Source organism: Schistocerca nitens, chromosome 5 (genome assembly GCF_023898315.1).
Source record: "Schistocerca nitens isolate TAMUIC-IGC-003100 chromosome 5, iqSchNite1.1, whole genome shotgun sequence".
NCBI classification, from domain to species: Eukaryota; Metazoa; Arthropoda; class Insecta; order Orthoptera; family Acrididae; genus Schistocerca; species Schistocerca nitens.
In genome coordinates this window covers 220,949,462-221,216,029 of record NC_064618.1, presented here as the reverse complement: position 1 = coordinate 221,216,029, position 266,568 = coordinate 220,949,462, and the positions used below count along the sequence as shown (strand labels likewise).

The 266,568-nt window shown below is 39.4% G+C and overlaps 1 protein-coding gene across 1 annotated transcript; it reads right to left on the bottom strand.

Annotated features, from left to right (window-relative positions):
- Window positions 1–23,024: 23,024 nt before the first annotated feature.
- Window positions 23,025–212,811, bottom strand: LOC126259858 (tyrosine-protein kinase hopscotch). Its single transcript, XM_049956914.1, has 17 exons — window positions 211,916–212,811; window positions 199,741–199,991; window positions 199,429–199,548; window positions 190,571–190,731; window positions 190,314–190,445; window positions 178,524–178,651; window positions 164,944–165,156; window positions 147,575–147,696; window positions 134,754–134,907; window positions 112,187–112,334; window positions 111,938–112,048; window positions 95,359–95,492; window positions 87,843–88,007; window positions 62,176–62,316; window positions 40,356–40,523; window positions 40,103–40,272; window positions 23,025–23,883 (listed from the first exon to the last, which is right to left on the bottom strand). The coding sequence occupies exons 1-17, from the start codon at window positions 212,642–212,644 to the stop codon at window positions 23,559–23,561; spliced, it is 3,372 nt and encodes a 1,123-aa protein (XP_049812871.1). The 5' UTR covers window positions 212,645–212,811; the 3' UTR covers window positions 23,025–23,558.
- Between the last annotated feature and the right edge of the window lie 53,757 nt (window positions 212,812–266,568).

Genomic DNA, 266,568 nt, shown 5'->3' with positions numbered 1-266,568 from the left:
TCATCAGTGTGTTATTCCCTTGGATTTTTGTCATCAGTGTGTAACAGACAGTGTCTTTTAGTTACATGCTATTCATATTTACACTCATTTCTTAGCTATGCCATTTCTTTCTCTGAAACAAATGCACAAAATATGAACTCAATTTTCAAACTGCAGAAAAGTGCCACAAGAATAATAATAAAAAATAGTAGTCAATCTCGTTGTAAAGATCTGCTCGAAACACTGTAGATTTTAACTGCATAGTGTGATTACATTTATCAATCAGTTGTGCACATAAAAAATAACAGTGATAATTACTGCACAAATAGCTCTGTCCATGAGCATGAAACAAGATCTAGACTGAAGTTACATTTACCTACCAGGAATAAACAGAGAACTCAAAGAGCATTTTCTAGCAAGGCATTAAACTGTACAATATGAGTACATTTCCAAAGAAAATTAAAGAAATTACTAAAATAAAAATTATTTAAAAAGGCTGTTAAAAGTAGATGTTAAGCAATACATTCTATACATTGAAGGGCTACTTAGATAATACAGAGTAGGAGTTTGGCAAAAGACTGTAACACAAATAAATAATAATAATTGTGATAGTAAAATATCTATCATTCCACTCAAGACTTCCACATTATATTTTTCGTCCTTTTTTCTTTTCTGGAAAAACTTACTCCCAAAGGTATATAATGTATAACACTACCATCTTATCCTCTTTCTGAGCTCAACATTTCTCTTTTAATGTTGAAAATTCCTGGTAAATTTTCAGAAAGCATACACATTCACAGATGTATAAGCTAGGAAGAGTCATTATTTTAAATTCTTTAAATATTTCCCTGCATGACACTCTGCAGGGAACCCCTTTCATTATTCTAATAGCCCTTTTTTTGAAGTTTGAAAGCTTGTTTTGCCATACCTCTATTTCCCCAGAAGATCACGCCATATCTAAGCAAACTGTTCATGTAAGCATAATAGACACACAGCAATGGTTCAGTGTTGCAGCATTCCTGAAGCATTCTTAGCACATAGCAGCATTTACTTAATTCTTTACTGAAAACGTCTAGATGCTTTTCCCATCTCAAGTGCTCATCCACCCATATACCAAGGAATTTTTGTGTGGAGCTTGTGCAATAACATAGTTTCCTAACCCAGCTTTTACTCTTCTTCTAGATTTACTTTTAATATTACTGAAATTCATCAATACCGTTTTATCCTTATTTATGATCAAAGCATTATCACTAAACCATTTTCCTGTCTATTTATTGTCCTAGAGACACTCTGCTGTAGATCATCCTCAGTGTATCATTTTATAAAAATGCTAGTGTCATCAGCGAACATCACTGTTTCTGCAACTGTCAGATGGTTTAGCAAATCCTTTATGTACACGAAGAACAACAGAGGGCCTAACACAGAACCTTGGGGTATTCCATAGCTAGTTTTTTTTTTTTTTAATCTGAAAGATACTCTTTGCCTTCATGACATATTTGTACTTTCTGTTGTCTATCAGAGAGATAAGACTTGAACCATTTGAAGGCAAGTCCACAGACTCTCCTGTGGCCCCAGTCAGAAGACATTTCAAACAGTCCTTTTCACACATCACACTGCAACTGTGTCAACTGGCAAATTCCGCACAAAAACACAGAACTCTCTGGATGGTCTGATATTTTAGAAGCCTCTTCTGTAAACAAATTAGCGCTGAACAATAAAGAAACCTGCAATGAACAACCACAACAAAGAAACTGACAAGAAATTACAACAAAGTGTAAGAAATATCTGAAACAATGAAAGTGAAAAGAAATAACTGCAACAAAGAAAGTGATAAGAAATAATTGCAACAAAGACAATAGAAATGAACATTGTAACAAAGAAAATAGTAAGAAACAACTTCAGTGAAGACATACAGTACCCTTGAAAGTTACAAGCAATGATTTTCTAAAATAAAACATGTCCAATTTAAAAGTGGAAGCTTTCCTTTACAGAGTATATAATACTACATGATACTAATCGACACACAAAAAAATCTAAATTTTCTGGATTGGCATTTTTGAAAAAAAAAATTCTGTAAATTATAGAAAAAATTCAAAGGACTTTGACAGATATGTCCAAATGGAGCATACCATTGTAATCATAAAGCAATTATCTTTCAAATAAAGAAAACTCTAACAAAATATCTAGAACTGTTACAGAGATACAGCATTTTTTTAAAAAAATTCTGAAATTCACATCTTTAAAATGGTGTTTACAGTGTAATCTTTGGAAGCCTGCATCTCAGAACAGCGATTTTTTTGGAGAAGACAAAAATATGTGTGTTTTGTACTTACTCCTGAAGTTTAACATATGCTAAATTCAATAACAACCGAGGTTATGAAGGTAACCCCCTGCCTGAAATGATACGGATTATGCCTATATGGTATGAGACTAATAAACTACAATTCACAGTTGTGTAAAGCCGAATGGCTTATGAGATAGTGTATTCTATGCATCATGCACCTAAGATATGGTCACAGTTGAATGTGCTGATATTGCACCATATTGTATTTGACTATCACACTAATTGCCGTTACAATGTCTGACGAACCCTCTGAATTGTGCTTTGTTTGTCTCATAATGTACATAATGTAAATCATTTGATTCAGGTGCAGCAGACACATAAAAACTGCAGTAAAATTTCACCACAAACAAAGAACAGCTGATGTTAACAAACAGCATCACAATACTAATACAATATTGTTATTTATACATATAATAAAATCTAACACTTAATTATACCTTGCTCAAATTATCATTTCATCCTCTATGAATCCTTCTATTGAATAGTAGCATTTCTCCTATAGAATCTTCTGTAGCCTCATTTTTAAAATTTCTGGCCTCATATTAAATATGGTTTCCTCCATTAACTTGTTATATGTTGTCATCCCCTTATACTGTGGAGCCCCTTGCATATAATTTCAACTGGTGTATGGGTAGCATAAAATTATTTTTATTTCTTCTCTTATACGTGTCTTTAAAATGATTCTCCTCCAATAATTTTTGTCTGCTGTGTAGGAAGATTATAATTTCATAAATGTGTATGGAGAGAACAGTTAGGATTTGTAGTTTCTGAAATAATGGGCTACGAGACTGTTTACTGTGCAGTAAACATGTATCAAACACTTTTCTTTTCAGTTTCAGTATTCGAGATACACTACTTGAACTTCCCCAGAAGATTGCCCAAAAGATATCTAATGACTGATTCAAAATAACTATGATAAGCAATTTTTCATGTACTCATCAGTGGAATTTGCTAGTACTTCCATTACAAATGCAAAAGTGCTTTTGACAGGAAGTCAATATGTGTATTCTAGCTTAAGTTCTTGTACACATGTGGTTCCAGTAATTTGACGGTGTCAGCTTCTTTCGTAAGTTGATTGTTATGTTGTATTTTAAATTCCACACATTTGGAATGTCTGGTTTTGAAATGTACCGTATGGGTTTTTGCAATGTTCAGTTTCAACCTGGAACCAATTTTCTAAGGTATCCAGTGTGCTTATGATGGGCTTGGAATTTTTTCTGCATAATCATCTTCAATTAAAACAGAAGTATCAACTCCCAACAGAATTGATGGGGAATTAACATTTATGGAGAAGTCATTTATGTAGAATAGGAATAGGATTGGCACCAAAATGTAACCTTAAAACACACCTTGTGATACTGTACTCCATTTAGAAAAATAATTCACTGCATCTATCACATGAAGTAGGAACTATCTCATTTTCTGTTCAATACACCAAGTATCGCAATTCGGTTGACCAGGAAAGCACATAAACAATTAAACTTTCACACTAGTATGATCAAATTACTGCTAAAACAGCATGTTTGAAGCTAAAAAAACAGTATCAGAGCTTCAAATTGAAGAGTAAAGTTTATCATATATGGATTTACACGCTATTTTGTTCTAAGGGTGCAGTTTATAAAAACTGCTGGAAGACATCTGCAGGTAACTGGATGACTGATGGTGCGTCCTGTTGGCAACATGTCAACCAAAAAATAAAGTTAAGGAAAACGTTTTGTCTTCTCTATGTTTTGGAAGTGGACTGTACGTCCTAAGCATAAGTCCTTCACTGTAATAACTTACAATGTACATACATACATACATACAAGATCACTACATTCTCGCATGCATATCAGAAGAATGTAGGATACAGTGAATTGATTATAATCAGTTTAGGCTACTACAAACTTCAGGTATTCCCTAAAATAATTTATAAGACATCAGAAATAGCAGACAACAAAGATATATTCTTTCTAGTACACCCAAGTTATTGATAAGGTCAGGCCCATTTGTAGCTATGAAGTCTATAATATTTCCGTTGTGTGTCAGTTGTTGGAACTAGTTGCTCAAAGACTGTTTCCTGCGAAAGGGTACAGAACTACTTTGGAAGACTCTGTCAGTATCATCTGCAATGAATCCCAGCCTATACTCTCTAGATTAAAGTCACCTACAACTGATTATTGCATGATAAATGCATTTTCATGCTACTGAGTGAAGACTTTCCTTGAATGTTTCTAAACTGTTACGGCAGAATCATGGTACAGTAAAAACATCCTATGATTGAGTTCACCTATGTGGGTTACTCATGTCCTGCAACTTTCCAGAAATTTCGACCTTGATAGACATAATATTTTGTCCACTGAAATGAATACTCCCACTGCTATCATGTTTAACCACATTTCCACACCTCATTAAATATTTTGGAGCTTTGCACTTCAGGTTTCCTCCAGCTCTTGGTTTCAAGCATAATTTGAATGCAACAGCTTCTTGGAGTGCAATAAATTCATGGATTTTTGTTACAAATGTTTTGGCAATTTACGGTTAAATCTCGGCATTCAAAGTGTCTTTACTTTGAACGTAGCCACCTGTAGTACTGAGGATGTCCTCAGAACCCAACCAAACACATCATTCATGCTGACATGAGTCGCAACTTGCAGATGACTGTACCCTGTGGCCTTTCCCCCTGCGGGTTCGGGGATAAGAATAGGCCCGCGGAATTCCTTCCTGTTGTAAGAGGCGACTAAAAGGAGTCTCAAACGTTTTGGCCTTAATGTGATGGTCCCCTCTTGGGTTTGACCTCCATTTTTTTTCCAAATTTCCGTTGTTAGTGCGTGCCATTTGGGGAAGGACGCCTTACGTGGTGTTTTTCTATTGGTCCATCATGCACCACCATCTTGCATGCTACCTATTGTCCTGTGGCGGGATTTACACCCAACGTCTTCTGGGTTGCTTCCTTCTTGTCTTGTGTGCCATCCCCTTCTTAGCGCCCCCGACACCTGTGGACCCTTTCAACACCTAAAATCCAGCACGGTAGCCAGTCCGTTGTGGTGGGGTCGTCATGTACCCTCTTGGTGGTAGCCCCCTGACCACACAGGGATCGCACTACAGATGCCAGAGCTGTTTCCTCCCCAAGCATGCCAAGGAGCATGTGCCCATCTTGTCTGGGGCACGGGGACTCCGGGCAACGGGATATCGGCCAGGTACCCGTTGCTTTGGCTGGGTGGCACCCTTGGGGAGAGCCCTCGTTCGGAGTAGGTGGCATCTGAGTGGATGTGGCGCAATGAAGCGCAATAAATCACACCAAGCTGGTGGTCGCACGGCCACCAGCATCTCTAAGCGAGGCAGAGTTGACTTTGATGCTGCGGAATATGACCCTCAGTCGTTCCCCTCATTGGCTGCGCCGTGGGAGGGACGCAGATCTAGTGCCAAGCAGGAGCCTTATGTACCACAATACCTAGTCTGCAGCAGGACTGATGGTGACTCCTTTCTTACGACAAAGCCTCTGTTTTTTGTGGAACACCTGGAGGATAAGTTTGGGGAAGTGGCGGGGTTGTCTAAAATGAGGAATGGGTCCATCCTCCTCAAGACGTCCTCCCCAGCCCAGTCCCGAGCGTTGCTCTTGTTTGATAAGCTGGGTGGCGTGCCTGTTACTGTCACTCCCCACAGTAGCTTAAATATGGTCCAGGGGATTATTTACCATCATGACCTATTGTTACAATCCGACGACGAGCTGAGAGCCGACTTGGAACGACGTGGTGTACATTTTCTCCATCGTGTACATAGAGGACCCAAGACTAACAGGGTGGCTACCGGTGCCTTTATCTTGGCCTTCGAGGGTGCTGTATTGCCCGAGAAGGTCAAGGTAATGGTTTACTGTTGTGACGTCAAGCCTTACATCCCTCCCCCGATGCGGTGCTTCCAGTGCTGGAAGTTTGGGCATATGTCCTCCCGTTGCCCATCCAGCGCCACATGTCGAGATTGCGGACGCCCCTCTCATCCCGATTCTCCTTGTGCGCCTCCGCCTGTATGTGTCAACTGTGGGGAGCACCACTCTCCATGCTCACCGGATTGCCCCGTTCTTCATAAGGAGTGGAAGATAATGGAATTTAAGACCCTGGACCGGCTTACTAATCGAGAGGCAAAACTGAAATTTGAAAGGTTGTATCCTGCTTCCCTTCGAACATCTTATGCTGCAGCCACGTTATCGTCGCCCTCGCGAGCGGCGGTTGTCGCCTCATCTGTGCCGCCTTCAATGGGCCCTTGTGGCCGTGCATCTCTGTCTGCCCCCCTCATCTCTGGGGGCAAGCCTTCCTCTGTTGCCCCCTTAGCAGTTGGGGGCAAACCCTCTTCTGTCGCTCCCCCCACACTTACTTCGGGAGTGACATCTGCTCCAACACTGGGGGGCTCGATCCCTCCCCCTCCTTCTCTGCCGGTGTTGCCTCTGCCGGTTCCTCTCTCGTGGAAGGGGTCCCTCGGGGCTCTCCCTTCCTCCGTTTCTTCTCCTACCCAGCCGGATGTCAGCCAGTGGCTGAAGGTTCCGCCACCTGCTGGTTGTAGGGCTTCTGCGTCGTCGTCAGCCTCCGACACTCCTTCAGAGAAGCTCTCCCAGCCCTCTAACCCTAAGGACAGACGCGAGAAGAAGGAATGGAATGTGTCCAAGAAGAAGGACGTTCCAGCGGTTTCAGTACCGCCTGCTGTAAATAGTTCTGGCTCCAGGGATGAGGTGGAGATCCTCGCCTCTGCCGCAGATCTCGCCCTCACGGAACCCTCGGGGGCCTTTCCTATGGACACAGCTGACTCTCCCCTGGTGGCGGCAGTTGGTTCTGAGGCGCCGTCTGCCTCTTAGTCGCCTTCATGCCCTCCCAGTCCCTTCCTGCTATCATTCTCCAGTGGAACTGCGGCAGTTATTTCCGCCACCTGCCTGAGCTCCAGATGCTTCTGAGTGTTTCCCCTGTTCTCTGCATTGCTCTGCGGGAAACTTGGTTTCCAGCAATGTGGACCCCCGCCCTTCGCGGTTATTGGGGATACTATAAGAACCGCGTTGCCTGTCAACAAGCGTCAGGTGGGGTTTGCCTCTTTGTTCACCACTCTGTCTGTAGCTCGCCAGTACCCCTTCTGACGCCTTTAGAGGCAGTCATTGCCCGGGTTGAGCACTCGCCGGCTATTACTGTTTGCTCTGTTTACATTCCTCCAGATGGGGAGCTCCCCCGACATGTCTTGGCTGCGCTGCTGGCTCAACTCCCGCCACCATTGCTGCTTCTGGGCGATTTCAATGCCTGCAACCCTCTATGGGGTGGGACTGTCTCCGATGACCGCGGTCGTGCTGTGGAGCATGTTGGCGCAGCTTGACCTTAGCCTCTTGAACACCGGTGCTCTCACGCATTTCAGTGTTGCCCATGGCTCGTTCTCGGCCATTGATCTCTCTCTTTGCAGCCCCGGACTTGTCCCATCCCTCCACTGGAGAGTGCATCCTGACCTGTGTGGTAGTGACCATTTTCCCATCTATTTGTCACTGCCCCAGTGTCATTCTTCTGGGCGCCTGCCCCGCTGGGCTCTCAACGGGGCTGACTGGTCGCCGGAGATTGCTGAGGCTATTCGCGACCGTAGGCAGGCTCTCCAGCGTCATACGCGGCACCCGTCTCTGGAGACCCTCATTGCCTTTAAGAGGCTTCGTGCCTTGACCCGTCGTCTCATTGCACGGCGTAAGCAGAAGTGCTGGGAGAGGTATGTCTCATCCTTGGGCTCCCGTGTCTCTCCCTCGCTCGTGTGGTCCCAGATCCGGTGGATTTATGGCCACTGGAACCCTATGGGTGTCCCTGGGATCTCCCTAGACAGCGCTGTTTGCACGGACGCTGCCGCCATTGCTGAACACCTTGCCGCGCACTTTGCTACGAGCTCTGTGACTGCAACTTACCCCCCGCCCCCCGCCTTTTGCTCTCTAAAGGAGCGAGCCGAGCAGCCGCCGTTATCATTCCACACGCGTCGTTCTGAAAAATACAATGCTCCTTTCAGCGAGAGGGAATTCCTCGCTGCCCTCGCCGATTGCCCTGATACAGCACCAGTACCTGACTGCATCCACACGCAGATGCTGAAGCATCTATCCAGGGACTGCCAGAGACACATCCTCACCATCTTAACCGCATTTGGAGCGAGGGCGTGTTCCCGTCGCAATGGCGAGAGGGTGTTGTTGTCCCCATCTTGAAGCCTGGTGCGGACCCACTGACGGTGGACAGCTATCGTCCCATTACCCTCACCAACGTTTTGTGCAAATTGCTCGAACGTATGGTGGGACGGCGTTTGTGTTGGGGTCCTTGAGTCGCGCGGTCTCCTCGCTCCATCCCAGGGTGGCTTCCGTCGGGGCCGGTCTGCTGTGGACAATTTGGTGCGGCTGGAATCTGCTATCCGTACGGCCTTTGCCCGACGTCAGCATCTCATTGCTGTATTTTTTGATCTGCGGAAGGCGTATGACACCACATGGAGGCATCACATCCATGCTACATTGCATGGGTGGGGTCTTCGTGGTCAGCTCCCGGCATTTCTTCAAACCTTTTTATTGTGCCGCTCTTTCTGGGTGCAAGTCGGTGCCGCCTCTAGTTCATCTTATATACAGGAAAATGGGGTCCCGCAGGGCTCGGTGTTGAGTGTCTCCTTATTTCTAGTGGCCATTAATGGTCTGGCTGCAGCCATGGGGTCGTCGGTGTCTCCTTTGTATGCCGACGACTTCTGCATCTCATTTAGCTCATCGATTACGGGAGTCGCCGAACGCAGGCTGCAAGTAGCCGTTCGCAAGGCAGCATCATGGGCTCTGACTCACGGTTTTCAGTTCTCTGCAGCCAAGACTCGAGTTATGCATTTCTGCAGGCATCGGACGGTCCACCCTCATCCTGAACTTTACCTTGACGGCCACCTACTTGAAGTGGTGGACACTAGCCGCTTCTTAGGACTCGTCTTTGATGCCTGGCTCACATGGGTTCCTCATATTACTCAGCTGAAGCAAAAGTGCTGGCGGCACCTCAACGCCCTCCGCTGCCTGAGTCACACGTCTTGGGGTGCAGATCGCTGCACGCTGTTGAGATTGTACAGAGCCCTTGTGCAGTCCAGGATTGATTATGGGAGCCTGGCCTATGGGTCTGCATCCCCCTCAGTGTTGACGTTGTTGGACCCCATACACCACTGTGGGGTTCGGCTTGCAACTGGCGCTTTTCGTACGAGCCCCGTGGATAGTCTACTGGTGGAGGCCGGGGTTCCCCCACTGCAGATTCGCCGCCATCGACTGCTCGCCGACTATGCTGTCCACGTGCATTGCTCGCCGGGCCATCCCAATCATCGCCTGCTTTTCCCTGCCATGGTCCTCCATCTGCCCGAACGGCGACCTAGGTCTGGGCTTTCCATTGCTGTCCGCGTCCAGTCCCTGCTGTCGGAACTGGGGTCCTTCCCTCTTCTGCCTCCCTTCCGGGTCCGTTCACCTACGCCTCCCTGGTGTCTGCCCCGGCCGTCCGTCTGGACTTGGCATGGGGACCCAAGGACTCTGTTCCGCCTGTGGCCCCGCCGCCGCCGGTTTCTTGCGCTCCTCGCCTCATTTTCGGGCTGTGAGACTGTCTACACTGATGGTTCCCTGGTTGATGGTCGTACTGCCTACGCTTTTGCTCACACTGCCCATGTTGAACAGCGCTCCTTGCCGGCTGGCTGCAGTATTTTTACTGCAGAGCTGGTGGCCATCTTGCGCGCTCTTGAGCATATGCGTTCCTGCTCAGGTACGTCCATCGCCATCTGCAGTGACTCCCTGAGCAGCCTCCAGGCTATCGACCGCTGCTATACCTCTTCTCCTCTGGTATCATCTATTCAGGAGTCTGTTTCTGCCATCACCCGCTCTGGTCGTTAAGTGGTCTTTGTTTGGACGCCAGGTCACGTTGGCATCCCGGGGAACGAATGTGTCGACAGGCTGGCCAAAGGGGCGATCGACGCCCCAGCTTTGGAGATCGGCCTCCCGGCTCGTGATCTGCAGTTGGTGTTGCGCCGTAAGGTGCTTGGGATGTGGAATGATGAGTGGCGTGGCCTGACATCCCTGAATAAACTGCAAGCTGTTAAGGAGTTGACCGATGTATGGCGGTCCTCCCTGCGGGCTTCTCGCAGGGACTCTGTCGTCCTGTGTCGGCTCCACATCGGCCATACCTACCTGACGCACGACCATCTTTTGCGTCAGGATGATCCCCCCCCTGTGTCGGTGTGGGTCCCGGCTGACGGTCACCCACATTTTGTTGGAGTGTCCCCGACTGCGCACCCTCCGGCAGTCTTTTAATCTCCCGGGCACTTTGCCTTTGGTTTTATGCGACGATGCCTCCATGGCTGACGACGTTTTAAATTTTATCCGTGGTAGTCCTTTTTATGGTTCCATTTAGGGAGGTCCTGCACCTTTCCCTTTCTGTGTCTCTTGTCCTCGAGTCTCTCATAATTGGTTGCTGTTTTGGTGTGTAGTCGGATGGTTGACTCTTTCCTTCTTTTTTTGTTCTCGTGGTCAGTCAACCAATCTCCGGCCATCTTATTTTCTTCTGTTTCTTTCTGTCTGGTGTTCATCTGTACTCTTCTTGTCTGTAGTGTTTGTTGCCGCATTCGTGTTCTTTCAGTGCCTGGGGGGGAGTCTCCTTCCCCCTGGGGTTTTACCTGCTCCGCAAATCTTCGGCTCGCCTGTTTTTGGAATGGGGGACTGATGACCTTCGCTGTTTAGTCCCCCTTAAACATCCCATCAACCACCACCACCACCACCGCCACCACCACCACCACCACCACCCTGTGGCCTTGCTGACAGCCACAGGCAGGGCCTACTTTACATATCCCCCCCCCCTCACCCTTCTCCTGTCCACACCCCAACCTCCAGCAGCAGACATATATGGGGTTATGGGGTATGACATTAACAATTAACTGTTGGTCTGTTGGTAATGTAGAAGCTGATGAATTCCTTGTGACTTAATGAATTTTTCTTCAACAGAAGCTCTCTGTATGAACAATCTTTTTTATATTCATTTCATTCTCTAGATAGAGTAGCTCCTCAAGTAGACTCAGGAACTTTTCACCATTATGTTAAGTGAGCGAATAGTGGGTCAGAGGGAGTTCAAATTGGAGATATTTGGGATGTGGTTCCAGTTGTTGCATTTGCCTCACAACCAATGGAAGCCTGCAAAACCTTGGCTCGATCCTAGGGATGGGAACTTTTTTAACCCTTTCACTGCGCATTTATTCTTAGCAGCTCGAGCCCTGTGCGCGTTATTTTCACTCGGTGCATATATATACGACTGTAGCAGTCTACCGTTATTATTGAGATAAAAATGAGACGCAAAATCCAGTATTGTCTGTGTAAATCGTTTCCTTTTTTTAAATCTTTGTTCAGAAAGTCTTATTTTGTTCAAAAAAGGTACAGTATTAGGAGAAAAAAAATACAAAGCATATTACATTAGTAATACTTCAGAGTGTGATATCTCAAAACAAGAATTCAAACATAAAGGCGCATTACATTTTACACAAATGTATCTTGTGTCACTTCATTTATCATGTTTTGCACATACAATACACCTTCTCTGGGCGACCTTCTTCTTTGAAGTTATTGGCATTAGCAAGATAAAGTGGCGCTCAGTTAGGAGTAAGGGATTGTCACCATTGGCCGATCTCCTTCCACGACGTCCCTCTGTTTTTGGTTGGTGGTGAATCTCTGGGATCTCCTTGATAAGTTTCTGTTGAAAATCAGATACTGAAGTATTTCGTCCCGTTTGAGTTTTATATAATGCATGCACACTGAGCAGAGACAGATCCACCAAATGAAAAAATACTTTTTATACCATTTTACAGTTTTTCGTACACATTCTACTGAACTTAGCATCATGTCGCACCTGTCGGCGGCCCCCATATTTTCAGTGTAGCTTACGATGCAAGCTGGTTTTGTTTTTGGTTCATTCATGGTTCTGTCAATTTTGTCAGTCACTGAAATTTCGCTTGTATGAAGAGTTGAAAGCATCCTCACATCCAGCTTGTCCTGCCACTTCAGAGCAATAAGTTTATCTGTTGACATAAACTCGATCTCGCCTTTTCTAAGTTTTTTTGATAAAGCAGGCATGCCTTTGCAGTTTGTTCTCACAGTTCCGCAGGCATTAGTCACTCTGTCATGCAAATAAGAAAATAACGTTGCGCTAGTGTACCAATTATCAACATATAATATGTGACCTTTACCAAGGTAATGTTCAAGTAAAGTGAGAACAATGCTTCCAGGTATTCCAACATTTACACCAAAGTCAGTTTCTTTTTTTACGTCTTTTGCTGCACCCACATAAATAATAGTCAAGAATATAACCAGTCTCACAATCACATAACACAAAAAAATTTTACACCAAATCTGTGGCGTTTGGAAGGAATGTACTGCTTGAAGAAGACACGACCTTTGAAGAGACCTAAACTTTCGTCAATGCACAAATTTTTAAAAGGATAGAAAGCACCTGGAACTACTTTTCTTAAGTGATCCACAATTCGACGTAATTTCCAGATTTTGTCATCTCCAGGGTCCTTACTGTTATCAGCAAAATGTAACATTCTAAGTAACAGAAGATATCTATCTCTCGGCATGATTTGCGCAAACATTGGAGTAGACAGTAACTGATCATTGGTCCAATAACTGTTTATTTCATTTTTTTCTCACTTGAGCCATCAGAAAATTTACAACAAGGAAACAGTAAACTTCGTCACTGTTTGTGTTTTTCCAACCTTACAGTCTTGATTTTTCACTGGCATCATTGCAAAGGTGTTCATAATATAAATTACATTGCTCAGCTACCGGTATGTAGCTCACAATTTCATGGCTAAAAAAAACTTGGAAGCAGTTGTATACAGTACATAAATCATCTAAATTGACGATTTTGCAACCGGAACCACTGTTATCGAAATTATACACTTTGGGGTCCAAATCAGAGTCTTTCCATCTAAAATCAACTGTTTTGTGTCTCTTAGAGGATTTTTCAGGCATACGCTCAGGCTCTTCTTTGGAATCTGAGAAAGAATCGACAATAACATCAAAATCTGGATCTGCATTTACTGGTTCAATGTTTGTTGGTTCACAAATATTTTTTATATTTGTGGTGACAGATTTATCTGCCAGCTCGTCGTCGTCATTATCTGTCCACCCATAATCAGCTGGATTGGGCATGATGATGTCCTCATCGTCACTTTGGTTTAGAATACTCAGCAGCTCATCGTCTGTAAACGGACGGTAACGTCGCGTCATTTTATTCAGTAACGCGGAAACGGCCGCACACAAACTAGGTAATATAGCGATACGAATGAACTCAGCAGAAAGAGAATTCAGCATTCAGTTGTTGTTCAGGTATTTCCTAGTATTCCAACAATTAAACTGCATACTTGCGCAACAATTACCTACGACTCGCTGGCCCGATTGTCGACGTTAAATGTCACTATACGACTGTAGCAGGAAACCGCAGTAAGTATTTTGTATAGCAAGTAGTATATATACGCCTGGAGCACTGAAACGATTAGCGTATATTTACGTCTGGAGCAGTGAAAGGGTTAAATTTTTCTCTGGAAAAGCATGTCCACAAACAAAAAAGTGAAACGATTGTGTATTTGGTTATGAATATACAGAATAAAGAGGATGCCTTTGCTTGGCTTGTGCAGTGTACCTGTGTCACTACCAACCATAGGAGTTGACCTGTTAGGATGTTGTCATTTTCATTAACAAAACTCTTGGGCACTGCCTGTGAGAAGCAATTGTAAAAAATACACAGTGATTTTTTTCATGTTTTACAATCTTTTGTAAAAATAGCTTTGTTTATAACATGGGTATAAAACACCATACACTCCTAATAATATTTAATAAAACGTTTCATACCATTTTGTAATTATGTCATAGCTTTAGCAAGTATATAATGTGTTTCAGTAAAATATGTTGTTGCATTAAGAAAGTATTTGATCACAGGCATAAATTTCAGTTCAGACTATGTTAAAGACAATGAAACTGCTGCATTTAAATAATTAACACAGTATAGAAATCTAGGTAGCAGTGCATAAAAGTTGACACTGGAACTTGTGATCTCTTTTTTTGTGTTAAAAAGACATTTACACAAGAATTTTACATTGGAAAAAAACACTGAGAACAAGGAATACATAAGCAGCTCTCACAAGGCACAGAAGAGCGATCATAATTAGGGGACAATATAGATTATGGTGCTAAATTGTGACTTATGCTACATTCAGCAGGTGGGTATTGTGTTGCCAGCATGCACTGTCTTTCAGACTAATACAGAATCCAGCTGTTCTTCAGCGAAATATGAACTATTGCACTATTGTAATGTAAATAACAAGAGGAGGGGAAGATAAAAGAAAAGATAAAGATATATAGCACCAGAAATGAGAAAATGTAAGAGATACAATATGAGAAAATAAATGTGATGGAGGGACTAATCATGGTAGTAAGGGAGTAAGGGGGATTTAGACAGTTCTGAGACACTACAAATGCTAATGCTGGGAGGACAAACAACTTTCTCATGTGTTGCATAGTGGTGCTCCATGGTAACATTGGTTGTGGTCTGTGAAACAGAATTTTGTGTCAGCTGCACAGTTGTCAACATCCATTCAGCATTACTGGTAACCTAGATCATAATGCCGAGACAGAACAAACAACATTGGTAATAAGAATATGAATTCATAGCATGAGTTGTGGTTGATGTATTCCAAGCCAGGCTAGTATTATGTGAGAAGGATAAACGATAAAGTGCTTTCTTTTCTTTTAAGCTGTGTCATAGTACTAGGGGTGACTAACTTGATACAGGAAGCATCAAGTGAATTGGTCTGATAAGGAAACAGTTATAAGTGCAGGCAATGATGATTTGTGTAATTACCAAACAGATAAATTAACAATGGATGCCAAGCCAGTAACAGAGGCAATGTTTCTTATGGAAAGGACAACAACTAGCAAAGTGCAGGTACTGTTGTTTACTTGTAGATTTAAACTTATATTGAAGTATGGAGTTGAGTTCTAGTGAGATAAGGGTCAGCACGAAAGATGGGAGAAATGACCAGATGTATAGTGACTAAGAAACTGAGTTCCATTGTTACATGAAGTACAATATTTCATCTTCACCATGTGTTTAAATAGTGAGAATATTATCTTTGAATCAAAACCGTACCAGGGGCTCATGCTACTTGGACAGTAAGAGATGAATGGAAAGGTTGATACAGTGTGTCACCTTAGATCCAAAGGCAATAATAATATATCACTGTTAAGGATATGAAGTGCCTGTTACTTTTACAATTGCTTCAGTTTTATTTTATCTTTAAAATAAACAATGGAATGTTCAGGATGGAGGAACAACAATGTTACAGAAAGGATAAATTGCTACTAACAATACCAAGGAGGCAGGCACAATGAACAAATTGCTACCCTTTTTAGCTTTTGGTCAAAAAGCCTTTTTCTAAAGTAGGAAACACACACACACACACACACACACACACACACATTCACAAGTCGCACACCATGACTGCTGTCTATGGCCACTGTGGCCAGACTGAGTAGTAACTGCACCTGATGGTAGTAGCAATCCGGTTGTGGGGATATGGAGCTGGTGTGGGACGGGGAGGGGAGGATAGCAGGAGCAGGGTGGGATGGAGACGACCTAGTGCTGTCTGTTGGAGCATGCAGCGCATTCTCTCACACACACACACACACACTCGTTCTTTTTTAAAAAGTTGCTAGTTATTTTGACAAAAATAGCAGTTTCGTAAACTTGAACACAGCTTAAGGTTGCACTTTTTCCATATTTTAATTTCTTTACAAGGACTGATACCCTTAAAATGAATCTCAGTTCTCCTCACTCAGACACATGCAGCAATACAGGGCAGTTCCACATTTATTTACACAGCAAATACATGGTCCAGTCATATTAATGTACCCAGTGCCTATATCCCATGTCAACTTGCAATAACCACTCACAGAGAGCAGGTGGCACCACTAGCAGTGAAGGGAATACCCAGCATATCAGGGGGATGCAGAAAACATTGCAGTTGTTGTCATAATATAGAAGCAGAGTGATTTCTATGACGTCCAAAAGGGTATGATCAGTGGTCTTCAGGCCAAGGGTGGAAGCATTTCCAAAGTGGATAAGTTTGTAAACTGTTCATGTGCCACCGTGGTTAAATTATACAGTGCATTGAAAAATGTTGCTACCCAAAACCTGCACTGAGGCAACTGTGGTGTACCATGGGCTGTAGATGAGAGAGCAGTGCTTGGCAGAGGGTTCATCGAACCACAATCATACCATTCCACTCCCGAACAGTGCGTGGGAAAAACGAACACCTAAACCTTTCTGTTCAAGCTCTGATTTCTCTTATTTTATTTTGATGATCATTCCTACCTAAGTAGGTTGGGCTCAACAAAATATTTTCGCATTTGGAACAGAAAGTTGGTGACTGAAATTTCGTAAATAGATCTCGCTGCGACAAAAAACGTCTTTGCTTTAATGACTTCCATCCCAACTCGTGTATCATATCTGCCACACTCTCTCCCCTATTACGTGATAATACAAAACGAGCTGCCCTTTTTCGCACCCTTTTGATGTCCTCCGTCAATCCCACCTGGTAAGGATCCCATACCACGCAGAAATATTCTAACAGAGGACAAACGAGTGTAGTGTAAGCTGTCTCTTTAGTGGACTTGTTGCATCTTCTAAGTGTCCTGCCAATGAAACGCAACCTTTGGCTCGCCTTCCCCACAATATTATCTATGTGGTCTTTCCAACTGAAGTTGTTCGTAATTTTTACACCCAGGTACTTAGTTGAATTGACAGCCTTGAGAATTGTACTATTTATCAAGTAATCGAATTCCAACGGATTTCTTTTGGAAATCATGTGGATCACCTCACACTTTTCGTTATTTAGCGTCAACTGCCACCTGCCACACCATACAGCAATCTTTTCTAAATCACTTTGCAACTGATACGGGTCTTCGGATGACCTTACTACACGGTTAATTACAGCATCATCTGCGAACAACCTAAGAGAACTGCTCAGATTGTCACTCAGGTCATTTATATAGATCAGGAACAGCAGAGGTCCCAGGACGCTTCCATGGGTAACACCTGATATCACTTCAGTTTTACTCGATGATTTGCAGTCTATTACTACGAACTGCGACCTTCCTGAAAGGAAATCACGAATCCAGTCGCACAACTGAGAAGATACCCCATAGGCCCGCAGCTTGATTAGAAGTCGCTTGTGAGGAACGGTGTCAAAAGCTTTCCGGAAATCTATAAATACGGAATCAACTTGAGATCCCCTGTCGATAGTGGCCATTACTTCGTGCGAATAAAGAGCTAGCTGCATTGCACAAGAACGATGTTTTCTGAAACCATGCTGATTACGCATCAATAGATTGTTCCCTTCGAGGCGATTCATAATGTTTGAATACAGTATATGCTCCAAAACCCTACTGCAAACCGATGGCAATGATATAGGTCTGTAGTTCGATGGATTACTCCTACTACCCTTCTTAAACACTGGTGCAACCTGCACAATTTTCCAATCTGCAGGTACAGATCTATCGGTGAGTGAGCGGTTGTATGTGATAACAACGGCTGCTGAAATGTGTAGGGGTGAATGGAGTGCAACTGTTGAACAACTGACTGGCTAGATCTACATCTACATCTACATCTATACTCCGCGAGCCACCTTACGGTGTGTGGCGGAGGGTACTTATTGTACCACTATCTGATCCCCCCCTTCCCTGTTCCATTCACGAATTGTGCGTGGGAAGAACGACTGCTTGTAAGTCTCCGTATTTGCTCTAATTTCTCGGATCTTTTCGTTGTGATCATTACGCGAGATATATGTGGGCGGTAGTAATATGTTGCCCATCTCTTCCCGGAATGTGCTCTCTCGTAATTTCGATAATAAACCTCTCCGTATTGCGTAACGCCTTTCTTGAAGTGTACGCCACTGGAGCTTGTTCAGCATCTCCGTAACGCTCTCGCGCTGACTAAATGTCCCCATGACGAATCGCGCTGCTTTTCGCTGGATCATGTCTATCTCTTCTATTAATCCAACCTGGTAAGGGTCCCATACTGATGAGCAATACTCAAGAATCGGACGAACAAGCGTTTTGTAAGCTACTTCTTTCGTCGATGAGTCGATGAATCAAGAGGCTACCAACAGTATATCCTCAATGACTATTCAGCAAACGTTGCTGCATATGGGCCTCTGCAGCAGGCACCCAGTTCATGCACCCATGCGAACCGCTGTTCATTGGCAACGAAGGCTGGAATTTGCATCCCAGTACTGTAACTGGACATACACTGAGTGGCAACAGGTGACCTCTTCAGGTAAATTACGTTTTATTTTCCATTGGATAGGTGGTTGTTGGTATGTGTGACATGAAGCTAACACCCTGCAAAAATAGTTGCAAGGGTCCGAGCTGGAGGAAGGAGAATTGTGGTCTGGGGAATGCTTTTGTGCTGTTCTATGAGTGATCTCAACATTCTGGAAGGCACAGTGGAGCAACAAAAGTATGTATCTATTCTTGGGAACCAAGTCCAGTCCTACATGCAGTTTGTTTTTTCTTGGCACAAAGGTATCCACCAGCAGACAATGCAATGTGTCACACAGCTAGCACTGTACCTGACTGGTTTGAAGTGCACCAAGATCAGTTTCCCATACTTTCCTGGCCACCAAACTCCCCGACATTAAAGGCAATTGAGACTGTGTGTGCCATGGATCCTCACAAATGAAACATAGTGCAGCTCCTCACAGCACTGGAGTCAGCACGGCTCTACATCCCTGCTGGTACCTCCCAGAACCTCAATGACACTCTTCTTGCATATCTAACAGTGGCCAATGCTGCAAAAGGTGGTTATTCAGACTTTTGAAATGTGGTCACATTAATGTGACTGGACAGCAAAATTTTTAACAATACTGATTAACAATTTCTGGGAACAATAGAAACCAGCCATGATGTTTGCCACTAATAAATATCTGTTGTGCATCTTGTAACAGTAGTCTAAGCCCAGTTGTCTAAGTAGCTTGGCACTGGAACAGCATAACATTACACAAGAGTTTTCATTCAACAGCACCAATGAAAGACATTTAAAAGCACCTTTTACATAACATAATATCCAACTTAAACATCTTATTTTAACAAATCATTAAAACATGTGGCTGTGAAGGTACATCTTACAATGGAAGTTCTTATACACTTATTTAATTCCATTTTAAATCCACACTACATTTAATGAAATGTGATAGGTTAATGTCCCATTGACAATGAGGTCATTAGAGATTTTATATGAATCTTTGTGTTTTAAAACGGAAAAGAAGCACAGCACACTAACAATAGGCAACATGTTTCTTTTGTGAATAAATTAAAAAAAAAAAGGTATTTTAAACCTATATGTTTTTTACAAGCCTGTGAATATGATTCATGAAAGTGTTTGTATACTTTCGGAGCAAAGGAGTCACAACTTTTTTCAACTGAGACACAAATTGCAAAGGGAGCAATTGAAACATTTATAACATTAATGGTTCAAATGGCTCTGAGCACTATGTGACTTAACATCTTAGGTCATCAGTCCCCTAGAACTTAGAACTACTTAAACCTAACTAACCTAAGGGCAGCACACACATCCATGCCCGAGGCAGGATTTGAACCTGCGACCGTAGCAGTCCCACGGTTCCAGACTGAAGCACCTAGAACCGCACGGCCACCGCGGCCGGCTTATAACATTAATACATAGATCAAATTGCTGTGGCTATTTTAGAGGGTGATTTTGCTCACAAGATGGGATTGTAGCCTCAGTCTAATAACAAATAAAACAGACTAAAAAATGAAAACTGGAGTAATCTTTTGTATAAATATTATTCATATGCCAGCATATTTACATATATATTTTAGATAGTCTGAGTAGTTACATGCACAGTTTGGTTCAGAATACATTTCAGACTATGTGTGGCATATTACTTTATGAAACATGAGAGAGTGGCTCACTGGACATGTCCACCAGACACAGCAGAATACTTACAAAAATAGGCAATTGTCAGACAGATCTCCTGGCATACCATTAATGTTGGGCAGATAATGTAGGACACACAGATAACTGCACTGTGAGCTGTTGTAAATTACTTTAAAATTATAAGACTGAGTTCTGAGTACATAATATAATGATATCTATCTCAGAGTACAAATACTTATGTGAGAACCATTATGTCAAAATCTCATATTTCAAAAGTGATTAATCAAAAGAAATGTGCATTTTGTTTCGTGACCCAGTTTGAAAATGGTTCAAATGGTTCTAAGCACTATGGGACTTAACATCTGAGGTCATTAGTCCCCTAGACTTAGAACTACTTAAACCTAACTAACCTAAGGACATCACACATCCCCATGCCCTAGGCAGGATTCGAACCTGCGACCATAGCAGCAGCACGGTTCTGGACTGAAGCACCTAGAACTGCTCGGCCACAGCGGCCAGAGACTCAGTTTCAGAAATACATATATTATACATTGGTACTGGTAACCAGAATAAATGGTAGGTTGCGGTACGTTTCAAGAAGAAAGCACTTCACAAATGCCTCTCTCTCTCTCTCTCTCTCTCTCTCTCTCTCTCTCTCTCACACACTCACTCACTCACTCCCCCCCCCCCCCTTTTCTCTCTCAAACAGTTTTGATGGTTTTCAATTCTCTTTCTGAAAGCATTTAATTGCCTACTGTTCTCAAAACAATGAATGCTTGTACAAAATTAAATGGAAACATCTCCTAACATTTTACGCATAGTCTTTTCTTACAGAATAACTAAACATTTGTCACATATGAATTTTTCTTCCCTTTTTGTCAACTTGAACTTTGATATAGGAATTCTGCACATCACTGGAGTTGTTGGAATAAACAGAATATTCTGTTATGATGATCAGTTGTGATGCTCCCCCAAAAAATGTAACATGATCACACCCCTGCGTAACACCACTTACTAAAGACATATTTCTCACTAACTAAACATTAAAAAGTTTAGTTTTCTTTCTGTCCATCAGATCTCACTGAGAGATATAGGGCAAAACAATTTTTCTACTGTTATCAAATTTACTGAGGTTGTGAAATCCAAGATGAAGAAACTGACTGTCATTTGGTTTTAACTTACAAGAAAAAAAAGTAGTTTGTGCAAAAAAAAAAAAAAACCCTCAACCGATTAAAAAAAGAGAAATTATTGTACCAGCTTTTCAAATGAAACACTTACCACAGTCTCAAAAAAATGAGGTAGCTGCAATGTTTACATGATGTGATGTGCTAACAAACAAGCTGCACAGATTGAAAATGGTTATCAATTTTTAGCAACAGTTTTTAAAAATAATTAAAAAAGAAAAGCTTATTTTACACTTTCAGTAAATAACAATACTGATATGAAATTAATACAAAATGATAAACTGTGTATATCGTTCACTTATCTGTAAGATTTTCTTACAAAAAAATAAAAATGCCCCTTTTTCCCCCTCACTGCTGAAATTGTCAAAAGAATTAATTGTTTAAGTCTGATAACATAACAGAGAAACCTCCCATCTTGAAATGAAAAAAGCCGATGTCAAGTTTCTATGTAGTTTTTAACTCATGGGAGAGCTCCTAAGTAGTGTTTTGTCTTGGATTTATTTATTTAATTTACCTTTTAATATCGGACACTAGGAGTTATTAGTGAGCTGCTTGTTTTAATTGCAACTATCTGAATTCAGCATGTTCCCATACAAGAATTCTTTACTAGTCCAGTCACTCTCCCTCTCTTTCAATTCATATCATCTTTAGTTTCTTCACTGCTTTAATTTTATTTATTTATTTAATTATTTAGCAGTAATCAGATGAGTGTATTGTTCTATCTCACACACAGTCACTTGCAACTAAATCTGCATCAAATATTGCAACACAGATGCTTCTAGTGGTTCTTTATATCAATTTGTTTGTAAAATTAGTTCATAGTTTTACAATATTTTACCACACATTCTCTTTCTATATCATATGTGATGCACAATATATTTTAAGTGCAAGGCACATGCCATACAGTAATATCTTGCAGTATCTGTCTATGTTTCTGACACACTAGATTTACTACTTTTTAGGGTGTGTCATAAAGAATATGCTGAAAAAATCTGCTGACAAATATCCACTCCTCCTTCACATATTTTAATAGGGCTTGCAGGAAATCCTGCATGTAGTATGCTGCAGGGAGAGAAATGTTGTGAAAGGGTAAACTTTGCTTTCCTTATGACAAATTATTATGAAACTTATTTAGAGGCAGGTTTAAATGGAAACTGAAACTGCTTTGTAAGGTAATAGATGTTAAAATGGTATATGTTGCAAAATTTGAAACAGCAGTTTTGACATAAATCTGAAAATGAAAATTGAAATATTGCATAATTTCACTATGGCTACTCATACAGCGAAGTGTTTGACTGCAGAAACAGGGTTTGTCTGAAATCTTCCAACTTCAATCAATAAAGAACTACACAGTTCTGTCTTAAAGCACAAGTGTGCACCATACAGTCTTCATCATACAGTGACACCATGAGAATAACTATGCGTACAAATTTATATCTCATTCTGATCTGCAAAATGCAGCTGACTGAACTCAGTCTTCTCAAATAAAAACACTGGGGAAAAAACACAAAATGCACAACATAAAAAAGATAAATGATATTTATTAAAGTTAGGTGATGTGATTACTTAACAAATGGACATCTACAAATATGAACAATATAAATCATTTAACGGCTAAAGATAGAAATGTCGATGACTTTTAAAGAACTCTGAAACAATATTTTTTAATCAGCAGCATAGAAAACAACGGTGCTATAAGGTTTTCATATAAAAGTAGACTAAGTTTGTCAAATTCATGTAACACACCTGCTGAAGGCCAGGTCTTAAAGCTCTTCGCATGTTTTAAGTGCCATCACAAAAGTAATATCTCACATCTTGGCTACTATACACATATATGTACACATATATGGAGAATACACTATATCAAAAAGCAATATGAGCAACACAATATATTTATAAGAGCAACAATATTGATGGTATAAAAAATGAAATTGTACAAAAAAATCATATGTTTGTGCCACTTCTCCTGCACAGCAGTACATAATTTTGTACACAAAGAACAAAATATTTAAATGCAGCACCACAGAAAAATATGCACCAATTTCAACAAATGTATCACAGTATAAAAGTTTTGAAAATTGACTAGAATGCTGGTTGCAACTCGTAATGAATCATCAAATCCTCAATGCATTTAACAAGTTCTGAAAATTTTGGACGATGGTATGGTTCAGCCTGCCAACACGAACACATGAGCTTAATATAAAGTTCTTGTGGACAGCTGTTTGGGCACGGCAGGCGTGCACCATTCTCAAGTGCTGTCAGCAGAGCCTGTTGATCTTGATGGTTGATACAAGCTGGCAGAATAGGATCTTCTCCACGGGAAAACATTTCATATAATGTCACTCCATATGACCAAACATCTGATTGAGGAGAAAACTTTCCATCTCTCAGACTTTCAGGTGCATACCTACAAAAATGGTGCAGAACATTAAAAAATAAATTAGTTTTCAACTACCAAAAAAAAAAATTATTGGTACAGCCTGTGGCACAAAGGAAATACGCAAGAATATGAAGAAAAGGGAGGGGCAATGTTAAAAATTGGGCATTATGTTGTATTAGATATGGACGAGAAAGATAGTAGATCGTGCCATTATTTAAGGCTCAATCCCAGCATTCCTTGCCTGAATGGACTTAAGAAAATGACAGAAAACCTACATTCAGAATCTGAACACTGCTGTTCACATATATGAGTCAGTGTCACAATGACTGCACAGCTGCAAGAATGAATGATGTAACGGAGGAAAGGCCCGACTCATCAAATGAAACCTTGCTAGGAAGAATAAACATGATGTGAACTGTGACAGTAGTACTGCTACAGAAGAAGAAATAGCAAGTTATTATTACCAGCCTAGAAGTTTAGCTTCTTTGATTACTGCTCTAAAGGTCCATGCTTTAATCATACACTGCTCATACTCTGAATAAAAGCCCTGAGCTATGTTGGCTGAAGACTCCAGTCGCTTTAATTATGTAAAGTGTCATGACAAAAGAAGGGTGGTGAAGTGGATAACAGTTCAGAGCACCTCTAGCCTTTGGGATACCAAACTACCCCTACAAGCAAATTAATACACTGCCATTCTTAAATACCTACCGTATTTACTCGAATCTAAGCCGCACCTGAAAAATGAGACTCGAAATAAAGGAAAAAAAAAAATTCCCGAATCTAAGCCGCACCTGAAATTTGAGACTCGAAATTCAAGGGGAGAGAAAAGTTTAAGGCCGCACCTCCAAATCGAAACAAAGTTGGTCCATTGTAATATGAGACACAATTTAGGTCGAATGAAAGACGATACAGCTACAGTCGTTTGGTTCGAGTCGTAAGCTTAGCAGTTAAGCTTTACCAGGTAGCCATTGCTATGCGTTAGGCGCTCCGTCCGTATTTATACAGGTACCCTTCTTTTTTCACGTGCTTCGTCTGGTTTGAATCGATTGCTTATTTTGCTTTGATCTGATAAGTGCCGTTTTCTTTGTTATAGGTGTTTACGTCACTCTAAGCTGAAAATGCATTACTGTACTGTGTAATGCATTGTTTGTCGCATGTTGATAGTGCGTGTTTAAGGCATGTCGCCGCTCGCGGCATGACTTGCTTTTGTGCGCGCTACCGCCGCTTAAAAAAAAAAAGAGGATTCGTCTCATTAGTGAAACAATGGCAAGAGACTGCTATTTGTTGTTACTTACACTGCTGCTTTCTTTGATAATGATCAACAAGAACCAAATGCGTATGATAGAACATGTTCTGAACGAGAGTTTTGCGAAAATTTTCCTCCGTTTGAAAATCTTTGCGGCCGCTTCTTTAGTACATCAAATTCTGCACAGAAATTAGTCATCTTACATTTAAAATCTAGTCAGTTGCCGTGCTTCATTTCTGACTGTATCACTATTAGGCACAAGAATAATACGAATATAAACATGACATGATACGTATATTCTTCCGCGTTTGCTGTTGTCTCACTCTATTACGCAGACAGGATTTAAATGAGATAGCAACAAACACGAAAGAATACATGGCAAAATGTTGATATTCTTATGGTGAAGAGAATACTGCATGTGATTCACATTTCATCAGATTCCTATTAGCAACCATCTCTTCTCACAGGTAGGAAAAAACTCGGAACGTAGAGTTGGCCATATTGACAAACATCCCTAACAGTCTTGCCAGTCGGATTTTCGTAGTACATTGAAATTCTGCTACATTCGAAGATGAACAATACGGAATTTGTATTTACTTCGTTGGATAATGTATGAAAATGCAGTGGTCGAAACTCGGGCCGGAGGGGGGGGGGGGGGGGGGGGGGGGGGGAAAAAAAGCTCGTCTTCTACCTTTTTTTTTTTAAATTTATTTACTGATGCAGAGGTTTTGGCGCCAGTATTTATCTTTGTGCCCACAAAGCATGCTTGTGTAGCGCTACATATATTCGACGGCAGTAGTTAGTTGTGGCGGCACCTATCAACATTTTTCAGAACTTCCGCTTGCTTTGCACTCGATTCTAAGCCGCAGGCGGTTTTTTGGATTACAAAAACCGGAAAAAAAGTGCGGCTTAGATTCGAGTAAATACGTATACCTTCACCCAAGTGAGCCATACAAGGAACTCTTCTGAAACACTGCCTGCATGGCAGCACCAAATGGTGGGGGATTCTAGACAGCAGAACCAGCCAATACAGAGAGTCTGGGCTCATACACATTGGCTCTAATTAAGTAACTGGTCACTGCCACCTGTTGACCAGTGCATTTTGAGCTCTCTCTTTACTACATAGCACAGTGCAGTGCTGCTGTATTCGTGTAACATAGGTGTAGGAAAAGTTTTAAATAATCAGGCATTTGTGATTATATGAAAGGGTAAATGAGAAGACAAAAATCTCGAAAGACAGATGAAGAAGAGGAAAATTTTATATATACCTAGTTCAGATGAGCAGGTTGTCAGAGACTGACACACAATTTCCATGTGCCACATGTTCTTTATTTAACATTGTCAATGGCAAAGCAAGTGACAATGTCTGCTGCACTACTCTCTTTACCACTCTTTTTCTTTTTTGAGGTTTCCTCCTGACAGCATATGGTCTAAATTGTTTTTCTTTGGTTGATCCTTTGATCCTTCGCTCAGATTACTTTTTTGGTAATCTAGTGAGAAACTATTGACTCCGAACGTCTGCATTTGTCGATTTATTATTGGTCACACTGACATATCCAGTTAATATAGTCATTTGCAGACTTACTAGCTGCAGCTTACAAGTTGTACAAGATATGCATTTATGTACCCCTCCTACTTCTATTCCACAGTCTTTGTTCACAACAGAATCCCCACCATCGCCATTGTCTTCGCACTTACCATTCCAAAGGTATCAAAAATATCTCAACTACTATTGTCTCCTATGGATTCACTCTCCTTTACAGGTAGATCAGAATCTCACCACTTGTCCAATAGACTGTGAGTGGCATGTCAGTGGAATATCTACGAGCCCTGTCAAGAAAGGGAGGAGGGAACGAAGCAAAGAAGATTGTGTTTAACATCGCATAGACATTGAGCTCATTAGAGATGGAACACAAGCTCATATGGTGTCAAGGATGGGGAAGGAAATTCTCTATGCCCTTTCAGAGGAAACATTCAGGCACTTGCCTGGAGCAGTTTTGGGAAATCATGGAAAATCTAAATCTGGATGGCCGGACATGGGTCGAACCATCGTCCTTGCGAATGCAAGTCCAGTGTGCTAACCACAGCACTACCTCACTCAGTGCCTTGTACAACAGAGACTGGGATCAGGGAGAACTTCCGGTATTACACCCACCCCCCTAGGCAAGAAGTCAAAGTGCTGTCTACCACCGAAACCGAAACTGAGCCAGTGAGACACATATCACTTTTTGAGAAACCTGTTGCATTCAATATCAACAGGAAAGGGTACAGGTCGATTAGTTGTCAGTAGTTCAGACGTACGGTGAATAAGGGCAGCTCTTGGGAGAAAGCCAGCTGTGAATGGAAAGGACCACCTTGTGTGGCCAGTGGGTGTGCTTTGAGATCTTATTCAACATGTTAAAGAAGCTGTTCATGGAGTCACTTAGGGAACAGGGTGCAACCAAACCCAAATGGTGCTACATATTGGAACAAATTATTACTGTCATCTGGGTTCTGAAGAGACACTAGGATCATTTCCATAAATGGCAGAGAAGATTGTAAAGAGCAGCCTTGCTCATGGAATTTCCATGAAGCTCACAATGTGCAGCAGTAACCCCAGAACAGATAATGGCTCCCTGATTGTGAGCTGAATAGAAGGCTTGAACCAGAGACTTTGGAGGGTCTATAACAAACTACGCTGACTTCCTAGGCTTGCACCACAGGATTGAGAACTACAGTGTCTCCATAAATGGGTTTAATGTACGCTACCCATCAAAGCCTGCTAACCCATGTAGCTGACTGTGTGGTGTGCACACATGGTCTTTTTAAGTTAGCTGACTCTCCATCCAGTACATTTAATGATGGCTACAGGAGACCCCAAAGTACAGTTAATGTTCCAAATACACATGAATTAAAATAATAGTGATCAATTCACAATGAAATGCCAGAGTTTGGAGTGCACCTAAAATCTGTGGAGCTCACAAAATATTAGGTACAGAAAGCTGATTAAAGCCCAAAATTGATAACAGTGAGATTTTGGGGGTAAAAATAAGTGCATATCAAAAGGTTAGGCTAATGGGAAATGGAGGTGGTATATTTGTCACAATAGACAAGAAACTAAAATCCACCAAGACAGAAATAGAAGCTGCAAAAAAGGGCAGCTCGTTTTGTATTATCACGTAATAGGGGAGAGAGTGTGGCAGATATGATACATGAGTTGGGATGGAAGTCATTAAAGCAAAGACGTTTTTCGTCGCGGGCGAGATCTATTTACGAAATTTCAGTCACCAACTTTCTCTTCCGAATGCGAAAATATTTTGTCGAGCCCAACCTACATAGGTAGGAATGATTGTCAAAATAAAATAAGAGAAATCAGAGCTCAAACAGAAAGGTTTAGGTGTTCATTTTTCCTGCGTGCTGTTCGGGAGTGGAATGGTAGAGAGATAGTACGATTGTGGTTCGATGAACCCTCTACCAAGCACTTAAATGTGAATTACAGAGTAATCATGTAGATGTAGATGTAGATGCCTGTGAGATTGTCTGGGTGAGACTGAATACTTAGGATGAATATAAACTTATAATTGGCTCTGTCTACTGACCACCAGACTCACCCTCAGATGTAACAGAAAACTTTTGAGAAAGTATCAGTTCACTAGTACATATGTTCTTCAATCATTCTGTCATCACTGGAAGAGACTTTGAGCATTGAACAATCAGATGGTACAGTTAAAGTTATGGAAGTGGTGGGCATGAAACGACACTAAATGCCTTCTATGAAAACTATCTAGAGCAGATAGTTCAAAAGTCCACTCATGATGGAATATATTGGATCAAATGGCAATAAATAGACCTGAGTTTTTTAGGATATCCAAACTGAAACTGGTATCAGTGAGCACGAGTCACTGGCAGCAATAATGGTTAGCAAATTATAAAGGCCAACTAAAACAAGAAAGTCCAACATGTTCAGTAAACCTGATAAAGGGACAGTAGTGTCATAGCTCAATGAGGAACTTGAAACGTTTGTAGGCAAGAGCAAGTACAGAAACTGTGACTGTAGTTTGGAGGCATAAGTGACCAAGGATTACACGCATATGTACCTAGAAGAACAGTTCAATATGTGAAGGACCATACACAGAATACAGACTTTGTAAAGAAACTTCTAAAAACCAAAGGCTACTGCAAAACAGATGTAAAACAAAACATAGGGTTACAGATAGGGAAATGCTAAATGAAACTCATTTGATTATCAAAAATGCAATTCTTGAAGCCATCAACAAATACCATAGCAACACTTTAGTGAATGAATACACACAAAACTGAATATAAATTCTGGTCACAATGAAAGAGTATAAGTCTCAAAGAAGTTAGTCCTAACATTCATGGATGACACAGTAACGCAAGACTCCTGAAAGCTATGGATCAAGGCAGTCACTCAGGTGCAGTACTTCCCGATTTCTGAAAAGCATTTGACTCAGTTTCACACCTATGCTTATTAATTTAAGTACAATAATATACAGCATCATAGGGAATTTTGTGACTGGGCTGAGGGTGGAAGCAGCACGTCATTTTGGATGGAGAGTCAGTGACAGGTGTAGACGTTAACTTTGTGCATGGGCCGTTGATGCTCTTTTTATAGATTAATGACCAAGCAGATGATATTAACAGTAACCTTGGACATTTTGCAGATGATGCAATGATATATAATGACGTACTGTCTCAAAAAAGTTGCACAAATATCCTGTCACGATCTTGATAATATTTCAAAATGCTGCAGAGACTGGAAACTCACTCCAAATACTGAGAAATGTAACAACTGTGCTCTTCACAAAACAATCCTATCATATGACTAAAATATCAGTGTGCTACAGATGGAATCAGTCTAATCATTCAAATACCTACAAGGAATGTGGACTGTGGGAAAACCGGAACAGAAGAGAATCGAAGCATTTGAGATGTGGTGCTAAGGACAAATGTTGACAATTAAGTGATCTGATAAGGCAAGGAATGAGGAGGATCTGCGCAGAATCGGAGAGGAAAGTGGAACAATGGGAAGTATCTTCTGCCATGCACAACACAGTCGTTTGTAGAGTGTAGAGGTAGATGTAGATGTGCAGTAAGAAACATTGTATGAAGTTGATAACCAAAGACACCAAATTTTTCTGTGTTTGTGACACTTGACTATTGCTTATTTTGACTATGTTTTGGCTAACTGCCTCCATCACATCAAATAACACTATTAAATATCACTACAATGTATACTGTAAAATAGTACACATTTGTATGAGATGTAGATGCACACCTCATACAAATGTGTACTATTTGACAATATGCATCATATTGTGTTTTAAAGTATTTGATTCGATGATGGCAGTTAGCTGAAACATGCAATCAAAATAAGAAATAACAAAGTGTGACGAAGACAGAAAAAAATTGGTGTGTGTGTGTGTGTGTGTGTGTGTGTGTGTGTGTGTGTGTGTGCAAGATCATGGCTGCTGACCCACACAGATGTCTTGTCTGTTATTTTGATAACCACACATCTTGCAGAAGCCTCCTAAGGGAGTTAGGGAATTTTACACTTATGTGCCCTTACATATACTGTTTAGCGGTATTTGTGGTTAACAATGACAGTGAATTTATGATGAAATGAGTAATTTATAACCACAATATGGGAAGAAAAAATAATTTCTATACAGACTACACATCCCTATCTAGGGTTTAGAATGGAATTCTAAACTATGGTGCAAAAGTCTTCAAGAGGTTGCAGGTAGATATCAGGCAGAAAACTGACACTTCTCAGATATTCAAAAATAGTGTAGAAAAGATACCTCATTAGGTACTATTTACATAATTTATCAGAATATTAGGATTCATGGACCTAACTTCTGCATAACTCTAATATTACTTGAATGGATACTGCCCTGTGTAAAATTACATAAATGATTTGTTTGAAGTATAGATAAAAACAGCAGCTGAGTAGTATTGGGGTATGAGAAATTCAGAAGAGTAACAAAGTGTTGTGACAGTGCCACGACATTCAAAAGTGCCGCTACGTTAGTACGCGAACACGGCGATAGAGGCGCTCCGCAGCTCGGCCGAGCGCGGGAGCGCCACCTGGCTATGAACGGCGCCGGCCGCATGTCACGGCACGGCAGTCGAATGACAGATGCGGAGTCAGTAGTATGTAACCCGCTAGTGTTTCTACTTGTGCATATCCACGCAAATTATTAGTGCTTAAAGGTTATAACACAAAGTGTGCAAAGGAAATAGATATCTCTTGTATTATTCCTAGACTACATAGCCCTCCAGGCAAAAAGGGAGATTTAGGAGAAAGGGACTGTACAACACACTTGGTGTAAGATATAGATGCAGGATAAACTAAGATAAGATGAAGGTGATGAAACAGCAAGAATGACAAAGCAGTACTAGTAGTAGACTGCATCTACCTACCAAAATTATACAAAGTGCCTGAAGAAACAAGGGCATCAGAAATAGAATGGTGCATTCTAAAGAAAACTTACCTCAACAAAACAGGTCTGGTATCAGATATTGATATGGAGATGAGAAAGAAGTTCCCAAAATTGTATGTCTTGAACACAATATTGTTTGGAATTCAAACACGGAAATGAGAAATTCGCAGAATAAGACACTGTGACACACAAAATGTTATACAAGAATGTTAAACCTTACCAGTAAATGGAGGTATAAGATGCAAAATAAATAACTACTAAAAACAATCTATGGGAAACATTTGCCATGTTGTTGTTGTCTTCAGTCCAGAGATTGGTTTGATGCAGTTCTCCATACTACTCTATCCTGCGTAAGCTTCTTCATCTCCATGGAACTACTGCAACCTACATCCTTCTGTTCTGTTTAGTGTATTCATGCCTTGGTCTTCCTCTATGATTTTTACCCCCTGCGCTTCCTTCCAGTACTAAATTGATGATCCCTTCATGCTTCAGAACATGTCTTACCAACTGATCCCTTTTTATAGTAAAGTTGTACTGCAAATTCATGTTCCCCCCCAATTCTATTCAGTACCTCCCCATTAGTTATGTGATCTACCCATCTAATCTTCAGCATTCTTCTATAGCACCACATTCCGAAAGCTTCTATTCTTGTCTTGTCTAAACTATTTATCATCCATGTTTCACTTCCATACATGACTACACTCCATACAAATTCTTTCAGAAAAGACTTCCTGACACTTAAATCTATACTCAGACACTTAAATCTATACTCAATGTTAACAAATTTCTCTTCTTCAGAAACACTTTCCTTGCCATTTCCAGTCAGCATTTTAAATCATCTCTACTTCAACCATCATCAGTTACTTTGCTCCCCAAATAGCACAACTCATCTACTACTTTAAGTGTCTCATTGCCTAATCTAATTCTCTCAGCATCACCTGATTTAATTCGACAACATTTTGCTTTTGTTGATGTTCATCTTCCTTTCAAGACACTGTCCATTCTGTTCAACTGTTCTTCCAGGACCTTTGCTGTCTCTGAGAGAATTACAATGTTTTTATTTCTTCCCCGAGGATTTTAATTCCTACTTCAAATATTTCTTTTGTTTCCTTTACTGCTTGCTCAATAAACTGCTTGAATAACATCGAAGATAGGCTCCAACACTGTCTCACTCCTTTCTCAACCACTGCTTCCCTTTTGTGCCCCTCGGCTCTTATAACTGCCAATTGGTTTCTGTACCTTTGCCATAAGAATGGGAATATTAGGTATCCAGGAATAGGTAATGTGGCACTGAAAGAAACAGCAGAGCTGATGAACTCTGGATGCAGACCAAAAAATGGACTGTATTACACAGCTTGTGATGCACTGAATGAGATGTGACGCACTTCTACAAAGAAGTAAAATTCAATTGTGAAAAGGAATTGAGAAGTTGCATGCAGTTCAGTTCAAGTGCATTGCAGCTCATTAAACAAATAATATCAAAATATCTCTTATGCCTAAAATCCCCATGAAACACAGCAACTGGAATAGGTATGCCTGCTATAATACTACACCCATTATACAGTACATATAATTCTTTTTTCTTCCGTAATACATACGGAGTGATTCATGCAAATATGCAAATGTTTTAATATGTTATTCTGCAAGTAAAAATAAAGAAAAAGGTTAATATAAACATAAGTTCGCAAATGTTTAGTTACGGGGTTACGGCTAATAAAAGATTTTGCCTGAAATTTAGCAACTTCGCTAATATGAAGCCATCGCAAAACTGTGCGAGGTTAAAGTAAAGCATGATTTACATTTATTTTGTTGTTATTGACCTGGTGAATCTAATATTTAATAAAACTGCAGCCAAATAGCCATATACAGTTACTTTGTTTAACATTTTACATATTCATTTATCGATTTCACTCTTTTACTGCACAGTTCTATGTGATATCATTCACAGGCTTCGTTACACAATCTAATAAAACATGTCCCAGGCATGTATCTGCAGTAGTTTTCCAGAACATCCAGAGATGCAAAGACGTAATTTCGTAAAATTTTTAATTTATTAACTACTTGGCCCAATTTGTTTTTTAAATTCCTGACAATTGCACAAAGCTTTCAACAGAAGTTGTAGAGAATTTAATTTTGGAAAAATGATTGTAGTAATGTTAACTGAAACTGTATGAATGTGTCAGATAAGCTGCTTTTATTAATACCATAGTACATGTGAATTCATCTTACACCAGAAAAAACAAAGCTCAGTGTTAAGGAAGTTGTATAGTGTACATACAATTTCACAATACATTCACAATAAATGTTCAAAAATGTTTCCACTGAGTTCAGTGCATTTGGCTGCATGTGTATGAACAGATTTTGTTGCTCGTTTCAGTTTCACAGGGTTGTTCTTAATTTCACCTATTGCATTCATAACGCGAGCAAGTAATGCCTCACATATATTTGCCATAAATAAACACCATATTGGTGTGTTCCTCTGTCGTAATGTTGAAGGGCATCCCTATTTCATAAATAATCTACAAACTACTATAGTTACTATGTGGTTTCATTATTGAGAATGAATATGAAGAGAAATCTTATTATATGTGGAGACTTCAACATTGACATGGGAAAAGACACAAAAATAAGACAGGATTTTGAAGAATTGTTAATACAGCATAACATGAAAGTGACAATAACTGCACCAACAAGAGTGACTTCACAAAGTGAGACAATTATTGACAACATAATTACTAATATGTGTAACTATGAGTCACATGTAGTTCAGACAGAAATATCTGATCATCATGGACAACTAATCAGCTTTTGCAGAAGTAATGACACAGTATCAGAACCAAAACAAACAACCAAAGAAATTAGGATCATCAGTGAACAAAATATCAACATCTTTAGAACAATGTTAAGTAAGGAAACCTGGAATGAAACCCTACAGACCCAGAGTGTAAATGAAAAATATGATGCATTTATTTCAACAATTAAGTACCATTTTAATGTAGCCTTTCCCAAAGTAAAGAGACAAGAAAGGCATCAAGATCAAGCACAGTGGATTACGAATGAAATACTAGAACAGCGAAGGAAGCTTCAGGACGTGAGACGGATGGGCGAAGCTGAAAACTATAAAATGTTAAAAAAGAAGTATGGAAAAACAATAAGAGAAGCGAAAGCAAGAGCAATTGACACCACTATAGTGAACTCAAAAAAACAAGGCAAAGGCAGCTTGGAATGCAATCAATGCTGAAAGAAAGGAAAAAGATGGGTCAAACAAAGAAGGTATTAGGTCAATTAAAGTAGACAACACAGTGGTCACAGATGGTATGGAAATAGCAAACATACTGAATAATAACTATATCAGTGTAGTAGAAAACCTAAAATTGGAAAGAAAGAGTCAAAAACAGAAGGGTATTAAGGTACCAAAAAGATCATGCAGTACTATGTCCTTAAGACCAGTCACGGGAGATGAATTGCGGAAAACTATACAGAAACTGAAGTCCAAGAAATCAGCTGGTGATGATGAAATATCAAATCATGTAATAAAGCTGGTATGTGAGGAGATAATAACACCACTGCTGAACATAGCAAACTGTTCTTTGAGATTCAATTTTTCCAGAAAAACTGAAGATAACGAAGGTAGTGCCAGTGTACAAGAAAGGGTGTAAGGATGATCCCAACAACTACAGACCAGTTTCACTGATATCAGGTTTCTCAAAAATCCTAGAAATGCTTATGTATACCAGATTAGTTAACTATTTGGACAAACATAACGTTCTCATGACCTCACAACATGGTTTCAGAAAGGGTAAATCTACAAAATCAGCAATTGTCAGTCTAACAGAATACATTTTACAGTCCTTAGATGAGAAAAAGGTTGTCTCTGCAATGTTTCTGGATCTTTCAAAGGCTTTTGACACCATTGACCATGAAATGCTGATACAAAAATTAAGCAACTATGGCATTTGGGGGCAACCAGGTGAATGGATAAAATCATACTTGTGCAACCGCAAGCAGTATGTATCATTAGGAAACTCGTACCAATCAGAAACCAAATCCATCAAATATGGAGTGCCGCAGGGTTCGGTAATGGGGCCATTGTTATTTAATGTATTTGTTAATGATATAGGTGTTGAGGAGGAAGAAAAGAAAATATTGTATGATGACGACATGACAATACTAAATAGTGACCAAAATATGGAACAGCTTGAGAGAAGAGCATACATATCTGCAAATGTCACAGCTCAATGGCTGTTGGAAAATGAACTGGTTATAAATCTAAAAAAGACTATGTATGCAGTGTTTAAAAACAAGGAAAAGGCTGTAGACATGGATTTAGAGGTTGATGGAACAAGGCTGGAAGAAGTAGAATCTGCTAGATTCTTAGGTATTCTTGTGGATAATGAACTGAAATGGAAAAAACATATTAATAATGTCTGTAAGAAACTGAGCTCTGTCATATTCTTAATGATGCAACTATCACAGTATTCAGACAAGAACCTTCTGTGTACAGTGTATCATGGACTTTTCGAACCATACTTACAGTATGGAGTGACTGTGTGGGGAAACTCAAACAAACAAGAGACAAAACGAGTGTTCACATTACAAAAAAAAGCAGTTAGGACCATTTTAAGAAGAAAGACCTCTGAAACATGCAGAAACTGTTTCAAGAATTTAGGTATCTTAACTTTTTCATCGTTGTATATATACAAAACAATAATGTACATCACAAAAGGTAGTGAGGACTGGATTACAAATGCTAGTGTACACACCCACAATACAAGAAAGAAGAATGAAGTACGGAGCATACCCCACCGACTGGCAATGCTAGAAAAAGGACCCCAGTACTCTGGTATAAGACTACTAAGAAGTCTGCCCAAAACCCTCCAAGATAGTGTACTTCACAATGACTTTGCAAAGAAACTTAAAGACTATCTCATTGAAAAAGAGTTTTACAGTGTTGCAGAATACTTATGCCATTAAATTTATATATATTGTTACTCATTATCAGTGATGTAAAAATGTAAGCTAAAGGTGTAGGAAAATAAGTGATAAAGAATTTTAATACTTTGACATGTCCTATATTACACGTACGTTTACTGTACACATTGTAATCTTACAGGATCAAATAAAATTCAATTCAATTCAAATACAATCGTTTCAAGGTCAGGAAATGACTGAAACAACTCACTAACAGTTGCCAACAATGACATAAATGTTTCTACATTCTTAATGGAAAGTAGACAAATTTACCTGTATAATAATCTTTGCTTCTCTGGATGTTCTGGAAAACTACTGCAGATACATGTCTGGGACATATTTTATTAGATTCACCATCCCAATAACAACAAAATAAATGAAAATCGTGCTTTACTTTAACCTTGTACAGTTTTGCGATGGCTTCATATTAGCGAAGTTGCTAAATTTCAGGCAAAATCAGGCAAAACTAAACATTTGCGGACTTATGTTTGTATGAACTTTTTTCTTGATTTTTACTTGTAAAATAACACATTAAAATATTTGCATATCTTTGTGAATCACCCTATATACTAAACTGGAAAAGCTGTTGTTTATGCAAGGTTGCTTCTAGCAATTTGACATGAATTCCAAACCACAGGATACCCTGGCATTCATCACATTAACTACAAATACAATACATTCAAATTATTATCCATGCTATATTTTGGATAATCTTGTAATTCAGTGTACAGTTTCCAGGATGCAGCTAACAGAAGCATAAATAATTGACACACAAACATTTTCTTAGCAAAATGTTTAAAATTCAGGGTTCACTAAAACAGTGTGTACTTCAAAATTCAACACCATTAATCAGTCTTTGCTACAGGATTGACATGCCTTATTTGAAAGCCCCTCATTATTGCCTTTCTAAAGCTCACTTTGTCTTTCCTGAAAACTATGTATTTCAAAAGTTATCTTCAATCAAAATTACTATTGTCATTAGAATTCTACAATGTTTGAATCTAAGAATGTAATCTTTCCAAAATTTCATTGTCTTAGTACTGTACAACTTGTTTTTGTTTTTGTAAATATATAATTTTACTATTTAAGGATGTTGGGCCAATTGTCAACCAAAATAATTTTATTGCATAGTGTGTATATTTATCCTCCACTTTTCTTGTCTTTTATATTATTATTAAAATATAATAACTTCATATTCAAGCAATCTGTAATGTCTTACTAATCTCTTTAAATATAGGATGTGCACCAAGGTACAATAGAGTATAGTTATATCCATATAGTCAACCTATGTTTAGCCTTTATCTAGCAACATTCCATGTTAGTCAGAATTACATTTAAAGTTAGTCCCAGTTATGGTTTCATAGACTAATCCTTACACAGTCAGATGCTGCTACAATACATTGAAGAGCCAATGAAACAGGCACACTGCCTTTAGGGCCCCCATGAGCACACAGAAGTGTTGCAACACAATGTGGCATGGACTCGACTAATATCTGAAGTACGGTAGTGCTGGAGGGAACTGACACCATGAATCCTGCAGGGCTGTCCAAAAATCCATAAGAGTACAAGGGGGTGGAGATTTCCTCTGAATAGCACGTTGCAAGGCATCCCAGATCTGCTCAATAATGTTCATGTCTGGCGAGTTTGATGGTCAGCAAAAGTGTTTAAACCCAGAAGAGTGTTCTTGGAGCCACTCTGTAGCAATTCTGGGTGTGTGGGGTGTCACATTGTCTTGCTTGAATTGTCCGGGTCCCTCGGAATGCACAATGGACATGAACAGATGCAGGTGATCAGTCAGGATGCTTACGTACAAGTCACCTGTCAGAGTCATATCTAGACATATCATGGGTCCCATATCACGCCAACCGCATGCCACCCACACCATTACAGAGCCTCCAACAGCTTGAACAGCCCCTGCTGACATGCAGGGTCCTTGGATTCATAAGGTTGTCTCCATACCTGTACATATCCATCCACTTGATACAATTTGAAACAAGACTCATCCAACCAGAAAACAAGTTTCCAGTCATCAACAGTCCAAAGTCAGTGTTGATGGGCCCAGGTGAAGTATAAAGCTTTGTGTCGTGCAGTCATCATGGGATGACCAGAAGCCCACATCGATGATGTTTCGTTGAATGGTTCACACACTGACACTTGTTGTTGGCCCAGCACTGAAATCTGCTGCAATTTGTGGAAGGGTTGCATTTTTGTCACGTTGAATGATTATCCTCAATTGTCGTTAGTTCCGTTCTTGCAGGATCTTTTTCCGGCCGCAGCGATGTCAAAGATTTTATATTTTACCGGATTCCTTATATTCATGGTACATTCGTGAAATGGTCATACAGGAAAATCTTCATTTTATCACTACCTCAGAGATGCTGTGTCCCATTGCTCCTGGGTCGAATATAACACCATGTTCTGACTCACTTAAATCTTGATAACATGCCATTGTAGCAGCAGTAACTGATCTAACAACTGCGCCAGACACTTGTTGTCTTATACAGGCATAGCCGACTGCAGCACCGTATTCTGCCTGTTTACTAATCTCTGTACTTGAATACACATGCCTATACCAGTTTCTTTGTCACTTCAGTATATAATCACAAGCAGTCTTTAGAATGGTCAGTTATACAATCACTTTTGTAAATTCCCATTTAAACGTTTATGGATTATGGACAAAATATCATAGCCACCTGTTATATTTTATTAGACATATTGAAGTCTAAAAACAAATTACAATAAAATGAAAATTTATCCCACTAGTGTTGAATAAAGCAATTTTATAATTCATTGAAAACTATAAACAACTGAAAACTGGACTTTAGAAGAAGATAAAGACTTTTGAGGAACACATTCAGAAAAAGTAAGTACAGTTACACCAATTGTCATCTTTTTGTAAATGTATTAGGCAGCCTACTGGCAATAAAAAATAAATTAAAAAATGAAATTAATTACAAATACATTGCAGTCACCCTCATGTTCATCTGTAAAATCAGTTCACCAAATTTCTGATAAACTCTCAGAACAATACGGAGTTGATTCAGCTCAGCAGTGCCCTACACAAAGATCCATTCTGCATATGTGAGCAAGACAGGTAATTAATATGCATTTTATCTGTGATGACAACATGTTATCTCATAGCTTACACACAGATAATGTCCTCAGCATTGTCTGAACAAGAATAAATTATGACAGAAAATTAAATGCATATGAAAAATGGTATACCTTGGGGTGAAAGATAATATGTTCCATAACAACATTGACAGAAATGCTTGTTTCCCTGTTACATTTATTTACAGTTGCTCTTCAGCATTAGTTTCTTGATGACTGGTTCCAAACAAACACACAGTAGATTTTCTCCTCTTAACAATTTCTGCTTCTCCTTCAATTATGGTATTTATCTCTTGTTTATACAATTCTCTAATGTCTGATTTCTGTGTGTGTTGCACCCCTGGTGCTATTGTGTGTTTGTTTATTTTTACATAATTCAGCACAGTCTGAACCTCCCGATTTATACTTGTGTTGACATGACATTATCACAAATTCACATTTTTAAATCCTATTTATAATGAACAATTCTTACCATTTGATGGGAAGGTCCCTGCTTGTTTTCATTTTGTAATATCCACTGTTGCCTATAAATTGAGCAAGACCAAAGTCAGATATTTTGACGTGGTGTTCATTAGCGACAAGGATGTTTCTTGCTGCTAAATCACGATGAACTATATTCTTTGTTCCAAGGTAATCCATACCCTATAGAAAAAGCAAACAAATCATAAATACAATTGTGTGTGTATTATTTCAAAAATGTATGGGGTAAGAAGTGGATTTCATACTTTTGCAACATCTAGTGCAAATTTTAAAAGATTTCCATCCTCTAAGGATTCTTTATGTATCTTGAGGTAGCTTTGGAGTGATCCATGTTGAACATATTCCATCACAAGACTAATTTCAGGTTCTTCAATAACTCCTTTTATTTCAACAATATTTGGGTGTTTCACAGTCTGGAAAACAGAGAGGAAAAAGTTATAACTTTATAAAAAGCAGTTTTAATACCAATGAAAAGATATAGCATATATTATATACGAGTAGAAGTGATCGCATGGGCATTTTATTTATTTACCAGTGCCATAAAGGATAATGATCATCATCATTATTACTCACTTAACTGGAAATGTGCCAGTACAACATGGGATGCAATCTATTGAAAGATAGGATAGTCTTATACTTGTTATATCATATGAGATAATATTGTAATGGTTTATCACTAATACATAAGCTATTTGTATGGTGCCGTAACGTGTGTAGACATAATGTTCTAAACTTCAATGACTTACAGGTTAATTGCTGTGAACATACAGTGCTTTACACAATTAAGTTTCTGCACTTCCACTGCAAAGTGTATAAAACTACATATTTAAACTTGATATCCAATACAGGGTCAGTTCAAAACTATTTCGTTCTATATGTGCTAAAATTGAATTATTTAAATAACTGTAACATAAAGGCCAGGACATTAAATACGGGGTAACAGTACATATTTTTCTCATGAGGAGCTATTTCAGTAAGATATTCAAATTTCGGTAAGAAACACTACAACTTTGTTGTGTTTTTTTTTCTGTAAATAATAAAAAAGTGACAGACAGACAACATTCTCATTAATAGGTTTCCAGTTTCAGTGAACAATTGGCAGCCCTCTTCTCGAAAATCCTAGGAACAACAATATAGAAGACATAGTAGTACTAAAAATGGCAGAAATCAAGATTTTTATACTGTCCAGAAAACTCATTAATATATGTATACCCTATAAAAACAGAAATTTATTGCCATGCAAGGGGAAAAAATGATGAATTCTTACTGAGCAACCACACACAATTCAAAGAAAAACACAATTTTTTCTGACTTCTAGCAATAATAATACAGAAGTCTGACATGTGGCTGGCAGTTCTCTCAACCACCTAACCCTGTTCTCTGACTCTATAATATGGTAGTTTTCATTTTTTAATATTATAGCTGAGGTGCCTAGAAGCTAATGGAGTTAAGTGCAGTTTCCAGATGGATGAAATTGAGTGTAGCATAAAATGGTTATGAATGTCCTCCACCCAGAGCGCAAGAAAGGTAAGTTGTAAGTCCAACAGGTGGTGAGATCTAGTGTCAGAAATAAGTAATATGTCTGATTTCAACTTAAATTCTTAATGGCCAAGGTAGGTAACTACACTGACCAATTATTATGCAATTGTTACTATCCAACTGCTTGCTGTGATTCAGAAGGGCCAAATATGGATGCTGATGCTGACTCTAAACTTAAGATGTTTCAGGACATTAGATTTTCAAGCATAGTTGATGGGAAAATCACAAACCAAAATGGATCAAAAAATAAATGAGACTAAGGGCACAACTGGGCTTCATTGGTAATAGGTTTTGAGGTTAATTGCTCTGCTAGCACTGTACTGTCTGATCTACATTTTTTACCATTAATTTTCTTAATCTTTTTTTTACATTTATACCTTTCCTGTGGAATAGCACTGTCATACACCACAGTGTCCTTATCTCCATTTATAAGAACTCTTGCTGCAATTGCCAATATAAATAATAACAACAGACCAAGGCAATCAATCAGATTAAGAGAAAGCAAGAACACAAAATGAATTGTATCTGCAAAAAGCTGGAGAGTTGCTGACTCATGAGAGAAGGCATAAAATTATGTCAGTTGTTTTTATTGTTTCCAGTCTCCAGAAAAGAAGTTATCAACACCGGAACTTGGCATTGCAAAGATGCCTTGTGTACAACTGTGGACCTACAATCTCTGCATGCACAATCCAACTGATGGGACAGCAAATATGTATCCTATATCTGTGGATTGAGGGCCAGCTGCATGCGGCTGCCAAGAAATAAGTACTTACTGACTGGACATTATTCTAATAAATGTCATATAGATTTTTGTGTCTTGAAGAAACTAGATGTCACTGTTAGCAATGTTTTAAAGACCCAGAAAAATGACAACATGAAGTGCTAAATCTTCCAAAATCTTTACTGCCTTAAGAATGGAAATGGAAATGAAATACAAGAATTCAACAATCAAATATTCATTTTACATCTACCTGCCTCACAACTTTTTTGGATGTGCAGATCACCTATTTGTAAAAAGAGCTTAGAGGCCCTTTAACAACACACACACACACACACACACACACACACACACACACACACACACTCACACTTGTGTATTTAGTTTTGGGCCTCTAATAAGCCTCCCCTCCCCCCCCCCCCCCAAAAAAAATAGTCTGCACAGCTAAAAAGATTGGTATCTGCTTGTCTAAATGATAACACATTCACTACTTGACAGACAAATGATGAAATAATTGTCATTTAAACACATTTCACAAAAATTAGTGCCAAAACTTTACATCTGTGAAATACCACGTCTTCTAAACCATGTACTCATTTCTGTCACAGTCTGCCAGCAGGAAATGCTGTTACCTCTTATGACCAGTTAGGTTCTTCTCTCCATGAGGTAGAGTAATGTACAATAGATGTTTGATTGTTGAAGTCTTGTGTTTCATTTCCATTTCCATTCTTAAAGCAGTAAAAATTTTGGAAAAATGGAAAATCCAGGACAGAATGTAACAATATTATGAAAATGGTAGTTGCTATTCACCATACAGCAGAGACGACGAGTCGCAGATAGGCACAACAAAAAGGCTGTCACAAAATGAGCTTTCGGCCAACAAGCCTTTTGTTGAAAAAAGACAACAGAGGCAGACACACACACACACATATACACACAATCATGCAAACACTACTTACATGCACATGACTACAGTCTATGGAAGCTTAAGTCAGACTACGAGCAGCAGACCATGACGGGAGAGGCAACCGTGTGGGGGTAATGAGGAGACTGGGTCGGAGAGAGCGAGGGATAACAGGGTAAGAGTGGGGTACAGTAAAAGTGCTGTAGTGGGAGCATGCAGGGACGAGGTGGAGAGAGCGAAGGGCAGCTAGGTACAGTCGGGAGATTAGACAGAGGGTGGGGAAGAGAGAAGGGATAGAGGAAAACGATAGAAGTAAAAAGACTGCGTACTATGGTGGATAGAGGGCTGTGTAGTGCTGCAAAGGGAACAGGGAAGGAGCTACATGGGTAAGGACAATAACTAATGAAGATTCAGGCCAGGAGGGTAATGGGAACGTAGGATATATTGCAGTGAGAGTTCCCACCTGTATAATTCAGAAAAGGTGGTCTTAGTGGGGAGGACTCAGAAGGCACAGACTGTGAAGCAGAATGTTGTGTTGAGCGACGTGCTCAGCAACAAGTTAGTCCTGTTTTTCTTAGCCACAGTTTGTCGGCAGCCATTCATGCGGACAGACAGCTTGTTAGTTGTCATGCCCACACAGAATACAGAACAGTGTTTGCAGCTTAGCTTGTAGATCGCATGACTGGTTTCACTGGTCATCTTTACACACTCCCACTAGCAGCATTTTACTGTCCCCACCCCTACACTGCTATCCTCCCTCTCCCCACCCCAGCCTCCTCCTTACCCCACGTATGGCGATATATCTTCCAGGCATTGCGCAATACCCCCCTCCTTTCACATAACCTGTAATATCTTGTCAGTAAAGCCAAACACACTTGAGAGTCTGCTAGGTTAATTTGTTCTTCCAGCTTGTCAGCTGTATTTCCATTCCTGAATCATTGCCAAAAACTTTATTTTTCACAGTCTTCGGCCACCCAATGTCCTGAGCATGTTACTCCATATGTCCCATGTTTGTAAGGATTCTTGCAGTTTTTCCTCTTCAAATGTCATCAACGCATTCATGAAAGTAACGAAACAATAGCCCACTGCCTTCTGCACCTTGTCCCTGCACGCTCCCAGCTCCCACTGGCAGCACCTTCTTGTCCCCCACACCTACCCTGCTATCCCTCCCCCTCCCCACCCCAGCCTCCTCCCCCCCCATACCCCCACCTGGTTGCTTCTGCCATCATGCACTGGTGCTCATAGTCTGACTTTAGCTGCCAGAGACTGTGGTCGTGTGTGTGTGTGTGTGTGTGTGTGTGTGTGTGTGTGTGTGTGTGTGTGTCAGTAGGCTTTAAAACATACTGTACAAGAAGGGGTGAAAAATATTTATATATTTTTTTTTATAAAGAAAAGATTTGTATTTATTCACTTAGCTGTCACAACCAGATGAAAACTCAGAATCGTGTGTCAATGTTAAAAAGAATATAATTGGATTTTTGTGTGTGTCATCCACAAGAGAATCAATATCTGTTTTAAAATTGGTTAATTTTAGCATCATATCACCTACAGTTTCTCAGAAAGCCCAACAATAGTAACTCAACTTGCATTTGAGAGACCTGAGTTCAGTTCTCAGGTCATCCATCCACATACTGGTTTTCTGTGGTAATCCAGGTCACTCCATACAAGTGACAGGATGGTTACTTAGAAGGGCCATGGTTGCTTCCCTCCATTCCAGTAGTAAGAAATCCAAGCAAAGCTCTCTCTCTCATAATCTTAGCTGTGGTAAAACACTAACCATCCTCCTTTCTTCTTGTGTCAAGATATTTAAATGAGCAAAATTAAAGCGAACAATAGAAACTCCAGGTATAAATATCAACAATTTAGGAAAAGGCAGATTGCTACTTACAGTAAAGAAGATACGTCCCATTGCAGACAGGCACAATTAAAAGACACTTACATAAAGCTTTCACCTACAGCCTTCATCAGTAAAAGGGAGACAATCACCATTCACATCACACATGACCACAACTCCAGCATCTCAGACCATCTTGGTGCTCATGTGTGCATGAGGTGTGCTTGCTTGTGCATGGGAATGGTGTGGTTGAAAGGTTTATGTACGTGTCTCTTAATTATGCCTGTCTGCAACTTGACACATCTTCTTTACTGTAAGTAGCAATCTGTTTATTCCTGCACTATCAAAATTAAAGCGAGTCATTCTTGTGAACACTTGTGTCCAAGAAAATACCAATTCAACACATTACAATTAGATTGTGGCATGTTATGGGCTTACGTCATGGGCAGCCAGCCAAGGCCTTGCGTCATCCCTGTAGTGCAATATGTATGTGTGTAGTCTTCCAGCTGACTGGTGACACACAATATTGGTAATTTTCAACATAAAAGAATACTGGCAGTCCATCTTAGCAGCTTCTTCTGATCCATTCTTACTGTCTATTAAAAAATACTGGGTTTACGTAGATACAACAGAATGGATCATTCTCCTGTGAATGGTATAGTATAGCAATAGAGGGTTTCAACTCTATTTCATTCTGTAATCTATGACCTTGATGACTGAACAGTGAAACCCCTGAAGCTCTCAATAACTTTTATCTTATCTTTAACTCCTGACCAGCACTCATGGCCCACTGCCACACTGACCACGGCCCAAAAGTGGGCTGCTGCCTATGGGTTGGGAACACTGATTTAGACAATTCTACATGACTGATTCTTAATAATAAGAAAATCATTTTACAAGAATTCATAACAATTTGGTTCTTACTTACTGTGTATTACCCTAATAATGATGTAAAACACACAAGCCAAAAGATATAAGTGGAATGAATGCTCTATTAGAGGTTCTCTGACCATGGACCAAGTAATACATATTCAGTGGATTTCAGCCTTTGGTATAAATAGTGTAAATAAAGTGGAAATCATATTACATATGAGATCAAACGAAGTCAATCAGAATGCTCAATTTTGTGCTTCATTTTCTCAAAATGCAGTAAACCTGCACTGTTCTTCCACGGCTTTTAGGCACCTCAGTTACATCCTACACTCACAACTTTTAATCCTGCTAAGATAAATGTTTTTATAAACGACTTTACACTGTCTCTTATGCTGTTGACTAAACATTAATGCTTAGTTGTCAGATAATAAGAGAATATTATGCCATTTGTTGGTGCCCCATAGAAAACAGTAGACCATGCTGCCTTCTGCAGCATGTGTGTTGTCATACACTATAACAGCAATGAGTGATGTGAATAAATGTGTGTGCTGAAATTACTCTGTTATGAATTTCTTTAAATAGTGGTAAGTAGCAACATTTTGGTGCAGAAACCCAGGAATGTATGAAGAGATTAACTGCTATAATACGTTTAAGACAATTCCACATCAATGGAGAACATCTTGTGTGACTTAAGTCTTGAAATACAATCAAGCCACACCCCCATTAAACCTACACAGACATCAGCGGCATCTGTTAGCAGACAGCAAACATTCTTAATGAGGGTAGATGGATATGCTGGATGGAAGTACCATCTCTTAGCTACAACTGCCACCCATTAGGAGAGTGACCAGTACAAATGCACCATCACAATGATAGCAAGAACCCCTCATCACAACTGATTCAGTGATCACAATTCTTCCTGAATTGTAATGCAAGTGAACAGTTCTACACTCAAACACTGAATGTTTTGTGAGAAAGATGAATACATTTGACATTCCTACGTTGGCAGAGAAAACTGTATGCAGTCAGCACCATCCAAAACCCTAGAAGGGCTGACTACACTAAATGACTCAATTTCCTTGATGGCACTGAATACAAGGCCAGACAGCAGCCTGAGAGAATTACACTGAAAAATGCAAATGTTCTTTCCAAAAGATGAAAGTACTTTTATGAGGAGCACATATAAAGGATAAAAATAAAGCTAATTTGTGGATTTGCCAATATCAGTAACTTGTCAACATGCCTATCATCAGACTGTATCCTTCCAGCATGGTCTCGATTCTGGGAACAGTTCACAGCTTCCATAGATGGAAATATGATGTTATTGATTACGAACAAGCAAATATTCCTCCATGGATATCCAGATGTGATGGAGAACCAAAGGACTTGGTTGATGAGGCTATTGTTTCAGCTGACACAAATGAGCAGACAAAGCAGATTTTGAAATCCAATTATCAGGGTAACTACACAATTATCTTGGACAACCTTAACACTTTTGCTGCAGATTGCTCAGAGGTTCTTAATATCAACTAAATTGAATATCATAATCAGATCCAAGGACTACAAGCACTAGGAGAGGAAGTGTATTCTTATGGGAGTGTGTTTGCCCCAACTACTATGTGCATTCCCATAAGAAATTTGTAAACACTGGCTGAGCCATGCATGAAGGCAAAAGATCCAAGAAGAAAACTTACACACCTCATGAAGTTTATAAACAAGGAGGTAGAGGGAAACATCAATACACACAAGATATGTGGACATACTGTTCCACTAGAAAACAGTACCTGCCTTTCACATGAAGATTAAAATGGAGAGTGACAAAAAGAAGACATAACAAAACTCAGACAGAAAGAGAACACTGGGGCCAAGATTGCTGAAAGGTTGCAAGCTTACAGGTTCGAATAGATATCCTGAAGAAAATGAAGTGCTGCTTCTTATGTCTGAGATGTTAGTCCAGTCAAATTCTGCTCAGAAAGGCCAGCTAGTGGAAACTTTTATAGAAGTTTTTTTGACAAGCTTTCTACATGTTTTTAAGGGTGTTGTAATCAATCTTTAAACAAACCACCAAAATTTTTGTCCACAATGGATGAAAAATGGGGAAAAATATGAAAAATGGAACTTTTTGGGTTTTTCACTTATAACTTGGAAATGATGCTTTTTTCGGCAAAGCTGTGAATAAAAGAGGATAAAATTCCCACAAACTAGGCATGAGTGGCTTTTTTGCCAGATCAACTGTATGGCAAGTAGTGCATGTCTTGTCATGGTTGAGGGGTCAGATGCTTGCGAGATGGCACTGACATCCCCATCCTGATATGGTAAAGGCCTGTCCTGTGTGTTGGCCTCTTGCACCAGCAATTTGTTATGATTTCACCCTTGGATGATTGAATAGAACATACTTGTGATCAGTAAATTCAGTTTAAATGTATAAAATAGTGATACTTGATGGGTTAAAGTGAGAAATGTGTTCTATGTGAGGGTGATGATGGGAGAGAAAAGCCATCACTTAGGCCCGAAATGGCTTAAAGAATGTTCTTGAAGCAAATAAAAGTGTGAGGATGGGACAGTTGCCCTTTTGAAGGGCAAAACCGTGGGTAACGTTCACGAACCATGTCGAAAAAAGTACCAAAAAAAATGGTTCAAATGGCTCTGAGCACTATGGGACTTAACATCTATGGTCATCAGTCCCCTAGAACTTAGAACTACTTAAACCTAACTAACCTAAGGACATCACACACATCCATGCCCGAGGCAGGATTCGAACCTGCGACCGTAGCAGTTGCACAGCTCCAGACTGAGTGCCTAGAACTGCTAGACCACCACGGCCGGCGAAAAAAGTACACTAACAAAAGATTAAAGATAACGAATAGGCAAGAAAGTCATGCAAACACAGCTCTGTAGAAACAATCTTCAATGAAATGATGGTAATGTGTGTCACTCAGGAAAAATTTCTCTCAAATTCAAAGAATAAGGACTGCTTAATAGAACTGTTACTGGACAAACTGGTCACAGCAGGCATAGCTTCCAAGCAAGATGTGGAAGATGCTGATACTCTGCTTGTAAACACTGCACTATCTTTCACCCCCACACATTTAACTGTAGTTGCTGCAGAAGACTTGGATGTTCTTGTCACTCTAACAGGCCTAAATCAATTAAGTAATGCGTTATTGATAAAACCAGGGAGAGAAAAAATCCCACAGCAGTTTTATTCTCCTTATGGAATTGGCTATCCTGCTCAAGAGAATATCCTGTTTTTCTGCAAGCAGTCAGTGGCTGTGACACTACTTCTGCCAACAAATAGGCCTCTATTGCTCGAAGCTCTGCCTTAACTGCGACACAGTTAACGAGAATGTCAGCCACCTCAATTTGCAAGACTCAGAAGAAGCTGGCTTGGCAGTAGAGGAGGTGCAAGGAAACTGAAACGATGACAGTTTACAGCAGAAAGTAAGCCATATTTCATATTGTTGTTGTTATAATTTCCCATTGTGAAACTGACTGCACTATTGTAACAAACACTTATCACTGGTTTCAATTTTAATTTATTATAATTATAATAAATAAATAATTATTTAGCTATTATCTTGTAATCATTTATTATCTTATTTACCTGTAAGGTACCCATACATATTCTCAAGTGAAGATGAGGGCACTGGTGCATGAAGTGTGAAGAGAATTAAACTTCTTTCAAATTTCATCAAAATTTTTATATTAATAATAATAATAATAATAATAATTGTTATGTAATTTACATAAATTATTTGAACATCTTTTACCTGCAAGAGTGATGAAAGCTATCATTGTGCTGTTTCAATAAACATCATAGCATATTGAGAGATAAGATGTCGGGTTTTGGTGGTGACACTCGAAATTACACTAACTTCAACATGCACTACACCGTATATGGTTGGCCTGATGAACAATGTCACTCCGATCTATTTTGTGGGAAATTTTATCCTCTTTGTTTTCATAAATTGTCAACTTCACTGAAAATTGTATTTTTTCTAAGCTATAAGTGAAAAACCCAAAGAAGTCCCATTTATTCGTAGTTTTCTTGAATTTTTTACCCATTTCGGGGGGCGAAATTTTGATAGAGCTTTGAAAATTTTTTGAAAATTTGTCAAAAAACTTCTACAAAACTTTTCACTAAGAATCAGCATTTGACTGGACTATGTGGCCACAAGAAAAATCATTGCTTTAAATGGGGAAATGTAAAGCTGAGCACCTAATTTCTATCTATAATAGCCACCTCATGAAAATGAACAAGACTGAAACAACAACTTTCAACTTCATACATTTGCAAACTGTTTGTATGTGTATTTGAGGACCAACCGGTAGGAGTAAAGTGACAATTGCCATCTTTGACAAACGGCAGCAGTCAAGTTTTATCCATCATTCCCTGATCAAATCTCTCCAACTCAGTGTCACTGGAACCACAACTCTGGAGATAACGACATCTCGGCCACTCTACACTCACCCCTCTCAAAGAGCAAGGTTCATTTTGATATGTGGATGTTGAAGCAGAATCCCACCATACCAGTAGTGGGTTTCAAAAGAAGCAATAAATTCTCATTTCAACTGACAGTGGCACAAGATGTAGGAGACAGGACACTGAGGGAGGTTACGTGGCTGGCAGGTCCTAAAGGAGAGACTGAAGATCGTCCTATTGAAGTCCTGATCCGCAATGGAAAATTTTGAGCTTGGAAGAACCAATTAAGATGCCACCTTTATTGGTTCTTCTTCCCACAACCTTCAGACATGTTTTTTGTGCAAACAGAACTGCTACTGCATTTAACAAGACAACCATCAATTTCATTCAGAGCAGCTTCAATGAGATGTTTGATAAGTAAGTGTGTCACCTTTAGAATTTGCAAACAATTGACATAACAGAGCATCAAGAGTTCCGAGAGTTACACCACATGGATAAAGGTTGCAGAGTTGTATGCCTGGCTCAGAAGGAGGATATCAACCACACTACTGTTGAAGCATCTCTTCACTCCTTATAAAACTTGTTGCCTGAGGATGGAGAACTGAAACTTATTTATCATGAAAACACGTCAAACAACATAAAGAAGGATCACGTAGAACTTGCACCTGAGGACAATATAGCTGGAAATATATTTTGCCTGCCATACCATATAGTGAAAACACAAGGCAATGTAAGTCTCAAACAAGGAATGTGTATGATGTATCACAGGAATCAGACTCTCTATCTCCGAATGATGCCTCAAAGCAAGACCAAATTTACTTGTAGATATCCTCGCATCCTTGTCACTATCACATAAACTACAGTGGGATTAGCATGTGATGTGGACTTAAGTTGAATTTGAATGAATACAACAGAGATCTCACTAGGTTTTTATGGTATAATGTTCAACAAGCTTAGAATGGTGCCTATACCATCATGAAGGATGTGATAATGTATTGTTTTGAGCATCAGTCATTTGGACTTGCACCAAGACACTTCCTTTTGTCAGCAGCCACAAGTGAGCTAAAACACAAAATATTGATAAACATCCATGTGTGTCAGCACTCAGCTGATTCTACATACACAGATGATCTTATAGTAGTGAGAGAGATGATGAGACTGCAAGAGTTTATCATGAACTGACAGCACACTACCTGTAAATAACCCTCCTACTTTTCAAATGTGTGACTAATTTGATTACACTGACATACACACACTTTTGATGAGTTACCTAACCTGTAATGACAATACAAGAAAACAAGACCCAAGGAAGTAGTTTACTCTAAATATTGATTAAATATTAAAATAAATTTATACCAGTCTTTGAAAACTTACGGAAATGAATTATCCACTGCACAACTTGCCATTATCCTATAAACACAAGTTACCAAGACAAAAATAATACACAAACTGAAATGCTTGACTTGTTAGTATACAGGGTGTTACAAAAAGGTACGGCCAAACTTTCAGGAAACATTCCTCACACACAAAGAAAGAAAATATGTTATGTGGACATGTGTCCGGAAACGCTTACTTTCCATGTTAGAGCTCATTTTATTACTTCTCTTCAAATCATATTAATCATGGAATGCAAACACGCAGCAACAGAACGTACCAGCGTGACTTCAAACACTTTGTTACAGGAAATGTTCAAAATGCCTCCGTTAGCAAGGATACATGCATCCACCCTCTGTCGCATGGAATCCCTGATGCGGTGATGCAGCCCTGGAGAATGGCGTATTGTATCACAGCTGTCCACAATACGAGCACGAAGAGTCTCTACATTTGGTACCAGGGTTGCGTAGACAAGAGCTTTCAAATGCCCCCATAAATGAAAGTCAAGAGGGTTGAGGTCAGGAGAGCGTGGAGGCCATGGAATTGGTCCGCCTCTACCAATCTATCAGTCACCGAATCTGTTGTTGAGAAGCGTACAAACACTTCGACTGAAATGTGCAGGAGCTCCATCGTGCATGAACCACATGTTGTGTCGTACTTGTAAAGGCGGCACATGTTCTAGCAGCACAGGTAGAGTATCCCGTATGAAATCATGATAACGTGCTCCACTGAACGTAGGTGGAAGAACATGGGGCCCAATCAAGACATCACCAACAATACCTGCCCAAATGTTCACAGAAAATCTGTGTTGATGACGTAATTGCACAATTGCGTGCAGATTCTCGTCAGCCCACACATGTTGATTGTGAAAATTTACAATTTGATCACCTTGGAATGAAGCCTCATCCGTAAAGAGAACATTTGCACTGAAATGAGGATTGACACATTGTTGGATGAACCATTCGCAGAAGTGTACCCGTGGAGGCCAAACAGCTGCTGATAGTGCCTGCACACACTGTACATGGTACGGAAACAACTGGTTCTCCCGTAGCACTCTCCATACAGTGATGTGGTCAACGTTACCTTGTACAGCAGCAACTTGCCTGACGCTGACATTAGGGTTATCATCTACTGCACGAAGAATTGCCTCATCCATTGCAGGTGTCCTCGTCGTTCTAGGTCTTCCCCAGTCGCGAGTCATAGGCTGGAATGTTCCATGCTCCCTAAGACGCCGATCAATTGCTTTGAACGTCTTCCTGTTGGGACACCTTCGTTCTGGAAATCTGTCTGAATACAAACGTACCGCGCCACAGCTATTGCCCCGTGCTAATCCATACATCAAATGGGCATCTGCCAACTCCGCATTTGTAAACATTGCACTGACTGCAAAACCACATTCGTGATGAACACTAATCTGTTGATGCTACGTACTGATGTGCTTGATGCTAGTACTGTAGAGCAATGAGTCACATGTCAACACAAGCACCGAAGTCAATATACCTTCCTTCAATTGGGCCAACTGGTGGTGAATCGAGGAAGTACAGTACATACTGACGAAACTAAAATGAGCTCTAACATGGAAATTAAGCATTTCCGGACACGTGTCCACATAACATCTTTTCTTTATTTGTGTGTGAGGAATGTTTCCTGAAAGTTTGGCTGAACCTTTTTGTAACACCCTGTATATCAGTGGTCTTATTCCATTATGTTGTACACAGTCCTAAGAGACTTCTTTAAAATGCCTGATCCTAGCTGCAATTGTTAAAATCCGAACCAGCGCCAGTAAATGACACTTACAAGTACTGTAACAACTCTTTGTCATTTAATTAGTCACACACAAGAACATTTTAGCAATGGGCCAGGGACATTTCCAGAGGACTCTTGAAGACCTACAGTCCCACCTGTGCGTTAGTGGAAGCGCAACCTCGAGACTGTTATCCGCAGTTCTGGGAACTACTGACCCAGCCTCTCAGGAGGTACACACATAGGTAGAGTTCTGCGTTAGGCCTCATTCAGCCGAGTCCATAAGCTTTCACTGAGCTGGTGGCTGACATGCTACTCTGGAGAACAGGACGTTCATATTGGCTACCCTGCAATCTTTCTCACACAATTTTAAAGAAACTACTTAGTAATAAACTGTGTTTTACATCAGTAATACCTTTGTGTGTCAGCTTCATGATGAAATAAGTATCATTTCATAAATGGTCATAGTTATTGTGATATTTCGTATGTAAGTAACACACTACTTGAAATTCAAAAAGTTTACAATGAAAAATAGGGGTCAATATGAATTTGTGTTTGGTGCATGTTAGACCGTATATTGCTGCATACAAAATTTAGCTGGACTTGGGAGGAGATCTCTATCTGCCAACAGTCTTGAGAAAATTGATGTTATATGGTGCACTCATCTGTGATTCCATGTGCCAGTGATAAGGCTAGAATGAAAAACTTGTAACACCTCTCATATCTCAAAAATGGTTTGAGATGTCAAAATGAGATTTTGGCAAATGATAGCATTTTGCCATATGGTAAACAAGTGGAACTTTCTTATCTACCATGATATATGAGTAACTGCAGACTTTTACAATGATTTTTTTTAAGAGTCATCAATAGCTCGTGAAATGTGAATTAGTGTGCCTTTCTGGCAAGGTAAGTGAAGAAATTTATATTTATACTGAGAATGTGCTTTCTCATGAGTCTTTGAGCTGTTTTGTCCTCAATACTTTGTACAATAAATCACTATTTCAGTGTGATATCACAATTACAACTGCATTAGGATGTTAGTGAGGTGACATTCCGTAAACTCGACTTTGTTTTTTCATAATATGCAAATTTTGACATGGAAACCATACAAATATAGGAAATACTTGAAATTTGCCATTGATGAATGAGTGGTTTGCAGGTGACAGCAACTTCAAGTTACTTAAATATAGTGAAGAGGTTGGACCAATGACCACATTGAAAAACTTATACAACTGTACGGTGAAATACCTTGTTTGTGAAAAGTGACACACAATAATTACACAAATAAAAATTATAAAAAAACAGGGCACATAAAAATATGGTTGCAACATTTCTAGACATTATTACAACTGTTGATCAAGCATTACAAAAACTAACAGCGTCAAATAAGGGAATACCTCAAAAACATGCAAGCAGACAGCTTTTCCTGATGTGAGTGAAAATCCAACATAAAATACCTTAAGTAACATCAACATCTTTTGTAATGAACTGTTTTGAGATGCAGAATGCAAGGCAGACTGTAAATATGTTTCATTAAGGGCCACTGATGATGCTTTATTTTAATACAACAAAACGCATTTTGGACAAAAATATGCGTTTTGTGTAGTTGCAATGATGGATTTAAAATTCTTTCAATAACTTCAGAAACAATCATAGAAATATTTAGGTCTCTTGAAATAAGCATAAAAGGGAGCAGGGGCAGGGCACTGTATACAGCACCAACACTATAGCGAGTGCCAATAAACTGTTGGTTGAATTATATTCACTACTGTAGCCTATTATCCATAAGTATTGTGTTCATTATTTTATGGGTCTTACAAATTACCGTTCTTTACAAAGACTCAGCCAGCTGGTGACTGCCACAATTTTCTTCCTAGTGTTGTCTAAATTTTCTCTTGCAGAAATTAATTACTTTCAGAGTGCGAAAATGTACACAATAAATAAAATGGCTATAAAATGCTGCACAGTTCAATGTACGTGCAGTGTGACACAGTCACAACTTCTGAAATCCATTGCCTGTGGCCTCTGACCTGTCAAGTGCACATGGCAGTTCTCAGTCCACAGATAAATCAAGAAAACCTGCCGATTTGCCCCCACACATGAGCAGACCTAGCTTGCAGGCTAGATCCAATGGGCGGAGATTACATGTTAGTGGAAAACAATGGGCCTCAGATCAGTGGGCCAGATCCATCAGAGATATCCAAGGAACTGGCCCAGAATTCTGGCACTTAGCAGGAATCTGCTTGTGTGAGACCAGATTTGGTTATCGAAACATTAAGACATTCCTGAGAGATAATGGTCCCCCACCTAGGCATTCCTAGGACAATGTTTGGAAGGATCATTAAATTTAAATAATATTATATCATAACAGTACTTTAATTTGTGTACTGTATCAACATGAATTACCCTAAATCACAGATCATTGTAAGTGTGAACCAGTAAAATGTCATCCACAACATTACGGTCCAGACGACTTACAATCTTTGTACATGTGCCAGAGAAGGCACTGTCTTTTCACATTCTTTTCAGCATCCAAGAATATCAGTTTCCAGCTCCACATACTTTGCGGTAGCATGGATTGATACGTACAATAATACTTCATGTTGTTCATCTGCATGGTTCAGACTTCTCACTTATCTCCAGAATTACAATGGATGCAGCAGTTTCGATGAGCCTGATGTACTTGCATGTAACTAGATCCAAACCATAATATGTAGCAATATTCACCCACAATCATGTTTCAAGATCATAGAATAATAGGCATATGAGATGTAATCAAAAAATAAGGTAACTTTATATTTTTATGCAAAAATATTTATTTATTCATCAATATTCATGATGTCCCCTTCAAAGTCACCCACCTCAGATATGATACACTTGTTCCAATGCTTCTTCCAATCCTCGAAGTAGTCCTCATAAGCATTTCTTGGTACAGCCTTGAGTAGTCTTTATTTCCTCAGTCATTGAACATCTTTGTTCTTTCATAGGTCTCTTCAGTACTGGGAACAGAAAATGTCGCAATGGGCCAAATCTGGTTAATATGGTGGCTGAGGCACGTCATGTTGTTTTTGGTCAAAAAATCTCTCACAACCATTGATGAATGAGCAGGTCCACTGTCATGATGCAAAAGCCATGAATTGTTTTTCCCAAATTTCGGACATTTTTTGTGTATTGCTTCTCGCAAATGGCACATAATGTCAAGGTAATACTCCTTATTGACTGTACGACCTTGAGGCAAAATTCGTGACGCACTACGCACAGTAGTTGAAAAAAAAAAAAAAAAAAAAAAAAACAGTGAGCAAAACTTTGACATTTGATCAAACTTGGTGTTCTTTTTTTGGTCTTGGCTCTCCGGGATGCTTCCATTGGGATGACTGGGCTTTGGTTTCAATGTCATATCTGTAAACCCATGTTTCGTCACCAGTTATTACCCTTTTGGTCAATTCAGGATCAGCACTGACATCATTCAACAGCTCCTGAGCGATGCACAAGCAATGGTTTTTCTGATAAAAATTGAGAAGTTTTGGAACAAACTTCACTGACACATGTCTCATGCCCAAAACATTTGAAAACATTGCATGACCTGAGCCGACCAATATGCCAACATCCTCAGCAATTTCTCTTATGGTAATGCGAAGATTTTCCAAAATAATTTTCTTCAGAGCTTTGACGTTATCATCTGTTGTTGACATGCTGGGCGTCCAGAGCGAGGTTCATCATTGGCATCTCCTTGACCATCTTGGAAGAGCATGTACCACTTGTAAACATTTGTTTTATTTAGAGCAGCCTCACTGTATGCCACTGTCAACATTTCAAGTGTTTTAGAGCACTTGATTCCATTTTTCACATAAAATTTTATGCAAATTCTTTGCTCCATCTTTTAATAATAATCGAAAATCACTGAGCACACTAAAACATGTCTAACCTTTCTATCTGTCAAAAACAAATGAAGAATGGTATACAGTTGAAACTAGGAACATATGTTTGGGACATGTGTACCAACATAACAAAAAAATAAAAATTAAAAAAAAGATCGATAATCGAATGTACGTTGCCTGTGCAATTAGAAAAGTCACCTTACTTTTTGAACAGCCCTCATATGTAGTTGTTCCTCATTTGAAATGTTTACACACATGGTACCAACCTCTTTGAAAACATTGTCTCTGTCTTCAGTGCTCATATCAAAAGATCAGAAAATGGGGAGCAAAAGAATGTTGCAGTATAGTGGTACAAGTGTAGTTTAATCTATTATTTCTTCCATCCGTGTAACTTCTACATCTCAATTTAAGTATCGCCATGACATCACTATCTAATTCATCAGGACTCAAATGATCATCCAGAAGTTTACCTCAGCAAATCACGGATTGGATAGTTGTCTCATTGTAGATTATTAAGAGCTTCTCTGAATGACTTGAGGAACATGATAAGCCCATTTAAGTTCTTCTCATCTATAATCTGAAGTCTACTCAATTCTCTTTGTGTGGGCACCTACTTAATCTCGATCAGAGTACCACCTACTGAAACCAGCATTTCCAACGAGGTGTTCCATTGGACTCCGACCTCTAATGTCAGTGATTTTGTGAGTCTCTTTCAAAGACCAACTCTTACAATATGTCACTATTGCTTCACATCATCTCCTCTACATGAGTTAGTTCTGGCTCTGATGCTAAACACTCCAACTTCAAAGTATGTTTGAGCAAAGTGCTACAGCAATTGCAGGTGCAAGGAGGTCTAGTTAAGTCTTTCAGAGCTGCCACTATATTTGAACCCTGATATGTTATCAAAGATGTTAACTTGATGAATTCTCAGAAATTTGCAAAGATGCAAAATGGTGAACAAGCTACTATAAAACATTAACTGCTGCTTCTTCGCTAATAGGGGATACAGTCACTGTAGTATAGGCTATTTTTCATGCATCATCCATCCACATTACAGTTTTGGTAGAAGCTCTTATCTGTAAAAGCAGCAGTAACTCATAGAATATGCACATTTTTAAGAGCATCTGCAGTGGATTTTACCTGATTCTTAACTGTAGTTGGATGGGATAGTACAGCCTCCAATCGATTTTATGACCCACTTCGGCTCCTACAGGTATGAATGCTTCAGCTATTTTTTTGAAACCTGAGTCATGAATGGCCTAAGATCTTCGAAGCACATGAGTGCCACTGAATCGTAAGTAGCGCACTTTTACACACATCAAAAAAAGTTTTGCATCACCTCAGTTCTGAGAGTTCCGTAACCTGTACATAAAATTGGAATAGAGATCAACATAAACATCATTTCCGCCCTTTTTATTGCTCATGAAAACCACACATAGCATGTTGTACCACCATACAGCAAGACAATCAGAGGCGGTGGGCCAGATTGCTGTACACACCGGTACCTCTAATACCCAGTAGCACATCCTCTTGCAGTGATGGTTGCACTATCGGTCGGAGGATGGTATTTACGTATTGTACAGCCATTATGGCGCCTTCCATGACCAGCAGAGGTGTCTGTCAGCTCCATTTAATTCCACCCCCAAACAGCAGGAAACCTCCACCTTGTTGCACTCACAGGACACTGTGTCTTAAGGCGTTCAGTCTGACTGGGTTGCCTCCAAACACATCCCTAATAATTGTCTGGTTGAAGGCATATGTGACACTCATCGGTGAAGAGAACATGATGCCAATCCTGAAAGGTCCATTCAGCATGTTGTTGGGCTCATCTGTACCACACTGCACGGTGTCGTGGTTGCAACGATGGACCTCGCCATGGACGTCGGGAGTGATGTTGCACATCATGCAGCCTTTTGAGCACAGTTTGAGTTGTAACAAGACAGCCTGTGGCTGCACGAAAAGCATTTTTCAACATGGTGGCATTGCTGTCAGGGTTCCTCCGAGCCATAATCCGTAGGTAGCGGTCATCCAATGCAGTAGTAGCCCTTGGGCAACCTGAACGGGGCACGTCATCGACAGTTCCTGTCTCTCTGTATCTCCTCCATATCCAAACAACATCGCTTTGTTTCACTCCGAGACGCCTGGACACTTCCCTTGTTGAGAGTCCTTCCTGGCACAAAGTAACAACGTGGACACAGTCGAACCACGGTATTGACCATCTAGGCATGGTTGAACTACAGAAAACATGAGCCGTGTACCTTCTTCCTGGTGGAATGACTGGAACTGATCGGGTGTTAGGCACCCTCTACCTAATAAGTACTGCTCATGCATGGTTGTTACATCTTTGGGTGGGTTTAATGACATCTCTGAACAGTCAAAGGGACAATATCCACAGTCAACATATCTTCTTGAGTTCTGGGAACCAGGGCGATGCAAAACTTTTTTTGATGTGTGTGATTCCTCACTACCTACCTCAATATCCAATAAATATACATCTTTTTCTATTTAATAATGTATTCTTTTTAAAGACCATCAATGATGAAATGGAAATCAGTGTGGGTTTGCAACAACATAAGTTGAGATATTTTATGTTTATTTTTATACTGAGAATGAGCTTTTTCATAGGCTACTGACCTGTCATGTCCTCTGGTACTTGCCTAGCAAAACACTGTTTGAGAATTCCGTCACAGTTATGACTATATTAGCATGTTTGTGAGATTAATCTTTGTAAACTGTGTTGAGCTTTGGCAAAAGACCAAAATTTCAACATGTTAACAGGAGAAGTGTAGTGGTTACTCAAAACTTGCCACTGATGGCACACTCCTGTGCACTTTAGCATGGGAATGAGTCAAGAGTAAGAAGCGACTGCAGTGCCACAGTTCTCAGGCTCTTTATACTCACAGAACTATCAAGGGAAGGAAAAGGCAAGTACAGCACTGGCACAACAGCGACATCTTTATTTCTAAGGTACCAACCCTCAACACTGAACTTGTACTTGCTCCATTTCTGATCACTGTCATTATTGTCAGGCTGTTATTTCAGCTGGTCACAGTGCTATAAAGGCCTCTTCCAGCTTATTCCACCCAACAAAAGTTATTGATCCAGCATATTTTACACAATACATTTCTTTTCAATACCCTTGAAAACTTGATCCTATCAAACGCTTTGAGACTTTCCTCGAAGTTTCATTGCAAGTGTTTTTATAAGTAGTGTACAGCTGTGCTTCTTTTCTTTATTATGTGTTCCTAATATGACAGAGACAAATTGTAAATGGGCAAGCAGACTGATAGACCAAGAGCCCAAGGTCCTATCTGATGAGAGCATCACATGACAATTTATAACCACCACTTTAAAAGCCTGCCAAGCAAATGTATAATTCAATGTCAAAGGCTATGCATTCTGCACAAAAACCTGAATAACAAGTGAAATTATCCTTTTACATGTTGATGACAACTACAAACAAACATGAAGTTCTTGAATGAGAAGAAACAAACTGTAATAAAATGTTTCCAGTAGTGCTAAAATAGATAAAATGTCATTACCTTAGTGTATGTGGTGCATTGTAACAAACAGAAAATGTGTATTTGTTGGTTGACTTGCTATAATATACTGTATAATTATAAAAGCCATGAAACATTTCAAAAAACTGGTACAGGTAAATTGCCAAGAACATCATATGTTCCAGTATGTGGAAGACAAACGCTCAAAGTTTTTTTTATATATAATGTTTATAAATGTTCTATGTATCAACCTGTCATAACATGGCATATATCTAATTGGTAGTCCAGTTTTGCACATACTCAACCCAGCATATCGGGAGTGAGAATAAGAACAGCTGGTGTGAGGTGCTGTTGCAAGTCTTTGAGGATCTGTGGTAGAGGTGGAACATAAATGCTTTCCTTGATGTAAACTGACAAGAAAAAATTACAAGGCGTAAAGTCTTCTGAATATAGAGGCCACTCAAGTAGTGCCAAGTCTGCAGTCACAACACAGCCTATCTCCTAAGTAATGCTGTGCCAACATACCATTCAGGCAATCTCCTACACACTTGTGGAAATGCGGAAGGGGACATATTGTTGAAAGGTGAAATCTCTGGTATCAGTTTCAAAGAAAGTCTTTTTGGACACGGTACAGAACAGGTTAACTTTCTCAGAATCCCAGACATGCCTGACAGTTGCATGTACCTTCTCTGCCCCCACATGCAAAAGATGTGTTGGCTGACCTCCTCCGAAAGATGAAAAATGCTTTTGTCACTGAAGATTAATTTGCTTGCAAACTCGTCATTTTCAAGACGATTCTGTATATCGGTGCAGAACTGTACATAGTACAATTTCTCATCATGGCTTATGGATTGTGCATGAGCTACAATTTGTACAGCTTCACTCTTAATCGCTTATGAAGGATTTTCCAGACTGTTTGTTGAGCGATGTTCAGTTTTCCACTAGCTCAATAGGTAGCCTTTATGTGACTTTGCAACATCACATCACTCTGTACATTCACTACCGACTGGCACAAGGCAAAAAATTTCTCTGCCTGGTTTGCTCATTTTCCAAGCTAACTTTACAGCACCACATTAGAGAGAGAGAGAGACTGTCTTTCACATATTGTATCATACTTCCACTAAACCATGGGTAAAAGACTTTTATATTAGCAAAACACACTTTGTTGAAAAGGCGAAACAGAAGGAATATACATTTAACAATCAACCACACTGATATGGCGAGGCTGCATAAAAACAAAAATAAATGATAGAGCTCAAATAAACGAAACAGACTTTACCTTCATAATAGCTATCTCACGCTCGAAATCTTGCATGCTTGTGGCAAGGGCACTCGTTTTCAGTTTTTTTATTGCAACTAACTGTGGCTCAATATCACCACCCCGTTCCATTGAACCTTTGTACACTTCTCCATAAAAGCCCTGTAAAAATAATGCGTGATTAAAAAATACCAATATTCATGAGAGTTGATTTACTATCACCTGCAAAATAAAAAACAAGAACAAGGGTTGAGAGAACAAAACTTATGAAAGAAATAGAAAACACATATGCACCACACTTCTGTACAATAGTTCCCTTGGCAAGAGAAAATGGCAGACACTAAATAGAGAGGACAAACACGAGATGGGAAGATGTACAGGTACTGAAAAAAAGAAAGGGATGGATAGTTAAAGTTTAACACTCTACTATGATGAAGTCATTAGCTCAATACTGGATTAGGGATGGGGGAAGGTAGCAGTGCTTGTACTGTTAAATGAATCAACCTATCAATTGTCAACAGTGATTTAGAAATGTCATGATGGGACCCTTGCCAGTTGGGTCTCATTCAAGAGATTGAGAAGGTCCAAAGAAGAGCAGCAAGATTCGTGACTGGTACATTTAGCCATTGTGAGAGGAGTTACAAATCTCACTGAAAGTATGAAGTGGGATACACTTGCAGATAGATGATGCGCTAAACGGAAGGGGCTGCTCACTAAATTCCGAAATCAGATTTTTACCGAGGACATAAAGCATATATTATTATCACCAACTTTCACATCATGCCATGATCACCACTCAAAGATAAGGGAAATTAGAGCTCGTACTGAGACGTTCAGACAGCTGTTTTTCCCTCATGCAATCCGCGAGTGGAACAGAGGGGCGGTGGGGGGGAGGTGGAGGGAATGTGACTTTGGCACGAATTGTAGCCTCCACCACACACCACTTGGTGCTTAGCAGAGTATACTGTATATGTGGATGTAGATATCCACGCAGATATGACTAAAAGATGGATCTGAATCCCAGTCTTTTAAAGTATGAAAGCAGTGGCTTGAGAATTACATTAGGTATAGCAAAGAAGCAATTTCACCCATATTCTGATAACGAGGGAGACTACTCATCAAAGATAAGAGTAATTTTCCTTCCATACAACAGGCATTGTGATACTTATTTAACTCACAGATCTGATGTATTTGTAGTATGGAATATTAAGTTGTAAGACTGTTTCACCTTTGTCCCCACTAAGAGTAGCTTCTCTCTCAAGAAAGATTGATTCGACTGTTGCTAAGGAATATTTTCTTGCCTCATCACAAATCTTTGTTACAGATTTCAGAGATTTCTGTGAATCCTTCAATCACCAAAAATTTAATTTCATCAATCATTAGGTTTCTGAAGATTTTTATTGTTTTAACCTAATCAATGCACAGAGGTATTTTCACTGGTTTCATATTACAACAATAATTACATTTCTATCACTTTTCCCTTCTCAATTAACATAATATATGAGATATTCAATTATCACTTTCAAATTGAGTGATGTTGCATGGTGATAAGACACTGGATTTGTAATCAGGAAGATGGTGCTTCAAATTCCTGTCTGGCTATCCAGATTTATGTTTTCCACAAGTCCTCTCAATCTGGAGAGGACATGCCAAATTCCTTCCTCATCCTTCCTCAAACCAAGCTATTGCCCCATCTCTGAGTACTCCATTGTCAAACAGATGCTAAACCCTAAACATCCCCCCTTCCTTACTTTCTCATTTTCAAGCAAATTTCTTTGCATGTGTATGAGGTGCTGCCTTCAGCATAAATGCTGTTTGTTTTCTACTACATACAATAATTTGTGGTTAGTTAACACTCAAGCAACACCTTGTGCTATGGCTGTAACTGTGACAATATTGGTCATGTTACTAAATTTCCAAATTTTAAATTATCTGTTGTGCCATGTTCCCGCTTTGTTTTTAATCATCAGTCTTTCCACTTGTTTGATGTGGCCCACCACGAATTCCTCTTCTGTGCCAACCTCTCCAATTCAAAGTAGTACTTGCACCACATGTCCTCAGTTACCGACTGGCTGTATTTCGATCTCTGTCTTCCCCTACAGTCTTTACACTCTACAGTTCCCAAGTTCCAAATGGTACCCGTCACCGTTTTCCAAACATTCCTTTCTTTCACGATTCTGTGGAAAACCTCCCCCCTTTCTTATCTTGTCAGTCCTCCTGATTTTCAAAATACAGTGTATAATACATGAAGTCTGGGAACACTTTCAATTATTTATTGCACAAGAACTAAATACTGTACAGATGTCATACATATTGCATTTTGAAGAGAAACTCTGAAAGTGTTTTTTTTTTTTTTTTAAACCTTTTCTACTTCATGATCGCTAATTATAATATTTTCACTGTTCTCATTTCTGCTACTTGTCATTACTTTTGTCTATTCACAGTTTATTTTCAATCCATATTCTGTATCGATTTGACTTCATATCACTGAACAGATTCTATAATTCTTCACTTTCACTGAGTATACCAGTGTCAACAATGTATTTCATCACTGATATCCTCTCACCTTGAATTTTAATTCCACTCTTGAACCTTTCTGTCATGTCCATCATTGCTTCTTCGACATACAGACTGAAGAGTAGGAGTGAAAGATTGCATCCTGTCTTGCACACTTTTTAATTCCAGAACTTTGTTCTTGGTCTTCCAATCTTATTGTTCCTTCTTGGTTCTAATATATATTTTATATTAACCATCTTTCCCTACAGCTTACTCAAATTTTTCTCAGAATTTTGGAATATTTTGCACCAGTTTACATTGTTCAATGCTTTTTCTGGAACCACAAATCCTATTAGTACATTTTGATTTTTCTTCAGTTTTCATTATACTTTCAAGCCTAATGGCAGAACTGCCTTTCTGGTGCTTTTACCATTCCTAAAGCCAAACACATCATCATCGAACAGATAATTTTCTTTCCCATTCTCCTGTATACCATTCTTGCCAGTGACTTCGATGCACAAGTGTTAGGCTGATGAGTGATAATTTTGCACCTATCTGCCTTTACTATCTTAGGAATTGTGTTATTGATATTTTCACAAAAGTTTGATCATACATCATCAGGCTCTTAGATTCAACACACCAGCTTGAGTCTGGTTGCTATTTCCTTTAATGAATTTAGAAATTCCATAAAATTTGTAAAGTGTAAAATTTGTCTATATTTCATGAAACAAAAATTCTATCTATGTACCTATAATTGAAAAAAAAAAAAAGTCCAACTTTTATGTCCATTCATTAAGCTAGAGTCTCTTGAGTATTTTATTATTATTTCTTTACTTTCTCAGACTTAAGTCTGGTTAAGAATGGAAAGTGACGCGGACCTTGATAAGCGTCACTTCCTATTAACTGTACGGTATGTGTTATATTGCATTTAGGAACTTTCGGGTAATTGAACATGTATCAATAATTACGGATTTCTGTAGTTGTATATATATGTTTGGATGTAGCTGTATTGCATTGATGTACTGGTGGATATTGTGTGGTATGACTCCTGTAGTTGATAGTATAATTGGTATGATGTCAACTTTATCCTGATGCCACATGTCTTTGACTTCCTCAGCCAGTTGGATGTATTTTTCAATTTTTTCTCCTGTTTTCTTTTGTATATTTGTTGTATTGGGTATGGATATTTCGATTAGTTGTGTTAATTTCTTCTTTTTATTGGTGAGTATGATGTCAGGTTTGTTATGTGGCATTGTTTTATCTGTTATAATGGTTCTGTCCCAGTATAATTTGTATTCATCATTCTCCAGTACATTTTGTGGTGCATACTTGTATGTAGGAACTTGTTGTTTTAAAAGTTTATGTTGTAAGGCAAGCTGTTGATGTATTATTTTTGCGACATTGTCATGTCTTCTGGGGTATTCTGTATTTGCTAGTATTGTACATCCGCTTGTGATGTGATCTACTGTTTCTATTTGTTGTTTACAAAGTCTGCATTTATCTGTTGTGGTATTGGGATCTTTAATAATATGCTTGCTGTAATACCTGGTGTTTATTGTTTGATCCTGTATTGCAATCATGAATCCTTCCGTCTCACTGTATATATTGCCTTTTCTTAGCCATGTGTTGGATGCGTCTTGATCGATGTGTGGCTGTGTTAGATGATACGGGTGCTTGCCATGAAGTGTTTTCTTTTTCCAATTTACTTTCTTCGTATCTGTTGATGTTATGTGATCTAAAGGGTTGTAGAAGTGGTTATGAAATTGCAGTGGTGTAGCCGATGTATTTGTATGAGTGATTGCCTTGTGTATTTTGCTAGTTTCTGCTCGTTCTAGAAAGAATTTTCTTAAATTGCCTACCTGTCCATAATGTAGGTTTTTTATGTCGATAAATCCCCTTCCTCCTTCCTTTCTACTTAATGTGAATCTTTCTGTTGCCGAATGTATGTGATGTATTCTATATTTGTGGCATTGTGAGCGTGTAAGTGTATTGAGTGCTTCTAGGTCTGTGTTACTCCATTTCACTACTCCAAATGAGTAGGTCAATATTGGTATGGCATAAGTATTTATAGCTTTTGTCTTGTTTCTTGCTGTCAATTCTGTTTTCAGTATTTCTGTTAGTCTTTGTCTATATTTTTCTTTTAGTTCTTCTTTAATATTTGTATTATCTATTCCTATTTTTTGTCTGTATTCCAGATATTTATAGGCATCCGTTTTTTCCATCGCTTCTATGCAGTCGCTGTGGTTATCCAATATGTAATCTTCTTGTTTAGTGTGTTTTCCCTTGACTATGCTATTTTTCTTACATTTGTCTGTTCCAAAAGCCATACTTATATCATTGCTGAATACTTCTGTTATCTTTAGTAATTGGTTGAGTTGTTGATTTGTTGCTGCCAGTAGTTTTAGATCATCCATGTATAGCAAATGTGTGATTTTGTGTGGGTATGTTCCAGTAATATTGTATCCATAATTTGTATTATTTAGCATGTTGGATAGTGGGTTCAGAGCAAGGCAGAACCAGAAAGGACTTAATGAGTCTCCTTGGTATATTCCATGCTTAATCTGTATTGGCTGTGATGTGATATTATTTGAATTTGTTTGGATATTAAGTGTGGTTTTCCAATTTTTCATTACTATGTTTAGGAACTGTATCAATTTAGGATCTACTTTGTATATTTCCAATATTTGTAGTAACCATGAGTGGGGTACACTATCAAAAGCTTTTTGGTAATCAATGTATGCTTAGTGTAGCGACCTTTGTTTAGTTTTAGCTTGATATGTCACCTCTGCATCTATTATCAGTTGCTCTTTACATCCTCGTGCTCCTTTGCAACAGCCTTTTTGTTCTTCATTTATAATTTTGTTCTGTGTTGTATGTGTCATTAATTTCTGTGTAATGACTGAAGTTAATATTTTGTATATTGTTGGTAGGCATGTTATGGGGCGATATTTAGCTGGGTTCGCTATGTCTGCTTGATCTTTAGGTTTCAGATAAGTTATTCCATGTGTAAGTGTATCAGGGAATGTGTATGGGTCTGCAATGTAACTGTTAAATAAATTAGTTAGATGTGAATGTGTTGAGGTGAACTTCTTTAACCAGAAATTTGCTATTTTATCATTTCCAGGGGCTTTCCAATTGTGAGTAGAATTAATTGCTTGGATGACTTCATGTTGCAAAATTATCACTTCAGGCATTTGTGGTATCATCTTGTATGTGTCTGTTTCTGCTTCTATCCACCTGTTATGTTGTACCGGGTTTGACCATATGTTGCTCCAGAAGTGTTCTATGTCTGTTATGCTTGGTGGATTGTTTATTTTAATGTGTGTGTTATCTATTGTCTGGTAAAATTTCTTTTGGTTTGTGTTGAATGTTTGGTTTTGTTTCCTTCTATTTTCACTTTTTTTGTATCTTCTGAGTCGTTTGGCTAATGCTTGTAATTTCTGCTTCTTTTCATCTAATTGCTCTGTCGCTTCTTGTTGTGAGATTTTACCTAACCTTTTTCATTTTTTTTTCCGAGATTTCATTTCTTATAAATTGTGTTAGCTGTCCGATGTCTTTTCTCAGTTTTTCTATTTTGATCTGTAGCCTGTGTTGCCATGCTGGTTTTGTGGGTTTCTTCTGTGTGTTGGTTGGTTCTGATCTCTGCCTAGTGTGTATATTTAGTGTAGTGAGTGCTCCTATATAAACCAGTAGTTGTAACTCTTCCATAGTTGTGTTTTCATTTATTTTGTTGTGTATGATTGTGTTGATAGTTTTTATTGTTGTTTCGACTTGTGGATTATTTGGTGGTCTATGCAAGAATGGTCTAATGTCTGTATTTGTGTCTTTGTATTCTATATATGTTAGCTGAAATTTTTCTTCTATATCTAACATCTGTGTCACTTCGTGTTCTATTTGTGCTTGTTCTGGTGGCTGTCTTAAGATTTCGTTTTCCTCTGATTGTTTAATTGGTGCGTGTTGTTCTTTGTTTGTTTGCTCTGGGATGTTTGAGTCCATTACTGTATTTTCTTCTTCTTCTGATTGCACATTATTTTGTTCCAGTATTTGTTGTACTTGTTGTTTGATGTTTTCTAATTCTGACTGGGGTATCCTGTTATTTTTGATTATTACACGGATCTGATCAGCTAGTCGTTGTTCTGTTAAAAATTTTAATTCTGGGTATCTGGTAATAAATGTTGTGTATACTTGTGATCTGTATCCAGTTGTGTTGGTTCCTAGGTTTGTTGCTTGGTAATAACAGAACATGAGGTGTCGATTAACTTCATCTGACCATCTCATCCTCTGTCTTTGTTTTCCTTCTAGGGTGGTTGCAGGAAGCATATCCTGCCAAACACCTCTATTTGGATTTAAATCATTTTCCAGTTGGCTAGCAGTGTCGTTACCATTGTGGGCGGGCATAGGGTTCAAGCGTCGTCCCCGACCATGACGGCGCTTGTCCGAGGCTTCTTTAGTTCTGTCCTGAACCAACTAATCACACTAAAAGGGGGGTTAGCCCTATTAGTGGTTTGTTCTTTTCGTCGCCTTTTACGATTGGCAGAACATACCGGAGACCTATTCTTTTCCCGGGCCTCCACGGGGAATTATTATTATTATTATTATTATTATTATTATTATTATTAGTAGTAGTAGTAGTAGTAGTAGTAGTAGTAGCAGTAGCAGTAGTAGTAAAGTATGAGAGATGAAGACATGAAAAACTGGTTTGTTCCGTTCAAATCTTTCAGCTTGTATTTTACTTGTTATGTTTCCTTATAGGGCAAGTTCAAATATTTCACTTTATTGCAGTTATGCACAAACTTACCTATTATATTCAATAGCCTTTCTGAAATTGTACTCTCTGTTCTGTTTATATGTGGCTAAGATTGATTTTTTGCACAACATGAGAATCCGAATGTCACACACAGAACTCAGAAGCATCAACACACAAATTTATAAGAACTTGAGACCAAGGGCATCCATACGAAGTTTGTAAGTATGGGGGCAGGGGTTAGACCTGAGGGTACAAGTATTTTTAATATTTTGGAAGACAATGGCAACTTGTTAGTTGCCATAAAAAAATTCCAGTTTTGAACCGGTTAAAAACCTGCATAATACTGACTTTTAAATGATTTTCTTGAAAGAAAAACACCTGACTACATTATATTTTTTCTTTTCCCTGAGAACTATGTGGGGCTTGGTCACCCCTTGTCTAAAACAGAAAGACAATAACTGGTGTCACTGGTTAGTTATGAGGTAACATATTTATACTTAGTGTGACATAAATGAAATTAGTGAATTATTGGAAGGTAATTGCCCAATAGTATGGGTCTGTTCAAAAATACCGGGACATTCTTAATTTAGCACCAGTGCTGTGTTGGAGAGAAATACAGTTATGGCCCTGCACACATTTGTGTTTAATGTGTAACTGCCACAAGTTTCATTGTTGCATGTCTGTTAGTTATTGTTTAGTGCAGTTTTGAGTAGAAAGTTGTGGCACGCAATGTGCGAATTTCAAGATGCCAGAGTCAAAGGAAAAATGCATCTGCGTCAAATTTTGAATGAAACTCATAAAACTTTTACACAGACACACCAAATTATGCTGGAACCCTATGGTGATGGGTGCTTGAGCTGTACTTGATGTTATGAATGGCTCACACAGTATAAAAATGTCCAGACGGAAGTTAAAGAAGACCCTCATCCAGGACGCCCTTTAACACCTACCGATGATGCTCATGTCAGGAACGCCAATGAAACTGTGCATGCCAATTGGAGACTGACTGGCTGAGATATTGTAGAAGAATGTAATATTTCCATTGAATCATATCACAAAATCATAAGACAGCATCTTGGAATGTGGAGGTGCTTGATGTGTACTGAGGCATCCATCCAGACACTTCTGTGGTACCATCAAAATCAACTATGCCTCCAACTCTCCTGGTCATTAGCCACCTGCTTATTGGTCCCTGGCAGACACTCTGACCCCACGGAGAATTTGCACCTTCCATGAAGCTTTTTCCTGGCTCCACTCCACTGGACTGCTCCTACTATATCTTTTCCCCCAGCAGTCACTGCTTGAGCGGGAAAGGGATGTAGTGGTACCACCCATTATCAGTATAGAAACACAACAGCTGGTGCAACATTATTGTTGACTGCTGTTGCACCACTACTCAGTGGGTGCTTGATAAGAGTGCTCTCAGAAAAGACCACACCAGAATCCTATATATAAGCTGACCCTGGGCTAATCTGAGTCAATTGTGATGTGATCTGCAGAGTGAGTGGTCAATGTGTTATAGGTGTTGCTAGGGTATTCATATTGTGGGCTTTGTCATAGGTGGAACTTTGTGGTGTGAACTGGACTTTGCTTTGGAATACAGACATACAATAACTTGCACTGTTTCCAGGGTGCATCCTGTATACATCTGTTGTTGTGAACAAACAGGGGCAAGCCCCTGTTGGTGTTGTGTTTAGATTGCCTATTATAAAATTTTGTGTCCATCTGTTTTATTTTTACTTACTTCTTTTCCAACTTCCCCTCTGTATTTTATTTTGTAGACTGTCAATCAGAAAACATGTGCTAATGAAATAACTTTTCAAATAAAACCTCAACCACATAAAATTGCACTCCTATCTTCTATATGCTCCACAAAATCTACCATCCAAAAATTCTGGATGCCCTGTTATAGTTGATTACTGTGCTTATAGTGAAAGAGTTCCAGCCCTCATTGAACAACAGCTTCAACCAATTGTCGGGAGTCTAATCTTCCATGTCAAAGATACCAACCACTTCCTTCACTGACTCTCTGCTGTTTATACCCTTCATCTCCTGAATCTCTGCTTGTCACTGTTGATACCACTACCCTACTATACACCAGCATCCCTCATACCTGCAGTCTAGCTGTTACTCAACACTACCACACCCAAAGTCTTTCACACTCCAAAAACAGTACCTCATTCCTCATACAGCTTACTAGCTTTATCCTAGCATACAACTAATTCTCCTATGCATGAAAGGTATACAAACAAATCAGCAACACAGTCATGGGCACCCACATGGCACCCCCTATGCCAACCTGTTTATGGGCCATCTAGAGAAAACCTTATGAGCCTCCCAACTCCTGGTATGCTTCAGGTACATTGACAATATCTTCAAGATCTGGACTCAGGACCAAGACACCCTATCCTCATTCCCTCACAATCTCACCACCTTCTCTCCCATCTGCTTCACCTTGTCCCCTCAATGCAGTGTGCCACATTCCTGCACATTGGCCTCCTCTCTTATGGCTCCATCTACACCTCTGTCAACATAAAACCCATCAACCACCAACAGTACCTGCATTTTGACAACTGCTATGCATTTCACACCAAAAAATACCTCCCTTACAGCCTGGCCACCTGGGGATGGTATACCAGCAGTGAAAAGAACTCCCTTGCCCAGAATGCTGAAGGTCTCCCAAAGGCCTTCACAGACAGGCACTACCACACAGACCAAGTCCCTAAACAGATTCCCCATGTCATATCCTCACTCACTGCCAATCCTCCCACTACCTCCAAAAACTAGCTACAAAGGAGCATCCCCTTTGTCACCCAATACCACCCCAGGCTGGGTCAACTGAACCACATCCTTCATCAGGGCTATGATTATCTATCATCATGCTCTGAAATGAGGGATGTCCTACCCCAGTTTACTCCCATCCCTCCTAAAGTTGTGTTATGTCAACCAACAAACCTCCACAACACCCAAGCCCATCTCTATGCCACTCCCAGTGCCAACCCCTTGCCACATGGGTGATATCCCTCTGGAAGACTCAGATGCAAGATCTGCCCAATCCATCCACCCAGCAATTTATTCCAGTCATGTCACAGGCTTATTATACCCCATCAGAGGCTGGGCCACCTGTGAAAACAGCCATGTCATATACTAATCTGCTGCAATCATTGCACAGTTTTTTTATATTGCAATGACAAACAACTATAATCCATTTATCATAAGAATAAACCTAATGTAAACAAACACAAACGCGATGATTGGTCAGAAGCCGTAGCACACATACACTAGTGTTGTTATTCTCTTGAAAGTAGGTCCTACTCATGTATTAGATATCTTATTATTAAGTTACATTAAATGAAGCTTTAAGATATTCAAATGTACTAACAATCATCGACATTTTTATTAATCATGCTTTAGCTACATAGTTTTCATTTCAAAAATCGTGTACAGTCACAGCCTCTGCAATGTTGTGCTCTGATTGTCGCGCTGTTAATGCGCAGTATGAAAATGGCTGAGGCTGCTTTCTGTTCCATAGTGAAATACGTGCGTGGAACATGGTTAAAAAGTGGCAAGAAACAGGCTGTTCTTAACGTCTTTCATAAATTTATGGAGATAATTGGCTTTGAAGTTTTCCCATGGTTGTATACAACACAGCTGATAAACACAGACACATTCAATGTGTAGTGCAGTTGGTAGTGTGATGGAGTGTGAACCAAATGCGGTAATACGTGCAATGGTTCGAATGTCCCCAGTATCTTTTTTTTTTCTTGTTCAATTTGAAATACCTATATCTCGTAATTATGAAACTCATCATCATTTTTTATGAATAATGCACATCTTCTTGTTTCTAATTACATATTGGACGCTAAATTCCTGTTTCCATTCCAAATAGAGCTTCTTAATTATCAAAGTTTTATGAAAGACTGTTCATAAAAGTTGTTGAAATTAAGAAAACAAAACAATTTAATTTTTTAAGGCAAAAATGAAAAACCAAATCCTCTTTATCTGGACTATGTCCATCGTTTTATACCACAGAGGTAGATAATTATCATAGAAACATAAAAAACAACCATTTTCACAGCATGGAGCACATCATACAAATTCTGCATTTTTACATTTGCTACTTTACCATCACAATATGAACCCAAGAGAACTGATCTGGAGCAAAGCTACGGGATTTGGCTCGAGTTGTAACAAGACTGTTAAGCTGCCAGACGTACTGGAATGTTGATAGGCTCATTATCAATGTAGCAGGTGACTGTTATAACGTCAAGTTGAACACACATATTTCAAAACGACACGACACATATAAGTCACTGAGCAAGTTGACAAAGCAAGACATGTGAACACGGTAACATTCAAATGAGCACTGAGTCCAAGTCTATCGGTCGCTGGCTGGCTGGCCACTTAGGTGGCGCAGCTGCTGCATGGCTGGCAGACAGCGCCGCATGTAGAGGACGCGCGTAATTGTGCGGCGGCACTTTGAATGATCGGCGAGTCACAACACTTTTCCCCCCCATTTGAAATTTTTTCACTGGTCTTGATGAAGGTGGCCTGTATATTGCTAACGTCCATAGGCGTTGTTTGACTGGCCGTAAAGTCTCGAGGAGGAGGCTTCCCGTACGGACGAAAGTGTCCCCGATGATAACGGGTCGAGATGACACGAGACGTAGGGGTCGAATCTGCTAGGGCCCCGTGCACCAATCTGCCCGTTGCGGCAAGTCCAGTTGATATAACAGGAGACATGGGTGATGTGTTGGCGTCCGCAGGAGGAGGAGGAGGCAAGTAGACCGGCTCCAACAGATGATGGTCATCCGGTTCCTGCATGGGCACATCTCCTGGTGGCGTCCGTTCTTGTACTGGCAACGAGATGACGGTGAGAGGGCTGCGTTGTGAGTAATGAGAGATGCCAAGATCCCGAGCGTCAGGTAGAGCTGAAGGTAGTATAGCGGCATTCGGAACAGGCGTTGCCGGCACACGAGGCCGAAGCTGGTCCGAATGACGCACTGCAACACCCGTGTCCATCTGGATTTCATACAGCTGTTGGCCACGGTGTCGTAAGATGCAGCCAGGACTCCATTTTGGCCACCTGCCATATCCCCGTACCCAGACAAGGTCATCAGCGGTGAACCGGCCAAGCGAAGGCACCTGCGGCCGTGAGGTGGAAGGCTGTAGACGATGAAGTAGCGTGTGGGGCTGTCGGCCATGTAAGAGCTCAGCCGGGCTGTGGTCGCCCATGGGGGTGAAATGGTAAGAAGCCAGAAACTGGAGAAGTGCATCAGCAGCAGCAGAAGAAGTCAGGAGTTTCCGCATCTGAGCCTTAAATGTGCGGACCAGTCGTTCAGACTCACCATTTGATTGTGGATGGAATGGAGGTGCCGTGACATGCATAACGCTGTGATGAGCACAAAAATCCGCAAATTCGGAAGAGGCAAATTGCAGACCATTATCGGTAACAAGAGTAGAGGGAAGGCCTTCCAAAGAAGAAATGCAGCCGAGAGCACTTCTGGTTGCCGCGGTGGTAGGCGACGTGCAATGGACAATGAAAGGAAAGTTAGAGTAGGCGTCAATTACGAGGAGCCAATAAGTACCTAAAAAAGGTCCCGCAAAGTCAGCATGAATGCGCTCGCAGGGCGTCTCAGGCAAAGGCCACAGCGACAAAGATGACTTCGGGGCGGCAGCCTGTGACACACAAGGGCCGCAGGCGGCGACCATGTGTGCTATTTCAGAGTCGATGCCAGGCCAGTACACATGACGGCGCGCCAGAGATTTTGTGCAAGACACACCCCAGTGCCCTTGGTGAAGGAGGCGTAAGACCGAAGCACGCAAAGACGCAGGTACCACAACACGCGGCGAAGCATTGTCGGTGGAAAGGAGGATAACACCATCCCTAGCCGTGAGGCGGTAGCGCAAAGCGTAGTAGCTCCGCAACGGGTCAGAAGTCTTAGCGGACGGACGATCTGGCCAACCCTCCTGAATACAGTGTAAAACCCAGGAGAGGGTAGGATCAGAACCCGCAGCCGCCGCCAGCTGGTCCCCTGTGATGGGGAATCCGTCCACAACCTGCTGCTCGGCAACATCCAGATGGAAACACAAAAGTTCGTCCTTAACGAATGCCAGATCAGGACCCATGGGAAGGTGAGACAGTGCATCAGCATTCGCATGTTGAGCTGTAGGCCGGAAATGAATCTCATAATTGAAACGAGACAAGTAAAGAGCCCAACGCTGGAGACGGTGTGCAGCCTTGTCGAGAAGGGACGATGATGAATGAAACAAGAAAACAAGCAGTTTGTGATACATAACAAGATGAAATTTGGATCTATAGAGAAAAACACCAAACTTATGATGAGCATAAATAATGGCCAAAGCTTCTTTTTCAATTTGAGAATACTTTTGTTGGACATCCGTGAGCATCTTCGAGGCATAAGCAATGGGTTGTTCAGAGCCGTCTGAAAAACGGTGCGCAAGGACTGCACCGACCCCGTATTGAGAGGCGTCCGTGGCAAGAACAAGATGTTGGCCAGGTCGATAAGTAGCCAGGCATGGGGCCTGTTTCAGCATAGTCTTCAATTTCTGGAAAGCCGCATCACATGACGCGAAAAGGCACGGCTATATACAACAGGCGATGCAACGGCTGAGCCACCGAAGCAGCAGATGGTAATAACTTGTGATAGTATGCTATTTTCCCCAAGAAGGCCTGCAGTTCCTTAACAGATGTAGGGCGAGGAAGGGCATCGATCGCAGCGGCAGTTTACTGAAGCGGACGAATACCATCCTGAGAGAGTTGAAACCCCAAGTACGTGATAGATGCCTGAAAAAATTGTGATTTCTGAAGATCACACTTAAGACCGGCAGTCTCTAAGACATGAAAAAGTGTGCGGAGGTTCTGAAGATGTCCTTCAGTGGTGGAGCCAGTTGACAACAATGTCATCCATGTAATTTATACACCGAGGGACAGGGAGCAATAACTGTTCCAAGAATCACTGAAAGAGAGCAGGGGTGCTGGCAACCCCGAATGGCAATCATTGGTATTGATAGAGGCCGAAAGGCGTGTTAAGTACCAGAAACTGCCAGGAAGCAGCATCGAGAGGAAGATGATGATAAGCTTCTGACAGGTCAATTTTAGAAAAATACTGGCCTCCCGCAAGTTTAGTGAACAATTCTTCAGGTCGGGGCATAGGATAAGTGTCGATGAGGCATTGTGCATTTACAGTGGCTTTAAAATTGCCACAGAGACAAATATCACCATTGGGCTTAGCACAGTGACAGGAAGCAAGAATCATGAAGTAGTGAGACGATCCAGCTCCCGTTTCACCCGATCACGAAGGGCCACAGGAATGGGCCGAGCCCGAAAAAACTTAGGCTGAACAGTGGGTTCGAGCGTGATATGAGCTTCAAAGTCGTTTGCACGGCCTAACCCAGGAGAAAAAAGGGACGAAAATGTCATCAACAAGGAATCCAATTGAGCATAAGAAATAGCATCAGAGACGATATTGACAGAGTCATCTATGGAGAACCCAAAAACGCAAAAGGCATCGAAACCAAAAAGATTCTCTGCGTTACTCTGGTCGACCACAAATATGGGAACAGTGCGAACGACGGATTTGTAAGATACCTCAGCATTAAATTGTCCCAAGAGAGAAATCTTCTGTTTATTGTACGTCCATAATTGCCGAGTGACAGGTGATAGGAGTGGAGAACCAAACTGAAGATATGTCTGAGAATTAATTACAGTGGCAGCAGAACTGGTATCCACCTGCATGCGAATATCCTGACCAAGGATTTGGACAGTGAAGAATAACTTCCCTGAAAGGGAAGAAGTGAAATTGACAGACAACACAGAATCAGAATCAGCATCATCTTCATGACCATCATGTATGCGGTCGGATTTGCACACGGAAGGCACATGACCTTTCTTTTTGCAATTGTGACACACAGCAAACATTGGGGACAATCCTCACATGAATGTTTCGTAAAACACTGCGGACATGAAGGAAGTTGCCGGGGGTTTTGCTGCAGTTTCTTAGAGGGTTGTTTACGGTTAGACCGAGGCTGTGCATGGGAGTGCACTGCAGCCATGTCAAACGGCGGGGACGCACCGCACGCGTCGTCAACAGCGCACAGAGGTTGTATTTCCCCGACGTCACGCCACGCGTCTATTTGCACCCCAGCGGCGCGAGAAATTTCAAAAGGGGCGCCGACCAGATAATAGCATCCCGTACCATGGAATCGGCATTGGATTTTTTGTGAACGTCAGTAACAAATTGACACTTTCGACTGAGGCCGTGAAGTTCAGCAGCCCAAGCGCGATAGGATTGATGCGGTTGTTTTTGACAATGATAAAAGGCAACGCGAGAGGCTACCACATGTGTTTGCTTTTGAAAATAGACAGACAGAAGTGAGCACATTTCAGCAAAGGACAAAGACGCAGGATCTTTCAAAGGAGCCAATTGCGACAACAACCGGTACATTTGAGGTGAAATCCAGGAAAGGAACAGAGACTTACATGTTTGTTCGTCTGTGACATGAAATGCCAAGAAGTGCTATCGAAGACGTTTTTCATAATCAGACCAGTCTTCTGCTGTCTCGTCGTAAGGAGGAAAAGGAGGTATAGCCAACAACAAGAAACGCCCCGCATTTAACGCTGCGACAAAATTGCGAATCGCTGATGTTAGAAGCGTTTGCTGTTCAATGAGACCATGCAATAGTTGCTCGACAGTAGCCATGGAAACCTGTGGGTCAACGATGAAAAGGGAAAATCCACTACCTTGTCACCAATTGTTATAATGTCAAGTTGAACACATATATTTCAAAACGACACGACACATATAAGTCACTGACCAAGTTGACAAAGCAAGACATGTGAACATGGTAACATTCAAATGAGCACTGAGTCCAAGTCTAGCGGTCACTGGCTGGCTGGCCGCTTAGGTGGCGCGGCTGCTGCATGGCTGGCAGACAGCGCCGCATGTAGAGGATGCGCTTAATTGCGCGGCGGCACTTTGAATGATCAGCGAGTCACAACAGTGACACTTCCAGAACTGAAATGTATTTCTCGGATTCGGATAAGGAAGGAGCTAAGAGATTACCAGACGACTGACTGTTAAGTGACACCTTCAGTGGCTTCAATATTTAGCTATACAGTGAAATCCTTCAATACTCTCTTATGTTACACACAGCTTATGCAGAAAAATAGCCCTGTGGTTAAGCCAGGAAGTTTCATCATTCTTGTTTTTAATTACGGTAGTACATTAGCTAAAAATTATAATGTGTTGCGGTTCTCGTCCAGTCATCTTAGCAGCATATTGTGGGAGATTTCATATTATTTAAAAATTAAATGACATTCGAAGCTGTATTGCTCCTCTGCTCGTCTCTTTTTTACGTGTGAACTGCAAGCTAGCTGTACCAGCAGACCTGCCAGTGCTGTCCAAGTTAAATGTGCTGGTAAAGATGTTGTCCTGTATTATCGCTAAGTTGATGTACGCGTAACGCACAGCACCACGTACCCTTATTAGCAAAGTTGACAGTACTTGAGAAAGTTTGTCTGCAGTCCCACATGAAACGGAAATCCAATGAGGTTCCAGCAAATGTGGAAGAATACATAGTGCAATGTTTACATCAGGTTTATTCTTATGATGAACGGATTATAACTGTCCACCAGTATGAATGGCCACTGCCAAACTGTGGCCAAAAGCAAAGTGGACCAACATGTGGCACAACATGCAGCTGAACATAACATGCTTGATTTCAATGGCTGCTTCACACCCTGGTCATCTGGATCCTCTCCTCCACCACTGGCTTTTCTGGAATGTGCAGATGGGAGATGAGCTGACAACACAATCTCTGGCCACAAAATCATCCTAGCCTCAACATACCATAACATACTGTCAGCACTACAACCGCTTCCACCTCCTCTGTCCTATCACATCCTCCAAATTGTCACTGCTCTCTGCCAATGGACCCACTGGTCTTTTCCCCTTCTCTGCTCTTCCCCTTTTCCATCCCCCCTCCCTTCACCTCCCCCTCCCACTTCCACTTCCTCATTCACAAGCCTCACAGGCTTATCTTGCCATCATCTAGTCCTTGGACACACTGCTACGCATTTCTCACTGCTGCCCCCCCCCCCCCCCACTCACTCTGCTATCCCTACCCCTTCCCCACAGCACTCGGTATTGCTGTTTCAGATCGGTAAAGTGGTTGGAAATAGTGGGTATGTGTGCGTGAGGTGTGCTTGCTTGTCTGAATATATATAGTGTATGTATGGTTGGGGGGGGGGGGGGGGGCAGCGTGTGTGTATTTCCTTTCTGTAGAAGGCTTGGCGGAAAACTCAATATGTAACAGTCTTTTTGTTGTGCCTGTTTCTAACTCAACATATCATCTTTACGGTGGGAAGCAATCTATCCTTTTCACAATATTTGCGTTTGATTTTTTTCAGTCTTTTTAACAAGTCTGTCCCTAATTACATTTTATATTATCATTCTCACTTTATGTAAAGGATATGTTAAAAGTTATATGTAAATATTCTGTCAGTTGGAAAAGAAAATTGTACTTAGAGTGATGCACTTGTTTCAGATGGTATAAAATTACACAAATAAAATGGTGTACTACCATATATACCCTCAGCATATTTTTACCCATCACATCATTTAATTCTGTCAAAATACAATCAGATATGATAATCAATTTATAATTGAAGTTAATTTTATTATGTATGTAGGTAGTCATGGACTCTTTTTTTGATTGAATTCCTAACCCATTTCTTTGTCATCTTAGACTGAGTGATGGATAATGGAAATCACCTATATTTTTAGTATTATCTTTATGAATGTCATTGTTGTTTCCAAACTATGACTTCTTGTTGACAGCAAACTTTATAAGGGGGTAAATACACTGTGTGGCTGTTATAAGTATGTTGAACTGTTTAAAACATTTATCTACAAGAGGTTATATAATTGACATTATGAATTATCCTTATTATAAATCTCTGGACAAAAAATACTTATTTGTATTTTTCCTCAGTGATGAGCTGTGTCAGTTGCCCCGAATATAAGGTGATAAGACATTAGTGATCGGGGACAGGTACTTAGTTGTTGTTGTTGTGGTCTTCAGTCCTGAGACTGGTTTGATGCAGCTCTCCATGCTACTCTATCCTGTGCAAGCTTCTTCATCTCCCAGTACCTACTGCAACCTACATCCTTCTGAATCTGCTTAGTGTATTCATCTCTTGGTCTCCCCCTACGATTTTTACCCTCCACGCTGCCCTCCAATACTAAATTGGTGATCCCTTGATGCCTCAGAACATGTCCTACCAACCGATCCCTTCTTCTGGTCAAGTTGTGCCACAAACTCCTCTTCTCCCCAATCCTATTCAGTACCTCCTCATTAGTTATGTGATCTACCCATCTAATCTTCAGCATTCTTCTGTAGCACCACATTTCGAAAGCTTCTATTCTCTTCTTGTCCAAACTATTTACCGTCCATGTTTCACTTCCATACATGGCTACACTCCATACAAATACTTTCAGAAGTGACTTCCTGACACTTAAATCAATACTCGATGTTAACAAATTTCTCTTCTTCAGAAACGCTTTCCTTGCCATTGCTAGTCTACATTTTATATCCTCTCTACTTCGACCATCATCAGTTATTTTGATCCCCAAATAGCAAAACTCCTTTACTACTTTAAGTGTCTCATTTCCTAATCTAATACCCTCAACATCACCCAACTTAATTCGACTACATTCCATTATCCTCGTTTTGCTTTTGTTGATGTTCATCTTGTATCCTCCCTTCAAGACACCATCCATTCAGTTCAACTGCTCTTCCAAGTCCTTTGCTGTCTCTGACAGAATTACAAAGTCATCGGCGAACCTCAAAGTTTTTATTTCTTCTCCATGAATTTTAATACCTACTCCAAATTTTTCTTTTGTTTCCTTTAATGCTTGCTCAATATACAGATTGAATAACATCAGGGAGAGGTTACAACCCTGTCTCACTCCCTTCCCAACCACTGCTTCCCTTTCATGTCCCTCGACTCTTATAACTGCCATCTGGTTTCTGTACAAATTGTAAATAGCCTTTCGCTCCCTGTATTTTACCCCTGCCACCTTCATAATCTGAAAGAGAGTATTCCAGTTAACATTGTCAAAAGCTTTCTCTAAGTCTACAAATGCTAGAAACGTAGGTTTGCCTTTCCTTAATCTTTCTTCTAAGATAAGTCGTAAGGTCAGTATTGCCTCACGTGTTCCAGTATTTCTACGGAATCCAAACTGATCTTCCCCGAGGTCAGCTTCTACTAGTTTTTCCATTCGTCTGTAAAGAATTTGTGTTAGTATTTTGCAGCTGTGGCTTATTAAACTGATTGTTCGGTAATTCTCACATCTGTCAACACCTGCTTTCTTTGGGATTGGAATTATTATATTCTTCTTGAAGTCTGAGGGTATTTCGCCTGTTTCATACATCTTGCTCACCAGATGGTAGAGTTTTGTCAGGACTGGCTCTCCCTAGGCCGTCAGTAGTTCCAATGGAATGTTGTCTACTCCGGTGGCTTTGTTTCGACTCAGGTCTTTCAGTGCTCTGTCAAACTCTTCACGCAGTATCGTATCTCCCATTTCATCTTCATCCTCTTTCATTTCCAGAATATTGTCCTCAAGTACATCGCCCTTGTATAGACCCTCTATATACTCCTTCCACCTTTCTGCTTTCCCTTCTTTGCTTAGAACTGGGTTTCCATCTGAGCTCTTGATGTTCGTACAAGTGGTTCTCTTATCTCCAAAGGTCTCTTTAATTTTCCTGTAGGCAGTATCTATCTTATCCCTAGTGAGATAAGCCTCTACATCCTTACATTTGTCCTCTAGCCATCCCTGCTTAGCCATTTTGCACTTCCTGTCGATCTCATTTTTGAGATGTTTGTATTCCTTTTTGCCTGCTTCATTTACTGCATTTTTATATTTTCTCCTTTCATCAATTAAATTCAATATTTCTTCTGTTACCCAAGGATTTCTACTAGCCCTCGTCTTTTTACCTACTTGATCCTCTGCTGCCTTCACTACTTCATCCCTCAAAGCTACCCATTCTTCTTCTACTGCATTTCTTTCCCCCATTCCTGTCAATTGTTCCCTTATGCTCTCCCTGAAACTCTGTACAACCTCTGGTTCTTTCAGTTTATCCAGGTCCCATCTCCTTAAATTCCCACCTTTTTGCAGTTTATTCAGTTTTAATCTACAGGTCATAGCCAATAGATTGTGGTCAGAGTCCACATCTGCCCCTGGAAATGTCTTGCAATTTAAAACCTGGTTCCTAAAGCTCTGTCTTACCATTATATAACCTATCTGATACCTTTTAGTATCTCCAGGGTTCTTCCATGTATACAACCTTCTATCATGATTCTTAAACCAAGTGTTAGCTATGAGTAAGTTGTGCTCTGTGCAAAATTCTACCAGGCGGCTTCCTCTTTCATTTCTTAGCCCCAATCCATATTCACCTACTACGTTTCCTTCTCTCCCTTTTCCTACACTCGAATTCCAGTCACCCATGACTATTAAATTTTCGTCTCCCTTCACTATCTGAATAATTTCTTTTATTTCATCATACATTTCTTCAATTTCTTTGTCATCTGCAGAGCTAGTTGGCATATAAACTTGTACTACTGTAGTAGGTGTGGGCTTCGTATCTATCTTGGCCACAATAATGCGTTCACTAAGCTGTTTGTAGTAGCTTACCCGTGTTCCTATTTTCCTATTCATTATTAAACCTACTCCTGCATTACCCCTATTTGACTTTGTGTTTATAACCCTGTAGTCACCTGACCAGAAGTCTTGTTCCTCCTGCCACCGAACTTTACTAATTCCCACTATATCTAACTTTAACCTATCCGTTTCCCTTTTCAAATTTTCTAACCTACCTGCCCGATTAAGGGACCTGACATTCCACGCTCCGATCCGTAGAACGCCAGTTTTCTTTCTCCTGATAACGACATCCTCTTGAGTAGTCCCCGCCCGGAGATCCGAATGGGGGACTATTTTACCTACGGAATATTTTACCCAAGAGGACGCCATCATCATTTAATCATACAGTAAAGCTGCATGCCCTCGGGAAGAATTACGGCCGTACTTTCCCCTTGCTTTCAGCCATTCGCAGTACCAGCACAGCAAGGCCGTTTTGGTTATTGTTACAAGGCCAGATCAGTCAATCATCCAGACTGTTGCCCTTGCAAGTACTGAAAAGGCTGCTGCCCCTCTTCAGGAACCACATGTTTGTCTGGCCTCTCAACAGATACCGCTCCGTTGTGGTTGTACCTACGGTACGGCTATCTGTATCGCTGAGGCACGCAAGCCTCCCCACCAACGGCAAGGTCCATGGTTCATGGGGGGAAGTACAGGTACTTAATAGTAGTTAAAATAGAAGGAAAAGTAGTGGGAGAACATGGACTAGGAGGAAAGGAATGTAAGAGGATGCCAGCTGGTTGAATTTTCCAGAGTATAGTTTCATCACTAACATTTGTTTTAAGAATCAGATAATAAATTGTATATGACGAACAGACTTAAAGGCACCGGAAAGGCAGAGATTTTGATAACAGGTATTAAACTGTTAGATATTTTCATGGTAGATGAGGACTCAAACCATGATTTATTGGTCATGAAGTGCAGATTAAAACAGAAGAAATCACAAAAAGGTAGGAAATCAAGGAGGTCATTTGAAACAGGGGTGGTTGAGATTTTCTACGGGAGCATGAGGCAACTACTCACTGAAAAAAGAGGAAATGGATACAGAAGATAAATGGGTAGCTATGAAAAATGATATAGTCAAGCCAGCAGAGAATCAAATAGGCAAAAAGACAAAGCCTAGTAGAAACCCTAGGATAGCACAGGAGACATTGAAATTAACTCATGAAAGGAGAAAATATAAAAATGCAGAAAAGGAAGCTGGCAAAAGGGAATACAGATGTTTAAGAAATGAGATTAACCTTAAGTGTAAAATGGCTAAGCAGGAATTGGTAGAGGGCCTCTCACAGCAAAATTAAACAGAGTTTCGGAGGAAAGAAAAGGAGTGGTATTACTATCAAGAGCTCAGTACAGAAGGACTACATAAGGGAAACTAACTTGATGGTTATGTTACAGAAAAGGAAAAGGAAGTAAGTGAAGATGAAATGGAAGAAATGATAAAGTGAAAAAATTTGCCAGAGCACTGAAAGATGTAAGTTGGAACAAGGCCTCTGGAGTAGTGACACTCCCTCAGAATAACTGAAATCCTTTGGAAAGCCAGCCATGACAAAGGTGTTTTACCTGGAGTGCAACATATATGAGACAGGTGAAATACCATCAGACTTCAATAAGACTGTAGTAATTACAATTTCAAAGAAGGCAGGCACTGACAAATGTGAAGTTTATCAAACTACCAGATTAATAAGTTATGGTTGCCAAATACTGACAAGAAGTATTTACAAAAGTATGGAAAAATTGGTAGAATCTGACCTTGTGGAGGATCAGTTTGGATATTGGACACAATTAGGAACACACAAGGTACAATAACTCTATGGATTATTGTAGAAGACATGTTAAGGAAAAGCAAACCTACGTTTATAGCATTTGTAGACTAAGAGAAAGCTTTTAAAAATGTTAACTGGAGTATTCGCTTTGAAATTTGGAATGTAGCAGGAGTTAAATACAGGGACCAAAAGGTTATTTAAAATGAGACTGCAGTTACAATATCCGAAGGACATGAAAAGATTAGCTGTGGTTGAGAAGGGAGTGAGAATGATGATGTTTGGTTTGTGGGGCGTAGTCAGTGCCCGTACACATTCTCAATCTGTACACAAGCCAATCTAGCCACTTTCATGAATGATGATGGAATGATGAGGACAACACAAACACCCAGTCCCTCGGCAGAGAAAATCTCCAATCCACCCAGGAATCAAACCGGGACCCTGTGATCCATTAGCCACGAGCTGTGGACGGAGAAGGGAGTGAGACAGGGTTGTGGCCCTTCCATGAAGCTATTCAATCCATGTACTGAGTAAGCAGGAAAGGAAATGAATGGTAATTGATAATTCTGTAATGGGAATATAATTTCAGGAAAAGGAAATAAAAACTTTGAGGTTTGCCAAAAACATTGTATTTCTGGTAGAGGTAGCAAAGGACTTGGAAGTGCAGGTGAATGGACTGATTTGAATCTTGTAAAGAGGGTATAGAATTCACAACAACAAAAGGAAAACTAGGGTAATGGAATGTAGCTGAATCAAATTAGGAGATGCCTGTAGAACTGAATTAGGTAATGAGGCACTAAATGTAGTAGATGAGTTTTGTTATTTGTGCAGCAAAATAACTGCTGCCGGTTGAAGTAGAGAGGATAGAAAATATAGACTGGCTACAGAAAGAAGGGCACTCCCAAAAAAGAGTGGAATTTGTTAACATCTAATATAAATTTAAGCATTAGAAAGTATTTTTTGAAGATATTTGTCTCGGGTGTTGTCTTGTGCAGAACTAAAATGTCGAACATAAGCAGTTCAGACAAAAAGAGAATAGAACTTTCTGACATGTGTTAATACAAATGAATGGTGATGATGGATAGATGTGAAAACCAATGAAGAGGTACTGAACTGAATTGGGGAAAATGCAATTTATGGCACAATTTTGCTAAATGAAGGGATCGGTTGATAGGATACAACAAGGCATCAAGGCCTCATCAATTTGGAAATGGAAGAAACAGAAGTATTTTCTATTGCCAACTTTGTTAACAGTCATTTAACTTATGGAGAAGATGGAGAATGAGTGAAGAAGGCAAGATTGTATTGTGTGAAGCTGATCCAACCATTGAAAACCCAGCAAACAAATGTTTGTAACAGTGCACTGTTGTGTTTTCGGCACATAATGGTTACTGTGTTCCCACACTGAAGGCCCTGGATCACAGTCTCCTGCTGCACAGCTGTGGAGGGAAGATGAGACTTTATAACTGGCACATGAGCTTCCATATGCAAGTACATGCAGTTTGCAATACCAGTAGGCAAATCTAACTGGGGTGCTCACTGCACATGGCATCAAAATTTATTGTACCTAGATCACCACTAAATGGTAAACAGTTTGGAAGTGATAAATCATGAGCAAAGAGTTTAATTCTGTACCTGGTTTCGGAACAATGCACAAGTAACTCTAAATTATTGTTTGTAATGTTTTAGTAACTGATGATGCATATTTTATTTGCTTGGTATTTTCAATAGAAATAATACCCACAGATGGTTTCCATTTTCTAAGTCCTCCCAAAAAGACTCTCAAAGATGTGTTACGTCAGACACTTCAAAAAGTATTGCTAACACCTGATCAGAGCCCTCGTCACATTACAGAGTCATTTTACTGTCCTTAGATGACTGTTTTCCTTGAAAGTTGATAGTTTATCACAGCTTATCAGCTGGTCACCGAGATCTCCTAGCATCACTCAAGACTATCATTAATAAAAAGGAAGATTATGGTTTAATAAGTTTTATCAGTGTGGACACCTAAATGAACTGGTGTGCCACAGTGAAATTGCCAACTAAACTATTAAAGAAATGAAAGATTTGAGATACCTGTGAAGCTATAACAGCGGTGACATTTCGAGACTTCTTTTGGTGATGAATGCTTTCCCTGCCTGTGTTAGCCTTCTTGTTATATTCTCCTTGCTTCACCCAGCGTGTACTATTTTGCTTCAAACTTAGCAGAATTCCTTCACTTCACCTACTACAAGGTCACCAAATTTCATGTAAAGTTTGTCACTGATATAATTTCTGCTTCTCCTCTTTCTTTGATTTGTTCGTAATTGATATTCTGTGCTCAGTAGACTGTTCCTATAATTCTTCCTGAATGTCACAGAGGATAGCAATGTTATCAGTGAATGTGCTCATTATAACCTTTCACTGTGAATTTTATATCAGTTATAGTCCTTTCTTGTGTTACCTTTTTAGCACCTTTGATATACAGGTTGAACAAGAAAGGTGAAAGGCATTTCTGCACTAGACCCTTTTTAATCTGTGTGCTTCTATCTTGGTCTTCCATTCTTATAGCTTTCTCTTGCAGATATTGTATATGACCTATTTTTCTTGGGAATTTCAAACATTATGCAACATTTTACACAATCAAATGCTTTTTCTGTGTCAACAAATCTCATGAAAATGTCTCAATTTTTTATTAAGTCTTGCTCCTATTGTCAAGTGTAGAATCAAAACTGCCTTTTTGGTGCCTTTGCCTTGAACCGTTCATCATCTAACAGATCCTAAATTATCTTCTCCATTCTTCTTACTATTATTCTGTAATACAGAGGCATGTGGACCCCATTTTCAACAAATATTTAATATGAAACACAAATAGTCTTGTTTGCAAGCATGGTAACTGGCATAAAAACAATACTTATTTGCTCAAAATAATAACTTTAGAGAATTTTGAAATAAATCACATGTATTAACCACAAATCATCTTACCTGTCCAATTCTACCTTGTAAAACAACATTGTAGTCTTCATCCAGTTCAAATATAGCTTGCATTGTGGTAACACTATCAACAGAGGCATTATCTTGTTGGAAGTTGAAATTTGTTAATATAGATGATATGTCTGGTGTCAGTAGCTCCTCTTCCGAATACTGGTCCTGTACAAATCATGACAAACATTCAATCTATGACATTTGTGCAGAAATTTCAGTAACTGATTTAAAAACTACAGCTAGCAGTCAAAAGAAAACATAATTTTAATGGTACATACTCAGTACATCATTACCAGTAAGAGGGGAAGGGGTGAGAAATGTCTAAAAATGGCCCTCACTGCAGAACTAATGAAAAATTATCTAAATAGCAAGAAAACATAAATTATTAAGGTTATAAAAATGAGGCACTATTGTATTATGAATTTTTGTTTTGATAACTCATTTCTTTTTGTTTTAAACAACATACTTTAAATAATTTAGGTTCTGTGCGTTTTATTTACACTTACTCTTCAATCAATTACTAACCAACTCTCTTGTCAAACAGAACAGAAAGGAACATTTCATTTCATGCAATAATACTGCACATTTTGATGAAAACTTCAGGATGTCAGATGTGGTTATCATTATTTATTAGATGCAATATCTTCACAGGTAAACATCTTCCTGCATCACAGACATAACTGCATAAAAATGAGAATGTTGCTTTACAGAATGAATAACATTTTTTCCATTATGTACCATGGATCTTGCCACAGTCGACTCGCTTGCATGCTTGAGTGATACAGCCAGCTATATCTGTGGAGAGAACAGACTTTCATATGGTTCCTGATGAGTGGCTAAACCTTTTCAGTAGTTGCAAGGGCAACAGTCTGGACGACTGACTAACATGACTTTATAACACTAGCCAATAAGGCCTTGCCTTGTTGGTACTGCGAACAACTGAAAGCAAACCGAAACTTCAACTGTTCCATTTCCTGAGGAAATGCAGCTGTTCTGTATGGTTCAATGATGATGGCATCATATTGAGCAAAATACTAAACAGATAAAATAGTTCCATATTTTGATCAGAGGGGGGGACAACACAGGATAATGATGTTATCAGTCTAGAGGTTGGAGCAGGTAATGTTATTTGATTAATTTAGGGAGGATCAAAATTTAAAAAGAGAAATGGATACAGAACTAGATACAGAGGGAAACTGCAACAAGCAGCAGCATGAAGAACATGGCTTATGGTCAGGTGAGTATGATACTGTAAATAGTCTTCATGGGTTTGCTGCCGGATCATGTTGTGCAAATTCCACAATATTTCCTCGGAGCAACTGTCTGACATCTTTAGGTGGTTTAACCTTGATGGTGGAGTCGCACCTAACCACCAGCAAGGTTGAACCACCTGAAGATGTAGTCGGACAGTTGCTCTGAGGAACTATTGTGGAATTTGCACAACGTGATCCGGTGGCAAACCCTTGAAGACTATTTACAACACATCCGCCGGGAAAGCTTGAAGAGTACATTATTAATGACGTAAACTCAAATAGGGAAACATAGGAGTAGCAAAAATAATGAATAAGAAAATACAAATGCAGATGAGCTTCTACCAGCAGCATAATGAACACATTATCACAGCCAAGGCAGACACAGCATCTCATACAGTAGAAAAAGTTAATATGCCTACAACCTATGTCAGTGAACTGAAGAAACTGTAAATTAGACAAATTGTTCAGACATTTAAAGGAGATCAGGAATTGCAATTAAATATTAGGAGAAGGAAATTAAGAAAAAATAGTACACGGATGTAAGCTGGGGGAGAGGAACACAAGGGGATGCCACCCGGTAAAATTTTGCACAGAGTGCAATTAGAAAATTGGAAACTGTACAAATAGCAGTAATTAACGTTGTATACACAAAAAATACTTGAAGACACCAGTAGGTTTCAGATAGTTTATACAGGTGTTAGTGGTCTAGACCTGTAGTCATGAGATTATGACTTTAGCTAGTAATCAAATCCTTTTGAATTCTGCATTACATCCCAGCCACTGCTAAAATTTTGAATAAGAATCACCAGCAATGGTGGCCAAACGTTTCTGGTATAAGAAGTCATCCTTGTTTTGCTTAAGGTCCATCAACGAGAGAGACAAAGGACAAAGTTTCAGGGTAACCTCTTGCTCTTGGGCTGGGGAAACTTCCCCTGAAATGAGAACAAATCGGAAATGATCAACAGCTGGAGGTTGCAGATGGCAACAGAAACCGCTGTGTTAAAGACACACAAGGCAGTACATGTGGCCTGCAATTGAGAAAGTGTCATGATATCATTCCAGTAGTAAAAGATTATGGAACAGTCACTCATTTAGATCTGTAGAAGGCAACTGCCAAAAGGGAAGTTAACCATGAGAAAAGATTGAGTGGTCATCGAAAGTAACACTCTAGAAGTTGGAGCGTTGAAAGTCTGAATTCTGAATATGGCATGCAAGCTAGAAAATCTGAAAATGGAAATGCAGAGACTCAGTATAGATGTAGTGGAGGTCAGTGAAGTGAAATGAAACTAAGGAAAGAATTTCTGGTCAGATGAATATAAGGTAATATCAATAGCTGCAGAAAAAAAGTGGTGGTATACTACAATTTGGCAAAAGAATTTATAGAGGATGAAGTAATAATTTGAGTATGAATTAATTTTGTGTTCTTTTCTTATTCTATGTATATATAACAAAATGTGTTATTATTATGCTGTTATTAACATCAGCTGTTCCCGGTTGAAGGTGAAATTTTACCACAATGACGACATGATTCATGTAGCACAACCAATGGTTTACATTATGTATGCTATGAGAATCATAAACCACAACTGACAATTCACTGTAATTCCATCGGAAAGACACAAGAATGGAAGATCAGTTTAATGAAAAGGGTAGTGTCCTGAATGAAGGCTATAAGACGAACATCGACAAAAAGAAAACAAGGGTACTGAAGTGTATTCAAATTAAATCTATGATGCTAAAGGATTATATTAGTAAATGACACACAAAAATCTGTTGGTGAGTTGTGCCATTTCTGCATCAAAATAACTGATTTTGACCAAAATAAACAAGATATAAAATGAAGGAATGAAGGTTGCCAATAGCAGAGCAAGCATTCTGAAAGAGAGAAATTTGTTAACATCTAATTAAAACTTAAGCCTTGGGAACTTTTTTCTAAAAGCATTAGTCTAGAATGTAGTTTATTATAGGAATGAGACATGGACTATATACCTTGCAGACAGGAAGAGTATATAGAAGCTTTTGAAGTATGATGTTACAGAAGAATGCTGAAAATTAGATGGCTAGGTTGGATAACTAATTAAATGGTACAAAATTGAATCACAGAGATAATTCATGGCCAACATCACGAATAGAAGGGCTCAGCTGGTAGGACACATCTCACAGTGTCAAAATAATAATCAATTTGGATAGGGAGAGAATGGTAGGGAGTAAAAATTGTAGAGGGAGACCAAGGCACAAATATGGTATATAAATTCAAATGGGTGTGGACTGAAATAGTTTCACAGAGATGAAGAGACTTGCACTGGATAGACTAGTGTGATAAGTTGCACCAAACCAATCTTCTGGCAGAAAATAACAGCTGCTGAGAATGGTGGAGTCTATGATATCACTAGCCATTGGTGTCATGCTAGAGGGAAACAATTTACAGTATACTGTATGGATACGAAAATGTCTTTGCTAAGTCATTCTTGAATAAGACATGCAGAAATATGAATGAGACTAAATGTAAAGTCAGGTGTGAAACTGAGCTTTACCATACTGATAATGATAAAACTTTTTTGATTTGCCATTTCATATTCATTTTACAAACTTTTTGTCTAACATGTACTATGATTATATTATTAATATTCTGTAACTGGTCCTATACATGATTTTGTTCTTTGTCGTGCAGTGTGTGACACTTAGTGCTGTTCTACAGCATAAATAATAGCACAATTAAATCAACATTTGGTAAGGAACTGAATTCCAATCCTTTCCTTGTGGAAGAAAAAGTCACAATTTATGTGGTTTGATCTCCACATTTTCTTTTTCATTTAGCAGTTTTACGTGGCCATGGTGGTATAGCAGGTAGAGCACTAGACTCCATCCCTGGAGGTCTGAGGTTCAATTACAAGCAGGGTCAAGCATGTTTGCTTGTTCCTTTTCCTCCAGGAAGGCATCATGTCCACTTAGCCTGTTATCAAAATGAGTGCCAGAAACCTTTTCCAGAAGTAAAGGGTGGCTGGGTAGAAGAATCCATCACCCCAATCAATCCTCCTACCAGTGCCGCGGCAAATAAAGAGTCTGCAGTCAGGCTGATAGCACCTCCCGGACTTGCACAACAGACTTTACCTATACCTGTACCCTTACCTTTACCTTTGCAGTATGTTGATAAGTTCCAAAGTGCCTCCACAAACAGTTCTCCAGTTCTGGCTGACTTCTCTCCACAGAAGTAGAACATTACTAACAGTCTGAACAATTGTATATTATTTCCATCTTTGCTTTTTCAATGTATAAACTGAACAGTATGAGCTAAGGACTGCATCACTGTCTTACAGTCTTTTTAATCTGTGCACTTTGTTCTTAATCTTCCAAACTTATTGTTTCCCCTGTTTCTTGAAAATATTGTACTTACCCATCTTTTCTTAAAACTACCTCCTATTTTTTTCAGAATTTTGAATATCTTCCACCATTTTACAGTGTCAAACGCTTTTCCCAGGTTGACATATCCTATGAATGTCACTTGATATTTCTTCATTCCTGCTTCCATTATGAAGTGCAACGTCACAACTGTCTCTCTGGTGCCTTTGCATTTCCTAAAGCCAAACTGATAATCATCTAAGAGATCCTCTATTTTTTTCTGTATATTATTAGTTTCAGCAACTTGCTTGCACCAGTTTTTAAGCTGACTGTGTGATAGTTCTCACAATTATTTGTTCTTGCTCTCTTCAGAAATATGCAGTTGCTATTTTTTCAAAAGTCTGAAGATACATTGCAAATCTCACAGATTCTACACATCAACTTGAATAGTCGTTTGGTTGCCATTTCCACCAAAGATTTTAGAAATTTTGATGGAATGTTATCTATTCCATCTGCCTTATTTTATTTCGCGTCTCCCAAAATGGTTTTGAATTGTGACTCTAATACTGGATCCTCTCTCTCTTCCATATTTACTCCAATTCCTTGTTCTCTCATGTCATTAGACAATTCCTCCCCGTTATAGATGCCTTCAGTGTACTCTTTCCACCCATCTGCTCTCCTCTGTGTTTACAGTGAAATTCCCACGGTGCTCTTACTGTAGCTTCCCTTGCTTTTAATTTCACCAATGGTTATTTTGACTTATCTATATCTACTAAAAGCGGATAAAAATTCGCTTGATGCCTTCCCAAGCGACAGTCTCCATTCCTTCTGAAATATGTAAGTGAAGACAAGACATGGCTTAAATTCAAAGAAATAGTATCAACAGCAACTGAGAGATTTATACAAAATAAATTAATAACAGATGGAATTGACCACCCCATGGTACAAAAAACAGGCCAGAATACAGCTGCAGAAGCACCAAAAAAAGCATGCCAAATTTAACAGAATGCAAAATCCCTAAGGTTGGCATAGTTTTACAGAAGCTCAAAATTTAGTACAGACTTCAATGTGAGATGCAAAAGTTTCCACAATGAAACTGTATCTTGAAGTCTGGCAGGAAATCCAAAGAGATTCTGATTATATGTAAAGTACATCAGTGGCAAGACACAATCAATACCTTAGATGCGCGCCAGTGACTCTAATGTTATTGATGACAGTGCCACTAAAGGAGTTACAAAATGTGGTTTTTTGAAATTACTCCACCAAAGAAGACAAAGTAAATACTCTAGAAATCAAATCCATAACTGCTGCCAACATCAAGTAAGTGAGAATGAGATACCTTTCGTGTAGTAAAGCAGCCTAAATTGCTTAATGAAGGCAAGTCCTCTGACCCTCATAGTACACAATTAAATTCCTTTCAGAGTATACAGATATAATAGGTCTGTACTTAACAATCATATGCTACCACTTGCTCGATGAAAGATTTGTAACTAAAGACTGAAAAGTTGCACAAGTCACACCAATACTCAAGAAGGAAATATAAGTAATCCACTGAATTAAAAACTCTTATCACTGATGTCATTTTGCAGTAGGATTTGGAACAATTACTGTATTCAGTCATTATGAATTACCTTCGAGAAAATCATCTATTGACAAACAGTCAGCACAGATTCAGAAAATATCATTCTTGTGGAACAGAACTAGCTCTTTATTCTCACAAAGCAATGAGTGCTACCAACAGAGATTTCAAACTGATTCCATATTTCCACAAGGCTTTTGATACTAATCATCATAATCAGCTTCATATCAAACTGCATGCCTATGGCGTATCGCCTCAGTGGTGCGACTGGATTTGTGATTACCTTTCAGGAAGGTCACTGTTCATAGTAATCGATGGAAAGCCATCAAGTATAACAGAAGTGATGTTTGGCATTCCCCAAGAAATACTATAGGTCTTCTGCTGTTTCTAATCTATATAAATGACTCAGGAGACAGTCTGAACAGCCATCTTAAATTGTTTGCAAATGACACTTATTTAACATCTAGTAAAGTCATCTGAAGACCAACACCAACTGCAAAATGATTTAGACATGATATTGTATGGTACGAGTACTAAAAGGAATGTATTAAATTTCAGTTACACGATTAATCACAAAAATCTAAAGGCTGTCAATTCAACTAAATACCTAGGAAAAACAATTATGAATGACTTAAACAGGAACGATTACATAGCTAATGTTGTGGGGAAAGTGAACCAAAGACTGTTTTATTGTAGATGATTTAGAATATGCAACATGCCTACTAAAAGAGACGGCCTTACTATACTTGGCTGCCCCCTGCTACAGTACTGCTGTGTGATATGGGATCCTTACCAGCTGGGACTGACAGAGGACATTGAAAAAGTTCAAAGGAGAGTTTTTTTTTTTTTGTTTTATCACAAAATAGATGAGAAAGAGTTATGAATATGACACGTGAGTTGGAGTGGCAATCATTAAAAAGAGGAGTTTTCCATTGTGATGGCATCTTTTGGCGAAATTTTCGTCTCCAACTCTCTCCTCTGAAGGTAAAAATATTTTGTTGAATTCACCTGTATAGGGAGATATGATCATAGTAATAAAACAAGAGAAATCAGAGCTTGCACATAATGATTGAAGTGCTCATTTTTCCCCACACACTGTTCGAGACTGGAACGGTAGAGAAGTAGAGCGAAAGGCATTTAACTGTGAATTGCAGAGTAGACATGTGGATGTAGAACCTGATGCTCACATTAAAACCACTGTGAGTGTAGTATTAATTAATTACTGGAGATGGAAAATGTTACTATTCTGACACAAGATGTATTACTGAGCACCTCACTCACTGTGTAAGTAACTGACATAATCCAAAATTTCATACTTATTATGAAATGCAATCGATAAACTTACCTTTGATTCTCTGTCTAGTAACCACGCACCTTCCAAGCTACTGCCTCCACTATATCGTGTTGAAAGACCACCTATTGACACATTATCTCCATCCAGAGTCCCATTGACTCTTGGATAATCAAGATCTGTCATTTCTGAAAATTAAATTTTAATTACTTATTCTGCATGTCACTGTTACTGCGACTTTGGAAATAAAAAAAAAAAAAAATGTTCGGTTGATATTTTAAATGTTTTCTATGTTTCCTTACATATTCAAGATTGGTATTTTGATTTTCAGGTGTGAAACACAGTACTAGCAAATACAGAAAAATAAATTTAAAAATTATGTTCAGAAAGTACAAAACCTGGCAACAAACGATCTCCAATTTTAAAAGAAATGATATACAAATTCTTGTGGCGTACTGGAAATCAATATCAAGTATGTATGTACCAAAGGTCTCCTTATTTATTGTGAATTAAAGTACTAGTAAATTTAGGTGTTTTTCTAAAGTTGTCAGTTAATTCAGCACATGTGTCTGGTGGCCAATAGAAGTATTCAATTACTTCTTTCATCCTATTCTTGATAGTTATTCTGAACTGAATCATTTGCATGAAGCCTTAATTGCTACTTCAGTTGACTAAAAATTCTTATCTATTGCTGTGAATACAGCACCTCCCATATCATGGAGCCTTTCATTTGGTATATGTTAAATGAGTCCCATATATCTGTCATCATTTATTGCAATTATTTATTATTACTGTTATTATTATTATTATTATTATTATTATTAGCGAATGTCCCCATGGGAGAACGATAAGCAGGTGATTAACATTTCTTAATGTTCTTCTTATTTTCCCAGTATTTCTTCATTGCCTCCCCAAAGGCCTTCTTACTTTCTTCGGTCCACTTTGGTCGGAAAGGTTTAGATTCCGTCTCTGGAGTAAACTTCCACTTGTCGATTTTTCTTCTGAATGTATCCCGGTCTGATGTGTTTGTTATGTCAATTTTTGCCTTTTTCAAATCCTTCTTAACTTCAGTTACCCAGGGTATTGTTGCCTTAAGTGATGTCATATAGTCCAATAGACGTTTAGTTAACCTGTTTCCAGGTAATCTGTCTATATGTCCATAAAACTTCATCCGCCTCTTCCTGATATCTGCCTCGATGTTTGATATTTTTTCGGTTGTCTCGGTAGTCTGCAGCCTGTATCCATCTTGTGTGTATCGTGGTCCTAGGATTTTTCTAATAATTTTTCTCTCTACTTTCTTAATTTCGTGTAAATCTAATTTTCTATTCAGGGAGAGTGTTTCACTTGCATATGTGACTGTTGGTTTGATGACTGTGTTGTAGTGTCTGATTTTAGTGCCTTTTGATAGACATTTCTTGTTATATATATTTTGAATAAGTCCGAATGCTTTCTTGATTTTCTGTAATCGGTTTTTTTGTGCTATTTTCTCAAGTCCTGTTGGTTCAATAACTTCACCGAGATACTTAAAGTGCTTGACTCTAGTTATTTCACCATACTTTGTTTTTAGTTTCGAAATATCTAATTTTGAGCAGATGAATTCTGTCTTCTCAAAGGAGATTTGCAGGCCAACCTTCTCAGCACATTCTTTAAGTGTCTCAATTTGTTTTACTGCTGTTTCTTCACTGTCAGTTATAATTGCCAAGTCATCTGCAAACGCTAAATAAGGGATGTTCAATTTTCCTTTACCTCTTCCTAGTTCAATTGGCTTCCACAAGCTTTGTTTCCTTAGTGTTACTTCCCACTCTTTCATAACTTTGTCCAAAACTATATTGAATAATAGTGGTGAGATCCCATCTCCTTGTCTTACTCCTGTTTTAATTGAGAATGGTTCCGAAATTTCCCCTCTGAATTTAATTTTTGATTTGGTTTCTGTTAGTGTTTGTTCAATTAGTTTTCGGGTTTTAGTGTCTAGGCCTCGTTCTTCGAGAATGTGACATAGAGACTGTCTGTCTATGGAATCGTATGCCTTTTTGAAATCAACGAATGTGCAGATTATTGGTTTTGACCTGATTGCTTTAATCTTTAAAATAGTTTTAAGGTTGAATATCTGTTCCGGGCATGATCTATTAGGACGAAAGCCTGCTTGGTAATCTGAAATTGTATGTTCTAGTTGTTCTTGTGCCCTCTTTAGGAGACATGCAGATAGAATTTTGTAGGTAACTGGTAAAAGTGAAATGCCTCTGTAGTTGTTTACGTCTGATCTCTCTCCCTTTTTGTGCAATGGGTGAATTAGTGCACACTTCCACTCCTCTGGGATATTTTCTGTCTGCCAAATTTCTTGGATGATGCTAGTGATCTCTTTTAACGAATTTGGACCAAGGTTTTTCAGTAGTTCAGCTACAATTCCATCTTCTCCCGATGATTTATTATTTTTGAGTTTTCTAATGTGACTATAAATTTCTTCTTGAGATGGTGGTAGTGAAGTCTCATTCGTGTGTTCTGGTTGTAATCTGGGGAATCTTGTACTTGGTTGTGGGCAATTTAGGAGTTGTGAGAAATATTTAGCTAGTTCTTGGCAATTTTCTTTGTTAGTTAGTGCCAATTTTCCATTCTGTTTCCGGAAGCAGAGATTTTGTGGAGTGTATCCTTTGATTTGATTTGCGAATATTTTATAAAAATCTTGAGTGTTGTGGTTCTTAAAGTTTTCTTCAATTGTGTTTAGCTGTTCATTAAGGTATTTTCTTTTAGTTTGTCTAAGTATTTTAGCTGTTTGTTTTCTCACTTTGAAAAATGTTTGTTGTGTGGTTTCTGATTTGTCACAATTGTAATTTAAAAAGGCTTGTTGTCTCTCTTCTAATGCGTTATCACAATTCGAATTCCACCATGGATGCTTGGATATTTTCTTTAACGGAATCAAATCTCTTGCTTTCTGTATAATTTTCGTTCGGAAATCTTTCCAGTTGTTTGTTGGTTGTTTATCCCATGCTTCTGTAATTTCTGATTCCTTGATATTTTTCAAGTCAAATTTGGGAATTAGTGGTGATTTCCTTTGGCGTTTCCTTTTTGGAGTGAATTTAATTTTAACTCTGGTAAGGTAGTGGTCAGAATCTATATTTGCCCCTCTGCGGACTTGAACGTCGTGTATTTCTTTCTGGAAGTCATAGGAGATCGCAACATGGTCTATTTGAAATTCACCAAGCTGAAGGTTTGGTGATCTCCATGTTTTTTGTTTCTTGGGGTCTTTTCGAAGTGATGTTGTCACGATTTTTAGGTTGTTTTGCTGACATAACTCGATGAGTCTCATGCCGTTCTTGTTTGTGAATTTGTGTGCAGGGTAATTACCGACTGTTTTTTTTATATTTCCTCTCTTTGCCAATTTGCGCGTTGAAATCCCCTAGAAGAATTTTTACATCCTCCTCTGGAATTTTGGACATTTCAGTTTCGAGTTTTTCCCAAAATTTTTCTGTCTTCTCCGGTTCTTTTTTGTTGGCAATGTTGGTAGGTGCATGAACATTAATAAATGTATATATTTTGTTGGTGTGCTTGATTCGCATTATTATTATTATTATTATTATTATTATTATTATCTCTCAGTATTGTACAACAACATCAGGCACTATTTTTCTTCAATGCTTTCACAGTGCATCACTAATGTAATAAGATCCACCAATTCTGTATCTGTTGGGGGCATTTTTTGGGGGCTGGTATAAATGAAACATGACAAGGGACACAGAATACCCAACATATATAAATTACCATGCAGATAATTTGTCACTGCAGAAGATAAACTACAAAGTGAGCACCAAATTATATTCAATAATACAGGATGTATCAAAAAGAATCACCAAATTAAAAAAAAAATCATAACGATTCTGTTATTTGAGATATGTGCTTGAAGAATGTATTATAGGAAAGAGCAAACTATAGGGTTTTACATGGTTCCCACTAGGTAACAGCAGTGTATGCCCACTTCAGTTCTAGTAAAAATGGTGTAGGTACAACAGAAAGTGTTTTGTGTTCTATGTTTTGTGCAGTGCAGGTCAGTAATAAATGTTCAGAGTGACTTTTGTACTAGGTATGATGTGGATCCTCCTAGGGCACAGAGCATTAGACAATGGCATGAACAATTCCAAGAAACAGGATTTTTGTGTAAAGGCAAATTGCCGGGACATCCCTGAGTGTCTGACACAGACGTTGAACACATCCACCTTAGTATCATAAGGAGTCTGCAGAAATCCATTTGCCATGCAGCTCACCATGCCCTCGATGTCCGTCTGGCATGTATTGAGTCGACATTTATACATGAAACCATACAAAATTCAGTAACTCCAAGCTCTTTGTGAAGGTGACAAACAACAATGTTTGGAGTTCTGTAATTTCATTCTTGGCAAGATGGAGGATGATAGTTTTCTTCCACACTTAGTGTTTAGTGATGAAGCAACATTCCACTTAAATGGAAAGGCGAACTGTCATAGTGTGAGAATATGGGGTACGGAACAATCACATGAAGTTGTACAACATGAGAGGAACTATCCAAAATTTAATGTGTTTTGTGCAGTTTTCATGGGAAAAGGTATATGGTCCATTTTTCTTTGCAGAGAACACTGTTATAGGAAGCACATATCTCGATATGCTTGAGAACTTTCTTTTCCCACAGTTGAAGACTTCATTTACCAACAGGATGGGGCACTGCCACAATGGTATCTGGAAATGCAGGAATTTTTAAATCAAAAGATTACTGAACAATGGATTGGTCACTCTGAACCAAATGATTCAGCCGTACATTACTGGCCTCCAAGGTCACCGGACTTGACTGTATGGGATTATTTCTTGTGGGGGTTTATAAAAGACTGTTTTTGTGCCTCCATTACCAACAACAATGAACGAACTGAGACATTATGTAAAAGCAGCTGTGGAAGCTGTAACTAAAGACATACTCGCTGTAGTGTGGGAACAATTTGAATACCGCACTGACATATGCCATGCATATCAAGTGAGGCAGAGTGAACACCTATGAATGGATATGAAAAAAAAAAAAAAAACCTTCTGAGTTTCCTGTTCATCAAATAGCAAAATTCATTACATACGTTCATTAGTTTCATAAATATAGACGTGCCAAATTGGATACACCACGTATATCAATATTGAGATGGAAATTAATGCAGCAGGTAACACCCTCAATAAGGACTAAAGCTGAGTTTCTCATGGGATTACGCCAGAGACAGATCACAGTATGCGCTGTGGACAAAGACTAAAAAACATTGTCTTGAATCATACATGACTAGGCATGAAAGGCATTAAGATTTGTAAATGATTTAGTAGTGTAGGTTACATTCTGCCAGAATTTTCCATTACCATATCAGCATTAGGATTTGTAATACAGCTATAAGAGGACAGTACTGTCAACTGTTTGATAGTCAGCAACCTCTGGCGACTTGGCCAAATGTTTGTGGGGTTCGACTTTGTTGGATGGCCGAGATCACTTTGTTACAAAATTATTATTCAAATAAATATGGACCATAAAATAAGTGGAACAGGTAGTAATCTTAAATTCACATTTTCAGGTTTAGTATAAACCCCCACAAGAAATAATCCCATACAGTCAAGTCCGGTGACATTGGAGGTCAGTAACGTAAGGATGAATCATTTGGTTCAGTGTGACCAATCCATTGTTCAGTAATCTTTTGATTTAAAAATTCCTGCATTTCCAAACCTCTGAAGAGAATTTTGGCATTCGCTCACTAACCATTTGGGTCTGCACTCACTATTCACATTTTCTTGTATGTGTCTTCCGAATTTGCCTCCTCATCTGCAATATATTTATTCTATTCACTGTGATAACTTCATCCAAAACTTAATTTCATTTTCTGGTACATTACTAAAAGTTCATAATCACTCACTCTACTTCTTGCTGTTTCACTAACCCCTCATCCCATCTTCTGTCTTGTGTTAGCATCATACATCACTGTCACTGAGCTCTGGAGAGATACGCACCTACTATAAAAGTTTGTGTTGGGAAGCAACCCTTCTAAGGACACAGCGACTACAGAACAACGAGTGTAAAGAAAACATAGAGTGGAGAGAGAGAGAGAGAGAGAGAGAGAGAGAGAGAGAGAGAGAGATGCTAACTCAAATGCATTTGGCAGTTAAATGGGAAATGCTTGAAGCCCTCACTGAACAGCGTAGCAAACGCTTATCAAAACGCCACTCACGATACTCAAAGAAATACAGGTCATATAGAAAGGATATCAGTGGCACAGTAGTTAGAGTCCACACATTGATGATTGACACAAGAAACGAAATTATGGGTAGCAAAGCAGGAGTAGAAATGCTAAGCTCTTTTTCAAATCTTTCCTTACAAAGGAAAATTCAGGAATACTACCTTATTTTAATTCTCGTAACACTAGAGAGAATTAAAATAAGGTAGTATTAATTCTCGTAACACTAGAGACCCCCCCCATGAACCATGGACCTTGTCATTGGTGGGGAGCCTTGTGTGCCTCAGCGATACAGATGGCCGTACCGTAGGTGCAACCGCAATGGAGGGGTATCTGTTGAGAGGCCAGACAAACGTGTGCTTCCTGAAGAGGGGCAGCAGCCTTTTCAGTAGTTGCAGGGGCAACAGTCTGGATGATGGATTGATCTGGCCTTGTAACATTAACCAAAACGGCCTTGCTGTGCTGGTACTGCGAACAGCTGAAAGAAGGGGAAACTACAGCTGTAATTTTTCCCGAGGAAATGCAGCTTTACTGTATGATTAAATGATGATGGCGTCCTCTTGGGTAAAATATTCTGGAGGTAAAATAGTCCCCCATTCGGATCTCCGGGCAGAGACTACTCAAGAGGACGTCGTTGTCAGGAGAAAGGAAACTGGTGTTCTACGGATCGGAGCGTGAAATGTCAGATCCCTTAATTGGGCAGGTAGGTTAGAAAATTTAAAAAGGGAAATGGATAGGTTAAAGTTAGATATAGTGGGTATTAGTGAAGTTCTGTGGCAGGAGGAACAAGACTTTCGGTCACGTGAATACAGGGTTATAAATACAAAATCAAATAGGGCTAATGCTGGAGTAGCTTTAATAATGAATAGGAAAATAGGAACGCGGGTAAGCTACTACAAACAGCATAGTGGACGCATTATTGTGGCCAAGATAGACACGAAGCCCACACCTACTACAATAGTACAAGTTTATATGCCAACTAGCTCTGCAGATGATGAAGAAATTGAAGAAATGTATGATGAGATAAAAGAAATTATTCAGGTAGTGAAGGGAGACGAAAATTTAATAGTCATGGGTGACTGGAATTCGTCAGTAGGAAAAGGGAGAGAAGGAAACATAGTAGGTGAATATGGATTGGGCGTAAGAAATGAAAGAGGAAGCCGTCTGGTAGAATTTTGCACAGAGCACAACTTAATCATAGCTAACACTTGGTTCAAGAATCATAAAAGAAGGTTGTATACATGGAAGAATCCTGGAGATACTAGAAGGTATCTGATAGATTATGTAATGGTAAGACAGAGATTTAGGAACCAGGTTTTAAATTGTAAGACATTTCCAGGGGCAGATGTGGACTCTGATCACAATCTCTTGGTCACGAACTGTAGATTAAAACTGAAGAAACTGCAAAAAGGTGGGAAATTAAGGAGATGGGACCTGGATAAACTGAAAGAACCAGAGGTTGTACAGAGTTTCAGGGAGAGCATAAGGGAACAATTGACAGGAATGGGGGAAAGAAATACAATAGAAGAAGAATGGGTAGCTTTGAGGGATAAAGTATTGAAGGCAGCAGAGGATCAAGTAGGTAAAAAGACGAGGGCTAATAGAAATCCTTGGGTAACAGAAGAAATATTGAATTTAATTGATGAAAGGAGAAAATATAAAAATGCAGTAAGTGAAGCAGGCAAAAAGGAATACAAAAGTCTCAAAAATGAGATCGACAGGAAGTGCAAAATGGCTAAGTAGGGATGGCTAGAGGCCAGATGTAAGGATGTAGAGGCTTATCTCATGAGGGGTAAGATAGATACTGCCTACAGGAAAATTAAAGAGACCTTTGGAGAAAAGAGAACCTCTTGTATGAATATCAAGAGCTCAGATGGAAACCCAGTTCTAAGCAAAGAAGGGAAGGCAGAAAGGTGGAAGGAGTATATAGAGGGTCTATACAAGGGCACTGTACTTGAGGACAATATTATGGAAATGGAAGAGGATGTAGATGAAGATGAAATGGGAGATATGATACTACGTGAAGAGTTTGACTGAGCACTGAAAGACCTGAGTTGAAACAAGGCCTCGGGAGTAGACAACATTCCATTAGAACTACTGATGGCCTTGGGAGAGCCAGTCATGACTAAACTCTACCATCTGGAGAGCAAGATGTATGAGACAGGGGAAATACCCTCAGACTTCAAGAGAATATAATAATTCCAATCCCAAAGAAAGCAGGTGTTGACAGATGTGAAAATTACCAAACTATCAGTTTAATAAGTCACAGCTGCAAAATACTAATGCGAATTCTTTACAGACGAATGGAAAAACTGGTAGAAGCCGCCTCGGGGAAGATCAGTTTAGATTCCGAATAAATGTTGGAACACGTGAGGCAATACTGACCTTACGACTTATCTTAGAAGAAAGATTAAGGAAAGGCAAACCTACGTTTCTAGCATTTGTAGACTTAGAGAAAGCTTTTGACAATGTTGACTGGAATACTCTCTTTCAAATTCTAAAAGTGGCAGGGGTAAAATACAGGGAGCGAAAGGCTATTTACAATTTGTACAGAAATCAGATGGCAATTGTAAGAGTCCAGGGACATGAAAGGGAAGCAGTGGTTGGGAAGGGAGTGAGACAGGGTTGTAGCCTCTCCCCGATGTTATTCAATCTGTATATTGAGCAAGCAGTAAAGGAAACAAAAGAAAAATTTGGAGTAGGTATTAAAATCCATGGAGAAGAAATAAAAACTTTGAGGCTCGCCGATGACATTGTAATTCTGTCAGAGACAGTAAAGGACTTGGAAGAGCAGTTGAATGGAATGGACAGTGTCTTGAAAGGAGGATATAAGATGAACGTCAACAAAAGCAAAACTAGGATAATGGAATGTAGTCGAATTAAGTCGGGTGATGCTGCGGGAATTAGATTAGGAAATGAGACACTTAAAGTAGTAAAGGAATTTTGGTATTTGGGGACCAAAATAACTGATGATGGTCGAATTAGAGAGGATATAAAATGTAGACTGGCAATGGCAAGGAAAGTGTTTCTGAAGAAGAGAAATTTGTTAACATCGAGTATAGATTTAAGTGTCAGGAAGTCGTTTCTAAAAGTATTTGTATGGAGTGTAGCCATGAATGGAAGTGAAACATGGACGATAAATAGTTTGGACAAGAAGAGAATAGAAGCTTTCAAAATGTGGTGCTACAGAAGAATACTGAAGATTAGATGGGTAGATCACGTAACTAATGTGGAGGTACTGAACAGAACTGGGGAGAAGAGGAGTTTATGGCACAACTTGACAAGAAGAAGGGACTGGTTGGTAGGACATGTTCTGAGGCATCAGGGGATCACAAATTTAGCATTGGAGGGCAGCGTGGAGGGTAAAAATCGTAGAGGGAGACCAAGAGATGAATACACTAAGCAGATTCAGAAGGATGTAGGTTGCAGTAAGTACAGGGAGATGATGAAGCTTGCACAGGATAGGGTAGCATGGAGAGCTGCATCAAACCAGTCTCAGGACTGAAGACAACAACAACAACAACAACAACACTAGAGAAATGACTGACTTAGATTTAGTGTCAGTGGCATTGAGGAAACACCTGAATTTACTAAAACTGAACAAGGTCACAGAACCTGATGAAGTCCTTGTCAGAGTCTACACGGAATTTGCAGGTGAGGACCCCTTCTCTTACCTATGATATACCACAGAGCAATCGAACAATAATGTACCACAGAGCAATTGAACAAAAAACCTTCAAAGAAAGCACAGGTAACACCCACTTACAAATAAGGTAGTAGAAGTGACCTACAAAACAACTATTAAATACCACTGACATCTGTCGGTTATAGAATCTTACAATATATTCCAAATGCCTTATCAGAAAATTACCTTGAGCCTTTAATTTGAGAACTGACCCATGAGGGTACTGTCTTAGATCTCTTGGTTAAAAACTGGCCTGAACTTTACGATTCAGTAACACAGAGCAGGGTACCAATGATCATAAGGCCATTGCTGCATAGTCAGTGGGGCAAGAAATTGATTTCACATTACTTGACCAGTTAACATGAAAAATTCGTCTCTGAAACTGAAAATATTGGTTGTAAATGCACAAAGTTCAAGAGTATTGTATAATACACCTTAGACAGTTATGTGCCACATAAAAAGTGAGGGATGGGAAAGACCTGCTGTTTTTCAACAGCCTTGTTGGAAAGCCGTTCTGACAGCAAAGAAAGCTTCACTGCTAGTCAGTAAGTTATATATCTGATAGATCATCTGAATGATTCTTTTAATGAAATTATTTGAAGCAAGTCGTTCCTACTTATGCAACTAGAAGTTTAAAAATAGGCCAAAAACGCATTGCGGGGAGGAGGGGGGGGGGAGGGGGGGGGGGGGGAACGAAGCCCATGTTAGCATATGGTGGGCCCTGAGTGAAGCATTAAACAAATTTGAAAGCAAAAATTTGAACTACTGAGCTGACAGAAAATCCTACAAAGTTTAAATGTTCTGTTATTAAGACCAAAGTTGTCTGGTTGGATACTCAGTGATCACAGTTGCATTCCAAAGGAGGATGACAGAGAGAAGGGCGAAAAACTAAATTAGTTTTTTCCAAAATTTCAACTAACTGAGATCCTACTGTGAGTTTTGCAGTCCGCACATCATGGTTTAGTGATTAGCACTGCTGCCCCTAGATCAGGGGGTCCCAGGTTTAATTCCCATCTGGGTAAGAGATTTTATCTGCTTGGGGAATGGGTGTTTTGTTGTCCTCATAATTCATAATCATTTCATCATCATCAATATGCAAGTTGCCAAAGTAGCATCAAATAAAAAAAAATTGCACTAGGCAGCTAAACAACCCCCAGATGGATCTTCTGGCCATTAATGCCATATGATCATTTCATTTTTATGGATGTTTCTTTTCATCATCACTCAAATGTCAAAACGAGATACATCAAAATAAACAGCCATGGGATAGGAAGTCAACTAAAGTCACTCAAAAGATGAAAAGTGATAGAACCTGATGGGATATGTATATGAGTCTACATAAGAGTATGCGAAAGAAGTGGATCCTGTTCTGCAGAACTCTACCAATGTCACTGGAGGAGCGACTGGTTCCCACTGATTGAAAAATGTGCAGATCATTCCTGCTTTTAAAATGGGTCATTGAATAGATACACGCAACTATATGCCTAAATTGCTGACCTCACTGTGGTGCAGAGTTTCAGGACACATTTTATGTTAGCATAATATGACCTTCCTGGAGGCTGAAAAATCTCTTCTGTAGGAATCAACATGGATTTCACAAACAAGTACCATGTGAAACGGCTTATTCTGTTTGTTCACAAAACTCAAAAGGCAATAAATATCAGCATCCATGTTGATGCCACCTTCCTTGACTTCTAGAAGTCATTTCATAGAGTTCTGACCTGTCACTTAATGAACAAAATACGAGCGTACAGATTATCAGCTAGCTCTGCAATTGGACCGATGATTTCCTAGCAAAGAGAATGCATTGTTTTATTGAATGCAAGAATCCTCAGTAAGTGTAGTCCATTCATGTAGGTGGTAGCATATAAAAACCTTGTTTGATTGATGCTGAAATACTGCAATTCAGTCTGGCATTCATACCAGACAGGATTGATAGAGGAAATAGTGACGTACCGAGACAAGAAGTCCACTTAATCACAGGTCTGTTCAGTAAGTGCTCTTCAGACTCCAATAGGAGACACTACAAAGGGCATTGTGCATCATGGTTTGATTTACTGTTAAAATTCTTGGAGCGTATGTTCCTAAATGTGTCGGCCAAACTACTATTTTCTTCTACATATCCCTCATGGAAAGAAATTAGACTGATTGAAGCTCACATGAAGGCTTACCAAAAATCATTCTACCCATGCACCATTCACAACCAAAACAGTGAAGTGGGAAAGAGAGAGTGCCAAGTAAAAATGTGTGGGATGGGAAAGACCTGCTGTTTTTCAACAGACTTGTGGAAAGCTGTTCTGACAGCCACATACCATAACACAGCTTGTAGTGTATACATGTTGTTGTTGTTGTGGTCTTCAGTCCTGAGACTGGTTTGATGCAGCTCTCCATGCTACTCTATCCTGTGCAAGCTTCTTCAGCTCCCAGTACCTACTGCAACCTACATCCTTCTGAATCTGCTTAGTGTATTCATCTCTTGGTCTCCCTCTACGATTTTTACCTTCCACGCTGCCCTCCAATGCTAAATTTGTGATCCCTTGATGCCTCAAGACATGTCCTACCAACCGATCCCTTCTTCTAGTCAAGTTGAGCCACAAACTTCTCTTCTCCCCAATCCTATTCAACACCTCCTCATTAGTTATGTGATCTACCCACCTTATCTTCAGCATTCTTCTGTAGCACCACATTTCAAAAGCTTCTATTCTATTCTTGTCCAAACTAGTTATCGTCCACATTTCACTTCCATACATGGCTACACTCCATACAAATACTTTCAGAAACGACTTCCTGACACTTAAATCTATACTCGACGTTAACAAATTTCTCTTCTTCAGAAACACTTTCCTTGCCATTGCCAGTCTACATTTTATATCCTCTCTACTTCGACCATCATCAGTTATTTTACTTCCTAAATAGCAAAACTCCTTTACTACTTTAAGTGTCTCTTTTCCTAATCTAATTCCCTCAGCATCACCCGATTTAATTTGACTACAATCCAATATCCTCGTTTTGCATTTGTTGATGTTCATCTTATATCCTCCTTTCAAGACACTGTCCATTCTGTTAAACTGCTCTTCCAAGTCCTTTGCTGTCTCTGACAGAATTACAATGTCATCGGCGAACCTCAAGGTTTTATTTCTTCTCCATTAATTTTAATACCTACTCCGAATTGTTCTTTTGCTTCCTTTGCTTCCTTTACTGCTTGCTCAATATACAGATTGAATAACATCGGGGAGAGGCTACAACCCTGTCTCACTCCTTTCCCAACCACTGCTTCCCTTTCATGCCCCTCGACTCTTATAACTGCCATCTGGTTTCTGTACAAATTGTAAATAGCCTTTCGCTCCCTGTATTTTACCCCTACCACCTTCAGAATTTCAAAGAGAGTATTCCAGTTAACATTGTCAAAAGCTTTCTCTAAGTCTACAAATGCTAGAAACGTAGGTTTGCCTTTCCTTAATCTTTCTTCTAAGATAAGTCGTAAGGTTAGTATTGCCTCACGTGTTCCAACATTTCTGCAGAATCCAAACTGATCTTCCCCGAGGTCGGCTTCTACCAGTTTTTCCATTCGTCTGTAAAGAATTCGCATTAGTATTTTGCAGCTGTGACTTATTAAACTGATAGTTTGGTAATTTTCACATCTGTCAACACCTGCTTTCTTTGGGATTGGAATTATTATATTCTTCTTGAAGTCTGAGGGTATTTCCCCTGTCTCATACATCTTGCTGACCAGATGGTAGAGTTTTGTCAGGACTGGCTCTCCCAAAGCCATCAGTAGTTCTAATGGAATGTTGTCTACTCCCGGGGCCTTGTTTCGACTCAGGTCTTTCAGTGCTCTGTCAAACTCTTCACGCAGTATCTTATCTCCCATTTCGTCTTCATCTACATCCTCTTCCATTTCCATAATATTGTCCTCAAGCACATCGTCCTTGTATAAACCCTCTATGTACTCCTTCCACCTTTCTGCCTTCCCTTCTTTGCTTAGAACTGGGTTTCCATCTGAGTTCTTGATATTCATACAAGTGGTTCTCTTTTCTCCAAAGGTCTCTTTAATTTTCCTGTAGGCAGTATCTATCTTACCCCTAGTGAGACAAGCCTCTACATCCTTACATTTGTCCTCTAGCCATCCCTGCTTAGCCATTTTGCACTTCCTGTCGATCTCATTTTTGAGACGTTTGTTTTCCTTTTTGCCTGCTTCACTTACTGCATTTTTATATTTTCTCCTTTCATCAATTAAATTCAATATTTCTTCTGTTACCCAAGGATTTCTATTAGCCCTCGTCTTTTTACCTACTTGATCCTCTGCTGCCTTCACTACTTCATCCCTCAGAGCTATCCATTCTTCTTCTACTGTAATTCTTTCCCCCATTCCTGTCAATTGTTCCCTTATGCTCTCCCTGAAACTCTCTACAACCTCTGGTTCTTTCAGTTTATCCAGGTCCCATCTCCTTAAATTCCCACCTTTTTGCAGTTTATTCAGTTTCAATCTGCAGTTCATAACCAATAGATTGTGGTCAGAATCCACATCTGCCCCTGGAAATGTCTTACAATTTAAAACCTGGTTCCTAAATCTCTGTCTTACCATTACATAATCTATCGGATACCTTTTAGTATCTCCAGGATTCTTCCAGGTATACAACCTTCTTTTATGATTCTTGAACCAAGTGTTAGCTATGATTAAGTCATGCTCTGTGCAAAATTCTACCAGGTGGCTTCCTCTTTCATTTCTTCCCCCCAATCCATATTCTCCTACTATGTTTCCTTCTGTCCCTTTTCCTACTGACGAATTCCAGTCACCCATGACTATTAAATTTTTGTCTCCCTTCACTACCTGAATAATTTCTTTTATCTCGTCATACATTCATCTATTTCTTCATCATCTGCAGAGCTAGTTGGTATATAAAGTTGTACTACTGTAGTAGGCATGGGCTTTGTGTCTATCTTGGCCACAATAATGCGTTCACTATGCTGTTTGTAGTAGCTAACCCGCACTCCTATTTTTTTATTCATTATTAAACCTACTCCTGCATTACCCCTATTTGATTTTGTATTTATAACCCTGTATTCACCTGACCAAAAGTCTTGTTCCTCCTGCCACCGAACTTCACTAATTCCCACTATATCTAACTTTAACCTATCCATTTCCCTTTTTAAATTTTCTAACCTACCGATTAAGGGATCTGACATTCCACGCTCCGATCTGTAGAACGCCACTTTTCTTTCTCCTGATAACGACGTCCTCTTGAGTAGTCCCCGCCCGGAGATCCGAATGGAGGACTATTTTACCTCCAGAATATTTTACCCAAGAGGACGCCATCATCATTTAATCATACAGTAAAGCTGCATTTCCTCGGGAAAAATTACGGCTGTAGTTTCCCCTTGCTTTCAGCCGTTCGCAGTACCAGCACAGCAAGGCCGTTTTGGTTAATGTTACAAGGCCAGATCAGTCCATCATCCAGACTGTTACCCCTGCAACTACTGAAAAGGCTGCTGCCCCTCTTCAGGAACCACATGTTTGTCTGGCCTCTCAACAGATACCCCTCCATTGTGGTTGCACCTACGGTATGGCCATCTGTATCGCTGAGGCACGCAAGCCTCCCCAACAAGGGCAAGGTCCATGGTTCATGGGGGGGAAATATAGATGTAGTTCTCAGATCAAACCTAATGAGGTACCTCAAACACAATTATCCCCTCCATGTCAATCAGTACGGACTTCATAATTAAACACTGGGCATGAAAAACCAAACACACAATTTCTCACATGACATCCTGTAAGCTGTGGATCACAGCAGTTAGGTGAGTACAATATGTCTAACATCCAAAAAATCATATGACTCCATGCAACTCCATCAGTTATAAATGGAAATTGTTCAGCTCATGTTGTATATAAATGATTTGGCAAACAATATAAATAATAACCTCTGATTTTTTCAGATGATGCAGTTATGAATAATGAAGAACCACATGAAAGAAAGATGCATAAATTTTCAGTCAGATCGTAGTAATATTTCAAAGAGGTGCACTGACCGGAAGCTTATTCAGAAAAGTAATATTGTGAACTTCAAAAAGCTCAGTAGATGCTATTATATGACTAAAATATCGGTGATTCAAAACTGTAGTAAGTCACCTCATACAAATACCTGAATATAACAACCTGTGAGAAAATGGAATGGAATGATCACTTAAACTTAATCGTAGGTAAACCAGCTGGGAGACTTTCATTCATTAGTAAAGGAAAATAGAAAAATGCCAGTAGTCTACAAAGGAGTATGCCTACAAAACACTCATGTAATACATCCTAGAAAATTTTCTCAAATGTGTGGAACCCATACCAAATACGACTAACAGAATACTGAATGTACAAAAAGAAGGGCAACACAAATAGTCACAGGTTTGTTGGACTCATGGAAGAGCATTACAGAAATGCTGAAAGTCTTAACTGAAAGATGCTTGCAGATAAGACTCCAAATATCCTACATAAGCCAATTTACAAAGTTTTAATGAAAAAATCAGTACTCCCTGGCAATTAAATTACTGTATACACAATTTTATTGACCAAATGAGGGTAAAAGTGACAGAATACACTAGATTTCTTTCATTAACTAAAAAATGTATATATAAAAATTGTAAAGCTAAAAATGAAAGATTTTCAGCCATGTTCCTTTTACCTGAATGACAATAAATGAACGTTAAATATAGGATAGTAAAAAACGTTCATAAAATTACATACCCGTTCCCATGGATGAAATACTAAGCTTTGAAGTGCTATAATCCTTTGTAAATGGCTTAAAAAGTTTTGGAAATGGTGATGCATAGGAATGAGCTCTTCTTGAGTTGAAAACTGAAAATAATATAAAACAATGGAAGTGATTAGTTGTGAATTTGATAATCTTGTAGGCATAAAGTATTTATCCATTATTAGCTAAGCTATGAAGTGGGTAGTAATTTGCTTCCTTGGCTGACCGTGATAGAAACATACCTTCATACAATATCTGATTAATGTCTCTCATTATAGCCTGTGGTTTCTTTCTTCTGTATGGATCTAGATCCCAGCAGTCTGACATCAAGTTATAAATTGCATCTGGGCACAACTGTGGTTTAGGTAATATCTTACCAGAAGAGTAGAGCTGGAAAAATTATTAAAAATGTTTTCATTGACAAGACAAACTTATTACTGATATTGAAGCATTCCCTGGAACAACTTAAATGAAATATACAGAGTTCAAGATACACAACATCAAACATTTTAAATAGTTTTTTATTCATTTCAAACTCTCATACCTGGACTAAATTTCAGTGAAACATAAACAAAATGTTGTGGTTCCAGAATATATGATGCGATAGTGAATTTTTTAAGAATTACTGAGTGATTTGGATTAAAGTTACTTAGTTGTTCCAGAGAACATCTAAATTATTAGTCTAAAAAACAGAAGAGGTGTTTTTAATTATCAATGGTTAAAACTGGAATAAGTGAGTTAGAGCTAATATGTATTCAAATATGAACAGTTGCCGCATTTTGAGCACAGCGCTATAAACACTGAGAAGACACTGTAGAAAGCATGTCAACCTCATATGGCAGTGCATCCTTCACATCATTATAACATTTTCTCATTTGCTTATCAGCATAGCTGAAAAAAATAGGTAGGTTCACTATGCAACACTCCATGAAAATAATTATTGCATAGTACGAAGGAATGGCATAGAAAGAAATAAAAAATGTACAAGATATTCACAAGGAAAAGCTTACCTCCTAACCTAATGCAAATGGACACACAAAAAATCTACTCACCAAGTGGTGGCAAGAGAACAAAAAAAGGTTTAACTTTTACTAGCTTTTGAAGCCAGTGGCTCCTCCTTCTGTCACAAGAATTGAAGGGGAAGGAAGAGTGGTGAAAGAAAAGGAGTGGAGAGGTTTAGGGAAAGGGATACAGTTCAGAAAAGTCACCCAGAACCCCGGGTCAGGGGAGACTTACCAGGTGGGATGAGAGGGAAAGACTGATTGTTGTGACTGCACCGGACGAGATTTGAAAACCTGTGAGCTTAAAGGTGAAGGATGGGGCAATATGCAAGACAGAAGGCCAGGTGGGTGGCAAGAACTAAGGGCATGCTGCAGCACCAGTTCCCCCCTGCAGAGTTCTGAGAAATTGGTGTCTGGGAGAAGAATCTAGATGGCGCATTTGGTGAACAGGCACTGAGGTCATGACTGTCTTGTTGTAGGGCATACTCTACAATGGGATATTGTGTGTTGCTGTATACACCCTCTGTCTACGTCCATTCATCCTGACTGATAACTGGGTGGTAGTCATGTCGATGTAAAAGGCCGAACAGTTTTTACATAACAGCTGATACACTACATGTTGTTTCACAGGTGGCTCACCCTTTGATAGTATATGTTTTGCCAGTTACACAGCTGGAATAGTTGGTGGTAGGACGACACATAGGGCAAGTCTTGCACCAGGGACGGTCACAGGGTTAGGAGCCATAGGGTAGGGAGATGGGTGCAGAAGGAGCATTGGGCCTGACAAGGATATTGCAGAGATTGGGAGGGTGATGAAATGCTATTCTAGGTGTGGTGAGCAAAATCTCAGACAGAATGGATCATTACAGAGCATGATTTTAAGAAGTAATGGCCTTGTTGAAATAGCTGATTAATACAATCAAGACCAGTATAGTACTAGGTGACAAACAGTGCACTCCAAAGTTGTTTTTTGGAGGTATCAGCAGTACCAGGATTGGATGTGATGGCCCGGCAAATCTGCTTTTGAACTAGGCTGTTGGTATAATTAGATCCAGTGAAGGCTGAGGTAAGCGTGGTGGCATATCGCTGTAAAGAGTCTGCATCCGAACAAATATATTTGCCTCAAATGCCAAGGCTGTATGGGAGGGAATGTTTGATATGGAAAGAATGGCAACTGTCAAAATGTAAGTACTGTTGTTTGTTAGTACGTTTAATGTGGACAGAAGTGTGTAGCCGGCCTTTGGTAAGGATGATATCAACATGAAGGAAAGTGGCATGAGATTCTGAATAGGACCATGTGAAATTTAATTGGGAGAAGGTATTTAGAGATTTCTGGAATTTTAACAGATTAGCTTTATAGGGGAAAGATGTCATCAATGTATCTAAACCAAACCAGGGACTGAAGACTTATGGATCCCAGGACAGCTCCATCCAAGCAACCCATGAAGAGGCTGGCATTGGAAGGAGCCATCCCGGTTCCCATGGCCACATTCCTGATCTGTTTGTAAGTCTGTCCCTCAAATGCGAAGTAATTGCTGGTAAGTATAAAGTTGATTAAGGTGAGCAAGAAAGATGTCATATGTCTGGAATCAGGTGGGCATTGACTGAGGAAATGTTCAGCAGCAGACAGACCATGTATGTGGGTGAGTGGGTGGGAGGGGGGGGGGGGGGTTGGGGGGAGGGGGGTTGGTATAGAGGGAGATGGCATTGATGGTGAGAAGCAAGGTGTGTGCTACGAGTGGGACAGACATGGATTTCAGAATATTGTGGAAATCCAGAGTGAAATTTCACTCTGCATTGGAGTGTGCGCTGATATGAAACTTCCGAACAGATTAAAAGTGTGTGCTGGACTGAGACTCATACTTTGGACCTTCCCCTTTTGCAGGCAAGTGCTCTACCGACTGAGCTACCCAAGCACAACTCACAACCTGTCCTCACAGTGCGAAATGATGAAAAGCACATAAACTGGATGAAGTAAATGTGGATATGGTGAGAGCAGCTAGCACTGGTGGAGAACAGTGGCTCTACTGGGTCATGAGAACAGTATGGATAGAAAGGAGGACTCCTGAGGCTAGAAAAAGGAAATCATAGTAGCAGTTATTAAGACGGATTGCATGAAACTATGCCATGTTTATAGGGGAGTAACTCTGATGTGCCATGCTGTCAGGATATTGGAGAAGATATGGGAAAAAACAGTATAGAAGATAGTGGAAGGAAGTCTGAGGGATGCACAATATGAGTAATATCAGCATAGACCTGGAAGGTTGACAGTGAATATAATTTTTAGTATAAGGCAGCTCCAACACTGGCACTGCAAATATGATAAGGATTTAGTAACGGTATTTGTGGAAACTGAGAAGGCATATGACAGTTGAAAAGAAACTAGATCAGGGAAATACTTCAGAAAAGGGAAATGGAGGTCTGATTGTGAGAAGAATAAAGGGAAGTTATCAAGGAAGTTTGAGTTGTGTAAAAGTAGGAGGAGAGAAGACAGGCTGCTTGGAAACGAGAAACAAGCTGATGCAAGAGAGTGTGCTATCCCCTCTTCATTTCATCATTGTTATGGATGAAATAATGACAAAAGTGACAGTATGAAAAAGATATTAGAATGGGAAAGCAATGATGTTTGCAGATGATTTTATGGTGTGGGGAAATGGAGCTGGAGAGGAGCAAGAAAGCCTATATGTGTGAAAGGAAGTTGTGGGGCTTATGGATTGAAATTTAATGCAAAAAAAGTGTGAAGTGAGGGCGACAATGAGGAATAAGTGGAGAGTAATAATGGGTATACGTGTTGAGAAGGCAAGTGCTACAGAAAGTGGAAAGTGTCAAGTACCTGGGGGCCATACTAGAAGACAGTGAGGAGTGGGGGGAATGACACAGAGATCAGTTAAAAGGGATGCAAGCCCATGGATTTCTGCTGAGTGTGAGAAGCCTGGTCTGGAAAAAGGATGTACGAGGGTGGTTTGAAACGTTCTTTGAATTACCATGAGAGTTCAACGCTAGCACTACGAGTTGTTCACATGATATTCCGGACTGTTGCCTGTAAGCACGTGCCACATCAGTGCTCTTGGAAGAGAGTTGTGGCGGTGACGTGGTTCTGTTGTTGTTCCCACGTAGTAATTTGCGGAGATGGAAAAAAATCAAGATTCGAGCAGTGGTTAAGTACTTCGTAAAGAAAGGTATGGAAGCAAAGGACATTCATGCCAATGTCCAGAATACACTGGGGGACTCTGCTCCTTCATATTCAACTGCTGCCAAGTGGACAAACGAATTTAAATTTGGTTAGGAGAGCTTAGACGATGATTCACGCAGTGGTCGGCCAAGACGTGCCACTATTCTAGAAATCATTGCAAAAGTGCACGAAATGGTCACGGAGGATCACCGATTGAAAGAGCGTGAAATTGAACAATCTTGCCAGATGTCATCTGAAAGGGTATATCATATTTTAGAAATGAAAAAATTATCTGCAAGATGGACTCTTGAAGCGCGCCTGCACACATGTGCCGTTGCCATTGCAAAATTACACAAACTAAGGTATGAACTGTTGCCACACTCTCCTTATTCACCTGATATGGCTCCGTCAGACTTCCATCTCTTCCCAGAACTGAAAATTTTTCTTGGAAGATGAAGATTCACTTCAAACAAAGATTTGATAGCCATAGTTGACAACTATTTTGCAGGCCTGGAGGAAATTCACTTTCGAGATGGTATCAAGGCACCGGAACATCGTTGGACCAAGTGCATTAATCTACAAGGAGACTACATTGAAAAATAAAAAAAAGTTTCAGTGATGTAAGTACTTTTTTCTATTCCATTCTCTGAACTTTTCAAACCACACTCTTAACACCAAAACACAAACAAATGTTGTAACAAACATTATGCTTCATCATGCACATACGCATCAGAGATGTGAGTACTGAAGAAAAAGCCAATGGGCGGGATACAGGCTTGCAAAATGAAATATTAAAGAAGCATGATAGGCCTAACAAGAACGGACAGAGAAAGGAATAAGAAGGTGAGGGGAAACAGCGAATTAGAAGCCACTGCAAAAGACCACAGAAGTGGCAAGGTTTAGATGGTACGTAGTACATGTTACAAGCATAGGAGTTGGTAGGATACCAAGACAGGCTCATGAAATGTGGTAAGAGATCTAGACCTAGAGGAAGACCGAGAGACAAATGGTGTTGTTGGCATGTATGACTGTACAAAGAAGAGAGGAGAAGATTTGGACAAAGTGGAGAGGGAAGAATGGTGGGAGAGCTGATGAACAGGATTACATTCCAAGCAGACCCAACAAGGGACTGGATACTGTAGAAGATGACGATTGTGAAAATTTTAATATGTTTTTCTTAGTTAGATTTTTCATCTGTCTGTATGCTACAAAATCTGCAACTGATTTTAAACTAAGTTTCAAATGAGTTACACACTTTACATTTTAAACATAGCTCAGAATTTGATGAGAATGAACCACTTCTTCCTTTTGAATCTGTATGTGTGGTGTGTGTCTGTCTGTGGTACAAACATTGCAGTTGATTTCTAACAAACTCCCTGATGAGCTAGAGACTTGAAACTTTCCAACATAGCTCAGCATTGGATGACAATGCAATATTAACTGACTGTCTTGTCTGGTATGTGGCAAAGAGTACTTTGAATACCACTGTTAATTCTCCCTTTTCCTGTCATGACTGTTTCATGGCAAGAATGGATGCTGATAACCTTCCATGTGAATCCAATTCTCTCTCATTTTTATCTACACGGCCTTTTCACAAGATATACATAGGAGGAAGCAATGTATTGGTTGGCTCAGGTGAAGAGAAACTGAAATAAACCTGATACTTACCGCATGTCTCTGTAGTAATCTCATCAAAATGGTTGAAATTAACAGAAAAATTTCACACACACAAAACTAAAAAGCAGAAAATAATTATTTAAAAAAGAACACATTTTTTAAAATGTACTAAAAGTATAAGATAATTTCTTCTAGACCCATGCAGATTCCTATTCCTTGGAGATTGTCCTGAAAATATGTGCTTATGAATTTTTAATAGCTATGACAGTACTTGTACAATTAATACCAAGAAATGTGGGGTGCATGCACCAGATAATAGTAACAACTGTAGAGAGTAGCTGTCACTGAGAAAAATCACACAGAAGTTCATATCATTTGCAGTGGAATAAAACTGTTAGTGACTTAAGTGAACTATTCATCATCAATTGGTCAGCAAGTATAGAATTAAATGGTTTAGTTGAAGAAGCAAGAAAATGCATTAAAAATGTCATTTCACAAAATTTTAAAGCAACTAGATGTAGCGTCAACATTTATCTTGAAATTAACACAATTAAAAAAGTTCTAAAAAAATTGAACAAATTTTCTCCAATTTTGTTATTGACATTATTTTCCAAAATATTCAAAGAAAGTAAGGTATTCAAGATCAGTTCACACTTAAGTGGAAAAAATATACTTAGCATATTTCAGTTTTGGTTCCTGAAAGATTGCTCAACTGAGAATGCTATTTATGCATTCAATCATCAAATACTACCAGCCTTAAATGATGTAGATCACTATTTTGTGATCTCTCCAAGGCCTTTGACTGCATAGATCATGATAATCTCTAAGAAAAACTCAAGTTTTATGGAACTGATGGCTTTTCACATTGCATACTTGACAAACAGAATGCAAAATGTTGAGCTGAATAATTCAGACAATGTCAGAAAGGTAGAAAATTCTTGTGACTGGGGTAAAATCACAAATCAAGTCCTTCAGTGTTCATTTCTGGATCCACTCCTATTCTTTATATATGTTAATGATCTACCACTTAACATTCAACAAGCAAAATTGCTACTTTTTTCCAGACAATACTAGTGTTACAATAGATCCCATTTGAGGCAAAGCAACATAAGAGTTAGTAAATGATAATTTCCAAAGAATTATTAAGTGGTTCTCTGAAAATGGACTCTCCCTACATTTGGAAAAACACACCACATTCAGTTCTGTACAAGAAACACAGTCATACCAACTGATGTAGCATAGGAGCAGGAGTCAGTAAGCAGGATAAAATGCTCGAAATTTTTGGGCGTACATACTGATGAAAATTTGAAATGGAAGAAGCATATTACTGAGCTTCTCAATCAATCAAGTTCAGCAGCTTCTGCTCTTCATATTACTGCTAATCTTGGAAACAAGCATATCAACCTCCTGATATATTTTGCACATTTCCACTCAATAATGTTGTACAGAATAATTTTCTGGGGTAACTCATCACTTACAGAGAAAGTATTGAGAACACAAAACTGAGCAGTAAGAAAAATGTATGGTGTTCACCCACGGATGTCACATAGGTACCTCTTCAAGGGGCTAGGCATTGTAACTGCACCATCACAATATATATTTGCTCTCATGAAATTTGTCATAAATAATCAATCACAATTTAAGAAGAACACTGCTGTACATACCTACAAAACTAGAGTGAAAAATGACCTTTATTACCCATTGTTAAAGCTGTCAGTGGCTCAGAGAAAAGTTCAATATGTAGTTATAAAGATTTTTGATCATCTGCTCAGTAACAAAATGTCCGACAGGTAGCGAAGAAAGTTTTAAATCTAATTTAGAATTATTTCTCCTGGAAAACTCATTCCGTCAACTGGAATTTCTTCTTAAAAACTGGAAGCCAGGAAAAAAAACCCTAGTTTTTTTAAGTGTAGTTGCACGAGTAGGAATAAAATGACAATGTGTTCATTAATGTTAACACTAATCATGTACACATACCCTGTAAACTAACTCATTCCACATCATTTCGATAAAGAATCGTTCAAAGGATCTATAGAACATGTAACTAAGTAACGCTTGCAGAACCAATATGTTGCAACACACTACACACAAAAACGTGATTTTTTTTTTTTCCAGGGCTCATACCTTGGGTTCTATTGGTGGTAGTAAGGTAGGCTCCAGTGTTTGGATAGCCCTTGCAGTAAGAACCATTTTCATATCCAGCAGATGGATCATCTATACTGTAACTATCCTACAGGACAGGGCTAAAGTTTGAATGTTACACACTTCCTACAGATTAGGCAAATGGAGAAAATCGGTTAGTTCTTTTTGCATCCGAAGTGGTCTACAGTGTGATTTAAGGGGCTTATGAAGCCAAGGGTGGCCAAGGGTGGTGTGTGAGAAAATCTGAAAAAAGCGTTTTTCACCACTTTTTCGCCATCAGCAGTGGATATCTCATTGATCGAGGAGTCTCATCTTTCTGTTTTGAAAAATCTTTATCCATTATTGAGAAACATCCCAAAAGCATGGTTTCTCGATTCCAAAACCAAGCCGCAGATTTCAGGATGACTATGTACAGCAAATAGCCGAAATTTTTAAAATATATTCCCAAGCTCCTGACCTTGAACAAACTTGAAAACTTTCTTGATATCTTTATCCGTTTCTGAAATCCAGAGTTTCAAAGTTACACTGCCTGTACACAGAAAATCTCATGTGAGGCAGAAACATAAATGGTTCAAATGGCTCTGAGCACTATGGGACTTAATATCTGAGGTCATCAGTCCCCTAGAACTTAGAACTACTTAAAACTAACTATCCTAAGGACATTACACACATCCATGCCCGAGGCAGGATTCGAACCTGTGACTGTAGCGGTTGCGCAGTTCCAGACTGAAGCACCTAGAAACGCTCGGGCACACCAGATGGCGCAGAAACATAGTTTATAAAGTGGCACAGAATGGAGAAGTATGGCATCTAGTATTTGCATTATTATAAGAAGGATTCTGGAAACCGCATGTTGTAGTACTGAAGCTCTTGAAAATTTTTGTGCACACAAAACGCAGTCTGTAGTGTAAAATTAGTTTCACATATTTCAATTTCACAAAAGTACACTACCAAAATTTTACTGACCCTTTTTTTTCATATGATGACATGGCCTGCAGTAGAAGGGTTAAGAAAGGAACCAGTAAAAAATTCTCCTGTTGGAGCACAAAAAAGGTGAATATGCTTCTGTTCAAAAGACTGATTGAAAAGTGGGGTACAAGCTGCCTCACTGTAGCTTCCCCAGCATCTTTAAGAACTTTCCCAAGAATGTTGGCATACAAACATCTTTGTGCTTTTTTATGTTAAGAGAGGAGGACAAAGCAGCAGTGGGAAAGAGAGAGAAAAGTAGTAAATGCTGGAAGATAGTAGACAGTGGTTGTGGTGTAGAAAGAACGGAGGAGCCAACGGCAGTGTGAGAGAAAGATAGGGGCCCAGTGGCACTGGAACATATTCGACAGGGACAGAATAGTGCTAAGAAAGAATGGAGACAGTGTGTGACGAAGCAAGCTGGAATATTTTTACTTCCCCCTCTTGTTTTGCCATCTGCCCCCTTAAAGTTCATTTTTACATTTTTGAACTAATTACCATGAACATACGTTGGTCCTCAGTTTTAAAGAATATAACAGCAGATCTAATTTTGTGCTTAGTTTTATGTACGTAATTGATGTTCTAATTTATTTCAACTTTTCCTAGTTAGTATCTTTTGTTATAAAGTGAAATCAGTAATTATTTTGTAACTTAAATTCTATTGTTGACATATAAACAAATTTAATTCTGTACTAATTATAAACATTTGGAGCAACAACTAATAGTATTCCTAAAGGATCTATTTGACTCTATTCAAAAACATGTTAGCAAAGCCAGCCCTTAATTAATTCCAAAGAAATTAACAGTTTTTTCACAAGTGTTGTTTGCATAATGATATTTGTTAATTTCATGATTTAAACAAATAATTTGTCCTAACTCTTGTAGTAGAAGAAACTGTTAAAAACACACAAGATTTCAATGTATTCAGTTAATTTAATGGGTTAAGTTTTAATTGTAATTTCTGTAAATTAAACTTCAAACAATGTGCAGTTTCAGCACCTATTATTGTGAGGATATATAAGGGCCCGATTTTTGGTCCTGAGACAGTCAGCCCATGGCCGAGTTTCACACAAGGAACCTAGATTAGTCAGATCAACAACAATGCATCTGTGAAATAAGTGTAACACAATTAGGCCATGTGTTAAAACAATGACAGTGTCTGTTCCATGCATACCTTATTATTCTACAAGAACTGTGAACCCTGTGGTTGGGCTTTTAGTGCTTGTACATATTCAACAGTAAACTATTGCAGCAGTATCTGGATATTTGCCTGCAACCTATTAATGAGGCTTATCAAAAGTTAAACTGTAGTGCACTGGACATATAACTGTAGTATTGGGGGGTTGTGAACAGTGAAAGTAAAAAACTGTGAAACGCAAAAGGGCACCTGTTGGCTACAGAATTTAAAGTAGTCAGTGTTGTACTTCCACACTCAATTTTTCAGCCAGAGTAGCAATGCAGTACCTCGGCACGGAGGACAATTAATGAGGAAATAAAGCAGGTGAACATCACAAGTGCCAATCGGAAAGGAATAAATAGAAGGCGAAACTGTAAGTGGGTGAGAACCAGTGATAATGAAAGACAGAATCTATGACAGTAGCAATCAGAAAGAAAGAAAGAGATAGTGACAGTGGAAAGTGATAGCAGCAGTAGGGAGGAATGAATGACATAATACCAGTAAGAGAGAGCACAAAGCTACAAGAGAAGAGAGTAAGAGCAGGACAGACTAAGAGAGACTGTAGCTGAGAGACAGGAGACAGCGAAGTTCGTAAGCTCCAAAGAGATTCTGACAATGAGTTGGACTGAATGAGTGAGTCAGAAAGGGCATGTGAGAGTGGATGAGTATGAGTGACTTACAGTGATGGACTAGTGGATATGAGCTAGTTACAGTTGGGTGTGGGTGTGAGAGATGAGTTGCATGTTAAAAAGAAGCTACAAGTTTTGGAAAATTTTTTAAAAGCACTCAAGAACGTAGAATGAGGCAGCTGATACACTATTTTTCAGTCTTAGCCTTTTAATCAGAAGCATATTTGCCTTTTTGAGCTCCAGCAGGAGCATATTTCCGCTGGTTATCTATTGCCTGTGCCCCATGTTTTCCATTTTAAATTTTACAAGTCTTGCCACAGCTATTAAAACTTCACAATCCAAAATTTCCAGTGTTATCTGTATGGGGTTAGGAATCTGTATGGGGCTACGAGAAATGATTTTAAACTTTTTAGTTCATTTCAAAAATGTGTTATTTTTAAAACTTTTTTCATTAAATAATTTGTTTTGGTGTGAGAAAAGACAGTAATGTGACAGTTGTGTAAGCTGCTAACAAATAATTCAATATAAGGTCACACCCAGAGCATATTTTGCAGAACCATAGGCCCATGATGATAATGAGGCTGTCACTGGAAGTTTGGGACCTTATCTGAAAGTGACATAAAAAGTTAACAAGAACCACTTTATCCAAGAACTTCACCATGAAAGATTCCGAAGCAATGTAGAACTTTATTATCAGAGTACTGTGACTTAGAAGAAAATGTTGGTGTTCTTAGTTTGCATGATTTATGTTCTGTGTGTGGTGTCTAAATTAGGAAATTGTGAAACATGACAAGGGCTGCTCAATCTATAAATTAGCAGGGAAGATTTAGCAGAGAAGATCAGCAATGAGATTTAAGATGCTACATGCTTTCAAAGGGCCTGAGTGCAGGGTGCCAGCATAAGCAAGGAATGAGCAAACAAAGACCTACTCCAGTTCAAGTATGTGTCTTGCTGGTCTGACTGTTTCTTGAGTAGCAATGAACTCTTTCTAAAGCTAACTTTACAGTACACTTACTGTGTGAAAAGTGGTATATAACATTAGCATAAAATGAACCTCAGTATGCAACTTCCAAAACGTAAAATGAAATATTTTAAATACAAATACACATTTATTTCAAGACAATGAAGATTCATTGCAAACAATAAACGCAAACCACGTGTGGCAAGAAAAAGCTGTTTCATTTATTTGTGGCCACAAAGTCCTACAGTAGTAATTATCAGCATAATACTGCATGCAAACGAGGATGACAGGACAAGAATTAGTTAAAGACATTAATAAAAAAGATTTCTAGTGGAGACAAAGGAGAAAAAGAAACATGTTTATTTAGCTATCAGCTTTAAAAAAAGCATTCCAATTCAATAGTAATGATAATCACTTTCTTTTTTTGAACTAACAAATAACAACACATCACAGGAAACAGTTATGAAGTCCATTTTTTCCTAATATTATTCCATCTTCTAATTTCCATATCCTCATGAATATGTGCATTTATGTCAGTGTTAACTCTTATTATGCTAATGTCGTTTTTTTTAATGGCAAAAGGTGTGATAAAAAAAGTTTGCTAACAACAGCTGAAATACAATGAAGAGTAAATCTAAAATCACGTGTTATGTATTTTTAAGATCACTTTCGTAGAAGTTCAGGTCAACTGATACAAGCTGTATAAACATGTAACTATTAAATATATCATTCTATGAATAAGAATATTGGTAACTATTATTAAACCCTTCATTTTCTACATAATCAATCTCCCATTTATAAAAAAAGCTTCAAACTCCTGATTACTTTACAAACGAGTTAATATGAGGTTTGTTAAAAAGTCTCCAACACCTTACATTATTATTATTATTTCTTTCTTTTCTCAGATGTTATGTCTGGTCAAAAATGGAAAGTGACGCGGACCTTGATCAAGCGTGACTTCCTTTTAACTGTACGGTATATGTTATATTGCATTTAGGAACTTTTGGGTAATTGAACATGTATCAATAATTACGGATTTCTGTAGTTGTATATATATGAGTTTGGATGCAGCTGTATTGCATTGATGTACTGGTGGATATTGTGCGGTATGACTCCTGTAGTTGACAGTATAATTGGTATAATGTCAACTTTATCCTGATGCCACATGTCTTTGACTTCCTCAGCCAGTTGGATGTATTTTTCAATTTTTTCTCTTGTTTTCTTTTATATATTTGTTGTATTGGGTATGGATATTTCGATTAGTTGTGTTAATTTCTTCTTTTTATTGGTGAGTATGATGTCAGGTTTGTTATGTGGCATTGTTTTATCTGTTATAATGGTTCTGTTCCAGTATAATTTGTATTCATCATTCTCCAGTACATTTTGTGGTGCATACTTGTATGTGGGAACGTGTTGTTTTATAAGTTTATGTTGTAAGGAAAGCTGTTGATGTATTATTTTTGCTACATTGTCATGTCTTCTGGGGTATTCTGTATTTGCTAGTATTGTACATCTGCTTGTGATGTGATCTACTGTTTCTATTTGTTGTTTGCAAAGTCTGCATTTATCTGTTGTGGTATTGGGATCTTTAATAATATGCTTGCTGTAATATCTGGTGTTTATGGTTTGATCCTGTATTGCAATCATGAATCCTTCCGTCTCACTGTATATATCGCCTTTTCTTAGCCATGTGTTGGATGCGTCTTGATCGATGTGTGGCTGTGTTAGATGATACGGGTGCTTGCCATGTAGTGTTTTCTTTTTCCAATTTACTTTCTTCCTATCTGTTGATGTTATGTGATCTAAAGGGTTGTAGAAGTGGTTATGAAATTGCAGTGGTGTAGCCGATGTATTTATATGAGTGATTGCCTTGTGTATTTTGCTAGTTTCTGCTCGTTCTAGAAAGAATTTTCTTAAATTGTCTACCTGTCCATAATGTAGGTTTTTTATGTCGATAAATCCCCTTCCTCCTTCCTTTCTACTTAATGTGAATCTTTCTGTTGCCGAATGTATGTGATGTATTCTATATTTGTGGCATTGTGAGCGTGTAAGTGTATTGAGTGCTTCTAGGTCTGTGTTACTCCATTTCACTACTCCAAATGAGTAGGTCAATATTGGTATGGCATAAGTATTTATAGCTTTTGTCTTGTTTCTTGCTGTCAATTCTGTTTTCAGTATTTTTGTTAGTCTTTGTCTATATTTTTCTTTTAGTTCTTCTTTAATATTTGTATTATCTATTCCTATTTTTTGTCTGTATCCTAGATATTTATAGGCATCTGTTTTATCCATCGCTTCTATGCAGTCGTTGTGGTTATCCAATATGTAATCTTCCTGTTTAGTGTGTTTTCCCTTGACTATGCTATTTTTCTTACATTTGTCTGTTCCAAAAGCCATATTTATATCATTGCTGAATACTTCTGTTATCTTTAGTAATTGGTTGAGTTGTTGATTTGTTGCTGCCAGTGGTTTTAGATCATCCATGTATAGCAAATGTGTGATTTTGTGTTGGTATGTTCCAGTAATATTGTATCCATAATTTGTATTATTTAGCATGTTGGATAGTGGGTTCAGAGCAAGGCAGAACCAGAAAGGACTTAATGAGTCTCCTTGGTATTATTATTATTATTATTATTATTTGCTAACACTTGATGTATTTGAATCTAGTGAACCTGCAATAGCTGACCTCGAACCTTCCTGCACATTTGTGAATTTTTGCTGCTTGTCGATAGCGTTAGTTGCTGGCAAGCAGCAGTACAGTGAGGTAGTGTGTGCTGTGCTCGTGTTGGTTTTCCATTTCAAGGGAAATGATGGAATGACTGGAGCAAAGCTACTGCATCAAATTTTGCTCTGGGCATCACACTGATTAAGGAATGGTACAACCAGTACAAAGACAGCTCCCCATTGGTGGAGAGCAAGCCCCACTCTGGTCAGCCACCAATATGATGAAATGACTGGTCATTGCCAACATGAACACTGTGGTGATGCGGAACTGTTGTGTGACTATCACAGACATTGCAGAAGAGGTGGGCATCAGCACTTTTCTGGCACATTTTATTTTGACCAAAGATTTGGCCATGGAGAGAGTGTTGGTGAAATTTGTGCCTAAGCTGCTGATGGCAGAGCAAAAGCAACTTCATGCTGAAGTCTCCTAGGACATGCTGGACTCAAGAGTGACTCCGATTTCATGAACACCATAATGAATGGTGACAGTTTCTGGGTGTACAGGTATGACCTGGAAACCAAACCCAGTAATCACAGTGGAAGCATTCCTTGTCATCAAGACCAATGATCTTGTGCCAAGTATGCAGCAACATCAAATTGATGCTGACTGCTTTCTTTGACTCCTGCAGAGTGGAACACCATGAGTATGCACCATGGGATCAAACAGTCACCAAAGAGGACAACAGGAACGTCCTCCATCACCTATGTGATGCTGTGTGGTGCAAGGGACCGGACTTTTAGTTAACAGGAAATTTGCGACTCCATCATGACAATGCTCCAGAACATTTCTCGTGCTTGATTCAGACTTGATTTTTGGCAAAAATCCAGATTCCTGTGCTTCAACAAGCTCCTTACTCTCCTGATGCAGCCCTGTGACTTCTGGCTGCTCCCAAATTCAAGAGGCCCTTGAAAGGAGTGCGATTTCACACAAGAGAGGATATTATGGGAATAACAAGTGCCAAGCTAAACTCCATTCTGAAAGAGGCTTTTTAGGCATGCTTTCAACAATGGCAGCACCACTGGGAGATGTGTGTGAAGTGCCAAGGAACTACTCTGAGGGTGATTAGGTGTCCAATGGTCCAGGTAAGCCACTTTTTTTCCCAGCCAACGGTCGGATGCTTTTCTAACAGACCTCTTATGTTACATTTCTGATAAGCATGTACGTGAGAAAAAAATTTGGAACAGTTGTGGAATTATATTTTTGTTTCATCGGAAGTCACTAAATGTTCACATTATTAAACACTAGATGAGTACAGTGCGAGTAATTTGCACTCAGAAAAAGTTAGTTTTCCAAGGATCTCAAAATTTATACATCATACTTCCTGAACTGTGTGTTGTACAATGAAATAATTTTGCAAGGACATTAAATGGCATATTTGAACACTGTCTACAAAATTTGTTGTAAATAGAATTAGTAGTAAAGAAGTACTAAATTAAAATGTCATGCCTGATGCAGCAGTTTTACTGCATGAACAGCAAAATGTAGTTCAGTGATTAACTTTTTTTTCATTTCACCATTTTGTGTGTGGTGTAAGCAAGAAAAACGTTTGTAAGGCTTTGAAACTGTGTGTAAAAGGGTGTTGTAGGTCACTAGGTAGTCTCATTTTGAAATACTGGATGAATATAGCTGGATACTGGCATGTGGCAAGTTGCACTGCCTCAAAACATATACAAAACTGCTAACTGTAATACTTGTCTTACTGTATTAAACCTCTAACATAAGCTTATAGTTCTTTAAATTTGTTTAATAATTACATGAAATACTTAAAATCAAATTTTTGTTTCCCCAGGAAACTGTTAAATAGGAAACCTGCAACTGGGTATGGTGCCATGAACAAGGTTAGCTGTTTAGTAAAATAGATGTCATAATTTATGCAATAGGAAATGAGACAAAGTAGTAAAGGAGTTTTCCTATTTGTGGAGCAAAATAACTGATGATGGCCGAAGTAGAGAGGATATAAAATGTAGACTGGCAATGGCAAGGAAAGTGTTTCTGAAGAAGAGAAATTTGTTAACATCGAGTATTGATTTAAGTGTCAGGAAGTCGTTTCTGAAAGTATTTGTATGGAGTGTAGCCATGAATGGAAGTGAAACATGGACCATAAATAGTTTAGACAAGAAGAGAATAGAAGCTTTTGAAATGTGGTGCTACAGAAGAATGCTGAAGATTAGATGGGTAGATCACATAGCTAATGATGAGGTATTGAACAGAATTGGGGAGAAGAGGAGATTGTGGCACAACTTGACTAGAAGAAGGGATCGGTTGGTATGACATGTTCTGAGGCATCAAGGGATCACCAATTTAGTACTGGAGGGCAGCGTGGAGGGTAAAAATCGTAGAGGGAGACCAAGAGATGAATCACTAAACAGATTCAGAAGGATGTAGGTTGCAGTAGGTACAGGGAGATGAAGAAGCTTGCACAGGATAGAGTAGCATGGAGAGCTGCTTCAAACCAGTCTCAGGACTGAAGACCACAACAACAACAACAACAACAACAACAACAATAATTTATGCAAAATGCTCCACATGCCTTTAAAAAAATTAATCTATAAGTTTGTGAATTTCATGTAATTTATAGTAACTGGCATCAGAAATTACTATAGCGGGAGTGGAATGGGTGGCAGCTGTCGTAATGGAGGTACTGTTGCTTGTTGGTGGGTTTGATGTGGACGGTCCCTTCCCTACAGCCTAGGTCTTCGTGGCAAACGAATCTGCTCCAGTCCGGAATCCCTGAAGCATTACACCAACAACCTGACAACAGCTTTTGCATCCCGCAACTACCCTCCCGACCTGGTACAGAAGCAAATAACCAGAGCCACTTCCTCATCCTCTCAAACCCAGAACCTCCCACAGAAGAACCACAAAAGTGCCCCACTTGTGACAGGATACTTTCCGGGACTGGATCAGATTGTGAATGTGGCTCTCCAGCAGGGATACGACTTCCTCAAATCCTGCCCTGAAATGAGATCCATCCTTCATGAAATCCTCCCCACTCCACCAAGAGTGTCTTTCCGCCGTCCACCTAACCTTCGTAACCTCTTAGTTCATCCCTATGAAATCCCCAAACCACCTTCCCTACCCTCTGGCTCCTACCCGTGTAACCGTCCCCGGTGTAAAACCTGTCCCATGCACCCTCCCACCACCACCTACTCCAGTCCTGTAACCCGGAAGGTGTACACGATCAAAGGCAGAGCCACGTGTGAAAGCACCCACGTGATCTACCAACTGACCTGCCTACACTGTGATGCATTCTATGTGGGAATGACCAGCAACAAACTGTCCATTCGCATGAATGGACACAGGCAGACAGTGTTTGTTGGTAATGAGGATCACCCTGTGGCTAAACATGCCTTGGTGCACGGCCAGCACATCTTGGCGCAGTGTTACACCGTCCGGGTTATCTGGATACTTCCCACTAACACCAACCTATCCGAGCTCCGGAGATGGGAACTTGCTCTTCAATATATCCTCTCTTCTCGTTATCCACCAGGCCTCAATCTCCGCTAATTTCAAGTTGCCGCCACTCATACCTCACCTGTCATTCAACAACATCTTTGCCTCTGCACTTCTGCCTCGACTGACATCCCTGCCCAAACTCTTTGTCTTTAAATATGTCTGCTTGTGAGATGTCTGCTTGTGTCTGTATATGTGTGGATGGATATGTGTGTGTGTGCGAGTGTATACCTGTCCTTTTTCCCCCTAAGGTAAGTCTTTCCGCTCCCGGGATTGGAATGACTCCTTACCCTCTCCCTCAAAACCCACATCCTTTCATCTTTCCCTCTCCTTCCCCTCTTTCCTGATGAGGCAACAGTTTGTTGCGAAAGCTTGAATTTTGTGTGTATGTTTGTGTTCGTTTGTGTGTCTGTCGACCTGCCAGCACTTTCATTTGGTAAGTCACATCATCTTTGTGTATATATATATATATATATATATATTATATATATATATATATATATATATATATATATATATATATATATATATATATATATATATATATATAAAGAAAGTGATGAGACTTACCAAACAAAAGCGCTGGCAGGTCGATAGATTGTGTGTATGTTTGTGTGTCTATCGAGCTGCCAGCGCTTTTGTTTGGTAAGTCTCATCACTTTCTTTCTTTTTAGATATATTTTTTCCACGTGGAATGTTTCCCTCTATATATATATATATATATATATATATATATATATATATATATATATAATATCCATCCACACATATACACACACAAGCAGACATCTCACAAGCAGACATATTTAAAGACAAAGAGTTTGTAATTTATCTTCCTAAAAACTTGATTGCTCTTGCCTTGTAACATTGACCAACATGGCATTACTGTAAACTGCTGAATGCAAGGGGAAACTACAGCTGATATTTTTCTGGGGGACATGGGGGTAATCAAAATGGCATTCTCTTGGATAAAATACAAGAGCTGGACAAAAATATGAAAACATCAAAAACCCAACCCATTATCATACCTAATACAGTTTAGTAAATCCATTGGCATTCAAAACACTTCCTGTCATCTCAGAATGGATAAATACTGGTCCTATATTGTTCTCAAGGGACTCTTTTACCATTCTTCCTGCAAAGTAGTGGCAAGTTCAGGTAACGATGGAAGTGGATTGTGATCACAGACACTTCTCTCCAAAGTAGACCACAAAGGCTCACTAACATTGTGATCTGGTGGCTGTGGTAGATATGGGAGATGTAACAATTCAGGCTCATGCTCACAAAATGAGTCCAGGATGATGTGAGCTATGTGAATAGGGACCCTGTCGTCTTACAACACATCGCCATTGGGGAACAAACATTGTACCATGGGATGGACCTGATCAGACAGAAGAGTAACATATTCCTTGGAAATAATGTGTCTTTGCATAGTAACTGTGGGGCCCAAGGAATATCACATTATGATTAGCCATATCATCTCTGAACTTGACTATCTTTCACTCCTGAGATGTAGCCTTGGTCAGAAATTAGAAATAGTGTGAAATGAGACTCATCTGACCAATGACTTTCTTCCATTGCTCCTTAGTCCAAGTTTTATGACTTTGGCACCATGTTTTCCCTGCTTCAGCAGCTCCCTTTACTGTGTCTTGTTCCTGACAGGGTTTTTAAGTGCAAAACTTAGTTCTGCAGTGACTTTCACAGGGAGTTGTCCACTTTTTACATCACAATCCTCTTTGATGATCATCTGCTATGATCATGAAACACACACTTTTGTCTGTCTTGTGACTAGAAGATAAAGTTTTTCCACTTTTTCCTGCATGCAGTATAAATCTTTGTTATGGTGCCTCTTGAAACACCAAATACTTCGACTCCCTTGGTTACAGAAGCACCCACTATATGAGCACCAACAATTTGCCCACATTTGAATCCACTTAGCTTCCACATAATGCGCTCACAACTAAGCAGAACACTGTTCTGGCCATGACTGACTGTTCCAATGTAATGAGAACATTGCACAGGTGGTGTCTGTAGTCAAATACAACAGTGCAACATACAGGCTTGGCTGGCATGATTATTTATGTTCAGGCATGTATTTCTTGTGGTGTTTGCATATTTTTGTCCAAAATCTGTTATTGCCTTTTCGGATCTCTCGTGGGGCTACTCAGAAGGATATTGTCACCAGAAAAAACAAAATGCTTCTAAGGGTCAGAGTGCGGAATGGTAGATCCTCAATCAGATAGGGAAGCAGGAGGCTTAAAAAATGGGAAAAGATAGGTTGAAGTTAAATGTAGTGGGACTTAGTGAAGTGTGATGGAATGAAGAACAGAACTTTTGTTCAGGTGTGTATAGGGTTATAAATACAAAATTAAACAGGGGTAATATAATGGAAGATATAAAAATCAACAAGAAAATAGGAAAATAGATAAGCTCCTATGAGCAGTATAGGGAACATTTTATCATACCCAAGATAGTCATGAAGTCCACAATCAAGTTTGTACGACAACTAGCTCCACAGATGATGAAGAGACTAAAAGCATTTATTTAAAAAAAAAAATAAATAAAATGTTAGGATAGTAATAAATGTGATTGTGATGATGGGCTGGAATTCAATAGCAGGAAAAGGAAGACAAGGAAAAACAAAAAACAGCGGGAGAACATGGCCTGAAAGGGGGGAGGGGGGGTATGGAAGGGGAAATTACAGATTATCTAAAAAACTGGAGGTTGTTGAAAGTTTCAACAGGGACATTAGCCAATATGAACTGAAACAGAGGGAAAGAATACGATAGCATACAAATGAATAGTTTTGAAAGATGAAATAGTGAAGATAGTAGAAGGTAAAATTGACAAAAAGCCCCTTTACAAATCCTTGGATAACACGCGAGACAGTGAACGTGATTGATAAAAGGGGGAAAAAAATGTAAAATTGCAACAAATGAAGCAGACAAAAGAGAATAGCCATGAAGTGTAAAATAACTAAGCAGAAGTGGCTAGATGAAGAATGTAAAGTTATTGAAGCTTACATAACAATGGGAAAGATAGATGCCACCTTTAGGAAAATTAAAGAGGCTTCTGGAAAGAAAAAAAAAAAAGAAAAGGATGCAACTATATGAATATCAAGAGCTCAGCAAAGATGGGAATACTGAAATGTTCCAGGATGTATAGAAGAGTTACACAAGGGAAATGAGCTTCAAGATGAAGTAGATGAGATGAGAGATATGGTACTGCAAGAAGAATACTAAAAGATCTAAGCCTTCCCTTGAATTATTGAGTTTGATGGAAAAGTCAGTCATATTAAAACTATTTCACATGGTGTGCAAGAAATATGAGACAGGCAAAATACCCTCAGTCTTCAGAAACAATGTAATAACTACATTACCAAAGATAGTATTTGCTCAAAGATGTTCAATATTGCTGAACTGTCACTTTAATAAGTCATGGTTAGAAAATACTGATTTTTCCCCCCAAACAGAAAAATTGAAAAACTAATAGAAGCCAATATTGGGAGAGGATAAGTTTGGGTTCTCAAAAAATGTAAGAACATGCTTGACAGTAGTGACCCTGTGACTTATCTTAGTAGAAGATTGGTTGAACAAGGCAAACCTAAGTTTATAGCATTTGTTGATTTAAGGAAGGGTTTTGAAAATGTTGAGAGGAACACAAACTTAAGGCAAGTAGCAGGGTTGAGAGGGGGAAGAGACAGGGTTGCAACCTATCCTTGATATTATTCAGTCCGTGCATTGAGCAAGCAATAAAAGAAACCAAGAAGGAATCTGAAAATGCAATTTAAGTTCCGGTAGTAGAAATTAAAGATTAGATTAGATTAGTACTTGTTCCATAGATCATGAATACGACACTTAGTAATGATGTGGAACGTGTCAGGTTAATAAAAGGTGTCTATATAAGATATTACATTACACAAAATATTACATGACACTTAGTATTTTTAATAATTTTTTTTTGGGTTTGCGGAAATAACACACTTACTATGTCCAAAAATTCATCTAATGAGTAGAAGGAGTTGCCATTAAGAAATTCTTTTAATTAATTAAATGTTATATGGCTATCAGTCAGACTTTTGATGCTATTAGGTAAGTAACCAAATACTTTTATGGCAGCATAATTTACCCCCTTCTGAGCCAAAGATAGATTTAACCTTGAGTAGTGAGGATCATCCTTTCTCCTAGTGTTGTAGCCATGTACACTGCTATTACTTTTGAATTCATTCGGATTGTTAATAACAAATCATAATGTGATATTCCTTGGGCCCCACAGTTACTATGCAAAGACACATTATTTCCAAGGAATATGTTACTCTTCTGTCTGATCAGGTCCATCCCATGGTACAATGTTTGTTCCCCAATGGCGATGTGTTGTAAGACGACAGGGTCCCTATTCACATAGCTCACATCATCCTGGACTCATTTTGTGAGCATGAGCCTGAATTGTTACATCTCCCATATCTACCACAGCCACCAGATCACAATGTTAGTGAGCCTTTGTGGTCTACTTTGGAGAGAAGTGTCTGTGATCACAATCCACTTCCATCGTTACCTGAACTTGCCACTATTTTGCAGGAAGAATGGTAAAAGAGTCCCTTGAAAACAATACAGGACCAGTATTTATCCATTCTGAGATGACAGGAAGTGTTTTGAATGCCAATGGATTTACTAAACTGTATTAGGTATGATAATGGGTTGGGTTTTTGATGTTTTCATATTTTTGTCCAGCTCTTGTATTTTATCCAAGAGAATGCCATTTTGATTACCCCCATGTCCTCCAGAACAATATCAGCTGTAGTTTCCCCTTGCATTCAGCAGTTTACAGTAATGCCACGTTGGTCAATGTTACAAGGCAAGAGCAATCAAGTTTTTAGGAAGATAAATTACAGTGTACATTCCACTGCATTGTGAAACTTTCATTTTGGAGAGATAAAATTTTATTGAATAACATAAATACACTGGGTTACCTTCTTAATCATGTCAACATTGCTTGATTCTGGAGGATGCTCTCCATAAGCAAAAATCTGCCAGAGTGTTGTACTGAATGCCCAGACATCAGCAGGAACTGATGATCTTGCCATTTCAACATTTGTAAAATACTCTGGAGCAATCCAGTGAATACTGAAATGAAAAAACACACATACTTCAATGTAAAACCACTACACTTAAATATCTGAGTTAATTGTGTATTAATGAATTAACAGCTCCATTTTTATGACACTCATTTAATGATTAATTGTGATTACTGGCTCATCGTCTTCAGGTGTTCCGTGAATATAATTACAGAGAGTTCACAAAAAGTTCCTACATAAATGTTATGCCATAAGAAGTTCATGTTAGCGCAGATCTGGTTTTAGTCTGCTCCACAGTAATATACACTTGTTTTAAATACATGTTTGCAGGGAACTGTCAATAAACTTTGTGTGTATGTAGAACATAACATGGAATAACAGAAAATGTTTAGTCACTAACTGAGATGTGTCATGAAAATGAAGTATCACATGACTGAACTAGATGTTTCATATACACTCCTGGAAATGGAAAAAAGAACACATTGACACCGGTGTGTCAGACCCACCATACTTGCTCCGGACACTGCGAGAGGGCTGTACAAGCAATGATCACACGCACGGCACAGCGGACACACCAGGATCCGCGGTGTTGGCCGTCGAATGGCGCTAGCTGCGCAGCATTTGTGCACCGCCGCCGTCAGTGTCAGCCAGTTTGCCGTGGCATACGGAGCTCCATCGCAGTCTTTAACACTGGTAGCATGCCGCGACAGCGTGGACGTGAACCGTATGTGCAGTTGACGGACTTTGAGCGAGGGCGTATAGTGGGCATGCGGGAGGCCGGGTGGACGTACCGCCGAATTGCTCAACACGTGGGGCGTGAGGTCTCCACAGTACATCGATGTTGTCGCCAGTGGTCGGCGGAAGGTGCACGTGCCCGTCGACCTGGGACCGGACCGCAGCGACGCACGGTTGCACGCCAAGACCGTAGGATCCTACGCAGTGCCGTAGGGGACCGCACCGCCACTTCCCAGCAAATTAGGGACACTGTTGCTCCTGGGGTATCGGCGAGGACCATTCGCAACCGTCTCCATGAAGCTGGGCTACGGTCCCGCACACCGTTAGGCCGTCTTCCGCTCGCGCCCCAACATCGTGCAGCCCGCCTCCAGTGGTGTCGCGACAGGCATGAATGGAGGGACGAATGGAGACGTGTCGTCTTCAGCGATGAGAGTCGCTTCTGCCTTGGTGCCAATGATGGTCGTATGCGTGTTTAGCGCCGTGCAGGTGAGCGCCACAATCAGGACTGCATACGACCGAGGCACACAGGGCCAACACCCGGCATCATGGTGTGGGGAGCGATCTCCTACACTGGCCGTACACCACTGGTGATCGTCGAGGGGACACTGAACAGTGCACGGTACATCCAAACCGTCATCGAACCCATCGTTCTACCATTCCTAGACCGGCAAGGGAACTTGCAGTTCCAACAGGACAATGCACGTCCACATGTATCCCGTGCCACCCAACGTGCTCTAGAAGGTGTAAGTCAACTACCCTGGCCAGCAAGATCTCCGGAACTGTCCCCCATTGAGCATGTTTGGGACTGGATGAAGCGTCGTCTCACGCGGTCTGCACGTCCAGCACGAACGCTGGTCCAACTGAGGCGCCAGGTGGAAATGGCATGGCAAGCCGTTCCACAGGACTACATCCAGCATCTCTACGATCGTCTCCATGGGAGAATAGCAGCCTGCATTGCTGCGAAAGGTGGATATACACTGTACTAGTGCCGACATTGTGCATGCTCTGTTGCCTGTGTCTATGTGCCTGTAGTTCTGTCAGTGTGATCATGTGATGTATCTGACCCCAGGAATGTGTCAATAAAGTTTCCCCTTCCTGGGACAATGAATTCACGGTGTTCTTATTTCAATTTCCAGGAGTGTAATTAATTTCTACACTTGTAGGACACCCTATTGTCCTGGGAATCCTTCATAAAACAGCCTTAACTGCTGCATATCAAATTCAGCAAAAATTGGGAATAAACTAAAATACATTGATGTAGGCCTCAATAAATGCCACATGTCATTTGTCACAATTGGTGCCCATATATACAGGACACACACACACACACACACACACACACACACACACACACACACACACACACACACACACACACACACGCACGCGCTCGCGCGCGAGCGCGAGCAAAAACATTATAACCATCTCCTTAATAATGTGTTTCATCCCTGCTGCTGATTCTCAGCAGTTTGTTGGTAATTTTATGGAGGTATAATGCTCCTAAACCACTGTAGCAGAGTTCTGGCTTCAAGAAATGGGCAGTTATACTGCAAAGGTGACATCACTGCCAGGGAAGACATCAAGAATGAAGGGATTCAGATGGTTTGTAGCTGACAACATGTCTTCGATTATTACCAGATGTCCCACACAAGTGCAGGATAATGTCTCTCATATCATAATACTGTTCCCATAATACTGTTCCCACCAGCCTGTATTCACGGCGTGCTGCATGTTTCAAGCCACCATTCACCTCGATGGCAGCGTTTGTGGAGACGATCATTGATGTAGGGTAGAAAAACTGTGATTCATCTGAAGAGCCGACATGTTTCCATTGATTGATGGTTGAATTCCAATAGTCCCGTGTCCACTGCAATAGTAACTGACAATGTCTGTGGGTCAACACGCTAACATGTACGGCGATCTGCTGCTGAGCTCCATGTTCAACAATGTGTGATGATTGGTGTGCTCCAAAACACTTGTGCATGCACCAGCACTGTGCTCTTTTAGCAGAGATGCCACAGATCACCATCTATCCTACTTCATATGGCAGACAAGCCTTCAAACCCCACATTCTGTGAACAGTTGTGGATGTCGAACCATTCATTCAGCACCTAGTGATAGTTTCACTGTTCTTCTGCATCTTTTTGTAGATGCTCAAGACAGTAGCACGTGAACACTCGACCAGCTTGGCTGTTTTTGAGATACTCATTCACCACAGGCTCTGCGTAATAATAATCTGCCTTCTGTCAAAATCACTTATCTCAACAGATTTCCCCACTTCCAGCCTATATCTTCTCTAGACTTATCCCCCATCTGTGTCTGCTCCAGTTACATGCTTTTGTTACCGCATCATGTGCGCACAGCACCATCAAGTGCCACCTGATGTCACTGTTGGCAGTGTTCGTAATGTTTTGGGTTCTCAGTGTATATCTCAAATATTCAATGACAAAACAGAATGTAGGAAAAATAGATAGGGCATGCTGAAAGGTAATGTGTCTGAATTTTTTATGTGAAAAATCTTACGTCTTTTTAAATAAAACTAACTTTACTAGAAATCTACGTCTTTATTCTTCATGTTTACATATTTATTTCTCAACATGGGCATGCTGGTGAAGAACAAATTTCTTTGAATGAGAGACCACTTTATTGATGCTCTCACTGGAGAATGTCTCACTTTGTTGACGGAGTCATAATTTCACTTCTGCTTCCACAGCTTCTTCACAGTCAAAGTGAAGCCCTCAAAGATGTTTTTAAATTTTTGGAAACAGATGAAAATCAGATGGGGCCAAGTCGAGACTGTTTGGAGGACAACTGATGACAGTGAATGCAAAGTATCTGATTGCTACAAATATTACAGCACTTGTGTGTTCTGACATTGTCATGCTGAAGGAGATGGTACTCCATAAGTGGACCAATTCTTCGAATTTGAAAACTGATTACAGCATGTTGTTCCTCATGTAGCTACATAGTAATGTTACATACCACCATGTTACATGCTACAATTCGGAGCTTCCTAGTGGCAGAGGATTGCAGGAAAGTCAACTTAGTAATATGCATGACAAGCAATACTTCAATCAATATTGAGAACAGAATAAGAAATTTGAAGGCATTACATTTCAGCATACCCTCGCAGATTCAGAGGACATAATATTATATAGCACATGTATTTAATGAAATGTTGTAGAATGACCAAATACACTCTCCAGCATATGGGAGCCATCTTCATTAAACACCAAGATAGATTCCATTATACTGCATATACGTTACACATAAATATGTTATATATAGAGTGCCCAAAAGAATTTTTCACTATCCTCATTACATGTATAGTTTGTGATTTTTGATCAGTGAGCTCTTTCTTTACACTTTGATGACTAGCATAAATCTGTGTAAAACCAGTGTAATGAAGAGAAAAGTAAACCTCACATTTTCAGTGTATGAGGCACATTTTTTAAAGTAAGTACTGTTCTGAAATACAAGTACAACATGCACACTTCTTGAAAAGTCTATTTGGTTTATTTTTACTTCAAAATGGTACTTACTTAAGCAACACATCTTGTAATTCACTAGTGTGTGCCGTATAAGTTGGATGATTGGGAGTTAAGGAACTAAACATGGAAGTCATCTGGCCCTTGGTCAACATGTAGTTCATCTGGAGTTAGTGACATAGGCCAGAAAAATGATCAAATTATGAAAGTATGTTGGAGTGGTAAAATCAAATCATCAAAATCAGTATAGACTGAAGCGAGAACTGAGAAATAACTTAATAAGAAATAAAAGTATATGGATCAGGCTGTAACATACAGCAGAGCAGGTAGGGGCCTCGCAGGACTTGTCTGTGGCAACAGGAACGCCAGCCACATCTGACCCACCACCGACCTGATTAGGGGCAGAGACTGTTACAGAGTAAAGAATGCCGTCTATCTGGAAGATTTTACTTAGTTAAAAGTGACAAGGCTATAAATTTGATGTACATCAACTGTGTCAATAATAATAAAAAATGTGAAAGAAATAATTGTGGCAGCAGGTGAGTGGGCCCACAGCTCTGCATGCAACAGGTGACATCTCTCCAATAGTCATCCCCTTGAGTCAGAGTGTCAAAGAGGAGAACACTCACTATTCATTGGAGTATCACCCCTAAAATGAAAAATAAAGATTGGTAGAAAAAGGGGCTAACCACACAAAACCAATCAAAGCATAGTACAAGAATGATGAGCAAGTGTCTTGCATCTCCAGTCATGAATGGGACCATGTGGCTTATCTACACTGTTCTGTCTCTCACCACATCTCAAAGTGTTATTACCAGCTTAAATCACTTATGCACTGTCACTCTAGGAATTGTGCTTCATAGTGATTGCCCATAGTCAACAACACCAGTTGATCAACACTGTGGTATCGACAGCGTCTCCATCGACCGCACGTGACATGCTGCTCTCATGTTCATGGGATATGATACATTTAAAATTTGTCTCTGTGGGTCCTGCTCTCTCCAGTGTTCACCATCTCTGATGGGTAGCACCATGAATGCCACCAGATGACCTCGAATTCACTTTTAACCGTGTTCAATTGTTTCGTCAATAAATCTTTTCAAGGCACCGAACACTGAGTTCCACTCCCAGATCTCGGACGACTTGCAGCGAGAATACTGAGGTACAGCACAATTCTACTAATCTTAACAGTTATCCAGTGACTGTATCTTGTAACTGCAAGCAAGTGATGCAGACTGCGTAAAGGATGATTCAGAAACTGGAATATTACAGCACCAATGAAGGACTCATAGCATTACCAAAGTTACGTGTTTCTCATGTTTCAAATTGTATATATTGTAAATGAATGTATTAATATTTCATCCATTTCATAGATATCTGGTCTGTTAAGCTACCTCCTAAGTTATGGACACAAAAGACATTCCTGGTGTGGAGGCTGGTTTGCTGTGATTCCATGGCAGTAGTTGGTACAGTGAAACACAATTGCATTTTCTTTTATAGAATTATTATATATTGTAGCATATTTAATTTGTGTATAGAGTGGCAACTTATGGAGAGAAACCACTCACTGCATTTACCTAGTTTCACAGCCAACAAACCAATTGTTGCTAGCAAGTATTACCAAACTGGAGGAAGCCAACAAACCCAGCAACAAACTACAACAGAAGCACAGAATGCCGGTGGCCAGGAGCTATCTCCACAATTTCGCTCTTTTAATGCAAGGTAAAAGGTATGGATGGAGTACTGGATGCAGTTAGAACAACACTTTGCTGCCTACAAAAGTCAGGTGACTAATGACATTCATTCTTGTTTTCATGGCTAGGAGTACATATTTTACATTTATGTAGGAAGATGTTCCCTCAGTTACAGCCCCAAACCCTAACCTATGAAGACATTGTTAGGAAATTGTACAAATTTTTTGAAGCTCAGGTTCATGTAGCTGCTGTTGCTCATTTCAATTTTTTTTTCATATATATCATCATAGTAAGAGAATGGACTGCTGATCTCAAGGGCATGACTAGGAACTGTAAATTCAGCTGCACTTGTGGAGCTTCTATTCAAAATAAAGTGCTTCATGATGCTGTTATCCATAACCTTGATGACAATAGAATATGGTCTGAGATTCTAAACCATCACAATCCTGTTCTCAATGATGTTCTCAAAGTAATCGAAGCTTAGAAGTAGAAGGCTTTGCGGACCTAGACTTGAACACGTCTGTTGTTGCAATGTTGGCCGCAGATAATTCTCAGAGGCCCCAGTCCAGCATGACACATGTTGACAGCAGTTGCCGAGTTCACTGCTAACTCAAGCACACCAGTCTTGTGTAAATGCACGACTGATCCTTCAACCACACGCAATACTGACATTGATATGAATCAGGACACACACAGCAAATATGACTGCAATACATATTCAAAGTAAATTCTGTTCTCCACAAATTCTGAAGTGAGAATATAGAAATAAATATGACATCTCATGATGAACCTGTACCCGCTCCTCCTTGTAACGCACACACAAACTGTGAATGAAAGTGCAAGAATCGCAACATGGCATGCACAGTTAAAAAAATCTGGCTCATTCCACTCAGTTCTTCTCTAACAGTGAAACAGCTACAAGCTCTATCAATCACAAATCAGGCAAAGACAGTCCTCTGAAACTAAAAAAATGACAGTTACATTCTGAGGACAAACCACACTCTGTTCATTTCCTTACAGATTTGCAATCCCTCTATGCCATTTCAGTCAGATATTGATGCTTCAATCACACTGATCAATCAAACTACTTACAAGCAGCTGGGACACCCTCAGCTACATAAATCACATCTGCAATTCACAGCCTACAACAGCAAAATTATCTCTGTTCCCAGGATGTACACTTTGCAAGCAAAATAAAGAAATACAGCTACATTGGTGTCATTCACAGTAGTTGAATCACACTTGAGTACCAATATTTTTGGCGTGGATACATTTTATTTGTTTGGTTTACATATTCAAAACAATGTGCTTCCTATTGATAGCCAAGGTTTCCACGCCAACACTCATCAACTGTGTGAAATACGGACATTTGTTCAATGGCATACTGGAAAATGCAAAGGATTTTCAAGAGGACATTATGCTTAAGGGCACTACTCAATTACGTGGATGACAACATTGTGTCTGGACAAATGCTGGAAAAGCACAGCAAACATTTAGAATCTCGTTTTCAAGTTTCAACTTATGCAGGACCCAAGTGTAATCTGCAGAAATGTTCCTTTTTCAATACAAAAGTAGAATATTTGGGCCATCTCACAGACGACTATGTTGCTTGTCCCTTGACTAAGCATTTAAAGGCCATTCAGAAATTACCTTATTGTAAAAATGTACAGGAACTACAAGCAGATCTTGGAAAACTGACCTACTATATCAAGTTCAATCTAAACACAGTGTACATTACTGCTCTTTCACATCACCTCCAGTGTAAAAATATTCCTTTTCAGTGGACTGGAGAATGTGGACAATCAGCTTAAAAAATGACAAATCCATTGCCCAGTCACCCATGTTTTATTCATTTTAATCTGCAAAAACCAGTAGTACTCGCAATTGATGTAGCATCACATGGAATAGGTGTAATTTTGTCTCACAAGTTTTGAAACATTGAATGCCCCAAAACATTTGTGTCTGAGATGCTGAATAAGGTCCAAGTCAACTGCACTCATCTGGAAGAAGAAGTCTTAGCTATCACATATGGCATCCTGAAATTTCGTAAGTATCTGCATGACAAAAAATTTTTTCATATGACTGATCGTAAGTCACTGATTGCTCTGTTTCATCCGAAGTAAGATGTGCCCAATCATACAGCACAGAATCTGTAATGTTGGGCACTAATTCTTTCCAAACACCAGTATGAAAGTCTTGATCACCCTGCAGCACAGTATGCTAATGCAGACACACTGTTTCACTTACCTATGAGAACTGATCTAGAATCTGATGCATCAGAAGCCCTTGTCTTCAAATTGATCACTCGGGTTCACAAGCACTGCCAGCTTTCCCACTGGTTGTCAATGGATTGCGCAAGCTAATGAGCAGGCTCACTCACTACATTTACTACATTTGATTGGTTTGGTCTCAAAATACAAAATCGATTTCAGACGCTCTCATCATTGTAGCAAATTGTTTTGAAACTTTAACTATGAGGACATTGGGAACATTAGAATTAAGTAGCTAGTGCACCATCATTATACATGGCCTCGGCTGGATAAGCAAACAGAACACAAGCCCGTTTGATGCCATGGATGCACATACAACATCCAAGAGTTTTTCAACTGGCTTTGATTTGGCCGTCCTTGACAATGCATCCATACTACATGAATTTGCTGGTATTTTCTGGAACACAAAGTGACCAGTTATCATTGATGCATACAGCAAATATTCATCTGTCATTCCACGTATCTGACAACTAGCACTAGCACTATCAAAGCACTTGCCTCTGTCTTTTATTTAGAAGGTTTGCCTCAACAATAACTGTTTCAGATAGTTGTCCAAAGTTTTCTTCATGGGAATTTCAGTAATTTGCCAGCAAAATGGAATTCATCATATATGAACAGCACGATTTTCTGCTTACTCCAATGGTGAAGCCAAACTTCTCATTCACACTTTCAAAGCTCAGCTGTCCAAACTTCATGCCTTAAACTTGAGGAGAAAATGCTTTGTTGTTGTTTCTCAGCACATATCACACTCTGCCTTTTTATGACACTGTACCAGCAGAATTGTTACATGGTTGTCACCACTGTACTCTGCTGCATCTATCTCTTCCTCAATATCCTGCTAACTTTACTACAAAGTTCTGTAAGAAGGATAAAGTTTTCTATCACATCTATAACAAATCTCACATTGTCACTCCAACCTGGCACTGTCACTCACACGACTGCCTAAGCTCATTATCCCATTTTCGGCAAAACAGGCACCCATCAATAGCACCAAAACCAACTTCGTTCTTGTGATTATTGTCATTCTCCCACAGATTTTCATATTTCAGAAATGTTGCCTGTATCTAGACTACTGGCCCTAAGTTGCCTTTGTCGATACCCAACACCTGGGCACATGGGTTGTCAGACAACTCTGGCATGGATGCTGACACCATTCCACATACACAGCTACTGCTGCACCATCCATCACAACTGTCAGCAATGTCAGACGCAAGCACTGAGCCGGAATCAACCACACAATCTTCAGCATCATCAACAGCACCAATGCTGCATTCAGGTGCTGTTGGATGGAAGTCCTACCTTCGGTAGTTTTGGCAGATGGCTGGTGGTTCGCAAGTCAAACGTCAAGATGCGGGTTGGTTGGTGCCATCTCCCACCGCATGACAGCTACCTCTTCCAGCAGCACCGTGACATAGACCTCCCTCACATCATCTCACACATCCACACTGTGCTATGATAGTGCACATTTTTGGTGGTAGAGGAATGCTGCATTGATGGTGTCTTCATCAATTGCACATGGCATGATGCTCATATCTCCATGGAAGACAATACACTTAAACCTACCACTGATGGGCCTCCACAAGTCATGCAGCACTCACTGCCTCTGATGGATGGCACCATGGACACCATCAGAGAAAGTTGTCTTCACATCATTCCTGTTGACATGTCTTTTTAAGATGCTGCACACTGAGCTCTGCCACCAGATCTCGAAAGACTTGCAGTTGAACACATTGTTACAGCATGACACTACTAATCTTAATGTCTAGCCAGTGACTGTAGGTTATAACCACTAGCAAGTGAAACAGTATGTATAAAGAACAATTCAGAGACAGCACCACTGAAGGACTAGTAGCATTACAAAAGTTATGCATTTCTCACGTTTCAGCTTGTACATGTTATGAATAAATGTGTTAATTTTTTTTTTTTTTTTTCATTTTGTAGATGTGTTAAGCTACCTCCGAAACTCTGGACACAACCAACACTGTCTACAAATTATGGGTCTTAGGTACACCTAGGAGAATGCAACAGAACTGTGTGCTGTCTTTTTGGAGGCAACAGAGAGGGCTGTGTCAACCCAGACAGAACACAAAAATCTCCACATGATCTATTTGTCCTACAGCCATTCATTATTAATACCAATACAAATGTTCCAGCACTACGGAGTCAGGCAGTGTGCACAGGAACACCTGGAATGGAACCCATATTAATGATATAGAGTTATATTCACCGACGAGTGCAGTATTTGTCTTAAGCCTTATGATCACTGTAGAACAGTGTGGAGGCAGCAAATTATTGTGCAGCAGTATCACAGGTTAAATAGGGAAATGGGTCAGTCACATTTTGAGCTGGTCTCATGAACAGATACTGTACATCTCTCAAACGTAATTTCAGGACTGTTTAGTACTGGGGAAGGACCCTCCAACCAATTGTCCATCCCCATAGTCAGTGTTCCCACAATGGGCTCATCTTTCAAGATAATAATGGACAAGCACACCATATGCACTTCAAATACTTTCCACCAGGAGGCAGGATCTGCTCAGTGGAATGGCCTGCAGTAACTGCTGACATAAATCTGAATGGACACACTTAGGACCAATTAAATATTGCAGAGTGTCATGTCACAGGAACCCTGGCATACTGGATCACCTTAGAAGAGCAACCATCATAGAGTAAAATACACTTGAGCTATAACGAATCAACCACTCTGTGACTGCATGTCAAGGAATATCCAAGCATTTTACAATGAACTGGATAGCACAACATGGTACTGAATATTACCCAGAAGTAGATACTGATTTCACAGGTGTGAACTTTTGAGCTGACAATCTGTTTTAGTTATTCTTTTGTTTTTGTTTTAAAGTGAAGTTACTTCTTTAGTTTTGTGAGGGTTATTCTTCCATAATTACTACCACTGAAATTAAGACCAAACATGTTTGGCAATTAATTTATATTGCAGAAGTACATGCACAATAGCAGTATACTCTTTGGGAATAAAACCCCTCAACCCTTACTTGGGCCATGTTTCTCAGATTGGTTTTTCATTGTAGCAGAACTAGATGATAGATATGACCTCTGTGAAAAAGCAAAACAAGGAATTTGGCTACACAAGGCTACAGTTATGAGTGCAGCAGAATTATTTAGCCTAATAGTCACTATGAGTCACTATATTTGGTATACCTTATGCCAAAATAAGTACTGAGAATATGCAATTTATTGCTTTTTGAAAGGAAATGTTATAAAACTGAAGAACTTAATGTCCAAGAAAGTACTGTCAGCAATTCTTTGGCATTTGACTGGAGGTGATCCAAGATGAATCCATATCATACTATACTGTCTGTATCCAGGCTTAAAATAATTGAACAAACTCACATCAAACATTGGTCTTCTTTCTTAAAAAATACTTATTTCTGAAACAACACAATGCATTCCACTGAAACTGATTTTATACCACAGTTATCATGTGTTTTACTACAGAGGAACAAAGTAGTGTGTAGTCTCTACTACCAATGACACAGATAAAAACAATATTTCCAATATTGAAAGAATCAGAGCGAAGATAGCAAAAATTGTTTTAAAAATAAACAAAACATAGTCCATGGAAATTGTTCAAGTCCATGCATTCACAAAGTTTGTGATATGGAGGTAGAAACCTCTACAAAGAGTTATACATACTGACAAAAAACAGTCGATCATCACACTAAATTGATTAGGTGGGATTTTAGTGAATCAGTAAGACAAAATCCAAACATCAATTTTCAGTGGAAAACTCTGAATACAATATCATAAAAGACATGGCTCACTGGTAGAATCTGCTGGGAATAACATGTCTGTTCATTAGAACTTTCTTCCACAAGGATAAAATAAACTTGAATTTGAAAAGGACCAAATGCCTCTAAACATGTAACTGACATTTTATCAGTTCATTTTGAGACACTTCTGGACTCTGAACATACAAGAGGCTGAAATATTTCTCTTGCGAATAGTTTTTGATTTAAAAGCAAGAATCCAGTTGTGTGGTTACAATGGTTATTGGCTAAAGGCACAAAGTGCAACAGAATCAAATGAAAGAAGGAGAACATACAGAGTAATTATCATTTCTAATATGTTTCATACAGGAATGAACATACAAAAAGTGGGATATTTAGAATATATAATTACACATTTGCTTGTGGTCTTGACTGCTTAAAATATTGTTAAGTGGGTGAGTGGCATCTTTTTTCTTTTCTTTTCTTTTTTTTAATTTTTGGCCAAAAATAAATTATTTGGGATCATATACTACAACAGCAAATTCTTTTATCAGCTGCAAGTATATTTTAATTTTTAGGGTCCAGACCAAACAAAACAATGCAAACCATTAAAATTGTTACTTAACAGATTAAAATTTTGATTTCTTCTGGTTACAAGCATCAAATATTACGGCCACTGCACTACAAATATCTCTCAATTACTATGTAGAAGAGTACAGAATCAGACTTAAATAACCTCCTTATTAATTTAGTTTACTCTTTCAGTTATTCAGTGTTACCCACTCAGATGATGAGTATTCAAAGAGTCCAGGATCTGCCAGTTTCACCAAAAATGTATTTTCATTGTGAGTGTGAACTAGAAGCTTCCAGCATCTAATATTTCCATGAGCTACTCCACGCTCTTCCTGCATAAAATTTAAAAAAAGAAACAAATGTTAATGATAAAGAAATATTGCAAGTTATTGCAATGAAAGATAAAAATAGAACAGATTAGAAAAATAAGTTAAAAATGGTAACAAACAAAATAACTGTGCATATCCTTGTCTATATGGAAACACCATGGATTTTCACTTATTTTCTTAAGAGTGGTGTATGTTGCTTTCACTTGCATATAATATTTGTAGTGTACTTTACATAATGTATGTTAATTACTGTACTTTGCATAAAAATATTTGCCACTAAAACAGTGTTTTCGGTTTTGTACAGAATATGACAATCACCTTCATATTTTTAATAATGAGTGGGCTTTCATTCATACTCATTTTCAAGGAAGACCAGACATAGTAGCACTTACTGTAATCCAAGATTCCACAATGTGTAGCTGTATTAAGTGCTTTCTTTGATATGGCCCAAATTTTACCCATATTATTAAGAGTTACATCAACATGAACACAATTCTCAGCAACATATTTGGTATGCAGTCTGCAAATGAATACACATTCACTCTATACATAACTCGCAACCTCACCACAATTTTGGATATAACAGGTAAAAATCAGTGGTCTCTATACAACCTGAATCGATAATTCTGGTCTTGGAGTCTGCATCATTTACCTTATGGCATTTAGGCAAAAGTCTGTATGTGATTAAGGATTATTTACTTATTTATGGTTATAAATGTTATTTTTTTGACTGGACAGTACCTGAAGTGAGGAACTGCTAGGTCAAAACAAAATTGTGGTACTTACTTAAACGGCCACCACAAACAAAATTAATTCCTAAGAATTTTATTATAAATCTTGTGGTTTTGTTCCTGCATATGGTAACAGAAAATTATGACTAACTCATTAAATTAAAATTGTTAAGTCACAATTACTCTGCATATTCTGCACTACTGCCAAATTGTATTATGTGCCACTTTGACCAAGTATCCCAGTTGTTCAAACAGATCATGTGGTACAGTAGCCTGAAGCACATATTATCATCCTGAAAACTCAATAGTTAATCTTTTGCTAACAGAAATATGTTGTCATATCTGTACTATCTGTGTCTATGACACTGAGTGATAATCATAAATGCTGACAACCAATGCTTCATTTCTGACAACAAATGTCTAAAAAGTATTTCAATTTAGATTAACAAGTAGGTGCCCTTGCAAATGTTAATATCAATTGCAGCTTCAAGCATACTCGCATAGTTCATTCAAAATTTTTATCATAATTAGTGGCATTTCTGAGTAGATGGTTTTTACTTTGTTCATCATTTGGAACATTTGATTTTTACTAGTTACACTTACTTAAGGGGAGTTGGAATGCCGGAAAATGGAAAAAATTCACATTTTCAGTTTTTAACCTTATAACTTAATTTGAAATTTTCTGCTTAAAATGGTGCAAAATTTGTTAAGAAATTCCAATTGGAAGTATTTTTATTTAATTTTTCAAAATTACATGTGCGCCCAGCAAAGTTACCCATCTTGTGATTTGTACACATTTAAATCTTCGCATTTCCGAAAACATTACATATAGAAGGCTGTGGATTTCACTCTTCAGTTGTAGAATCTTTGATCCTTCCATAGGTACCATTGTTTTTACGACTAGCTGTGTTTATTGTTCAGTTTTTGATCTGTGAGTGTTTGTTTTGAGCCTCGAGTTTAGTTTGTCGCTCATTTGGAGTTTGTTATCTGTCTTGTTTTGACTTTCAGTGGTGAGTGCGTAGTTTCTACGATGCCTAGGAGTGCATCATTATTTAAAAAGCGAAAGTTTCGCGGTAATAGATTTACAAATAACGTTTGTTCAAGTGATTCTGCTTCAGCACCTGTTGATGCTGGTGAAAGTTCTGACGTTTGTACAGCTGAGATGTGTGAAGGAGACACGCCCACCAGTGCATCAAAAAAGAAGTTATCAAACTGTGCAAGTGAAATTACAGATGAAGCTTCTAATGAACAATATGTTTTAGTCGACTTTCCTGTTTTTACTGAGTTTATGAAGAAATGTTTGTGTTGTAATCTTTGTGGAGGTTCTTTTGATATGAACATAACAAAATCTATAGGACTTTCCTGCAAAATTGCTATAGTTTGTGCCAGTTGTGAAAATGAGACCTGTTTTTGGAGCTCTAAAACATGCAGTAGCAATTTGTTTGAGAGTAATATCAGGCTAATGTATGCAATGAGAGCAATTGGTAAAGGACATACTGCTGCTCAAACATTTTGTGCCATAATGAATCTTCCACCTCCACCTGCTAAAATTGACAATTACACTGAAGTGATAGGAGATGCTGTTCAGTCTGTAGCAGATTTATCAATGAAAGCTGCTGCCAGTGAAGCAAAATATATAAATGAAGGAAACCCAGATATCCCTGTTGCTTTTGATGGAACCTGGCAGAAAAGGGGTCACACATCCAAAAATGCTGTTGCTACTGTTACTAGTGTGGACAGCGGTAAAGTTTTGGACTATGAAGTGCTCACTAAACATTGTTACCATTGTGCATCTGGTAAGATAGAAGCAGCTCACATATGTAGCAAGAATTATGAAGGTACGAGTGGAGGCATGGAGGCTGCCGCTGCTGTGAAAATGTTTAGCAGATCAGAAAAAGAACGGGGAGTATTTTACACAAAATTCCTTGGAGATGGGGACTCCAAGGCATACAAAAGTGTTACAGAATCCATGCCATATGTCAATAAGACAATAACTAAACTAGAATGTGTCGGTCATGTTCAGAAACGAATGGGCACTCGTCTAAGGAAACTGAAACAGAATCTGAAGGACAAAATTTTGTCAGATGGTAAAACCATTAGAGGTCGCCTGTCAGATAAAATTATAAATGAATTACAACAATACTATGGTATGGCAATAAGAAATAATGCAAATAATTTGCAGGAAATGAGACAAGCTGTATGGGCCACATATTTACATCGATCATCAACTGATGATAATCCTCAACATTTTGCTTGTCCAGATGGTCCTCAGTCATGGTGCAATTATAGAAAATCTCAAGCTACTGGGGATCCTTATCACCATAAAAATTATATTCCATTGGCTGTTATGGAAGTAATTAAACCAATATATAGAGACTTGGGGCATCCTGATCTTCTGCGAAAATGTCTTCATGGTTGTACCCAGAATCAAAACGAGTCGTTCAACAACCTCATTTGGACTCGTGTACCTAAGAATGTATTTGTTGGGATAAAAACATTGAAATGGGGAGTCAGTGATGCTGTTATTTCATTCAATGATGGTCATATGGGTAGGCTAAAGGTCATGGCAAGGCTCGGCATTGCTCCTGGTATCAACACCATCAGAGGTCTTCAGCTTCTGGACAGCGTGTGAGTAAGGAAGGCTCAGTATGCAGCTGAATTTAATACAAAAAAAGCAAGGGCAGCAAGGAGAAGAAAGCTTCTAGGTGAAGAAGAAGAACTAGAAGATGACCCTGATTACTCTGCTGGACACTTTTGATAATAGAATAAAAGGTATTTGTGAATTTTCATAATAAATTACTTTAATCGCATTTTCTGGCATTTGACATTTTTAGTGTTACATGTACCTTTATCTCATAAACCACTCAACCAACAACATTCAAATTTTCAGAAATGCTGCAAAACAGTTCAAAGAGGCCACTGAACTAGAATCATGACAAGAACTGGCTTATTCTCTGAACTAGGGAAGTTTATGTTATACTTTTTCCAATAAAAAATGGCTTAATGGTAAAAAATTCATAAATACTATACCAACAAAAAGAAAACATTGGTTCTAGTTCAGTGGGCTCACAATATATGCTGAAAACCTCTGCCAGAATTTCAAAGTTCTGAAGATAATAGTTCCAAAGAAAAAGGTACACAAAGTTAGCAAATTTAACATTGGCGAGATAGGGCATTCCAACTCCCCTTAAAAGCTTATCTTCTATACTGTATAAGGAACACGACACATAAGCAAAACATAAGTGAAAATAAAATAGAATGAATTTTGTGATCAGTCTCTCAGTTTCTGCATAACATTCAATTTTTGAAATAATACAGCATATCTGTCACCAAATTCTGCACTATATTTTGAAGTACCTGACTAGCAGAATAACAAATGAAGATAGACTAATGACCATAAATCATGCCAGATTTTGAAACAGTTTACTGTCTTCCTCTCCAGAACTGCACAACAAGAAGGAACTGCTAACACTGATTATTTGTAGTCTACATGGTTTGGAGAATTGGACAGTAGGGGGAGCCACAATGAAAAACACAACAAGCTTTCGAAGCAAGATGTTGCAGAAGATTTCATGGACAGAGAATGACCAATGAAGAAGTCTTCAACAAATTAGAAAGATAACATCATTGTGGAGGACTACCAAGGAACAGAAGGATTGATAGGTTGGACACCTATACAGAGCTTGCTTGCTCTATGTGAAATTAATAGAAGGAAAAAAGCATGGGCAAAATGCACAATGAAGAGCAATACTTTAGTATATCAGGCAGACAAAAATATCTGAAATTGAAAATGTACTCAGAACAAAAGACACTTGCAGAAGAGGAAAATTGGACAAGTAGAATTGCTGCTGATCAATTTATGGACTGAGAACAAAAGAAAAAGAAGAAGATTTTGAAACAGTTTACTGTGTTCCTCTCCAGAACACTGGAGCATATAATATAATAGACTCATGAGGATGCACAACTGAAAGGTACTTCTTTCCTTCCTATACTTCACTTCCTTTCTAACTACAATACAGTGCCCACCAAGTACGAAAATCATTGGTACATATGCTCAGACAGCAGCATTTAGACATTCGGAACAAGTAGAATCACTTGGTGAAATGTACCATTTAATCCAGTACTAGTTCTAGCCCCCATATATTACACCATGAAGAGCAATTTGTAAGAGAACTCACATTATCTAAGTAAGAGTATTCACATTATTAGATTAGATTAGATTTACTTTCATTCCAATTGATCTGTAGTGAGGAGGTTCTCCAGGATGTAGAACAAGTCAGAAAAACAACAATACATGACAAATATTTACAACTCAAACAAATAAGCTAATGTACCATTCCACAGGTTCCAAGTGGCATGGTCGTCATTTTTTTAATGAACGCTATATGAAAGAATCATTTTACAAATACTAATGCACTGAATTTAAACTAAAAAAGTTTTTTATTTATTTATAATGTAATAAATGTGTAATACAACTACTAAATACTTATTTACAATGAACACATTACTGCACTGAACTGGTGCAGAAGTTAGATTGTACTTACACACACACACACACACACACACACACACACACACACACACGCACACACACACACACTTATTTACAATGATGAACACATTACTGCACTGAAAATGTGCAAAAGCTATATTGTCACACAAATCAATTGGTTCTACTGGGAAATTCATCAATGGAGTAGAAGGAGTTGGCCACCAATAACTCCTTTAGGCTTCTCTTAAACTGAATTTCATTGGTTGTTAAGCTTTTAATGGATGCTGGCAAGTTATTGAAACTGTGTGTTCCTGAATAATGCACACCTTTTTGTACAAGACTAAGTGACTTTAAATCCTTGTGAAGATTATTCTTATTTCTAGTATTGATTCCATGAATTGAACTGTTTGTTTGGAAAATTGATATATTTTTGATGACAAATTTCATTAAGGAATAAATATATTGGAAAGCAGTAGTTAGTATCCCTAGTTCCCTAAACAGGCTTCTGCAGAATGTTCTTGAGTTCACACCACATATAACTCTTACTGCACGTTTTTGTGCCCGGAAAACTTTAGCTTGGCTTGATGAATTACCCCAAAAAATAATCCCATATGACATTATGGAATGGAAGTAAGCATAGTATGCCAGCTTTTTCATTTTTATATCCCCTATGTCTGACACAATTCGCATTGCAAATAGAGATTTGTTAAGATGCTTCAGCAGTTCTGTGGTGTGCTCCTCCCAGTTGAATTTATTATCAAGCTGTAATCCCAAGAATTTAACACTGTCCACTTCTTCTATCTGCTTGTCATCGTATGTTAGGCATATACTCGTGGGACACCCCTTACAAGTTCTGAACTGCATGTAGTGTGTTTTCTCAAAGTTTAGTGACAAATAATTGGCTAGGAAGCAATGATTAATGTCCACAAATATTTTATTAGCTGACCTTTCTAAGACTACACTTGATTTGCTATTTATTGCAATGTTTGTATCATCGGCAAACGAAACGAACTTGGCTTCTGGTAATGTTACTGATGAAAGGTCATTGATATACACAAGAAAAAAGTAGGGGCCCTAAAATGGAACCTTGTGGTACCCCACATGTAATTAGTTCCCAGTTGGATGATGCGCCTGATAGCTTGATACATGTCTCTTTCCTAATAACACCCTTTGTTTCCTGCCAGAGATATAAGATTTGAACCATTTTGCAGCATTTCCTGTTACACTATAATATTCTAATTTAATTAAAAGGATATTGTGATTTACACATCAAATGCCTTTGATAGATCACAAAATATACCAGTTGCCTACAATTTTTCGTCTAATGAATTAAGCACATTTTCACTGTAAGTGTAGATAGCCTTCTCAATATCAGAACCCTTTAGAAATTTGAACTGTGACTTTGACAGTATGTTATTTGAGATAAGATGGTTATAAAGCCGATTGTACATTACTTTTTCTAAAATTTTTGAGAATGCTGGCAACAAAAGTGAAATTGGACAGAAATTTGATGCTATTTCTTTATCTCCCTTCTTAAACAGTAGCTTAACTTCAGCATATTTCAACCATTCAGGAAATATTCCACTGATAAATGACTGGTTACACAGAAAGCTTAATATTTTACTTAACTCAGAATCACGTTCTTTAATTAACTTTGTTGATATTTCATCATATCCACTATATGTTTTTGAATTTAAAGATTTTATGATGGATATTATTTCTGCTGGGGTAGTGAGGGTCAAATTCATATTATGGAAGTTACTTGAAATGTCTGGTCTGAGGTATTCCATAGCAGCATCTACAGAACCTGACAACCACAATTTTGTCAGTAACAGTTATAAAATGTTTGCTAAAAAGTTCAGCAAAACTATACACGTCTGTCACCAATGTATCATTTACCGTATTTACTCGAATCTAAGCCGCACCTGAAAAATGAGACTCGAAATAAAGGAAAAAAAAAATTTCCGAATCTAAGCCGCACCTGAAATTTGAGACTCGAAATTCAAGGGGAGAGAAAAGTTTTAGGCCGCACCTCCAAATCGAAACAAAGTTGGTCCATTGTAATATGAGACACAATTTAGGTCGAATGAAAGATGATACAGCTACAGTAGTTTGGTTCTAGTCGTAAGCTTAGCAGTTAAGCTTTACCAGGTAGCCATTGCTACGCGTCAGGCGCTCCGTCCGTATTTATACGGGGAACCTTCCTTTTTCACGTGCTTCGTCTGGTTTGAATCGATTGCTTATTTTGCTTTGATCTGATAAGTGCCGTTTTCTTTGTTATAGGTGTTTACGTCACTCTAAGCTGAAAATGCATTACTGTACTGTGTAATGCATTGTTTGTCGCATGTTGATAGTGCGTGTTTAAGGCATGTCGCCGCTCGCGGCATGACTTGCTTTTGTGCGCGCTACCGCCGTTTAAAAAAAAAAAAAAAAAAAAAAAAAAAAAAAAGAGGAATTGTCTCATTAGTGAAACAATGGCAAGAGACTGCTATTTGTTGTTACTTACACTGCTGCTTTCTTTGATAATGATCAACAAGAACCAAATGCGTATGATAGAACATGTTCTGAACGAGAGTTTTGCGAAAATTTTCCTCCGTTTGAAAATCTTTGCGGCCGCTTCTTTAGTACATCAAATTCTGCACACAAATTAGTCATGTTACATTTAAAATCTAGTCAGTTGCCGTGCTTCATTTCTGACTATCACTATCAGGCATAAGAATAATACGAATATAAACATGACACGATACGTATATTCTTCCGCGTTTGCTGTTGTCTCACTCTAGTTTCGTAGTTTATTACGCAGACAGGATTTAAATGAGATAGCAACAAACACGAAAGAATACATGGCAAAATGTTTATATTCGTATTATTCTTATGGTGAAGAGAATACTGCATGTGATTCACATTTCATAAGGTTCCTATTAGCAACCATCTCTTCTCACAGGTAGGAAAAAACTCGGAACGTAGAGTTGGCCATATTGACAAACATTACTAACAGTCTTGCCAGTCGGATTTTCGTAGTACATTGAAATTCTGCTATATTCGAAGATGAACAATACGGAATTTGTATTTACTTCGTTGGATAATGTATGAAAATGCAGTGGTCGAAACTCGGGGCGGAGAAAAAAAAAAGCTCGTCTTCTACCTATTTTTTTTTAATTTATTTACCGATGCAGAGGTTTTGGCGCCAGTATTTATCTTTGTGCCCACAAAGCATGCTTGTGTAGCGCTACATATATTCGACGGCAGAAGTTAGTTGTGGCGGCACCTATTAACATTTTTCAGAACTTCCGCTTGCTTTGCACTCGATTCTAAGCCGCAGGCGATTTTTTGGGTTACAAAAACCGGAAAAAAGTGCGGCTTGGATTCGAGTAAATACGGTACTCTTAATTCTATTTGTCCCTCTTCATGTTTGGTTCTACCGGTCTCCTCCTTCACTATATCCCATATAGTCTTTATTTTGTTATCTGATATGACTATAATTATCTAGTGATTGTACTGTTGCCACATCAGTACCTTTTCACAGTAGTAAATAGCCACCAGATCCTGGTGTCAAATTGCAATTACGTACATGAAGTGACCTGAAAAGCAGAATTATGGTACAACCAATCAATAATACATTGAAAAACTATTTGGCATTGGCAGGGCCAGATGCCAGTGTCCAACAGGCACAATATTTCATTAAGTGACCATGTTGTTGTCATTGTATGCACTGAAGAACTGACTACAGAGGACCTGGAGCAGCAAGATGCTCTCTTTGCATTGTTTCTGGTCTGCAGCTTTATCTGCCATCCATGCCCAGTATCTCATCCTTCACTTCTCCCAGCATATCATTGCTCCATATTGTGTTTGCACCGAGATACCTGTGCTGCCAGCACCTCTGCTGGTCCTCCGCCTTCCCCTGAAGTCAGTTCATTATGGGACAGCTCATTCATCTTCTCATACGTGCAACTGCAGGTTACCAGGCCTTACTAAGGATGTAGCCACTATCAGGACTGATCAATGGTTCCCTTATTTGAATCGTGGTATATTCTCTAATGACACAGTCCCAGAAGTCTGTGTCAGAACCTTAGTATGGGCATAATCCATTCCATGTAATACCAATAGGCAATGTTCCATACCTGCAGGCTTGTTAGGCTGCTGCATTTGGTGTGCTGTTGGTATTCTCAGCAATGATCTTCAACAGTGAAACTTCCTGGCATATTAAATTGTGAGCCGGACCGAGACTCAAACTTGGGACCTTTGCCTTTCACAGCCAAGTGCTCTACTGACTGAGCCACCCAAGCCCAACTCACAACTACCGATGACCGTAGCAGTCTGGTCCCTTCAATCCCACTCCCAACTCATCCTCACAGCTTTAATTCTAGCAGTATCTTGTCTCCTACATTCCAAACTTCACAGGAGCTCTCCTGCAAACTTTGCAGAACTAGCACTCCTGGAAGAAAGGATATTGCAGAGACATGGCTTAGCCACAGCCTGGGCGATGTTTCCAGAATGAAATTTTCACTCTACAGCAAAGTGGTTGGAACTTTCATTGTCACAGATGGTGCAGTTCCTATGTTCTAATGTTTCAGCATCCCATTACTTTGCACCGGGTGGGGGCATGTCTGTGTGTAGGCATAGGTAAGTGTGCAGCTTCTTCCAGTTCATGGTGTGGCCCAATGTGCTCCCTTCATTTTACCATGATATCTGGAAAAGGGAGTGTCCTACTCACTCCAACTGATATTCTGGTGTATAGAGTTGAGATAGTTTGAGGAAGTCATTCAGTTTGTCTCTTTCATGAAGTAATATGACACAAGCATCATTTACATACTGGAAGAAACAAATAGGTTTCCACCGGGCTGATTCCAAAGCTTCCTCATCAAAATGTTCCATATACATGTTGGCCACAACTGGTGAAAGTTGGCTCCCCATGGCTATTCTTACAGTCTGCTCATAGTAGCTGTGGCTGAAAAGAAAGTATGTCAACATCAAGACAGCTAAAAGGATTGGTCTTCTCTATGTCAAAGTTCAGGCTAATAAGTTCTAAAGATTCTTATAAAGTCAGTCATGTAAGAAGAGAGACAATGTCAAAGCTCACGAGGATGTCAGTATCCTTACGTCTGAAGTTGTTAATGCATCCAACAAAATCCATGGATTGGCGAATGTGATTCGAACACTTCCGACGTAAGGGCTGCACAAATCTTCAGGTATTTAGTGAGTGAGTAAGAGGTGTGATCAAAAAATAATAGGAATTTTTGTTTTTCTTATAGAATCTTTATTTATTCATCAGCATCAATTTTGTCCCATTCAAAGTGATTGTACCAGTTCTTTTTCCAATCTTGGAAGCACTTCTGGAACTCACTTTTCAGTCATGACTCCTTCAGTCATTCTGTTTTTATCTCATCAATGGTGGCAAAACAATGTCATTTCATAGTTCTCTTTAGCCTTGGGAATAGAAAGAAGTCACAGGGGCAAATACGGTGGCTGAGGCAACATAACTCAAACATTGAGTTGTGAGTGGGAGCACTATCATGATGCAATTTCCACAAATTGTTTTGCCAAAGTTTTATTCATTTTCTTCAGACTGCTTAAGGCAAACAGTGTATAACTTTCAGCTAGTATTCCTCACTGACCGTACAACCATAAAGCACGAACTCATGATGCACTATCCCATTGTAACTGAAGAAAACAATGATAAGAATCTTCACGTGTTTGAACTGGCTGAATTTTTCTTTTGGTCTTGGGTCTTGAGGCAGTTTCCATTGGGTTGATTACGCCTTGGTCTCAATGTCATACCATATACCCATGTTTTGTCACCCATTATAACCTTCTTTAGAAGTTCTGGATTGTTGTCGACTTTATTCAGCAATTCCTGAATTATGCCTGTGTGATGTCATTTTCTGTTGAAATTCAACAATTTTGGAACAAACTTTGCTGCTACACGTTTCATGTCAAAAACACCTGAAAAAATTGCTTGTCATGAGAAAAAGGATATGGCAAGTGTAATTGATGTTCTAGGGCATCAAGGGTGGTCGCCATCTTCCACGCCTTCTTGACCTTCCCTGAAATGTACATACACTCATAAACTCTTGTCTTACTCATAGCAGATTCACAAAAAGCCAGAGTCAACATTTCAAGTGTGGTGCTGCACTACCATTTTTCAAGAAAAATTTAACACAAATTCTTTGAGCCATCTTTTTTAAAAGTAAACATTTGCTGAACACACTAAAACACATATAAGCTTTTCAACTGACAACAATAAAGTATAAATTCAAAAAAGTAGAAAAAACATACATACATCAGGAATATAGGTATCACCACGACAAATTTTATTTTTTGAAACTTCGGTGTATAAAGTCTGTAAAATTAAAAATTTCCCATTACACTTTGATCACATCTCACACATCAGGGCACCAATGTTGCTAATAACAGAATGTAAAGGCACCCCATCTCTATGAATTTTCAGCAGTCCATGAGATCACAATGGAACTAGTGCACTTTGTTGTAGTTTCTTAACAACCTCATTTGGCAAGCCGTATTCTTTGAGAAGTGCCATGGTCTTCCTCTCTATCCTCTGCTAGGACCAGCATTATCTTCCAGTGTGCACTGTCTTCTAGCAGGTCACAGATCTTTTCAATTGAATACCAGTGAGATACGACCACAGTGGACTGCCTTTGTTGGCAGGTAAGATCATGATATCTGGATCTTCTCTTAGTTCCCATATGGCAGCCCTCTCCCTGCTAGAGATGTTCAGTTTCATAGGTGTTGTTCATGTGAGAGCATAACAGATTTTGTGATGTACTACTATAGGTGTGTCAGCTGGAAGTCATGCCAGCTGCTTGTTCTACTGTGATGATAATGTCCATGATAGGTGCAGATTTACGAGTGGGTACAAAATTGAGTCCTTTCTTAAGAACTGAAACTGTGTCCTCATCCAGTTGTTTGGCCATATGATTGATGTGGTCTTGCAGGGAGCATCAGAAGGCTCTTAAGTATGCTCTCAAATTTTGATGTTTGACCTGGCCTTCCTTTGTGCAGAGCCTGCTTTGTCCTATACGACACTGTCAGTCTATTCCCACTTCCAAGAACTGAACTGGTCAGCCAGCTATAGATATAATTTGAATAGTTCTTCGTTAGTCAAGTCTAGGTACCAGCAAGTAAAGTGTCCTCTCTCCCATACCATGGCTATGCTGGCATGTTTCTTGATTTTTCTGGCTGCTGCTGAGTCAATGAGATGCATTATCTTGGCAAAGCTTAGCACAACATGTTCTTCATTGCATCTCATAAGGAATGCAAAGGCACTCAGCAAACAGCTCTTCTGTTGCTGCAGATTGTCAAGTCTTTTCGTGCTGCGGGACAGCTCCTCTGTAAAGGTATGTGATGTGATTTTTCATTCTCTCCTCATGAAGTAGTTCACAGGTGAATGGACAAATGTCAGTGTCCAAAATACACAATATTTCAACAAGCAACAACTAGGAACAGCAGAAGTGTTGCCAGAAGGAATATCTGTGCGTGAAAATAGGATGGAGAAACAAGGTAGTAGGAGGAGTGGAGAAAGAGATGCTGGGTGCAGATGATGGACAGAGTGCTGATCAGAGAGGAAGGAGAGTGGGGGGGGGGGGAGATAAAAATATCATGTCGGTCCTTCAGCAGTCAGTTCATCAGTGCACCTGATGATGGCAATGTGGTTGCTAGCTGTAACGTTGGCCCACTGGGCACTGACATTTAGCCATTCACACACAAACTATTTTGTCAAGAAATATGCCGGGAAAAGCTGAAGAATCACCATAACAAATACATACCCCATTCCACACCTAAATGAATTTCTTTTGAGACCAGCATACATGAAACTTTTTATAAATGTTTAATTCACAGATGCTTATTGACAAATTTGTTAAACAAGAAGCTCAACACATCATTGTTATTAATACACCCTTCAACCTGCAGAGGTTCGCAAATGTAAATGTTATTTTTCAAATACTTCTGGAGCAGCTAACCAAAAATGTACTAATGTACAAACTACATGTGTGACATTATTGTCAAAGACATGGATCAGCAGTGTAGCTCGACTAAACTCTTGATTTTCTGATCCGGACTGCATGAAATAGGCCTAAAATTTAATTTAGACAAATGCAGTTTATTTCAAGAACAAAGGAACATATAGAAAACAGCACCATTCAGAAACTACAGACTCATTATTGAAACGAAACAGCCTGATGAAACTAAAGGCATTTCTCGGAAAAATTCAGGTAATTACAAATGTAGCTGAAACTGTGCACCCAATCAATTGCTCTGGTGTAAATCTATGCCACAAAAATTTCTAAGGAGTGTGACAGCATTTTTTATGCTTAAGAGAAAGCTTCAGTCTGCCCCAAGCCTAGCAATATTTGAAATTGGGAAATTATTAATTCTCACAGAAGATAAATGCAAATACATAAAAGTCTTGTCATACACAATAGAAACCCTGGCGGCATTTAACCAATCAATTATGCATCAAAGACACGAAATCAGAGTCCAGTAAACTACTTCCTAATTAGTTATCATTTACATAATTAATTAAGTTCTACATTTATTAATTAGAGATCACATGCCATTAGTAGCACTTACTGCTGACATAAGTGATTCTGTATATCCAAAATGAATTTAAATGATCCCTCACCATGCAATTTTTTTGCTCAATGGCACAAACTGCTGATAGTACAAGTGTCCTAATGAAAAGCACGTAAGTGAACCAGTATCACACAGCAGTTCCCCGGCCACTACTATGACCACAGGTTCAAATCCCTTTGCACAAGGAACACTGATGTGGCTGGTGACACAGAAAAAACAGTATCGCCTGGCGACAGGTATGCTGGATATGGTTATCCAACAACAGTGAAAAATTATCATGTTTTGACAGATTTGCTCTACAGTCAGGTTTTATTCCATGGCCAGCACTAAAACAAAAATTAGAACACCTCTACATAGACTATGCCAAACCATTTGGTGGTCTGAGTTTCTGCTGATGCATTATACAATGTCCTAAATGCCATCCATATAATAGCAAATGCTACTGCTGAAGCAATCCTGAAAGCACCACATAAAATTTTTACCACAGAATGGGTACTACAGGCAACTGTCCCAGATAATAGACCACAATACATTTTGGGTGTTCACAAAGTTTTAGGTTCAGCTAAATCTGATGTAAAATAGCAACTGCTATATAACTGTTATGATTATGAACAAATGGGTATACACCTGCAGCCACTGCAGATACTAATACTACTAATAATAATAGTGCGCATAACTCATCTGATGAAAGAAAGAAATGATTTTGTGGAATTTTGTTGTGTTGTACATAATTCAGTACAGTTTATGGCACAAACAAAATAATGTGTAATCTTTTGGTACTCTCTGTGTCACATTTTTGTTTAAGTGGACATTTAATGCTTTTTTACTTTTTTGGACAAATGTACATGATCCTTAACACCTGAATCAGTCCACGAATTAATTTCCAGGCTGAAAATCAGGCACTCGTATGTTGCATCAATTCAACCACTTATGCCTACTGTACACTTCTTTGTTAAATTTTCATTTGAAGTCACGCTTACTTGATTTTGTCACTCTTTTGATCAATGGTTCTAGTCTGGGAGACCTTAGTTCCTTTTCGGCTAAATTTTCCTGGTAATTTACCTTTCTATTAGCACTTAAAATAGATTCAACAAAGTTCATGTTGACACTGCACATGAAAGCTGATGCCCACACAGTTAACAACCAAATTGAAACATGAACTGCCATTTGTGGAGATGATTAAATCCAACTAGTAATGTCTACCAAAACTGTCCCTTGTCTCCAGGTAAAAAAAAACACCTACTAAACTGGTGCACTCTCCTGTTAGGAATACAAATGGATTCTCTATGATAAAATGCAAAGCGTAATATACATTATTCGTTCAGAAATGCACAAGATAAGTTTTTCTATCTGACATCTCATCTAATTATACTATATACTGAGTGAATTGCTATTCTGAGGAGTGTGCTACTGTCTAGCAGGATTTATGCCAAGCTAATGGGGATAAAAGTCTGCTCCAGTGTGCTACCACCTAGTGGCACTGTCGCAAACTTGTAATTAAGTGGTAGGAGCTAGCTGAGTATGCCTTGAACTGTGCACATTGTTCATCAAATCCATATATATTAGACCCATAAGGCAATTATGTCATGTCAGTTGAGCATAAACAAAAGGTCCTTAAATCATGCACAACTGAAGATGATCTTGCAGCCCTGATGCCAAGTTTCGTAGAGTCTAGAAAGTAGGAACATAGCACAGCCTTATATTTCAGATTATTGTATCTATCTTAGGTTTAATAGCTTTCAGAGAAAAATAGTCAATAACTTCACAAGGTGTCAAAAGTCATGGTGTTCACATACTCTTGTGCTCTTACACAGGGGCAGCCACTGATCAAATTTATCCCTCATCAATTTGCAAACTTCTGTAAGGAACATGAAATCTCACATATTATCACATCCGCCATGCTCCATCCTCAAACAAAAGGGAGGCAAAGCATTTAGTTCTTGCACAAAAAACCAAATGTTTAAAATTAGTACATAATTTACAATAGATACAGCTCTCACTCTATTGTTGAGCACTAATAGGAGTGTGTCAATCATCAATAAAAGTCTGGAAGAATCCTGTACAGGTGGCAAATGCAAAAACTTCTGTTCTTACTCCTATGACTGGCAACACTCTGCCCACAATACATTCTACTGTTCTATTTCGGTGTAAAAGTCTGAACTAAGAGTTTCAACTGGTGCCTAGGTTAGCAGTCGAACAAGTTTGAAGCCGCACGTGGTGGCCTAATGCATGTGGGGGCCTCAGGTAGGACACTTGTTGGCACCGCTGGAATCAATTGCAACTTAAGTGGTCACATCAAACGCCACTCCAGTCAGCACTGAATACACCACCACCTACTACAAAACAACTGACTTGAGAGGGTACAGCAGAAAGGGTGTAATCCTACAATGTCATACCAAACATTCTCGGTGACACAATGGCTCCAGAATACAACTTTCCTCCAGCATTCCAGAAGCACAAGTGTGTATGTTTTAGGCCTTTATTGCCCATTTCAAGTATGAGAGGTTCTAAGTTTCTTGAGATCAATAGTGACCCAGGAGGACCTACGGAATTCTCACAGTTTTGTAGGGAAATGCAGTGCCGTGCACATAATTGGTAATTAATGGAACTATGGGTGGTGCATCACATGGACCACACTCCTCAGACCTACTTCCTATAAAGGATACAGTATAGACTGACCACTGCCTTACCATGGTATCACCAATGCTAAGTTCACTGCTCTAAGAGTTGGAACCTGAAACAATAGAACTTGCTCTTCAAGGGCTTGACACACATGGACACTCTTTGACATAATACTAACTTGGATGATATGTTTATGTGATATCACTGGAATATCTCATAGGACTGCTGAAGTGGCCATGCTTCTACACAACCAATGTAGCACTATATGCTGATCAATTCATCAATTCATTTATGTTGTATATTTTTGTGTCAATCTGCTTCAATCTGTTTCTGTAGACACAAAATGCTTAAGTTGTTCTTGTGTGTTCTATTCACTGCTTCTGAGTAGAAGACTTTTTTTATCAACTTCAGCAATAAAAGAGAAAAATGGCCTTTGGAATTATCACTTGCTTGACATTGTTTATGCACACACGTAAAAGAGAGCGAGGGAGGGATGGGGGAGCGTGAGAGGTGGAGGGGGGGGGGGGGTTTAACACGCTGGTACTGATGCCAAAACAATATAGAAAATTTGCTGCATCCTGTTGAACCTTAAAACATATTTCTTAACTGAGTAATTCATTATGCATACGTTTGAAAACTGTGCTACAACACAAAATAAAGTGAATAAAATTTTTGAAATATGATGTGTGTCAAATGATTACAGATCAAAACACAGAAAACGATTATAGTCTTTAACATGAAATAAGGAAAAAGGGAAGATAAAGGCTTAACGGATATTACTGAGCACTTATCTTAAGTGTGTGTATCACTCACCAGATACCACAAGGCAGTGGCAAGATAGGAACCAGCTTCCACTAAGTCAACTTGTTTCATATCTGCCTTATGTTCTCTCAAGTAGGCATCCAATGGTCCAGCAGGCAGGTACTCCATCACCATGGCAAGTGGGCTGCTCATTGTAACACCATATAGTCTGACAATTGCATTTGAATGGAGGAATGCCCACTGCCCAGCGAGTTCCATGAATGACTGAAGAAAAAGACAACACAAACTGTTACATTATGCCACAACACATTTTGTATATGTCAAAGTACATCTATACAGAAATGTAACTGCTTCCTCTCTTGTGCCAACCTCTTCAGCTTAGAGTGTCACTTGTACCTTAAGTCTTCAATTATTTGCTGGATGTATTCCAATCTCTGTCTTCGTCTACAATTTTATCCTCTACAGCTCCCTCTATTGCTATGGATGCTATTCAATAATATTTCAACACATGTCCTATCATACTGCCGCTACTTCTTGTAAGTGTTTTCCATATGTTCATTAACTCACGGATTCTGTGTAGTACATCCTCATTCCCCATCTTATCGGTCCACCTAATTTTCAACATACTTCTATAGCACCACATCCCAAACATTTCAGTCCTCTTCTTTTTCAATTTTCCTGTAGTCCACTACCCTACTGCACTCAAAAAGTACATTCATAGGAATTTGCTGCTCAAATTAAGGTTGATATTTGACGCTACTAGACTTCTCTTGGCCAGGGGCAGTCTTTATGCCTGTGATAATCTGCTGTTGATGTCCTCCTTGCTTTGGCTGTGATGTGTTGTTTTGTTTCCAAAGTAGCAGAATTCTTTAACTTCACCTACTTCATGGTCCTTAATTTTGAAATTATGTTTATCACTCAACTCATTTCTGTTAATTGTCATTTTTTTGTCTTTCTTCAGTTTACTCTCAATCCATATTATGTACTTACTAGACTGTTCATTTCATTCAACACCTTTTGTAACTCTTCTTCACTTTCATCAGTGAATCATGTCATTGGTATTGTTTCACTCTGAATTTTTATCCCACTCATTAACCCTCCTTTTATTTTCATCACTGCTTCTTTGATGTATAGACTGAGCAGTAGGGACAAAAGACTACATTCCTATCTTACACCCTTTTTAAAGTGAGTACACACTCTTGACCATCCACTCTCATTGTTCCCTCTTGGTTCTTGTACATACTGTATATTGCTTATCTCTCCCTATAGCTTACTCTTACTTTTCTCATGACTCTGAACATGTTTCACCTTTTTACACTGTCAAACACTTTTCCCGGTTGACAAATGCTGTGAAAATTTCTTGTTTCTTAAGTATTGCTTAAAACATCATTCATGCTTAAAATATCAATCACATCATAACTGCCTCTGGTGCCTTAACTTTCTGCAGTCCAAACTGCCTATCACCTAAGACATCCTCATTTTTCTTTTTCATTCTTTCATATTTTTCTGAATGGCTCACAGTATGACTCCACACTCATGGTTTCTGCACACTAACCTGAATAATTGCTTGGCTGCCACTTTTTCCAACGATTTCAGAAATTGGAAAGGAATGTTATCCATCTCTTCTGCCTTATATAATTTAGAACTGTGGAAATTATGTAAAAAACTAAATCATGTGCATTTGCTAGACATAAGCAAACTGAAATGTGAAGAACATACCAGGCACGGACTTCACTTAAACAGAAATGGAAAGCTCAAGTTAGTGAACCAGATAATGGAACTTTGTAAGGAGCTGCATAAAACCATGGACCCAATCATCTTAGATTATAATCAACAAGATTTTTTAGGCTCAATTTCATGCAACACAATTTTACTGAACTAAACTCCTTGGGTTGTAAAGAACCCTGTTCACATACCAAAGAAACCGACTTAGCAGTGAGTAAATTGTCACTACAGTGCAGTGTTAAAGACTTGTGTAATAATTTGACTGATTCAGAATACCATGTCACAAAGTGTTGTAAAATATCAGTGCCCTTTAGGATAATGCATCTAAATGTGCAGTATCTTAGGAATAAACTCAATTTGCTGCAAGTATTTGTGGATGAGAATTCACCACACCCGTTAGTAATTACAGAACATGGACTAAAAGACAATGAAATTGAGTATTAAAAATTAGATGGTTATGTGTTAGCACATAGTTACTGCAGGCAAAAACGCAAAGGGGGTAGGATGGCAATATTTGTAAATGAACATCTTCCATTTAAGAAAATTGCATTTGTTGAACAATACTGCAAAGAAGGAACATTTGAAATGGCTGGTGTTGTGGTCCACATAAACACTCATTCAAGCAGGTTAGCTAAACATAAAGTTATTGGTATGTACCACACACTGACCGTAGCATAGCTGGAGACTTAAATATTGATGCAAACTCCTTTAGTATAACCTATTTGAAAATAACAGATATATTAAACTCATATAATCTCACAAATATACTGAACTCTGACACTAGAGTAACAGAGCCAAGCTCCGGTAAGATAGATTACGTAATAGTGAACAAAAATGTAAAAGACAGTGTTAAATTTTAAAGTGTTGATTTTCATTACTCAGATCACTATTGCCAGGTGTTAGAATATTTAAGGTTTCCTGTACCAACAGCAACGAAGATAACTGAGAAGAAGTGGATCCTGAATAGCACCAACATCAGCGCCTTCAAAACTAAGTTAGCAGAGGAGAAATGGGACACTATTTACCAAACTAAAGAGTCTGAAAAGAAATGGGAAAAATTTTATAGGACAGTGCTGAAGCATTTCGACTGCTGCTGCCCTCTCAAAGAAATGACCAGGGTATGAACCAACTCTCATCTTGAAAGTAATACTAGGCTGAAACTTACGCCTAGGCTGATTAGGCCAAGGCAGAATATATATGAACAAAGCTACATATATACAAGGAAAAGTACAATCAAACCAAAAAAAACTTTTACGACAGACCTTTTACACTTGAGAAAGCAGATAAACAATGAGGCAATAGAGCGTTCAGACAACATAGGTAAGGCATCCAGGAGACTAATCAATAAACATTGTAAAGCCACCAGCAAGGGGCAGAGTGAACCAGTTAGCATTAGACACGACAGCCATCTACTGAAAGATCCAAATGAAGTATGTAATTTATTCAATAAGCATTTTATCACTCCTTCTGACCATCCAGCCCCTATTATAGATCTACAGGCTGGCTCACCAAATGATGTCATGGATGGTATAGAGCTCGAATTTATGGAGGCAAATCAACAGGAAATATTTAACACAATACAAAACCTAAAGAACAAGCATTCATCTGGATGGGATGGTATCTCAAGTGTGGTGTTAAAGAAAAGTGCCAATGAAATAACTAGGCCCCTTACCAATCATATCAACTGTAGTATTAATGAAAACATATACTCAATTGCCTTAAAAATAAATGTAATTCAGCTAATCCATAAGAAGGGAAGTAAAGAAGAAGTTTCGAATTATAGACCAATATCACTCATCCCTACCTTCAGTAAAATATTTGAAACAGTTGTCCCATCAAAATTCACAATTTTTTCAAGACACAAAATGCTTACCAAATTGCAGCATGGGTTTAGGAAACACCTAAGCACAGCCACTGTTGTTACCAGTTTCTTCCATGGTGTATATAACAATATAGAATGGAGTATGCACACAGTTGGAATATTCCTTGACCTGAGAAAAGCTTTTGACTCCGTAAACCATGAGCTTCTCTTAAAAAATATGTGGGTATACAATATCAGTGATGCATCAATGAAACTTCTACCCACCTATCTGGTGAATCGGAAACAGTATACCAAACTTACACATCAAATTGACAATAAGATCTTAACTTTTAAATTCAAAAGTGAAACAGTGACACAGAGAGTCCCTCAAGGCTCAATTCTTGGACATTTCTTCTTTTTAGAATATATTAATGACGTTGTACACCCCATTAACTTGCACATTGTAAATTATGCTGATAACACCTCAGTTTTATTTCATGGTAAAGATTGTGAGGAACAGAAATTTTCAGTAATGGGATACTAGAATTAAGTTCATATTTTCATGCACAAGGATTAAAGATCAACATAAATAAATCCCAGATGCTAATATTTACAACTAGCAGCTCACATCATTCACGCATAAATGAGGTATGAAGCATAGTGGCAGAGGAAGCAAACAAGTGCAAATTTCAAGGGTTCATCTGGACTCAAATCTCCGGTGGATTAGCCACATTAAAGCTGTATATAAAAAAGTCAGCACTGAGCTGTATCTTCTTAGCCAGCTGTCCAAATGGTGCTCACCCATATGCTTAAAGCTGTGTATTATGGGACACTCTATCCCCAACTTAGCTACTATATAGAAATATGGGGTTGTGCTGCAGACATTCACCTTAACAGAGTACCATTGCTACAAAAAAGAGGGTTAAGGATTATACATGGAATAGGCTATAAAGACTCTTGCCGTGATCAGACAACACAAGTACTTCACCATATACTCTTGGTATCTTTATAAATTAATTACTTTTTTGTCTCACAGAAAACTGAAGTAAGTTGATTGTTGGAACACAACCTATGACCAGCTTAGAGACAGAAGTGATGACACTTTCTGCAGGACCTGACCATCATTTTGCAGGACACAATGCTCCAGCACATACAGTGCTATACCACCTACTGCACTCCCCTGACTTAAGCCCTCATAAGTTCAACTTGATTTCTAAACTGAAGGAAAAACTTCACGACCTTCGCTTCAGATCTGCTACAAATTCGTCATGCAATAGACCGCACCGCTTGAACTGTCAACACAACTGGCACTGCTAAGAGTATCCTACAACTTCCACATCGCTGGCAATGGGTTATACACAATGCTGGTGACTACTCTGAAGGTTTGTAGAACTTCGAAACATGCATCTATTTTGTATGAGCTGTACATAAAAAGCTGCCACTATTAAAGTTCCAACTCTCATATGTTTGCAACTGTACTTGACATTTGCAAAAGCCATCATATTGATGACTCCACACAAAAAAATCTAAATAAATATATAAATATCTTTCAAAGCTCAGCTTAACTCTGACTCTAATACTGGATACCATATGTCGTCAACAGTTATTCCCATTTCTTCTTCTAGCTCATTATTAGACTCCTTCTCCTCACAGAGCCCTTCATAGTTCTCTTTCTACCTACCCGCTCTCTCTCCTAGGTTAACAGCAAATTTCCCATTGCACTCTTTTGCTGACAGTCTTGCTTTAATTTAACTGAACTCTGTTTTGAATTTCTATATGCTGAGTCACGCCCTTCCAATGATCTTCCCTTTTTCAATTTCTTCACATTTTATCCTGTAGCCATTTTGCCTTGGCTTCCCTGCATTTGCTATTTATTTCATTTCTAAGTGACTTATACTGAATTTCCCAGACCACTTCTACACTTTTCTCTTTCATCAATCAGTTGAGGAATTTCTTCTATCACCCAATGTTTCTTCACATTTACCTTGTACCTGCATGTGCGTGTGTGTGTGTGTGTGTGTGTGTGTGTGTGTGTGTGTGTCCAGTTACAGTGATTGCCCTTTTCAGAAGTGTCTATTGCTCTTCAACTGAACTGCCTACTGTGGTACTTATCATTGTAGTATCTACAGCCTCAGAGAACTTCAATGCATTCTTTGCATATCAATTCTTCCAAGTGATTCTCTTAAACTTCAGTCTATCTTCATCATTACTAAACTAAGACTCAATTCTATATCTACTCCTGTGTATGCCTTACCATCTAATATCTTATTTCAGAATACCTGTCTTAATCGTGATTTAATCTGGCTAAAATCTTCCCAGGTCTCCAGGTCATTTCCAAGCATACCTCCCGCTCTTGTAATTTTTGAATGGCCTACTAGCCATTAATAAACTGAAATTTATTGCAGAACTCGGTCTTTCTCTTCTCTTGTTCCTACTACCGAGTCTTTATTCTCCTGGGACTTGAATATGGGACCTTTGCCCTTCATGGAGATATCCAAACAAAACTCACGACCTGTGCTCACAGCTTTACACCCAGCAGAACCTCATCTATCTTGCTAACTTTGTAGTACTCCTACTCACCTTTTGGGGGGGCTAGCACTCCTTTTTTCCAGGAGTGCTAGTTATGCCAGGTATACCAGAAGGATTGCTGTTAAGTTTGGAAGGTAGGAGATGAGGTATTGGTGAAAGCAAAGCTTTGAGGGTGGCCTGTGAGTCATGCTTGGACAGCTCATTCAGTAGAACACTTGTCCACGAAAGGCTAAGATCCCAGGTCCGAGTCCTGGTCTAGCATACAGATTTTATCTTCCAGAAAGTTTCAAATCAGTGTACACACTGCAGCACAGTGAGAATTCATACCAAACTCTTGTTGGTTTCTTGATTCTAACGAGAACAACTGTATTGCTGAACTGTCCACAGTAACTCAATCTCTGCCCTACCTTCCTATTTATAATGTCTACTACTCCCGTTATATTATTTCCTGTTTCTGCTGATATTACCCTATATTCATCTGACCACAAATCATTACCTTCTTTCCATTCACTTCACTGATACCCCTTACGTTGAGACAGAGTTTGCATTCTCCATTTCAGATTTTCTAGCTTTCGTTTCACATTCAAACTTATCCCTTTCTTGGTTATTCCATTATTTTCTCATGGTTAACTCCCCCTCAGCAGTCCCTCCTTTAAGTCTGAATGAAGGAAGAAGGAAAATTAGGGTCAACATCAAGGTCATTAGAGACAGAGCACAAGCTCAGAATGATGGTTGACAATGATGATAAGGATGGGAAAGGAAATTATCCATGCCCTTTAAAAGGAACCATCCCAGCGTTTGCCTGGAATGATTTAGGGAAATCACTAGATCCAGAATCTTTTGCCTATGAAGAGATCATTTCCTGATGACTTTCATTTATAATTGAAGCAGTAGTTTGATTGAACATGTGACCCATGTGATGCTTTGTACTTCCAGTGTCCTTATGACCTGTTATGAAGACATTTCTTGTCACAGCATTTATCAATTATATATAAAATAATATAAAAAAAGTAAGGAATCATGTTGCCCCTTTCCCCTCTGATATCAACTTATTGATTGTATCGTTTACTAAATAAGTCCACTATAAAGGGGAATATAGTTGAATACTAAAGCATGAATTGTACTTTATTTCAAAGCTCAAATATTCCCTCTACTTAAGCTATGAATTGTCCTATCTAGAAGCCTTTGTTGTCACATCTGTCTTTCATGTTACTGTTGCTAGACCATTGTGTAGATCTATAACAATACTGTTAATAAAATGCATATCATAATATCCAGTACACATATATATCCAGTTATCTTTTCTTACTTATTTAATAAGAGACTATAGTAATTTTCAAACATTTGTATATTGTAAAAGAAAGTCAATTTGTGTTTCCACTGATACAAAAGGTGCCTCCAAGGCTGTGTACACATCAAATGTTTAATCTCTGCAACTCGTTCATAAAAATGGTAATGAAAATAATGGGAACACCTCAATGAACATAACTGGATCAACTCTGTCCTGCTGTACTGTCTGATGGATTGAGGGGCGTTATGGGACTGAATGGCGAGGTCATCAGTCCTGCAATTCAAAAGTTACTTGCATAAGATAGAGGGTCTGCTAGAAGTTGGGAATCCAGTCAAAGGGGTCAAACTATAAAGCGAGGAAGTTAAAACACACAGAGTAAAAGGCATAAAAGGGTAGGCCAAATCTAAAAACTGGAAAAAGAGAGAGATAAAAAAGCAGTCTTTGCACGGTAGAATGGTCATGGGTCCCACACCTAGAAAACACAGAGAGGCCTTAACCAAAACCATCCTGCCTCTGTTCTAGGAGTAAAGCAAAACCTTATAACTGAAAATAAAAACCACTTTCATGTGGAAACTGAGGACCAGTTGAACCATCCACAAATTGTCTGCTAACATTGAAGCCAAGGAATGTGGAAGACAAAGGAGCAGAAGGGAGAGCACCAAACTGCAGTAGTGTCCTTAATTGTGCAGAGTTTATTACTGAGAGTATTAGTGCACCAGATGTCATTTCACTTTTGGGCAAAGAGAGATACCTGCATCTGGCATAAAAAAAGGCAATGGGGGGGTAAGTATCTGCCTCCCTAGCCAAATGGTCAGCTAGTTCATTCCCTGGGATGCATACATGACTTGGTACCCAGAGGAAGACAACGGAGCAGGCAGCATGGACAAGGGTAGGGAGCAGGTCATGTACATCAGAAACCAAAGGGTGATGAGAATATTGGTCTATAGCCTGCAAGCTACTCATTGAGTTGATACATATTAAAACACTGTGGAGAGAGACCCGGGGAAAAAAAAAAGGAGAATCCTGTTAATGGCTAGCAGCTCTGCTGTGAACACACTAAATGATCCTGGCAGTAAATGCTGCTCCATGCCAGTAGAAGACGTAAAAGCGTATCCCACCTTAACTAGCATTTTAGAACCTCCAGTGTAGAAGATGGTAGCACCCTGGAACTCTTCAAGGAAGGAATGTACAAGATGCCAGAATATCATAGGGGCAACAGAGACTTTAGTACCCTGGAATAGGTTGGTCTTAATCTGTGGTTGAGGCACCATAAAGGACGGGGGGGGGGGGGGGGGGGAGGGGGAAGGGTTATGTGTGGGAGGAAATACATGGGGTACTTTCCAGTGAGTGGAGCTGGAGATCACAATGGAGGGAAGTGAGAATTCCAACCAGCAGTTGTAACAGCATTACTTTTCCTCAACAGTAGTTGTCGATGCCAGTATTATTTTTCAAATTTTGGACCGGTTAATATTACCTCAGTTGCATTTCTGAAAACTTTCATATGATTTTATACAAAGTATGCTATATTTCAAGCTAAAATTTATGAAAAGGAGTTACTTTATAAAATATTTTAGTTTTGATGTTATAATCGGTACGTACCAGTTATTAATGTACAGTTCAAACTTCTTTTTTTCTTTTGAAACATTTGAAATTATGAATTATTTGCACACTTGAAATTTCTGTTATTAATTACACAATCTTGTACTGTTTACTATGTTTATTTCTTGATTCATTTATGAAATAATAATCGAAATCAATAATGTAACAAAAACTAGTAGAAATTCATTTGTTAAGAAAAATTGTAAGCCCTTTGGAATATAGTTATTTCCGCAGAATGTAGTAGTTGTAAGCTTACCTCTGATGTGATCAGAGGTATTTTTGTGAAATAGGTGCAAACAATATAATTTCAGCTTTGTTAATGTGAAAAATCAAAATACTGTACAATATACTAAAATGTGAGAAAATCAGTGGAAAATATATTTACATAAAAAGAATCCTTCGACAACAATCTTCCAATTTATTTAGTTCAAACCAACTGTGAGGACCCAATGTTAGATTTTCAGCTTCAAGAATCAGACCCCTTGACAAGAAGAACTGGAGCCATCTCAACATGACACGCTAAGTAAACTTGAAAGTTTATTGTAATCTTCATTCCTCTCAAATCTTCATAAAAGACTTTGCTTATTAATTACTTGAACTGGGCATTATTTAATGGGGAAAATAGATGAAAGAAGGAAGGAGGGGAGATATTACATAGTCCCACCTGAGAGTGGGTATCAGGAGGGAGACATCCCTTGTTTACAAAGAGGACAGGGTATACGGGATGGTCGGGGAATTGTTAAGTGGCAGTTGTGTAAGAAACCAGGATTTGACTCCATCATATTTGTAGAAGGGGAAGCACCACTTCTGCGAGGACACTGTTGGCATGAGTAGTGCAAAAGGCACTGATACCAGACACACCGCAAAAAGATGAACAGGGTCAAGTAGTTTCAGAGTGGAAGTAACCACTGAGCCATAAACCTGACAATCACAAGCCAGTCTGGATAAAACCAGAGCATGGTAAAGGTGGAGAAGAGCAGCACGGTCTGCTCCCCAAGATGTGCGAGTCAGGACGTTGAGAGCATTAAGCTTCTGCATGCAGGTAGTCTTCAGATGGTGAATATGGGGCAGCCATGACAGCCTTTTATCAAAAATAAGGTCCAAGAAATGACCGTGCTACAATATCTAGGCACTGCTTCCCTAAATAAAGTTCTGCATCAGGGCGTACTGTGGGTCAATGGCAAAAATGCATAACCCGCATTTTGGAGAGAGAAAACTCTTAAGCCCAGGCTTAAGGACAGGGATAACTATGCTGTCTCACCATTGCAATGGGAAGGTTCATGACAGGATTCAAAATGGTGGGGGTTGAAACAGAGGGGGTTTGTTCAGCTCGGCAGTTCTGCTGGAGACAGATAGCACGATAAGAGGAGGATGCTAATGCTGTTGCAAAGTGTGTTGCTAGGTGTTCTGCAAGGACTGATGGCTCAGTACACAGAGCACCCTGTAGGACAAGACTCTGGACAGTCGATTCTCACTGGCAGCCCAGAAAGCTATGAAGCTTGCCCCATCCATCACCGGCAGGCACCGAAGAAGGGAAGTACTTTTTTAGCTGGGGAAGGGTATGGGAACAGCAGGGGAGGGGGCGATGAGAGGGAGACAGGGGTGGGGTAAGGAAGAGGTGGGAGGGTGAAAGGATGTAACAGAGGCAAAAATACAAGAAATCGACATGGGGTAGAGTCGGTCACGTTTTTGGTGAGCCTCAGCATGAGAGAGACAATTCAGGTTCTTGCAATCTTGGATCTTCCTTTCTTTTTTGTAAACTGGGCAATATAGTGAGCGTGAAGAGTTGACATACACAGGTGGTGGAACACAGTCTCTTCCCTCCTCGAGTGAGTGGCCACAGTCAACACATAGAGGGTCTGCCATACAGCAGGAAGACATATGCCCAAAATGCAAGCACCAAAAGTACCTCTTAGGTAGAGGGATGTACGGCTTCATGCCACATTGGTAACGCATAACCCTGACCTTCTCTGCGAGGGTATCCCCCTCAACAGCCAGAATAAAGGGGCCAGTATTGGTGTGATTGTCTTTACGATCGTTCTGCAGATGTCAAACACATGAACACTGCATCACTCCAGATTAGCCCGGAGCTCCTCATCAGTGTACAGGATGAGTTCCCTGTGAAAAGTCATTCTCTGGACCATATTCAGAGACTGGTGAGGGGCAATACACACTTGTATCACAAGAACAAAGGGCTGCGGACTGGATGGCAGAAGAAGCTTTGATCAATGGGGAACCCAGCAACATCTTAGTAAGACACTCCACTTCATCAAACTTGTTCTCCATACTCTCTCCTTTTTTTAAAAAAAAAAACACACACACACGGGCTTTGTGACAGTGAAAGTGTCCTGTCCGTCCTGGTACAGAGCAGGTAGCATGGAAAGTATTTCATCCCATCCCAAGACAGCAAGCCTGGCTCTCCCCCCAGGGTGTAACTAATGAAGGGAAGGCAACAGGATCATATGAAGCAGCATTTAATGATCCACTACCACTGAAGAAACAGCCATTTGAGAACAGCCAAATTTTGATATGCTTTATGCACCAAGCACCTGCCATGAAACCACCCACTCTGACCAGGGGCTCTCACCACGGATGCCACCCATCCACAGCAAAGGTGTGGTGTGTGTACTGTAAGACCTTCGGTACACACACCATCAGATTATTTGACTTGTCGCTCTAACGAAGTAGGCGAGGGTCAGCAATATGTCTCGTGGTCTTATCGTGGCATGCTTATCTTCTGCCGTTAGGTCAGATGATAGAAATGCCACTTGCACGCTTAGAGTCGCTCTAACGAAGTAGGCGAGGGTCAGCAATATGTCTCGTGGTCTTATCGTGGCATGCTTATCTTCTGCCATTAGGTCAGATGATAGAAATGCCACTTGCACGCTTAGAGTAGCAGATTGACGGTGACCAACTTTAAACAGAACTTGATTAATTTTCACACATATTTATTAAGATAATAAAAATCATAGATATTGCATAACTTGATTTGGGATGCTGTTTACAACTGACAATCTGAAGTTCCTTTGGTCTTGGTACGTTAACCTTATTCTCACATATCTCTGATACTTGACAAAGTGTCTATACATTTCTCTTCATAGCTATGTACAGGAATATGATAATCTTATTAGGTACAGACTGAAACTTGACTATAGACTGGTACAGACAATTGCAGACTAATGCAGACTAATGTAGACTGACTAATCGGAGGTCTGCACACTCGCCACAATACGTCGAGCGTTCAGGCATCACTGCGCGAGTGTGATCCATGAGGAGAAAAGGCTCTACATTAGCAGCAATCTCATTGGCTGTGTTACATATTAATACGCGGATCGGCGGAAGCAGAATTTGGTCCGTGGTGGTTAGTTTTTAACATCCCGTCGACAACGAGGTCATTAGACACGGAACGCAAGCTCGGGTTAGGGAAGGATTGGGAAGGAAATCGGCCGTGCCCTTTCAAAGGAACCATCCCGGCATATGCCTGAAACAATTTAGGGAAATCACGGAAAACCTAAATCAGGATGGCTGGAGACGGGATTGAACCGTCGTCCTCCCGAATGCAAGTCCAGTGTGCTAACCACTGCGCCACCTCGCTCGGTAATTTGGTCCGTCTCTAAGACAGCGCCATCTCGTAGTGCAGAGATGGACAAGTGCTGCGCCTGCACTGTTGTGCTTAGCGGGGCGCGCTCTATTGGGAAAGTTGTGTACGCGCTGACTACGCGGAACTATGTACACAACAAAATGTCATCTAACATGCGGCAGTTCCGATGCTCCAGGATGACAAGTAACCTCTCCTTGGTATAAATGGGGTGGCAACAGCTCAGGTATCATTATCACAGGGGGCTCAGCCAGATGGGTACATAACAGCTCTACCACATGGACTGGCTACACATGCTGATGACCTAGCAGGACAGAGGTGGGCTGTGGCAGGGAAGGAGGAGGGAGGGGGGAGGGGGGGAGAGGGGAGAGGAATCCATGTCGTAGATGCTAGGAGTGAGTTCTTACCCAAATGGCTAACACTAAAGACAGAACATTTCGAAGTGGAGGTCAGACCCCAAGGGGGGACCAAAAATGCCAAAAAGGATGATAGAACAGGCAAGAGAAACAAATTCACAAGGAATACAGGAAAACAAGTGGATAGCCAGGTTGACATAAATAAAAACACCATGAGAGCAGAAGCAGGGGGCAGCAGGGAAGGAGCAAGGTTTGGGAGGGACGGGCACGGTGAAGAAAATGCAGCCCAGGAAGGAAGAATGGGCTGCAGTAGCTCAGGGCCTCATGTGTGCCAGGCCAGGTCCTGATGTATGGCCTAGCTCTATCACACATTGAAAGCATATTATTTTTTATTGACTACTTTTAATGTTTGGGTATATGGATTCTGAAATTGATATGTGCATTTATCAAATGACCTCTGAATGGAAATAGAAGCATGGATTATGGTGTTTTAATTTTGGAAGATGGGATTCTCATTACAAAGAGAGTTCTGTGTCACATAACTTTATTCATGTCCAATGTTCCCCTTATGATTGACCAATACACAGCCTGTGACATTAATAATATGATCAGTGGGATTACTGTTTGAGACCCAATTCCATGTCTAACTATAGAAAATAATTAGCCTAAAGTATAAGCTGCTTTGAGCAGCACCAAAGATCAAACCAAACGTTTAGTAAAGATTCCAGTTACCTTTATATACTTGTCACGTGATTCCTGCTTCAGAATCTTCATTGCAACTTCAATCTTCTTTCCTTTCGATACTTTCCATATAGTTCTATATACAATACAGATTCCACTCCTGCCTTCTTTCTTCTGATCTAAAGAACAACAATGTATGTTATCTTCAAGAATGCAAATCCATATGATAGTCACTAGCGCACAGACACACAAACACAAACACACACACACACACACACACACACACACACACACACATTTTGATATAGTTCAAAAATTTTTTGTGACTTGTCAAGTTTTTAAACCTATTTTCAAAAACCCAAAGCCTATTGTGTTTTTTTGCATAATATAACTGCATACTGTGTTCCATTTAGTTTTCTCTTTCAAAAGTAGTGTTAATTGGTGACATCAAATTACATTAGCAATGTTTTAACATTGTTATATCAGCAGGACTACAGTTCAAGACACAAGTTATTTTTGGTAAATTCATTAATTTTATTCCAGGTTTTTCTCTCATCAGTTAAACAAACCACATGCTTAGTTATTGTAGCACCTACAGATCTTCAATGTAATCTGTTATATTTGTGGTGTTACATATATTTTGAAATTAAAATAATATTAGCAATGCTAATTTAAAGTTAATGATTTACTGATCACTTAAATATGGTATTAGTCAGAATACAGCCTTACTGTGAAAGCCGTTCTCAATCATGGGATAAATTAACTGCTGTTCCTAAGCAGATGGAAGTCACTCTGAATTCTGTCAAGTGATGGGCAGCTGCTTTTGCGTTTGGAGGGCTTTTAAGAAACATGTACCACACACACTGATCTACCGTACATCAATTATCATTCTCTCCAATGGGTGTTCTCTGCACAAAATACAAGATCCATTACTCCTCACCACCTTGACTGAGTAGTGTTCCAGTGGTAGGTCTTGGAGCTCTGTACAAGTAAGGCAGGGAACAAACAGAAGTCAGGGTATTACATCCACCCCCCCCCCCCCCCCCCCCCAGCCAACAGATCCTAAGTGCTGTCTTCCACTGAAACAGATGCAGTGACAAGTTATGGCATGCTGGGGGATGCCACACTGAAATAGCTGAGGATCACACGATACACCTCCTTGACTGCTGCATCCACCCTTTCATTCCCTGCTATACCCATACACCCTAGTACCCAGCAAAAAGACACCACCTTCCCCAGTTGTTGTAGTTTAGGAGGGCATCCTGGATATTCTGGACTAATTTATCTGCTGGGTGCAAACATTTCAAAGAGTGAAGGGCACTAAGAGAATCAGAACAGACAAGAAACTTAGCACTGGAAGAACATCTCATCTGCTCCAGTACCCAAAGGATAGCATATATTTTTGCCTTGAAGACAGCAAAGTCTTGAGGCAATTGGATGTTGAGGACACGATCTGGAAAAACAACAGAGTAACAAACTGAGGCCCCTGTTTAGACCTATCTGTAAATACAGGTACATATTTGTGGTGCTCAGATAAAATGTCAGAAGATATCATATGCAAAACAGAAGCAGGAGTGCAATCTCTCCTATACTGCACCATATATAAAATTACTCTGCACCTCAACAGTAACCAGGGCAACAGACTGTTAAAACCCTGGATTTGGGGTCATACTTGGTCCACATGCTGCATGCAGACCCCAAACAGCCTTGTGGTTCTTGAACAGTTGGAGAAAAGGAGTATCAGAGGCAGATGAGCAACAGTATGGTACGCAGGTGAAGTCAGAGCCGTGAGGAACTTAACATGCTTGACGCACCATGAGGAGCTCTCGCTAGATGGTGGGTGGTGGTTTACTGGCCTCATCACAGAGACTGGGTATGGGACTAATCCTATAAGCACCTCTGGCCAGCCAAACCCCTGATCGTGGACAGCATCAATGATCTTCAAATAAGAAGGCCTCATCCAACCATACACCATGCATCTACAGTCCAGCCATGAATGCACAAAAGCCCTATAAAAGTGGAGCAGATGCGCCCTGTCTGCTCCCCAAGACCTGTGGCTAAGACACATTATGACGTTCAGTGCCTTGAAAGATCTGGCTTTCAGGTTTCTCAGGTGTGGCAACTACAACAATTTGGAGTCAAAAATGAGGCACAGAAATATCACTGAGACTCTAAAATGTGGGATGGTGTCCCTCATATGAGGTGTTTTTGCAGCCTACTCCTCTAACCTCCACAATGTATGTTGCATCTGATAGCTCACTTTTGAAACACTGGAAGAGGAACAGAAAACAGCAAAATCATCCACAAATAAGGAGCACTGCACAGGACTCCTTACCATAGAGATACTGTTGATGGCTATGGCAAAGAGTGTAACACTTAAAACCTGAGGGATGCGACTCTCCTGCTCAAAATGGTCTGACAATGGGTCACCAACTCAAGTCCTAAAAAACCATTGAGACAGGAAAGACCATAAGAAGATGGGGAGGTGGCCACGACAGCCCCACTGATGCAGTTGCGGGGGATACTGTGCCTCCAAGCAGTGTAATACGCCTTATTGATATCAAAGAAGACGCAAATACAGTGATGTTTGTGTATGAAAGGCTGCAGAATAGCCGCTCCTAGTGGAGTCAAGTTGTAGACAGTGCACCAAAATCTCTAGATCAGAAACTGCGAGCGGCCTAAGGAGTTGCTTGGTCTCTAACAAAAAGATCAGATGATGGTTAATCATTCACTCCAGGGTCTTTCCTACACAGCTTGTTAAGGCGATACTCCTGTAACTAATGAGATATATGCAGCCCTTTCCTGGTTTGAGGAGAGGCATCAGAATTATCTCCCTCCATGAGGCGGGGAAGTTACCTGTCTACCATATAAGATTAAAACATTTGAGGAGTATTTCCTCTGACGCCGCTGGCAAATGTCAAAGCATGCAGTACCAGATTTGGTTGTGACCAGGTGTCACAAGTCTGGCAGTGTTGATTATAGCTCCCACTTGGAGAAAAGGCAGTTGTAGGACGCAGAACAATTGGATTTGAAGGTCAAGTTGATAATCTCTACAGTCACACTGTAGCGACAAAATGCCAGATCCCGGCTTCCATTGGCACCAATTTTTGCAAAGTGCTCTGCCAGTGCCTGAGTGCCAGATGTTGTCTGGAGACACCCCTCTTTCAGCACTGCTGCTATTGGTAAACAACAGTGTTTATTGGAATTCCTATGGGTGGCTTCCCACACTTTTGTAGAACAAGTGGAACGGTTGATAAGAGTCCAGGAACACTTGCTGCGACCTATTCTTGCTCTCCTAAACTCCATGTCAAGCCCTGGCTCTTGCGACTCGGAAGGCTAATAGGCTGTCTGATGTAGGGCAGCATTTAAATTGTCGAAGAGCCAAAAACCGTCTCAGATTTGCTGAGTATCACTCATCTGTCCACCAAGATACAGGTCACCGCCTAAGATGACATGAGGACTTGGGAATGGATAATTCAGCAGCATGATCGTTTACTTGTGTGAGGTGGTCCACCTATTCCTGGACAATGCCATGATGTTCAAACACAGCCAGCTGTCTGAACAGCATCCAGTTAGCCCTGCTGACCATCCATTTTGGTGGCTTTTTTGTTGAAATTCATAGTGAAACATCAAGCTAAATTGGCATAAACAGCAGGAAAATTATATCATACTTTGAACAGAAGGTAATGCTCCATCCAATACATGAATGCACTGTGGGAAGTGGACACTGGAATGAAAGTCGTCAGTGACCTCCCACTGAACAGAGTGTGCGAGAGCTGGAGAGCAGAAAGGGAGGTTGACAACTAAGAATGACAACAGCAGTACAGAAATGGGTGTGAGTACCTGTGTTGAGGATGCACAGCTCATGAGACATCATGAGACTGTACAAAACCCATCCCCGACGGCAAGTAGAGGTCGAGCCCCACAAGACATGATGGGCATTGAGGTCTCTCAGTAGGAGATATTGTCACAGGAGTTGTTCCACAAAATCTATGAGAGCCTCAGATTCTACTGCATCTTGCAGAGGTAGATACAGAGAGCAAACAGTGATCGTCCGACACCCATGAATTTTGACAGCAACTGCTTGCAGGTCAGTAGCCTTGGGGGAGAGCATTATTGACAAACACAACAACTCCTCCCTTGGCTCCATCCCCAGTGAGGTCTTCCTTTCGGTATAGCATGTAGCCCTCTAGCACAGGGGCATCAGTACCTTCACAACATATTTCTTGTAAACACTGGCACAGGGTCATTCCTGTGCTAGCAGTTTAAGTTCCTCCACACGTGTCTTGAACCCATTAATTTTCCACTGGAGGATGGGAGCCATCTATCACGGACGTAGCACTTTCATCCTGACTTTTTGCTGGGGAGTGGAGCCCACTATGGATGGAGGCTCAGTTTTGGGGTGAGATGATTGACCCAGTCCGACATCGAGGTCCATTACCTCCAAAGAAGTTTCAGAGAGACGTCAGATAGGAGACATTGTCAGACTGTGTACTTCCTGTCTCTGCAAATGGCACCAAAGAGATCACCATGTGTACTCAAGGCCAAATGCACCAATGTTGATTACAAAGTAAGATAATTGAGGGTCCCATGATCACGGTTGAAGCTTAATCATGATTAAGTTGCCTCTGCACTGCACCTATGTTAAACACAATTAGCAAAACATTTTCAGCTAACTGGGAATCTGACCACAGTTCACTCCTTGCACTACAAAGGAAAGTGCCCATTATACAAGCAAAGATAATGACAATCACTGTCTATGGTACTTATGCAAGCTTTTCAGTTTGTTGTTATAATGTGAGTATTGTTACTGCATTGTGGAGAACAAGAAAAGGAGGTCTACTTTCTCAAAATTAGAAACTGATATCATTTTAGAGCTGGATGGCTGGAAAGCAAAAATTTTAGAATGAAAAAAAGAAGAAGAAGAAGAAGAAGAAGAAGAAGAAGAAGGGGCCCCGGTTCGATTCGTGGATGGGCTGGGGATTTTTCTCCGCTTTGGGACTGAGTGTTGTGTTTTCATATCATCATCATCTCATCCCCATCGATGTGCAAGTCGCCAAAGTGGCGTCAACTCAAAGGCTTGCACCAGGCAAATGGTCTACCTGACGGTGGGTGGCCCTAGCCACATGACATTTCATTTCATTTCATTTCATTGAATATAGTTAAACTATTCTGTTTAATGTCAGTTTGCACATCCATAATATCAATATTCCATTATTGCATTGATTACCATCAGTCTGAAGTAATGTACTTCAACATCGAGATTCATTCTTAATTTCATTTGAATGGAAATGGAGGTCTTTCTCAGAGTTGCTTATTATCACTGAAAAAGATGTTTACCAACAAGATACAACCACGAGGCTGTCCATAAAACCAAGAAATAGGTGTACATATTTCACACGAAATTTCATAATACAAAAACTTCCAGTGGGTGATTTGCATTTACTTTCTGACACGGACTGACAGTTATATTAAGATTCCTGCCCATTGGAATAACATTCCAAATGTTTGGGCTTTACAGCAAGAATTGCAGCAGATACATGACTTATAATAAACAACAATGACTACTGCATATAATACTTCTATTAAATTAAAAAGAAATACTCAGAATCTATTAGAAAACAAGACCTGCTACCTTCTGGTTTACAGATCACCACTCTCTCAATTAAGCTATGGCTCCAATAGGAGTGAACTCCCCGAATAAGTATACACTGTGTAAAGACCATTGTGATATTCCTGTCTGGGGCCGCCAGTATTTTATTTTGCTAGAAGCTCACCCTGATGCAGCTTGATACATGTGAAGTAGCATAGTACAAAAGTGGAGTGAGGTACAAGTGACAGATGGTACAGTATGTACCAGTACCATGGGAGAGGCTGCCAATTATACTGACTTACTTCTTCTGACTGGTCGGAATGTTCGTGTGCTAGGTGCCAAAATGCCTAACTTCTCTTATTAATTGTTTATATATTTTTCATTGTATTTAACCTAGTTTTAGTATGACAATCTCTCATAGTTACCCTACTAGTCTATAATTTTGTTTATCCAATTTCACTAGTTTTGAGAAACATAACAGTAAGGATATTGCAATTGAAGTGCTTTGGACACCTTCAGGTCACTTTGGTGGACCTGGGAGACAAAGTACACCAGCTGCGCTAGTCACTCTGTTTCAGGTGTCCTGGAGGGCCGGACACGTATATCTGTTTTGGGCTTTCTGGAGGGTCGGACACGTATCTCAGTATCATGTGTTACTTTGGTCACTGAATGCCTCTGATCTATATATCAATATTATGAAAAGGATAGTTGCTACTCCCATATAGCGGAGATGCTCAATTGCAGAAAGGCACAACAAAAAGATTAACAAAATAAGCTTTCGGCCAACAAGGTCTTTGTCAAAAACAGACTACACACACACACACACACACACACACACACACACACACACACATACCATTGTGGGAGGAGTGGGAAGGATAGTGGGCAGGACATTTCTCATTTCAGAACACGATGAGAAGTAGTCGAAACCTCTCCTTTTCCGCCTCCACCCCTACCCTGCTATCCCTCCCTCTCCCTGCCTCCTCCTACCCTACCCTTCATGCACTGCTGCTCCCCCTGCTGCTGCTGCTCGTAGTGTGGCTTCAGCTGCCACAGACTGTGGTCATGTAGGTGTGAATTGCACTTTGTGTGTGTGTGTGTGTGTGTGTGTGTGTGTGTGTGTGTGTGTTGTCTATTTTTGATAAAAGCCTTGTTGGCCAAGAGATTATTTTTTGAGTCTTTTTGTTGTGCCTATCTGCAACTCAGCATCTCTATATATCTTGCTTATGGCTTCACCTAGTATATAGTGCTTTGCATATTTACTAAATTTTCTTACAGTATGCATATAACTCTAGCGTGTTCTTGTACCTTCTCTATTTATACAATATACCTCATTAACTAGATAATCTTGCTCATGCACTGGTACAGTGTTTTATCATTCTCTTTATGGAATGGTGTGCCACAAGGTACGAGGGGTCCTCTGGCGGTTACATTCCTATAACCACCTCTCACCTTTGCGGCATTTTAGTGGTATCGCCAACAGAGGGTGCTGATTATGTGTGGCAGTTCATTTTCATTCACTGGGCTTCTTTAGCTATTTGTTTTGTAATTTTTATATTATTCTTTGTACTTGGAAAGTTGTTTATTTTTTATGTCATTATCCAAAATATTGCCACTTGATCTGAATTACTGTCACTTAACTTTTTCCTTTTTAACAATCTAACTCTTGTCATGTTTGAATTCATTGAACTTTATTACAGCAATGACTTTTATAACTTATAAGCCCACTATTGACTTTACTGATGGTATCCCTCTTTTAATTTTACATTGTACAATTACCGTATTTACTCAAATCTAAGCCGCACTCGAATCTAAGCCGCACCTGAAAAATGAGACTCGAAATAAAGGAAAAAAAAAAATTTCCCGAATCTAAGCCGCACCTGAAATTTGAGACTCGAAATTCAAGGGGAGAGAAAAGTTTAAGGCCGCACCTCCAAATCGAAACAAAGTTGGTCCACTGTAATATGAGACACAATTTAGGTCGAATGAAAGACGATACAGCTACAGTAGTTTGGTTCGAGTCGTAAGCTTAGCAGTTAAGCTTTACCAGGTAGCCATTGCTATGCGTCAGGCGCTCCGTCCGTATTTATACGGGTACCCTTCCTTTTTCACGTGCTTCATCTGGTTCGAATCGATTGCTTATTTTGCTTTGGTCTGATAAGTGCCGTTTTCTTTGTTATAGGTGTTTACATCGCTCTAAGCTGAAAATGCATTACTGTACTGTGTAATGCATTGTTTGTCGCATTTTGATAGTGCGTGTTTACAGCCTGTCGCCGCTCGCGGCATGACTTGCTTTTGTGCGCGCTACCGCCGCTTTTTAAAAAAAGAGGAATCGTCTCATTAGCGAAACAATGGCAAGAGACTGCTATTTGTTGTTACTTACACTGCTGCTTTCTTTGATAATGATCAACAAGAACCAAATGCGTATGATAGAACATGCGTATGATAGAACATGTTCTGAACGAGAGTTTTGCGAACATTTTCCTCCGTTTGAAAATCTTTGCGGCCACTTCTTTAGTACATCAAATTCTGCACAGAAATTAGTCATCTTACATTTAAAATCTAGTCAGTTGCCGTGCTTCATTTCTGACTGTATCACTATTAGGCATAAGAATAATACGAATATAAACATGACACGATACGTATATTCTTCCGCGTTTGCTGTTGTCTCACTCTGGTTTCGTAGTTTATTACGCAGACAGGATTTAAATGAGATAGCAGCAAACACGAAAGAATACATGGCAAAATGTTTATATTCGTATTATTCTTATGGTGAAGAGAATACTGCATGTGGTTCATATTTCATCAGGTTCCTATTAGCAACCATCTCTTCTCACAGGTAGGAAAAAACTCGGAACGTAGAGTTGGTCATATTGACAAACATCCCTAACAGTCTTGCCAGTCGGATTTTCGTAGTACATTGAAATTCTGCTACATTCGAAGATGAACAATACGGAATTTGTATTTACTTCATTGGATAATGTATGAAAATGCAGTGGTCGAAACGCGGGGCGGAGAAAAAAAAAGCTCGTCTTCTACCTTTTTTTAAAATTTATTTACTGATGCAGAGGTTTTGGCGCCAGTATTTATCTTTGTGCCCACATTGTGTAGCACTACATATATTCGACGGCAGAAGTTAGTTGTGGCGGCACCTATCAACATTTTTCAGAACTTCCGCTTGCTTTGCACTCGATTCTAAGCCGCAGGTGGTTTTTTTGGATTACAAAAACCGGAAAAAAAGTGCAGCTTAGATTCGAGTAAATACGGTATCACTGAAGAATGTAGTGGCATGTGGCAAGCTTGCATTTCATGGCTACTGTACGACGGCTTGTTTTGAACAGTGTTGCTGTTGACAAGATGACTCTTGCATATACTATTATTTTTATATGTGTGACAACACTGGCACTGATTTTGTGTTTAGTTTTTGACAATTCCACTAAGGTTCCAGTATATTAGGACATGATTTTATAAAACAGATATACCTCGTCGTATTTAAAGTGCATAATTTTCATATGTATGTCAGTAATACTTTTCATCATGGTATATTTCATTGTTTTAAGCTGGAGATAATCTGCTAGTTGTATTTTTCCCATATTTTGCTGGGGATCTGAAGATGGTCACTGTTGACTGAAACCTGTAGTCTGAGGACCTACATGTTTGTGACCATAGACATTAAATAAAAGAAATTCATTCTACATTTTTGGGTCACTGTTCCACCCACGACCATGTCACAGCTTATGGAATGGGAAGTAACCCTAACAAGTGGCAGCAAAGTAAGTACCTTCTGCCAGTCACTTCATAGTGTTTTTCACAGTATGCATGTCTGTATGTATGTGGAAGTAGATATAATAAATATAAAAACTTAAATAATCTAAATCAATATGATCACTTTCACACTTAGTCTTGGAACCTACATCTAAACCTATACTCTGCAAACCACTGTGAGGCACATGGCAGAGAGTACATCCCATTGTATCAGTAATTTGGGTTTTTCCCCATTCCATTAACATATGGAGTGCGAAAAGAATGACTGACTGAATGTGTCTGTGCATGCAGTAATTATTCTAATCTTATTCTCAAGATTCCTATGTGAGCGATACATAGAGGGTTGTATTATATTCCCAGAGCCATCATTCACGTCCGGTTCACCAGATCAAACAAACCTCTGACCATCTGTGCAGCCCTTCTCTGCATATGTTCAATATCCTCTGTCAATCTATTTGGTATGGTTTCCACACACTCAAGCAATATTCTAGAACTGATCGCAAGAGTGATTTGTAAGCAGTCTCCTTTGTAGACTGATTGCACTTCACCAGTATTTTACTAATAAAATGAAGACTACCACCATGCAGGAACACTTTCTCAATTTTGCGTAATAGCACTTGCATACATTAAAAACCTTGGCTCGTAACATACACGATGGAAAATAATGTATCAAATGGAAAGCAAACCATTAATATTCTTAACATTAATTTACAAAAGAGATGTTGCAAGACCCTGTTAACTAGCATATAAATTTGATCTCTGACATCGGAGAGCAGTTGATATGATATACATGATTGCTAGATATCTGTCAGATGCTGTAAAAACAATCCCAAGGAACATGCCACAATACATTTGATGGCCAATGACTGGCAATACCTTAAGAAGTCAACAAAAATTACAGAATATTGTACATCTCATCTAGCAGCATATTATCTAGTTGTATATAGACTGAATTGAACTATATAAACCTTATATAAACCCTAATGAATATGGGTTTCAGGAAACAAGCATCTGAGGTCAACAGTCTTCTATTCACTCTCCATGAGAGAGGTAGTGTATCCTGTCTACCAGGATCTAGAGTTAATTCTATGTGCAACATGGGTACCAGCCCTGAATTTACCTATTGGCATAGGGAAACTACCTAGAAACCACATCCAGGCTGGCCACCTTACCAGCCCTCCTCATTAAGCTGCTGGGCACTTTAATGCACATGGCAATCCAGGCAGGTATATAAACCCTAATAAGACCTGGAAATACTTGCAGTGCTGGCACCAGATTTGCTGGTAGAGGAATGAGGCACATAATTTCCTTGATAGGAATCTCCTGTTGCCAAAAACTGAAGAGTAACAGCGATTTCCTATAATTTGAAACAACTGGCTCCATAATATTCATTAGAATTTCTAGATCAGATAGTGACATTCTAGTGAAGTTATGAACACTAGAGCTGTCTTCCAAATTCAGCTCACAGAGAATGTCATTCCCGCCATGTTTTCTACAGTATTAATAAACCATGGATGTTCTTAAAGAATTGGACTCATGTATAAAAACACTTCAAACACATGATTATTTCACAAATGAGTTAATGTGTTAAATATTTTATGTAAAGCATATAAGCAAGTAAAAGTTTACAGAAGGTTTGAAATTATGCTTAAAAGTTTACAAAAGGTTTGAAATTATGCTTAAAATTTGTGGAAGTTGCTAAGTGCTGTCAGAGTGAAACACAGGATGAATACAGTAATTTTTACTCCATTTTAAGAGCAAGTTTTTCAAGCATCTAAATGTCTATGACATCACATCTCCTCAAATGTGTGCCACAATATGATATAATTTTGTGGGTACATTCAACGGTACTGTCTGCACACTGTGTTGTGAATAGAGCCAATAGTAAAGAAGTAATAAATTAAAAATCATGTCTGATGCTGAACTTTTACTGCACTTTTCTTTTCATCCTTTTGTGAGGGGTATCAGCAAGCAAAACTTTCTTAAAGGTTTGAAATTATGTGTAAAACTTGTTGGAAGTCTCTAAGTGCTCTCATTCACCAACATGATTACATCTTTTTCTCCGTCTGCTTCTTTTGTTGAGTATTAATAATGCAGCACCACACATCAGTGATTCTTTCTCTTCACTCTTGATGGGAATACTCAATGTGAAATGTTTGCTACCAGTTCCGCATAGCAGGTGATGTGAATATATACGAAGAAATTTTGGTTGCTATTGTAGACAGAGACACGAACAACAAACATTGTTGTTAACCTTGGTAGAACAATGTTGCAATTAGAAACATGTTTTTTAAACTCAGTGTAAATGCAGCTTAATAGACAGTTACTATATAAATACTCATGTGGACTCCATTATCCATTATCTTGACTTTTGCTAATCATTCATGTGTTCACCAGTGTAATACAAGCAAGATACTGATTATCTGAAAAATGTAGGAAAATTAGAAATAATTAATTTATGTACAAAACATGTTTTTTCATACTTTTGTAAACTTGAAGGGTCTTCACGTCAATGCACTGTGGTGGACTTGACTTCAGTTCTTCTTCCAAGTTTACCCCAGATAAATCTTCCACAGTCATATAATCCAATTTGCACAGTAATAACTGAGACTTGTCTGTAATGAGAGAAATGTAAATCACAATTTTAAACAGGTGTCTACAACTATGTCTGTACAACCACAACTGACAACAGAAGTACATCATATTTTAAAATATGTTGCAATATGACAAGAATACTAACCATATTCTGATGGAGGAATACATTCCAGAAGACATAAGCCCTCAGAAGTTGATCGGTAAGCAGCAACAAGTTGAGGTATAGATTTATATTCTTTCTCGTCTTTACTGAAATAATATCGTTCATTTCCCAGTTTCTCAATTTTGTATGTTTTCGGTTTCAAGCTGTAACAAAAAACATAACCCAAAGATTTATATGATTATTATATGAAGACACACAAGACCAACCCAACAGAAGCAAGGTTCATTTACCCCTAGATATGGCTTTATCAAAAATTTGGATAACAGAAAAATTCCCCAAATATCAGATCACAGTAATACATCATCCAACCCATAAAACTGGAGCAATACAAATAGCTACCAAGAGAGACATACCACTGCTAGACTTCAAAGACAAGATTTTCTTTGCAATATTGTATAGCAGGATTACATGACAACAAGAGCAAGAATTAAATGAATACCAAGGTGGTTTTAGACCAGGTGTAGCTGTGCAGAACATCGCATTAAAATTACTCATACTTGAATGCAGGAAATACGTGTCTCTAGCAAGAACATTTGTAGATTTTAAGAGGACATATGATCTGTTAGATAACAAACAGTTCAGCTGTAGAAAAGGCAAAGGCACCAGAGGCAGTTCTGACTTTGTGTTTAACATTAGAGGTAAGACTTAGGAAAAATTAAAACCATTTCATATTATTTGTCGATCTAAGAAAAGTGTTTCACATTGTAAAATTAACCAAAAGAACTGGTATAACCTATGTGGAAAGAAAGGTAATATATAATATATGTAAGAATCAAGAAGGATCAATAATAATGGGAGACCAAGAAAGAAGTGCTCCAGAGGGGTCTAGGAGTGGCATTAAAATCCATACTGAACGGATATTAATGAAAAATGTGGCTGAAATGAACTTGGCGAGAAACTTAACATCAAAACTGGGGGCCACAAGGCTGCTGAAGGGAAATAACACTACTACTTTGGAAGCAAAATAACAAATGATACACGAAGTAATGAAGATCCAAAATGCAAGCTGGTACACATAAAAAAGGTATTCTTGATCAAAAGAAATCTATTAGTATCACACACAGACAAAATTTGAGAAAGTTATACCTGAGAATGTACATCTGAGCTACTGTGTATGGAAGTAAGTGATAAACTGTGGGAAATGTGGAAAAGAAGAGAACTGAAGCATCTGAGACATGTATAAACTGGATGTGCAAAATTAAGTGAAGTGATAAGGTAAGAAATGGGGAAGTCTTCCAGTGAATCAGGAAGGAAAGAAATATGTTTAAAAAATGTGAGAAGAAGAAGGCACATGATGATAGGACATAAGAGAATGACTCATTATACTAGAGAGAACTGAAGAGGACAAAACGTGGGTGAAGACAGAGACTGGAAGATTTCCAAAAAATAATTGAGGACAATGTGTGTTAGTACTGATAAGGGATGAAGAGGTTGGTACAAGAGAGAAAATAATGCCAGAATGTGTCATCCATTACAAAAAGTGTCTACAGACATTAACATTGAAAATTTAAAAAAAAAAATGCAAAATTATTCAAACTAATAGGTCTCTCTACAACCAACATAATATCTTAAGTCCACTCCAGAAGCAAATTTTCTGTCTTTGAATGTACAGTGAGAGAATTGTTTAAGGTTAACCAGAAGAACATCAAAAATGGAAACTCAAAGATAACATAAATTTAAACTATCTGATGACCTTGCTTCAAAAACATTCAGAAAATCTGATAAGTTAAATCACTACAGAAAACAGTGAGGAAAATTGTCCTTACAACAGGCTCTGTAAAAACATAAATTACATTAACTAACCCAACAATCATCAACAAAATGTCATGAGGAGGACAGGAAATCAAAATCATAAAGCTACTTAAACATTTAAGAGAAATCATGCCATTCAACCTCAACAAAAAATTTATGTGATGTAAATAAAATAAGCAAGCTGCACATCACCCAGAACAAATACAACAAAACAAGCCACTCCACAGCTTCAAATGAAAACACTACAAATGGTTTTGCCACCAGAAATAACAAATGCCAGTGAAACCAACCAACACTATATAAGTAGACAGCTAACATATATGACGACCCCAGAAGTCAAGTGGTCTACGTGACATTTTTGACAAAAATGGGTTAAGTACAGGATTGGGACTGATAATACTAATCTGTTCGGTGGTAAAGGGATCCCAGTGATTTTATAGACAGTACGTGTCATCTATCATGAAACCCCTTGACTATTTGGTGTATTGTAGTTAAACAGTGGCGCACTAGAGGTTCAATACCACTAGGACACCCTTACCACCAAACAGTGCAATAGATTCTGTTCATGGAAGCAGACATCAGTGCTAGTGATAAAGTGTGTCACCACATTATCTTTCATACAAGATTAGCTGACACGTGACCATTTGGTGCTGTGTTTAGTCACATTTGGGCGTTTCATACAAAGTAACTGTAAATACATCGTTTGTATACAATGAATGGGAATGAGAAAGGTACATCCTAAGCTGCAAATGATTGGTACATTTTGTTACAATACTATTTTTATCTAGTTGCTTACATATTTCTATCTGGATAACTATTTAATTTATTTATTTATTTATTTAGTAGTACAAGTACAGAAACTTTAGGCCTCTCATCAGTGTAGCAACAAAAAATGACATTGTGTATGAATCTGTTTTAAAAAAGTAGTTGTTTCCAGATCCTATGCCAAGGCTGATAATAGAAACAGTCTGACGATACCAATAATGACAATGACAGTTATATTAGTAGTAGCAGTGATGCACCACTGTTTGGGGGTGGTCATGATTCTGATAAAGACAGTGATTGAATCCTTGTGATGACGATGATGAAACCAATGAGGCTTCTTCAGGTACATTACATTTTTAAGTTGTATATGTCTGAAGCCAGATACGTATCTAACATGTTTATTTTTGTGTTTACATTTTAATACAATTTAAGGTACCACAACATTGTTAGCCGACACTACAAAAACCTTGATTTCATATACATTATTTTTAGATGACACAGAAGAAGAAGCAGAATGAAGACCTGGTCAAATTGAGGACTTGCCAGCCAATGCTAATCCCCTTGAACCACAGCCCGGGAAAAAAAGGGTGAGAAGGAAGCACACTTTGAAATCTCAGAAGAGGAAAACATTGAGGAACACAGGACAGGCTATCGTAATATGACGCTGCAAGGGGCTAAAAAGTTATGTAATAACAATATTCCCCATGAGCAGAGGGAAGTAATATTTAGATATTATTGGGCACTAGGTAGCTGGGAACTTTAGACATCGTTCTTGAATGGTGCCGTAGACTTACAGCCTGTGTTGAGGAAGAAAACCACAGCTGTTACGCACAAAGACGTATCGTCTATTTATAAACTGGATGGTTTTAGAGAGTGCAAAATCCTTTTTGTAAAAATACTTGACATATCTAACAAAAGGATAAGAAATGGTATCATTAACAAAAAATCTAACACATAAGGCATTTCGCCATGTGACAAATGGGGAAGGAAGGAGTTCCCAAATAAAATTCCAGCAAACAGAATTGCAATAATGTAGGAGCATATAAGAAGATTCCCAATGTACACAAGCCATTACAGTAGAGCAAAAGCTCCAAATTGAAAGTACTTATATTCAAACTTAAGTGTGGCAATGATGAGTAAAATGTATGAAACATTTTGCCACGAAGACAAAAAAGTGAAACCTAAAAGCTTTCACAGACCTCATACTGATATCTGTGTTACTTGTGACAGGTTGCAAATGAAAATTGTACATGGTACACCAGATGAAAAAAAGGCAGCTGAAGTTGAAAAAGGTTCAAATGGTTCTGAGCACTATGGGACTCAACTGCTGAGGTCATAAGTCCCCTAGAACTTAGAACTACTTAAACCTAACTAACCTAAGGACAACACAAACATCCATGCCCGAGGCAGGATTCGAACCTGCGACCGTAGCGGTCGCGCGGTTCCAGACTGTAGCGCCAGAACCGCTCGGCCACCAGCGGCCGGCGAAGTTGAAAAAGAATTTGAAGGCAGAAGCAGGAAAAGAAGCCAAAAGGAAATGCAAGGAAGTAAAGGATGGCAACCATGTTGCAATAAGCTTTGATCTTCAAAAGATGTTGCAGACACCAAATGTGATGAACTCAAAAGCCTACTATATGCGACAGTTGTGGACATAAAACCTCAATATTCACAACTTAACCAGTGGTACTGCCCATTTGTTTATGTGGCATGAAGGACAGGCAAGTAGGGGTTGCCAGGAGATAGCATCTTGCCTGCTGAAGTATATCCAGTCTTCCTCACACTGTGAAGCACATCTCAGCCTTCAGTGACAACAATGGAGGCCAAAACTAGAGGCATCTAATAGTAAACTTTTGGTGTTATATTGTCACGAACACCCAAACTGAAACTGTTCATCACTATTTCCTCATTTCTAGTCATTCATACAATGGATGTGATCACGACTTTAGGATCATTGAACTTAAAAGAGAGAGGAACCAATGTGACTGGATGAATCTGGCTGCCACAGTGAGTCGAAAATTTGTTGTTACTAAAATGACAGATGACTTCATTGATCTTCAACCACTAGCAGTACTTTAAGAACACTGTGCCAGGGATATGAGGAATGCAGGTACTTCATTTTGAAAAGGCAAACCCGGGAACCATTTCTTATAAGACAACATCAGTTGAAGGTATTCTGCCTTACCAGAAACTGGCAATGAAAAAACAACGAACAGGAAAAATGCCTAAACAACTTCCCAGTCTTCAGTTCACTGCTGTGAAACCAAAGCTAAAATACACAAAATATGAAGACCTGATGGAACTTCTGCAATTTGTGCCACCGATACACCACCAATTTTATAAACATTTATCCCATGAAACAAAGACTGGGGGACCATTTGGAGCTATTAATAATGTGGGTGATGATGATGATGATGATGATGATGATGATGATGTCGCTACGGACTTGGATAACAACACCTATGACACAGATGGTGATTGTGATACGAATGATTTACAAAATACAAATAATCAGTATACTATTGACGCAATACTGTATCCTGTTATAACAATAAATGTCTGTTATGTTGAGAATGTACTCTGAGCATTATCATTTTATTCTATTCTAAGTGATAAGTAAAGGGGTCTAAGTGTGTATTGCCCATTCTTTGTACCTGTCCAACTATAAACCAGATGTTCTACCTATTTATTATCACTGGTAATAAAAGGCTAAGGACCTGAGTATTCAACTGAAATGTTCAAAATGGTGAAAATCTCATGTCCCCTCCTATGAAAACCATTAAACTTTGACTTGCATTTTCTAGAAACTATGATTTTGTCATTTAGACCCCTTGACCTCTGGGGTCCTCATATTATATACAGCAGAACGATCAGAATGTGCGTAAGCACAAAATATCAAGAAAACGAACAATGGAAGCTAGCTTCTATGAAGGTCTACAAGGAAATGGAATTGAAAAGAGCATGATCAGCTATAAACATACATTATTTTTTGGACATCTGATCAAGACACAAGGCAGCAGAATCATCAAGGAAATGACAGTACGGTATGAGCAATACTATATGGATTACAGAAATTAAGGAAGATTTGAGACAAACACAATAGAAAATTTAAAAAATGAAACAGACAAAATCAAGAAATTTGAAGAGCAGCACAGCAGACTACAAACCATGATCAACAAACAGACAATGGAAAGAGTGATTTCAGAAGAAGAAAGAGAGTTGAGATGTGAGAGAATGAAGTACTGTGTCGACAGAAAACTGGAAAATTACTTTTTATCAAACTGATTAAAACGAAATGCTCCAATGAAGAATACAAATAGTAGTGTGTTTTGTAGAAACGAAATCACAAATTATATAGCAAAGAAAGAAATTATTGTCTGTTGTATGGATGTAATTCACCTGATGTGAAAGCAATTAAGAAATTTTATCATAAGTTTCTGACACCTGGAACTGTTCTGAAACATTCTGACGGTGCATGCCACAGCGTTTCAAAAGAAACAGTGGAGGACATCAGACAAGCCTTTCTCAGAAGGCCACAAAAGTCAATTCAGCAGGCACCTAGGCATCTTAATGTATCCTGAGCAATACTGCACTGTGTAGAAAACCTGCATCTCCGTTTTAATATTTACAAACTGCAAATTCTACAACATCTGATGCCGAATGACAAACCATGCTGACAACAATTTGCTAAGGATAAGCTGCAGTGTACTAACATGAATGCCAGCTCCCAGGAAAGATGTTTCTTCTCAGATGAGGCAACCTTTCACGCATGTGCAGCAGTTATGTGATATCATGTTCAGATTTTGGGCTTGAAACATAGGCATAATATCGTTGACCATGTTCATGATACCCCTAACTGAATGTCTGGTATGGGCTAATGCATGGCCGGATTGATGGATCATTCTTCGCAGAAAGCGCAGTGCATGGGTCAGTGTATTTGGATATTTTGGAGCAGCTTGTGTGCTGTTGTGTAACGTGTGCTGTGGTCTTCAGTCCAGAGACTGGTTTGATGCAGCTCTCCATGCTACTCTATACAAGATTTGCAACCCAACATCAACTTTCAACAAGATGGAGCTCTGCTGCATTGGTCAGCAGCTGGATTCAAAACTTCCCGATCGCTGAATCAGATGTGGAGGATCTGGCTACCAAGTTCCCCTGACATTACTCTGTTGGATTTCTTCTTGTGAGGATTTGTGAAGGACCACATGTACGCAACCAAAAGGGATGATATTTCTATGTTAAGATGTCATGTCCCTGATGTGATTGCAACAGTGACAGAGGGCATGCTATGAAGAACATGGCCCAATAAACTTAACATAGACTCGATATTCCTCATGCTACAAATGGTTCACATGTAGAAGTGTACTGATGATTATGAAATAATTTCTTTGAAATGCCCTACCATATGGTGCAATTTCATTGTCATAACCATTTCAGTTTTCTATTCTTGGGCTTTTGAAATGTGGGAGGTTTGACAGGGTCACCCTGCTCCCTGTACTATATTTATGTTCTCTTTTCTCCAAAGGTCTCTTTAATTTTCCTGTAGGCAGTATCTACAGGGTGTTTCAAAAATGGCCGGTATATTTGAAACGGCAATAAAAACTAAACGAGCAGTGATAGAAATACACCGTTTGTTGCAATATGCTTGGGACAACAGTACATTTTCAGGCAGACAAACTTTCGAAATTACAGTAGTTACAATTTTCAACAACAGATGGCGCTGCTGTCTGGGAAACTCTATAGTACGATATTTTCCACATATCCACCATGCGTAGCAATAATATGGCATAGTCTCTGAATGAAATTACCCGAAACCTTTGACAACGTGTCTGGCGGAATGGCTTCACATGCAGATGAGATGTACTGCTTCAGCTGTTCAATTGTTTCTGGATTCTGGCGGTACACCTGGTCTTTCAAGTGTCCCCACAGAAAGAAGTCACAGGGGTTCATGTCTGGCGAATAGGGAGGCCAATCCACGCCGCCTCCTGTATGTTTCGGATAGCCCAAAGCAATCACACGATCATCGAAATATTCATTCAGGAAATTAAAGGCGTCGGCCGTGCGATGTGGCCGGGCACCATCTTGCATAAACCACAAGGTGTTCGCAGTGTCATCTAAGGCAGTTTGTACCGCCACAAATTCACGAAGAATGTCCAGATAGCGTGATGCAGTAATCGTTTCGGATCTGAAAAATGGGCCAATGATTCCTTTGGAAGAAATGGCGGCCCAGACCAGTACTTTTTGAGGATGCAGGGGCGATGGGACTGCAACATGGGGCTTTTCGGTTCCCCATATGCGCCAGTTCTGTTTATTGACGAAGCCGTCCAGGTAAAAATAAGCTTCGTCAGTAAAGCAAATGCTGCCCACATGCATATCGCCGTCATCAATCCTGTGCACTATATCGTTAGCGAATGTCTCTCGTGCAGCAATGGTAGCGGTGCTGAGGGGTTGCCGCGTTTGAATTTTGTACGGATAGAGGTGCAAACTCTGGCGCATGAGACGATACGTGGACGTTGGCGTCATTTGGACTGCAGCTGCAACCCGAGGCCGCTGTTGGATTACCTGCTGCACTAGCTGCGCGTTGCCCTCTGTGGTTGCCGTACGCGGTCGCCCTACCTTTCCAGCACGTTCATCCGTCACGTTCCCAGTCCGTTGAAATTTTTCAAACAGATCCTTTACTGTATCGCTTTTCGGTCCTTTGGTTACATTAAACCTCCGTTGAAAACTTCGTCTTGTTGCAACAACACTGTGTTCTAGGCGGTGGAATTCCAACACCAGAAAAATCCTCTGTTCTAAGGAATAAACCATGTTGTCTACAGCACACTTGCACGTTGTGAACAGCACACGCTTACAGCAGAAAGACGACGTACAGAATGGCGCACCCACAGACTGCGTTGTCTTCTATATCTTTCACATCACTTGCAGCGCCATCTGTTGTTGAAAATTGTAACTACTGTAATTTCGAAAGTTTGTCTGCCAGAAAATGTACTGTTGTCCCAAGCATATTGCAACAAACGGTGTATTTCTATCGCTGCTCGTTTAGTTTTTATTGCCGTTTCAAATATACCGGTCATTTTTGAAACACCCTGTATCTTACCCCTACTGAGATAAGCCTCTACATCCTTACATTTGTCCTCTAGCCATCCCTGCTTAGCCATTTTGCACTTCACAGTACAGGTAGAATATTAAATAAATCTCACAACTTTGACAGAATTATGTTTGCAGGCTTGTCTTTTATGTATGTAATTAAGTTTCAGACTATTACATTAATATTCTTACAAGACATTTTAATTGTTTACTACGAAATTTTGTATCACAATATTTACCTTTCTGTTGTGCAGACATCCAAATAGTAGACATTATACTTGGTTTCACTTTCTCTCAAAATAAAGCAACCAGCTTTGTTGTTCCTCTTTTCTTGTAACTTCGCATACGAAAATTCTCCTCTGTAAACAAAAGAGGCATTTCAGTTAAAACATAAGTCATTAACTGTAAATGTTGCCTTTGGCTGGAATTAATGGGTATTAATGATTCAAACCAGAGATTTTTAAAATTAAATCTTAAAGACAATACAGCACTTTTACTTCAATCGCTGCAATTGTAAAACACAACTAAACTGCAAAATATAGCTGACTTACCCAACAGGACCATGGCACTTCAGCATGTACAGCCTTTTCAGTGACGGTGTTGGAACATCTTTACACAAGTTGAAAGTCCATTTCACCATCAATCGATAATAACCATCCAGGAGGCTTACAAATGAAAGTAACATAGGAGTGGACTGAAATTTTAAGTATGAAGGTATTCCTGTTTTTCTTGATATTTCTATTGTACGATCACTTCTGACTGATATAAAACAAAGATCATCTATTGCACAGAGATGTGACCACTGGAATAAAGAAAGATATTGAATCAGTGGAATACTTATATTATAGCCCTTCTGATATAAAATTATGGAAGAAATTGCTTTGCATAAAAACTTTAATATTCTGGTACATTTTCTGAACTGTTTCTATTGCTCAAACTCCCATTTCCAATGAAAACTAATTAATTAATTGAATCATGCCCATCAGCCTGAGCCTGAAACAAATACAGTTTCATCCATTAATGCAGTGGAATTAAATTTATAAAACTTGTATTACATTTGTATTTTTAAAATGATATTGTGTGGCAAATCTGCTGTGAGCTGCAACATAGATAGCACACCTTTCACGAACTTTTATTCATCATGTTTGACAGTTCCCTTCATGAAAAGGGACTTCCAGTGACACAAGTGAAATAACACAGTGACAACTGATGTATGTAAATGTAACTGCCGTTAAGCTGCTGTAAATTATTTGTACTTAACACAGTAAATTTAAAAGGAAAACTTGCTCATTCCTCAGTAAAATATATTAAATAGCTGCATTAATCACCTACACTAGCTATATGACTAGACAATCACAATGCTACTTGCAATACAACAGTTATGTAACTTACATCCACAGCAGCAAAAGTCTGTTTACATTGCTTGTCATGCACCAAACATGGACATACAAACATTTGAATCTAGGTATAAAGATGTAAACTGTACAAGTGGCTAACTATGTATTTATTTAATTTTCTATTGAATATGTGAGGCTTCTGAATTCCTTATTTCATGTTTGAAGCTGATATAATGAAGATTTTTTCCTACCAAACTACAGAAACCCTGTTCAGAGTCTTACACAAAGAGGCAAAATATACATGATTTTTAACTGTATCAATCACAGTTCAGCAGGAGATGATTTATATTATTTACAACAAATGAAATTATGGAGTAAATGTCTTAGACACGTAATTGCAAGTCTTTGAAAATGGCCTCTGCTAAATATTAGGGTACCTAATTCATACAACGTGATTGTTTTTGCTGACAATATATTTTTATTTCACTTTCATTGCACTTGAGAATCAGAATTGCCACAAGTTTCCCCAAGTGAAATTCCCTGATTTCTAGACAAGTTTTAGCATTTTTCCCTGACAAATTTTGAGATCTTAGGGGTAAGTAAAGATGTAAGTTGACAAAAAAAGTATGTACTTCTGTATTTCTAAACATGTAATTAATCCTATTTCATATGAGCACTACACTTTGTTCTATGTATTTGAAGTTTTCTGGCAAAACCATTGTTTGAATTTACTCATGTATAATTCACTTAAGTGACCACATGATGTGATCACAAAATGGCAAAAAATGCAAGGGAACCCTCAGCTTGACTCACTTCTAAAGATTCTTTTATGGTTTTGGAAGGTATTGTTTAGGGTGCTGCAGTTATCTTGTGATTTTTTTTTTTTTTGCCACTATGGCTTTTATGTGAGCACAAGCTGCTAACAAAGTACTATGATGCAAATTTACTGACACACAGCCATTCAGCACAACATTTCTAGGCATACAGTGCCTTTACTATAGCAATGTTTAGTGCTAAAAATATCCAGTGATGTAAAAAAATACCACATTAACACTGGCACTATGGGCAGGCATAATACATACAGCTACAGATTTATTCATTCATGCTGGAATGCATAACAATACAGGAACGAAGATAGAATACCATGTATTATAAATGTTTAGGTTGTACAAATTCAAGAGGTAGTAGACGTTAATAAATTAATAGTTTCCATATGTTGAATGGATCAAGTGATTTTTAAAAGTAATTTTATTGTAAAACCACACTAATATGTTTAAAAATATACCATAATTCCTACTCGCCAATAGACAGGTAATCAAAACCACCACAGTGAGAAAACTATTAACTTAGTAGCAATGACACAGTGACAACCCACAAACGCCAAGTCCAAACAGAGCACAAAACTGAGCAATATAAGTATACATTCTACAAAATGCGCAGAAAACAGGAAAAAGCACAGTCTATAACATGTCATGTGCAACTTCCTGATTCCTACAAACTCCGAGGAGTAAATCGACTAAAAAGATTAATAAGCAAAGGACTTCCCAGAATTGGCCAAAAACTGAAATGGAATTTTGAAACAACCATCATAGATTTGATGATCATAGCTAAAAATCAGGAGAAATAATGGAATAATCAGGAGGTGGGAGGAAATGCTGAAAATCAGGAAACTTTGTCCTAAATCAGGAGAAGACTAGAGGTTTTCAATAGATGGATATGTCCAGTTTCAGAACACACATGCGATGAAGAAGACGTTAATGAAATCAACCCTCTCATCTAAAGAGGAAGCAAGAACAACAGAAACATTGGGAAAGCAGGGCAGCAAGGTATACCTTGCCAATCTTCCCTCTTCACTGAAAAACCAGTGGTAAGGTTTTATAAGTAACGCCAAAATTTGACATCAGAAAAGGATAGGTTATATCAAGCTGTGCAAGGATATGTCAAAAATGCCAAAATCTTTAGTTCACATTTGAGCGCCACTATGCTGGCGAGCAAGATGAATGTCTGCTGTCTGCTTGACCACCACAACTGCGTTGGAGAGCTTAGATTCTTCCATATGGCTGATTACGGCCATCTTAACCTAGTTGGTGAAAACAAAAGACTTGCTTCATACTGTGCAACATGCCTGGAATTCTGACGCCTTGTGGGCCTTGATGCCCTCAGACCTCCAGTCATTCATCGCTAATTTCACCTTTCTTGGTTTCACCATGATGTACTACTTCATTACTACAAGAGTTGTCACATGACTGAGGATGGAAAGTTTTTTGTTGACAACGCTCCTTCAACAATCAAAAGCTGGTGTGCCTTTGAATGTGAGATACCACACAAAAAACAGAGTTTCCCGAAGAGCCACTGATATTTCTGGTGGATTCTTTGATACCTGCAGCCTCTGCCTGTGTGTTTGTGGAGGCTGGACCTTGAGATTGTACCAGCACAATGCAAGAATAAAATATTCACAGTGTCCCTCATGCCTCATAAGTGGCCCGAGTTAATGAAACGAGATTTTGGCAAATGATGGGAAGGAAATATCTCAGCATTTTTCAACATGATAGGCATGTGGAATTTCCTTATCTATCACATTATATGTAATGGAATGATGTAATTTTTTAAGTCTTCGATAGCTGCCAAAATGAGAATTAATGTGACTTTGCAACAAGATAAATAAAGAAATTACATGTATGTTTTTATACTGAATATGTGATTTTTCATACATTTTTTGGCCTGAATTGACCACATTTCCTAATTTCATTAACCACTGTTTCAGGATTCTGTCACAACTGCAAGTGCATTAGCATGTTAGTGAGGTGACATTGTGCAAACTCCACTACTTTTAACAAGGAAACAAGAGAAATGTAGCTGTCACTCGAAATTTGCCACTCCTGAGTGAGTGGTTTTCAAGAAACAACAAGTTTTACTTGCTACAAATATAACGAAGGGGCTGGACCTATGGCAATATCAAAACACATACAACTGTATTGTGAAATACCTTACTTGTTAAAATTGACACATGGATGTTACACAAACAATGCTGCAAAAAATAGGGCATTCAAAAAGAGGGTTGAAAAATTTCTAGACAGTATTCCAACTGTGAACCACAATATTGTTATAAAAACTAAGCTGCGGAATTTGAAATGAAATTTCAGAAAAAAATTTTCATTTGTGTGACCATATTGTCTGTAGCTGCTTTGTAATAACTAAAGGTAAATTAAATCCATCTTTGCAGTACAGTACAAGAAACAATAGTGCCAAACAAGGAACTATATAAAAAAACTCACAAGCTGATGGCACTTCCTGATGAGAGCAAAACTCTTAAGCAATAAAATCAATATCTTTTTTAACAAACTGTTTTTAGATGGAAAAAGGAAACCAAATGGTATATGTGTTTCATTAAGAGCAATGATGCTATTTTATTTCAATAAAACAAAACACATTTATTGACAGAAATACACATTTCCGTGGAGTCACAATATAGATTTAAAATACCTTCAGTGATTTCAGAAATAACCACAGAAAAGAGGCCTCCGTTTGAAAGAAGTGTACATGGAAGAAATGAGTTGTGTAAACAAATACTATAGGTGACTGCCAATAAAATGTTGGCTCTACTAAGTTCGTTATTGTTAGATGTTACCCACTGTGTTATGTCTATTATCTTACATGTATTGTGTGACATTTCTTTTGAGAAATATGTGAGTGCAAAGCATACAAACCATCAGCAACTGCTGACATTTTCTTCTTCTTATCGTCCATACTTTCTAAAATATAAAGAAACTACTTTTGTAGTGCTAAAATGTACTAGAATAAATAAAATGTCTATAAAACTCCACATTGTACTTGCTGCCAGAATGTCGTAATTCCTGAAATCCACTGCCCATGGCCTCTGGCCTGCCAAGGAATACCACAGTCCTGGGTCCGTGGATAAACCAAGAAAATCTTCTGCATTACACCACACACTAACAGACAAGCCCTCGGGCAGATTGGTGAGACTAGATCCATTGGGAAGGGGCTTCACATTAGTGGGAAACGATGGGTCCGATCCGTTAGACACACTCACAGAAATGGCCTGCAGTGTGGCCAGCTATTCACAAGTGACAGACACCGTGATGATCACGCAACAGATAACTTGTGCGAGTACTGAGAGTCAATAATAATGAGGATAGTAACCAATTCACTGTAAAGATGATCGCTGAGCTGCAGACAGCCACACAGAAGAGACAATCACACTCTCACAACTAAAGTTTCAGCTATAGCCTTTGTCAGAAAATGGGAGCACTCACACATTTATACCGTCACTCAAACACAACTCGTGAACACGACTGCCATCTTGGGTCCCTGCGTTTACAGTCTCTGAAATCAGATCAAAACAAAGCACTCATCACACCTCCCTGCCTCTCATCGGCAGTTGCTAGACTAGAGGCTAGAAATAGTGGCAGCAATGACTGTAAGCTGAGGGCAGTGGTAGGAGGAGGAGACGCAGTAGGAGTGAGGGAATAAGGAAGTGGTGCACATACTCAACTGCACCAAACCAGCAACAATGCATGATATCCCAGTTAAAAACCATTTCATCTACCGAGACAAAAACGAGATTTTTCAGTGTCCTTTTCAAATTTCTCTGATATTTCCCTGATTTCACTGACACTTTTGAAATTCCCTGATTTCACTGACACTTTTGAAATTCCCTGATTTCCAATATTTGTGGAAACCCTGAGAATAAAACCACAAGACAACCTGGAGCAAACCGAAAACCTACACCATAATTACTGAGTCAACTTCAGGTTGCTGCTGGACCCTTGAACATATTCTTAGTTTGAATACAATACATTTTCTTGAGATTGAGAAGCTTATTCCATGAATCAGCATGCTTTTAGAAAGCACTGCTCGTGTGAAACTCGGCTTGCCCTTTTTTCACATGATATACTGTAAACTACAAATGAAGGGCTACAGGCAGATTCCATATTTCTAGATTCCTGGAAAGCATTTGACACAGTGCCCCACTGCAGAGTGCAAATGAAGGTATGAGCACATGGAATATGTTTACAGATATGCGAGCCGCTCAAAGACTTTTTAAGTTATAGAACCCAGTAATTTGTCCTTGATGGCGAGCATTCATCAGAGACAAGGGTATCGTCAAAAGTCCACCAGAAAAGTGTGAGGACTGCTGTAATTCTCTATAAACAAAAAAATGATTTGGTGGACAGGGTGGTCAACAATCTACAATTATTTGATGATAATGCTGTGGTGCAACAGTAAGTTGTTGATGCTGCGTGGCTGCAGGGGAGGATACAAGATGACTTGGGCAAAATTTCTAGTTGCTGTTATGGAAGGCGCAAGCTCTAAATGTAGAAAAATGTAAGTTAAAGTGGATGTGTAGGACAAATGAACCCTTCATGTTTGGATACAGCACTAGTAGTATCCTGCTTGACAGGCACTTTGTTTAAATATCTAGAGATGATACTGCAAAGCGATATGAAATGGAATGAGCATGTGTGGACCCTGGCAGGGAAGGCAAATGGTCACCTTCAGTTTATTGGGAGAATTTTAGGAAAGTGTGGTTCATCTGTAAAACTATACATAGGATACAGGTGCGGCCAATTACTGAGTACTCCTTGATTGTTTGGGATCCATACCGCTTCAGATTACAGGAAGACATTTAAGTAATTCAAAGGTGGCCTGTTATATTTCTTGCTCGCTAGTTCGAAAAACACATAAGCGTTATGGAGATGCTTCAGGAGCTCAAACGGAAATCCCTTGAGAGAAAGCGTAATTCTTTTCGAGGAACACTATTAACAAAATTTAGAGAACCAGCGTTTGAAGCTGACTGCTGAACGATTCTACTGGTGCCAACATACATTGTGCATAAGGACCACAAAAGTATGATACAAGAAATCAGAGCTCATACAGAGGCATATAGAGGGTCGTTTTTCCTCGCCCTATTTGCAAGTGGAACAGAAAAGGAAATGACTAGTAGTGGTACAGTGTACCCTCCACCACATACTGTACTGTGGCTTGTGGAGTATCTGTGTACATGTAGACGGGAGGTAAGACAGAGTGAAAATAAGCAAACTAAGTTTCTTTATTAATTTCTCTTTATTTCAAAAAAAATCTTGTGGATGTATGGCTGTGTTGTTGTTGTTCTGGTATTCAGTCTTCAGACTGATTTGATGTTGCTCTTCACACAGTCTGTCCTAAACAAGCCTCTTTATCTCTGCTTAACTACCGCAACATCCATTTGAACATCCTTACTGTAGTCAGACTGCAGGTATAACAGTTGTGGACGTGAAAGGATAGCAGTAGTTGAGAAGGGAGTGAGATACGGTTGTAGTTGAGTCTTATTTTATTCTATCTGCAACAGAGGAGGAAACCTAGGAGAAATCTGAAAGTGAATTACTGTTCTAGAAGGAGAAACAGAAACTTTGCTGTTACTGAGGACATTGTAATTCTGTCGGAAATGGCAAAGGACTTGGAACAGAAGTTGAATGGAATACAGAGTCTCAGGAAGAAGACAAAACATGAACATCAATTAAAGTAAAAAAAGGTAACAGAATTAGCCGAATGAAATTAACTGACACTGAGGGAATTAGATTAGGAAACGAGACACTAAAAGTAGTCTATGAGTTTTTCTGTTTCAGTAACAAAGTATCAGCTGATGGCCAAAGTAGATGGGATATAAAATAAAGACTGGTAATAGCAAGAAAAACATTTCTGAAATAATGACATTTGTAAACACCAAATATAAATTTTGTTGATAAGAAGTCATTTATCAATGTATCAGTCTAGAGTGTAGTCTTGTACAGAAGTGAAATACACACAGTAAACAGTTAAGACATGAAGAGGATAGCAGGTTTTGAAATATGGTGCTACAGAAGAATGCTAAAGATTAGATGGTTGGATACAATAACTAATGAGGAGACACTGAATCAAACTGGAGAAAAACATTTCATGGCATAATGTCACTAGAAGAAGAGGTGGTTAATATGGCACATACTGAGGCATCAAGGAATCATCACATTTGTAATGGAGGGGTGTGCAGGGCTAAAAATTGTAGAGGGAAAGAGATCCCATTATAGACTAAGCAGGTTTAAACAGATGTAGGTTGCAGCAGTAGTTGTTCTCTGCATACAAAAATGATTTGACAAACAGGGTGTGCAGCAATCTGCAGATGTTTACTGATGAGGCTGTCGTGTACGGGATGGTGTCATCATTAAGTGACTGTAGGAGGATACATGATCACTTTGATAAAAATTCTAGCTGGCATGATGAATGGAAGCCTGCTTTAAATGGAGAAAAATGTAAGTTGATGCAGATGAGTAGGAAAACAATCCTGTAACGTTACAGCATTAGTAGTGTGCTTCTTGACATCATCACGCCAGTTAAATGTCTGGGCATAACATTGCAAAGCAATATGAAATGGAACAAGCACATAAGAACAGTAATAAGAATGGCTAATGGTCAATTTTGCATTATCAGGAGAGTTTCAGAAGACTGTGGTTCATCTGTAAAGCAGTGTGCATATAGAACACTAGTGTGGCCTACTCCTGTGTATTGCTCAAGTGTTTGGGATCCCCACTGGGTCAGATCAAATGGAGACATCAAAGCAATTCAGAGGTGTGCTACTAGGTTTGTTATCAGTAGGCTCAATAAACACATGAGTATGACACAGATGTTTTGTAAACTCAAGTGGGAATTCCTGGCGGGAAGCTGATGTTCATTTTGCAGAGCATTATTAAGAAAATTTAGAGAACCAGATTTTAAAGCTGACTGCAGAACAATTTTACTGTTGCCAACAGACATTTCACATAAGAACATGATAAGACACATTAGGGCTCTTACGGAGGCTTACAGACAGTCATTTCTCCCTTTCTCTATTTGCAAATTGGTCTCTGCGAATTGGTTTGTGGAGTATGTATGTAGATGAAGAATCTTCCACAGGATAGATTAGCATGTACAGCTGCATGAAACCAGTCTTTGAACTGAAGGCCACAACAACAGTAACAACTACTTCATTATAGATAACTTCATCATCTGTGAAAAGTCTGAGGTTATTACTGAAATTGCATCCCACATCGCTAATACACAACATAAACAACCAGGATCTGTATACCATTCCCTATGGCAGGACTGAAGTTAGTTCTACTTTTGTCCATAACTCACCATCTGAGATAACAGACTTTGTTCTCCCAACAAAGAAATCCTCAATCAAATCACAATTTTCTTTGACACCCCATATAATCATACTTTCATTAATAATCATTTGTTTAGTACTGAGTTAAAAGCTTTCCAGAAGTAAAGAAATACTGCATCCACTTTATTCTCTTGACCCATGGTTTTCAGGCTGTCATGAAAGAACAACAATTTGTGTTTCACATGACTGATGTTCTCGGAATCCACGCTGATTGGTGTGGAATATGTCTTTCTGTTTGAGATATTACATCATGTTTTAGATCAGAATATGTTTCAAGAAACAAGAAAAGACGAAAGTTGATAAGGCAATAGTTTTGTGGGAAACTTCCGCAACCTTTTTCACATAAACTGGTGTTAGCAGTGCCTTCTTCCGATCTTCTTCTTTTGTGGCTCTTTAGGTCACTGTGAATCTTGGCATCTTCAACAATTCACTGCCAGTTATTACAATCCAATGCACGAGATTTCCATTCCCCATAGCTCATTTCCTAGAGGTCCTACATCAGTTCTCGGTTGACCCTGTCCTTTTTTATCTAGTTCCGTTATCACTCATCTGCCACCACATGCTCATTCATTATGATTAAAATGACATAGGACTTGGCCGTTAATTATGTATAGACTCTGAGAGGGATTCCATCACATCTTGCAATGTTGTTTAATTTTAGCTGTTTCTCAACATCATTGACACTAATATCTGTGTCACCCCTCTCCGCAGAGGTGGAAGAAGTAAACTGGAGCAATATCTCTGTTTCTTCTGAAGTAAAGGAACATTTGAAAACAGAATCAGCATTTCTGCTTTTGCTTTACTACCTCCAATTTCAGTTGTTGGGTCATCCATGAGTGTCACGAATTACATGGTAATCACATTTTAATAGCAGTTCCAATATAGAACCTTTCAGGGATAAACAGAAGACTCCTCCTCAATGACAGAGTTCACAAAAACCATTACTGAATTACAGAAGTGGTAATTTATATAATTATGGTAAGGAATTCTAATGAGTACCTGCTCTATGATAGAATAACAATACAATAGAGTTAACATATCTTATGAGGTAGATAAGAGTATAACTGAATAGTCATCATAAATAGGAAAAGAGATGAAACTTGTCACAAGCCTCAGACATGACATTTAACAGATCTGTCTGTATCAAGGCTTATACTAGACTATGTTGCAGGAGAAACACGTAGTGAGAGCATGGAAAAAAAAAAAGAGACAAAAACTGAATATGGGCATGAGACCTCCATATACGGTATAGATATGGAGTAGGAAGTAAAAGACATGACATGACAGGGGGTTTAGAAACTGCAGGCAGGTGCAGGCAGCTTTCTCATGCAGAGAGCTGTTTCACCATTCTACAGTTCAGTATCAATGCAATCAGAGTTAAGTATTATGTTGAGTCATTTTTGATTAACGTAAACCCTATAGGTAATACAGAGGTACCACTTCATTTATTCACACTTGATATGCCTTGCAAAAATGAGCTATCCCCAAGAATCCACACTAAGCTGGCAGACAGCAGCTTCATCTTCTGCACACACTTATTCGGACAGTGACATATGGATAACTATGTTATTAAGAAAGTGCTCTCACAGCTGTTAATGTCTGCTTTTGCAACCATAGTCAGTACTTCGTCTACAAGTAGCTACTGAGGTGTCATCGGTAGACTTAGTGAATACTATTCCAAGTCTCAAACAAGAAGGAATCCTCAGTAGTAGCAAAGAATTATTCTATGTTTTCTTTATCAAAATCAGACAATGATTGCTGGACTACAGATGCACATCAGGGATGTGGAACAGACAAAAATATGAATTGTGGCAGTTTCAGCTATGGTAAATTACTTTCCACTTGAAACTTCCTGGCAGATTAAAACTGTGTGCCCGACCGAGACTCGAACTCGAGTCTCGGTCGGGCACACAGTTTTAATCTGCCAGGAAGTTTCATATCAGCGCACACTCCGCTGCAGAGTGAAAATCTCATTCTGGAAACATCCCCCAGGCTGTGGCTAAGCCATGTCTCCGCAATATCCTTTCTTTCAGGAGTGCTAGTTCTGCATGGTTCGCAGGAGAGCTTCTGTAAAGTTTGGAAGGTAGGAGACGAGGTACTGGCAGAAGTAAAGCTGTGAGTACCGGGCGTGAGTCATGCTTCGGTAGCTCAGTTGGTAGAGCACTTGCCCGCGAAAGGCAAGGTCCCGAGTTCGAGTCTCGGTCGGGCACACAGTTTTAATCTGCCAGGAAGTTTCATATCAGCGCACACTCCGCTGCAGAGTGAAAATCTCATTCTGGATACTTTCCACTTCTTTTCTTCAACATGCATAGGCTAAAGTCTTATTTACAACTAATAAAGTTCCATTTTTTATATTCAAGTGCAAAAGTGGCAAGACTTTTTCTATCCTTCTTGATTAAAAAACATAGCATAATTTGTGGTAAAGGTATCTAACAAAACACACAGTAATTTGTTGGGGACTGGAATTTTACTCTGAGATGAAGTCATTCACTGTGGAACAAGAAATTTCAGATTGGCACGAAATGTAGCTATAAGGAGTGTAAACTTTAAAAACTTATTTGTACCAGTTTCTAGAAATTGTAGCAATGTCTTATCCATTATATGTAATAAATATTTATAAAACCCAAAACAGCTTTGCATAAAATAATCATCTTGGGGTTGAAGCTCTTTTTTCCTGTGTTTTCTTTAACAATACATATGTTTTTGGATTGGGTCTGCCTTTAGCAAAACACAATTTTGTTTTTTATGCCATACATGTTTCACTGCAGTTGCAGCATTTTCAGTGGGCTTTTATCTTTAACAGCCATAAAATAAAAGCCTACTGAAGATGCTGCAACTGCAGTGAAACATGTATGGGATAAAAAAACAAAATTGTGTTTTGCTTAAGGCGGACCCCATCCAAAAACATAGGTTTCGTATAAAATCATAACATACTGAAGTGACCTGTGGAGCCAATTTATTTGCCCATGATGATGTAATCTCATTGTTAAGCACATGGAATATTATTTATCAAGAGCTTTTCAATATTCATTTAAACAGAAACACACAGCCCACAGCTCGTTGCATCGGTATGGCACATAAAATGGAATATCTGCTGCATGAGAACACGGCAACAGATCATGGACAAGTCCAACAATTTAAACATATCTCAATGTAATTATAGCAATTAATAATTGTACATAGCTACTTAGGGATATATTATAATTTCACCTGTTTCTTTCCATCATACCGGAATGAAATTCCAGGCATTTCTTTGTGGAATGGGTTTATTTTCATCCACACTGCGACAATAGAGCCTCCCTCATCCATTAACGCCTTGTACTCTTCAGTCAAGTAATTGGGGGCCATTTCCTCAAACTGTTTTAGATATTCACCTTTCACATACCATGCATCATGTTTGCTACTACCATTACTAATCTGACATAAAGATTCATGTATTGGTCTTTTAATAAAAAACATATGATGCTTAACCACTTCTTTGGGTATATATTTCTTGTAATCACTTTCTACATTGTCTCTATCTACACCTGTCTCAAGCATCACCCTGTACATATCAGCTACACCTAAGCCAACAAGTTCCCATTTGTACTTGTCGTAGCTGATGTCTGGAATTTTATTGTTCATCACATCTTGTCGGGCTTGATTGAAGTAATAGTCATAGGCTTTAATGTCAACCTTCCTTAATCGTGAAAGACTAGGTACTTTAAATCTAATACGAAACTCGTACTGTTCATTTTCACACAAAGTCCTATAATCAGGGCAGAAAAATTTGGTGTCCCGAAGCTTCAGAGCAAAAAGATACCTAGCAACGGGGCCTACTCCAATCTGTTTACATATTTCTACGCAAGCGTCTTCTGCTGTTGGTGAAGCTGTTATGTCAATCTGTAAAACTTTATCAGTACACAAATAAACAGTGATAAATTTCGCATTTTGTTCCATTGCAGCGGTTACACTGTCACGAAGACGTAGTCATTACATCGCTGTCGCTGCAGCCGTCGCAAACGCCAGCGTTGTATTTTCTTCACCTTAATCTACATACCGACACCTATAACACACTTTACTGACGAACACAGCTAAATCAAAATATTTACTTGGTTCATTGTCCGCTATCTCTGACAGAGTTCAATATTATCTCTGGCAAGAGACTATAAAACGTGCGGAACGATTCGATCGTTCTCATTCGACTTTTATCAAATGTCCTGGTATCCTGCCTTCATCACAAGAATAAAAACTGATTAAATTACAGTATTTTTCCATGTTTACTGGAATCTCATTGCATTTCATTTTAAGTATAGTGGGAGCCAAGCTGCCACGAGTATAGTCAAGTACGATAATGAGGATAAGTTTTATGCTGTGCGTTACGCGCAATTCGACTGAGCGATAATACAGGACAACAGCTTTACCGGCGCATTTAACTAGCTGGTCCGTCTAACCTGTAGCAGTGTGAGCAGTTTCAGTTACGGTGTAAAAAGAAACGAGCAGAGAAACAATACAACGTTGAATTCATTTAATTTTTAAATGGAGTGAAATAATTTCGGCAAAACACCAGCAATACCGCCTTTTCTTAGGACAGGCATAAAGCATAACATCCTCGTTCTCAGATAACATAGTATTGTAATTGAAAGCAAGCGTGATAAAAATTCTTCTGAGACACAGGGTAATCTTCTGCTCGAGATATGTGTGACGCAAGATTATACTGCAGAGATTTCACAGCATAGTGATATAGTGAAACCACTGGAGGTATTACTTCCAGTCAGTTGTCTTATAATCTCTCAATTCGTTCCACATTCGAATCCAAGAAAAACATTTCGGTACTGCTACTATGATAACGAGTCGGTCACCAACAAAATCCACAAAGGCATCCAAGCGCTATATTTCCTCCTCTTCTTTTATAACATGCCGTTGTGCATCCCACCAGTGTTCAACAGTGATGTTTGACAAGAGCTTCGTACATTAGTTCCAGTACGTCTGCCGCATTTAAGTATCTATTTTGTAAAATATCAATAAATAAATATTTACATTGGCAATGAAAACTGGAATTTTGTGTGCAACGTGTAATTAGAGACAATAAGATGTGCATTTTCCATTAAAATGATGATTAGATATGTGTTACTTAGCATAAATTTGATGAATATTATATTTAAAACTTGTTGGTGTGCCATACTGAACGAAAAAACTGAACATAGCGAGATTTGAATCCTCGATCCATGGTTTCAAAGTTGCTGATTCAGCTGAGCATTTCGTATTAAAAAACTCCATAACTGTAGTAAATACAATTCCTCAAAAAAATCTAATGCTGATTTTTTTTCAGAGTTTGTGAAAAACATTAAGAAATATCCTGTTTCTCGCTGCTTTTTAACGGTGTGTCCACGCGCGTTTCACTATTGAGCAGGAATCACTGTCTTCTATTTTCATACTATTTACCATCAGCGTGAAAATCAGAACACAACAGTACAGAGAATGCGACTGTACATGATTTTTGAATTAAAAACTACATAACCAAAAGGTGATTAAGAAAAACGTTGATGGCTGTTATTAAATTAGCGTATCTTAAAGTTTCATTTACCATAACATAATAATAAGAGTGCAACAACACCAGTGTACATGTGCTATGGCTGCTGACCATTCATCACATTTGTGTTTGTTTACTTCAGGTTTATTCTTATGACGAACAAAGTATAGTTTTACTATTTCACAACAAGGAAAAACATTCAAAATGTTACTATAAAAGTGAAAAATAATAATGACTCTCTTTCATTTTCTGTAAAATGGTAATGCAAAGGCTGTTAAGAAAGTCGAGAAAACTCAATTATGCATTCATTTACGATGACTATAGAAACAAATTTATTGTGTTGCTTTTCTTAACAGAACCTCACAACTCAAAAATAAAAATTACGAAACACGTTAATTTGAGCATAAAGAGGAACCAGGAGTCCACTTGTCTAAAACGTAACATATAACAATTGAACTGTAACTTTCGTATAGAAACCACTGTTTGGAGCATTGCGCTGCAGATAACACCTGTATCGGTCTATATTAAGTCTTACAAATCAAATTGTAATGAGAAACGATTTCACAATAAATTATTTTACATCGTGAACACTGAGTATAGCTAGATATGTTATGGTGTTCAAACATAAATAGCATTATAACTGACATAATGTGGTGTATTTACTGGAGGTAAACAAAAATATTGATTAATAATATTTGTTAACAGTTTCCAATTTACTTCGCTAATCATAAAATCTCACTTTTTTCTTCTTTTATTCAAACTTCTTTTGTAGCTTTGTTGGTCTTTCCAACCTCATAGAACTTAAATGTTCTGTTTCAATTCTGTCACTGCAGTCTCTAAACTACTCACACACCACGAACTTGCGAATTAATATATAGTGGTGAAGACAATTACTGACAAACAATAACAAAACAAAATAAATATGTAGTATATTGAAATGAGAAAAAGATTCAACAATACCAAGCTCAAATTCTGTGAACATGATAAAGGTGCAATGTAATTGCAAGAAACTGTTCACAGTGCTTGATGAGATAGTTCATTACTTCTCTACAGAGATAACTTGCTCCAAGCATTCATGTGGAAACCTTAACGGCCTTCTTGAGTTCGATGCACTGATATTTACACCAGGCAACAAAATAAAAACTGTATGGGATATAGTGAAGACAGAGACAGGTCGGACCAAAAAGAAAGAGGAACAGATATCTCTAAAAATAAATGGGACACTTATAACAAGTGCCTGTAGTGCTGCAAACATCTTAAACAAGTAATTTGATTCTGTTACTGACAGCTTGGGTTTATAAGGTTCGGTAGGTAGGGCAATGGACTATCTGAGACCTATATTTACAAATAACTTCAGTAAAATGTAAAAGACACTCACATCTGTCAAAGAAGCAGCATCCATCATAAAATCCTTAAAATCTAAGTATTCTAGTGGTTATGATCAACGAAGTTAATCAAAGAGCGTTCATGCAAGTTGAGATTTATCTTAAGTTATTTGTGTAATCAATCTCATAAGCAGAACATTTCCAGACAGGCTAAAATACGCTGAAGATAAACCTCTTCACAGCATTGTCTTGCATAAGTTAGAATATTATGGTGCCACTGGCAGGGCTGTGAAATGGTTTGAACCTTATCTGACTAACAGGAAACAAAGGGTGTTGTTGTAAAACGCATGTGCAATAAGCAGTTAGTCTTCATCCGATTGGGAACTAATTACATCTTGTGTTCCTCAAAGTTCCATTTTGGAGCCATTGCTTTTCCCTATGTACATTAATGACCTCTCGTCTGTTACACTGCCAGATGTTAAGTTTATTTTGTTTGCAGATGATACAAACGTTGCAATAAGTAGCAAGTCAATTACCGATTTAGAAATGGCTGCTAATCAAATTTTCACTGATGTTAATAAATGGTTAAAAGCTAATTCACTGACATTAAACTGTGAAAAGTCGCACTGTATGCAGTTCAGTACCCATAAGAGATTTCCTTCCAGCATGTGTATAACATATGAAGACATGTGGTTCGAAGAGGCTGACAATGCTAAATTTCTGGTATTACAACTCATAATAAATTTAGTTGGGAAGAGCGTACCACAGAACTGCTGAAGCGCCTAAACAAGACTGTATTTACAGTGAGAATGATGTCAGATGTAGGAGAAACAAATATAAAGAATGCATACCTTGCTTACTTTTGTTCTATTATGTTAATATTCTGGGGTAACTCGTCAAAACAGGCAAAGGGTTTTAGCATGCAAAAGAGCGTAATGAGAATAATTTGTGGTGTTAATTCAAGAACATTATGCAGAAATCTGTCAAGGAACTGTGTATTCTAACCCCTGCTTCTCAGTATATTGATTTGTTGCAAGCAATATATCTCTATTTCCAATCAATAGCGCAATACATACTATCAATACTAGGAATTAGAACAATCTATATAAAGATCTAAAATCACTTACCTTGGTCCAAAATGGGGTCCAATATTCAAGGACACACATTTTCAATAAATTGCCAGTAACCATGGTTTCAGATAAAGCACAGTTTAAACAGAATTTGAAAGACTTTTTGATAGGGAACTCCTTCTACTCTATAGATGAATATCTTAACAGGGACTGTTAACTAGCTTAGGTAAAAAAATTCTGTTGGACTTCAGTTTTTCACAGCACTTGGTCACAACAGTAAAGATTAGGTATTTTACGTATCATAAATTTATTAAAAGTGCATACTATGTTTCAATCTGACATTGCCTTAATTCTGTAAATATTAGCAGTTCCAGTTTAGTGTAATATGTTCACCTATTATGACGATCTCTGGACGAATGATCAGTGTAGTGTGTATTATACTCAAATGTTTTATGTTTTTTATGTTATACTTTTTGATATGTTCCACATCCAAAAGAATCATCTCATTTTTGGATCCATGGAACGAAAACTGAATCTAATCTAATCCAATATTAGGAGGTGATTCCCCTGGGGTATATCGTGATTGGATATCATTGGGAAAGTTTTCCTGGTTTGGTTTTTCCTACAGATGATAGGCTGGTTTGAGCATGTCAACTGACACATTTATGTGTTTGCGTTTGCTCTCGATAATGAAATATTTTTCGTGTCATACTATGACAGGGAAAGGACTTGCATATACACGTCCTAACGGTTTTCTAACCCTCTTAAATCCCAAGAAGACGTGAGGACATGTCTGCAGGTCTCTTGTATAATTACTGATCTTGATGTGCTATATGTAGGCTACTAGGTTTCAGACATAACATTTGCTTGTGCAAATCAGATGCAAACAATTCAGCATCAATTGTCGTAGCTGGCTCTTCAAAAAATTCACCAGGAAGCCTTATAGTCCATATACTATATGTAGAATGGAATAGTTTGATGTCTCTTGTACTGCAGTGAACAATCCCAGGAGAACAGTAGGACACTTTCCGTCTAGTTAGAAGTGTTATCGGTCATGAATGCAGACTTCAAAGTTCTATATAGTTACCCAACATTGTCGTTGAAAGGAGGATGACATGGAGTTGTGTGTTGAGTTTTCGTTCTACATACTATTCCCAAATTACCAAACAACTGCGATCCGAACTATGTTCCTTGGTCAGTGATTAACTGCCATGGAATGCTGAATCTTACAATCCATTTCTGCTGGAAGGCCTGTGGGACTTTTTTAGCTGTGATGTCACTGAGTAGTATGACTTCTGTCCAGTATGTGAAATGATCAATACAACTCAAGCCATAAGTTGTAGTAGTGGGACAATATTCGTTCCAGTGCAGTTTTAATTAATTCAATATGGAAACAATTCCTGGGTGCTCCCACCCCACTTCTCTGTTGCAGGGGATGAGGCAATATCCCTTTGTTGACACGAAATATATTAGCAATTGTAAATATGGGCAACCATCAGATGGATAATGGATAGATGACAATGAAAATTTGTACCAGGCTGTGACTCAAACCCAGATTTCCTGCTTATTGCAATGGTTGCCTTGCCATTAGTCTATCCAAGTGTGACTCACAGCTGACCCAAACTTCCATATTACATCAACCATGTGTCTTCAACCTGATCTCATACACCTATTATGTATATTACCTTACAGGTGAGAGCTTTCACTTTAAAGTCACTTGCCCATGGTCAGCAGATAAAACTGATATTTCAGTGCCTGTATTATTCTGAATTATGATGCAAAGTTCCTTTGCATGCATGTCCACAGGGACTTTGTATCGTAATTCAGAATAATGCAGGTACTGTGATATTGTATTCATCCACCAATACTGGGGAAGCAACTTTCAAGCAAAATGTCTCGCCCTAATGGAAATATATGTAATGGGTGTACAAGCATAGATTGTAGACATGTGATTGATGACATATGGAAGTTAGAGTCTGGCTATGAGTCATGATTGGAAAGTCTAAAGGTAAGGCGAGCACTTGTGATAAGCAGCAAATCCATATTCAAATTCCAGTCAGGCACAAATTTTAATTGTTATCACTTCGTTATATACCTGATGATTGTCCATATTCGCAATTGTGAATACATTTCACATATTTCATAATGACTGTAGTTGCTGCAGTACCTGTTCCTGAACTGGTAGGAAAAAGACTCAATCTGTGCAGTGACTGTAGTCACTGCAGTACCTATTCCTGAATTTGTGGGTAAAAGACTCAGTCTGTGCAGAACTGCTGGAGATGACAGACATAAGTTACTGTGTTTCGAATTGTATTCACTTATGCATATGTGTAGTATCCTGCTGGAAGTATTTCCTAAATTTTAGTTTGGAAATATAAATGACAATTACACTGTAGCCTTGCTGCTTGAAATTCAAATAAACACAACTGTTTAAATTTGGCAGGGTGATAGAAAAACGTTCCTGTGAAAAAAATGGATCTAATCACGCGAAATGGGCGGTAAATTTGAGTAACATGTTGTTTATTTATTTCAGTATTAATTAAGTAAATTAGTTAAATTGCTGGTAAATATGTTCAATTGACGAGATGTTGGTGTTGGAGAGAGAGGAGTTTAATAAGTGTATTACCTATAACCACATGGCTGATGCCTGCAGCCGTAGCCTCCTACACAAGGAATGGAAGGAGATGATAATGGATGATCATAGGAGGAATACTTTAATCGAATAATGATGATGAAGCAGGATGGGATGAGGATGCTCCTCTTGGAATTCATAGAGGCTACTGCCTATGCTGAAGCTGTTCACGTTTTTTTTTAATGGCCGGTGAATCCACAGTGCAGGAGACAATTACATCCTATTCCACAACCCCAGACTGAATGAACCAGGGGTGCTCGCCTTGGCATATGGGGCTCGAATGAGGTTGCTTGAAGCGGGTTTTCTTAGCCTTTCCGATCATGTGTATGTATATGTTCACCTGGCCATGCGATGTAGTCTAGAATGCCTATCCAAATTGGCAGGGAACTGTCCTGCTGCCACTGCCAGAAGAACTGCCTCCTACCGATCCACAATCGTATAGCTACTGAGCAACTCGTACATAGATACATCGTAAGAAGGGATAGAACAACGAAATATCACTGAAGTTTTGGAAGAGTAGCCTTCTACCGATCTGCAAGTGAATTAGCTACTGAGGAAGTTGTACATAGACATATATATATATATATATATATATATATATATATATATATATATATATATATATATATATATATGGTAAGAAGAGGTAGGGCAGCAAACTATCACTGAAGTGTAGGAATAGTAAACTCCTACCGATCTGCAAGTGAAATACCTGCTGAGGAACTTGTATACAGGTACATGGTAGAAAACGATAGCACAGCAATCACTGAAATGTAGGAAGGCCTATACATGCTATCATAATTGACAGAAAATGCTTCACAGTTCCAATTACCCATCGAAATTGTTGACAGAAAACCACAGCTCATAAACAATGGATCGTCATGAAACACAGGCACCGGGAATTGAGAAGAATCATTGTAATAACGCAACTGCTGCTAAATCCAACCCCAAAAGATCTAGCCAGGGGAGAGAGAATGGTGGCAACAGCATTTGTGTTCCCTTTGATGTGAAAATACAGACTAAGCAGCTTAAAACCTGCCTTACCTCCCCTCTTACCTCCTCTACTCCTTCCCTCTCCTCCCTCCATTGATAGGGATACCAGTTTTACAGGCCTGTTGTCACCATCGTTTATGGTACATAAAGAGAACTATCTGCTGACAGTGATAAACTGTTTCCAGTATGCAGAAACCAATCACAGGCGAACACAAGACCCAATAACGAGACGCATCTTGTAAGTTGTAAAACGTATTTCTCGGTAAGACTGCCTCCCTTGAACAATAGCAACCCACGACCCCCCCCCCTGCGGTTTCTGACGTCAGCAAGTGCGCTTTGCGCGTTCTTCGAACACTTGCTGACGTCAGAAACCGCAGGGGGGGGTGGGGGGTGGGGGTCGTGGGTTGCTGTTGGCAAGTGATCAGTCTAGGCTATCCAAACAGATATAGGTATAAAAGGACTGCAGTAGATGGCAGATATTCAGTTGTATTGCAGTGACAATGGAAACATAATGCCTAAGTCGAAAACATGGAAGGACAAAAAGACAGGTGCAACTCGTTCTTTACCATGGGCTGCAATAAGAAGAATTAATCCTTCAAGAGCAGCTACATCTGCGACACGTGCTGCTACTGATACAGATGAGGTGCTTGGCGCCATTGTTGATTTGTTTTCTAATTTAGACGACGCACCACAAGAGCCACGAGACGTTATTCAAGAAGCGTCTGATAGTAGCGAATTAAACACTCCACCTATTGAGGAAACAGATAAACATTTTGGAATAAAACGGAAAGCTGAAGGAGATCTTCGGCCTGATTCAGGAGAACATAAGCAACCACGTGAGGAAACTTCAGGTAACGAAATAGAAATGGCTGAAGAATATTCTGCACAAATTCGTTCTGTAAATAGTGACAGTGGTACTGATGGTGGTACTAATAGTGTGGATCAGTCATCAAAGTTTTTTATGTGGAAAAGTGTAGATGCTATTAAAAATGGTGATATACATTTTATTAATTCTCATTTGTTCCAAGTATGGGGCTATGGACACAGCCGGCAAGATATTAAAGATGCTCAAGGTAATATTTATGGTAAACGTTATGTAACGTCTGCAGCTCAATGGTATTCTAATCAATTAAGTCAATTTTTATCTAAATCTCAATTTTATAGTTTACCTGATTATTGTTATGTTAAATCTATAACTATTGATTTAATTACTGTTGGATTAGAAGCTTCATTTTCCATAGTACATAGTACATTAAGTGGATCAGGATCTATAACACATGTACCACTTATTATTTTTACTAAAGGTGGAAATTTAGCTGTTGCTCATGAAATAATTGAAATAAATAGCACATCTACTAATCCAATGTTAATTAGTGGTATTAAGGGAAAGAAAAATGTATCAAAAATTATGTGGGGAGATGGATATAACGATTATCCTTCTTTTACAACAGTAGTACGTAATTGGCCTAATTATGATTCAGTGATTATACCCTTTGATAATAATGGTTCAGGAAAAAAGAATATGTGGAGTATACAGAATGAAGTAAGAGGACCAGTATTATTAAATAAAATATATTCACAAGGTATAGCAAGTTGGGCAGTTGATAATTCAGAAATTTTTTCATGGAATTACAAGCCACAAATAGGTATAATTAAAACAGCATGGCGTGCTCATGGTATTGGTTTAGCAGATGATACATATATGTTAGGTTCAACGAATAGACCTGCTTTTTCAACTGTAATGAAAAATGTATGTCCATCTGGTTTTGCAATGCATGAAGAAAACGAAAAATTAAAACCAATATCTAATGATATAACATTATTTGTGTATGACCAGTGTATTGAAAAAGGCCAGGAAATAGGTAAATTAAATGAAATTCATCAAGCACCTCAAATACCTAGTTTCAGTTTAGGTATTAATCCTGTACCAAATAATACTCCTACAGAAGGAAATTCATTTGTAAATGCTAAAATTGTAATTCAGATGACAACTAGAATTACTATAGGCACTAATTATGAAACATTTAATTCTCAAACACGTACATTAAGTCATACTGACGAAATGTGGATGACTTCTTCTACTAAATCATTAGTAGATGATTTGAGAGGTGTTTGTATTGATTCTAATGCAATGGATAGTACTGATATATTACCTGGGTCTTCTGCACGTGTTTCTAGTAATTTAAATGTACCAAAAAATAAAGAAAAAAGGTAGGAATCGTGATCATAGTAGATCACCTACTTTAGGTGAAAAGGATGTTGAGGATTTACGATAAAACAATATGTATTATTTTTGTAACAGTTTATATTCAATAAACAAATTGTACAAAGAAAATGGATTTAATTATTTTTCTAATTTTATATCCCATATAGTCCAATAATATTTACAAATCCTTTGTTCCCATACAGTTCCTTTGAAATATTCAATATTAGAACATACAAATACAGGAGTTTTATCAAGAGTAAAATTTCCTTCAAACCTTATTTGAATGTTAGTAGGATCACCACTAAAAATACATTTTAATTGTTCAAATGATCCTGAATCAAAATTGGGATCATCCATACATATTAATCGTTTATTAGCACATTCCATCAACCCAAACGTAAAATGTTTATTATTTTTATTACACCATCCTGTATTTATCATAGCACTTGCTACCACATGAGCAAATGTAGATTTAAAACTATTTGGAGGACCTATTAACTGAATACAATTTCGTTTTCCATTGGTTTTGTTTAATACATTATACAATGTACAGATACAATCATAAATAACATCCCAGTCACCACCAAATGGATATTCTAACAAATGTTTATTTGTATCTAAAGATTGATTGTTTTTCATTGAAATAATATGAATCAAATTGTTGTGCATATGCTTGAAAATACACTTCCTTTGCATTCAAAAGATAATTATACAATTGCCATAAGGAAAAATCACTTAGCATAATTTGAATATGTTTTACAACATTTGAAAAAATCTTATCACTTAAAGTACACAAAGAAATATTATTTCTCCAAAATAATGTATTTTGTATTCTGTTAATTGGAACAGTAACATGAATTTCTACAATATTAACTAGTTCTGAAAAGTGTACTTTTTTTGTAATTTGGTCTGGATTTAAATTGTCCAGATAAATTTGTGCACTGGTTATCAAATTCCGGGCTGCTTGAGTCACTTTCAAATTGGGATTCTCCAAATTCACATACATTTAAATTTCCCTTAATTTGGCTTTGTACCAAACATTGCGGGTTAATGTTTTGATTTTCTGCCCATTGTAAAATTGAAAAATCATAAATACATTTTCCAGTTGGCCGATCATGATGAAGAAACATATCTGTCTTGGTTTCGCAATGAAATACATGAGGAGATTGATTTTTCCCTCAAAGTCATAAGGTCCGATGACCCTAGTAAATTCGGCCCGCCAAAAGATAGAAGTGATGCTGTTGTGGAAGATACATCTGCATGATCCGTTACGTCGTTTACAGTTGTGAATGAAGCGGATGTGTTATCTATTACTTTCTGCTTTTTCAAGGAAGAGAAAGACGAATTTTCCATGTTTTGTGTTTTGTGTGAATTTTCTATAAAAATTTGTAATGATTTTATAATTGTTTTTATACTGGTTTTGCCTGAAGACGTTATGTGACCAATTCCTTTCGAATTTGAGCATATTGCAGAAATTAACGAAATGCTCTGGTCTTTGGAACGGTTCCACTTGTCTTGTATGCAATTCACTATTTTGAATAGTGATACTCGTATGTTTTTTGATAAAGTGGTTATATAACCATACAAGGAATCTATACATTCTTGTTCTGATTGATATAATTTAACAATTTTAATTAGTGAAGTTTTAATTTCTAAATATGGTACTGAATCAGTACTGTCAGTGCTTTCAAGTTTCCTTTTTCTACCCCTTCTCTTAGGTGTTGAATTTGTATTGATACCTTCTTCTTCTTCTGCTTCAACAACGTCTAAATCTTTACCTGGGGTTTTAGGAGGTTGTTGGTCAGTAATGTCTTCAGTATCAGAATAGTCTGAAGAGAAACAGTAGCACTAATTTTATTATTGGACATGATTTTAGATCCAAATAATTGGTTAATGTCTTTTTGATTTGGATGAAAATAATAAATATCTTCTTTTCCTGTTTTCAGTAACCTAAAACATTTTAAAATTACACTTTAGTCTGTATTTGTGACACATCACGATAAATATATTTATCAACAAATTTTGTATGTATTCTTTCTCCAAATGTTGCTTTTAAACATACATTGCAAAACAGAATCGAACTCATATGCAATATCGTTTCAAACATATTTGTAATATCTTTACACCTAATTTCCATTGTCTGAAAAGCATAATGATCTTGACTTGGAGAATAAGTTGCATAGATACAAGGTCTGCTGCCAACATATGCATGTACATTAGTTAATTCTTTAAGTGCTTCATTATCTTTCTTATTAACAATTTCATTAATATAACATTCAGGATATAATGCTGATAATAATTGTGGTTTATAAACATTACTCTTATGTAAATTAGAAACAACATGTAGTTTTCCAATATTACACACACGGTATATACAATTGACCAAAATAATTTCTGTAATTGGAAACTTATATTAATTTGGTTGTGACCATTTTACACAACATATATCTGGTATTATAGACAAATACTGCATAAAATGATCATTTCTTCTAAATTCTTTTAATTTCCAGTCAAAAGACCACTGAAAATTATTGTCATTGGGATATATATCATAAGTTGTTTTTTTCAATAACTTGACGAATGCATGAATTAAAAACGCATTTAGGCCACATTAATTCAAAAGAATATACATCAGGTCGAGATGTAGTTCTATAGTTCAATGGATTTATACTTTGTATATCATTTGTACATTTGAAAGAAATATGTTTCAAACATTCTTTTATTTGTAAATCAGAGATAGTTCTATTTGATTCTTCATCTGAGTATGTAATAATATCATCAGATTCGTCTGAATCCCATTCTAACATTGCCCTTGCATCTGATATAGATGGAAGAGAATCACTAGAATTGGAGTCCAAAGTCTCTACAGCTTCAAAGGATGGATCGTGTGACATTTCTAGAAATAAAATTAATAAATAAGTTAAGTATAGTAATAAATACCTAATAGTGCTGTTACATAACATAAAGACTACTTGCCAGAAGAGATGGAGATCAGATTACTCCGTGATAGTAGTACTGAATACCTGCCTATTCGTCATAGATTAAAAACTGAATGGTCAATAGCAATGTGCTAAAACGTTGTGAATGCGCCGGAACCATCTGAAAGTGGTGCTCAACTAAGTAAAATCAGTCTCATGTACGAAAATCATTGAAATAATACATCCCACATAAACGTGACAGGTGGATTTTTACATTAGTCTGTGCCCGATCTGTCCCCCAACAGGCAGAGAGCAGTGCCTGCACTTGCTAGCTTCCCCCACTGAATGAGGTTACAACAAGTCATTGATCTTGTTTATTTTACTTCTTGAGATAAACTATCCAAAGGCTGTCTGGTAGAGGTTTCAGATGCTCCACTGTGCTGAAAAACGGTTGTGTGTGTGTGTGTGTGTGTGTGTGTGTGTGTGTGTGTGTGTGTGCGTGTGTGCGTGTGTGTCTGAGCGTTCTTGTGTACCATGGAAGGATGAAATTCCTAGTATACAGTTGGTGGAGGAATAGATGGTGGAGGAACTTTACACAGCTCACTTGCTCCTCATGGAGTAACACACATTGTGTCAGCCTAAAGTGTTGCCATTTTAGTGTTGTGGTTGGCAGGAGAGCCAACACCGTGTTACTAGAGGAGGCCGAAATGCACGCGTTTTAGCTCATGCAGGCTGGCATGAAGTCTGGAACAGGACAAGGAAATTAGAATTTAGAAAAACGGACGTAGCTGGTGGAATACTTAACTTTAATCCATTAATTATGAACGTCGCTCTTGACGGTACATGATTCGCAATATCAATAGTAACTGAATATGGCGCCTTGCTAGGTCGTAGCAAATGACGTAGCTGAAGGCTATGCTAAACTATCGTCTCGGCAAATGAGAGCGTATTTTGTCAGTGAACCATCGCTAGCAAAGTCGATTGTACAACTGGGGCGAGTGCTAGGAAGTCTCTCGAGACCTGACGTGTGGTGGCACTCAGTCTGCAATCACTGATAGTGGCGACACGCGGGTCCGACGTATACTACCGGACCGCGGCCGATTTAAAGTCTACCACCTAGCAAGTGTGGTGTCTGGCGGTGACACCACATTCCTCCCCCGCAAATCGGCGCACGGTTGTGGTATAAGGCTTCCGCCCGCCGTGGGGAGGACCCCATGTTGAAGTATGCGACGAGGTGGGGAGCCTAACAACAGGCGATGCTGTGCCACCCGCACCCTGCCATTCGGACCGCGGGGACCTAGGAAACGCCTGAAACCTGCTCCAGGGTGCACGCCAACATGCGGTGTGTGCGCCCGTGGAGAGGGAGAGACAGGAGGGGCCGAAGGGTCGACCTCCATCGGGCCGGGGCACCCGACGGGCGAAGACGACACATGGTCCAGAACGGGCAAGAGTTCCATGTCGGAGGACAACTGGTCCCGGGAAGCGATCGGCGGCGCGTGACCCAGGGAGGCGCCCGGCGGCTGCAGCGAAGCGTCCACTGCGGGCGTCGCCGGCGGGAGAACAGCTGGCGGCGGCGCCGCGTCGCCATGGGGCGAAATGGAAGGCAGCGTCGGTAACACCTGAGGCTGAGGCGAGCCAGTAGATGGGTCCCCAGGGCGCTGACCGGACGGCACCGTCACTGAAAGCAGATGGCGAGCGGCAGATCCCGTGCGACGACAGAGGCGCAGCTGGTTGAGTTGCCGGCGCACCTCACCAGAGGCCCCCAAAACCAGATACATAGCGCGTCGGAGGCAGCGAAGAATACGCCCTTCGAGCCAACGCCGTGAACCTCGGTAGTGGCGGTAGTAGACAACGTCGCCTGGGACAAAAGTTTTTTTTTTTTTTTTTTTTTTTTTTAAGAGGTGGAGCCCCTCCACGCCCACACCGGCATGATGGCCAACACAAAAGGTCTACTGCCTCTCTGCATAAGGGTTAGTATTCACTAAAGTGAGGTGTCGCAGGATGTGGATACTGCGATGTTTGCGTTCGTCTGGTTAGGATTAACCATTAATACGCGCTCATCTGTAGATAGATTGGTCGAAATCTGACGAAGGGTAGCGGTTCGAAGGGCAGAGGAAAAAAAGTGCCAAGGCAAGAGCCAAGGGAAAAAAACCTCTGCGAAAGTTAGGTCGGGTGGCAAGAGCAGTAGCAGTTGTCTTGCTGCCTGCGGTAGGTTGTGCAAGGATAGGCTTTGTTAGTAGTGGGTATCATGCATATCGATACCTTGACGTTGTGCGTTTGAGCTGCTCGGCGGCTGGCGCTGGGTGCTGGTACAGAGTCCTCGCTCAGCGTCAGCAACCTGCAACAGTTAGGTTTGTTATCGATCTTGTGTCCGATAGGTCATATACCGGAGGCACAGTGTGAGGGAATGTTGGCAGATTGTTTGTGCGTCTGTGGGCGAGCTCGTCGGTATCCTTGCTGTGGCCTGTTGGTCGGCTCTAATAGCAGCTGGTAGTTGCCATTCAGTGTTGCTGATATGCAGGGGCTTACCGACGTTTGTCGCTGTTTGCGTATGTTAGTTTACCATAGGTGGCTATGCCCTAGCTAGCAGTGTCTTTGGCCGCTTGTGTTTCCACCTGTGGTTGTGATCGTAGTTTCCCAGAGTGAGGATGAAAGTATTGTTCGAGTGTCTCGAGTTCCTGTATAGTCGTGTGGCGTGTTTTTTGAATACTTCCTTGAGGGTATCAAGGCGGTATTCATGGTGAAGATCCACGGTGCGTGTGTAGCGTGGAGCGTTGCTAATGATTCGTAGCACCTTGTTCTGTATGATCTGTAGGCGGCGCAGTCGTGTAGGATCTGCATATCCGCAGACGGGAGCTGCGTACGTCATCAGAGGTCTAATCAGTGTCATGTATATGGACCTCGACACCCAGTGTGCTTTCCCTGTTGAGCATTGGGTAGAGCTGTTTGAGCTTCGCGTGCGCTCGGTTGGCAACGTATTCGATGTGGTCCCCCCCATGTAAGTTTCCGGTCCAGCCAGACACCAAGGTATCTGACTTTCTCTCGGAAACGTATTGGGCGTGTATGTAGTGTTGTTGGTCTACAGTGTGAACAGAAATGCTTCGCACTTGTCGACGTTTACTTTAATACGCCATCGCTCCAACCTAGGCTCAGCTGTTCTGAGTGCTGTCTGTATTCGTGAATTGATGTTCGACGGTTTCCAGTCTTGCGCGAGGATGGCTGTGTCATCCGCGTAGACGGCTAACGTCGTGTTTTGTGTCGCTGGGAAGTCATTAATGTACAGGTTAAACAAGATGGGCCCTAGGATGCTCACTTGGGGTACTCCAGCTTGGATACCGTGTTGTGATGATTGTTTATCCTGCACGTTAGTGTTGAAACATCTGTTCGTGAGATATGAGTGTATGAATCGTACGAGTCCGTCCGAGAAACCAGCTTCGCTTACCTTGCGTATGAGTCCGTTGTGCCAGAGACGATCGAAAGCCTTTTCGATGTCTAGGAACACGGCCCCTGTGGCTTTGTTCATGTTGTAGCCGTGTGTTATATGTTCGACTACGCGGAGGAGTTGTTGTGTTGTCGAGTGGTGATTCCTAAAGCGAGTGCTAGGAAGTCTCTCTAGACCTGCCGTGTGGCGGCACTCGGTCTGCAATCACTGATAGTGGCGACACGCGGGTCCGACGTATACTACCGGACCGCGGCCGATTTAAAGGCTACCACCTAGCAAGTGTGGTGTCTGACGGTGACACCACATTTAGCTGCTCAGCTGCTGTATTGTCAGCTCATTTGTTTTAAAAAAAAGTGACTGAATAAACATGAACACTCAATTCCTTCATGAAGTATTATCATCGTGTATTTTCCAGGTGTGACTCTGATGATTTCTACAACATATATGGTACCGGAAGACTTCACCTCACTTTGTGTTAAGGATGTAGTCTTATCCTTTTGAATACGAATACTGTGACAGTGCAAATAGTGGATACAGTACTAAAATCAATGAAATCTCCTACTAAATAACTGTAAAGTCACTCTCTCCGTATGAACTTGTGCTTGCTACAATGAATACTAAATCGAGAATGTTGAATCTTGCGTTAAATATACCATAAAATAAGCACTTAACACCATCCAACAGTCTTCAAACATACATTCATCTTGCAAGTTCCACACAAAATGGTGAGTAGCAGACTCACCAATAACACAATGCTAGCAGAACAAACAACATGATAACCAATGTTGGGCGAACATTCCCGGATTGATTGACGTGTTTTTCTGTGAGTAGTACTAATGTGTCTTAGGAGGAGAGTGACATACCTCAATTAAGAAAGAAACTGTTAAAAAAATAATAGCAATGACTGTGTTAAACTCTGAGTGTATCTTGGCCTTGGTTGTACACGAAGATGAAACACTAATAACATCTTATAAATATCGAATAAAAGACGTTCCACCAGAACAGTGCATGTGTCTACACCTCGATGTGTGGATACAGACGAAATAGCTTAGAACCAGTTTTCCTCTCCTCCTACATTCCCTCCTCCCTCCCTCTCCTCCCCCCCCCCCTCCCCTCTATAGATAGGGATACTAGTTTTCCAGGCCTGCTCTAACCTGTGGCTGATGGCGCACAAACAGGTCTATCCACTGCAGGTACTGTGCTTTGGTCCATGTTCGGTTGACAGTGACATACTGTTTCTGGTGTGCAGCTGGACCCTCATGTAGGTAGTGATTCTTCTATCCCAGGCCTGTTCAGACCTCTCACTGAGGGTCACAAAGTGGTCCATATGCTGGCGATGCACTGCTTTGGTCGGTGTCAGACTGACAGTGATGTACCGTTTCAGGTCTGCAGGAATCAAATGTATTTAAAAGCATATGCCGACCCATGGAACAATAGTGAAATAATCAAAATATCCACGGGTGTACTGCCTGTCTACAGTGTCCAACGGGCACAATATTTCGGCGATCATACATGTAATTCGAAAAAATGGGTACTCAGAGTGGCAGATTCAACGTGCTCTCCGCCCACCCACTACAGCACAACCTGTGGAGATGGATGAAATCACGAGGGAGGAGGTAGGCACTGCGTTTATCCCATATACAGGCGCACTCTCGGGGAAAACCGCCCGCGTTTTGAAGAAACACCGGGTCGGAACTGTGTTTTGTCCTCCGAATAAAACTCGTGCACTGGTGGGGAGCGCCAAAGATGACCTTGGTTTGAGGAAGGCCGGCGTGTACCAGATTCCGTGTCAATGTGGCAAGTCGTATATAGGTCAGACGATGCGTACCATCGAGGATCGATGCCGTGAACACCAGAGGCACACTCGACTGATGTATCCGAGCAAGTCGGCGGTCGCTGAACATTGTTTGTCGGAAAATCACGCTATGGAGTATGAACGCACGAGGATTCTGGTACAGACGTCAAGATACTGGGACAGCGTTGTTAGAGAGGCCATCGAAATTCGCACCAATGACGACCTCATAAACCGTGACTGTGGCTATAATCTTAGCAAGGCTTGGGAACCAGCGATTGGGTTAATCAAGAGTAAATCGAGCAAATGTATAGTTGTGACGACCACGGCGGACAGAGCCATCACACTGACGTCATCTCAGACGCCGTCACAATCTGTTCCACCGCGCGACCGTGGCGCGGGGCGCGGACGGCGGAGTGAGCGCGCCGCGGGCGGAGGGTATTTAAATCGGCCGCCGCCGCGACCGAACCCAGTTCCCCCTGAGCAGCCATAGTGTACGGATCTCCGTGCCGGCACGTTCACAGGAGCTCAGTCCGTCAGTTCACCTGATGATGGCGACATGTATGATCGCCGAAATATTGTGCCCGTTGGACACTGTAGACCAGCAGTACACCCGTGGATATTTTGATTATCAAATACGCCGGGAGAAACTCGAATCACAATAGTGAAATACTTGACTGTTCATCGTGAATAAGGCAAAGGCAGCTCTATGTGAGAAGAATGGTCAACAGCATGCTACAGCCCTCGGCTATGTCTCACGGTGGGAAGAGGCAGCTCCAGGAGGTTCATTCGCCAGAGAGGCAGGTGCTGTGACCAGTGAACATTGATATCACTGTTGGCAGTCTCTATTCGGTACACTGGAGCCGACCAACCCCGCTGCCACTGGCTGCTTCCAGGAGCCTTGCGTAGCCTGTGTACTCAAAATTAGTGTCTAAGGCAGTCTTGTAAATAAATTGTAATGCATGTCAGTATTACATAGATTTGAGATGCATAAGTATCAGTGCAGAACTGGGTCTTCCATGCAATCTACTGACATATCGGAAAAAACAGTCATCTTTACACCCAAAAGCAAGCAATAGCTCGCATCCCCTCCCTCCTCGTTATTTCATAACATGCAACTGAGTAAAACTGTGAACTCGGTCTACAGGAGATGCATTCTGTGTTGGTGGAGTGAGGGAGAGAATTTGTGGGGTCCCTGCCTCGGAACCCATCACATGAAATAAGGTAATCGTGTTGTGTTTGCAACAGAACAATACCAACGTCGACATCAGCGGATTGTAAATACCCTGGATGGGTTGGGGGCTTGTATCAGAATTGGAGGATATAAACAGAAATAGCAGACCACACCTGGTAAGCAGTAAGAGCATATACTTACAGAAAATCGAGGCAGCAGTAGCAGCAGGAGAAATCAGCTTCATACACAGGTCAGCTCCCTCTTGCAACTCTGTACACGTTGGATCAGGAATCAAGTCAACATGCAAAACTGTTTCCAGACCCCTGAGTTTCCATCAAGCACTACATGAGTCTGCAGACACGCTCTCTGATGCATTGTTTCAAGTTTCCACAATGTCCTTCGCATGCAGCACTCATCGATGCCCATGCAGCTACAAAACAAGGATTACTATACTAGTTTGGTTCCTTTCATACTTTTCCTATCCGAAATGCATGCATGTAGAGCATCAGAAAGAGGGAAATTCTCAGGATTTTTTAGTAGGCTGACAACTATTATCCATAAAAAATCAAGCCACACCAAGTTATGTTAGAAATATGACGAAAATTGACGGAAAATACATATAAATTGAGGGAAAATGCGACGTAATGCGGAGAAATTGAAGGAGGAAGAGTGCTTCCAAGTCTGCTTGGTGCACGAAAATTTTTACACATGGAAACGAATGTGTGATAGCAAGAGAAATACGAGAAAAAGTAGATATGGAACCTGGGAAACAATAGTTGATTGTGTACAGCGATAGCATAAGATGGCTGTTTTAACATGGATGACCATAAAAAGTAGAGTAATGAATTTATGTATGTCGGATCACAAGTCTAGGTGTTACCACAAAGATATTAGCAACTATTTTAAAGATTTTTATAAAGCATCCAAAACTGTGACTTCAATAAACTTCCCATCTTCATCAGCGAAAAGGAGACAACTAGAGAATGGACCACTATTTGTGCATGACTGTTTAAGTGTTTTAAATTCTAACAAACAGTATTTACAATGTGCTTCTTTGTACTGTCATAACCATGCGATGTCAGTTAACAAACACCTTACAGAAGAATTGCTGCAAAGTTTTTAACAACATACTGCAGCATGTCCTCTGGGGTAATAGGAATACATGAAAGTTGATTGCTGTCTTGGATGCTTTCCTAGAAAAGGGATCCATCTGCCTCTAAATTTACATGGATCTGCATTAAAGGATGATAGAAAGCAGATGGAGTAATTGGTTGAGAGGAGTAGTAATGAGGCAGATTGATGATGTATTCTTGAGAGAGGGAGATGTGGCAGGTCATTTATTGCACATACAAACATTTTTTCCAGTTGTTCTCTTGGGCTGTATCAGATGTGTGGTATAACCTGCATTTGACTCATTTACAATTACGTGTCTGGGTGTGACTTAACAGCAAACCTCCCCATACCTTAGCCAGCAGGGGGCTACCAATGCATGTGTGACAAATCATGTCCACCAAACCGATGGAAAATTTATTTTGGCACCCTCCTCTAGATGAATGAAGACACATGTGAAGTGCACCATTTTCCCTCGGTATCTTGGACATAAATCGAGTCTTCAGTTTCATAACTGCAGTGACGACTTGTACACAATACCGTGTTCTGGGTGTGACATAGAGCGCTATCCAACTGCAATCATTAACAGCAAACCACTCCACATCACAGCATAGGCCTTTCAACCCATGTGTGATGAATCATGTCAACCAAACTGATGGAAGACCTGTTTAGACACCCATCTATAGACATACAAAGATGCATGCGAAGTACTCCATTTTTCTGTCACATTTGCTTGACAGCTCTTGAGTGTGGAAGAGACTGTATTCTGGTCACAGAGTTAGTGCAGCGTGGCATGTAATTTCACATGTCAAACACTGCAGAGTGAATGGATGACAGGTATTGGAAACATATTGGAATGAGAACAGCGTTCTATATCATTAGCGTCAGGTGGTTGTGCAAGTTTGGAACATGTGTTACGCTCTTTCTGAAACCAAAACATCGATATGTATTGGTTACATTGAACTCAGCACATTGTGCTCTCTCACGAGACATTGAATGTAGATGGTATAGTGCCCTCCTATTTTTGGTCAGTTCCAAATTTAATCAAAGACAATGTAGCAGGAAGGTTGGTTAAAGACAGAGGAATAGTTACAAGATGCATAGAGATAGCATCTAGAATTTTGATCAGGGTCCTTACTCAATAAAATCAATGAATGGGCAGCTCATTTCGAAACAGAGGACAGAGTGCTGCTATGGATATGATTAGTTTGTTGGGATGGCAGTCAACAAAGGCGTTGGTGAGATCTTTCAATCTCTGGCCTCATCCTACAAATGCGAGAATAATTTGACTCACATCCATATAGGGAGAGACGTCCAATTGTAATAAAATCTTACCAAATTTATAAAGTTTCCCAGCTAAGGAATGTAGTTTCTGCACTTCCTTTCTGCTGATGGATATTTCCCACACTACAAAACCGTATTTGTGTCATGTCATGTAGGCAGCATGACAAGATTCATGATATGACCACAAGTATACAGCACACACAAAGTAATGAAGGGGGTGGTTTAGCAACGGAACAGAAACTGAGGACCATGCTGCAGTGTCACTGGCCGATAAAATCAGGAGATTGGCGTGATAAAACGTTTTGTTGAAGAGACACGTCATCGAGAACAGTGGTTTGGAACTCGAGTAATTGGGTAAAATGCATTGACATTCCAAAAAGACTGGTAGAATTGCAAAAATTGATGGAAAATACGTAAACTTGACGAAAATACGACAAAAGTGAATGTTATAGAGCTACAACCTCAGCAGTTAGTTCATACATCATCGAAAACAGTATTGTAGACCAATTTCATAGTTTTATGCAGTTGGATGTATGTAAAAATGACTGTTTTGTCCTGATATGTGAACAGATAGCATGAAAGCCGCTGTTCTGTACTGATACTTGTGTGACTGCAATGTACGTAATATGCACATGCATGACAATTTATTTACGACTTCCATAGGCATTAATTTTGAGTGCTTGGAGGGTAGGAGAGTGCGCAGGCTGAGGGAGGCTGCTGGAAGTAGCCAGAGGCAGTGAGATTGGTCAGCGATAGCTTATTGAATAGCGACCACCCACAGTGGCCTCAATGGTCACTGGTCACAGAGCCCTCCCCTCTGGCGAGTGCAGCTCCTGGAGCTACCTCTTCCCATCACAAGGCATAGTCGAGAACCATAGTGTGTGCTCCATCGAAGACGAATTGTCAACAATTTTGCTGTTGTTCCAGGGGTCGGCATTTCCTAGAAATACATTTGATCTCTGCAGGCATGAAACAGTATATCATTGTCAACTTGACACCGACCAAGTAGTGCATCGCCAGCACATAGATCACTTTGTGTACAATCAGTGAGAGATTAGAACAGGCCTGGGAAAGAAGAACCACTACCTGTGTGCGGGTGCAGCTGTCGACTGGAAACAGCATGTCATTGTCAAGTGAACACTGACCAAAACAGAGCACCTGTAGTGGATGAAGCTCTTCGTGTACCATAAGTGACAGGTTAGAGCAGGCCTGGAAAGCCAGTATCCATACCTACAGAGGGGGGGGGGGGGGAGGAGTAGAGGAAGGGAGGAGAGCATGTAGGAGACGAGGTAACACTGGTTCTAACAATGGAACCTCCCCATCGCACCCCCCTTAGATTTAGTTATGAGTTGGCACAGTGGATAGGCCTTGAAAAACTGAACATAGATAAATCGAGAAAACAGGAAGAAGTTGTGTGGAACTATGAAAAAAATAAGCAAAATAGACAAACTGAGTAGTCCATGCGCAAGATAGGCAACATCATGGAGAGTGTGAGCTCCGGAGCGCCGTGGTCCCGTGGTTAGCGTGAGCAGATGCGGAACGGGAAGTCCTTGGTTCAAGTCTTTCCTCGAGTGAAAAGTTTATTTTCGCAAAGTTACGATCTGTCCGTTCGTTCATTGACGTCTCTATGCACTGTATTAAGTTTAGTGTCTGTGTTTTGCGACCGCACCAAAAAAACCGCGCGATTAGTAGACGAAAGGACGTGCCTCTCCAATGGGAACCGAAAACGTTTGATCGCATGGTCATAGGTCAACCGATTCCTCCACAGGGAAACACGTCTGATATATTCTATACGACACTGGTGACGGATGTTCGCCACATAACAGGAATATTTTGACGACCCATCTAACTTGTACACTTGGCGAATGCGTAAAAAGATTCTTCTACCTTGCCCGATTTAGATTTTCTTGTGGATCTGATAATCACTCTCAAGAAAGTGATGAAAACATAAGAGTTTGTCACATAAACTGCAACAAATGAATGCAACAGTTTCACAGTCGCACAGTTTTCGCTGTGCTCTGTCAAAACATATGTTTTTAACGCTTTCAAATTTTCCCGTGTGTAGACCGTCAAAACCTGCATATGTCCAAGCAAATCTGAACATGTACTGGAATTTTGGAGAGCGAAGTTGATTATGTGTGTGTGCCTGAACTTTGATAATTGACACACGGTCACGTAAACAATACTGCTCTTTGTACCTGTGCAGCTTCGCAAAATCATAGAATCTTTTCACAAAGTATTTCACTTGCTGAAAACCAAACACATCTAACGGTTGCACAAGAAGTGTACAACCTGGAGGAATGGTAATCATGTCTACTCCCACAATAAAATTTTACAATGCCTGATCCTTCTGTCCTGTATAGCTGTCAAGGAGTAAGGCAAAATCTTTGTCCGCTTAAGGAGCAATCACACATTCATTAAAGTCTTTCACTAGTCTTTTCTCCATTTTTCCTGACGCACTGCAATTCACAATGACATTCGGCGTTTGCGCAAGTACGCTATTCACCTGTTGCTGAACTTGCGGTCCAAATACACCATTTTTTTCCTGCAAACATAAATAAAATGTAGGTAAAAGAAATCCTGCTTTTTTCAGGGCATATTGTATGGTATAACTATGTGAAGTGGCATGCAGCTGGTCTACAGTACATTCGGTGTCGCTTTCTCCAACTAACTATAACGTGCGGGTCGATTTCATTTCATAGTTAAAACCGGACTGATCTGTGTTGATAATATATGCATCTTCATACTGTTGGAATCTGACGTTAGTTTCTGTAACAAACGTCTTGGAACACTCTAAAAGTTCTTCTAGTTTATTCGCGTAGTTCTTGCTTACATATTTCGTAATCTTCCTGCTCGTAATTTTGTATTTTCTTTTGAACGTGACAAGCCAATGAGATGAAGCCTTGAAGTCCAGGCCGATTTGTTTAGCGTAATGCAATCCCCAAATCTGTAGGTCTGTATCATGCACTGCACTTAATTCATTTCTGGCTTTAATAAATTGTCGGTATACGTGGTTTTCTAGTTAACTGAACTTCTGTCTTCGGGTGCCACCTCGTTCCACGACTTCTTTGCAATATTTAATTGTGCTTTTTTCCTCCATCCCTTTTAATTTCTTAAATTTATTTGTTACTTCACTCCATAATCTATATTTGCGTCTTTTAATTGGTTTGGACGGTAACCTGTATTGGAGCATTTCCTTCTTGTAACCCAAAGAAATACCATCAGATTGAAGTCACAGTATTTCCTCTTCGTGTTCTTCGTACGGATCGTCAACAATCTCATCATCTGGTACATACAGCCCCGCAGCAATCAGCAAGGTGTCGTCATCACCACACGTACTGTTTATCAACAAATGTAGGAAATAATCATACAAATGTTCGACAATCGTTCGATCCCTTAAGTAACTTTCCGATTCCTTACTGTTCGGAAAATATTCATTGACCTTGTTATTGAAGTCGCGAGCTATATTTGCTGGATTCATATCGCCCACGGAATACATTTCACGTATTTAATGCACTCTCGTCCACAGTAGCGAACAGTCAACTGCCAGCCAGGGAGCCTCGTCAGCAGGAATACTCTCTCTTCCGTGCGCTGTAGTCACTGACGTCGTGTGTTTCGATGTTTGTTTAGGTGTAGAGTTCCCATACTACGGCGCAGTTACCTCGGACGGACAGATAATAATTGTCTGAAAATAAAAAAATAAACTTTTCACTCGAGGGAAGACTTAAACCAAGGACCTCTCGTTCCGCAGCTGCTCACGCTAACCACGAGACCACGGCGCTCCTTAGCTTACGCTATCCTTGATGTTGCCTATCTTGCGCATGGACTACTCAGTTTGTATATTTTACTTATTTTTTTCATAGTTTCACTCAACTTCTTCCTGTTTTCTCGATTGATCTGTGTTCAGTTTTTCAAGGCCAATCCACTGTGCCAACTTATAGCTAAATCTGAGGGGGGTGCGATGGGGAGGTTCCCTTGTAAGCTGTTTAGTCTGCGTCCTCACAGTGAGGTGAGGACATATGCATTGTTCTGATAGAAGGTTTTTTCTCGATAGTTATTTGAAGGTATTGCAGTGTTTCATCTTCTGGTAGAAACAAAACTGGGTTGCGCTCATAGTCTAACATGGTCGTTGCTTTAGTGTTTATTTCTTAAATGGTTGCTCGCTTTTCAGAGGATTGTGTGTCTCTCTCCTCCTGAGACAGACTGGTACCACTCACAAGCGAAACACATTTACCCATCCTGAAATGTTCGTTTAATATTGGTTATTGTGTTGTTGTTTGGTTCTACCAGCATTATGTTATTGGTGAAGTCTTCTACTCACCAAAGTGTGTGGAACTTGCTAGCTGAATGTATGTTCAAGGACTGTTGGATTTGTAGTATATTCAATGCAAGATTCAATATTCGCGGTTTAATTCTCGTTGTAGCAAGCATATGTTCATATTGTGAGAGTGACTTTACAGCTATTTAGCAGTAGATTTCATTGATTTTAGTGCTGTATCGACTATTTGCACTATCACAGTATTTGTTTTTAAAAGTATAAGACCACACCCTTTACACAACGTGAGGTGAGGTCTGTCTTTACAATATTCTTTGTAGCAAGCATATGGATCACACCTGGAGAATTCACGATGGTAATACTTCACGCAGTAAATGAGTGTTCATATTTCTTCAGCCACTTTTGTTAAATAAAAGAGTGACATTACAGCAGTTGGGTTGTTAAGAACGGCAACACTTTAGGCAGACACACAGTGTGCTCCTCAACGAGGAGCAAAAGAGCTGTGTAAAATTCCTCCACCATCTGTTCCTCCACCACCTGCACAGCAGGAATCTCACTGTCTCATGGTATACGAGAACACACAGACACAGCTGTTATTTGGTACAGTGCAGCATCTGAAACCTCTACCAGACAGCCTTTGGACAGTTTACCTCAAGAAGTAGAATGAATGAGATCAATGACTTGTTATAACGGCTAGCGATTGCGAGCACTGCTCTCTGCCTGTTGTTTGGGGGGGGGGGAGGGGAAGGGGGAGGATGGGGGGGGGCAAATGGGCATACTGGTGCACAGTGAGGTGACTAGCATAAAGGTCTGTGTGTGTCTCATTTACGTGGGACACATTATTTCAATGTTTTTCCTACATGAGACTGATTTTACTTAGCCAAGGACCATTTTCAGAGAGTGTCAGCGCAGCCAGAATGTTTGAAAGCACATCTTTCAGTTCTTAATCGGTGACTAGCGGGCAGGTATTTCGCTGTTGTTCCAATGGGGGCAGTCTTCCCAATAAATACGTTTAACAGCATGCACAAAGCGTCCTGTTCTTGAGTCTTTTGTCCATCTGTGATGATTTCTGCAGACCAGAAAGAGCATACCACTGCCAGCAGATGGATCTCTTTATATACTATCAGGTTAGAACAGGCTTGGGAAAATTGTGTCCCTATCAATGAGTTGAGTAAATGTAGAGAGGTGCGGAGTTAGAAGGGGAGGTAACACTAACTCTAAGTTGCTTAGGCTGTATCTACACTTTGAGTTGCACACATGCGCCACCTCTCTCTTTCCTGGCAAGATTTTTTGGTGTCTATTCTTGCAGGTGTAGTGTTGATACAGTGATGTTTCTCAGTTCCAAGTGTGTGTGTGTGCTGCATTTTGATCCATTTTTTGTGAGTGAAGGTTTTTGCACTTTAATTTTGATGTTCAATTAGAGCATGATGCACTTTCTGTCAGCTGTGGTAACATGTGTTGGCCTTCCTACACATCAGTGATAGTTTTCTGCCCTATCCATTTTTACCATGTATGTGTGTGAGTGTGCAAGTAACTCAGCCACTATGCTCTTGTAGAACAATAGTAGGTAACGTCTCCTACTCTTCAGTGATAGTTTGCTGTCCCGTCCCTTCTTACCATGTACGTATGTATGTGTACAACTTCTTCAGCGGCTAATTCACTTGTAGATCTGTAGGAAGTTACTCTTCCAACACTTCAGTGATATTTTTCTGTCCTATCCCTTCTTACCATGTATCTGTGGACAAGTTCCTAAGCAACTATACACGTGTAGATCGGTAGTAGGCAATTCCTCTGGGAGCAGCTTTAGGACAGTTTACCATCAATTTAGAGCGGAATTGTGGACTAGATCACACAGCAAAGTGAAGATACACACAAGCAATTGAATAAGGAAACAGAACCTGTTTCAAGTGTCCTCAGTTGAACTGCATACACCAGGGTGAGCTCAGTTCGCAGGACATTACCTTATGTGCTTCATCTCCAGCAGCTCAATAAAGATTGAGTCTTTTCCCACGAATTCACTAGTTGAGGATTGGAGGAGAATTAGGGAAGGTCGGGGAGTGAAGGTGTTGATGTCAAGAAAGCGACATTTCCCCCCTCCCCCCCCCCCCCTCCCCCCACAGAGAGAAGGTGAGAGGACCATCCAGGAAGAGCCGCCATCTTCAATAAATGAATAATCATCGTTCCCCTATTAGTCATGCCATCAGAAGGAGGCGAAGGTCCAATGAGGTCAATGCAAACAACACTGAAACGTTCATCACATTCTACTTATTTTTCGAATTGCGATTTTGTGCTGTGAGTGATCGTTTTCTCACTCCTAACACAGGATTTAGTCCACTGACATGCATTTCTTTTTACTTTTGACCAAATAATTCTATTAGTTTGAAGCAGGATGACCTAAACTATGGAAACGGAGAAATAATTGATGAATCTGAGGTCTGATATTTGCGGTTGAAGTGTTACACCACAGTGTTTTTCCTTATGGAAGCTGATATGATTTGAAGTTAAAGGAGTTGTCCCCTATTAAGAGGTACTGCAAATGTTTAGCTTGGAGCTGGCTCTTGACGATTTCATCATAGTCAGTTGTCATTGCTTCATAAGCCCAGATCAGGCTCAGAAACAATATTGTCGTGGCCACTGACATGACGAATATCAGTGGAAAACTGTGCAAGGTACTGCAGCAGCCTCATCTATCGAGGAGATGTCTTTCATTGCTTTACTCAAAATCAAAAGTGAGTGGCTTATGTTTAGTGAAGGTTATGAAGTCTCTTCCTTCCAGTAAATCCATTTTTACAAAAATGTAAATTGCCAACAATTCTCAGTCACAGTTACTGTAAGCTTTCTACGACTGGCTCAGTTTCTATGGAAAGAATGCAACAGGTTTCCAGTTTCCTTTTTCCAGTTGTTGGATTACAGTACCAACAGCAACATCTGCTGAGTCTGTGCATAGAGCTAATGGTAACCCTAACTTAGGAAAAGCAAGTAATGCAGCATTTGCCTTATCATTTTTACAATTCTGGAACATTTCCTGTGTTTCTTCAGTCCACTGAATTTCTCTGTTATCCTTCCTGTTGCTCTTTTAATATGACTAAGTTTTAACGGCATTTTTAAGGTAATGATGGTAGTAGCTGTCAGTACCAAAAAATGTACAGATCTCATGAAGTTTGTCAGGTAATTTGTATTCAAAAATTGCTTGCACTTTCTCAAATAGCAGACGGGATACCTCTGGTGTTACCTAGTACTCCAGGAATTCTATTTAATGTACTATAAAGATGGATTTTGAGATGCTGATTCGAAGTCTGTGATTAGCCAATCCATCTAGAACGAGTATGAAGAGCGCACGGCATTCTTCGGTACTGGAGGAGGAGATTAAAATATCGTCGAGGTAAGGAAACACAAAAAACACTCCAATCATTACCTCATTAATGAACTGCTCGAATGCTAAAGGTGTATTCCAAAGACTGATACTCATTACATTAAAATTATACAATCGAAATGGTGTGATTATAGCTGATTGTGCTTATTTCCTTCAGAAATGGGTATTTGATAATAAGCCTTAAACAGATCAATTATAGGAAACGTGGTTTTGCCTTGCAGAAGACAGTGTAATCCTTTATTAAAGGTGCAGGATAATGGTTAGGAGGTCTTCTTTCGTTTAAACATCTGCAATCTCCACACAGACATAATGAGCCATACTTCTTGGGTGCCATGTGAAGAGGACTAGCCCATGCCAATCTATGTATATGGCCTAATAATGCCTATGTCTAACATGAATCTAAATTCTTGTTTTGCCACTCTCATCGATTCGAGTGTAACTGTCTTGCCCTAGAAAACATGGGTGAGCTTCAGGGTAATGTTGTATTTGACTTCATGTTTAATTTCGTCAGATACCAAATTAGGTATAGCTATATATGAATACTGCATCAATAGATTTATTTCTTTTGTGTTTTGGCTCGTGGTACTTACGACTTTTTCGTCTGAGATTGAAGTAACTTTATTTGCAGAGCTGAGCTTGGTTACATCATATATTAATAACCTTTGAGTTCATTGGATCAACAGAAACATTACTGCCATCAATAGAAAGTTCGAAAGCTGTTCTTTTGTCAGTTTTGCTGTATTTATCTCTGATTCAGACCAGTTGTATAGAGGTACACATTTTTCAGGTTTCCAGTGGTGTACAAAGCGAAAGAGTTACTAAGAGTACCTGCCCTTGAGTTAGTACTTATTTAAAGACTTACTGCAGCATTGTTACATCGATGGTCGAAGCATCTATGGTGAGACGTGCCGCAATAATCAGTTTCCAACCCAGGTATTTGTTGCTCAAGCCCCGAAATTACTGTCATTAGGTAGCCATTGTTACTGGAACAGGACTAGTTACAAGCATCACTTTGCATGACGAACAATTTGTTATCTGGATTCATTTCAATTGTTCTGTCAGCCGTTATAGCTACTTTCTCAAGGTCCTCTTCACTGAAAATTAAAATGGCTTTTATTGAATCCAGAATTTTTCATAGCCAGAGTGTCTTAAGGATCTTTTCTGACGCATCTACTTCTACCAAGGATTGAAGCTTGCGTAGTAACCGGATATGGTGTCCCAAATCAATTCCAGTGACTAGTTTCTCAATAGGCTCATTTTCGCTTTCTATGAATATGTTCAGTAGATGTTCCTTAGCCAACGAATCTTTATTCGCTTCTATGCTGCGAATAATGTCCGAAATATGCTCAATGTGTTTTGGTTCTAATTGTGATACTAGAGGTTTTTTTTGTGTTCCATGTGTTAGTAAGTTACCAAGAGACATGAAATATCGTGAAATACATGTAAGAAAGGACGAATCAGTGACATAAGTTACAAGTCATTCATGAAGAAACACTTCCAAGTATGTCTATATTTGCAGCTCATTCCACTGAAAGCAAGAGAATATAAAAACATTTCATGTATGAGAAGCATGTATTTATGTTGTCCGTTGTTATTGTCATAGGGATTTTGCTTGAAAATTAAAAAATATATATGGGGTCTAGTAATTCGCCCTTTCTAACACAGCACTCGACTTTCTAATACACGCGTATTTTTGTAAATGTAGTTACTTTTGCTTCAAAAACGAATATGTTGGAGATTCTTGCCATTTGTAGCTCAGATCTAGCACCAGTTGTGGAACTAGTTTCTTCTATGTTGGGAAACAGTTTTATTGATTTTGACGATTTATTGTCATCTTTGTGTGATTTGCCCTTATGCTACAGTTGTGGTGGCCTATTTGATACGTTAAATGATGTAGCTAAGACATTCCGAATGGGTTTCCTGCTTTCCATATTCACTGATTTGGCTAAAAGTTCAGCGCGCAAAACTCTGCTTTACTGGATAGTTATACAACATTATTCAGGAAGTGTCTGTCCTACACAAGAGATTCGTAAATAAACTGCCCTGTAATGCATCGTTTCATATCTTTCGGGGTCCTTTGGTATCTAAATAACCACAAATATGGTGTATTTTTGTTTTGTTTTGTCGATCTTCATGACTCCACATACACTCTCTATTGTAAAAACTTTGTTAAGCGTAGGATTCGAATTCATCCCAAATCGTATTCAGAACTGTTGCTTGCTATCCGCTAGGGGTGTTGCTATTGCTAGAGGTAACAAAAACGAGAGGTAGTGTCACGATTCTTGTGTAAGACTGTATTATCAAGTTGGTAAGCCAGAGAATCATATTTGAAACTATTACTATAAGACTCATAAATGTGTCTGATTTAGCGTACAGTTCTAAGAGGGCTATAGCTAAGGAAGTTACCTGAATCCAACAAGCCTCAGAGCAATCTTATGTCCACGAGAAGTTGAATGTAGAACTTCAGGCGACTTTAAGAGCTACAGAGACACTAGAACAGTCACAAGCCTGTCGCGTTTTAGATGCTAGGCGTCACATGCCTCCTACAGCTTCCAAGATGCTTGAAGACTCACAACGACGGCGTCATTTAAAGCCTGTACAACAAACAGAGAGTTGTACCTTTCCTTGTGGAATGTGGGAGGCTTCTAGTGAGGCTGCATTTGATTATGATCTATTAACTGACAAGCATAAATTAGTCATTATACAGGGATGGATAAAAAATGTAGGTGCCATAACACATTAAAGTGGAAGAGAGAAACGGTTGGTTTGTGTTACTCTGATGGCAAAACCTCACACCCAGTACTAGGTGAGCCAGATAAACCCATAAAAACTCTATTTCTGCACGAATGTAACGAATGAAGGCAAGTATTAGTGGGACAAGGTTCGTTTCATGCATTTTGTTAGTGCAGGTCGCCTACATCAGGCTCACGTATACACTCAGGCAAAGCCTATTGTTCTCCTTTGATTGACAGATACTTAACCCATTGTTCTTCTTTGATTGACAGGTTCTTAACCTATTGTTCTGCTAAAAGGATCCTTCCTTTTGATTGAAGGGTCCTTAAACTGTTGTTCCCCTACCCAACCATCAGGAAACCTCCAACCCACCACCTCACCATCGCTGATACAGGTACACTTTCAGGTCTGAGTTATTGGAATAGCCCCTCTCACTCTTATCACTTTGGTTAACTATTTAATTAAATTCAACAACACCCCTCCTGGAAATTGGCAGAAAAAAGGTCACTTGGGCTACCTCCACTAATCTGACCGCCATCTCTTCCTTGGAATTCGTGTTAAAAGGTCTCAGCCTGTGCTGGGCTGCTGGATAGGATGGACATAAGTCTTTATTTTGCAGACAGTCTTTATTTAAACAAGTTCCATCCAGTGTGTTCACCATGAGGTCCAGAGTCCAACTGACCTAGTACACAGTACTGCCACTAGAGGGCACTGTCATCCCATGGCAGTCTGCAGGAAAAATGGCGGGAAAAGGACTCAGTCTGTTCTGGGCTGTTGGGGAGAGGAAAGAGTTCACCTTATTTATTTTGGAATAATTTATTTAGCGATGGATTTCACTTAGTTCATTTATTACACTGATACAAAACACTCGCTCTGACATGCTTGGGGTCACACTACATAACCTACAGACCTGCAAACTACTCGTAAATCACCGAAATAATGCAGTACACTGATGTACAGACACGAAAACAACTTGTAAATTGTCAAAATAATGCATGTAAAACGCTCTGCAGACACGATCACTAATTGTAAACTGTCGAAATAATGCGTTGTGCAGCATACAGACCAGCAGACTACTCGTAAATTACAGAAATAATGCAGTACACTGATGTACAGATACGCAAACAACTCGTAAATTGTCAAAATAATGCATGTAAAAGGCTCTGCAAACACACTTGCTAATCGTAAACTGTAGAAATAATGCTTTACACAGCCAACAGACCTGTTCGCAAAATAATGCAACAGACACCAAAACAACTTGTAAAGTGTCAAAAGATAATGCATGTGTAACGCTATGCAAACATGCTCACGACACTTAAACAGCCGAAATTAACGCAGTGCAGAAACACTCATTGCACGTAAAAAACGCTTTCGAACTATCATCAAATGAGACGTATCAGTGAACAGCCCCCTACAGAAGTCCAAGGCATGCACGCTAGGTGTCTCACTCACACTGGTCCCATACGCAAGACGCCTCTGGTCCGCATGTATATGTTTACCGTTGCTGGTGCGATGCCTCTCTACCTGCGGTCCAGCAAAGATCTAATTGCTGAGCGACTCACTATCGTAGGTGCAGATAAAAGGTTCTCAATGTTATACTGACATCACGTGGTTATGTAAATAAAAGCCAAGTCTACCTCTCGGAAATCGTAAAGTGCCACAGAAATAGTTAACGGTCGCTTTTGTAGTAGATTTCGTGATGTCTCAGCTCGTCTGAATGGAAATTCTTGTCTTAACGGAACCTGTTTACGAAAGTAGCTATGAATAACGCCGATTCCATTCTTCCTGATGGTCCTAACGAGGCACCCTGCCCGTCACATGTTACCCTTCCTGGAAATCGCTACATCCTGCTTTCAACATACATCTTAGAAACGTTAAACGTTCTCGCCACTTTGTAGAAGCTCCTACATGCCAGCACAAAAGATATCTTGTAAATGAATGGAGCATTCTGATTGGATTTTACTGAATTTACCCACCAAACTGCTGCTGCTGCGGGTGCAGGAGCACTGTCCGTCATTTTTTTTCTGCAGACGAGACTTTCAGCAGAAAAATTATTTTGTACAGATCGCCATATTGCACCGGCAGTTAAACCCTCCAACAGTGATCTACAGATCGTCAGATAAGGAAAGACACTTGCTCAGTTACACTGCTCTGCCACTGAGGATGGAAACTTGAATATTACAGCATGAAAGCGATCTCCAACCTGGCAGTATATCACCACATACCATGTAGATGAAGTAAACATACAATTCGTATCTTGCACCGTACCAAATCGTCGCTTTTGTGTCATGCATATGGCTATCGACCACGAGACACTCGTACATATACCGCGAAGACATATAGCATAAGCACATGCACCGTATATACTCCTCGCAGCTCTAGATATTTCCCATGAGGTCGGTATAACATTGAGAGCCTTTTAGTGGCACCTTGCGACAGTAAGCTTCTAAGCGAACATTTCGCGGTGATGTGTCGGTCAGAGTAAACACATGCACAGCTAGACGCATCTTGCATGTCCCGTTAGGTTTGCTAGGAACAATTCACTCTGTGTTGTTCTGGGAAGCATTGCAATACATTTCTATAGCGCGTTCAGACACAGAGACTTTACTGTTATTTACACAGATATGTGACATCACTATAACATTGCAAACCTTTCATCTGCACCTACGATCGTTAGTCGCTCAGCAATTAGGTCTTCGCTGGACTGCAGGTACAGAGGCATCACGTCAGCAACAGTAAGCACATGCCCGTGGCCCAGAGGCATCTCACATATGGGAGGGGCGTGAGTGTGCCATATAGCATGTGCACTTTGGAGTTCTGTAGAGGGGCGGTTCACTGATAAATCGCAGTTGATGATAGTCTGAAAGTGTTTGTGCACTGCATTATTTTCGGCTGTTTAAGTGTTGATTGTTTGCACAGTGTTACACATGCATTATCTTTTGACAATTTGCGAGTTGTATTCATGTTTGTTGCATTATTTTGTGAACAGGTCTGTAGGCTATGCAATGCATTATTTCTACAGTAGAAAATTAGCAGGCGTGTTTGCAGAGCTCTTTAAATGCATTATTTTGACAATTTACGAGCTGTTTGCGTGTCTGTACATCAGTGCACTGCATTATTTCGGTGGTTTACGAGTAGTTTACAGGTCTGTAGGTTATGTAGTGTGACCCCAAGCATGTCAGAGCGAGTGTTTTGTATCAGTGTAGTAAATGAACTACGTGAAATCCATCACTAAATAAATTGTTCCAAAATAAATAAAGTGCAGCCGGCCGAAGTGGCTGTGTGGTTCTAGGCGCTGCAGTCTGGAGCTGCGAGACCGCTACGGTCGCAGGTTCGAATCCGGCCTTGGGCATGGATGTGTGTGATGTCCTTAGAATAGTTAGGTTTAATTAGTTCTAAGTTCTAGGAGACTAATGACCTCAGAAGTTGAGTCCAATAGTGGTCAGAGCCAATAAATAAAGTGCACTCCTTCCTCCCTCTAACAGCCCAGAACAGGCTGAGTCCTTTTCCCGCCATTTTTCCTCCAGACCGCCATGGGATGACAGTGCCCTCTGGTGGCAGTACTGTGTACTAGGTCAGTTGGACTCTGGACCTCATGGTGAACACACTGGATGGAGCTACTGCCCGTGACAACTGAAACTGTTTAAATAAAGACTGCCTGCAAAATAAAGACTTATGTCCATCCTATCCAGCAGCCCAGCATTGGCTGAGACGTTTTCCCACCAATTCCAAGGAAGAGGTGGCGCTCAGATGACTTAGGTTGGTGGAGGTAGCCCAAGTGACCTTTTTTCTGCCAATTTCCAGGAGTGGGGGTTACTAGAGGCGAAGGGGTTAATTAATTGATGAATTTAATTAAATAGTTAATGAAATTGATAAGAGTGAGAGGGGCTATTCCAGTAACTCAGACCTGTATCAGTGAGGGCGAGGTGGTGGGTTGGAGGTTTCCTGAGGGGTGGGTGTGGGAGTGGGTGGGAGAACAACAGTTTAAGGAGCTTTCAATCAAAAGGAAGGATCATTTTAGCAGAACAATAGGTTAAGAACCTGTCAATCAAAGGAGAACAATAGGTTTTCCCCTGAGTGCATACCTGACCCTGATGTAGGTAACCCACACTAATAAAATGCATGAAACGAACCTTGTTACACTAATGAGGCATTTTTAAAATACAATCAGAAAATATGTTGTATGCTTTCAGATTTGACATGCAGCGAAATAATAGAAACATGTTCCTTATGTACCTACATACCTGCACTTCATAATCTTAACACCACTATATACACATACATCTCGTAAAATGACTAGCTTGCTTACACTGCATCACTTATCATAACAAAATTACTGATATGCGAACGAAGCAGTGGGTAACAGCGAGTGTTCCCATAAAACTGTCATTATCTCTGGATGGAAACTAGGAATATAAATGTGAATGTCTGTTGAGATCATATGTAAGCCGAATGTGAACATTAACCAGACTTCTAGAACAAATGAGAAAGAGTTTTAGAATTGGAATATACCATGAGTCTCAAGCATCTCCATAGGAGACCAGTCCGACTGACCACTTGTTTCACAAATTTATGAGAACAGCTGAGTACTTTAAACTTCGCTTTATAATAGGGCAGATTACAATGTTTATCAAGCAAGAAGAGTTACAAAATGCTTAAGTTTTAGAGCCTTGTAATTGGGAATTCACCTGACTTGCCTTTCCCTTTGATCTTGTGGCTCTACTACAGGAAATGCATTGCTCACATTATTGAAAGCCACAGAAAGAAGAAAATGTCTCATTGTAAAACTCCATGTCGACAGTTTATAGGATGACAAGCTTCATGAAAGTGTAAACAATTTCTCTCTTGTGCACCGAACATCTACGTGACGATACCACAACTGTGGTAGTGCTCTTCTACAAAATGTCAGCACCAGTTGTACTTTTATTTTTATTTTAAATCACGACTACTTCTGTTTCTCTGATATATTCAGTCGTGTTTTAAAATAAAAGGAAAACTGCATCTAGTGCTGACATTTTCTTCAATACAGTTTACATTAGTGTTGAAACTTTCAATATAGGGTCTGATAAGATTATGTGATGAACTTTGTTCCTCAGCATATTTCTCATTTCATGAAAGCCAGTTTTTCACGTGCAACAAATTTGGAAGGAGCTGAAGTTCTCAAAAACGTTGACATTTGCCTGGAAATTATTTAAATTACATGAATTGCTTCAATATCATGGGTTACCAACCAAGCAACCTTTATCTCGTGGTGGCACCAGTGAACTACGGAAGTCAACACACTTTCTCTTCCTTCTCTGTGAATGAAAGCAACAGTAAACTGTCTTCACTAGGACCTTGACTGTTGTTACTTTTTGATGAATACTTGTGCACAGTATTCTCTGTAGTATTATCAGTATTAACGGTCAGGGAATTAAACTTGATTCACATGTACAGTTTTCCCCTATTAGGCTTGCTATCTCACTTGCCTGACTCACCTGAAATAAAGTATATCACAGGAGCCTCAAGCTGTAATTTTATTGTAAGTTGGGTATAAATATCTGACCTAGTCTTTCCTAATGGAAGGCAACTAGATGATCTGACTTTTTAATGGGTACCTGTGTTTTCTTCTTTACCGATTACACTCAAATGATTCCAATACTAATTCTAATTATAGCAAGACACGATTATTTTTTCCACTAAGATCTTGTATACTGATTCTAGTCATGTTTGGATCATAGTGATGGATCGCTATGAATACTCGCAATTTTGTAATTGATCTGGTCCTAAATCTTGGATGTAGACGTTTGGAAACGATAACTTTACTGATCAGCCTTCAGAACAGGTGACGACAGCAATCTCGACATTAAACACTGAAATTAACAGTACTGATGTTACGCAATAACATTTATTTGATAGTTCATTGTGAACTAGCTTTCCGATTTATAGGCCATTCTCAGACAACTAAAGGCGATTAACGTGTCTGATAATGGCCTAGACAGCTGAAAACTGGTTCACAGCAAACTATTAAATAAATATTATAGTGGATGATCAGTATTGTGTATTTCAGTTTTTAGTATGTTTATGTTCGTTGAAGTACCGGCGGAATATTCCATAAACGTTAATCTCGTCCGTTTCGCCTGTGGCAGCTTGAGTCAGCTACATGCGGTGTTATTTACTGCTCCAGGCACTCAGTGCACTCATGGTTAGCCTTCACATCCGATGGGACACAGTTCCTTCTATATTGTTCTGATTCTTACATAGACTGTGCCCTTTGAATGTCCCTTGGCAATGACAGCCTAAAGTCATTTACAAATTGGACATTGTTAAACAGAAAAAAATTTGAAAAAGGTAACACCACAAAGTGCTTCAATATTATCAAACAGACAAGGTGAACAATAATGCTGGAAAGTGAAGTCCAAAGTTAAGCAAGTTTGGAAACCAGTATTATTACATTACTTACACATGAAAATTAAGAGTACCACATTGGTTTCAGTACAGTAGAGGTTAACTTTATTTAAATGTTGCATTTACCTGATGCCACTGAGAAGTTAATTTGTGTTTAAGCACTGTATAGCGATTTGTTGTTTAAAGTCAATGACGTATGTATTCTCCAGAGAATACATCACTGGCATATATAATGAAATCTATGTAAAATACATGAATAAGCTGTTTTCAAAAGTTGATCTATGACTTACTATTGCTTCATCACTTGTCTTCTGCCTCTTGTACACTCTCTCAAATCGATGTATACAGCAAAACGCTGTGTATTTATTTTAATAATATACTGTATAATTAGAAATGCATTTTGTTTAATGTGGTTTCATAATTATAATGATCTTGTCTTACTAACTGTGAACCATCTGTATCTTTCTGGCTTATTAGGCCATTAGAAGTGGACAGTTTGATGATGTGACAATTGTGCGCTGTCAGTACGCTGTCATATGTAGCCTTATGATCTCTCAAGTCGAGCCTGCAGTCTTATTTCCTTTTTTTATGAAGCCTGATTATCACTGATATTGACATGCAAACCATTTATTACACTGAAATTTAATATTATTGAGGTACACTCTCCAGTGATGACTTCTGCACCTGACTTTTGCAAAAACTTGAGTTATCAAGTAACTGAATATTCATCAACATGGTAGGAGTTCCAATTTCATCTTTAATATACAATTATACCTTTTCACATCATAATTATACTCCTGCTGTCATCAATGTGATATTTCCCACCTGTCAAGCAGTGAACGTTCAAAAATCCACTCATCATTTTATTTATTTCATTTTTATAGGACACATTACATCTGTTATATTTTATCAAGAGATTAATTGAATGCAAATACCAAAAATGCTTTACAAAGTAAGTTAGCTATCATGTATTTAATCTATTGATAAATCTTTAGTATATTAAACGAACAACATATTGACACTCTGGGCTCTGGTTTGGCTTCTTCACATTTACTTGAACACTGTTGACTTTGTGAGGTTGATGATGAGTCTTCTGTAATCAAGTGTGGCATAATAATTTTAAGTTACAATAGAATAAGTAATCATCCAGAAATTTTTTGCTATATATGTAACGAACTGTTAGAGAAAGGTTTACAATACAGCATGGTGTGACAAGTGAACTCAAATCAAACTAAATAAGTCATAGGAGAAAGTAAAGCAGCTAGTGGAGTCGCTAAAATGGATAGAATTGGGCTTTCTAATACTGCTGTCAAAGTTTGTGAAACATCTGTACAAGAAAAGAGTAATAACAGCAAAAATTTTGGCATCTGCTACCTGAAAACCTTACTAGAGTAGAAAGCGAATAGGCTGTAGATATTAAAGCCAATACAGGTAGGCAAGGTACATAAGGATCCTGCTTACATTTTTTAAGTGGGCTCACAGAAAAAAACAGAGAGCTTTATATTTTTATTTGCAAAGAGATGTACAGGAACTTCTACAATTAGGAACTACAGCATCAGTGAATTTGGATTTCAGGTAGAAATACATGAGAGTGGCAATCCCATTCGACCTTTTGTTAACTATTGCACATGTCCCTGTCCCAACTGTAAAGCGAAATTGGAAGCAGGATTCACATTTCATGAATATTTTAGATGTTGTACTAGCTGCGAGATGGCTAATGGTGTTAAAGATATTACCATTCTTGATGATACAATTCTGGCATGACTTGATTTCACTAATCTTTATACTAATGAGATTATAAAACGTAATTTACTGACTCATGAGAAAATTAGTATATTAGAAAACTAACGGACTTGTTGTAATTCTACAATTCATTCTTCATCACAACTTTTATACTTTTAATCTGCGGCGACATCGCCAACGAACGGACTTTGCTGCAATAAATGAGTGAATCCATCGCTGAATATAAAAACATCTTTGCCATAGTCAGCATAGTGACTGTTGTTATTGCTAGTTGTTTATCTATCGTTGGATGTTCATCCTACGCGAGTACAATAAAGTTATTAGCGAAATAATCGAGTAACTATTTTTGCGGACGAGAGATAAGATATGAGTTCCCATAAATGACAAAATATGTTGCCCAGAAACAAGGAAAGGCAAGCTGAATGCACGTTTTCAACAGCTTCAGGTTTCCAGTATCACTGATAGATTTAAAATTGTAGTTTCGCATCTGAATTTAGAAGTGATAGAGCAAATCGAAGAAAGTTTGCCACAGCAAAGTTACGCTGCACTAATGGAAGCTCTCTCTTGGCGCTACACAATGTCACCAGAGCGGCAATTACAAAAAACTTCCGTAAATGAAAATATGGTCAGTCACAAGTGCTCATTACGCCATGTGTTAGCAAGCCCTGAACTTCTGCCTGAACAACCTTTACGTGTATTACGCCTCATAAACTTCCAGCCACCATTCGCACTGTCACTGCGTTTGTGTGTGCAAAAACGAGCAACAGCTAAGACACACACTCAGGAACGTGGATAGTAGTGGAAGCTGACCTCACTAACCTTGGAACGTGCATGAATACTTCACACCAGCAGCACACATCGACTGAACTCACAACAGAACAGCTAGCAGCACAAGTGGCAAAACTCAATGTGCATGCAGCCACGCATAAACAGCAGCTTCAAAGTACAGTTGGAAAAGTCCTCCCACAAAACTCTCCAGGACAATAATACTGGTATAGTCAGCGCAAAATACCATCACCGCTATGAGCACAGTCGGCAGGGCACGTGTGAGGCGAGCGGAAATGGTGGAGATTACGGGCAGACGCTCTAGGGGAAATTGCGAGCGCTGAAGGGGGGGAGTGCCGTTATAAACTGAAGCTCACATTTTTTTGTAAATGTTAAGTGTGGCCCCTCTCCACCCTCACTTGAATGGCGAGCATTCAAAAAGGTCTGTTACCTCTGCTTTGGTCAGTATCGAAAAAGAATGCCGCTGAAAATGCAGCGATTTATTTTCGCTTGGCTTGTTAACCATTTGTAACTTTCACAGAAGCGACATGAGTGGCGAATTTTGTGTAAAACCTCCACGTTTCTCTTGTTGTTATGTTGAAGTTTGCTTCTTTTGCCAGTACACAGTGGAGTTTACAAAATGCCTCCTCACTAACGTGTTGTGCAGACACAACTGCGAGAGAATTCTGAAATAGTTGTTTATTAAGTTCATTAAGTGTGGAACTGATATGAAGTAAGGTCAGCAGCTTATGAGAAGCACATCGTCGGTACAAAACACGCGTGTAACGTCTTCAGTTATGTTGTTCCCAAACCCACAGCATTTCTCGTTTCACCAGTTATTGGTGGCCCTTAAAAATTACTGTCTTTCGTTGAAAACGTCTGTAGTTAGTGGAATAACATGTTAGATAATAAAATTTTGCAGAATAAACATATGGCAAAATAGTCTCCTCTTTGCCTGCCATTTGCGAAAATCTCTTTTCCATATATCAAATCATTTACGAAGTATGAGGAATGCTGCAGGTTTTCACTCCGGTTTTGTCGCTGCAGCGGCACGATCTCAAACTTGTGAGCTACATCAGATCAATTTTCTCGAGATTGGTGACAGATAGAGACCTCCACCCAAGACTAAACAAAAATTCAATATGTTAGCTAAATTTCATATGCAGCAATATTTTATGTAATACGCACCAAGCAAAAAATCATAGCGACCCCTATTTTTCATTGTTAACTTATTTTTCATTGCTAAATTTTATTTCAATGTAAATATCACAATAACTATGACCATTAAGGAAATGATGATCACATGAACATGAACCTGACATATAAAGTTACAAGTAACACAAGAATGTTTTTTTCCAAATAGTTTAGATAAAATCGTCTGAGAAAGACTGCAGGGCGTGCACCCCGATTCTGTTATCGTTGACCAGCTGAAAGGTGGCAAACACCGTCGGCCTTACCTTCTGAACAAACGAATGAACTCGTCCAGTGCTTTGGACTAAACCGATTCTGTGCGGCATTTCAGCAAATCAGCCCGTCAATGCGCTCGGTCCTGAAACTGCCCGAATTTCAAAGACAGGTATGAAAGTGTGTAACATCCGTCAGCAACACCACATGTGTCTGGTGTGAAGATATGCAAATGCCATGTTAACAGCAATCATCCCGTCTCACCGATTGTTTATGTAGGAGCAATTATCAGGTGAGGAGTCTCGCACTGATACAGATACGGAAGTCAGCGTCTATCCAAGAGGGACCAGTGACATACTGCCGGCAACAATGCTGTTTGTGCTTGTTGTGGCCAACAACTCCAAGCATTGTATCTGTATTCAAAGTTCCACCTGACATGCACTCCTGTGATTCCAGACGTGCCTATCCCATAATCGGAGAGAACTTTTCACGTAACTATCGACTTATGTTCGACCTGGTCTACCGCTGTTTAGTACCAGTACCCAAAAAAAGGATTTGGCCTTCTGCACCTTCCGTGTCGGGTCAAATGTAATGTGATGTGCCTGTAGCTCTGCGTGTGAAGATGTGTGGCACCTCTACCGCTACTTCCACAACGGAGTATTTTGATTCAGTTCCATGCCCACACATAGGGTGCACATGTGTGCATCATGCAAGAAGTACGCCATGGTTTATAGCGATTTGTGTACTGCAGGCAATATCACAGAGTTATCTGAGGAGCCATTCTCAGAGTTTGCTAAATTTCTTCTCTAATAGCTGTTCGCCACAATGGTTGAAGCTTTCAGCTGATCAGTTAGAAGTGTTTGTTGCTACCATTAAACAAACTTAAGAGTCAAAATATGTCACTCATTGATACTTCTGATTTAATTGACAATCTTATACAAAAGTTAATTTCTAGAAACGTCAACAGATTCCTAACAACAGCGGTAAAAGAAATGTTGAAAGATCTTGTGGAAGAAGGAATTATTATAGAAAAAGAGTTCTTCAAATCAATGGAACCGTTTCTTTATGACCGTGTGAATTATACAAAAAAGTGGACCTCTGATCAGTATTTAGACATTTGGGATCTATCTTGGATTCGTTGCGACCGTTTACCTCACTGGACTGATGTACAGGATTCTCCTAAGTTTTTGTCTCAGTGTGGTATTCCTCTGTCTGCTTTTAATGAGATTCTTTATTCGATGACTCTGAACAAAGTGGAACAACATGAAAGGGTACAGTACTACCCGATATAGAAAAGAATTGCCTCATTGGGTACAGTAATATCCATTGTATAACAACATACTTCGTTGTTCGTGTCAGAACAGCAGTTTTATGGTAACACACTTTTTATTTAATACATTAAAACCGGATACTTATGTAGAAAAGAAGGAACATTTGTATATTTAATTATTCATATGGGCACTTCCTTCAAAAACAGATCTGTAAATCCAGTTTTGTGATGTTTGAGAAATTAATGAACGGTTTGTTGTCTGTGGACCACAGATAGTGGATGTAGAGTCTGTAATTATCTTTGAGACAGTCCTCTGGTCACCCTTGGTAGAAACAAAGAAAGGAAGTATTCCAGAGCACTAGAGAGCTTGGAGTGTAGCTGACCAATACGGTAACAGGATCCTCCCCCACTTCTGAGGAAGTGTGGGATGGCCTGGTGAACGGCCATGTTCCGACAGTCCGTCGCTGGCCCCTGAAGCTGAAACACCTATTTTCAGTGTGCTCTGTAAAACTAAAGAATATGGGAATGGTATGCATGTGGAATATTTAAGAGTAGCTAGAAATAATGACTTGCTTTTCAGAATATCGACGAGAACTAAACTTTTTGGTGGGAGATTCATATAAAGGTAGGCAGGTAAAACTCATGGGGAAGTTAAGATTTTTTGGTAGTGATCAATGGTCACGACGAAACCACGTGTGGTAATTTTAAGCTGAGGTACTTGCATGTGGTGATTTCAAGCTGAGATACTTAGGTGTGTAAATTTAAGCTGAGAATATTTAAGAACTGCGTATGCAAAATTTGAATTAGGAACAAGCACTTCCACATGGTGAGTACTGACTTTGTCTCAATCTGACCAAGAGACAATGGAAAACAGAAGTGCTTGTGCAGGCTCTCAGTTGAGGATCCGTGTGTGAGATAATTAAATAATCATGATACCAAAATTACCATTATTAATTACAGTCGTGTGAAGCAAGTTAAAAATTTTGGTACTCAGAGAGAGAAAAGATGAGTTAGCCATATGCCCAGCAACACAAGGAGGGTTACATTGAAGTGGGAGATGAACACAAATCATTCAGAGTATGTGGTATGTCCGTAGGAAAGGTTACATGTGAAATTTAATCTGAAGGTCTGTGTCTTGCTAATCAGGGTTGAAATTTTGTTGTGAGAAGATTTGATACATACTGGCTAAAGTCGGTTGTTCTGTTTTATTTTACATTTTTAATCCGTGTAAATTGAATGTGGTGATTTAATTACAAGTACTGTACCAAAAAGAAAGAATTTTCTTTGAAATGCCGGACCGCTGGTTAATTCTCCAGGTTATTAATGAATGAGCTTATGAGAGTGTAAGAGAGAGAGACGTAGTGGATATCTGTACCAATCCAGAAAGTGCACTATACTAATAAGGAAACACATTAAGAGACCATAGGATATTGAAATGCATACGTAGTATCAAGCCCACTGGGAAGAGAATTCCTTGTTTTCTTTTATGTTTAAATGTATTGGAGGAAATTTTGTATCATTGCGGTTGTAGAATCTAAGAAAATAAAAGAGGAGATATGACACAAAATGGTGGTCATGATCATGCAGCAGAGAGTAGTCACTTTGTCAGATATTTTTGCCATGAGCTCCCTATTACTAGAATAGCCAAGCTCTGATTAAAATGAATGCAATGGAATGGGAATGTGGTCTTGCCAAGGTGGAGTGAGTCCATTGAAATGTTTACAGACAGTACCATATTTAAAATTTATTAGGCAGATGCTTTTAATTCCGTTGCGTTGAGATAACTAAAAGGAAAAACTTACAGCACAACTGTTGTGTGATAGGGCTTTGCTGTCAATGTACAGTAGCAGTGGCTACGATAAGTCATCTCAACATTTCCGATGCACAAATATTAAAAGCACTCGCTTGGCAAGCCACACATCTAGTAGGCCTGACTGCTACATACTGCAGGTACATATACTGCATTAAAAAGGTTTTCATTTTAATTAACATGTACTGGTATGATGAAAAAGGTCTTGCTAGTTTTCATACAATGACATCTGTTATTGTGAAAGCTCATTTCAGTCTACCTTGCACGAATTTTTAGGATTATCTTCTTTGTAACAAGAAACTGCCAGAATCAATTCACTCTTCTGATAAATGTAGCAAGGACAAGTCTTTGGATAAAGTGTATAATTTGTATCTGATTACTGATTAGTTATATTACATTATTTTCGGATTGACAAATGGTTGTTGTGGTCTTCGGTGCAGAGACTGGTTTGATGCAGCTCGCCGTGCTACTCTATCCTGTGCAAGCTTCTTCATCTCCCAGTACCTACATCCTTCTGAATCTGCTCTGTGTATTCATCTTTTGATCTCCCTCTACGATTTTTACCCTCCACGCTGCCCTCCAGTACTAAATTGGTGATCCCTTGATGCCTCAGATCATGTCCTACTAACCGATCCCTTCTTCTAGCCAAGTTGTGCCACAAATTCCTCTTCTCCCCAATTCTATTCAGTACCTCCTCATTTGTTACGTGATCTGTCCATCTAATCTTCAGCATTCTTCTGTGGCACCACATTTCAAAAGCTCCTATTCTCTTCTCGTCTAAACTATTTATCGACCATGTTTCACATCCACACATGGCTACGCTCCATATAAATACTTTTAGAAAAGACTTCCTGACACGTAAATCGATACTCGATGTTAACAAATTTCTCTTCTTCAGAAACGCTCTCCTTGCCATTGTCAGTCTACATTTTATATCCTCTCTACTTCGACCATCATCAGCTTTTTGCTACTCAAATAGCAAAACTCATCTACTACTTTAAGTGTCTCATTTTCTATTCTAATTCCCTCAATTTCACCTGATTTAATTCGACTACATTCCATTCTCCTCGTTTTGCTTTTGCTAATATGCACCTTATATCATCCTTTCAAGACACTGTCCATTCCGTTCAACTGCTCTTCCAGTCCTTTGCTGTGTCTGACTGAAATACAGTGTTATTGGAAAACCTCAAAGTTTTTATTTCTGCTCCATGGATTTTAATTCTTACTCCAAATTTTTCTTTTGTTTCCTTTACTGCCTGCTCAATATATAGTTTGAATAACATCATGGATAGGTTACAAGCCATTCCCAACCAATGGTTCCCTTTCATGCCCCTCGACACTTATAACTGCTATCTGGTTCAAAATGGTTCAAATGGCTCTGAGCACTATGGGACTTAACTTCTGAGGTCATGAGACACCCAGAACTTAGAACTACTTAATCCTAACTAACCTAAGGACATCACCCACATCCATGTAACTGCCATCTGGTTTCTGTACAAATTGTAAACAGCCTTTCGCTCCCTGTGCTTTTCCCCTGCCACCGTCAAAATTTTCAACGTTGACAAAAGCTTTCTCTAAGTCTACAAATGCTAGAAACGTAGTTTCGCCTTTCCTTAATTTATCTTCTAAGATAAGTCGTAGGGTCAGTATTGCCTCACGTGTTCCAACATTTCTATGGAATCCAAACTGATCTTCCCCGATGTCGGCCTCTACCAGTTTTTCCATTCGTCTGCAAAGAATTCGCGTTAGTATTTTGCAACTGGACTTATTAAACTGATAGTTCGGTAATTTTCACACCGGTCAACAAATTATTTTTTTGGGATTGGAATTACTGTATTCTTCTTGAAATCTGAGGGTATTTCGCCTGTCTCATACATCTTGCTCACCAGATGGTGGAGTTTTGTCAGGGCTGCCTCTCCCAAGACTAACAGTAGTTCTGATGGAATGTTGACTACTCCCGGGGCCTTGTTTCGACTTACGTCTTTCAGTGCTCTGTCAAATTTTTCATGCAGTATCATATCTCCCATTTCACGTTCATCTACATCCTCTTCCATCTCCATAATATTGCCCTCTTGTATATCACCCTTGTATAGACCCTCTATATACTCATTCCACGTTTCTGCTTTCCCCTCTTTGCTTAGAACCGGTTTTCCATCTGAGCTCTTGACATTCATACAGGTGGTTCTCTTTTCTTCAAAGGGCTCTTTAATTTTCTTGTAGGCAGCATCTATCTTACCCCGAGTGCTATACGCCTCTACTTCCTTACATTTGTCCTCTAGCCATCCCTGCTCAGCCGTTTTGCAGTTCCTGTCGATCTCATTTTTGAGACGTTTGTATTCGTTTTTACCTGCTTCATTTACTGCATTTTTATATTTTCTATTTTCGACAGTAAAATTCAGACAAATAGTACCTATTTAAAACAGTAAGTGACTAAGCACTGTAGAAAATACCTCCAAGAGATTGTAATATAAAAATATATATCAGTCTTTTCTGTTACTGAATTTCATTTGTCTGTATTATACTAACATTTTCCTTTGCAATTCATAAACTGAAGATACATTCTGGTTATGGGGTTTTCAGCTGCTGCAAATATTCTAACTTAAATCCTTCAAAAATATCCAGGACCCTCTGCAAGGCGGGAAGAAGAGACAGTCAACGAGTTTTGCTGTTGCTTAACAGGGTCTTGTATTCAACACCAGCATACTCACAGAATTATTGCAAGGCATGGGTTCCAACAGTAAACGTGTAAAAATATTTGTAAATTTCAACAGAATCTATATATATGACGGTAGTATCTGTTCCTGAAAGAACGGTTACCGTAGATGACCATGCAGCTTTGTTAGAAATAAAATGATAATTGAATGGACACCCTAGCTGCAAACAGCCGTTGATGTACTTCATTGGGGACATGTTGAAGCCGGCCGGAGTGGCTGAGCGGTTCTAGGCGCTGCAGTCTGGAACCGCGCGACCGCTACGGTCGCAGGTTCGAATCCTGCCTCGGGCATGGAGGTGTGTGATGTCCTTAGGTTAGTTAGGTTTAAGTAGTTCTAAGTTCTAGGGGACTGATAACCTCAGATGTTAAGTCCCATAGTGCTCAGAGCCATTTGAACCATTTGACATGTTGGAAATGTGTGCCCCAACCGGGGCTCGAACCCGGGATCTCGTGCTTACATGGCAGACGCTCTATTCTTCCTTGCCACCGAGGGCCACAGAAGATATGCGCCTGCAGGGACTTATCCCTTGCACGCTCCCCGTGAGACCCACATTCCCAACATGTCCACACCACTACATTCGTGGTGCGCCTAGTAGATGTTTGCCCATCATTCTCATTACTCGTGGCAGATTAATCTACCAAGTCCCGTGCGAGTTCGGGCATAGCGTGTGCGTTCGTACACAAGGTCAATGGCCGGGAAGCCATATTTTAACTATATGTATGGCGGTAGCATCTGTTCCCGAAAGAACGGTTACCGTAGATGACCAGGCAGCTTTGCTAGAAATGAAATGTTAATTAAATGGACACCCTAGCTGCAAACAGGCGTTGATGTACTTCATTGGGGACATGTTGAAAATGTGTGCCCCGACCGGGACTCGAACCCGGGATCTCAACATGACCCCAATGAAGTACATCAACGCCTGTTTGCAGCTAGGGTGTCCATTTAATTATCATTTCAACAGAATCCTCTCGACAGCAGTTAGCGGACCATCTGCTGCTAACTAAACATTATTGTGCAAAACTTGAGCACCACAGCCAAAATAAGAATTATTAAGTCAAAATTATCGTCAGCTGTCCCAAAAACAGATAGACTTGAAGTTTTGTCACTGAGTGAGTAAAATCTGCCAATAATTTGCCGCCCTTTCATTTGACTGTTTACTGTTAGTGCAAGCATGTATACATGCCAAGCAAAATAACCACTGTTAACACATGCCGTGTCACTCACTTGCTTCACAAAATTAATTTCTATACGGCTACAGCTCCGTTAGTAGAAATGTTTGAAGTGTTGCTTCTTAACACTTTGCATTTGGTTTCAGTTGTCTCGAGGGTCATAATGTGGAAGGTCGGCACTAATGTGGAAGTAAGTCACTGATAGAAATTTGAAAAAGTTAGCAATGAAAAACAGGGGTCGCTTTAATCCTGCGTTCGGTGTTGCTGCGTATGAAATTTGGCTTACATATTGAATTTTTCTCTAGGCTTGGGTGTAGGTCTCGATCTGTCGGCAATCTCGAGTAAACTGATCTTATATGGCACACTCATTTGCGACCGCACAGCGCCTTCGATAAAACCAGAGTGAAGTATCCACAACATTCCTCATATTTCGTAAATGATTTGAGATATCGAAAAGAGATTTTAGCAAATTACAGTACGGAAAGAAGACTTTTTGCCACATGTTTATTAAGCAAAACTTCATTTTCTGCCATGATATTGCACTAACTACAGAGTTTTTTATCGAAAGAATTAAATTTTAAGGGCCATCGATAGCTGCTGGAACGAGAAAAGCTATGGATTTAGGAGCAACATAACTGAAGACATTACACGTTTATTCTGTACTGAGGATGTGCTTTTTCATAAGCTGCTGACCTTACTTTTCCTCAGTTCCTCACTTAATAAACTTACTAAACCACCGTTTAAGAATTATTTAGCAATTATTTCTGCACAACATGTTAGTGAATGTAGAGAAGTTACATAAAACTGCAACCAGTCTTTTTTTTTTTTTTGAACGATTACGTTTTATTCCATGAACCAGGTTTCGAACCTTTTCAGGTTCATCTTCAGATGGTTTCTTGAAGTTACATCATTATTTCTAGCATAATGCTGGGTGCTGACTTGCGACACTATAGGTGACTATTTTCCGTTAGTGTCCATCTGTCTGCCTCCATTTTGAGAACGTCAAGATCTTTGTTTCAAGCAACAGTTGTATAGCACATGCTGGATGCTGGCAAAGTTACACTGTCAGAGTGTAAATTAATATATATTGTGTAAAAAGTGTGTGAAGTGATATACCAACTGGCCAATAAAATGGAGGCAGACTGATGGACACTAACGGAAAAAAGTCGCCCATACTGTTGCAAGGCAGCACCCAGCACTGTGCTAGAAATAGTAATGTAACTTCCAGAAACCATCTGCAAACGAACATGAAAAGATTCGAAAACCGGTTCATGGAATAAAACATAATTATTCGAAAAAGTAACTGGTTGTAGTTTTATGTAGCTTATTTACATTCAGTTAACAGTCAGAGGTTCTAAAATATCTGTAATGGATAAGCATAAGGTGCTAGTGAGGTGACATTTTGTAAACTCCGCTGTGTTTTGGCAAAGGAAGCAAATTTTAACATGGCACCTTGAGAAATGTGTAGGTTTTACTCAAAATTCGTCACTCATGACGCTTCTCAGGAAGCTACGAGGGTCACTCCAAAAGAAATGCACACTATTTTTGTAAAAATACAGTTTTCATTCTGCATGTGTGAAAGTTTCACAGTGTGTCGATACATCCTTTCCGCTTTTTTTCACACTTAGTTCAACCTGTTCCCGTGAGTGGCGCCGTCACAGCATGTCTTCAAGATGGCTGCTACACTTGACGTTCGTCAGAGGCAACGTGCTGTCATAGAATTCCTGTACTGTGAAAACGAGACAGTGGGAAACATCCACAAGAGGTTGAAAAAGGTGTATGTAGATGCTGCTGTCGATCGCAGTATGGTAAGTCGGTGGGCAAGCACGTTACGTGATGAAAGCGGGCACGGCAATATTGAGGATTGTCCTCGCAGCGGCAGGCTTCGTACTGCACACACGACAGCCAATGTGCAGAGAGTTAACGAATTGGTGACTGCTGACAGACGCATCACAGTGAACGAATTGTCACGTTACGTTGGGGTAGGGGAAGGAAGTGTTTGCAGAATACTTAAAGTGTTGGCGTTAAAAAAGGTTTGTGCCAGGTGGATTCCAAGGATGTTGACAGTGGCTCACAAAGAAACAAGAAAAACGGTATGCAGCGAACTTTTGAAACAGTACAAGAATGGTGGAGATGAGTTTCTTGGAAGAATTGTGACAGGTGATGAAACATGGCTCCATCATTTTTCACCAGAGACGAAGAGGCAACCAATCGAGTGGCATCATGCAAATTCACCCAAGAAGAAAAAAATTCAAAACCACACCTTCTGCTGGAAAAGTTATGGCTACGGTGCCTTTCGATTCCGAAGGACTCTTGCTTGTGGACATTATGTCAAGTGGAACCACCATAAATTCTAATGCATATGTGACAACAGTGAAGAAAGTTCAAGCTCGACTCAGTCGTGTTCGACCACATCGGCAAAAGCAGGATGTTTTGCTGTTGCACGACAATGCACGGCCACATGTCAGTCCAAAAACCATGGAAGCGATCACAAAACTCGGATGGACAACACTGAAACACCGGCCTTACAGTCCTGACCTGGCTCCATGTGACTATCATCTCTTCGGGAAACTGAAAGACTCTCTTCATGGAACAAGGTTTGAAGATGATGATTCCCTTGTGCACGCTACCAAACAGTGTCTCCAGCAGGTTGGTCCAGATTTTACCATGCAGATATACATACAGGCACTGGTTCCAAGATGGCGTAAGACAGTTGAGAGGGATGGAAATTATGTGGAGAAATGAAAATATTGTTCCTAAAGGATGTATCTACACACTGTAAAACTTTCAAACATGTAGAATAAAAGATGGATTTAAAAAAAAATAGTGTACATTTCTTTTGGAGTGACCCTCGTACAAACAGTTAAGAAGCCAAGAGAAAATAAATCATTGCTTTTTCAGTGGAATTCTCTTTAGATACGAACCAAAGCAGAGGTGATAGACTTTTTGAATGGTCACCATGGAAGTGCAGGGGCACTATTAAATATTTACAAAAAAATGAGAGTTTCACTTTAGAACGGCACTTCTCCTCCAGTGCTCGGAATTTCCCCCACAGCGCCTGTCTGTAACCCCCACCACTATCGCTCTCTCCACATGTGCCCTGCCGACTGCGCCTCTAGGGGCCACAGCATTTTGCGCGGATTCTTCAGTGCCGTTCCCCCGAAAGCGTGTTGCCCGTAGCATGTGCTACACGTGCCTCAGAACCCGTGCGAGCAGCTGGGATAATTGATAGTCTGTGACTGATATCCACCGACGCCACGAATACGCGCAGTCTGCCGCTGTCCTGAAATTCTTCCGCTTCAGCGCGGCCACTGCAGCGTCGCGTGATCGAGCGATGTTGAGAGACCGTTTGCTGGCGGCTCCTCTTGTCCCGATGCCAGCCACCTGGCGCGCCACTGCGCATGCGCGGGAATGCCTGGCAGCGGGCGCTGATCACTTTGCTGGCCGCCGCCCACGCAGCGCTTTGATTAGCTTCTGTAGTGACCCAGCGCCCGTGCCGGGAGCAGATAGATGGGAAACACTGGCCGCTTTCAGTCACTGCCTCTGTGCCGGGGCGAGGAAAGCGCGTGGGCCACTCAAAAAACGTCTCCCCTGCTTTCACCACCAGTTCTCCACAGATACAGCTGTGTGGCGTGATCCAGCCTAGAATCGGATTTTACGAATCCCTGGCGCCTGTACTACGTAACTAAATGCATTCCGCAGTTCGTGAGCCATATCAATGCAGAAGAATTCTGGTGGGATTTTGAAACACATGTATACACAGGGCTTTTCAAAATAATATAGATGCATTCAAGTGACTGTAAAAGCGAAAAACACGTTTCGCATCCTAACCAAGGAAATATATCAAAATTCTCGACGGCAGGCTCTATCTATTTAGATTATATTCCACAATTAGTAATGATTGAAATCGTTTCCCAATGCATGAAGGCGCCATTTTAATTTTTAAACTGCACTCAATACTTCTGAACCAATACACTGAACAAAATAGTTTTCATCCAGCCATGTTTTCACATAATATGGTTTGAAATGTTCATTTCACTTTTTTTATTGATTTTAGTGTTACACACAGGGTATGATGTAAAGTTATTAACATGTTGTTGATGGTAAAACGATCTATTACAGTCTTGCACCTAGTCGTTTTTCCTCATGCAAGAGAAAGATCAGAGCCGGCCGTTGTGGCCGAGCGGTTCTAGGCGCTACAGTCTGGAACCGCACGACCGCTACGCTCGCAGGTTCGAATCCTGCCTGGGGCATGGATGTGTGTGATGTCCTTAGGTTAGTTGTAAGTTCTAGGGTACTTACAACCTCAGATGTTAAGTCCCATAGAGCTTAGAGCCATTTGAACCATTTAGAAGGATCAGATGTCAGACTCTTATTGTTCTACAACAATGTGTTACTTAGCTGTTTATTGCAGAATGAAAATGATGTCTCAAAAACAGCGAAACAATTTAAAGCTGTAGTAACAGTATTACAGACAACTATGTAACCTGCCTCACACGACGCAACAATGGAATTCCGACTGCGCTGTCCTGCATAATGCTCCATGGTTTTGGATGTGTAACTTTCATCATATAACTGAGTCTGCGATCTAGTTCCACTTCGTTCGTTACGCTGTGAGCTTTATTTATCGCTTTCGCCATGGAAAATGCACCGAAATCCAATCTCTTAAGAAGTCCCTGGCCGCACAAGAGAAAAAAGCCGCCGACCTAGAAGCTAAACTGTCTGCGGCCACCGATGAAATTCAGCAGTATCAGCGAAGGA

Excerpts from the sequence above, each read along its gene's own strand:
- LOC126259858 (XM_049956914.1), bottom strand. The coding sequence starts at position 212,644 with ATGGAACAAAATGCGAAATTTATCACTGTTTATTTGTGTACTGATAAA. Across the intron at positions 199,549-199,740 it reads AAGTGCCATGGTCCTGTTGG|AGGAGAATTTTCGTATGCGA; the intron begins GTAAGTCAGCTA and ends TTTTGTTTACAG. Across the intron at positions 62,317-87,842 it reads TACAAGGTAGAATTGGACAG|GGCTTTTATGGAGAAGTGTA; the intron begins GTAAGATGATTT and ends TTATTTTTACAG.